Source organism: Dromaius novaehollandiae, chromosome Z, assembly GCF_036370855.1.
Source record: "Dromaius novaehollandiae isolate bDroNov1 chromosome Z, bDroNov1.hap1, whole genome shotgun sequence".
NCBI lineage: Eukaryota > Metazoa > Chordata > Aves > Casuariiformes > Dromaiidae > Dromaius > Dromaius novaehollandiae.
This window is the reverse complement of record NC_088132.1, coordinates 33,614,288-33,902,645: the sequence shown is the minus strand read 5'-3', so window position 1 is coordinate 33,902,645 and position 288,358 is coordinate 33,614,288. Positions and strand designations below refer to the sequence as shown.

At 40.8% G+C, this 288,358-nt stretch overlaps 5 protein-coding genes and 1 long non-coding RNA gene across 18 annotated transcripts; 2 read left to right on the top strand and 4 right to left on the bottom strand.

Annotated features, from left to right (window-relative positions):
- Positions 1-12,334: 12,334 nt before the first annotated feature.
- On the bottom strand, positions 12,335-14,117 carry LOC135324765 (growth arrest and DNA damage-inducible protein GADD45 gamma-like). Its single transcript, XM_064501669.1, has 4 exons — positions 13,955-14,117; positions 13,725-13,826; positions 13,400-13,613; positions 12,335-13,009 (listed from the first exon to the last, which is right to left on the bottom strand). Exons 1-4 carry the CDS (start codon positions 14,005-14,007, stop codon positions 12,899-12,901), a joined length of 480 nt encoding a protein of 159 aa, XP_064357739.1. The 5' UTR covers positions 14,008-14,117; the 3' UTR covers positions 12,335-12,898.
- Positions 14,118-28,986: 14,869 nt separating this feature from the next.
- LOC135324869 (uncharacterized) lies at positions 28,987-30,513 on the bottom strand. Its single transcript, XR_010386107.1, has 2 exons — positions 29,947-30,513; positions 28,987-29,322 (listed from the first exon to the last, which is right to left on the bottom strand). It is a non-coding gene; the product is annotated as an uncharacterized LOC135324869 (long non-coding RNA).
- Positions 30,514-55,744: 25,231 nt separating this feature from the next.
- On the top strand, positions 55,745-160,025 carry LOC112978767 (semaphorin-4D). 8 transcript variants are annotated; one of them, XM_064501417.1, is made up of 20 exons: positions 55,745-55,900; positions 101,339-101,430; positions 114,125-114,188; positions 121,734-122,128; positions 124,553-124,698; positions 126,002-126,064; positions 128,076-128,174; positions 129,401-129,494; positions 130,501-130,614; positions 131,646-131,797; positions 133,518-133,693; positions 133,805-133,961; positions 134,763-134,985; positions 135,420-135,535; positions 140,169-140,341; positions 140,681-140,724; positions 144,721-144,927; positions 156,738-156,947; positions 158,498-158,595; positions 159,142-160,025. In XM_064501417.1, the coding sequence occupies exons 4-20, from the start codon at positions 122,035-122,037 to the stop codon at positions 159,169-159,171; spliced, it is 2,196 nt and encodes a 731-aa protein (XP_064357487.1). In that variant the 5' UTR covers positions 55,745-55,900; positions 101,339-101,430; positions 114,125-114,188; positions 121,734-122,034; the 3' UTR covers positions 159,172-160,025. The 8 variants fall into 8 exon arrangements, with proteins under 8 accessions (XP_064357487.1, XP_064357486.1, XP_064357488.1 ...); XM_064501416.1 differs by having other exon boundaries at positions 158,498-160,025; XM_064501418.1 differs by lacking the exon at positions 144,721-144,927 and having other exon boundaries at positions 158,498-160,025.
- Positions 155,605-190,083, bottom strand: LOC135324676 (selenocysteine insertion sequence-binding protein 2-like). Of its 6 annotated transcripts, XR_010385965.1 has the most exons (20): positions 189,934-190,083; positions 188,306-188,451; positions 186,272-186,461; positions 184,150-184,279; positions 183,499-183,731; positions 182,336-182,423; positions 180,488-180,633; positions 179,746-179,901; positions 175,445-175,546; positions 174,048-174,167; positions 172,661-172,793; positions 169,804-169,973; positions 168,051-168,189; positions 167,642-167,789; positions 165,991-166,211; positions 165,087-165,241; positions 164,074-164,275; positions 163,168-163,306; positions 159,358-159,425; positions 155,605-156,759 (listed from the first exon to the last, which is right to left on the bottom strand). XR_010385965.1 is itself a non-coding variant. In XM_064501410.1 (19 exons), the coding sequence occupies exons 1-18, from the start codon at positions 189,976-189,978 to the stop codon at positions 163,197-163,199; spliced, it is 2,634 nt and encodes an 877-aa protein (XP_064357480.1). In that variant the 5' UTR covers positions 189,979-190,083; the 3' UTR covers positions 155,605-156,759; positions 163,168-163,196. The 6 variants fall into 6 exon arrangements, 5 of the variants coding, with proteins under 5 accessions (XP_064357480.1, XP_064357479.1, XP_064357478.1 ...); XM_064501410.1 differs by lacking the exon at positions 159,358-159,425; XM_064501409.1 differs by lacking the exons at positions 155,605-156,759; positions 159,358-159,425 and adding an exon at positions 159,907-161,160.
- Positions 190,084-191,935: 1,852 nt separating this feature from the next.
- Positions 191,936-195,243, bottom strand: LOC135324797 (cyclin-dependent kinases regulatory subunit 2). The gene is made up of 3 exons (XM_064501718.1): positions 195,069-195,243; positions 193,648-193,775; positions 191,936-192,417 (listed from the first exon to the last, which is right to left on the bottom strand). The coding sequence occupies exons 1-3, from the start codon at positions 195,125-195,127 to the stop codon at positions 192,365-192,367; spliced, it is 240 nt and encodes a 79-aa protein (XP_064357788.1). The 5' UTR covers positions 195,128-195,243; the 3' UTR covers positions 191,936-192,364.
- Positions 195,244-226,130: 30,887 nt separating this feature from the next.
- Positions 226,131-286,579, top strand: LOC112978778 (SHC-transforming protein 3). Its single transcript, XM_026092492.2, has 14 exons — positions 226,131-226,486; positions 226,945-227,137; positions 227,476-228,592; positions 248,676-248,746; positions 260,742-260,805; positions 263,518-263,637; positions 266,740-266,793; positions 271,113-271,164; positions 275,261-275,387; positions 276,535-276,688; positions 278,771-278,867; positions 279,812-280,006; positions 282,218-282,513; positions 286,244-286,579. The coding sequence occupies exons 3-14, from the start codon at positions 228,053-228,055 to the stop codon at positions 286,370-286,372; spliced, it is 1,899 nt and encodes a 632-aa protein (XP_025948277.2). The 5' UTR covers positions 226,131-226,486; positions 226,945-227,137; positions 227,476-228,052; the 3' UTR covers positions 286,373-286,579.
- The last annotated feature ends 1,779 nt before the right edge of the window (positions 286,580-288,358 follow it).

Sequence of the window (288,358 nt, the reverse complement as noted above, 5' to 3'; positions counted from 1 at the left end):
AACTTTATTGTAAGTGCCTTGCAGATCTTCAAGACAGCAAAGTACCTAGTACAAGGCAGGCGCTTCCAAGAAAAGGATAGGAAGAGGTAGGAGAGTTGTGCTAAAAAATGAAAAAAAAATTCTTTACTGCAAGGCCCAGAAGCTCAGCAGAGTAGCTGTCACTGAAAACCTTCTCTGAGGTTTTTTTTGGAAAGGGTAAGTGGTCCCTAAGTTTATAGGTGTCTAACTTTTGGAACTCGGTAGTTATTTTAGCAGCAGTAGGTTTTTGAGGGGTCACACTTACTAAAAAGCATGCAAGTTCTTTGAAGAAAATTGTGAATTGTAACAACGCATGCAACAGCTACGTTCTAGTTTTATGGCTCTTAACTGTTTCATTTTTAATTTTGGCTGCATTACTGCCATGCCAGAAAAGGAAAAAAAAAAAGCCTTTGTCTTTCCCAGGCGGCGTGACTCCGTGCGTGGGTGAGCATGCAGAGCTGGAGCCGCCGCTCGCGTGCTTACACGCTAGACGCACTTGTTGACTGCCCATCCTTCCCGAGGAGGGAGCGAGGGCAGCGACAGGCAGCCGTGCAGGAATGCGGAGTACCCAGCGCCGGTGCCATGCTCGGCTGCAGCCCCCACGCCAGCCTGAAACCCTGCGGGAGCACCCAGTGCCCAAGGCAGACTATGCACCTTGGAAGAGTGGTGCTCCTTCTCCTTCCAGGGGGAGAGTCAGAAACCCGCTCCCCTGTTTTCTATTTCACAGGAGAAAATCAGCAGCTGCCCATGGATTGAAGTGAGCTACTTGTAGTGTTTCCACAAGGGAATCTAGTATTTCAACACTAAGACCTAGGTGTTGTCTGTAATTAAAAGCACACCGCAAAAGTAAACACAGAGACAGCCCAGGGACAAGCAGCAGCTAGGCGAGACTGAAGACGACTAAACCATAAGAAAAATACTGTGAGCTTGCTGTTCCAGTGCTACCCAAGAAACCAGGGACCAGCTTTGGCTACGTGTGCCCATAGATTGCAAAGGGGCGCGCAGCTCTGCCCAGGTCCCACGGGTTTCCGATCCTGCAGCGACATGGACTGCAGTGACATGCAGCTCCTTGTAGAGCGGGCTGGAGGCGTCCTCAGCACCGGCAGAGTTTTACTCATTATCACACAAACAGCCGGGAAAGTCCTGGGTGGGATAAGTCTCGCAGGACTCCGAAGCATCCATGCAGTCTTCCAAGGGAGACGGTCACAAGCAGCCAAATTTAACCCTCATCCAACTCCGCTGGATGGAGCGGAGCTACACCTAGTCCGGCCCAAGGTTTAATGATACTAAAGCGAAGGACCCCATCGCTCCTTTTTCAGTAACAGCAGGCTTTCTCTGTGAACCGGTGGCAGTTTGCATTCAGGGCCTGATTCTTCTTTCCGAGTTTGCACTCTGTAACATCTTGCTGTACATTAATGCATCCATAAAGGAATTGCTAACTGAGGCCTCAAGCTTCCTTCAGCTTCTGCAAAACCGAATGTTTCTCCAATGTCACTGCATGGTCCCAGTAATTAGCAGCACCACATGTGAGGAGAAGGCTCTTGTAATCCTTGCTGGGTTTTCTGTTGCTTTGGCTGCAATGTCTAGATCACTTTGGCTCACACTGGAAAAATAATGGTCCAGCAAATGAAATCCCCCTGGAGAAAGTGCAGGGCTGTTTCACTCTGTGAGGAATCCTGCTAATGAAAGGCTCGTGCTCCCCAGAGTGAGGGCCAGTTTAGAGTTAACCCTTGCCTGGTCCAAACCCTTGTCTGCATAGAGCCACATTTAGCCACTTCACCACCCAAAGTTGGCCAAGAGCTGGACCGTTGGCCATCATGCCACCGTGGGGTCTAGGTGGTATAAAACCTTCATACCTGGGGCTATTCGGGCAGGACAGTTAGAGCAAGCCTCCAGCTGGTGAAATTACACCAGAAAGCAACTGGGCTGGCAGAGGGAGGCAGAAGGGTGAGCCCAGGGAGCACTGTGCCAAATTCGGGCCCTGAGCCACACGGTCGGTGCTCCTGCAAGGTGCAGGGCAACCTCACCCCAGGAACCAGCGTTTCTTATTCTCGCCCAAATTTCCAAATTGCTGTGGATTTAAACCTCTCAGAATGTGCCCACATCCTGGTCATGGTACATCGTTTTTTACAAAGAGCTCTTCCCACCTTCAGGAGCACTTGTCTCCTCTCTATTTCCCAACCATACCATAAATAATCTCTTTCTGACCACATACAGATCTTCACTTATGGTGTCTATGAAGGGTTTCTGATGGTAGTTTCCACTTTCATGGAAGATGTTCCTCCAAATAAAGTTTCTCTCTCATACTGTGTTTTAAGTTACAATAAATTGTGCCTGGGTTAATCAGATACTGCTGAACCTTATTACTCATCCTTGGCAGTAGTAAGGCTGTTGTGTTTAGCTTTTTTGGCTTCAGTGGCAATAACAGGCATTAAATAATGATCAGACTACTACCATGAAATGCATACATTGAACTGCAATCATTTTTACTTAGTAAGCAATATGAATCTCCCCGACTCCTCAAATATGACTTTTACCAGAATAAAAGGCCTTCTTTTCAGGCAACTATAAAAGCAAAGGCTTGCAATCCACTCACAGAAAGGCATACTCGTAAGTGTGCTCATTGGGCCCTTGCAATGATATCCCTGCCTTTGAAAGCAAGGAGGAAATATAGATTTCCCTTCCACTTTTCTAATGATGAAAGGATCTATGGAACCAGACTGCAGCGACATGACTTAGCACCTTCTTGGACATTTTTTTTTAAACATTTCACCTCTAAACTGCTGGCAATTCTCTTTTGCTGCATTCCTGGAAGTAGAGTCCTTCTTCAGGGATCTTTCTGATATGCTTTTGACCTGCCTATTCATCCACTGCCCGCATCTGAATTTTAAATCCTCAGCTCTAAGCACAGTGTATGTTGACAATGGTGACGCAGTCTCAGGCACAGGAAGCCCCAGGACTGCTAGGTTTCTAAAGCTCTCATATAGGGGAAGGATCCCTATATGCTTGCCCTTCTCTGATACTTTTCTCTGGGCATCTGCTCTTGGCTACTGTCAGGAACAAGATATTAGGGTGGAAGGACCTCTGATTTGACCCAGTATGGTTAGATAGTTTCCTGAACGTGCCCAAAAAGTCAGAGGACATTCCTTACCATTTCACTTACATAAATACTATAAAACATAGTTCTGAATGATTATGTACTGTTACAAGATTATCTGCTAGGAAGAAAACATAGTGTCTAAATAAAACCACAAAAATAAGCAGTGGCAAAGATGTGTTATATTAGCTAATCCATCTTGCCCATGTACAGCATACCCTATGACTTTTCTGTGATTTATCTAAACTAAACCTTAGTTTTAAATATCGCTGTGACACAGCATAGGAGAGACAAGCATCAGTACCTCCAGCTGGTATTTTAAAGAAAAAAAATTAATATGAAAAATTATTAAAAAATAAAAATGCTCCAAAACCAAGTGTAAGCAGCTGGAAGGACACTGAATCTTTTAAGAATAGGTCACACTTCAGAAATAACTTCATACTTCTTCTCTAAGGAGTTTCTTTGTAAATTAACAGCTTAGGCACCAATAACAGCATCAATGAAGGAACTCAGATGGTCAAATGCTATCTTATTCAACTTTACTTGCATTTTTCCAATTGTGCAGAGCCCATATCTGCTACTTGGAAGCAGAAAGTTGGTAAGGAGACACTGTCTTCAAAAATGAGAAGTGCTGGCAGCAGCACACTTTTAACAGGGATGATTATTGCAGGCAATTAGGCTGCATAATTACCCTAGGAGAGGAAATCATCTGCTGCTAAGAAACAAAGAAACCTTAGTTTCTAGTAGCAGCCCTACCAGCTGATGTACATTGCCCTGAAAAGCTTTCCCCATCATTTATATAAGTGTATTTGGTAACCTCAATTGCAGACTATATTCAGTTTTCATTTCAGTAAACAATGTGCCCATGGCAGATTAAAATATTACTGCAAAAGCTGAATCAGGTGGCTGCTTTCTACTGCACTTACCAGAAAAGTAAATTTTATCTCCAGCTCCAGGAAAGGGCCGCAGCCTCTTAATTTTTCCCCTCGTTGTCTGAATTTCCTTGCAGCTTCAGCTTGTTGGAAATCTACCTGGTGATGCTATCAGCAGATGAATGATTTGCTCAGTTTAGAGAAATCAGCTGGGCAAATCAGGCAGGTCCCTGAGAAGCCTGGAGCAGCTCACCTGGACCTTCCTGATCCTGCAGGAGGAAACCACAGGGCCACCTCTGTGTGTGAGGGCTCTGCAGCAGCAGTAGCAACGGTGGATGCGGGCCTAAGGGGGAGAAATGCAGGTTTGCGAGGTGGGGAACAGTTCTTGCAAAATGCCCTTGGCCAGCCAAGGCTCAAGAGGTAATGCCAGGGCTGCATGGACTTATTATCATAATTAACACTCTGCCGTTTGCTTAGAATGACACACCACGGTGAGCTATTAGTAATTCAGGTGAAGGTACAGCAAGGCCAGTCAAATGTTTGCCTCATAAACAAAGCACCGCACTGGGCTTCAGTTGCACACGGCTGATCATCTCAGCCTGACCTGCTGCGGCCGGGCTGCAACAGGGTCCACGAGCCCTGGAGCTGGTGTCCTCGGGACATGGGCCCTGCAGATGGCTGTGCATGGCCAGAGACTGCTCCTGAGCATTTGGAAAGCCTCTCACAAAAGAGGGTTTTCTGGAGTCCGTGGTAAGTTATGAGTGCACACCATGACTTGACATCGCTCAGGGCACTGAGTCAATCTGATCTACTGGCCACCTATCTTTGCGGATCTTATAGGGCTTAGTTATCATTGAGAGATCCAGCCCTGAGGCAAATTTGGGCAAATATCAGCCACCTGGTTCACAAATTGTGCGCAGAGATCTTTGTAGGGGGTCCAGTGTTGTGATCATAGGTGCAGGACACCTGCTTCTGCCACCAAGGCTGCCTCTCTGGCTCCGCTTCTCCAGCAGGAGTTTCTACCACGTCCTCATCTGGCCTAGCTAAAGCACCGCTTCGCCCCTCTGGCAAAGCAGGTAGAGAGCAGCATACACTTCTCATTGTTTAGGTACAGGAAAATTCGGATGTCAAAACTATATTATCCCATTGCTTTCAAGCACACCTCGCCACATTGCCTTTAGGTGCTCTGCAAGACGAGCTTTTGCCCAGCTCTCGCTCCTTCCTGGCTTGAGCAAATCCCGCGTTACCTCGTCTGCTCCCGTATCTCGAGTGCCAAGTCATGAGCCCTTGACACCAGTGAAGTAGCAGTTCTTGAGGAGAGGGGCATGACACAAGCACGTCTTTGAAAATGTAGCCCAGGCCCCATGGGAGACGCGGGGGTAGACGAGGTACCAGAGTTCAGTAACCCTTCACATATTTTCCAAGCGTTGCTGCCATTTTTCCATTAAATGACCTGCCCAAGGGGCAGTATGTAACAGAGCCAGGCCTTCATAGCACAATATCAAGTGTTTTTTTTTTTAATATATATATAAAAACAAGGCAAGTTCGCAGAGAGTGGTGAGCCAGGGAATTCCACCCTGCAGCAGCTTTTCAGTAGTAATTTGTCTTCTGACAAAAGATAGAGCAGAGCATACGGTGACAAAACACAACTCTGTTTATGTATGTGTGAAATCTGAATCATCTTGCGTCTCCTTCCCATGTATATACGCAGCTACCCACTGTGGAACACACATTTACGGGGGACGTATTAATTTGTATACATACTGTGAGGGTACAGACCCTCTGTTTAGGTAAGCGTGTTGTGTCTCTGATGTGTTCTACCTCTTGTAGAGATGCGCCTGAATTATTTTATGAGTACAACTGCCACGATTCGTTGCTAGTACTATTTATCCGTTTAGTTATTTTAGCTAGCCAGCTCCTCTAGTGCTTCTCAGCAGTTAGCTCTAAATTAGGAATTTTTCACATACTGCACATTAAGCTCGAAAAACTCGTGTTTTGAAGTGAAAAAAAAATCAAATGGTACATTAGCATAGGGATAAATACATGATATCCTTCCCAATTAAACAATATTTGCGCGTGTGTTATGGGCCATAGCGAGTGGCTATGTGCTTGAAACCTGCTTTAGAAATGATAAAAGCAAACAAACAGCGGCAATTTTCTTCATTTATTTAAATCAGGACACCAGATTCTGGATTGGGATTTCTTTTTTTTCCCAACGAGCCGCACGGTCCACCTTTGCTTTAAGTTACACGTGTGAGCCAGGTGGCTGGGGAGACCTGGAAGGGGTTCTGCCGCGGCGCTTAGCAGCCAGACGGCGTGCTGCTGTTGCACAGGGCTCCCAAGCACAACCGGGCGCCTGTTTGCGAACCCGCGAGATGCAGCCCGACTTCACCGACCGGCAACCGGCGTGAGGACAAGGCCGGGGCCGGCGGAGGTGAGCGCTGCACGCAGCCCGCCGATCGCCCCCGCGGCCTCCCCGCGGGGCCGTGGCCCCGTAACGCAGCCGAGCAGTGCAGACCGTGCGCCGCTCAGCAGTGCTTTTTTCTTCGGCAGTTCATTTGAAGGACTTTATAGCCTAAGTGGAGCAGTATGGAAGACAGAGAGCGTTTGTGTTAGCGAAGGATCCTGCGGGTCCTCTGGAAGAAGTGAAACGCTTTACCGCCTTTCTATTTTTAGCCGTGTCCAAGCAGCTTCCACTTAACTTTCAATAAAACTCTGACCTTTGGTGGCCTGAAACCATCTATAATGACAGTATGCATCTTTCTTTTTAATGTATTGACTCTTAAATGTAGAAAAACAGCCTACAGGAAGGAATTTGCTTTTCAGGTAGGCCCACTTAAACCATAGAAAAGACATACGGAAACGCTAGACACGACAGACATTGACACTGATGTCAGATTTATAGTCTCCCGTTCAGTAGCTGTCATCTCCCACTGTGCAAGAAGATACATCATCAGGCGCTTATCTGTACTAAAACATGTTTTGTGACATTGTCACAATTTACCCAGGTGATTCGGTGCGCTCTGTAACATCTTCTCTTCAGGCACAGTCCTACTCATCCTTATGTCATCTGGAAATCATCCCCAAATGTTGCATGCCATTACGTCTACGAAGATGGTCCAGCCATGCTGAGATTGGCAGCCGAGGGAGACGGGGTCTGCCCTGGTGGTGGCTCCTCAATGTGTCCCCACCGGGTCCCCACAGGGCAGGAGCGCTGCTGCGGGGCCGGGCTCTTCCCAGAGAAACCCCATGCCCTGAGGCCGGGTAATGCAGGGGGATCAGGAGACTCGCTTTTAAACAGGGGAATAAAACCTGAGGTTTGGTGTAGAAGTTTTTCGCTATACACCTCAATAAGCCGACTCGCTGAGGAATTTTGACTCCGGCTCCCAATGAGGATATAGGTATCTGAAGGTGGGTCTAGGCACCTAGTTTTTGGAAATCAGATTTGAACATTTCAGCCTCCCGTATAGGCATTTAAATGGCAATTACCAGGCACCATTGCTTCCTGCTGACTTCAGTAGGATGCTGGTCTCCAGTGAAAGCTAGGCCACCTTCACTAAGTGCACCAAAATGGGGAGTAGGAATCTAACCTTAGATTCAAAGGTCTGAAAAGCCTTAATTTCACAGTATGCTGGAACAGTGAAAATTTGCTGTGATAACGGAATTCATCTTGGGTTTTCTTCCTCGAATTTTATCACACTATTCTGCCATAAGTTATAACCTGTGGGAGTTTCTATAAGAAAGCAGAATAGCTCTTTTCTTCTTGAAAAAGAGCGTGGGGGGCGGGGGGCAATGAGTCAGAGCATGCAGGTAATATTAAATCACTCAGTAGATCACCTGATATAGCTCTATAGTTTTCTCTCAGTTGTACACACTGCACGTAAATCACCAGTGTGCATTCGTACTAACTTTTCAAATTCATGATCTTGGAGTAAAGATAGCTCCAGGGAGAGGACTGGGTGCACAGAGGAGAATAACTTTGTGTTCCTTCCATGCATAAAAGTCAGAAAATAAGCATGGCAAATCAACCGTATGCCCATGCAGTGGGAGGCTGGAGGAGCTCTTATAACCAATGTAGCTTTAATGCTTTGGATCTAATTATGCACTTAAAGATATCGATGCATCCAATTAATGCTTCACATACACTCCAACATTTTGAATGTGGAATGTAAGGATATCTTGCTGCAGGATACTGAAGAATAATAGAAGTATTCACTCTTTCAATATGACGTAATTACACATCAAGCATTTACTAAGCTTTTCCAGTATCCTGTCATTGCTTGTTCAGACTTTACAAAGTGAGCAAATCATACCTGCCGTGATGGAATGGATAAGGAATGAGCAGGAATCCAAGGCCATTTTCACAAAAACCTCTAGAAAGCATGGCTCCAGTTACGCACACTCTCTGTACGGCTCCGTCTTTCTGCCAAACTCGGCTTTTGCCACTGCTGCTTAAACAGATGCCCTGAATTTGAGATCCTGCAGATGTATGGCCATGAGCACAGCTGACCTCCATGTGTGTCCCTACAAGGAATACGATATTCACACATCCTTCTCCATGCATCTCTCTTGATCACACATGCAATGACGCTTGCTTCCAGCACTAATATATTTTCTCTGCGCTTGACATGGCGTAACCTGGGCACACTCTGCTCGTTCCTTTTGATGACAGGGGATCTGGGAACAAGAGGTAATAGATCTGTTGACATGAATCACGACTCCTTTACATATCTGACGGTGCAATGGCATGTTTCCGCCGTTAGCACTTTTGCAAAGGCTGGCTCCTTGCAGAACATAGGTTAATTCAAGCAGCCTCCACCTACGATTAAAACTCCACCAGTTTTGCAGAATTTGAAGCCTGCAAGAGGGTATATCAGCTTTCCTTCCCTGAACATCCAATGCTATAAACCCTTTTGGAGCAGTCCTCCTAGCAGATGCACAGATTTTATGGCCACATGATGCCGTGCAGCAGTTTGCCTGCCTCTAATACACTTTTTATTAGCTTCCTTTTCATACTTCCGACTCAAGAGCAAAGAGAAAGCTTTGTTTTCAACAACTGTGTCCTGTGTGCCAATATGCATTTATATTCTGATAAGACAATAAGTCAGTTAACTCAGTATAGTATATACTAAAAGAATCAGGCATCTAAGGCAGAGATCAGAACTACAAGAGAGGAAAAATTACTTAGAGTGATGCACAGAAGTGTAACAGGAAGAAAACAGAATTAAGGGAAGGAAACAGACTGCATATGAGGGGAAATTCTTGTCAGTCAGCACTGTTAGATGGGGGAATAGATACCCACGTGAAGAAATGTAAACCATTGCTCAAGAAATCTAAAATGAAACTTTATATACCGCTAAGCACAAAACTGCACTCACAAAAGTATAGGCAGGACAACCTAAATAATAGTTCCTATGCTTAAAAACCTGTGATTATAATGTTGAAATACACAGTTCTGATCACTCTGCAGCACATGAGTGGGTGGCTTCAGGTGCAGATCTCCTTGGCTACAACAGACCTCCTGGTTAAAACCTGCATTCCGGTGAGGACCTGTACAGCCCTGCCTCCCCAAGCCCCAGCAAAATCATCTACCTCCGAGCTGCACCCACTGTGCCTTTCGCCCCATAAGCTCTTCTGCACTTTTAACTAAACCTCCCTTTCTTCTCTGGCTCCCACCACAGGCACCAGCACATCTACCGTGGCTCCACCACCTCTCCCATCTGCTCTCGCACCCACAGTTGCTCCCAGCCTACCATGGAAAGCAGAGTTTCATGAGCAAAGCACTGACTCCCCGACTCCAAACAACCCGGCACCGGGATCCTGCCCATCCTGCCTGTCGCTAGGCTGGCTCGTCTCCTGGCAAGCCACCTTTATTATTAATTACTATAAACCTCAGTCTCTCTCCCAGATCCCCCTGATATAGCCGTCTTGCCACGGTGTATAAAGACCCCACAGCATGGAGGATGCAAGCCCTGTGGAAGACCTCACAGCAGGATTTGCTGGTGCTATACACCTTCAGTAGCTCGGGCTGGGCACTTCTGTTTCCCGGGAAGGTGAGCGATGTGGGGCACACCGTTCCAGATGCGAGCAGTTACCATTCCCTCTCCCATATACCTGGCAACCCGCCCTGGACATCTGGAGAGGCAAACAACATCACCCGCCGAGCCGTTCCCACTACAGGCAGCAATACCCTTGTCCACTGTCTATCTTTAACAAGTGTATGGCTGCTCCTTGCACTGTTGTATAGCTGAGCGTGGAAAGATGGAGTCTGCTTGTATCAGTAGGTACCAGCTGCTGAATTTTTGCTACATTAAGTAGTGTTGATCACTGGAAATATTTGCAGCAGTACGTAGCTTGCAAGTTATATCTGTCTTTGGTTGCAAAGCTGTATTAATAACATTTCCAGGCTGACGGGTTTAATACTATTTGCGTTACACTGTATCTGCATCGAGCCAGAATGGATTTCAGTAGAATTGTATGGTCACTAAAATAAGAAATTGTGTACTTCTCCTAAGGCACAGTTTATAGCTTCCTAGGACTATCGGAAAGGCCAAGGTCAGCCTCCCATCTTCCAAAGGCCTAGAGGCAACATCCTGACAAGAGTATTTTGGTGTTGCTTCATTAGTTTCATTGCTTGCTGTGCAGTATGTTTATTCCATGCAGGCTGGAAGGTTAAACTTTCTACCAGGTACAACCATCTGTGCCTGCAGTCTCGGCTACCAAACTTGTCACATATTTGTTTGCTATAATTGTTATACCTGTTTCAGAACTTCCTTCAATCTTATCTACTCAGCCATTTGTTTGAACTACTCAAGGCTGCAATGTACTGCTCATACTTTGCAGAAAAGTTGATTTCAGGACACTTCATTTTAATCTGTTCTTGGCCCAGCATACTGAAAGCAAAGAGCAAAATTCTCTTTCTTAGCTGTAAAACCACTGAAAATAAAGAAGCCTGTATTTGCTCATGCAAAAATATAAAACATTAATAGGGCATCCAGACTTGATAAAAACTGGTTTCCATTGGTGTGTGCTGCAGCTCCTGGAGCAGTTTTTTTTTCTCTGAGCTCCATGTGACTTTTCTCAAAATCCTGTAGTGAAGACAGTCAATGAGTACAGGTTAAGTAGAAAAACGGGCTGCATAGTAAGCTCTTCATCTTACATGCAAGAAAGAGTATTTACAGGTCTGAGTTCCTTACAGTTTTTTGCTTCAGCTTAAGCTCTGGTGATAGTCATCATACTGTATCATACTATATAGTAACAAAGGCCAGTCAGCACTAAATACCTAGAATACAATGGGGCATATTTCAGCACAGGAATGTTAGGACTGAATTTCAACTTCCCCTTTCAAGAACAATGAAACCAAGAGCAAGCAGTTTCCCAGAAACCACAACTGTAAGTTATTCCACGTAGAGATGGCTACTTCTCTGCAAATGCTAGTGTCAGTCACAGCAAGCCCATCTAGAGGAAATGTAATTGTGATACCACATATTTTTAGTGTCTATAGAGGAAGTGAATAGTTTAGCTTTCTTACTCTCTGGAGAAGGATTAATTACTATGCTGTTTAATGTTGTTAGAGCACAAATATAGACTGCACAGAAATGGGAAGTCCATTGCTAGGGATGGCATTTTCCCTTTTAACATAAGGCAAGATCCATCCACCCCTATTAACTTTCCATGACAGGATCTCTAAAAAAAGGCCACACAATTCTTAAAGTGTTTTGAACTTAATTTGAAGTTGTCATGCAATTAAGTTACACAATTGCCTTCTGGAGTGACAGCTTCTATTGTTACAACATATGGCAATCAGACAGCAGCTTGTGGCAGATGTGATGTTTATTCAGTATTAGCTAGTTTTAGATTTAACTATGTCATTCTAATCAAAGCAAATGCTAGATGTTTTTGACATCTTAGGGTTCTGCAGACTCCCATCATGTTTAAACTGCTTTTGTCAAGTTGGAACATTGCAGCTCTGAATGAGTCTAAGTCATATTTAGCAACTAATGATGTAATTTACTGGAGGTCTGTATTCCAGAAAATCCATGTTTCTAACATGTATTGTGTTCCTTCGGTAGACTACAAAGACCACCTATTACAATAACTGAGCTCATTAAGTATGCAGCGCCTTAGTCTTGCAAGCTGTTGCGATAAGCAGCTGTTGCAAGAGGGTGAAAGGTTGAATTATCAACTTGGAAAGCATAGCTCTTCATTCAGCCAGCCCAGGAGAGAAAGTATTTCAGCAATAACTCCATCGCTACAGAATATACCTTGGACTACAGCACATGAGTAAAACATCACTGGTATTTCAGTGACATGTTTCCCCACCCAGTAAGCAAGACACTCCCAGAAATTAATTGTCAAAAATTTATTATGAAAGCTTCAATAGCAGCAATTTCAGTAAAAATTATTGCATTATTAAACCAGTTCTGCAGAGTGGCCCAGAGGCCTGTTGAAGTCTGTCTGCTTAAGAGTCTCTGTATATTTGTCTCAGTAACCAGTCTCAAGTAGTCCATCAAATATTGAAACTTTCCTCTCTTCATGTTTTGTAGACAGCACCAACAGTTCCTAGTTACAGTATTCTGTCCAGTCCTTCTGTAAATTTTTGGCCCACTTCCCCCAACCTTCTCTGCCTTCTGAAACAGCTCCACTTGACCAGGAAACTTGCAATACTTCTTTCAGTTCCATGGTATGTCAGCCTCCCTGCTGCTGCAGCCTACCAGGGCTCACTGCTGGAGCGAGCTGGTCTCTTCCTTTCTCCTCAAGAGCCCACTGCGTGCCAGTCTGAGCGACTTTAATCCAGTCTCTTGACCAGGCTAATCCATGGAATCAGCAGCTTGTTGCACACTTTGGTGAACCACCACCACATTGAGAATGCAACAAAGGTTTTCAACCTCCCCAGTGCACCAGATCCCCATCACTCAGGCAGGGCAATAGTTGGCACCCAGTCATTGACATTTCGGCTCTCTTCACAAAACAAGTTCAGCTTTTCTAGAGCTGGGTCCTTCCAGCCATCTTCATTTGGGTTCTGTCAGAGGAAAGAAAGTTGCACACCATAAGTACAGCCTGCCAGCTGAAGTCATCACAGTATTTACAGAAGCATTAGCATAATAAGCAAAGTATTTAACTGGCTTCTCTGTCCTGATATGGGCAATGCAGGAAGCACTGAGATGTTACCCTTGTAAGCAACAGGGGAAGTCCACAGTTATAAGAAAAGCAGCCTGGTATTACTCAACTAGTTTACTCTGCAGCATGTCCTAAGTCCCCTTTCCTTGCCCAAGAGGGGATTTAGGGATTTAACTACCTGCAGCAAGTCAGCTTCCCTCCCCCCCACCAAAGGCTCTGCCTGCCCCCAGCAGAGCCAGCACAGTCCCAGGGGCAGCACGCAGCACACCCCCTGCCTCTGGGGGACACCCACCGTGATGAGGATGCAGTGGAGGTCCCGCGGCTCCCCAGACTCCTCGCTGGGCCCCACGATGGCCGCCAGCTTGGGCACATCGTTCACCCGCACGATGTCAATGTCATTCTCGCAGCAGAAAGCCTGGATGAGGGTGAAGTGGATCTGCAGGGCAATGTCCCCCTCGTCCTCCTCGTCCGTGGCCAGCACGCAGAAGGCGACATTGTCCGGATCGCTGCGGGAAGGGGGAAGCAGCGCGTTAAGCCTCACGGCCGGCACCGGCGGCCCCCGCCGCCCCGAGCGCCCGCCGCCGCCGGCCTCGCCGCCCCGGCCCCGAGATACTCACACATTCATCAGCTTGGCCGACTCGTAGACGCCGGCGGTGAGGCAGCCGCGGCGCTGCGCCGACACCAGCAGCTCGTGGAGGGCCTTGCCGGCGCCCTGCATCCTGCAAGCCGGGGAGAGGAGCACAGAGTCAGCGCGGCGCCGCAACAGTCCGCAACGGTCCCCAACGGCCCCAGCCCCGCGCCAACGGCCCCGCAGCCCGCCCGCCGCTCAGTCCCGGCCGAGACGCACCGGTCGTGGCCCTCAGGCACAGGCTCCTGTCCGTGGACTTCCTCCAGAGTCATAACGGCAACGGTTCCCCCACGCGCGGCCGCCAATAGATCCCAGCGCTCCGCTCGCCACACAGTCCCCAGTCAGTCTGAGGCAGCAGCTCCGCGGCCGCCCTATTTATAGCCCACGCGGCTGCCGCGCCGGCAGCTGGCGGCGCCTCGCGGCCTCCCATTGGCCGGGAGGGGAAGGGGGGGCATTATTATGCTAAACGGCGCGCGCCGAGGGGAGGAGCGGGCTGGCTCGTGCCGGGAGGCCACGTGGGGAGGGGGGAGAGGGGGCGGGGCCGGGGTGACAATGCGGCGGGGCCGCTGCCTTTGTTGTGGTGTTACCGGGCAGACTGCGGCGGGGGCCGCCGGCGCCCCCCACCGGGGCGGCACACGCTGCCTCCGCGCGCCGCCACGGCCCCGCCCCCGCCCGCCGCGCCGCGCGTGCCGCCCGCGAGGGGGAGGGGCGGGGGCACCCGGCTCCAACGGTCTCCGGCTCCTCACAGGGGCACCGGCTGCCACGGCGACCCCCGGCTCTCCTGGGGGCTCCCAGCTCCTCTGGGGGCTCCCAGCTCCCCCAGGGACCCCCATTTCCCTCGCAGGACCCCCATCTCCCTCACAGGAGCCCCAGCTCCCCCACTTTTCAGCCCAAAGCACAACCCCGCTCCCCCATTATTCAACCTGTGCCTGTCACCCCTGCACTGCACCCCGCGCATAGGCTGGGCCCAGGCCGCATCCAGGCCTCCCCACTCGCTGCCCAGAGCCCGCCTCGGGGCAGGTGCCCCAGCCCCAGGGGATGGTGCCGAAATGGTGCCAGGTTGGCTTCGCACCTACTGCGGGCTGGCGCCGGGCGAAAGGCTGCCTGGGTGCTGGGGAAGCTGCACCGGGGCGCCTGCGGCGGCTGCGAGCGGTCTGCAGGTTGGGGAGTTTAATGATTAAGTTTTCCTGGCACCACTTATCTTCACAGTTTATCTGCTTTGCAGCCCTGGAGTCGCAGCGCTGTCTGCTGGGTGCGTGAACGGTGGCAGCTAAATGCAGCTTCTCCTGTCCTGCCGTCGCGCTACGGCGCTACAAAATCACCCGATACCGACAGGGCTGTGCCAGGCACAGGAGCCAACGCGTGCAGGCTGAACACTGTGTGCCGTTCCTGAAGCAAATTCGCAGAACGCTTCATGTTTACTCTCCCACTTTTGGCTTGCTGTAGCAAAGGGGGTAAATCTATAGAGGACAAAATACAAACCTGTTGTAGGAGAATGGGAATCAGGGTGAGAGTGGGATTGCGCGACCTTGTGGCTTTTTGGTTTAAATGCTACTTCGCCAAGTAATGAGGAAAAGGTTTTGTTGAAAAGGTCTGAAATTAAACATTAAATACTCAATCTGCCCTATTTGTGAGTGTGCATTGCCTTCTGGAAAAACGCAAACTAGTTTTATGTCAGTTGCACCAATGCTATCCATTTCAGTGGATATGGGATTTTTTGCAGTATATGATCTACCTACATTCCTCATATCACTGAAGACTGTTGAAAAGAAGGGAGAAACTCTGTTAATATTAACTGCCTCCATCACTAGCTAGTGAAAAGTAATTATGGCAATTTCTTTTCAAGACTTAGAACTGAAAATCCCAATAGTGCAACAAAAAAGGGAACACTGATTTGATTTCAGTAAAGACAGATGCAAAATGCTGCCCCCAGGAAGGAAGAGGCCCTTGCAGCAATGCAGGCTGGGCGCTGTGGGGCTGGGAGCAGCTCTGCTGAGAGGTCCTGGGTGCTGGTGGACAGCAAGCTGGGCACATGCCAGGCTGTCAAGGGACGTGGCTATGCCCTGCTGCTCGGCACTCGTGAGACCACATCTAGATGCTGGGTCCAGTTTTGGGCTCCCAGCACAGGAAAGACATCAATAAACTGGAGGAAGTTCAGTGGGGGGGGCGCCAAGCTGGTAAGGGCTGGAGGAGCTGTCCCGTCCTGCAGGCTGAGGGATGGAGCTGGTCCAGCTTGGAGAAGGGATGGCTCTGGGAGGACCACACAGCAGCCCCCCAAACCCTACAGGGAAGTCATCGAGAAGGTGGACCAGGCTCTTCCCAGCGGTGCATGGCAGGAGGATGGGAGACAATAGGCATAAGTTGAAACAAGAGAGGTTCAGACGGGATATAAAGAAAAACTTTTTTCCCCCATAAGGACAGTGAAGCAGTGGAGCAGGCTGCCCATAGACCTTGTGCAAGCTCCATCCTTGGAGGTTTTCAAGCCCCAGTGGGATACAGCCTTGAGCAACCTGGTCTGGCCTCATGGCTGACCCTGCTGTGAGCAGGAGGGTGGGCTAGAGACCTCCTGAGTCTGAATAGTCCTATGATCCTGTCAGTCTGATTTTAAAACTTAGTTTTCAGCAAATGGGGATTTTTTTCAGTTGAGCTTTACTAAAAACCAATTTAATTTGGTGAATCACTTAAGCTTGAGTGTATCTTTTAAAACTAATTTAGTGTGAAATTTCTATCGTTGCTGAATTCAGATCTGAAGCTGTGTGTCAGAAAACCAAGCAACAGTAGAACAGATTTTCCCGTGATGAATAAATTAGATCTAAATATTACAGGGTAGATGAGTCCCCATGTCTTTTCAGGCACTAACATCTCATCCTAGGCTGCCAGTTAGTACTTGTTGTCCCCTAATAGCACCAAGTCATTTCATAATGGCCATGGAGAGCCACCTTGAGGCAGACTTACCATCTATTGCAGACCTGAGCTGGATACAATCCAGAAGGTTACAAAGATTTCTGTAACCTGTTGCCATCACTGCTACCTTCCCTGAAGTTACATCATCCCCTTTTAAATGTGTGGTGTTATTTAAGCCCAGACTACAGAGATGTCCTTTCAGTACTTCACTGGGAATCCTAGATCAAGCAGTGCGTGGGTTAGAAATTCCTACTTGATTTCTGACACTAACAATGTATGGTATATACTGCCTTCTGAATAGTTTCAGCCTTTTCGAGTACCATAATTTCCCAAGTATTCCTCAGACTGAGCACTTTAATGGCTAGCTGTGTTTCTCCTTCCAGTTCTTTCTAGTTAGTGTCCTGGGTATTAATATAAATGACAGCATCAGGCCCCTGCAGTCATCTCTTAGTGAGCTTCCATTTTAAATTGATGACAACAGCAGGGTCTGTCAGATACATCTGACTTCTTCAAACACGGTTCTCCGTTGATATCTGCTGAATTCTCAGAACTGAGGAAACAAATATTTGTTCTAACTATTAATTCTCAAGCCTAATGATTTTTTTCATTCTGCTAACATGCATAGACATTGCTGCTACACTGAATTTGCTTGAGCGGGGCATAAACTCTCAGTTCATTTACTTTTAAAAATGTGTGAAAAGTTTCCAGAAAATTATTTTTAGGTCCATATTTATGATATGGCAATTGTATCCACTTTTATTAGAATGAAGCTTAGCATAATATGTACAGTTCATTCTCAAAAAGTAAAAATGCTTCATAAGTTTGCCTCTTTTTTTTCCCTAAATGGATAAATGAGAAGGAATGCAGAAGCATAGTTTGAGTGGTAAATAGCTGCTTCAGATCTCGTATGAAATTGGGCTAGCCACATTAAACAGTAAAACTTAATTAATGTATCTGTTAGGAGTATTACAGGGCTTATTTATGATGCACTACAGCTTCAATGCACAATGAAACAGGTGGAAAATCCAGAGCTGATTCAGTGCTTTGAAAGATGCTGATTGCAACTATGACTTCAATGAGTTTCCCGTTACAGTGAAAATAAAAGTTACCTAAAATAGATCCAAATTAGCAGGCAAAAGCAGCTCATAGTGGGTAATGGTGCGTATGTAGTAGTATATACATATGTAAGTAATAAACTAATTTAGGCAAAAATATTAACCCCTTCACATGCAAGCTTCCAATTTTGGCTTTAAAAACCCTTGGCCATGGCACAGTTATGTTTCGGTAGTTGGGCACTTGCATTAGGGCTTCCTGTCATTGCAGTTCTTGGCTCGCTGCATTACCCCTGGGTCTCTCAGCACATATGGTGCCAAGGACCACAAAGCATCGCTAGACGCTTGATCCAGCTTATGTCGAGTGACAGTGTCAATGCCAGACCCCGGCATAGCAAAGGCTGAGTTGCCTGGCAGTTTTGTCCTCCACAAGGAAGGGGAAGGCATGTGCCTGGGAAGCGCTGGGGACCAAGCATTTCCCTGCCTGCAGCCAGGGAGGGCAGGAGGAGAAAAGCATGGCAGGAGCCGGCGGGGGAGAAGGGCAGAGGCAGCCGGGGCCAGGGCACGCAGTGGAAGGAAAGGCCACTGGCAAGCTGAGAGGGAGCTGGTGTGAACCGGGGTGGGGGAGAGCCCTGCCTGCCCCTGATCCTGGCCCGGTCCCCTCTCCGCTCTGAAAGACGTCATGCTCCTCTGGCACGATGCCTTTGACGTCTGATGAACAAACTCCAACTTAAGTGGAGGCCAGGCTCTGCTGCTCATTTGCTTGGTCATTTCCTCCTATAACTTTAATACAATCATTAAAAAAAAAAGAGAGATCAGACATCCTTTTTATTTTTCAGCATTACTGACTGCGAACCACAGCACAAGGGTGCTGAATGTTTTCATCTGAAAGTGGAAGGTACATCCTCCGTTATCATGGGGCACCTGAGCACACTTAGGTGTACTTAAGTGTCCTTGATATACTTTTGAGCCAAAAACTGGACATCAAAACTTACTTCTACAAATATAGGTCAGTACTATCTATCCGTTTGCTGGAAAGCTGATAGGCAGTGGGTCGCAGAAGGATCAGCTGTCGAGTGCTTGAAGCCATCCTATGGACCCAGCTGGGTATATCATTTGGCAACAGTACTCAGACGTGGATAAGTGGATTTTGCTGCTATATTTGACAGCACTAGTATAATGCCAGTGCTGCTTAATCATGTTTTCCATAGCATAAAAAGGCTAGCCTACAAACCTTTGTTTACTGGCACCCTTAGCACATCACTAAATACCTCGTGGTGAAATGCAGCATTCAAGGTAAAACTGTGACCTCTGGTGGACATCTAAATTATTACGTTTACAAAAAAAAAAAATTACTGATCCACTGTCATGCAACACCTAGATTCAGTTATTTTTATATCCTTAATGTTTTAGATGAACTTTTTTTTTATTTGACACCAATATTTCCTGCATGAAGAAACTGATCTTATAAAAAAGTCAGATGAAGAGTAATGGGGAAATAGTGGCCCATTCAATCATGACAAAGGCAAGTAACCTAAGTAGAATATGACAGATACACCTGCAATGTTGGACAACTGGACAACAAACATGTTTTTGTCCCAGTTAAGTGAGGAAACTCATAATGCATACCCAAATGAAGAGCAGCGGACTCAGACATCACAGTTCAGCATAACTGAAAGGAGACCCGAACCTTACACATCAGAAAAGTCAAGCAAGCAAGTGTAACTGCCAGCCCTGCATGGGGCCCTTACATTGCCACCGCCCGTCTGGTGCTTTCCTGGTTCTTGCTACATACCTGAACTTCCCATCACAAGACCATTTTCACCAAGATTTCTTAGCCCCTTTGGTTTAGTTTGAGTACCCCCAAACTTCAGGTCTTTACAAATCTGTGAGACCTTCTCCTCTTCCTATTACAGTCCTCCATCCAGTCCTCCAAATTTGCAGCCCTCTTATCTGGGGATCCTCACCTGACAAGCTTCTTTCTCCAGATGCTGCATCTCACAGGTCTCTCCACCAAACCTAGGAGTTTTAGGGAAACTAGAAGCCATATTCCCCTCAGCCTTCAACTACAACTCCTCAGGCTAAACCCAAGCTGTCTTTGTGCTTCTCATCAGGCCAATAGGTCCCCCTGTCTTTGTGTTATTTCCTCCCACTTGAGAAAGAGAAGTGAGCTAAACCTGACACAGATGTTGCTGATCCCTTTGCGTAATAAGACAGGCAGCTCACGCTGTTCGTACGCTTTAGCCATCAAAATACCAGCTGCCAAGATCAAAGGTCCAAGTTCTGTTAACAGCAGAGAGACATTTAACTTTAAAAAAGCAGCGAAGTGAGACTTTTTGTAGCGTGATTTTTTTAATACAGAAACCTGCACATTACAAGTCTCAGTTGAAAAAAGACACTGTGAGAATGGAAGCAATATTCATCTGAATTAAATGTTTTACTGTTTTTTACAAATGGAGTATTTGCACAAATATAACTGAAGTGGTGTAGAATGGATACTATTTACCTGGCTACATAGACCTGACTATAACAGCACATGTAGTGCACTCAGCCCGGAGCCCTTATTTCTGTCCTCTTTTCAGATTTTGAGCTAAAAAGGGTAAAAGCACCCCTTGCATTAATTTTTGATTGCTTGAAATTTTGTATAGGCAATGGCACACTGCACTGACTAACCAAAAGAGTTTGTCTGTAAGTGTTGCTGAGCGCACACTGTTAATGCATTTTTCCTCCTGCAGATGCTATTTAAAATGAAAGCAAGAAACCAGAAATGTAGATCTAATAACAGAGGAGCATCTTTCTAATAAGAGGTGAATGTTTCTCTCCTGCTCTAAGAAAAGAAAGGATGGCTTTAGAGGTTTTAAAGAGGATGGCTATTATTAGTCAACTCTTTCCTCTTATATAGGTGGGAGGTTGAAAGAACTAATTTTGAAAACACATATTTGGCATGAGTGAGAGCCTTCTTCAAGGAAGAGCCAAGGACAGCAAAGGCCAAGGGGAGTGAAGAAATACTGCACCCAGCAATTCACAGGGGAGGATCGCTGCACATACTGCCTTGTTTTGCTTCAGATACCCAGCAGCCCTTACCAGATACTGTGAACAGACATTGCTGGCCATGACACCTTGCAATTAGGCATCAACTAAAAGCATCAGCCAGAATAACTGGAAGTTTGGGATTGGGACGTGAGTGACAATCCTTGAAATCGGTTGGGTGAAATGGCTCCTTCATCCATTTCTCACCTCAAAACACAGTGCTATTTTTCCCCAGCAGATCTGCCTTCTCTGGCGCTATTAAGCAGAAGTATTCTGCAAGTTCAAGCACTTTTTCCTCCAGCAAATGATTTACTTACACAGCTGCTTAGATTCCTGTACTGCATTTATCTAAGCTATGTGATGCCTCAATCAAAGATAGTCACATATGTCTTGATATAGCATTGTATATTTGGCTTTCATATTCTAAACAAGACATTTATCTCCTGCCCAACCATCTACACCAGAAAAGTTACTGAAGGAGTTATTGATGGGTACAATATACCAAATAATGCTCCTGAGAAACCCAATGTAGTTTGCCGTTTCAAAAAGAAAAAAAAAGGAAAAAAAAACCCCATGAAGTACATTATAAGGAAAACAAAAAACAAAGCAGCACCTAAAGCTAAACTGACAGTGTTTGGTGTTCAGAATACAACTTCTATTGTTACTTTACTTCTATCATTATTTTACTTTTAATTCAGTTGTGGAAAAGCTGCCTAGTAGTACTAATCAGCCTGATTAACTTTGGGATTCCCTGTTTTCTTGTTGATAGTGGGCCTGTCTCATCCCAACTGCAGAAGAGCAAAATAATGAAAAAAGAGGGGTGAGGGGCAGGTATCACATCTGAGTGAAGAAGAATAACCTGTAAGAACACAGAGCCAGGTGTGATTTAGGACTGGTTTGATTTTGACATTTTCTAGTTGTTTGCGGCAGCATAACGCATTGAGGATTTTACTTTTGTCAAATGTTGTCATTCTGTAATTCCATCCCTTACACTTGCATTGGAAAACCTTTCAGAAAGTTCCCTGTTCTGGATACTGATGACAAATTTTGTTTCCTTTTTCTGGGTTTAGGCCTGTAACTTTCATTGCCCATCCTGTATTCAGGCTGTGGCAAGCATGTCTGGGCTGGCGAGCCTGCTGGTGCCAAAACCTTCATAATTCACATCACACAGAGAGCTGAGCAGGGCAGCCCGAAGCAGCTTGCGGGGGATGCTGATAACACACATCAGGAGGCCGTCACAACACCCCAGCTAAATAGTCCCTCAGAAACACTGAGAGGCATGACTTATTTATTTATTTATTTACTTTTAATTAAGAACTGCTGAATGCCAGTTTTTCTTGGCCATGCCTTCTGTTTTTCAGCCCCACATTTTATCGAGGCAAATCTTCAGGATCCTCTCCTGGGATTTCCAGGTGTCTGTAGGAGCAGCCACTGAAGCCTTATTGTGCATTCACGGCAGCTCTGATGGGCTGCTGTGTGGCTGGAAATCCTAGACATATTCACAGCCCATATGTACTGTGGCTGCGTAACACCCAGCTCAGAAAATCCCAGGGTTTTAGGCCAGACTGGACAGATTGTGCTTGCATGTTCGGTCGAACTCTGCGTGCCAGGAAGTCTGCAGTGTCACATTTGCTATTCCCGAGCACATACCTTTGTCCAGGAAAGCCTAGAAGCCTTACTTTGGACTATAACTTCAGACACTCAAGGTTAGAAAATTACCTAAGTGATGCCAAAAATAGTATTTGCTAATAATTCAAGCAGGACAAGGGCAGATCCAGCATCAGAAATTCCAGTTCCCAGCCTTCGTCCACTCAGTACTGGCAGCCTCTAGCCTCTGCTGGCAATACTCTCAAGTGAGGCGCAGCTACAAATAAAGCTGGGAATTTCTTGTGGGATAGCTGTTTTTCATCTGCACTTACCTTAGTCCCTTAGCATATTTTTTATGCCATATCCGTTAATTTGTTGCACAGGGGCTCCTCTGTCAGTAGATTAAAGCTACTGAAAAAAGTCTTGCTTTGCCAGCTTTCCAGCCCAACCAGATGACGTTATAAGACTACTTTGAATGCTGATATATGTTTTCCCAGTGCTGATGGCTCCATAAGGTGCCAAAGGGAATTTTAAACAGATGAACATATCTTAATCAGCATAAAGTTAGAGTCTCGTTTTACTGTGTTGTATAACGAATTTTCTTAGAGATGCCAATGGAAGCTGAAAATCAAATGCTTAAGATCTCTGAACAGCTGTCTTGACGTTATAATGGAAGAAGAGCGTAGTCTTTCCTTAGCACAGATGCCGACAGAATTAATCATTTCACTGGGTAATTCTGCAGCATGAAGATGTGCAATTCATAAAGAGAGCAGATGTGTCGCCCTACGTCAAGTGCCTCTCGTACCTCAGGTTACGACAGTCGAATGCAACTTCCACTGCAGAGGTGTGCCAAATGGGGCAAAACACTCCAATCCTTCATTGGTTCTTTCGTGTCTTCTGTTATAGGTGTAAGAAAATAGACATCCTAAGAGTGAAAACTCGGATGGTCAGCCAAGGTCTTAAATCTGTAAATCTGAACTTCTCCAATTGTATTTTCCTGCTTTTGAAAGAAATCTATGAGACTGGCTTATATCTAAACAGACTAACCATGAGGCCTGATGAGGAAGGGGTTAGTTTATCCGGACCCCTCCTTTAAAACAAAAGAAGGGTAAAAATAGCAAAAATCATTACTTACCTCAGTTATTCATCAGGACACCTCTGCAGGTGCCATTTTTCCCAAGTCACATCAAATCGGAACATTTGTATCATCCCATTTTTGTGCTAGTTTAAAGCTAGAAAATGAACGCATCTTCTCTTGCCTCTTCACCCACCCAGAACAAACAGCGAGGTTTGCTTTAGATGTAAAGAGGAAAAGTAATTAAGCTACTATGCAATGACGTCTGCAAGTTCTGGTTTCCTCTCTTTGAAGTCTTGCTAATTGAATGCTTAAAATACCATAGTGAGAAGTGTGCCATAAACACCTCCCGTAAAGCAGAATCCCATTATGTTGTTTGATCCATAAGGTTAAGAAAAGAAAAGGATGACAGTTGCTAAATATGCAGAAAGAGATCCTGACATTTAGATGTATTTTAGCATTGAAGTGTTGTATTGAAGAGCAGAAGGCCAGCTGGTAGCTATTGAGTAGGAAATTACTATAGTTTGACTATTAGTCTTGGCTATCCGAATTTACTGGTGAGGAGTTTTAGTCAGTTCATTCCAATAGTCACTGGGATGGTTTTAGCTGATTTCATTGAAATATGCGCATGCCAGCTGGCTAAGTTTCCAGCGTTTGTTGCTTTTTACGTCTTAGCCTTCTCCTATCTGTAATTCCTTGCCATTTTCCCATGTAGCCCTATACTTCAGTCACCGACTATGGGATTTTGGAGCAAAACCAAAAATCACAGGTTTCCCTCTACACATTGGGTGGTCATCTGCCACACGGGGTGGGACAGATGGGTGTACAGAAGGAGGGGTGGTGGCAGCGAGCCATTACTGGAAGCACGTGCTTTGACCAGTTATAATCCAGGACATGGGTATGACACTATTTTCAGAAAATGTAGATACCTAAAGCCTCTCTGACTCCTGTCAGTTTGTGTATGACCGTGGATATGGCAGGGGGGCAGCACGGTAGCATTGATAGACACCAACAATATTAAAATCCATCAGCTGTGATTTATACTGTCTAGGCCACTAGATGCCAAGGGAGAGGCTGGAGGTTTGAGAACTGTGCTTTTCAGCTTGCACCCCCCAAATCTCTGTGCTTCTAAGCCTTTTTGTAGGTGTTTACCAAAGGCACATATGAAATCTTTAACTGGAAAGTGGTTCTTCAAAGTCCCAGACAAGTTTATTGAACGGTGACTCTTCTCCCCCAACTCCACCTTTGATAATTCGTTTTAGGCCAGTGTGTCTCATTTTCCAGTATGCGGCTCTGAGGCTGAAACTTGTCTAAAAGAGATAAGAGAGGCCATTAGCAAGCTCTTTTGGCTTGTGCCTCCAAAATTTCCTCAGGAAAAGATAAGGATGCTAAAGCGAGCTCTCATGAATTATCTTGCACAGTGATTTCATCCTCTGTACTTTGTGGGGGGATGTAATGAGTAAAATTACTAGCAGACACACACTGATCTAGTCTTGTCTGGTCTAGTATTTTCTGGTAATCTCCTAAACAGCCTAGCATTAAAGAGAACAAAAATCTGCCTGCTTCCATAAGAAGTGTTTATGCTAGAAAACTAAAAATACATGTAATCATTTAGGGTGACCTTCTCATAATAGTCACTTACAGCAAAATAGTTTAGATAATTTGTTACTGTATGTAAGAGTTTTAAATTTTGGAGCTCAGATTTAATTGTTCCTATGCTTTGCGAAAGACCTGTGTGAAACAGACCTCTAGTGGTTAAATTGGGCATTTCTTCAAATTCTTATTTCTCCAGGAAGTCCTATGTCCTGTATTTTGTTAGGAGGCCTCGATTCAGGATCCTATTTGAATATTTCCAACTCTAAGAGTAATATACAATTTTTAGAAATATAATCCCCTTTGGTACCGATCTATGTGGATACAATAGGAGGAAAATTTGAATATCATTTATCAGTTACCCACTCTCTCAGAAGTACTCCCGTCTTAACCTATTTTGTTTCCGTTCAGTGTTTAGGATACACAGATTCGGAGATGTGGCCCCCTCAAGGCTGCTTAAGGAAATCTGGAGACGTGGGTAATGATAGTTAGATAGCAATAACCAGATCAAATCTGCAATATTGATCTTTCACTTCACGGTGCTGTGCAACGAGCAGTCACCATTCAGAGCATGAAAGCAAGCATAAAACATCTCTGCTGAAAAAGACAATTACTAAAGGAGAGAAGGCCAAAAATTATACAACCAACTAGACTTATACTTGCAAAGACTGGAGATGGTGCAACCCCCATAATCCTGTATTACAATCATGACTTGAAATGGGGAATTGGCTGTAGAACTTGGTCATTTTAACTCTTCATCAGAGGAAGGCTCATTTGATAATCTAGACTTCAGTTCAGGGCGTCTGGCTCTGTGCAAGACGATATGTAACCTTGGCCTAAATCTTTAATGTCTTTGTGCTTGGCCTACTTCCACATATGTAAAACAGCAATAATAGAATAGCTGAGTATCAGTATATTTTCTGTCATTTTAAAGTGCTCCAGTTCTTGGAGTCATATTATTGAAGGGGAGCTTAATGTTTTTTTTAATCAAAGCTTCCTGAGTCTCACAGCTTGAGAGAAAAGCTGAAAGTGAATGAAACATAGAGAGTGACACTAAAAACAGTAAAAAGCACCTGCTAGTTAAAGAAATCCCACATTCTTTAAACCAAGCTCATGAGGCTTTTGTGGGCCTGACTCATGATCTATATGTTGTTTTTATCACGTGAGGATGACGAGTTTGCACTAACATTGCCTGTCTCACACTCTCTCTCGTCCTTGCCTACTTAATTTGTCATCCCTTCAGGATAGGGACAGCCTGTTACCATTTAACCATACTAACCCCATGATGTCCTGCTGTTAGCTGAGGCCTCCAGGTGTGACTGTAATATGGACGATAATAATGTAGAAGAACTTTAAACCAAGGAACTCAATTGAAAGGATTTTTTTTTCCCTCAATAACAAGGTGATAATTTAGGAATGGCAGCTGCCAAGTCTAGAGGAAGTCTCAGCCTTCATTTATTAGCCCCAGTTGCTCGACTTTTACATAAAAAAAATAATAGATCCATAAAATCAGTTTTCCTCTGAAAAATCAACTAAACACACCCTCAGGCTGTGTCTGCTTATTGTCCCCATAGTCCCATATTAAAAGTTACTCAATTTTCAAGTAGAGTGTGGATTTTGTTTTTTCGCACTTGGCCTTGAAAATCAAGTCGAGTCAGGTCTTCTTTCTTTTCCATGCAATATTATCAATAATAAGAAGAGATCAGCCTTAATTATCTTCTTGACTGTGCCCCTGCAACCCTGCTGATAGTAGAAGAATAACCAAAACCTCAAGACAACCCATTTAACCTCACAAGTTAAACCCAATTAAGATTATTGCATACTACCACCAGTTGCAACTATTCCTTGAATCTATTTTATTTTTATGTTCTAGCAAAATCTATGTCCTATCTGATAAACAAAAAAAAGTGAAATGCTTCATGTCAAGCATTTCCCAGCAGTGGGAAGTGCTGGACACTAGTGCTGCTCTAGCTGTATTCCCTCAGCTCCATCCTTCAGTGACTACATCATGAACTTCTTCATTTTATATGATTTACAAGTGAGCAAAATTTGCTGAATAACAGGAAAAAAATGAAAAAATTACTTTTGATAAAACAGAGAACATGTCCATCATTGTTCATACTGACAATTATCAAGGAAAATACTGAATATTGTTATCAGCTTGACAAGACCTGAAATACAGAAAACTACTGTTTTCATGATAGGCAGAAAGTCAAGTCACCAGCAAAGCTGAAGATTATTCTAGCATGAAGGGATTTTTTTTTTATTTTTTGTGCTCACGAAAGACAAACTCCTAGTAACGCTTCACTAAAGAGAAGCCTTGGGATGAAAGCATATCTCAGCGACAGATGAGAAGTGATAATCTTTTATCTGCTTTCCATTCGATAAAGCTGGGGGACATTAATTACCAAGTAAATGCCCAAAGCACAGAGCGGGATGGCCCGTCTGTTGTAAATACCATTTTCCCGATAGGGGACTGAGTCGGGGGAAACACAGATGACAGCCAAAATGTGTGAGAAGGCCTTTCATTAATTAGGCAGCCGTTATTAACAGAATCCCGCCGATAACAGCAGATAACCACCCACGCGGTGCCTTCGCTGCCTGGCGGTGTCTCGCTCCCGCAGGCACTCGGGCTACCCCCGAGCTGTGGCCCCCGTTCCCACGGGGTGTACAGCATCCCGCGGGCTCTGCCGGCACACGGCAGCCACCGCCACTGCGGATGCGGAGCTACACAGCCCGCCGTCGGTGCCCCTGCATGCCCCAGCGGCCTCAGACAGGGGCGGCTGACTCTCGGTGTCACGAGTTTAGCCATTCTTGTGGGTTCGGCAGAGTCTGCGGAGTATGCTGCTTCTCAGGAGGCTTTCACACGCGGCCTCCTGGCACACACTTCTCCTCTCTTCGGCCTTCTGCTTCCCAGGTTGTCCACCCCTACACCCAGGTTTGCAAACCTCGCACAAGCACATTGCTATTGCTGCCAACAGGAGCCGAAAACCTTGGGGGGAAAACGAGCGCATACTGGTGCTGGATGCTGGACCGCCGAGCAGCCTGAGGCGGGTCGCTTCCTGCCCTCCGTCCGCCCGGTGCCGTCCCTGCGGCGCCCACGGGGCGGCACGGCAGCTCCGGCTCCAGCTCCGGCGCGGGGAGCAGCGCAGCGCAGCGAAGCCTGATGTGGTGCGCAGTGAGCTGGCCCTGGCAAGGGCCCTTACAGAGGCGGCTGTTCCGCTGCCTCATGAGCTGCCGCGCTAATGTTGCAAGGGAGCATTAGGATTTACTTCTTTTTGCACGTTATATCATTTTTGCCAGAGGAGCGCTTCCCTCCATCTGAGGCAGACTGGGCAATTGGGAAAAAGAGACTGCTTTGTTCCTGCAGTGATTTCTGTTCATGTGCTAGGTTACACATGAATACACAGCTTCAAAGTATTGATTGCAACCGGACTGTTCAAAATGTAGCAGCCTAAGCATGGATTGCACTCGTGCAGATTTCCTAACCGCAGCTGCTTACCTTACTTGGGAATATCTATGGAAATTTTCCACTAGCACCATGTTTTCCATTACAGCCTGGACTAGCCAGGCCAGCCGTGTCTCGCAGGAAAACAAGACTGAACATGCACTTACCGGCCACCACTCTGCTGAGCACACCTCAAAACTTGCCAGAACTGCTCTTGCCACCACTCTCTGAGGTTAAAAGTGAATTACGTACCTTCCCCTTTTGTTATTCTTAATGGGCACCTACCTGCGAAGAGGTCCAAACACGAGTGATGTTGCGTGCTTGTGCCTAATGCAATGCTTCACAGACCAAGGAGAAAACAGAGAAGCAGATTTGCAAAGCAGGATTTTCAAAAGATGTTCAGTATCAGCTCATTTATAAAGCCCTGGACTTTCAGATAGAGTAATGCCTTTCTATACTGAGAATGTCTCTGACCACCACCTATAAAAAGAATTACTTCTGAAAGTTGAAAGTAACTAAAAAGCATGACTGGGAGTGAAAGAACGATCAACTACTACGGAGGTAAATGAAGCACAAAACAGTATCAGCCTTTTTTATACAGTGTCCTACTGCAATCATTTAGTATTTAATGCAGTGAGTATTCAAATACCCGAAGTACTGCATATATTGTAAAGAGGGATATTGAAGCTAATGTTACCAGCTGGGAAACTGCTCCTTTCTGTTCCTATGTTGGGTTACATGTGAATATGTAATTTGAAAGTCCTGTTGCTACAAGACTGTTGACAACGCATCAATTTAAGCATGGATTAAACTCTTGCAGACTCAGGACCCGAAAGTTTGTCCCATCGTGCAGGTTTTGGAGGGCATTTTGCACTGTCTTGACAATTGTGTGATACATCTGTAACAGACAGAAAGAGTTTAATAGCATCCCATTTGCAGTCAGACAGTCTCAGATCCCTGCAATTAGATGTTATCATCGCATCTGTGCTTGTAAAATGTCTGAAGGATCCTATGATTTCATTCATTTGCAAACCCACAAGTCTGGTTAAAATTATACTATAGTAAAGGTTGAATAAATATTTGTAATTTTCTGCAACAGTTAGATTAATAATAATAACAATAATAATAAAGACAGAGCTGAAGGTTTTACACGCTGCTCTTTTTTCCAGATTCAAAACCCGGGAAAACAACATTTGCAACACTTGAAGGTCTAGCGGAAGAAATAAGTTACGTATTAGGTGGTTATGCACCCTTCCCCCTCCAAAGTACAAACTCCCTTGGGTCTCCCACTCTTCTGCCCAGCTCTGCTCGCACCAGTTCCCCCCCCCCCCCCCCCCCCCGCATCCCCGACGCACCAGCCTGTTCCTGAGGTCCCTGCACTCTCGCTGGAGTCACTCCAGTTCCTAGAGAAACACCGCGACCCCCTTCCCCCTGCTTCCCTCGGTAAGCCCGTGGCTGGTGCCCCTGCACGCACGGCTGGCCGACGCGCTGGAAGCGCTCCGCTGGCGAGGCCTACACCGACCTTACATCAGCACGCAGGAAATCAAGAATGAAGTCTGCAGCTTGACCGAAAAGGATAACGACGCATCTGACGTGAAGAGCGCGCTCTTTGTTCTGCTTTCTCTTTCAGGGCTCTCAGGCAGTGAAACAGAAACAGGATATTTTAGGCTCCCTGCTTGCGGACTCGAGGCGACCTTTTCCCAGCACGGCACTATCTGCAAGCCAGAACGTGGCCTTGGTCCTCTAATCTGCTCCATGTACGGCACATCCCAGGGTCCACGTGGAGTCCTGCTGCTGCGGGCAGATCCCGCTGAACCCCTCTGGCCTACGGTCACAAAATACTGCCACCAACACACCGAAATACCTTGAAATCTCCCCCTGTTGTTTCACAGAGGAACCTTCAGAAAGCTGGAAGAAATCGCCCTTAACTCTTTAGGCCAAGTTTGCTGCCCCAGCGTGTGCTTTTGCGCTGCGTCCCCAGCACGTAAGCAACAAAACCCGGTGATAATTTGGGGGGATGTGGATTCTCCTGACACAGAGGAGCCTCTTTTGCAACCGAGCTGCAGCAGCCGATTGCCTCCGTTCCCACTGCCGCAGTCCTGAGCTGCGCTGGCCGCAGGAGCAGCGCTCGGGAGAGGGCATGGGGCGCCTGCCCTGGCGTCCACGTGCCATGGAGGGTCCTGCGCCGCAGCGTCCTCATGGTGATAAACCAACAGCAAGCACCAGTTCCTCAGTCAACTGTCTAAATTACGCGTGTAGTTCGATGGTACAAAATGGCACTAGGCACACAGAGTGGCTTTGTCCTCGTGGGACTTTTGCACCATTAGATGGGAATGTATGAGATGCTGAGTTTATTTTGGGCAACCTGAGGCTGGAAATCTGGTCCCCTGTGCCACTTAACTACGAACCATGCTCGCTGTCTCCCTGATTTAATAGCCTTCATGGAACATTTCAACTCATCTCCTCATAATGAACTTCTATAATTTCGTTAAATTAGAGTTGCAGACAGCCCAAGGACAGATATTAAACCTGAAAATAATTTGCAAGGGTGACTTAACTGTTTGTAACCACTTGGGCCAGCTCAAGACAAGGGAAAGAGGCACCTGCTAAAGACAGGAAGACCACTTCTGAGAATGAGGAAGGCGTATAACCATACTGCCCCGAACCCAAACTTGATGCTACTGCTGGAAATGCTCGCTCATCCTTTTATGATATAGCAAAAGGCAAACAAAGAATAAGCCACTGGCAGCCTCAGCCATGTGTTGTCTGAGGCATACTAGGCACGGTTGCTCAGCTTTGATTTTTAATTGGCCATTGCTCTTGAATCTACAACAGGAACAGCATCATGGGAATAAATTACTCTCCTAAACCAATTTAAAAGAGTTTTGGCTGATTCACGCCATCTAGAGAGTAATATTTAACTCATATTAGCAGATGTGTAACTCTAAAAATGCATGAGATACAGCCTTACCTACGGAGCGGTGGGAGGCAGGACCCAACTGCACAAGCTCTCTGCTTAATGCACGGGACTTGACAGGCCTGTGTATACAAAGGTAATGCCGTACATCTCTGAGGAACATAGCTGGTATCCTAAGTGGAGTATGGCCCGGGGAGCCAAGGCATAAATAGCCTTATGCATAGAGCTGCCCTAGCCCTTTTAGAAACCACAGCACACCACCACGCTCGGCCTCCCAGGTGGGCTCTATTCTTTGTTTCGAGATCTTCCCCTTGGTTGTTTTAAAATACATGTTTCGGCAAGCCCAGAATAAACAGCCTAGCTCAGCTTACTTAACTGACCCCTTCCTATCGTTGTTTACAGTTACGCCAAATGGGGTGCTCAGCCTCACATTTTACCAGCGACGACTTCAAATTTCCTTGCAGAGAAAGTTGTTGAAGGGCACGGGGCATGCGGCAGATCCCTGCGAGACAAGGCTACAAAATATTCCCCCTGGACAGCAGCTCCCCATATGTGGTTGCTTTTTGTGCTCTCCAGTTACCCAGTTGGTAATTCATTCAGTAGGGGGCTAGAGTCATTTTGTAGAGTGGCGATTATTATTGTTTTTTAATCAGGATGTCGTAGAGGCTAAGACCTTTCACTCGCTGCCAATTACGTCCTGTATCAGCCTTTCCATTATTTTCCCCGTGATTGATGTCAAGCTCATGAGCCTTTAGTGCCCCAGTCATCCCATTTACTCTTTTAAGAGATTGGCTCTTTTCCAACCCTTTTCAATTTCTTTACTGTTCCATTTTTTATTTTTCATTGTGTTGACGCTAATGGTTCGGAGCGCTCTTTGGCCAATTCCTGGAAGTTCTCCAATCCTTCAGATTTTTAAATGTTTAAGTTTAATATCTGCCATTTAATATCCTCCCTAGTCACTCACTAATGGAATAGAAAGTAATCATCGCTGTATTCTTTTACCTTTCACACATCAATCACAGACTAAAACATCTTTTCCGCGAAGAAGCCATTTCAGATAGCTTGTCTCTGTTGGACGCCCTCCCCACCGCAGCCGTGCGCCCCCGGGCAGCGTGCAGGCAGCGCTCAAGCCGCACCAAACTGCCACCTGGAAACCCCGTGGGAGCGGTGGCTGCCCTTAAGCTCCAAACGGACTTACTTGTTTTTTTTCTGGTATTACTTGCTACATCCTCTTACCTTTCCACAAGCCTTCCTTGGCTAATCCCGCCATGCAACCATACGGAAAGCTGCTCTGCTCTTGCTGTTACAAGGGAGCAGCCTAATGCTCTTTTCCTGGGCTGTGATTTTTTCTGATTACCTCGCTGTCGCCCCTAGAAGCTCTTCTAATGGATCGGGGAAGGATTGCGCTACACGTTGGATTAAGACAGACCAGCAGCCCCTGCCCTGAAGGATTTGCTATCTGCAGTAGAGTAGCCAGCCTTGGCTGGCTTTAATCTCACAGCTTTGGCGATGGGGAGCTAATGAGGTCTAGCCCTCAGGTCTAGCCGTGGTTGAGAGGAACAGCCTTGAGGAACTCAGAGCTTCATGTTGCCATAACGAAGCCGGTACAGCGAGACTGCCAGAAAGCAGCAAGTCAATATTATGTAGCATGTAGGGAAGTGGTTTCAATAAGCCAGCAGCCAGAAGCTGGATTTGAGACTTCCTTTCTCGCATGTCTGCGGTCTCTACTTTGCTTGAAACACTGATCCCCCAAAACAGGATTTTAAAATGTTGAACTTGGATCACATCCGGGCTAAAAGGCTTGCCCTCAGATGTACCCTGGCATTTGTCACCAAGATGTAGATGTACTTTGAAAAATAGTGTGGGAAACATGGGGATTTCTAGTTGAAACTCATTCTCCAAAGTTAACTATATCACTGCTCTCGGACAATAATTACCCCTGACTTTGGACAGTGCTTTTCAGCAGTGCGTCTGAATGGTCTTTACAAAGGAGATAAGCATTATTATTATTATTTCTCTTTTACAGCCATCCATCTGTAGGCTACAGTATGGAGAGGCCGAGAGGCTTAAGGCCACTCAGCAGGCCAGTGATGGAGCTAGTCATCTGACTCCCAGGCAAAGACTCTGGCCGCTAACACCTGTCTATCAGACAGATACCTTGTGTCTTGGTTATTTACAGCAATACTATGTAAGTAGTGTAAATACTTACCACTAAGTGCTGCTAATGTAAATAAGTTGCCTGGTTGATAGTTCACAACCACAAGAATGGGCAAATGACAAACAGAGGACATCACTCACTAGGTTTTTAAAATGTAGTTGTTTTTTCTTTTTCTCTCTGTTTTAAGATCTATGAAATCTGTGTTCGTACATTCTTTTAATCTAACAGGGAAGATTTAGATAACCATCAAGATGCCCATAAAAATCTATGGGTTTTCCAATAGTGCCTGACCATCCATTTCATTGCATTTACTCAGGAAAGAGAGATAAGTTTTTATTGTTATTCAGATTAACTTCAGTCCTACCGATACACATTTCAAAGTTGTCTGGAGCGGAAAAATCCTAAGGCAGGCTCTGGCAAGAACTGTCAATGTATTGCTGACATACAGTTTGAAGAGCTGGTCGTGGTAAAACACATTTACTTCCACAGAGCAGCTCTGATATTGCACATATTCCATATGATACAAAAGCTGGTTAGGAAATGGTGCTTTTCCTGTGTACTGCTGACAGTCCTGAAGGCTTTATATCCTTCGGCACCATCACCCTTGCTTGCACAAAGCAGATGGAGTCCTCCAGCTCTGAACACTGCATATCTTTGCAGTCCTTGGGGAAGGAACTAGCAATCATAACCAATTCTTCAGGTGCGAAACTGTCAGTGACTTGGGCAGAAATAGGTCTCCCCGTTCCTAAAATATGGATTAAGAAAACCTCACATTTCTACAAGGAGGCCAAACTTTGTCAGAAAACACCAGAAGTGAAGTAACAGGGGAAATAAAGCTTTCTTCAAATGCGTGAGATGTTTAAGAAGGACACAGAAGTAGAAATACTTAAGGCAAGGAATACGTAGCTTTGAGGGCAAATTTTCCCTTTCAGACATTGATGCAAATTGGAAATGATGTTCTTGATATCACTTCATGCTTCAGTGGTGTAATCAACAGCAAACTTAGTGGACTATTAAGAATTGTACATCAGACTTTATAAACACACTTTCTGATTGAAATTATCTGACTGGGCCTCACTCTTCTCTCCACAGCATGGATGCACAGCCCTGGATTTCAGCAGAGACGTACTTCAGGAAATAAACTCAGCATTTGGTTCTGGTAATCCGCGTGCTTTGCGATTACAAATGCAATGCAAATTGGCAAATTTGCACCTACGGAAAAGTGAGAGCTTTCCCAAGAGTGTTTCAAATTAGGTATGTTTATGAAACAACTATAACTGCAGGGATCATTTCATGCTTTATCTAATCCTGTACATAATAAATGCAATCATTCTCTGTGAACTGTAAATTCTCAAAGACGGGGCTGTGGGCTAGATGCAGCAAAGATCTGCACAGAAGTTAAGTGCTGCAGCAGATTATTTTTAACCACTTGATGCTTGGAAGAAGATCTATACCTTTATTTTATGTGCTGGGGCTGTTGATATAGGATGCTGAGAGTACTGGCATACTGGCAACACAAAATACCTGTATCATGAGCCACAAAAAAACAAGCACCAAGCTCCAAACACCTGTGAAATGCTGTCCCGCTTGGAGGTTACTCTGGGTCAGGGCTGCCAGAATCCACCATCCAAGACCCTCTTCTGAAAAATGGTTCTTTTTAGTGCGTCTTGGTGCAATAATATGATTACTTACAGTACAGAAAGCAATGCAAGAGTTAAATCTCATGTTAAAATCAGGGAGACTGAAAAACCTGAGTTCTAGACTGTGTTCCAGAGGATGTTTCTGTCAATGACCCAAGAGATGTTAAATGTAAAAACAGCCTATGAAGCAGACTAGTTCCCTTACCAATAGGCTACGGTTATGCCCTATCTTGAATTCCCTCTCTCTCCTTCTTGTTCTAGTTTAGATGTTGATGCCAAAGGATTCTGGGTTTGGAGAATCACCTTTGCAACTCAAGCAGAGCCAATGCAATGCAACAACCAAAATGAAGGCAAAGAGGGGAAAAATGCTATCTGTAGAGAAACAGAGGTGGCTGGCCTAGGCCAGCCTGTTTGTGACCCTGGGACAGAAAATTGCCATTTGGGTGTAGGTGGCAGCTTCTGTACAGACACTAGGGATGCCTCAGAGAGCTCTGTCTGCTGACACAGCCCGTGAAACAGCAAGGATGTCAGCTGAGCATAGAACTGCAGTCAGGGAAGCTAATTTCACAGAAGCAGAGCATTCAATAATTGCAAGTAATACAGGATTAGCTTTCTGCGCTTGCCTCCGAACATGAAAAGGACGTGGTTGGGAGGCACGAAGGAGAGGAGAAATCAGATTTCACAAGCAGGTCTTGCATTTTATGAAGCAGTGAGCAGCCCAGTCATGAGACTTGACAGATTTAATAAGTAAAATGAGAGAGACCTGTTTAGTGAGGCTCTGCACAATAGCACTCTCAAATAATTACATGGTAATCTTGGCTGCCAGAAAGATGTGTTTTAACTTGTACTTTGGCCTCTCTCACACTGCATGTTGGTGTACTTTTGTCTTGACAAGCTCTCTTGTTTTATTGTCTGGGAGCCAAACTAATCTGTGGTGCAAGCCGGTTCAGCTCCAGTCGAGTTACAGTATGGATGGATTTGGCGCTCAGCACTTAAAATTGTTTTTTTCTCAGGCCCACTCTTGCACAGCCCTGAGCACCTACTTCTCAGTCACTGTAAAATAAGCTGAAAATCCTCAGCCCTTGTTTAGGATCGGACTTGAAGCTATTGAGATGGTCTTGAAACAACCAGCCCAACCTGAAGAGTAGGTTTGCTCATCCTGATTTCAGGCTTGGATTTTAACCTTTTGCTGATGATCAGATTATTGCCCGTGTCAGGAAGGCTCTTCACAATCCCAGGTAAACAAACAAACCAGTTACACTTTTGGAAGACTTGCCTAAAAGCTGTCACAGCTGTTATAAAACTAAAAGTCTTTGGATTTGAGAGATAAATGAATTAAGTAGATAACGACTTGTTTTATTATAGGAGAGGTCATAGGGTTCCTGTAATAATGGAAGAGTGGGAGCAATCAGCCTCTGGCAGTCTAAAATGCCTGAAAAGCGTGGAGATGTTTGTAGAATAAAATGCTCCTATATTAGTAATGTCAAGCTGTTTTTTCCAATATATTTGCCAACTTAATCTCTGCCAACTGCATGGAAATGGTGGCATGCTAATGTACCTGTAATGGAAACCAGTACGGTATGCTAAGTACACTTTGAACTAATGGGGATAACTGTTTTCCTGAGAGGAGATCTGACACCTATCCTCACACCAAGCCAGGAAATAAGTAGACATACTGCTAAAGGTTTAGCTTAGTGAGAAAGCTGATTTAATGGATAGTGGTAAAGAATATCCGACCAGACAATCTCCAGAGGTCCCTTCCCACCTCAACCATTCTGTGATGCTGTGAATATTAAACGTAGACTTTGTTTTACTGTGTAACTTTCATAATATTCCTGCCACTGCTTGGTGACGAGAAGGTAATTAAAGAACAAATGCTGAACTGGCCTGTCCTTATCTCTGCCTTTATCCAACAGTCTGCAAGCTACCAAGGGCAAATAGTACGCGGACTCAAGCTGCAAATGATCCCCACTACAGGCGACGGCAGGAACGGAGGGGAAAGAAAAAAATGAATCCCAGCCAGGGATCTGGATAAATTCAAGGGCAATTAAACACGAGCTGATGTATCACAAAAAAATAATCCAAGACAGATGGGGTGAGGATCATTCTGCGTTGCTGAGGCGGCGCGGCGAGCTTGGAGGGCTGCCCCGGAGGAGCAGCTGGGAATGCCTGGGTGGCATTTGGCTGGCAGCGCACGGTGCTACCTGCCCCTCGGGGCTCCCCTCCGCTGCGGGCACAAGGCGGCAAGGTGCCAATCCAAAGTCCGCCGATCCAAAAAGCAGTAGAGGAAGGAAGGAAGCCTGAACTTCTGCTGGCTGCTGAGCCGGAGCAGCGAGGGGTCTTTCGGGAGTGCCCGTAGGCCCTTGCCATCTGCAAGCTTTGTGGGTCTTTCAAAGCCATCGCTTCTGTTTGTCCCTCAGACCTGGACGTTGACATGTGGCACGTTGTACGAGAACATATAGGAACATATATAGGAACAAACTGCCCTGTGGGTGGTGGCGGTTTGGTCAGGGCCGGCGGCCCCTCCGGGAGGCTGTGGCCCCTCTTATGGCCATCACACTGCCGACGGCTTAACATCTGGCCTGAAAAAAACTCAAATCACAAAATGACAGAATGGAGAGGAGCAATGAGGTCATCGTCGTGTCACTGGGAGCGGGGCGGCTGGGCCACACTGGGCGCCTGGTGCCACGGTGGGCTGAGCCGTGGTGGGCTTGGGCTCCGCCAGGGCTCGCTGGCTCCGTCTGCCTAGTGCTTCTGCTCTGCGGCAAATGTGAATAATTTATGCTTGTGATATTTAAAGAACAGCAACCTAAATCCCCTCTTTTCTGAGCTTGTGCAGAGGAAACGATGGCCGTGCTCCATCCCCCATCCATGGCCTTGCTGCTGCCCTGCTCAGGCCCTTCAGCCCGGCGCGGCAGAGCCTCCTCTCCGCCAAAGCGCCTGCTCTGAGAGTGCCCAGTTAGCGACAAACGCCTGCCTTAAAAATGGCTTGTCTAACGTGGTAGGGCTCCAGGCGTGCTGCAGTCTGTTTTTCGCCTGTTTTACGATGGAGATGAAAGGCACACTCTGCCCTCCAAGAAAAGATCACAACTGCTCCTGGTGGCTCACACTCTCCGTTGCCGCCGTCCAATTCTTGCCTCTCTTCCCAGCGGAGGCTCCAAGTGACGCCGCCTGATGCCATCTGGTGAATCCGCAGGGGAGGAGTAAACACCACCGGACTGCTGTCCCCGCCCGCCGGAGGAGCTTGGCGTGCGCTCGCATTCCCTTGGAGGTGAAGCCTGCTTCTCCCGATCGCCAGCTCTCATCGCGCCGGGAGCAGAGGGAGAGGACGGGATGCGATGACGGGCCCTGCTCGCGCAGCCTGGCTGCGGTGGCACAGCCCCGAGACAGGCGCAGTGACAAAAGTGGCAGGATCAGGGCTGCTCTTTTGATGTGCTGGTGAATCACCTTAGCTTGACTTCAGCTAATGGGTCTGCAGCTGCTCTGCAGATAGGCAAAGGGGGAAAAAAGTGGGGATGAAAAATCTACCGATTTTAATAAGGAGCAGCCTGGGGTGGATCTTGTTCTCAGTTAAATTGTCGCAGGGCAAAGAAAACAATAAAGGGGAAAAAAAACCTTAAAAATTAAGGGCAGTAAGTAAATCCTGAAACTATTTTAGCGGAGGGAAATTTTGTTTCACTGATGCCAAATCTTCAAACTCTTTCCTTTTATAATTAGATCTCCATGAACATGTGTTTTTAAATCTACCAACATTGCGCAACAATTTTTGATTTACATATGTGTTTATTTACATATATATTTTAGGGTCTTGGCCACGTGGATATCTAGTAGTGCATAAAGACAGGGAACTACAGAGCTGTCCCATCAAGTAGGGAAAGAGTTTTTAGAAAGCAGTTTTTGGAAAGCGGTCCAAGGCGCCCCACGCCAGCCCGGCTCCCCCCACGCAGCAAGTCCCACACGCCGCAGCCCCCCGGGAAGGGGCACGTGCAGGAGAGGTACCCCCGCACCTACACGGGGTGCAGCCCAACACCCCCCGCGCTGACAGCAGTGCGGGACCGCTGCCCGAGGCCCGGCATGACCGATTGCTGCTGCCCGCGGTAGGCGCTTGTCGGGAGGAAAAGGGCCGTCAAGCACGTCCTGGTTAGGGGATGAAAAACACAACCTCTAAAGAGGCCGTGAGAGTCACTGCAGCATGTGAAGGGGGGAACGAAAAGAGCTTCTTGCCGTATCATGGGGAAAATGTGAAAAAAGCAACCAAAAAACAAAAAAGAATTAGAAAAAAGAAGAGGTCACGGTGCCCTTGAAAGGACCATGCGAGCGTGTACGCCGGGGGGAAGGACCACTGGCAGCCACCCTGGCAAGCAGCTCCAGGCAGTGAGGGGACAGTGAGTAAACTGCTGGGCCAGGGGTACTTCTTCAGTGCATGAAAGAAAATGCTCCAAATGTGGGACTTTTTTGGCAAATCCCAGGGACAACACCAGTAGCAAAGATAGGGGAAAAGGAAAACGGGAGGTGGGAGTACAGAATACGTGCTACAGGCCAGCCAGGCTGATGTCCAGGAGGGACCCGAAGAGGGGCATGAGCTAAATCCCCCAAGAGGCAAATACCAGGGAGAGAAAAAAACACCCGTGATCCTTCCTCCAGCATTCGCCTGTGCCTAGGGAGGTGGCAGAGGGGAAAGCCACGCTCGCAGGGCCACCGGACTCCTGGAAAGAGCCGGCTGCCGGCCCCGGCTCCGCGGGAGCACGGCCGGGAGTGGGGCTGCCTCTGCTCAGCCACCCAGCAGGAAGCAGCCACAGGCAGGGATTTAGCAGCCTGTGCAGACAGGTCCTGCAAAGGGAGAGACTTTGGGGGTTTCACGTCGGTTTTGGTGTTTGTTTTGAAACACCAGCCCTATTTCCCAATGATTGTGCTCATGTTTGCACTCATAAGCAAAAGTTAATACAGTGCCTTTGCTATGATATTTGGGGATTCATAATTCGTCACTCTGGCAGAAGCTTCCTTAGCCTGAGGGCGTTCGGTTTGTGCAATTCAGCGTAGGAAATCTCCCTGGATTTTCCCGGGTTTTGTGCACTTTTCATCTAACCGATGGCTGTGCTCAGCACTTCAAACCCCTCTTTGCTTTTGGTACATTTTCATGGCCCCGTTCCACGGCGCTCCAAGGCCCAGTGGGAAACAACAGGAGAGAAACCTCTAAGATCAGGAAGCTTTCAGCTAACACACCAGCTAACACGCCGCTTGGTCCTGCTGTAGATTAATACTTTGAGAAAAGGCTGGTTTTGAAGTTTTGCAAGAGCATTAAGTGGTTAAGGAGGTAAGCTATATTTGCTTTTTTTCCCATATCGATAGCATTCATTTTATCATAATAGCTCTTGCAATTAGAAGAACACGTGTGTTAGCTAGGCGCGATTAACATCAAACTCTGGACATCACTGCAGCCTGCTATCACCTTCTTGAGCATAACTATCTTTGGTAATACTTGGAGATTCACATCTGACAATCTGTTAGGTCACTTTTTATATTTTCATTACTATGTTCAGTTAATATGGAGTTGATATGTTTTCTAACACCAAGCTTTTGCCTCCCCTTCTCCCATAGCTTAACAATAAAACATTTACATAGCTAGGAAGACACTATATATTTAGGAAGGCTTTTTGGTTAATTCCTCATAAAAGAGAATGAGCAAAGTTCACATTTCTGCTAAGGCTATGTCAGTGCAGGCTATCTGGCTGCACAACAAACGAGTGTGGCCAGCTACTATGTAAAAATAAATTGTAGGCAGGCGTAGTTCAAATATAGAAATGACCTCTCCTGTGTGCCTTCTCCCACCAGACCTCCTCCCTTCTCTGCTCTGCAGTTTCCCCCCACACTTCAGCCCTCCCCGAACCGGTCAATGCCATTTCCCTCCCGCCGCCACCTCTGCCCTGAGACCTGGGAACTCATCGCAGGGCAGAAAGCTGCAGGCCAGCGCCCCTGCCCCACTGTCTCAGGCTCTGGGAGATCCAGTCAGACCTGGAAATTCAGGTAAATCAAAGGGCCAGTTTAAAAGGAAAGAAGTGGGTGCAGAATATGCACAGCCATTAAGCTGAAGTGCTAAGGCAAGCTGGGCCTTTTCTCATGCAAGCTGGCAGTTAGCAGAGAGCTTCACGCACATGCCATGCCCACTTGAAGATGAGGACATCACTGTTATCAGTCTCCCCTTTCCTATTCTTCCTTTTTATATCTGACGGTTAAGCCCTGAGGCTTATATAAGTCACAGTCCTCAGTTCTTTAACCATTTCATGCCTCATAGGATTGTTGTCTACTCTAAAGACTTCCTTAAAAGTTAGAGTAGGACTTTTGGCCTTACCTGACTAGTCCAGAAGCAACCAGCCGGAGAGCTAAGAGAGCTGGGCAGGGAGCAATGCCTACCACTACCAGGCCGTGTGTTATCTGTATTCTTACACTGCCTTTGGGGAAAGTGGCCAAGACCAGAGGTAGAAGTGCCAAAATTTCAGAAAAGACAAACCTAACAAAAAGCTACTCTGACAGGGGCTCCCTGGGCCATCTACATACAGGAAGCACCATAAACCTCTTGGGGAATTTTCTCCTTAAAGCTTGATCTTACAGAGATCAAGTTCTTGGAGGGAGAAAAGAAATCTTCCCAGGACTTTTCACAGACTACATATATCTCTGTCTGGTAGCCAGACTAAGAACAGCAGAAGTCAGTGCACACGTGTACCACAGAGATGTTTATCTCTCTTTTTTTTCCAGAAGGAAACCCGTGTTTCACAAAGGAGAGGCTCCACCACCGGCCTTGCAGAGTAGCTCCCTGTAAACTCAAAGTTCCTGTGTTGAGCCATCGCTCTAGAAAAAAATGCCCCCCAAACCAAACCCAAAATGTCATACTCTCTTAATAATAGGAAAGTGTACTTTTTGCCACATGCTTCCTTCATGAAAATGGCAAAGCCAAATGCATGATAACCTCTTCGGTCATTGTTTCCTGGATCATTCAGCGCCTTCTTCTCTGACAGTCTCAGCTTCACGTAACCGACATTTTCCTCCTCGGCAACTGACATTAGACACATGAAGCACATAACAAAATGAAGATCTAATTATTTATTCATAAATAGTAATATTTATTCCTAAGGAATGCAAATTTCACATCTCTCTTCCCGAAAGGGTTAAAGCACCATTTGGCTGCTTCCAGCTTACTATCTACTTGCGTTGCTAACCCAGTGCAGACTGAAGAGTCGAGCTGTGAGTTATTTTATATTTGCAGTGCGTGTATACAGCTGAAGCCCAACGTTGTATAAAGCAAATGAAGATGCAGCCATGTACAATGCTTATCTGAACTGTGAATTTTGTCCCTCTTTGAGCAAGAAAATCAAGCATGTTTACAAATAAACCTGGATAGCAAATATTTTCGCTTCCGCCATAAGAGCCTGGTGGTAAACAGAGATTTCTGTAATGTTCGTCTGGCTGGAGCCATGTCTGTGCACACGGGCATGCTGTGTGCAGCGAGATTTGGGCAGGGACGAGGCATTCTTACTGCTCTGAGGTGCTGCATAAATAATAAATACTATCATAACGTAACCGCTTTCTGCAGAACCCGATCGCACATCATCTCCCCTGACGTATCGCTGTGCTGGTTCGTACCAATAAGTTCCCCAAAGAGCAGCTTACTCCTGAGCAGACATTGATTTCTGTGCCCAGGCTACATCTGCCTGTTACAACATTTCACTCAAGAAATGAAAATGTCTCTGAAAACCGGCTGCGGGGGGACACAGCAGCTACCTGGCAGCACTGCAAGCAGTTCCGCTTGCGAGGTTGTGCCATGGAAAGCCTTTCTGCATTGCTGCTGAGCAGTAACGCCACGAGGTGGGAAATCGGGGCGATAAGAGGCCACCCAAGCCCTGGCAGAGCAGGCTGGGGGCCCTAGGGACAGGCAAAGGGCAGGGCTGGCTCGGCAGGGTGGTGCGGGGAGGGCTGTTGGAGGGACACGCTCTCCCAGGAGCATGCCGACGCTTTCCGAGGAGCTCTTTGGGGAGCCCCGAGCGCCAGGACATCGGCAGGGCCCCACTTCTGCGCCCGCCTTCCCCGTGTGGCCCTTCAGCAGCAGCAGGGCTAGCAGGTACCGTGCGCTCCAGACTTCCCTGATTGACTCCTTAGTCATCCCGAGCGCTTGATCTTTCCTGCCCAGCCTGTCTTCCCTGTACTAATCCATGAAATCAGCAGAAGTGCTGACAAAAGTGATTACTGAGGCTGTGCTTCGTGATACGAAGCGTTTGGTGGCAACACCGCCTGAAGGTCTTCTGCTTCCCCTCGCCCGCAGCCGCGGCTTGCTCCCACGGAGGAGACCACCCCGGCAGCCGCGGGCCGCCGGGCAACCCGGCCGCGAGCCAGCCGAGGATGTGCCCTGGCTTAAAAAAAGGGGAAACCTGTGCGAACTGAATGGCACATCTCAGAGAGGACCTGGCGCACGAGACAGGCAGGAAACCCAGGAGCAGGGCTGCCTTCATAGCCTTACCCACGCCAACGTTTGGGAGGGTTTCTCTGAGGTTATAAACCCTCCGGGGAGGAACTGGCTCTGTTTCGTGTGCCGGAAGAGAGCCGGCGTGGCTGGCAATAAACAGCTAAGGCGCGTGATCATGTTTCTATTTGGGAAGGTGTGTTTGCGTCCGAGGTCGGTGTGCGATCAAGAGCCTGTGACAGCTTTATGCCTAAAGAGCTATCAGTGCACCTTCCAATGTGGCTGGTATTTCTGTCCATGAGGTCAGAGCCAAATGCATTGCTCTTTCTTTCTAACAGCACTAAAAAAAATGGACATTTTGGTTTTGTGACATACTTTATTTAATGAAAAAAGGAAATAAGGGCTTTTATTACTACACAGGCTAGCAGGAGGCAGGAGCTGGTATTATGCAGCTTTGCGAACAGTTGCTTTCAGGGAAATTATTTTCCGAAGGGAGGTGGAGGGCAGTGACCACGGCGACCAGAATTGTGATAAGTAATTCCATTACTTCGGCTGCGCTAAGCTGCCTAGGCTTATCGGTACCCTCAAAACGAGACGAGTGTGTTGGCTCCTAATGCTGAGCTCTGCTGTGGAAGGAGCTGAAAGGCTGTGAGGGTCAGTACCATTTTCTCCGGCTTCATAAAAGAGCAGGCAAATGGTCATTAGTCGATCACCCCTCGCTTTAAACATATCACGTGCTGCCGGCATCCTGAAAACACACTGGTTAGCACTCGGGGCCACACCGCTCTTGCAGAATTACCATACATATAGAAAATCTACTTGATTCCCACATGCGCTTGGTTTTCAGACTTACAGGCTCCATGGCAGGGGGGAGAAAACCAGCAATCGAACCATCATTCCCTTGAGCTTTGTGGTGCCTTATTTTACTGTATGCAATCCTTTTTTATCTGCAAGGCCGCATGTACCAGTACAGGACTCCTTGTGCTTTCTGGTGCTTTGAAAGTGAGAGGCTTTCTATCAGAGATGAAGAGCAATCTTGCACGACAGGTATGTATATATGTGCATATACATTTGTTTGTGGCTTTTGTGTCTGTGAATGATGCTGAACAGGTAATCATGAAAACTGACATCCTCTGCTTCAAAGCGGCAGTGCGAGAAACAATTTCAGGCTCTTTGAATAGCGTCCGGACAAGCTTCCCACACCATAAAACACAGGGCTGCAATTTGGACCTGGAGGAGACAATTGCATCCTGCCATCTTTACTCAATCTTCAAATAAGATTACCTGTGCTGTGCTCCAGGAAAAACCCGAATGCTCATCATTTGCCCTAGCTGCAGGAATCCCTGGCTGAACCGCTCTGACCCCAGCGGCACCGAGGGTGAGGCTGGATGATCAGTCCTCTTCAGTCCTTACAGTCTGCGGGCAGAAAAAAAAGAAGTGAGCAGCTTCCTGCAACATGAGCTATTCTGGCAGCGAGGGCACAAGCCCAAGCACACAAGGCTCTGCGTTTGCTACATTGCCTCATAAAACCCTGAGTTTATAATGGGTGTCAGCACTGGGTGTAACTAAGCCAGCACTGAAAGTAGTTTAACAGCGTGTATAAACAAGACTGAGCAATGCAAATCGCAGCTCCTGCAACTGCTTTCGAGCTGTTGTTAGAACAGGGAGGAGTGCTACACAATGAAGAGTGAAAAGTCAGGTTGTGTTTCTCCTTCTCGAGCTTTTACTTCTCATCAGCTAATTCATATTGTGGATTAGTTCTGGTCGCTGGATACGTTTGGGTGTTTTGTGAGCCTGAGAGCGTGTCCTGCCTCCGTCCAGGTTACAAAACAAGCACAGCGAATGCGCCTGTTGACTGGGTATCCACAATTGTATTTTGTTGTTCGAGAAAGCTGGTGCCCATAAAGCCAAATGGAGCTGTGAGGGCAGGAGGAAGGTGGAAGCAGGGGCTGCCACGGGGCCCGCACATCACACAAGGGCTGCAGTGACAGGAGGTGTGGGCAGGCCGTCTCAGCACTCCTGGCAGTCCACTACTCCATACATTAGTGACAGTGATGTATCTATTTCTTTAAATCAAAGAATATACCTTAGTTCAATCAGACTTGGCTGATTTTTAATCAGTGTCTTTAAGTCTTCACACCCTACTTGCTGTAAGCCAGTCACCAGCGTTGACTTGTATACCACAGTGAAAAATGTCTGATTTATTAATTTAATTTACTTGGTCCAAAACATCAAAAGGAGCATCAGTTAAGTGGATGAAAACCCCATACTGAATTCATCAGGATTTAAATGCAATCACTTTTTATTTTTAAATCACTATTTATGTTTCTCCCTAAGTAGATCTCTAGCTAACCATTAAGAAGACCAATTCCTACTGAAATCCCTGCTACAACTGTTTTTCACAAAGCTGCCTAAAACTGGCCAAGTATTAACTGTGAAGTCCAAAAATGGACAGAGGAAGAATTGGCAAAATTAAGGGGAAAAACGTGAACTTTTAAAATAATGGCATTTTCCTATGCTGTTTCCTTCTGTGTGAAACACTGAACTTCTGTGGAGGTTGTCCTTGCAAAAACTTTCCCAAATCCTACTGAGAAGGGAGGGATTGCCCAGGTTGTCCTCTGTGGCTGCAGTTTTTGCCGAAGATGAAGACTTCGTTCCTCAGCACCAGCCCAGGCTTCCCCTCAGCTTGCTGTGGTGCAGAAGGCAGCTGCAGCACCTCAAACTGCTGTTATGCGTGAAATAACAATTTAACACATGAATAATGATTTAGATCACATGAAACTTTAACAAAAACATGGTACAAGTCAACATTATGTCACCAGTGCATTGTGTCTGAAGTTGGAGAGAATGTGGCTTCTCATGTGGCCTAATCTATCACAGCATCAGGACATTTCTGGAGCTCCTATCACTGGTGATTCACTGCACGAATGGGCAATCAAACCCTTCTCTTTGGACTCCTATTCAGCCTTTAGAAGACCTATCACTTAACATTTGAGAAAGCAGCTGTTACTGTTGCAGACACTTTAACCTGTTTGCATATGGGCTTGGTTTATTCTTTGCTTCACCAAAAATGTGAGCTGCTTTTTTATTGCTTGTGTTTGTTTTTGCATAGTTTCATACTAGCATTTAATCTTTTCATATTACCATACTACCAGACTTTCTTGTGTTATGTATAAAACGATTTTCAAGTGACTGACCTGGGACGTCTCATTACAGGTAACGACTGAGGTTGGGCCCTGGACCTGGAGCACCAGCTGGGGAGCCCAGCACTGCATCTGGCTTGCCTCAAAAAAGCATGATTTCATCCCAGAAGAAGGTGGTGGGGTCTGTCCAAAGTGTGGCAATGACTGGAAGGGACTGAAATGATGGCGATCCCTAAAATCCATTCGGCCCGTCTTTGGTTGAACTATTTGTGCAGGTGCAAGATCACAGACAAAAATGGGCCTGGAGAGCAAGAAATACCCTTTTCTTATCCTTTGTTATAGGGTCACGTACTTTTTGCCAATAAAGGGGTACACACAATAGAAGTAGGCTGAATACACACTACAGGCAGACTATCAGTGACTCTGAAAAGCATCGCTTTAAGATGCCTGCCTCTAGGCACGTCATGCAACAAATCACAGAAGGTGAAAACTCCAGGCCTGCCCTAACACCAAAGATGGCTATAACAGCCGGAAATGGCAGGCCTTGCAAGCAGCTTCAAAACCCTGAAAGATCTGAGGGTGGATTTTCTTTATTGCTTATAATTACAGAATATTCACTATCTTTCTGCTTGTATCAGTGCAAAAACGCATTTTACATATGAACAACATAAATAAGAGACACCCAGCTGAGTCATTATATTTTTCTAACATTCTCCTCTGATCCTCTTTTCTTTTTTTTTCTTTTTTTCTCTTGCCTAATTCTTAGAAGAGGTGCTTTCTTTCTACTAGACTTTTGTTTCCCTACCTATTCTCATTGCTAAAGCCAAGACAAACAACAGTGATTGTCAGCTTATGATGTCCGTACTGATTCCTTTGTTGACACTTTTCTTAGCCTTTTTCCTATCTCTGCTATCCTAAAATAATCAGAAATCACAAAACATTGATCAAATAAAATGAAGAGTAAATATTATAATGCCCCTCCTTCTGAGCTACTCATGGGCTGGGCAGACTGTGGTTAAGAGTGCCGGATTGAATTTGAGAGTCGGGGCACCTCAGCAGTGAGGTTTAGGGCAGCACCCTAAGTAATCCATCTGAAAATTCTTTTCTTCTTTCTTTTTTTTTTCCCCCCTCTTAGCCAAGGAAGCTTTCAGCCGGATCAGTTCCTTGCTCCAGCTTGCTGCGCAGCCTCCCACATGTTAGTGCCAGTGCGTGAGAGCTAATGGGAACGAGCCGGGGAGGGAGGAGAGAACCGACCGTTTCAGTAACAACCCATTTAACATCATATTAAACAGATGGAGAGTGCTGAACTACAGTCAGAGCTAACAGATTTTACCTAACAATTATACCAGCTTAAGTACACGTATATTAGTTATGGTGGCCCAGCTGGTGGCTAGCAATTTGCTGAGTGACCGTACCCTGCGTCTCTAGCGGCATTTGCCCCGTAGTTGTGTCACACTCTCATGAAATCATGTAACGTAGATGTGGGTGACAAACAGGCTTTTACTATTATTATTTATTATCTGCTACGTTGTAGTACCCAGAGGACAAATTGTACTTTTGGACTCTTCTTTTGTCCTAGAAAAGATTTCTTGATTCTGAAGTATTACCAGCTCAAAACCAAAAGTCAATAGAGGAAATTGTTCCCAGACAAATAGTTTAATCAGATTTATTTATATTTCAGGATTTTTATTTGGTTTTAGTGTTTATTAACAAAAGTAACCACAGTTTCCAAAGAAGTCCTTCAGGATAAAAACATTTGGTTAAGGATCTCTTGATAGTTTTAAAGCACAAAATAAATATTTAATCACAAGAATGACTGAAATTGCCTCCTTGTGAACAGTTTCAATTTTGACCAATGGAGAATTTCCAGCAATATATAAAAGAAAATCCAGCTTGCTCTACAATAGAACTTTTACCTTCTTCTCTTCTTAGATTTTTTTCTTCTTTCTGGTAATTTCCCTATGCAGTCTGGGCAGTTCTGCAGAGAAATGAATGACGAAGTTCTGAGGGTGGATGTTTTAGAGAGCTAAAAAACACATCTTTTGCAGGTAGCCTGAAAGCTCAGCTCCTAGAAGTATCACGTTCTTTAGAGGCAGGTTGTGTATTGTTTTAATAACTGATAGGAAGCACACATGTAAAATGCAGTAACTGTAAATCTTTGCGTTCATTTTTGTGGGGGGGATGGGAATGGAGAGACACAGCTGTGAACTTTTATATTTTGCACTTTGACTCACTTAGTTATGCAAGTCATAGAAAAGCTATACTATTTTCCTTCAGTTTCTGTGAGCTTAAAGTGATCTTTTATGTCTTTATAAGTCTCTTGTCAAAGAATATCCTTGATCTTTATCCCTTCCACCCTATTCTTTATTTGCCTGTTTCTCATTCTCTGGAACAGAAAGCTGTGTTCCCAAGAGGTTTTTGTTAGTTACAAATTACTCATATCATCTTAGAAAATCCCATCCTTTCCTGTACTGTGTGTCCTTTTATTTAATTTATAATAGCGAGGCAACTGGATCCCCTGCTATTGTTCTCCATGTGAAATAACAGAAATTTTAGAGGAGCAACCGGTGGAAAGCAGAGCCTTACTGTAGGGCAGGAAAGAAACGTCTGTGTAACTCCACACTTCGGGGAATCCTGACCCGGTTTAGCCTCAGCAAAGGGATTGTTTTTAGGGCAACTTAGTTCAGGCAGCAAGTTGCATCAGATTTATGCATTCCTGTAGAGCAAGAAGGACAAAGGATGCCAGCACAAAAATACCAAACCAATACACTGAAAAAAAGACAAGGAGGGCATGGAAGGAGAGAACAGGAGTCTGCTTTCATGTTTTATTCATGGCATATTTCCGTTGACGACCTGACCTCTCGTTTTGCAGGTCCGTGGCTGTCCCAGTGTTTACAGGAATTCAGTGGCCTGTGTATTACTTAAAGCAGATGCCCAGTAGGAGAGTAGCAACACCTACAAGAAATACTTCTTTTTAAGTTAATATTCTTTGCTTATCAAAGCCCAAACTCAGAATCTACAAGTCTTACCTAGGTAATTCAGCTTTTGAGTGTAAACTGAAGAATCTGACCACTTGAGCAGTCCTCTCCTAGTAAACTGCCATGTGTGGAAATAAATAGGATTAACATACGCTGAATGATAAAAGGCAAACTCTTCACCCACTATAGAACAGAGACTGGTGCATCGCTATTAACTTTTACAATCAAATGAGTAATCAGTTCTTAATTTGTATTTGTGAAATGCCATACAAATCTACTACTCTGAAAAAATGACTGTAGAAAACATTTAAAAAGTAATAAGACACGGTAATAATGAAGCTAATAAAAATGCAGGGTGCATATAGGAATACAGCAAGCTTGGTGTAAAGTTTGTAAATGGCTTGATCCATTGCTGTCATACTTTACTTTTGCTTTTCCTATGCTAACAACAGAACAACTTTGTTACTGTTCTGGCTTCATACTTCTTCATCACTAGCACGGTTATTCCACATTAACAGTTTGATGTTGACTTGTATGAAAAATATGTAATTGAAAATAGTTCCGCTGATTGGTGTTGCCATGATTCTGTTTTAAAATCTTTGTTAGCCTTGGTCTTTCTGGAGATGTAAGTCACATTTTCAAAAGAGAAGAAAAACAATATATTGAGCTTTAGTTTCTTCATCATCTTGCCATATGACGAGTACTGCTGCCTCATTGACTCTGTCCTATGAGGCAGGCACTGCTGATGTATTTTTTACTATTTCTCTTGTTAATAAATACATTTTGACACCTCCACTAGCCCGTGCACTTTTCCTGCTATATGTAGTGGTTTTTAAAGTGTTTGTCTTTTATTGTTCATTTATCATTCGTTGGCTGTTGATCCTGTTTCTTTCCATGCCAGTTTACTATGAGAAGACTACTTGAATGATTAGACTCTTCAATTTGTATTCCTGCGTGTAACTAAGCTGAATTACCTGTCTAAATAAGAGTTGTAGGTTCCAAGCTGGATGCCGATAAGTAAAAACAATTAACATTTAAAATATTTCAGTTGCTGCTATTTGGATGCTTTGTCTACAAACAAAGGGATGTGCCAATATTTGCTAACATACTTTGCAAGTGAGTTCTGTTTGTAAAATATGCATACTTGCAGAGAAACAGAATTAGGGAAGTTCTTACCGCTTTTGCCAATCTCTCCTAAATTCAGGCTGTCCCTCATCCCCTGAGCAAACTTTTAACAGGCTTTCCACTGAGATTTAATGGGGACTGGACCAGCGATAACTCTTTGTCTCCATGGGCTGGACACTAACCTACAGTGTAACTCCACTAAATCTGCTATTCTAGATTAGGAAGTAAAAAGAAAAGAAAAATATTCTATGTGGCCAGTATGGGGTTCCTAGCCAGTAGATCGATCAAAAGAGGAGAAAGTGGCCTCCCATGTCACCCTTTCTCCATAGTACATGATCTAAATGCAATGTCTGTGTAGCAGCTACCTCCCCCTCTCCCTTTCTTTCTTAGACATACAGATGGACACAGGGCAAACACGGAGATAATTTTAAAGTCTTGGAGTGTATCCTTTACATAATTGCCACGTTTATCCATAATGATATAGGAAGTGTTTAGACCAAAAAACCCCGCAGTGTTGGGAGATAACGCCCTTTGACTATTATAATTTAGTTCCATTGCCTCTGTAATTGCAAAAGTGAATGGCAGTGCATTTTCTCTGCCTTATGGGGAAGATGCAGAAGCAAAAGGTCAAGGTTTTCTCTGCCTGTGGTTTTGCCACTGACTAACTCTGCAATCTTGTATAAATCACTTCAAGCTGTTGTGCATCATCTTCCCAATCTGTGATAAAGGGTTAATGATGTTTTCCTATTCTGCAAATAATTTTAGGTCTATGCCAATTATTACTAGCTTAAAAATGTGAATGTTAAGCAACATGAATTTATTGACTATTTTTATTTGTGTTTGAATTCCTTTTGTTGTGCATCTAATTTTTCTGTATTAAGATTTCCAAAACTGTCATGACTATAAAGTGCACTTAAAATTTACATGTTTACCATGCTATTTTTCCAAGACCGTTGAGTTAGAATAGTTTTTTTGGGGTGGTGGGGGGAATGCATGCTGTTGTCCTTTAGTATTGATACATATCACCATTAAATGATTTGAAAAGTGATGGCATCACAACAGTGTAGTAATAAAACAGTACAGTTTGAACTTGGATTATGTTTAGAAATGTTCACTTAGCCACATTCATTCACCTCAACTTTTTTTTTATTCTTTCATCTATTCATTCACTCATGTACTCTGCTACTGATCTGTTCATTGCATTACATATATGTCTGCAAACCTCCAGACACATTCACTACCCCTTTCACTGACCACCTAAATACCTACCAGCTGTTCACTCACTCACTCTTGAGCTTATCTGTCCTCAGCTTCAGACCTAGCTTCTGGGCCAGCTTCAGTCTTCCTCTCATTCCCTACTATTCTGTGGTATCTTTTATCCCTGCAGCTTATTTCTTCCTCAGTTTAATTAAGGGCTTTATTTTTGAGAGGACTGTCAGCTATTAATGCTTTCTGTAGCTTTTCCTTGCTTGACTCCTCTTTTTTTTTTTTCTGGCAGAAATTTTGTACACTTTGCCTGGACTTAACATGCCAATATGTATATTCCTCTGAACATGATTTCAGAAGCAGGTATATTATGCCTGAGCTAGTCTTCACATATTATTATTTTGCAGCATACATTATGTGTACTTTTGAAGATTATACCTTATTACATTTCTAATGGAGTTCTTAAAAGCATGTTTCATGTGTACCTTTGGAATTTTTGTTATAAAACTGCTGCAGACATGTATTAATAGCTGTTCATTATATGACCTCATTACCACAGTATGTAATGTTCTGAAAGACAAAGACCATTTCTAGCAAAAGAAATCCAGTTTTAATCATTGCGAGGGCCAGTGGCTTTAGCTCTGTATCACTAGTTCACATGCAATCTAGATTAATGTTACATATCTGAAAAACTCCAAAATTTCTAGGAAGGTAGCTGTCTAGGAGGCAACTCTTCACAGCATACAGCACAGGATAGTACACATTGCAGGGCTGAATGAAGCAGGGAAGTTACTATTAAGAGAGGCTGGCAAGGTAATATTACAAAGGTCCTTCAGTCCAGCCCGTACTTGTTCAGGGGTAGAAATAAAGGGTCATAAAGCCTTCAGTCAGAACATTTTGCAAGCACTGTGTCCACTGTTTAACACAATGCTGCTTTTTGTTTTCAAATCCTCTGAAAGATGTTATTTATAATGGGAACTGATAGGAATTTCAGTGGCCCAAGTTATGTTACTTGTTACACGTTCCTGACAATGTGGGCATTTCTTATTTCTCACCAGATCCCTGTTGGTAACACTTTTTACTTGAAAGAAGATCCTGAATCTGATGGAGAATCCCACATTCGTCGAGGTCCAGATACCAATTCCTTGTTTTACCTCTGTCCTTTGCATCTGTGAGACGCACCAAAACCCCCCCACATTTTACCGAGAATGAAAACTACACTGTACAAATGAACAATGTCATTCCTAACAGCCATGAAATCTAACCTGCATAGAGACAGTAGGATTAGTGGAAATTTTGGCGGGGTGCTGGCTTTTGCTCCTATTCCTATATACTGCTGTGGGTATCTGGAAGTGCTATACAGAGCACAGAACCCCTGGGGAAGCCTAACAGCACCCCTGTGATTTTAGTAGTCTATGTCAAGAGCTGTCTCAGCCTAGGATTTGTACAATGCAAAAGAGATGAAAAAAAATCTTTATGTTTCTTTCCTTGGAATATCATTTCATAGCTGTATCCCTCAGGAGATGCTTAAAGCTTTGTCTATGCTAGAAAGATTTTGCTGGTATATTAATACCAGCAGCCAGTCCCAGAGGAGTTGTGGCTTATTCTTTTGCTGGTACGAACTATAGCAATTCGCCAAATAGAATATGATATACCATGAGGATTTTTTTATGCTGTTACTGTATTTATAAAAGGGATTTTCCAACATGGCTATGGGGGTTCAGAGTTTGATCCCTTTTCATGCTCCTACTCAACAAACAAATTGTCAGAAATGGTTCTTTCCCCCCTTTCCGGAGCATGCCGTTTCCGTGGCTTCTCCTGTTCTCTGTTGCTTTTGTCAGGCTGCCATAGCGTCTTTGGAGCCCTGTGTGACTAGTTCCTTCTTGATGCCTCCACTCTAATGTTTTTATGGTGCGTGACCCTGTTTGATGTCAATGGTGTGACGGACACCAATAGCCCAATATCAGGCCGGCCTAAGTTAAATCACCATTTTGAAAATGTAATGAGAGGAAGTGGATTTCTCTGTGTTCTCCATGTAATAACAATATCCTTCCTCAAAGCCTGCAATTTCAAATGCCCTGAATCATAGCTGCCCTAAAATATCAGACTGGCTGGGTCTTGCTTGTATGTAAGCTCTCTTGCCTTGCACGTAAGCTTTCTTTGTCTGGGGGTATCCTCAGGACTCTTATGTTTCTAAGAGACTCTGTTTCCTCAGTAATTTCATTTTGACAGTATTTCTCAGCTATCTTTAATGTGAAGTGCAGCTATTAAAACTCAGCTATTCTGTTTTTGTAACAATACATACATTTTGCCAGGCTGGAATTAAAGGGTCGGTTGGGTGATGGATTCCCAGTAAGGCAAAAGCCAATGTCCAATGAACTAAATATTTTGTTCATTGTTGCTTAACTGGCTCCTGGAAACGAAGCTATGGTAATGAGAGGACATTGGATATCACCTTTTCCACCACGGTAAAGAAATCAGTCATCCATGCCTACAGTGCTGGTTCATCTCCTTCACCAGAACAAGTCATCGCAGGCGCACATGAACACGAGGGAAATCAATAACTCATCAGTGACTCAGCACAAGCATCCTGGGTGAAATCTCTATAGTCACTGACCTATTTTCTCTTTTATGCCAAGCTGTTCCTCCTTTAACATTACAAGGCAGTCACCTAAGCAGGCCTACGCTTTGAGGCACAGTAATTCCAATAATGTTTGCTTTTAATATAAATCATTCATATTTTGGCAGTGCCGAGAGGTTGCATACTGGATTTGATTCGTGTTGCGGTTTGCAATGAGGCTGCCGCTGCCTGGATCTGTCTCGCTGGAGACAAGATACAGCAGGGCAATGTGACAAATAGCAGTAGGTACAAGGAAGTGAGGTAGCTATTGCATGACCCGGTGGTTTGTGGAGGCACCAAATCTGCTTTCCGTAGAAGCGCATTAATGTATTTTCAAGCGACACAGCACTAAATCATTAGCGAGGAGCTGGTTTGCTTATACCATTACCATAGCTGTCATCAAGTGGGCGTCATGTAGCTGCTGTGCTCCTCTCCGGCCTAATGGGAGCCTTTGGAGGACCTGGAGTTAGTGGGAAGCTTCAGAGCTCGGGGGAAAGGGAAAAGCAGACAGGTTACAGAGAAAAGCTGACGAGTGTGAAGCCATTCCTGCTCGGCTGCGGGGCGCCGGGGAGCGGCGGGGGCTGCTCGAGGTGCAGGCGCGGGCTGGCGGGGGAAGCCAGCGGCGGAGCGGGGTCCGGCAGCTGCCCCCGCCCCGGGGAGCCGGGGGCACAGCCTCCTCGGCACAGCCCCGCCGGCACGGGGTGCCCCCCGGGGCGAGCGCCCCGCCGCACAGCCCGGCCCAGCCCGGCCCCCCTCTGCGGGGCCGCCGCGGGGCCGGGGCGCGCGCGGGGGCCGCAACGGCCGGGGGGCCGCAACGGTCGGGGGCGGGGGGCCGCAACGGCCGGGCCGCGCGGGGCCGTCGAGCCCCTCCCTGCGCGGCGGGGAAGCGGCGCTGCTCGGGCCGAGCCCCCACCCTGCCGGGGGGGATGGGCCTCCCCGCCGCGGCCCCCCGGCCCCCCCCCCGCCGCGCCGCGCCGCTCCCCGCGGCAGCGCCCTCCCGCCTCCGGCGCCGGCCGCCATACTGCGGGGCAACCCAAACTTGTTACACACTGGCACCAACTCCTCCTCCTCCTCCTCCTCCTCCCCCCGCCGCCGCCGCCGCCGCCGCCCTGCCCCCGCCCCGCGCTCGCCGCCGCGGCGCAGGGAGGAGGGGGCGGCCGCTGCCCACCCTGCCCCGCGAAGGCGCCGAGGCGGGGGCGAGGCGAGGCGGGCGCCGGCAGCCCCTCCGCGGCAGCAGGTAGGTGCTGCCGCCCGGCGCCAGGCGCCGCCGCCGCGGGGACGACCAGGAGGAAGAGGAGGCGGAGGCAGAGCCGCCGCCGCCTCGGGGGCGAGTGTCTGGGCTGCGCGTGCTGCCGCGGCGCCGCCGGGGGCCTGCCGGTGCGCGGCGCCGCGGGAGCGGGCTCGGCGGGGGACGGGCGGGCGCTGCGGCGCGCACCTGCGGCGCCGGGCCGGGCCGGGCCGGGCCGGGCCGCCGCGGGGCTCCGCGGGGCCGGGGCGCAGCGCGGCGCGCCCGCTTTGTTCGGGGCGCGGCGGCGGCGGCGGCGGGGAGGGGCGCGGGCGGCGGCTCCGCGGAGCCCTGCGGAGCCCCGCGCGGGCGGCCCCGGCCGCGGCGAGGCGGAGAGGTGCGGCACGGCCGGGCTCCTGCATTTCTCATTAGCCCCCATTATAAATCCGGCTGGAGTCGGACGAAGAGGAGGAGCCTCTCCCTCAACAAATGAGTGAGAGCTGACAGGTTTATAAATGTGTATTTATTTATTTCTTTTTTTTCCCCTCCCCCGTGAAGCCGTGCCGGCTCTCCGGCCGCGCTGCCCTGCGCTCGGCGCGGAGCGCAGCCGCCGGGCGGGCTGGCCTGCCGGAGCCGCCAGGTCTGTGCGCGCCGTTCTGGTTTTTAAATCCTGGTTACAGCCTTACTGGGGGGGTTTGTTACTCTAAATAGCGAGGGGAGTGCGTTTGGCCTGCGCTGCACCTGCTGTAGCAGTTTGGCTGCAGTGTTGAACCTCTTGGTGCCTTGCCAGTGTAAGCATGTAAAGGATATTTGAGCTGGCTGCTGCTTTTTGGTAAATATGGATGTGAGACATTTTCATTCAGCTGGGAAGTGACTTGGTTATTTCGAAGTGCCAGGCAGCCTACAAATTGCAATTAAAGTATCTTGGCACTTCAATAAAGACTTTGTCCATTTGGAAACTCAGTCTTTTATTAAGCGAATAGCAGGACTGTACTGGATGCTTGCTGTTTGGAAACTGGCTGCATATGTTTTGAGGAGCTATTATAAGTTGTTTTATTTTTCAGCTGTCAGGAGAGTTTAAATCAGGTCTGTGTAGAGGTGCTGAGTTTGCAGGAGATGGGTGAAGTGACTTAAGAGTTCCTTGTCTGTTCCTGTTTGCCCTCAAGCTAATTATAAGTGGATGTCGTCTCTGCTGTTTCACCGAGGTGCGGGCCATTTGCTAATGCTTTCTGAATATATGAAACCGTGCAGCTTCAGTGTTTAAGGGCTCTCCATGAAGAGAAGGCATTGAATGTAACTTTAGTGCTGCAGCTTTTTTCTATTATGTGACTGCCATCAAAAGGGAGGGGAGAAGGAACTTGGGCCTGCCCCGAAATGGGGGTGAACCTGATAGTCCTGTAGTCTGAACAGCTTTTTCATGTGTGCCTCTTGGTTTTGTGCAGAAATATTGTCCTGTTCTCTTGCCTCCTGTCTTTATTGTCATATACCTCTTGCAAGGAGGTACTTTAGCTGAGAAATGTGAAGCGTCTCCTTTAAGTCAGTAGACCCAAGTAGTTCTAATATGCTCTGGAAATCAATATGGTAGTAAAGTCTCAATTTTTTTAATTAAAATTCTTACAGACATTAGCTGTAGGCTGTTTCTACTTTACGACCATTGAGGTCAGAAGTAGCCATTGATCTCATACTAACTTCTGGATACCTTATTTCTTAGAGACCTGTTTAATGACTTCTTTTATTAGAAAGAAGGCAAACTTAGGCAATTATACAAGTGTACCTAAACAAAATTCTGTTGACTTTGTGGCTGCGCAGATGTAGATCATTTATGTGGAGGCTGTTCCGGAGCGAGAGTATCATTTACAAACCCAGTCAGAATGAGGCATTGTAGTACGAGTAGCTCATGTAGGGCAAAACTCTGCGCTTAGCACGCTCTGTTCGTACACTTCCCCGCACAGCGTAGTGTGAAGTTATGTGGGATGAGCAGGTTATGGACAGGAACTCTGTAATTCAGGTAGCAGAGTTGTGGTGCAGGTGACTCCACAGTACGTGAAAGGAATGGAAAACAAATGAGTGGCGAGGAAATAGGTTTCTACATGTGTGATGGTAAGGGAGAAAAAAAGCAAGTTTTGCAAATGTATAGCTGCACTGACAGATGAAGTCTATCTCTATTGGGATTTCTTGGCCTAGAGAGCAAATAATTCACCCCTGGTTCCCCCCAAAAGCAATTATTCTTTGTACACTTAGACTTTGCGATGGTCAAGGATTGCTACAGAGTGTGTTTACAAAAGGCTGCTTGCAGTCATGCCTACCAAAATAGGTCCATGCCTGTCTTTAAGAAACAAAAGTCATAGTAGCTGACAGGGAGCACACAAAGAATGAAGCATTTGATTTCAGTGTTTGGTGTGAATGGGTTTATTTCACAATAGTAAGACTGGTTCATAGATCTTCTGGATGGTATAGGTGCAGATGTGCCTGGAGATTTACTTTAATTTACTATGTTGCCCTTGCTTTGCTAGTGTTATCCTCCCGCAATATAAACAGCTGTTACATTAAACACTTCATAACCTTTTGTTAACCTGCTTGCACTGATACAGCTGTGCACTGCCAAAACAGTGTGGCTTTATATCACTTAGAGGTCCGGCAAGAATGGCTGTCTGCGAGATGATCCAGTTGCCCTGCCACTTTCACTAGTTGCTCCACTTTGTGAGTGGTTGAACTTCAGAGTTACCCTCTTTATGCAACATCTTATTGGGAAGGCTTTGGAGACCTGTTTAGAGGATGTGTAAACTGCTGAGGGCCACCTGGCTGGAGTTGCAGGTTGCAGTCTTCTCACGCTGCTGCTTTTGCGCTCACTCATGCAACCACCGTTTTTCTCTCTCTTGCCACCCTCTTAAGTGGTGCATGTATCATGAACGTTATATTGTAAAATATATTGCCTTACGTGTTCTATTGCAGTTGAAATAAATGCAGGTCTCTTTCAGCTGTGCCACAATTAATTCTTGATCTGGACTGCTGTCATTAGATGTAATACTTATGTACACCATATAGTTTGCAAAAGGTCGTGGGTAAATTAGTAGATGCTTGTGCTTTACTTTTGCTGGATCTTCTAAAGATTCAAATTACTCTATGTTTTAAATGAGTTAAAAAGGAATTGCTGAAGGTACATGACCACCAAAGTGTTATTTTTGAATAGATGCTCATCTATCAGGCTTCCTACTGAACTAAAATTTAATTACTTCTAGATATGACTGAGGGAACTTTTCACAATGGTTCATTTTTGGAAAGATACATGAAACATAGTAATGTATTCTGGGTAGCATGTAATAATGAGGATAGAGACTTAAAGGTGACAGCAAAAAGTAGAGCAGAGCATAAGCTTCCCTGATGTATTTAGTATCTTTTGAAAGTTCTTTTTGTTCACTTGTACGTAAATGATTTTATTGGAAGTTTTTCAAATGACAATTCAGATTTTCATTGCTGTGATAATATTAAACCGTTTTCACGCATTCTCTGTTGTGCCTAGTACGCAGCTGCTGTGTGCTGTGGTCAGCTAGCTAGAGAAGGATGTGCCTGGTTGGGAGGCTGTATAATAAATAAGGCACTGGTAAATGCTTCTGGCTGCTATATTTGATTTTCTTTCTCTGAAGCTCTCCCGCCCCCCTTTCTAACTTGTTGTTTCTCTGCTGGTAAAGAAGCGTTTCATAAGGCCTCCCCCATCTGACCTGGCCTAGCCCTGTGATTGAAGTGTCTAAGTACATAGATGAAGTGTATCAAAAATAGCAGAGGGTCCCTCTTGCTTTAGTGGGGCCTTGAGTTTTAGGAGGGTGGAGTGGCTGCAGAGTTGTTTTTCAGTGTAGCACATGTCTTGTTGGCATAGTAGGAGGAGCCTGCGAATGCCAAAAGGATGCTGCAGCTTACACTTGGAGGGTTAACTCTCCTGTGTGCTGGTGTAACTGCACACGTGGGTTACGTGTCTCAGCTGCATGGAAGCTGTTTCAGTTGTTTGTCCTCTCATAGGAGGGTTTCGTCGTTGTTTTTCAGATGAGTTGAAGAAAGCAGAGAATTAAAGTGACGACTTCTTTTCATACAACTGGTTAGTTACAGACCAAAAAGTAGAACCGAGTATTTGAGACTACGCTCTGTTACACACTAATGCGTACCATCTTTCTTGATGGAGAAGCTACAAGTCTTGCTATTTAGAATTGGCTAAATAGGGTATTGTATTTAATTGTGTTCTGGCAAAAAAACCCCTTGTATTCTGTCTTTTATGTATGTGGAAAGTTTAAACTATGCAAAAGGTTATTTAGCTGTCTCAATAGTTGTATTATTGTAGCTTATCTAGGAGGGTGTTTTGCTCCGTTCTTATTTACCTCAAGTGTCCAGAATCCTCTTTGCCTGCCTCTTCTCCCCCCACACCATGCCAAGCTGTACTGCAGCAAGCTTCTGATAGTGTGAGCAGGTTTCTGAAAATGGCATGAATAAAAAAGAAGAAACTTACTTCAGTAAGTTAAGCACTTTTTATGAGGGGCTAGAGGGAGAACAGTCAAATAGCACCAAGGTAGGAAAGAAGCTTTTTTTTTTTTTTTGAGTGAGAGGACATGCATATTGTTTGCATACAGTACTGCGATTGTGACACTTCTGACACTAAGTGTTTTAAAGCACAAAACAACAGACTTCTCTACCTCAAGAATATGTTCTTATGCTACCTGAGGAGGAAAAGAAAAACATTTGGACTATAGATATAAGCAGATAAAGGACTTTTCTAAGGACAATAAAAAAGCTTAAATGAACCCCATGTATCAAGTTCAAACAGGTGTCTTAATATAGCAATAATAACCATCTTTCTGTCTTTCCCTCTCTTCCACTCATTTCTTTTCCCCTTTTGGTTTGTGTGCAGCAGTGAACTTGTTATCTACTAGGCATTTTCTGCAGTGATCCTCTTAAAAAATTAGTATTAGCCTATATATGAGCCAAGCCAAAGAGGATTGAACATCGTGCAGCAAAATTAGTACCTGTTGGCCTCATTGCAAGGACAAGTAAGATCTGCAGGTTGTTTCAGTTGCTCACTCTCTCCTACAAGTGCTTTTGGCACTGTAACATGGCATGGGCTTGAAAGGAGAAAAGGTGATTGTGCATTATGAGGAACTTGATTTGTGTGTTGACATGCACTGTTGTGCATGCTGAGTAGATGTGGACATTACTGAGTAGTTATATGAAAGAGAGTAGGGAATATATGGAATTAGCCAACTGGAAAATCTTGGTGTCCTTAACGCTTTTCATTGCTGAATTGAGCTGAGGGGCAGAAGAAAAAATGCAAAATCAAGGAGAATTTATAGAGCTATGCATTTCTGTTTGGAAAGCAGGCAGGAGGGTAGAAACTTCTGCAAACTGCTTAGGGTACTTAGCTCTTCCCTGGTTTGCAGGAGAGAGACTAGTGGGTGGCTGGCAGCTTCGGCAGGTCTAAGGCTACTGCAGCGAGCTGATCCAGGACGGGGAGCTTGTTGTTCTTGTGCACTTGAATATGGCCTCCCAGATCTATACATATTTGCTTGGATTGCATAATGGCAGAGAGGGAGGAAAGGGGGGGGGGAATGAATAAAACATGATTATAGTTGTTGTTTTGTTTAAAAGTAGTGTTCAAGGGCAGGCTTTAACTGTCTTTCTCCTATGTTTTTTCCCCTCCCTATATATAAAGCAGGCATTCTTCTTGCCCCAAGTGATTGCATTTTATATGTATATGTTCAATTGTGTCTGTTTTTTTCTTAAACAAGTGATTCTCTATGGATTTTGTCACTGTATATACAAAGCTGTGCATAGAAAAGTGGAGGCTAACATCTTAAAAGTCTTCTTTCTCATTTCCACTGAAAGAGATAATGTTCTGTAGTTGTCTGTGAGCAGAAAAACAATGCATGATGTAGGAGAGACGTAGAGATGTGAAAGGTCTTGGATTTATACTTGAGTTTTCGCTCATTCTAAATTTGTTACGTGTTGGGAGAATGGAACAATACAGACTTCTTTTAAGTGAGCTATGAATTTATGTCATAAATCAGGTGCCTGAGGTTGTGTTTGGCTTTGCTTTGGTTTGCTGTAGTTGTACTCCCAGGCCTGAAATACTTAAGGGGCTAGCTGTTTCTTACATTGTTTAGCAAAAAATAAGCTGGTCAAAGTTTGCATGAGGGCATGTTAAATTTGGTAATTTCTCTCTATAAAATGCATTATTATAATTAACCAGTTTGCAAGTCATCTCTTGTGATACGAGGAAAGAATAAGCACAATGCTTGCCTGAAGTACTCGGAGGAACCGGACAATAGATTGCACTCACTCATCTGAACTTTGTCACAGGTTTTGCAGAAATAACTAACTGTGATTGTTTTGCTGCTGAATCTTTTTAATGTTCCAAATGGTGATACTGCTTTTTGTAACTGTGATAATCTTAGGATGTAAATAAGACAAAGTTTGTGGAGACAGGTAATACCTTTTACTGGACCAGTTGATATAAAAGGGAAAGTTTTTTTGATATAATTGGGGAAGGCAGACTTTCGTGCATTCGATCTCTTTTTTCAACCTGATCTAATAAAATATTTATTACCCTTCCCTGTTAGCCCCATCTTGGATTTTCCTAGTAGGTTCTGTAATTCAAACGTTCCAGACATTTTAGTGTGAGTTGGGAGATGTTTCTGTGCGTAAATCTGTATTTAATTTGAGTATGGTAAGAATCGTCTGCAAAGCATTTAGAAACAGAGGCATGTTGTGCCTGCACAAGTTAATAATCAGTGGCCCTGACCTTGCGAGCAAGTTCGCGCGGGTGCGTTTGGGGATGTGCCTGCGGAGGTTTACCTGCAGCGTAGGGGCCTTGCACAAGCCTCCTGTCCTGACTGCTCCAAAAAAAGTTGCTGTAATAACAGAGCAAAACAAAAACCATGTGTGTAGAGGAAGGTAAGTTTTTAAGTGTGAGAACTGGCTAAATCAGCTGAAGTTCCCTGGCATGCCTTGGCCACAGATCTCTTTGTAGTTCGCCATTTTGCATGCAGGAGTCTGTGAAAGCAGTGTGGTGCCCTCAGATTTAAGTCATCTTTCCTTTTTTTCTGCTGCCACACTGTTTTCTTTTTCACTAACACAATGTGTAAATTGACTGGAGGCAAAAAAAACTTACGCATTCCAGTTTTCACTCAGCAATTGCCTAATTGCTCAGGATTTGCTAAAGAGGCATACATATGCACACGCAGATCCCCTTCCGTTTTTCTCTGTAAAGGTACCCTACCTGAAGGATCTGTTTGTCAGAAAACTAGTCCTCTCTCACAGCAGAACCTTAGGGGTGAAGAAAATAAATACTTCTGATAGAATCGATCAAACAAAAATGCAGATCCGCTGAAAAGTATCTTTGTCTTTTGCTCATGGGGAAGAATTCTGTTAGTTTTATTTTCTGTGAAAATCTATGTCTTATTTAGTTGAGAGAATGGCTTTTTTTCTTGAAATTAGTGAGTTTTTAAAAATCTACACTTACGTGTTTAAATGCATGGCCCTACTGAAACAGATTTACTACTCAGTTGAATGTGACCAAGTTTTTACTCCAAGTGTCATTGAAATTGATAAACTGCTTCAAGAGGTTATCTTGATCATCTGCTGGGTGAGTGAGATGCATATTGGCATTTAACTCCTCCTGCACAGGAATTAGTTTTGAAGGGATTGTGTGATAAATATGTGAGATAAGTCTTTTTGCAGGCTTGGGAGCTTTTGTTTTGATGAAATTGTATCTCCAAAAAGAATTAAGTAATTAGAAACATAAATATATGTATGCATTTACAGCATACTCAATTGTTTAAAATACTTGACTAGTTATTGTCAGGAGGGAGAGATGCTAGAGAAATTGTTTTGTTCTCAAATACACAAACAGATAAAGTAACCCTAAATGCATTTTAAATCTTGAATATTTTGTATGTCTGAGGAATTTCTGCTTGCAGTGGCAGAGGATGTATACAGTAGATGTGTTTGTATGGTTATATGAATTAAATGCATACATATCTAGAGTTAAAATAAGTATTTTCTCGCAGTATGGAGATGCTGTTGTGGAGATATACTCAAATGATTGAATTTGCGTATCTAAAATCGATTTTTTTTTTGAAGGCTTTGCTTACATTTGCCCTGAAATAGGCCTTCCATGTGCATAGACTGATTGTGCGTCAAATGATACATGCTGATATTCAGGAATTCCACTGAGGTTTTAAAGAACTTCTTTTTCCTGCTTTAGCGCTGACGGTCACAAGGGGAAAAAGTAACCATTATTCAGAGCGTGTCTTCTGTTCTTTAATTTAATTGTTGGCTTTTATGAGAGTTCAGTTCCTGTAGCTGCATGTCTGCCTCTGCTTTCTTTTTTCATAGCTATGTCTTTATTGTGTAGGATAGGATGCAAATTTATTTGATTTTAATTGCTTTGGAAAAAGAAATTAATAGGTTCTGAAATGATGCTTTTGCTCAGATGAAACATCTCAGAGCATTTGTACTGTCAGGTTTCTGTTTAGTGTTTGTGCAGAATATTGGACACACTTGAGATCAATTTGCCATTGTATAAAAGATAGTGTTGAAATGGATTTGGGAGAGTGTTGGGAGGGAAGGGGAGAGTGCAGGGGAAAATGGCTTGAGCAGAAGTAGTTAATGCTTGCCTATGGAAGGTGAATGGAATCAGCTGTGATAATTTCTGTGCAGTAAATGGGCTTGGGGAGTCAAAGGTGTTAATGTGACCCTGTCATTACACAGCACTCAATGGTAAAGGAAGCTTTGAGGTTCCCACAGAGAGATCTTGGCCTGCATATTTCCATGGCAACTGCCATCATTTAAACATTTATAACCTTTGATTAAAGATACAAAAAAGAGGGGAAAACCTTTTAAACATTACAAATGTAAAGCTTTAACTAGGTCTTTCATTTTAACAATATCCCTTATTTACATTCCTTAGAGTGTAGAGGTTTATAAGGAACACAGCTGTCCCTTCCCCATTTGGTAGACTTTGAGATGACATTTCAGGGCAAATGCAGGGTTTGGGAGATAGCAATCTGACTTTGATCATAGCTGCACTGACATAACTTCACTGATTTAGTTGCTATTTATTTACATTAGTGTATTTTACACCAAAATTATACTTGCAGGCAATTATGCAAGGAGATTTGTCTCTCTGATAAAGGGCTTTAAAGAAAATAGCTATTTTTGTGTTGAAGAGAACTTAGTTTTAAAGAACAACACCATCAAATACACCCTAAATTATAGTCTCTTGAGCTGTGAAATGGCTGATACACAAAAGTCTAAAGCTAGTGTGAAGACTAGCTGTTACTGCTGTAACTGAGGCTTGTTGCTAACTTGCAAACTGTGTAGAAGGGCATGTTTATGCTTGGTGTATCATCTCTTCCCTCCCTCCTCTCCCCTGCGTGCATGTTCCTTAAAGTATTTCACTTCATGCTATGATGGCCATGTAGCTTTGGAAGAAATGCTGTCCATTCAGGTCAGGTACCCTCAAGTGTAATGCTCGGGTGCTGCATTATATGCTTTCTGGGAATTTGTCGCTGCTGGAAAGCAATGGAATTTCAGGGGCAAATTGAAACATTTTCCATTGTATTTTTGTGGGTTTTCTTTCTTTTTATTCCTACTTTCTGCCACATACCACCATTTTCAAATTATTACTGGGGAACTGGAGGAAATACTGAAGGTGATAGTGGATTTCATGGATATGCTATTTAAAAATGTTGATTAATGTTAGGACTAGGGCAGTGGGAACTTTGAAGAGGGCTGAAATCAGCTGTATTTCTTCTGTACCTTTACTTTGGGCAACTAAAATTTGGCTTGGGGTTGAACTACTGACAGAGGGGAGGATAAAAATGGTATGACTGGCTTAGTGAGTGAACTTCACAAATGTAAAGGGTGGGTTTTTGTAGGACTGCATGCAGCATTTCTTCAGCATTTTACCATCACTACTCTTTTTTCAGCAGGAAGAAATGTATAGACACTGCGATGCCTAAAAGCTACTGCTTGGTTGATTAAATGTGGGGAGCAAGTGAAGGTTGCCAAAATAGAGAATTTGACTACTGCAAATATTTTGTCCTATCCAACTCCCTAAGGGTGGGCATTGTACACTTATTAATAGCTTCATATGCTGATTCTGTTGGGACCATGAGGGGCTTTTGTGTGGCTCTTTGAACCTTAAAATTCCTTGGAGATGTTCTTAGCACTGAAAGACCTGGTTGGTTACTGTAATAAGTTCATGAAGGCTATGCAAGAAAGACTGGAAAGTTCATGATACCTGGATATTTATATGGATGGACTCCATTACGGAGGAAAATAAAAAGAGAAAGCAAATTTGAAGAGAAAAGGAAATGGTATTAAATATATATATATATTTTTAAATCCATGCTGGCTATGGACATTGTTGTTATTCATCCATGCGATTTTGGTGTTGGGGATGATTTTCACTAGCTGTTGAAATATGAGATAGTACCTCTGGCTACTCTTGTGAAATGAGAGCAATATATTTTCTGGTGGCATGTTGCCTGTTTGGGATGTGAATGTGCATTTGGATGATAGAAAAGTATAGAAAGCATCATGATGTCAGGAGAGTATGTGAAAAATTTTTGGGATAGCTACTGTGTTCCCCACGGTTTTTGAGAGACAGAATCAGATAGGTGGGCTGGGAGTTATTCAGTCTTTTCCTGAATAGTCAGAGGAGGAGGTCTGCACAGCCCTGACCTACCCTTACGTAATAAAGGTATCATGCAGCTGCATGATAGCCCGTATCAAGAAACAACTCAAGGGCTTCTGTGTTGCATTGCATTATAATAATGTGGACAGTTCAATTTGATGTGTTCTTATTCTGCATTTTGTACCTTTGCTTACACAGTATATTAAAAGGTTTGTGATCTAGTGCATGTTTTGTAACAATGATGTCTTCATGAAATGGGAGGGACTTGGCCACTAGGGTTGTGAATATAAGGATCTTTGAGTGTTAAAACAACTCATAGTTTTTTTTCCTCTTGTGCAAATTTAAAAGATGCTGTGCTTCAGAGGAATTTTTTTTTTACCTTCCTTATCCTATCTTTCTCTTCCTGCCTTTAAAACAGCCACTCATTCTTTCTTTTTTACCCACCATCAGCCATTTTACAGCTAAAGTAGCTTTTTGTGAAAGTCCTTGATAAATCCTCATGTTATTTCCCTTTTGGAGAGGCGTAGGTGGGGGAACTTTATAATGAAAGGAGTGTGGTTATCGTTTGCGTGTTGTGAGGAAAAGGATTGAAGATCTGAACAGACTTTGGGGCATACTCATCCCATGAATGACGGTGCTCCCCCAGGGAGTGTGTTTTGGGGGGAAGACTCCTGCAGCAGGACGACAAGCTTAAACTCTCAGAAACTTGCTGTTTCTCTGTATCCTCTGGTGTTTGGGGCAAGTGCTGTCCTTTGAGCCTCTTGCCTTCTGGTTTAGCTTCAGCTCTTCAGACATGAGTCGAGCTGATTCAGAGTCCAAAGCTGCTTGGCTTAACACTGAGTGTGTGGAGAAACCGTAAAGGATAGCTGATTTGTCTGGTTGTCAGCAGCAGTGATATGCACAGGGAGAGTTTGTTTAGCTCTAAAACTTTCAGAAGTTAACTGGAAAATGCACTTCAGAATGTAAGTACTCATAAAATAAAGACTCATCTGAGAATGAAATCTCTGGAGTTAGTAAGGATATTTTGCCCTCGACACAGCATTTGTATTTTCAGTCAGGTGAATGTGTGTCTCTAAGAGGTTGGTCACATTGGTCTGAGTTACTGGTTAGTCCAGAGAGAAGTCTCTGAATTGAAACACTCAGAGACCTTTAAAAATAAAGGTTTCTCTTTGGTGGAGCTGCTTTTCCATTGCTGAGGTATGAGGTGTTATTTTGACACCTTTTATTTTTAACCACAGTTAAACAATTGCATTTTTAGGCTGAAATAACCATTAGGTCAAATTTCCTTACCACCTGTATAAAACAGATTCTAGATGTATATGCAGTTACACCTATGAAGAGGTACTGATTTGTATTTTGCTTAAAGCATACTTTCTGTGAGATGTTAAAAGTCACAAACCTACTTTCTGAAGTAATTTTGTTCTAGCAATTAATCACCAGAAGAGAAAAGCGCTGTTAGAGACGTTTGCCATGAGGTTCTCATTGACTCCAGTGTTGGGAAGGGAGGGCGTTAACTAGTACCTACAGCACTATGCAGAGAGTGCATTGGGAATATGCTTGAGGACAAAAAAAAGCCCTTCCTAACTCCTCTGGCCAAACAAGTTTTCATGTCCAATTCTACTTTTGATATCAGTGATGAGGAAAATCTACAGTATGGAGTTTTTTTCCTGGTGTTCGGTTATATAGTGAACTGTTTTGTTAGCTTGCTTATATCTTCCACAACTAACACTTTAATCAATGTTTCAGGGGCCTGAAAACTTGTTTCACAAGATTAAAAATTCCAGCTGGTCATGTTGGTACATCTGTGTGGGAGCTTTGTGAGGATTTGTGTCCATAAACTGTTTGATCAGAGAGATAACAATAGGCAAGCTCCAAATAAATAGTACCACTAGAAACGTTTTCAAAGGCAGCTGGAGATGGGGAACTGAGTTGTCCAGAGGTGAAGGATCTTGAAATGCGCCCAGCTTCAGACCCTTGAAGTTCTCATGATCTGAATATGCAAGTCCAGCTGGAAAGGTGCTGCAGCAGCTCTGAACTTGTGCAGATCATGACTTTAGGGAAGTCTTAGTGATCGGTTTGTCTAGATAGTCTGTTTGGTTAAAGCTCAACAGCAACAGATAGGTACACAGGAGAGAGTACTGTAGCCTTTGTTCAGAATTTCCATATTTTTATGTTGATTTTTGAAAATATTTTTTGTAGTTTAGCTCTGACCTTGCAAAAAGCTGTGTTGCTTTTCAGCATCGTACTTGTATTACAACTAATAGCACCATGAATGTTTTATTTGCTTAGATGTCTGTGTAGGGTCGTGATTGTGTCATTGACTTCAAAAGTTCTTCAGCTATGATCAAAGGATTTCAGTAAGCCTTCCTGAGACCCTTCTTGCAGTGTTGAAATCCTTTGTGGTTGCATATATTTGACGAAGATGTTCAAGTCCTGAGTTTAAGACTTCATACACTGCAAACTTACAGATGTGATTTTGATATTGAGATGCTGTATTTAATCATCCAGGCAATAGACTATTGCTTTGGCTCTTTACCCATTGCCACCTGTGAATGTTCCCTTCCTTCACAGGCCGAGGAACCTTCAGTCACTTTTAAAATTAGTTAAATATTGACAGTATACGTTGTACTACGTGATTTTCTAATACTGGCATGCGTTAATATTCTTACAGGAAGCAAGAAAAAGAAGTTATATTGCTATGGTATTGACTGTGTTAGTACCCATGGATTTCATCATTTGGAGAGAAAAGCGTGGAAAGTTTGGAGCCATTGCGTAGATTTCAAAAAGTTTTTTTTTTTTTTTTTTTTGAAAATACATTGATAGAAGTATTTGTGCTGTTGTGCACCAGAACAATGTTAGGTGTGTACTGTTTGTACTGAAAGCAGCACTATTGTTTCCTCCTTTGTCTTGAGTACAAGAATGTGAAGGCTGAAATTGTAATAAAAACAGGTGATTCAGTTGCTTTTGATTCAAAGAGAAAAGCAGTAACTAAAACATATTAGGTCTAAATTTGTATGTTTCATTTCCTTTATTTCAAAATAGTTGATTAAAAAAAGAAGTTGATACTTTGTTTTTAAAGATGAGTATATTACCTTGGATTTAGAATTCGGGCTTTATTAAAAATTAAAGCCTGTTTTAATCTAGATTTTATATTAGACTGTTCAGACATTTACATTCATAGAGCGAAGTTGGTATTTTGTCCACTTTTAATGACTACTATATGTAAATTGTGTTAATGAGGTGATATGTGTAGTATTTCTAACACCTAAGACAGAAGAATTGTGTGTAAGGTGTGCCTTTATGACTGACTCAAATTCCTAATGCTATAATATATAACAAATGTGTATGTAGCTGTCCGTTTGTTGTGCAAATTATGTGGTGCAAATAACCACGTGGGTTCAGTGAGGTGGGCCTGGAAAAATTGTGCTATCAGTGGGATGTATGCAAAAGGGTTAAGTAAATGTAGTAAGAGATAGCATACTGTATTCAGCAGCAGCAGTTTTGAGGCTTAACGTTTGTCTTTTCTGGGCTTTGTTGTAATTTCTAATGTTTGTGCAACAGTCTTTCAGATCCGTGCATTTCTGTTACTACTATGAGTGTTGAGGTTTCTGGCAGAGGCAGGGAGTGGGAGGGTAAATGCCATGCTGTTTTCTAAAATACACAGCAAAATGCAAACTTCTGCTAAGACTTGCAGTAGTAGCTGTGATACCACCCCCTGGACTGCTTTCAGGACTAAAGTACTGGTGCTCGTTTTGGATTTGGACTTTATGGTAGGTGAGTATTGCAGTTCATTAACACAGCTGAATATTTGCTGTGGAGGTTTTGGCATAATTATGGACTTTGTAATTCTCTTCTTAGCTGTTTGGCAGGAGGACAGAACAACTTGATTAACAATTCAGCTACTGAAGTTTTTCCATCTGTGAGGGTCATGCGTAGCAGAAGTCTAGCTGAGAAATCAGTAAAGGGGAAAAAACTGTGACAGAAGTGAGAAGATCAGTAATAAAGCTTTACATTTGTTTTGGCCATCTGCAGAATCGAAAACATGTTTGTGATTCTTAATGTGTGTTGTGTAACAGCTCTCTTAGTGTACTGGGGACTACACAGGCATGTGCATCACACAGGAATACATTGATTAATCAAGGAAGTATTCTAATGTGAACAGGAAACTGTTAAAAACGTGGGTTTTTCAGTAGCACTTCCCCATCCCCACTCTGTCTACTGAAATAGTGTAGTGTGTTTGCTGCTTGACTTAAATGTTGTAAGTACTCATCAAAATTCACGTGCAGTCGAGCTTTATGTATCTACTTAGCTTACTATCTTGGTTTTTTTCTACTTCTTACATTTGTCTTATGTGCCTGTGATCATTTTAAGAATATAAAGGTTTTCCTATTTCTGATCTTTCAAAGCAAGGATTTTTTCCTCCATTTTAAAGCTCTTTGCTTTACTTTTGATACCTAATTACACTTTAACCTGTTTTTCGAAGATTATATGAAGAAATCTAAAGGTTTCTGTGTGACTGTGATATGGGATGGACCAAAGGCAATTTAAGCTCCTACAGATGATGAAAATGTGATCTTTTAAGAATGTTCATGAAGCAGAGAAGACAGACAAGCTGAGTTTTAGCTGCATCTTTGTGACAGGCTGTGGAGGAGGAAAGGAAGAGTCTATCAAATGGGAGTCCTGAAAGATCATCACAGTGATAAAAAGGTTATGGTTGTCTAATACTACAAAATTAGTTCCCTTTGTGTGGAGAGGAGAGACAGGGTTGGGAAAGGACAGCGTTTGTCATTTTCTCAGTTAATAATTTCCATTTCCTGCAAAAACCTGAAGCCATCGGAAACCAGTCTAATTGATGGTTTTACTGTGCTACTCTTGCTATTATATTCTGGTAATGTTCAAGGGCCCAAAGCAGAGCTGTGGCATGTTAAGTGTTGTATAAACACACTTTGGAGACATAGTCCCTTCTTTGGGAAGTTTACAGCATAATGTGAAACAAGAAAGTGAACCTGAGAGTAGGAGAAGCAGAATTTAGAGGAGCAGGAGGTTAAAGATGAGCCGTGTAGTTTAATTGCATCAGATCATTTAACTGTGCCTTTGACTGTTGTGTCTGAAAATAGTTTCCTGTAGGTGTTACTGCGAGTGTGGACATCAAGTATTTGGGGAGATAAAGGGGGTACTGCGTGTTTATTAAAGAAAAACTGAAAAGGGAGTGAGGCAGGAAATACAGCCAGCAGGGCTGGCTTCAGACCCAGGTCTGATCTGCATGGCTCGAAGTGTCAAGATTCAAGAGCAGGTAGCTGGGAAGAAAGCAGTACCATAAAGGACACAAAACTGGGTGGAATGGATGAAAACATACAATAATGGGATTTAAGCATGTCATACCCTGTCGCAGAAGATGGTTTTAATGGCCACTCCAGGATGAGGATGATGAAGATCAGGTTTTGGTTTTCTTTTTGAGCAAGTGTGCAAGGTGGGGAAGAGAAGATGACTGGTTTGTTTAGGAAGAAACATACCTGTACAGCTTCTACGTGCTGACAGTTCATTCCAGAATGAAAGTACAGCATGTGTGACTGATCTGATGGAAGCTGAAATTTGTATTACTTTGAATCACATATTTCCTTTCTTGGTATGCCAACTGCAAGTATATTGCAGTTCCTAGTATAGTCTGGTAACTATTTTTCTCTCTGTCTCTCCAGTTTGCTAGGAAATACATACCTAGATTTGTTTTCTGAGGTATTTCTGCAGAGCTGCTTGGATCCTATTTGTTGCAAATTCATCCCCAGTTTTGTAAATCTGGTGTAATTGTCTTGCTATCCTGCCTGTGCCAAGGTATAAGGACTTAAAAAATTATTTTTGCTTGTTACCATGTTCACACTGTGGTGAAAATTTAAAGGTAACATAATTGATTATTGCTTGCACATATGTACAGTATAGCACCGTGAGTTCGTTTCTACAAATGGATTTTCCCCGAGGTTTGTCCGTAGGCTGGGCAGATTGATCTTTGGCAGTAAATGTAATGATAAGCTAAACCCTAGTAGGCAGCTGGTGTAATAGTGTGAGGTGGGTTTTCTGGAGCGAGGGCCCTGTCGGAATAAGGGTCTCTCATTAGGGCAGACGCCACATTTGAAGTCATTGTAATCCTTGGTGGTGGAGTGCTGCCTCGTGGAGACGGTGCCGTTCCTCAAGGGAGAAGGTGGAAATGCCTCGCATCACTCAGCTGTCCTGCTGCTGATTAAGGAGTGCTGCTGGCCGAGGTGCCTTTCTGAGGCAGGCAATTATTTGCAGCCGGAGAGATGCGAACCATGGAGTGAAGCCTTAGGGGAGGAGAGGGTGAGGAGGGCGCGGGAGGGAGGCAGGGGGAACTCGCAGAACGGGTAGCGTTCATTTTACTGCTTCTAAATATTGGACTCTCTCTAGAAAGCTTTCACTGCTTGCATGGTGAGGCATTGAGCTTGTGGCTGGCTGTGCAGAGTTGAGATAAATGGGTTATCTGTTCATATTTTTATTCTTGCACTTGCTTATAAAACAACTTAGTGCTAATTTGCAGCCTATTGTATGGTTAGTGTAACCAGCACCAGATACCTTTTATTCTTGTTGCCCTTTTTGGATAGTATTGGATTATTTGGGTTTTTTTTTTGTTTTTGCTTTTTTTTTTTTTTTAAATATTGACCCGAAATCTAGTTTTAAGCAGCAAAGGGATTTACGTGCAGCAGGCTACTGCCATGCTGCCATTCTTCTTGTGGCAGACTCATTACTTGATAACAAAATTCAGGCCGTTGCCTACTGCTCAAGGCAACCTTTTGCTACCGTCTTTGTAAAAGAGCTGTGAGAACAGCCGTGCAGCTTGGCTTGCAGGTGAGAAATTAATTTTCCAGTTATTTTGTAAGTCTGCTTAAGTTGAAAGCTCATTTAAAGTTCTTTATCAATTAAATTAGTTGTCACAATAAGGAATAATTTAGTAGCAGAACAAAATAATTGCCTTAACTTGTAAAATGCTGTAATTTAGGCTCCAAATGAAAGAGGTTATGTAGTATTGTCACTCCTGACTGACTGATTTCGTTAACATCGTAGGCATCCTTTCATATTTGCGTTAACTAACAGTAAAACTGTTCGAATTACTCAGCAGATTGAGATTTCTTAGTTTGACCATGAGTCATATAGCCTCTGTGGAGATTAATTGTAAATTTTCTTGTTTTTATATGTGTATATTGGAGAGATCTCTTTCTCTGTCTAGTTCTCTCCGATTCTGTAATGGTCTTCAGCAGCTGATTGTAGTTTTGAGAGCATTCAGGCAAACTTAGGTGCTGTCCTCTGTGAACAGAAATGCTTCAGCAAGTTCTTCAGTATTGCTGTGATAGGAGCTATCAGGAAGTTGGTACATCGTATGTAAATGCTGTATCGTTTCTACTGCCACAGAGCTTAAAAATGAAGAATTAACAAAAAACCCACCCTTTAATGCATGTGTTGTGTAAACTGTAGTCAAATGTGCTGTCACTCTGTTTACACTGCTAGTGTACAAAATTGTAGTTTGAATCTTGGACTTCATTTCAAAGACACCAAACTCTGAAGTGACCTATATTTAGTCTATACAGAATAATCTGTGTTAGTGTATGGAGCTGACAGTTGAATATCAGTAGTGGTTTTTTCCCCAAAGAATAACCATTCTAATATTAGAAGAGTGAAGGGGGGGGAGGGATCTTCGTTGTGGTTGTGCTCTAGTAGAGTGTTTTACTAGGTTTTTCTCGTTATTGCTGTTAAGTCATGCTGATGCTCTTGTGTTTTACTAAAACTTTGGGTAGATATTGCCTAACTAGTATATACTTTTCTGTTTTTGCTCTTTTTTAATTTGAGCACACCTTGATTATCAGAATGACACTGGAGCTCCCTTAAAGAAATAGAATTTTCTCCAACCTAATATAAAAATCAGTAGGATGCTGTTTGCAAATACTTCTAAAACAAAAGGCAAAGCAAAAATGAAATCTTCTTTTTAGAAGACATCAGAGTAATCTTTCATGATCCTAAAAGTTCTTTTTCTTTACAATGCAAAGTTCTTAAATATTGAAAGGGTGCTATTACACATTACTAGTATTGATGCTTTGTCTAATAAGAAGCAGAGAAAGCAAAAGGGGAAGGGAGTTTGTAAGCATTTTGGTAAGTTAAGATTTTAAACAGCAGCTAGCCTTATGATCATTTAACTTTTTTTTTTTAATGCAGTGGAATGTGCGTTTCATCACCTTGGTTGAGGTCTAAATGTATCTGTTAATTCTATAACACAAAGAAGTGGAAGCAAGAAATATGATCCCCCCCCCCCCCACACACTTTGGATTGTTTTGTGGCTGCTAGAGATGTGGTGTCTGAGGCTTGACGTCTTAAAGTGACTTTTTCCCCCTCCTGCTTAAAGATGTATAGATATATTTACATCCTAGGGTCATTAGCAGGTAGTAGACAAAAAAAAAGTGTGTAGACTAGACTGTGGAAGATTTTGAGTAAGTAGATTAGTAAGTAATAAATGAGACCACACTGCAGACAAAGAATCAGATACCGCTCTTGAGGGAATTCACGTTTGTTGACAAGAGGATTTTTCTGAGAAATGTCAGGATGGAATAAATTATTGTCACAGGTCAGTATGCAGCAAGTACAGGAGGTGGGCTGACAGGAGAATGACGTCTGTTTGGAGACTGTCTGCCCTTTTAGGAAAAAAACCCCCAAACAAACGTGACAGGAGGCGGCGAGTAGGCCCTATGGAGTTACCTGTGTCATAGCTTAATTTGGTTAGGGAGAGGCTGGCTTATCATCAAAGGCAGCAAGTGGCTGGAGGAGCACTTTTGCTGGCCGTGCCAGGCCAAAGAGGTGAGCTCTGCAGGGAGCTTGTGTTGCTGGGAAGATGTGGAAGCGAAGTCTTAAGCGGAGCAGGAAAAGGTCTGAACCACACTCTCGTAAGGTGAAGGTCTTGCTGCAGAGGGTACCGATCACGTGGGTCCCCAGACACTCTTGAGTTTAATTTGGCTTTTGGGGCTGTCTGGAGACTGGCTGTGGTACAGTTGACAGTGGCTGTTGGGTTTTGCCACGCTAGGTTTATTTTTGTTGGTGTGGGTGGCTGTTTCCTATCTCTTGGTGAGAAGTGTATGTAATACATATTTATGTTGCTCCTGGGTAATGTCTGAAAACTGACACATGGCATCATTTTTAGGAATGGTAAGCCGATAGCTTTTATACTGGAGTGGCTGTCTTTGGTGTCTTGTTTTGCAGTTGGTGCTCTTCTCCCTGTTTCCTGTCTGGATCTGTGGCTGTGTCTGCTTTTTCAATTCTTTTAAATGTAATCAGACGCCATGTGATCAGGGTCTTGGATAACTCTCTCTTTCTAGGATCTGGTTTATTAATACACCTCAGTAGAAAGCATCCGGCCTTAGCTTTTGTACCTACACTTTAAGGTGAAATCAACTTTCCCCTGGGCTTTGTAGGTGATGGAAACTTAAGGCAGAGGTGACATTGCGTGGTGGCTCAGCAGATCCCCTGCTAACCTTGTGGCCACTACTTCTGCGTAAGTGCCTCCAGGCCTCTTTATCCTCTCGGGACGGCCTTCTCCGTACTAGACCCTCTTTCCCACTCTGCGTTATGAACTGCCTGTCTAATGAATAAAAATTTCCAAACTGGCCATTAAAGAAGCCTCATTAAGAGGCTTGCTGGGCTGTCCAGGGCGTCAAGGAGTAAAACTGATATGACTGGTAGTAAGAGGGGGAAAAGCTCAAGAGTGTATTTTCATATTCGGAGTGGGCAGTATTCAGATTTACTTTTTTATTGCTTTGTCAAGAGTTTAACAGTTCTAATGCAGTGAAGGGACTCTTGCTGCTACCATTTTTATCGGTTAACTACATGTTATTCTTATTAATGAAATGTGACAAATGAAATCTCATCTGTTATGAGAGAGGCTAAACGAAAGAGGGAAATATCTAAGATTAGTTTTATGACTTTGCTTTGTAGACTAGCTACTTAACACAGTACAATAAAACTTAACAATTTTAGCATTTCAGAAACAGGCCAGACAGTTTGGTATTGTTTCATTGCCTGAACAAAGTAGCTATTGTTCTTCTGGATGTTGCTGTTTGCCTTCATCAGTATAAAATAACGTCCACAAGAACTGCTGTGAAACTAATGATCTCTTTTGAAAGAATCCCAAATGTTTGGGATTAGTCCGGCATTGCTTCAGCAGTGTGAACAAGGACCAGATGGGGGTGTAAAGCACAGCATGCCAGAGCAGGAGCCAGTGGTGCATGCTGGCTTTCACAGTTAAAACGGCTTGTAAAAATACTGCTGACAAAGTCACCCCATTGCATTAGCTTCCAGAGATGCAAACAATTAAGTGGCTCGAGGAGAGTTTCATGGCAAAAGTGGTACATTTCGTTCAGCCCTCTGGGAAAGCTGCATCGTCAACAAATGCAAAATGAAGAAGTTTGTCTTTAAATGTTTTGCAGAACTTTAGGAGATAGCACTGTAATTACGAAGTTGTTACATGGACAGCACTAATGCACCCTGTTTAGATGTTCGACTAGAAGGAAAAAGTTCAGAAAGCACAATGAAGTTAGATACTTAAATTTGCCTAAAAGGCCAGCGGAAAATGAGTGTATAACCTGACTTTCATGCCTGTTAAGTCTTCTTCTTTTATAGTAAATATTTCTTTAAACTTTAAAAGCATCAGTCAATTAAAAATGTATGTACCTTTCTGAAATGTTTTTTATAAATATAAGTGATTGTATTACTTGTACTCTAGTAATATATATTACAGTGCATAACACACATACTAATATATATTATTATAGGCAATTATAGTAATTATATTAATCATGTAAATAAATGTTCTTGTCTGGAAATCTAGTGGAGGATAGGATCCTGAAGGGCCCTGTTTGCTTGAAGTTCACATGTTAGGCTGAGGAGGCACAGGGAACTCGGAGGGGAAATAACAAGTTGTGCCTTGTGCCTGTTCCTTTGCCTTGAGAAGCTACTGGTTACGAGCCTTGGGATCTTACAAGTCTTATGGGATCTTCCTTCTTGCTTCAGATTTGTGCATAACATAAAGAGAAGGAATATAAGGGGGGCTAGTGGAGCTCAGTGCAAACTGATGACGTTTTGTACAGCTTTCTTGTTCATACGGGATTAACACGTTATGTTCTACAAGGATCGCTGCTTGCCTTTGAGGGCGGTAGTTTTTCCAGCCTCCTGGGCAGTGTGTTTAACTGTCCGTTAAGAGTACTTTCACTCCGGGCACTAGATTAGTGGTCCCTAGTGCTCCCTCCCACTCTCCCTTTGAGAATTTCCAGTGCTGTGCAGAGAGAGAATGACAGAAAAAGCCTGTTTCCTCTGCCATGTTGCTCATGGGTAGATATAAAAGGGGAACTGTATATTGTGCCAATGCATGCCACTGGCTGCCAGTCCGATGGATGACTTTCAGTGCTGTTGCTCTGGAAACACTTCATTCTGTTAGGTGTGCTTGTGCTAGTGGTTTTTTTTTGGTGTGTTGGTGTGTTGTTGTTTTTTGTAGTTTAGTAACCCTCAACTGCTGTGCATCTCCAGCAGGATGATAACAGTGGGAGTGCAAATGTTTTAGCCAAATGATAATTTGAGCAGGGAGATGTGCTGTATAAACAGTGGTGAGAGAGTGCCTCAAAACCAGGAGGCTGCTGTAGTCAGAATGCCACATACTGATGCTCTTCCTTTGCTCCTGATTGTCCCAGATAGCTTCACATCCTGTGTCAAGTTTGAAGTGAATCACGTTTTTGAGCTCTGGCGTGCAGGCAGAACATGTAGTGTCTTGAGGCTGAAATTACCTTCCTGTTAATTTGGTTTTACAGTGTATCACTTTCCAGGTCTATCGTGAGGTTTTTCTCCAACTGAGTTTTCTCATGAAGGCTCTTAATTATGTATAGTTTGGGGAGTTTCTGTTGCATTACCTCGAGTTGATGTTCTGTCAGTCTGCTTATGTTGTAATTTATATTGTGTTATAATTGCTGCTTATAAATTACACCTGCAGTGTGCTAGAGGTTGTTCTGAAATTGAGAAGTAAATAGCATAACACGTTGTAAGCATAATGTGTAAAATAAGTATGTACCAAGATGTTTCTTTTGCATTACCTTGAAATGTCTCTTAGTTAATTATGCAAAGATATGCAGAGAGAACATTTACAATTATGCCATGCAAGATTAAAGGACTACTATGGAGAGCCTGTATGGAAACGATTCACAGTAAATAAAAGCAGACTTCCAGGAGCGTGGCTTTGGGAAGAAGTCTTTTAAATCTAGATGGCATTTTCTGAGCTGTGTATGTAACCAAATAGAAATTCTTTTGAAAAATCTTAATTTCTAGGTAGCATCTGAGTGGAGCTGCACAGTGGTCTGTAATGACCAGACGGTATCCTTCCAAAGCACGTGTGTACCGATGCTGGGTTTGGCTTCCGACTTGGGTAGAGCAGTAGTGAGAAAAGTCTGTGCTGTAATGGTGAAACTTTTCTGTGGAGTGACATACTTAAATAGAAGCATCCAGATGGCTGCTGTGATCTTTGCTGTCTTCCACAGATATGTGCACGAAGTCTTTTGAGTGCTATGTAGAACTGTGAGGTTTCTCTTTTTCTAGCATAGTAGCACTTGGAGAGGCAGTAGTATTTGCAGAGGTAGGAAATTCAGTGGGTTGCTGCCCTAAATAAGGGCTACATAGTAGGGACTTGCATGCTACTGTTGCAGCTCAGCTACAACTTTCATTGCTTCTGGGTCTTGTAGTTTTATGCATCTTAGCAATTTTCTGCAAAAATTTAGAAGTTAGAGGCTTGAAAAAGCCTCTTGGAAACCAGCTGGCTTGTGTAGTGATCGCATTACAGGAGCTGGTAGCCTTCCTGCCCCCTCTCGTGCCTGGGACAGCAGGTTGTGGTGCTGCATAGAGAAATGGATATCATCCCCGTCAGAAACATAACCTGATGGAAAAAGTAACCCAGTCCTGCCACTGAAGAAAAGCATGCTGAAATAAGGATGCTACCTTAGCCCTTATGTAACATGGATCTTTGGAATTACTGGGTGAAATTCATTATCAGCCCGGGAATTCGTGCACTAGTCCATTTTTCCCTTTTGGAAAAAGGATCTCTCTTCATTTTAACATTTCTAGTGATTGCAAATCCCCCATGTCATCTTATTGTCAATGGTTAATTTGTCTTCGCCTTGAAAATCTGCCCCTTATTTCCAGCTTTTTATTGTTTCTCTTTCGTTTCTGGCCACTGGATCTTTTTAGAGCTTTATTAAATGAAAGATGACTGTGTTATTCAATAGCACCGTCTCCTGTGAATAGTGCTGTGATAAATTCTGTCTGTTGTTTATATTGCAGTAAGTACTTTTTTTCCCTTAAGTAAATACTCTACTCTTAAAAGTATTGTATATTCTGAGAGGGGTGCAAAGGTCCATCATTTGTATTGTTATTATTCCAGAAAATGGTATCTCAAAGTGGGAAGTCTTCAACAATTGTAAAATGAGATTATAGGAAAGGCTTGATGACTGGGCAAAATTAGTGATAAATAAAGGTTGGTTGTTTTTCTGTTGACTTAACTAAATGTTTTAAATATAACACAAAATAGTTCACCACCTAAAAGCACAGCCCTAGGACAGTCAACCTGATTATTTGGTTTCAAGTAAATAATTAATTTTGCTGCTTTTAACTTTCTGCAAGAGGGCTAAAGGGAGGGATGGGTGATCATGTTATTGAGTGGACTAGTTAAACTAGGTTGTTTACTGTATACTGTAACTAATATTAATGCCAAATAACTCCAGGAAGGAATTTGTTTTTACTTAGTGTGAGCAGGGACCTGTATTAGCTGCATACTATATTAAAGATGAAAACAGTGTTTAAATACAGGTGGAGTAGGAATTTCTGAACCAGCAAGTGCAGCAAAACTTGAATTAAGCTTCTTGTTCAATTATAATTGTATGTTGGTAAGTGTATGCTAACCTGTGGGCTGGAGCCGTGCGGTCTGCTGCCTCTCCTCCTGGTAGAAGTAAAAGCAGCTGTACCTTCAGCAAACTCGGCCTGTTTTCTGTGCTTTCTGTGCTTGCTTTTGGTATGACAAGGAGGTTTAAAACCCCCCTCGAGCCCTGGGGGAGGAATGTGCCCCCTTTTGCAGCCCTTGCCCTGCGATGGGCAGCAGTGGCTTCCTTCTCCATGCTCGAGGCAGCAGGATGCGGTCGTAGGGCCTGGGATTAGGGTCCCTGAGGACATGAGGCAGGGCTGAAGCTGCTTGGTGTCATTGCCTGTAGATAGCTGCTTGGTGTCATTGCCTGTAGATATGCCTTGGCAATAAGGTAAATCCAATTGCCAAAGTCCTAATTCTGGAACAATAACCTCTTATTTAGCTTTTCATAAGGTTTACTTTAGTAATAGGGAGTGATGTATGATCACTGGGAATGAGTTCCTGTTGGCAGTGCTTTTACCTCAAGCATAGGGATATTTAATATAGAAAAAGTATTTCAATAAACAAGCATTAAAAGAACCAAGGTTGAAAAGCTAGTAAACTTATAAAGAAGAGATTTGAAGAGAGTATATTCCTTTGAAAATCAGTACGTGGCAGGCTGGAAAATTTTGTGGCTCACGGCCTTTGAAGCAAAAGGGCAAACCGGAATAACTTCTGTTGCTCTGCGGCAGGTTGGCTTTTGAAGTGGCGCTGGAGTGTGTTTCTGAACCTGGGGACCACCTTTCGTTAGCTCTTGAAGAGCTTAACAGAAAAGTGAATATACAGTACCGATTTAGGAGGAGGAGACCATTACTAGCAGTTGTCCAAAACTGTTAGTGCAGCTGGTGCTGGCTTACTATGAGAACAGGTAGTGCTGTATTTGTATTGGTAACTTTATGAGGCTGACGTGTTTAAGTGGTGATCCTTGTGAGATGTGCATATTCAGTCTTGAGCGTCGCCCTTCACAGCAGCTTTTTGTGAAATACGCCCTGCTTTTCGGCGCAATTTACCTCGACATTTACCCAAGTAGGCTGCTACGTTGAAAAGGACGTTTTAGCCATGTCATCGTAAGGTTTACAAAAGAAGTGTGTTTAATTGCTCACGCTGAAGTGCTTGCCCCTGCCCGCTTGCGCATACTCTGCCAGTGAAACATGTTAATCCCTTCCTGCCCTCCCCCAATTGAAGAATCCTGATACGTTTCCCCTTGCATTAGTTAGGCCTTCTGGGAAATACATGCAGAAATAAAAGGCTTTTCTATAGCCCTTTCTCCCTCAGGAATGCATAGAAACCAGCCCCTTGGATCTGGTCCACGAACCTGAAATCTGATTTAAAAAAAAACAAAAGAACTTATAATCCTGTGCGCATGTTAGAGAAAGCTAATTACAAATGGAGATAGGGACATAGGATCTCATAGTATTTTTTTATTTTTATGTATTTTTTAACATTTAATGTTCCTGATTTGCCATCCATATGCTGTGCTGAGGTTTGTTTCCGAAAGAGGTACTTCAGGCTCTTTTAGCTTTATGACCTTTGTTCGTCCTTCACCTTTGTTAGCAGTGTGCATCTAGACAGTCTACAGAGTAAACGAAATAGATGTCTTCTAAGATTACTCAAATATTTTGATGGATTCTCAGCTACCAATAGTACTGAGTCATTTTGCCTTAACTAAAGCAAAAGGTGTGCTCTCTGCCTGAGGGTAACTTTCCTAGAGGCTAGCCATACATCTATGAAAACCCATGAGGAAAGGCACTGTGGTTTTTCACAGCGATATAATGGCTATCAATACTACGCCAAAGGCAGAAAGGCCAGGCTGAAGCCCGGCGAGGCCCCTGCCCCCTGCGCGAGTCAGCGCTGTCAGGCAGGAGCACTCACAGCTTGGGGCGGGCTGACCGTGGTGTCGAAAGGAACCTGAGCTCTGGGCTACCTACGAATTTTGGTCGCTCTTGAGGCACAGAGATGCTGCGCCTTCCTACCAAAGACCTTGCGAGGAGGTTAGCGGTGGCCCGCGGGTGGTGCTGCGCTGGGCTGGGCACGTTGCTGGTCCGTGCTGTGGGTAAGGGCTCAGGCAGGTGTGGAGACCGCACTGTGCTCTGTACCTGGCCCGAACCAAGCGTGCCTTGAGGCAAGCGTAGGCTGAAGGATGAGCCTGAGCGCGTGTTGGCAGTACGGTGTGGCACTTCCCAACGTACCCTCGCCTGTGGGTCCGTCTCACTTGATGACCTGGTATAGAAGTGGAGTTGCCTTTTTCTCCACTCTGATCATAGGTGGTGCTCTGCCGTAGTTAGAAAGTCGCAATGTACGGCGTCTTACTGTGAATGCGTATGCAAATATCCAGCTTCTGAGTCATCCATTGCTCTTTTGCCTAACTCGAAGGGGGATGGCGGTGTGTTTTACACAGTTCAAGTGATCTGAATCATCTTCGGGAAGGGTTGTGCTACTTTACTGGCTGTAGCTGTGCCAAGTGGAGCCAGCCCAAACTTTTTTTGCCCTCTCCCGCTTCCTCTCCTTGCCCTTACGCAGTCTCTGCAGAAGCAGGGGTTCAGGGTTGTGTCATGAGCCACATCGGTGGCTCTTGTTCGCCACGTGGCCCCGCGAGCAGCTTAACAGCAGCCATGTGGGAGTAGAAGCTGCCATGGCTGGCTTTGCCAGCAAGAGCAACGTCGGTGAAACCACAGCATGATTTGTGCGGTAGGTAGCTGAAGCATGAAAATGGGCATCAACAAATTGGGGGGGAATCTGACTTAACTGCAGTGACAGTTTCTTTCAGCTGATAAAAATATTTCCTAAATATTGGCTTTCTTTCAGCTGTTATCTAGTAGTGAGTTATAGGTCATATTCCTTGGCAGTCACTGAAGAAGAAAATTATTTTTAATTCCACGCCTCTCCCCGCAGCATGAGATTAAAATCTCTGCGATGACAGGTAGTCAGGTTATCTTTTTCTCCCCCTCCTCCCCACCTTCCCCGAGTTTTAGGATGGAATTGCAAAGGGCTCGGCGTAGGAGACCTGTTATGCGATGTCCTCCTCCCGATGCTGACGTCTTTACTTCATGGCTCAGTGTTTTCTCTACTCCTTGAATTCCATTTCAGCTCCATTTAGTAACAACATCCAGCACGGTAATGTCTCTAGCCGGCAGTTTCTTAGACTAGACTAGGTATATTTTGCTTTCTCTCTGCTTTAATTGCAGGTTAGTGATTGATCTTGTATCCAAGTTTCCCTGTTGTGTGTGCTCTCAGGAGGTGGCATTTTGTTCTGCAGGTTGTCCTGTTCTAAAAACAGACCTTCCTCATAGAGGAGGGCTCTCTGTAAGGTGAGCAGACGTGGTGTAATCTGGTCCACAGGTTCTGGGAGTAAATCTTCCAGTGCTCTTACAGCACTGACTAGCTCATTTTGATTAATCACTTTGCTACTAATGAATTGGAGGGTTTTTTTTGTATTTGTGTTGTTAGTGGGTGGTGTTTTTTAATAGCTCACATTCTGTTGCTTAAGTAGCTTCTCCAGAATTTGATATGCTACTTTGAAGCTGTATTTTAATTATGTGGAGCAAGTTGCTGATTTTAATGGGGAGTTGTCATTTGGTATTGACTTTGCAGGCAGGCGGTGATTTGTTACAGAACTATCTTGCTTTAGCTGTCCTTTATGTGACAACCAACAAGAACTTTGTTGGGCCAGTTGATTTAATGTCAAACTAATTATTAGGTAAGATGGCTGAAAGCAAAAATTATAATCTGAATTTGAAATTTTGTTAACTTTCTGTACACTGATACGCTTTTTATAAAAGTGTCTACTACATAAATACAGCATACAAGTAGTCTGATTTGGAGCATGCTTGCTTTTGAACAGCATAATAATTCTAAGAATAACACATTAGAAACCATAACTGTTAAAAGATGGGCTCTTAATTTACTTCTTGGTTTGAGGTTTGTATTTTTAGGGATACATAAACTTTTATGTATCAAACGTTTGCATCATATGGACAGAGTGGTGTACAGCTTTCCTGAAGGAAAGGATGCTGTAGGCATGATGAGTCTTGACTATTTGCTGAAGAGTGCCTGAGAATGCAGTGTGCCTAATCACGTTGAATCTGTGTTTATCTAGCGCTTTAAACTTTTAATTGGCCAGGTCTGTATTCTTTAGTCTGGTTTTATTTCAAATTATGTCTTAATCTGTGGGATCAGGTTTGGGTATGGGGGAAGGTGTTAGAACTTGTGAGGACTGATCTGATATGTGAATTTCTCAGCAAAAGGTATTTTTATGTAGAGAAATGAAACTGCGTATTTCCTTTGGAGTTTGAACTTTGTATTTTTGACTTTTGGGAAACAAAAAAGTGAGCTATGGCTCCTTCTTGTCAATACATTATGTAGAGAGCTTCCTTTAGCATTACCCCAGGAATCAGATGCTTTTGCAAGAAACATTTCATATGTGTGTTTCAGACCTTAATATATTTCCCCTTGTTTTGTCAAGGGACCTTTTCCTTTGAGGGGATACAGCGTTCTAGTTCATGGGTGAGAAGAGCATAGGTTGGTTGGGTTTCTCCTAAGCTAGAACTGGGTAACAGGCCATTTTTATGCTAGTTAAAAGAAAAAAGTGTTTGTCCATCAGTCTGGCTGGAAAACTTAGTCAAAACCTTGGAGATCTAAAATGTGAACTAGTAAATGCTGTCTGTAGATAGTCTTTGCGTGCCTTTGGAAAAGAGAGTTGACCCTTGTGTCAAACTAATTGATCAATTAATACGTTCAGCATGGATAAGATACCTTTTAAGATTCAGCTAAATCATGTGGTTTAACATTGAACTAAGACAGCACTTTTGAAAATAATAAAACTGTCTGGTATTATGCCTTGAGTTATTAATGGTAGATGATAGCTGCTAAGCTTGCGTGTCACCCTCATTTTTTCAGTAAAGTCTGATGGAATTAGACCTTCTTTTCCTTTGTTTGAGAGAGAAATTTCCATGTCTGTTTTGCAGGGGTTCTGGCTGTTACATGCGTGTTGTTGCATATGCCTCTCTGTACAGCAAAGTGCCCCTGTGTTAAACATTTAAATTCTTTTAAGATCACATATTGAAGAAGTTTAATGCAGGCTTGTAGTGCTCTGCAGTGTGTCTTTTTTGTTAATAAAGCTTTTGATAGATATTGTGTGTTTGTGCTTTTATTTATCTATTACTTATCTATTGTGGAATGAAATGTCATAACTACCTCTAAAAATAAGTTAACTCCCGTGCACTTAAAAAAAACCAACCAAACAAAACAAAACAAAACCAGAAAATCCATATACTAGTGTTACTGGCAGGTTTATGGTGAGAAGAAAGTGTTTATGGGAAAGTTATGCTAAAGAAATTAGTCTCATGCTTGGTTCAGAAAATAATTTCACAGATGCTCTTGCTGGCAGTGAGTGCTCTAGCTTGGGCCTAGCTGCTAAGGAAATGTCTTTTCCCGTGCTCGTGAGCTTTCACAGCTTAAATATTCTTGTTCTCATGGGGTTCTCGTGGGCTGCTGCCGACCAGGTCTGTGAGGTGGTGTGGGCAATCACAGAGGCTTTGATCTGAACTCTTTGCTGAACAGAAATGCAGCACAGAGCCCGTTAGGGATGGGACGATTAGTTATGGGAATAGGCTCTTCACATCTGCATCATCGGGAGGCTTTCTGAAGAGCATGGATTTAATTTTTCTCTAAACTAGGTGTGAAGTTGTTTATTCTTTTAGTGTTTGACAGTGCCTTTTTTTCCCTTAATTTCTCAATCCTAACTTTTTTTCCTCATAAGTACATAGTCTGACATGGTAAAGTACATCCAGTGGAAATAGGGCTGACCCTTGTGGCCTTTATGTTCTCTCTACAGACGTCCGTGGATGCGTACAGTGTTTCCCTGCCATTAGCTTATATGGAGGCCAAATCCTTGGAAAGGGGAGCGCTATCCTTACAGTGCTGCGCAGGGGCCATCGTCCGTGGTAGCGGGCAGCCTAGGTGTGTGTAGTCTCTCTGAAATACTTTCTTTTGTTAAGAGCTGCTGGAGCTGAACGAAGCAGTTACATGTTCTGCTGGGAAAACAGGACAGGTTTATGATTTGAGTGTGAGTGTTTTCTTTCTTTTTTTTTTTTTTTTTTTCTGGTTCATGATAAAGAAAACTATAATACTACCTAGGCTCCTTTTGGCACCCCTGCAGTGATAGCCTATGTTGGTAATCGTTTTTGAATTTTACCTGTTTTTTTCCTCGTAGTATTATCTGCCATGAATACTTAGCTTGTTGAGTTTTCTGTCATCTTTCTCCCTGCTCCCTTTCCTGCCCTTCTTCTCTCTTCTCAGTTCCAGGCCACCTGCAAGAGGCTGATTGCAGTGGAATTGCTTTGGGAAGAAGTTGTTAATCAGTAAAAGCAGCACCGGCAGGCTCTACCTGTTTAAAACATGTAACTTTAATTTTTTGCTCGCACTGTGATATTGGAAATGATTTATGTAAAGTTGGTTTGGCTTGTGTAATGCATAGCCGAAATGAAGAAACGGATAGTTTGCTTGGTGTGGTGTTCATTCAAGTTAATATTTAATTGGGAGGGAGGAAACACCTAAACCTTTTTATGAAGCATTTGTTTTTCCACCTGCCTGGGAAAGAGGGAACTTACTCTCTTACTACAGCTTCTGTTAATATCTGCTTTTTTATTTCTGATGAAGAATTTTGGACTGCTCTTTTGTGTCTCTCTGTAGAAACTAAAATCCATCATCTTTACTCGATGGCATTAAAAAAATGGTTAATAAATAATATGCCTTCTTAGAGAATTTGTCTTTGCTGTGAAGTGGTAACAGGATCAACCGTGCAAGCGTCGGCTCTGTCACTTTTAGCAGACACTGATCTCAACTAACGTTTTCTTCTGCGTGATCTGAGAGTATTCTGTTGTTTGTCCAGCCTGTTGCAGAATGTTTCCCCACTGTAACCTGTTCATCTCCTCCATCACGCTTTTGTGATTTACTGGGCTTACTTGCAACATAAATATTTTATTTCTGCTCTTTCCATTTTAGAGTGGCTAAACTCTTCCCTGAAATCACTTGGGTTGTGTAACCTCTTCGTACCATAAGTATGGTTACCTATATTATTTAGGAGCTTCCTGGAACAGATGCGGTAGCCACAACCTTAAATTCCTTTCCCATCGTGAAGCTTCTGCTTTCCTGATGCATTTAACTACTGAATTGCAATTACATTATTTATATCTTAAATTCCGAAAAAAATCAGCCCTCAAACCAGTAAGACAACTGGTTGAAAACAAAATGCCCTTTCTCTTGCCTGGTTGCCGTCACCGTCTCTCTTCCTCCCCAGCAGCGAACAAGGCTCTTGTGTCTGACGGGGCCAGGGCCGGCCCAGCTGTGGTCCGGGCTGGGGACGTGGAGCTGTGACTGGGGGCACGTGCCCCCTCGGCCAGTACCAAATGGGGACACCTCAGCGCCTTCAGTGCTTCTCCATCCCATCGCGTTCCTGCCTGGCTGTATCTATCCTGATGTTTTAATATACTCTTGTTCATGTCGTGTTTTGCAATTCACCTGAGAGGAAGATGGTAGGTTTCTCGCTGCCTGAAGAAGGTAAATTCAGATTATTATTAATCCAAGTGATTTTAGCAAGTGAAGGCAAGAGCTTTGCTGGCTTGTAATGAATGAAAGGGAAAGAAGGAAATGAGTCAAAGGTTTATTTTTAATAATTCCATTTTCCTTCTTTCCTCTCTGAAACTTTCATGTATGTTTTAGCTGAAGGGAATAAGAGTATGAAGGGGGTTTTGTTCATTTTTTAACAGCAGGAAAATTGGACTCAGTCTTTTGGAGGAATACGTGTATTCATAGGATGGTTCAGAAACAACTGTCAGAGACTGTGCCAGGCGTTGCATGCTGGTCCAAGTTGTGTCACTGGAAAAATCTGTTGTTAATTGTCTCAGTAGCTGATCCCATGTCTGCACTTGGCAGAAGGATTTCTGCTTCTTTCATCTCAACTCCTTTACCCACACGAGGTGGTGCATTCCAGGCCAGAAGTAGGATGCAGAGGTGCTCTAAAGTGTGCATGTGTGTGCACACGCATATCTCTCTCTCTATATATATTTTTATATTTTTACTTTCCACCCCAGGAGCACTCTTTTTGTGCTGGTCTGGCTGAACTTGCATCACTTAAGAAAAGTCTTAGTGTGCTGAAACAACAGCTGAAAGTGGCTTAAAAAAAAAAAAAAGGAAAGAGAGAAAGCCTTAGCTCTACCCTAGTGTTATAAACAAAAAGTATCTGTGTGTTGTGAATTATGGAGAGTAAATGCTTGCTGGTAACTGCTGGAGGCTTCTCCTTCCTTGCAGTACTTCTGGAGCTGCCTAAATTGGTTTGACGTGGGAGCAGCCCAGTGCTGAGATTCCCCAGCTCTCTGCAGGACCTGTCACCCCATGGTAAATGTTATCTGTAGGGCTGGTGGGCTCCTAAAAAGCTGACGGTAGGGTTTGGGGCTGGGGTAGCCTGCAGGGGAGCATCCACCTTGTTCCTCCTCAGGAGCTTGCTGCGGGGTGACCTGCCGCAAGGCCTCTGCGGAGGTACTGGTCTGAATTTTGGCTCTGAACCTGCTTCAGTTGGGAGGATGAGGTCCTGGACAACCGTTGTCTGAATGTCTCATAAAGAAGATTTGAAAGCCACCACAGAGGGCTCATGTTAAAGGCTTTGCAATAGCTGAGCCATGGCAAGCTCACTGTAAGCGCTTGTTCTAGTTTGTGGTGATTGTAATGCAAGTCAGCCTACCCAAGCTCCGAATGAAGCTTGGCTTTGGCCTCTTCCATTAGCTTACTTGCATGTGGAGGCGTACTGGATATTCGCTGAGTCTGGGAGGGTCCTTAAAATGTGGGGAAAGTTCAAGAAGTTTTACCTATGTAATGTATCAAAGAAATGGCAGTGTGTATGAAATGATAAATGAATTTGGGGGAGGAAAAATGTAGCTGACCCTTTAGAGTAAGGTGCTTAAGACCGCATTATTTGGAAGCTTAAGGCAGACCATTTCAGACCAGTAATAAAGCACGCCATTTTTCACAGAAAACTGGTGATGGCTTCTGTATCTGCAGCAAGCTGTAAGTTGGGGTTCGTTGCATTTTCCTAAGAAGAGATTTCCACTTTAACTGATCTGTGCAGAGGTTCAACAGCCTCTGTTTCCCAGGAGGGTAGACTGATTTCCAGTGACTGCTTTTGGTTTGTAGCTGCATGTGCTTTCATCTACATTTTCCTTCCTGTAAGAGCTGTATGTGTGTTAATTGTTAGTTCTTTGTGGTTTTGTTTCTTTGCTGACGTGGTTTTTCCCCCTCTAATTCATAGCTGTGTTACCTGCCTCTGTTGCTTCAGCTTTATATGTCATTTCATCTGTAGTGTGATTTAAAAGCAGAGAGTTTTGAGTGAGTGTGTGTGTGTGTGTGTATGCTTTACGCACACACACAAATATGAGTTTTGCTGGTACTTGGGAGAATTATAGGCTACGTCTACTCTTCTACTTCCTTTTGGTTTATTTTGGAGGCACTCCTTCTTAAACCTAAGGCCACTTATTTAAAGACGTCACCTTGTCATTTTCTTGAGATTATCACTTACAGACACTTGACACGAGCCAAGCCAAATCCATATTGCTAATTGAAAAACATTTTCTCCCTACACGAATTCCTGAATCATCTGGGCTCATTGCATAACTTGACAGTAACAGGCTGTGAATAGAATAAATCACTACTATTAGAGGCATTTTTTTTTGTCCTACCCTGTTATTTCTTTTGCTTCAGGGGTTTATTTCTTTGATTGTCTCTGTAGCTTTGGACATTATTTCTTTTTCATCTTTTTTTTCTTTTCAAGAAAATTGGGATAGAAGGTATTTATTTATTTTGCTCTGCTGAATTGGGCCTCATGCTATGCCACATGTGATTGTTACTTGTAGTTAGTGTGGCTAATAAAACATCTAGTTTAGACACCAAGTAACTATGAATGTGAAAAGATTTTGTTTTTAAATATATTTGTGTTATAAAAAATACATGAAACACTACCACAAGTTCAAAATTGCCCTTAAATTCCTTTTTTTGCAAGGCTTCTCATTCTTGTAAATGTTTTGCAACATGTTGTTATGTTTATTTTTTATTAAAGAATAAATGTCGTAAATGTTTTGGAAGAAATAAAGGTCTCATTTATGGGATGTTTGTTTCATAAATGTCAAAATGCCATATTTTATTCATATATTTGAAAACTTGCAAAGGGCACTGAATGTGACAGCTTGGGAGGAGGAAAGGAGGAAAGTAACGTCCTTCTTGGGGGAGGCATTTTGTGCCAACTTTGCTAGTGAAGACAATGGCTAAGTGGTATTGTGTTCAACTTGAAATGACTGGCATGGTTTATGGGAGGGTGAATAAGTACAATAGAAAGATTTTAGTCCCCCCCACCACCCCCCTGAGAGTTTTTACCTCTTCTTTCAGTCTCTCCCCCCTCCCCCCCAAGAGTTTTTACCTCTTCTTTCAGCGCAAGATCTTTTGCTGTTAATGCATATTCCTGGGAAGTTATGCTGCTTGCAGAGGTTTAAGTCCTTGTTGATTGTACAACCATCCTGTTTTGTTCTGCAGTCGTATATGTAGAGAAAAGACTAACAGTGGTTTTATTATGTGATTGGTCTTGAATGTGCTGTTGCCTGATGGGCAAAGAAGTGTCAGTTTTAATTAACAAAGGGTCCATCACTACAGTTAATCTGTGTTGTGCTTGCAGGCTCACTGCGCTGTGATACACTAACTTACAGGAAGATTTAGTTCTCTGCCATTAAAATCCCTTCAGACTGAATTGCAGCTGCAGAAATCTACTGTTACAGGATTTTGACTCATGCCAATAGTGATGAATTATGATTTAGCTGCTCTGACGCTCCTCTTTTCAGTACCAGGCTTAGCTTCCAGTGTGCGGGGGGAGCTTTCTTATTAAGATAATAGCATATATCTAAGTTGGTTTGGTAACTGTAAAGCTTTCTCTTTGGGACGCCATGATAGTGTATGTTTACAGTGAGGTACAAATACCTTTTAAAGCAAAATACCACATATTCATAACTCTAGGGCGCAAAGCGTGAAGAGCAAAGGTAATAATAAAATGTCCGTGTGTGAAGGTTTTAGTTGTATGTTAACTTTTGCTTGGTAGCTGTAAGCGTCCCTAACTATATCTTTGGTAGAAAGCAACAGTTTCTGTCTGCAGCAGAGATTGTGGCTGTACCACACGTCTCCATCAGTCCATCAGTGTTCACTGTTCCGGAGAGGGCAGCCATCAGTTACCCATTTCACTACCTCTTTCTCTAGCATATAGGATCTTCTGATGAGAATATCATTCTAATTTGGAAAGAGTCAGATGGGAATATCCCATTAAATGTCATTTTTTTTCCAACGTATTCCTTGAAGGAACTTTATCTCTGCTGTTGGTTTTGCTGTCGCACTCTTTGCTTGCTGCCCAGAGTTGTACTGACCTGAGGGCTGTGTGATTTGTATAATGTAGATAGCTTGCGTGTGTAGCACACCGATTGTTTTGCTGTTGTAAACAGCCCTTTATGGTATGGTCTCAGTCCTCAACGTGTGTCAAGTAAGTTAAAATATGCAAACGGTGTTTGTTTATGTTTTTCTTGAAATATCCAAGTAGTGAAAGCAACTTATGGCAGACATTGCACTTGCTGAGCTTGTGCTTCAGGGGCTTATCTCCTCCATCTTACAGCACTCAAATGTTGTAATGTTGTAAAGCATGTGGCCCTTTCCCCCCATCATGCACGAAGAGGGCTGCCTTTCCTGGATTTTGCAATCCTTTGTGAGAAGCTCATGTTGTCACCAGGGATGGGAATGGTATAACAAAGACTGGGCATCCCCACGCCTTACCGCAAAGGCAGGCAACTGAAATCTGTGCTGTCTATCCACTTAAGGGACTGAAACAAGATCTAGGATGGGAAGAGAGCAAAGATGGTGTAATCTGTGTAAGTCTTCCTGTTCTCAACTCCACATTTTCTGCTTTGTGCTTTTTAGTACATCTGTTACTGGCTTTGCTATGTATTGATACACTGCTGTGGATCAGAAATCGTTAGCTGCATGTGGTGAATCCTTCTCCATCAGGTGACTGCATACTTGGCCTTGCTGTTTTTAAAGTTCGTTCTTACCTATTTGCTGTATGTCTTGGAAGCACAGTTCATGCGTTTGCACTCATACTTATTCAGTCCTCTAGTATCAATGCATGGCTCTTGGAGCATGTGTTTTCCAGCCTTTTTATGTACTTTTCACCTTCAATACGCTGGAACTTAAATACAAGTTTAAATAGAGTTCAAATAAAATAAATTAGTGTTTGGCTGTGCTTTCTCACTTGCTTAGCAAGCAATATCTAGGAAATTATTAACACCTTGTGCTGTAAAGCAAAGAGACTCACTTCAGGATTCTTGCAAATCTCTGGTGCAAGTAGTAGAGGAAGATTACATAGCAGAAAATCAGAAGATGGCCCCTTGCAAGCAAATTAAGGAGGCAGGTGGATCAGTAGAAACTCTCTCACATGTGAGGAACACATTAAATAACTACAGATGCTTTGTTCCATGGCAGTAACTGGTCTGGGAGCCTCCTGTCTCTTTTCTCTGATTGACAGGATTTCAGTCAAATCCTTAACATTTCCTAAAGCTTCAGTTCTGCACAGTGGATTTTACAGACAGAACGTGCCTTTTCTTGAAGACCTGCAATTAAGTGAATTCTTACCTGCCCCCTTGTACTGGCATTAAAATTTGGTTGGCTGTACAGTGAGCTAAATTCACAAGTTGGTCTGGCTGAAAGAAAAGTAACCTATCATATCCCCCATTTTTCCCCAAACAAGTAAGCTCCTTTGATTTTCAGCCGAATGAGTGTCTTTAGTCAACATAAAATTTAAATTTAGTGTGTTCATTTATCTTGGAGAACAAGGGAAGACAGCTATGTGCACATAGCTTTTTGCATCTCATATATTGGCATATGGGTTTCTTGGCATGGTTTCTGCTGCTGAAGTGTCATTCCAGGCAGTATCAGCCCAGGGGTTGTATGAAATCTGTGAATTTTTCTGCTTGTCTGTCAGGTCCTGTTCTTCTGGTCCTTTCGGCAATGACGTTCAGTCCCTGCTTGTGGAGGTGGAGAGATCATCTCTGCTGTTCACAAGTCTGTCTTCATTAGTGTTCTCCTAATACTTGTTCAAATTCTCTTCCTCCCCTGCCCTCTGCACTGCAGATGAGTGAGCTTTGGGATTTTCCTTGCTGAGCAAGCTTCAAACAGCTGCTTGTTAATTTATGACCTCTTTAATCCTTGATAATACTGGTCAGACACGAGACAATAAGGAAAAAAAATTACACAGATATGATTCTAACCTGGAAAATATGGTTTTCTTAACTTGCTTCTACATATCCCAGCATGATACCTTCCAAGCTGTGTCGGGCCTCAGAAGTGTTAAGACAAGTAGCAGTATGGGTCCATGCTGTAATCCTTTTAGTTAAGACCCTGGTTTAAAAAGGAGGTGGGGGGAAAGCAATGTTTCTTTTTGCCATATTAATAGCAGAAGCCAGTGTGGAGGAGGAGAGGTGTGTGCTTGCTTTGAAGCAGTGGGTGTAACAAATGCTCTGCTTACACCGTTTTCCTCTGAATTATATGGTGGTTTGCTTCCCTGGGTAGGGAATGGTGTGTGTCTTCAACACCTGGGGCATCCTGTTGATGTCTCCTGCTTTGGCTTTCATGGACCTCCCGTTTTGATCGTTTAAGATGTGCAGAATGTGGCACCCTTTGCAACTGGAGAACTGGCTTCTCATAAAAGTTGAACTTTAGGTTAATAGAGCCCATTTGGTAGCCTTGGCCTAGTTTGGGACCTTTCTCTGAGAGCCAGCTACTCTTTCAGACCGGTAAGTTGGACCCATCGCTGTAGCAGCACGCCTGCTTTTGGAGAGTCCTGGCAGTGGATATAAAATGATGTCTTAAATCACTGCAGTGCTATTTCTGCTTCCCCTGCTACAAAATCCAGAAATGACAGCCTTGCTTTTGTTGCTCCATACATGCAGAAGGACCAAATTTGGAATGCACTCTTATTTATCAATGCAAAGCAAGGACTAGGGTTTGGTGCTGCAATGCTGCAAAGGCAGAGTAATGGTTCACACTCCAACTTCTCTCTTGCTGGATTTTTAATAGCAGTTTTGCTCTGATTCTGGCTGTCCTGTGCTACTGCTGTAACAAATCCATGCTGCTTAGATTTTGAATAAGGTTGCCTTAGTATGCCAGATGTGACTCCTACAGTAAGTATTTTGGAGCAGGGGTGGTTCTCCCCTTCTTCTGCCCCAGAAAATCCTGCACTTAAAACAACAAAACCCAAAACAGGCGTGGTGTATTCAGGCTTGGACTTCTGGTTGGTGTCTTAAGAGCCTGCTCCGTACAAATACAATTCTGCCCACCCCCCCGTTATGCCTCTTGTCATTTTTTGGGGGGGAGGTGTTTTTTGGTGAGATTGTTTTGTTTGTAACTATACACAGTGGTTAATTGTATTGGGAAGTGATTTGGAAGCACCGGGCAAAATTGAAGGCTCCATTGTGTTAGGTACCCTCACAAACGCATTTTCTGTCTCTGGAAAATTTGCAGCCTTGTATGTAACTATGTAATTAAAGAGTTTTCTTTGAAATACAATGCAGTAGATTTCTACCTTTTGAACTTGTATTGTGTGTGTGAATTTTACTTTTTAAACAAGGGTGTATTTTTCAGTTGGAAAAGCATCTTCAGGCACATTTGTGCTACCAGGTGCAGCTAATACTGTAGTGCAGTGTATTTCCTCAATAATTGCATTTTAAGTGTGCTGCCATAGGGATGCTAATGGAGAGGGCATTAGAGAAATCTACCTAGAAGTACGGAAGTGTTAAAGTCAATATGTGGAACATATATCCAGCTTCATTTAGGAGAGCGGCCTGAGCGCAGGGTTCACTTTTGCCTGGGCGCGCTTTTCATAGTCTTCTCTCCTGTATGGCCACGAAGGACGGGCCAAGTCCTAACAGCTGAAATTGGCCACCGGAGGTGTATGCCGGCTGGGTCATGTGGTAGCCCTTTACTGTAGTCCATGCAACAGTTGCTTCAAATTTGGATCACCTGGTTGGTGTTGTACAGGTGGGTTGAACAGGTATTTTTTTAAAACTAAATATACATTCTTGACTTCTTCATTAAGCTTATATGGCACTGTAGCACTAAGGTATTTTTAAACTGTGGATCAGATAAATGGCTTCCTTAATTGAATGTGCTTATTAAATACCAAGTAACATACTTAAATGCTACTTAAAGAAACATAAGATCCAGTTTTATATGCACATTGCAATTTACTATTTTATCTCCTTTCTTTAAAACATAAATATTGCCAAAATTCGGTCAATGACATAGATAAATATACAGATATTGAAATATTTTCACATATGTATAAGCACAACATTTGCAGTTGTGTTTCCTTCTGCTTTTTGCTTTGCTGTATGCAAAGATTGTAGCCTCGGGATGCTAGCCAGGGTTTGAGTTGTCAAAGAGAGCAGTAAGAATACAGGATGTTTTTAGAATACGCTGAGCGGCGAGCAGATGGCTTCATTAAATTCCCTTTAGGAACGAGGAGAGCCGTGGCTGCTTTTGGAAGAAAATTGGCCAGAGCGAGCTATTTTTACACTACTGCTCCAAGTGTGTGGCAGGTAACAAGACTATTTGTATAACAATTTTATATAAAACAATCAGTCCAGTTACCCTCAAAAAATGTGAGGTGGGAACAAGTAGAGCCTCTGTTCTGTGAGCTGAAGGTACGAATTGAGACAAAAGACTGACTATTTCATCGTTACGCTTCCTGTGTGTATTCTAAATCTTGAGGTGTTTGTGTGGGGAGAATAAGCTCTCATAGTTGCTTTATTTTTTGCTCCTCAACCCTGAACAATTCATATAGTTCTGTTCTTTGCCAGAAAATTTTGTGGGCTTTTTTTCCCTTGCTTTCTTTTTTTGGAGAATGCTAAGGAAAGCTATATTTATAGCTCACTGTAGTTATAAATGACTTGCGAAGAAGAGTGATATCCAAAAGATAGTTTTCCTCCTCTAGAATACTCCTCCGCATTCACATACAGACATCTGGTAGACACGTTTTAATGAGTTTGGTTGCTCAGGAATTCAGTGGTCTTGTGTGGTCGATCAAGTTAAGCATCACTGTTGTGAGCAATTCTGTGCTTTGCTGGGATCTAAGCTTTAACCAGGTCTCATATGTTCAATTTCCTCTGCCCACCCCCCTCGGAAATTAAAAAGCAGAACTGTGAGGTTTGGTTCAGGCAAATACTTGCAAGTTACCGTGTCTTTTATCTTTTTTTAGACTGAATAGCCTGCTGAGAACAGAAAAATGTTGTTGGGCTGTAAGGATGCGGCTGAATCTGAAGTGGGCAGTTTGAAGATGGATTCTGTTTCTGCGGATGGGATGTTGTTCGTGATGTGGGAAAGTGTTTTACCTGTTAAGTCCTTTCAGGGTTGTGTGCTTCCTTTTCTTTTAGTTCGGGATTTATATCTATATGTATGTATGTATTACATTTGGAGGAAATAGATCTAGGAGCAGGAAAGGGAGTTTCCTGCTGTAGTGGTAGAGTGTCTTGGTATTGCTTATTGATTCTTCTGACTGTGAAATGCTTCTTCATCCCAAAATAGGTATCAGGCCATCTTAGCAGCAGGAGAGGGCTGGGGCTGCCGGTAGGTCTCAGCTCCTGTGCCGAGGCTTTGCTGTTGGTACATGCTCCTCTCCCAGGGAAGATCTGGGCTCTGGTCAAGCTGTGTGGCTGGTTTTAACTCTGTAATTGGTTGAAATGCTTCCAGCAGGTAATCTGGGCCAGTGACACTGAGTGGGAATTGCTGTTAGAGATCATCATGTGTAGGGGAAGATTTATTTATGGCAACAGTTGCAGATCGGTTTGCAGAAGTATGTACATGTATATGTGCAGAAATATGTATTTGGATAACAGAGCAAATCCATATTTTTCCCCAAGTTGCTTTTTAAAGGGTAACTTCGTAACGTATGCATGCATTCCAGGAACGGTTTGAACCAGACAGCACATTAACTACTGTTACTGCAGGAAACTTTGTGCTTAATTAGAATCAATACATTCCACAACAAGAGAAGAAGATGACCTTGTATTTTGAAGGATGAATTACTGGTGTGTTACTGGCCTTGTTCGGAGGTTTTTCCTCCATTACTCTCACCCCAGCTTCTTCTGATAAGTCTGATATGTCTATAATACATACTTTTAAAATATTTTCTGTTGTGTGTGTTCACCAGAAAAATGTGGTACTAAGAGGAGCTGGACAGTATTAGTATTTCAATAGATCTGGGTGAGTGGACCCACTCTAAATATAATTCTGGCCCTGGTTAGAAAGTACCTGCCAATATCTATACCACAACTTTATCAATTATCCTGGTGCAACTTTATCAAGTTGGAAGGTCTGTATCAAGGCTTTAGGTGGAAGCCCTCCTCCCCACTCCAGCTTAGTGGTGTATCTGGTGTTTTCCCACACACATTGGATTGGTTTGGCGGTATTCTTCATAGCTCATTTTTCTGCTCCTTCTCCTTGTTCCTGATAGGAGCAGCAGTGCTGGCTAAGCAGACAGAGAGGAGCCCAGTGAGCAGCTCCATTTAGGATCCGAGTTGTATCCCATTTTTACCCTTTCTTTGAAGAAGAACTGAACGCTGTGTAACTACTGTTGCGTAGCACGTAGATGGGTTTTAGCCATGTTTTACCAAAAATAGTCTTGTTCTACTCCAGTCCCTGCACGTCCACTGGACAGGAACTTTGTCATGTATTTGTCTGTTATTCTTTTTGATGTTTTGCAAACATCTCATAACAAAGACTGTTAAGCCACTCAGACATCTGGGCTGAATCACATTTAACCAGCTTATGTGAGCAAATGTTTCTACCCATTCACACAGTGAAATGTTAGCTATAAAGTCTGGGACGTTCTGCCACAGAGATGAACAGCTTAATGTGGTTATCGTTAAATAAATTCACTCAGCTTATTCTGACTCTGCCTTTTTCCCATGAATGCAGAAGTGATTACCATGTTGCAGACTGGGGTGGCTTTTTTGGTTGTTTAAACCTATGGAAATATTTAACTTTTGCACTTGCTCTTTTTAGCTTTTTGCCAAATATAAAACCTTTAAAAGTAAAAGAAAAGGAAAAAAGGAAAAACGGTTTGCATGCATACCACAAGTCAGGCAAGAGTGGGCCAATACCTGACTCACAGGCCTGCAGATTTGCCTTATCCTCCCTCTGCTGGGGATCCATCTTCTGTGTGTCCCATCAGCGCTGGTCTGGAGCAAGGAGTACATCTGAAAACATCTTCTGCTAGTGCTGATGATGTTTTTCTCTCTGCCTAATTCAGTGATTGTGATTGCCCCCTTTTATCTTGTTCCTCCCTCTCGCTATCTCTTGTGCTGCTGCTGCTTCTGCCCTTGAAGTAGATCTGAATGCTAATGTGACTGTAGGATGTCCTGAATCAAAGTTTATTTGCAGTCTTCATGCTCCCTGAAACAGTGTTGCACTGAATGAGCTTGTGAATGTGATTTCTCCCGCAGGCTCGAGATCCCTACGTCCTGCCCCACATTGGGAGCGAAGCAGGGCCACTTCCTTGGCAACAGCACGGAGCTGCACTGCATTTTGTGAAACTGAGCTTGCCTGGTTTTGGTACTAGCTAGTAGGCTTAGTTTTTAGATACCGTGTTAGTGAAGAAAAGCTCTGAATTCTTAATTTCATGCTTTGCTTTGAATAAATGAAGTGGCATTGTCTGTAGGATGCTGGAACTTGATCTTTTGTAGGGGAACTTGGGGATGGAGGTGACAGACCTTGCCTTCATGGGAAGGAATTGAGGAAGAGTGGTGTTGGTGGAGCTTGTGGATCCCCCGCCACAGGAGCAGTGGGGATCCTGTGAACCCAGGCTGGGGATACGTTCTTTTCCTTCCTTCCTCCCAACACTCTTTGTCCCCATGGAGAACATGGAAAATAAAATCACTTGAAGATTGAACTGTTTTTCTTTTCCTGTGGCCTTTCCTGCATGGAGCATAACTTGCCCAAGTAAGCCATGCTTATCCTGTACTTGCATTGCAGGGACCTCTTTGGCACTGAATGCAAATGCTGCTCATCAGCAAGGAGTTAATTACTCTCCAGGCAGAAAATGGAGGTAGTTTTACACAAGCTACCTCAAATCTCTGTAGTAGGGCAGCAGCCACTGTGTGGGTTGAGAGTCTGAACTGACATCCATGCGCTGTGCCCTAGATGCTGTCTAAACCGCAAGAGTTGGCCAATACCTGACTCGCAGGCCTGCAGATTTGCCTTATCCTCCCTCTGCTGGGGATCCATCTTCTGTGGTCTCCAGGCTATAATCTTCGTGGCAAGAGTTTTGTAAAAGTGTCATCCGTATTAAGCTAGCAGAATTTCATCTTTGGGACTCTCGAACAGTTTATGCAAAATGGGGTTTAAAAATGACGTATTCATAAATTCTCTATGCATGGTTACTCTGTATTTGCCGTATCAATTCAGCAAGCTGACAGAAGCAGCAACCCAGTGCTCTTTTGCTGCACCCGGAGCTATAGAGAGCTTTTCGTTCTTGAAGCAAGGTCTGTGTTCTGGTCATTTCGTTTAGGCTGTTGCAGTAATACTTCAAAGTGTTCACTTCCTCTGCCTGCGAGGGTCACTTTAAGATCTTGCAATCTTATTTGTGTCAGTTTCAAAGCTATTTGGGGAAATTGCTTTGAATTTGAGGATTTTTATTTTATGAGCCTCTCCTGAGAAAGATGCTCCAACCCTAGTTTTTGGCCTGTCTTTGCCTTGCATTTACCCAGGCAGTGAGGGTGGTCCAAAAGATTGTATGATCTTTCAGTGTGTTTTTGTTTGTTTTTTGCTTTTTTAAGTTGTGCATGTTTGTCCGCTGATGGCAGCGGGTGGCCCAGAATAGGCTGTGTGGTTAGCTGACGGCGGGAGAGTGGTTCTTGTTACTTGTCAGCCACAAAAATGTTATCACCCATCCGTGAGTCAAAACTGTGAAACAGGACCCTGCGTAGCGGTGGGAGCGAATCTCTCACCTGGCGTTGGGCAGCGTGCGAGTGAGGGGAAGGGGATGGAGCGGTGCCCGTGCTCCCACCTGCGTCTCTCATTTACCAGCAACGTGCGGAGAAGTGTTTATTTACGGCAGGGTGTAGGTCTGTCGGCTGCGCTTTGGCCGCAGCCGCTCGGGGAGCAGATAGCCGGTCACTTTAGCTGCTCCTGTTAGTAATGGATATTACACGGATTAATTGAGAAGAAAGTAAATGATACCCACTCTTGTAAAGTGGTGGCAGAATTTGATCTTGCTGCTATGGTGATATTTTTATATGTGGTACAGTGTTATTCGGCTTGATCTCTGGATGTAAGCTGTTCAAGGCCAAGTACAATGAGGCTGTGAAAACAGACAGTCTTTCCAGCCTCCCTGTATCCATATGCATAAGTCCATAATCTCCACACTGGCAGCATTTTCTAACCTTGTTGGTAAATATTGGAAATACAGTGTCAGAGCCCTGTAGCAAGCCTGGGTTTTCCCGTGCAGCTGAAAGAGCTCTGCAGTGGTTGAGGAGCCACTGCCAGCGTGGAATTTGGAATTACTTGTGCTAGAAATTGCTTCAGATCTTTGAAAAAAATTATTTGACAAATTACAAAAATATTGTGGTGTTCTAAGCTAAAAGTGGGGCAAACTGTGTAGTTTTTGATAACTCCAGCTATCTTTTTCCTGTTCACTGAAAGGTGCAAATTTTAATTTTTACAGGCAACAGAAATATCCGTGTTACAGTGCTGCAGTTCTCAACAGTGCACTCGCCTTCTTTCTCCTGGAGCTGCTCAAGCCTTTAAGCCTTCCTGGTATGTAAAGTTTTTGATTGCTCTTGGGTTCTATTAACACAGGAATTGTCTTGCTTTCGTCATCAAACTTCTCCTGGCTTCCAGAGCCTGACTTCTGCCAGGAGCTGTCGCGCACCGCGGGAGCTGACGGTGCTGTCGGCTGAGGAGCCGTTTCCCCAGGCATGGTAGACTTCTCCTGGTTTTGTGGTGGTTTTGTCCCTCGGAGGCAGAGTGGTTTTGTGCTTTCTCCCAAGCGGGGAACTGACAACTGCACTGGTGTATATCAGGGAAAGTTAATTCTAACATATGTCTGAGAGAGCTGGAGATGTACCTAAAACATTGGGAAAGAAGTGCTTTTGAGAAGTCCTGGGTCTGGGATGAAAAGACCTGTGACCCACAGAGAGGTCGGATGGAGTTGTTAGCCAGCAGTTCGTCTTTGGCAGAACCTGAGCCCATCGTGTTTGGGGCATGTGTTCTTAGAAACGCCCTGGCTTTCCTATGGAAGCCCCCTGTGAAACCTCACTGCTGTGACAGCGAGGACTCCCACAGGAAATCCTGCAAAAAAGCCCTATAGTAGGGTAAGTGAAGCAACCACATCCTGAGAGACGTTATGAGACATAGGAAAGCTTTGGTTTCATATGTATCAGTAGTGGTATGGTGAAAATATATCAACAAGATGAAGCCTCTCATGTATGTCAAAGCGGCGATAAAATAAACTTAATTGGTTAGCTTTCCTCTGCTACATATCATTATCTTGCAGAAGTTTAATTAAAAACAATATTTGTAAATGTTAACAGCTGAAGTCCTCCTTTCAGGCTAACAGAAAATGTGTACGCAAAGACCTTATTCCTGCTGAAGAGTGATGTCAGCTCCTATCATCAGAGACAACCTGCAGAGTGACAGTGCTTTGCTAGAAGTCCTGGGGGGGGTCAGCTGTAGTGCAGTTGCATGACCGCTGGCTGTCGCTTAAACATTGGATGTGCCACCAGTCTTTCAAAGCATGTTAGCATTTAAAAAAATTTCATGTATTTTGATAGTTTTAAAGTGCCATTGCTCAAAAGAGCTAACTGTAAAATGTGTGATACCCCCATATGAGAAAGACAGAGAAGCTGTTTGAGCATAGATACTTGATACCTATATCTCTTCTGCAGGATTAGCTGTTCCTTTTGGGCCTCATCAAAGGGAATAATTCAAGTTTTAGGTCAGTAAGGAGTAGACTATGCTGTGCCTGGAGGTATGCAGAATCGGCCGACCTTGCCACTAGACTTCTCAGACTATTGCAGACAAGCTGTAATGCAGTTTTTTGTGTGTCACTGCAAGATGAATCTGTTGTTAAGGCTGGTAATCATCTTTGTGTAGTAAAAATACATTTGCAGCCTTTAAGAGCAAGGAAGCTTAAATGAAGTTTGCCATTTAAAATCTTATCTTAGTAAGCAAAGAACATTAGCAAACAGTTGGACAGGGAACAAAAATATTAACAAAAATAACAAACTGTAGAAGACCAGTAGCAAAACAGCTAATAAATAATTGTTAATCTGGAATAGTGGTGTTGAGCTTGTGCTCTATATACCTCCGGGTACCATGGATGTCATCTAAGAGATCTGCAAAAGCTACTTAAGAAAAGCAAGTTGATCTGTAGTAGACTTCAGTTCTCTATGCTGGGGTCTGCCCCTCCTCTAGGAAATTTTAAGATTAGTGTTTTTGAACTTTAAAAAAATTTTTTTTTTTTAGACTTCTGTAAGGCTATAATCAACAGTTTGCTGAAAAGAAGGCTAATGTGAGAAGTTCACCTGTTCATAAATAAATAAGATGACCTACCTAAGCTCATGCTTTAATATTCAGCCAGTGTTTTCATTTGATGTTATGTACTCTTGCTGTAGTATAAAGTATAATTCCAGTTAGATGGAGAAAAATGTTGGAGGAAGAATGGAGGGAGAGTGAAAAGGAAAGTAGTATTTAGTAAGAATCATTGATTTGCCTCCAGTTGGAAATCTGTCCTTATTCTAGAAAAAATGATGAAACTGTTTCAGCAAATCAGCTGCGTAACCGCTGAAACTTAGATTTATGAAATGAATATGTCCACAGAGGCCCTTCAGCTAAAAACTTCAATTAATACAGAATGACCATTTTGAGATAAATGGCCCATTTACTTTACAAAGTGTAAGGGGCCAAAGGTTTGTTCCTTGATATAGTAAGGGCGCTTTAGAAAGGTATTTTGAAATGCGGAATTATGATTGTAGTATATACAATTACAATATACTCTTGAGGTTTTTTCCTTCAGCTGTTTTGGGGGCATGCAACAGAAAACCACCTAGCTGTGTGCAGGATGTTTTCCTTTTCTTTTTGTATCTTTTGATGGTGTGATTCCTGTAGCTGTTGAAAACAGTACACTGTAAAAGGTTACATAGAAACAGGTAACAACTTGAGTATCTCTAAAGTATCTGTTTTCACACTTGCAAAAAATTAATTGCTACTGAATTCTCTGGCAAATCTGTCTAGATGGTGATTCAATTTTGCATATGACTGAGCATAACCTAATTTTTCCATCTTGACATTTGAAACATGAAAGTTGTGAGGGGTTTGGGGAGGGGGCGGGCTCAGATTTGAGATAAGATATGGATGGCTACTGTTGCATTTTGAGGTCAGCTTCCCCTAAAAAAGACTTTGTGTTTCATTGTAGAGCTGTAAACCTTTAAGGACGCACATAAATTTTGTCTTGCCTTTGATTAATGCTTTCATATAACTTCACAGTTCTGCTTTTTGTAATAAAACTTTGTTAGTGTTCAAGGGCTAGAAACTTGCCGTAATTATCTGTTTTGTCAATAAACTTTGAGACAGAACCTCTGTAGTATGTGACTCTCATGTCTATCTTCCCTTTCATAATGTCCTTAATGATGGCACAAACAGATCCTTAAAAGTTAATTGTCAAGTGTAATAATGACTCTCTGCACTGTTTCATTTGGCATAAGAAAAAGCTCATTTTAGGCTTGGCAGGAGTTAAAATCCCAGTAATGCTCATGAGAATGTTCTGCAAGCAAAGCTCCTATTAATCCTGTTGCTGACATGCTCGCACATAATTTGATGTGAAATCTGAAGTATTTATACTGAAAGGTCTGCACCTGTGTTTTTGAACATACAGAAAGAGGTAATATAGGTAAAAAACTGCTATCCAGTTATTAGCTAAAGGTCAAAGTGACCTTTGCATTATTAATGTCAGCACAAGGCTTATTCTGAGGCAGGAGTAGATTTGGTTGATAAGTTACAACCTAATAGAGTGGATGTAGTAGCACGTGATAAATCACAGTATTTTTGTGAGTTCTCCCAAGGCTGAAGTTAGTTGTTCAAACTCCGACTGAGTCATTGCTAACCAAGTTGCTGCTAACCAAATCCTGCAATGAAACACCTGTGTTTAACAAGTTTCCATTCTGCACAAACTTTTTTTGTAGCTGCTGGTATGTATCACTGCTTTGAATATCCTATGGAAGTGTGCAGTGTCCCTAGCCAGTTAGTTTAAAGAATAGTTAAGGTTAGTGAGCAGCAGCGTAATTATCTAACCATAGTTAGGAAAATCTGTGTTCATGCTATCTGTGAAAAGCACTAGCAGCTTTTTCCTTCTCAGCTTCTTCCAAGAGTAAGCTTGGTTATGTTTCGGCGTCGAAAAATGGCCAGTATTGCTTTAGAGGTTTTAGTGTGAAAAATACGGAACGTTTCCCAGAGCTAAAGTTACCTTAAACATAACAAAAAATACCAAACCTTTTAAAGTGCTTATCACCGAAGCTCTTTGCTTTAGGTGATTTTGTTATGAGGCAACGATGATTTCCCTAAAGCTATTTTACTGCATTCTGGTGCCTGCCAAAAAAAAAATGTGGGTTGCAATCTGCTATTGGGGACTAATGTCCTGTCAAGATCTCAGGTTTTTAAAATGACCTTTGCAGTGTGATCTGATTTCTGCCCCTAAACCTCCTATGTCCTGATTTGTGTGGGGCTGGTTGGGGCATGCAGTCGTCCTACCATATGTGCACTTGCCAGAGGAGGCCGAATATCGTGAACATAAAAGTAAAGGTAAAAGTAACACCCTCGTGGCTGGAGTTTAGCTGACAAGAAGGAACTGTAGTTTGTTACTCATCCTTGACAGAATAAAGCGAATTGTTTTTACAATGATACCACAGTAGGAAAAGGGCAGTGTTTACAGTTGGAGACGCAGCCCTGCCCCTCAGGTAGCTTTCTAACTATTTTTCCTTTTGAAGATCACTTCCAGCAGGCAGTGCTGCAGAGAGCTGCTGGGACGCCTCAGAGAGGGCAGCTCCTGCGGTACGTGGGTCATGGGCCTGATGCTGCACAACCCGAAACCTTCAGCACTTTCTTCTGCAGGCCAGGAGCCCTGAACTCCTGCTTGTTTTTTCGTGCTTGAGCTCTGAGGTGAGATGGGAGGGCTTGGAGTAGGTGAAGCACTTCCCACTCCATTTTTTCCAAGGAAGGCTCAGACGTGCTGTCTCCTAAAGCTGCTCTTTGCGTGCATTTAATCTGATCTAAGCCAGCACCGCTGCTGAAAGAGGCATTGTGGGTGGATTTAAACTAACTTGCTGCCTTCCCAGAGCTGTTTTTCACCTACAGGAGCTCTGCAGCCTGCTTCCCCCCCATGTTTGCACTGTGGCATGAGCCTGGGCTGGGAGGTGAGGGAGGCCGGGGCCAGGGGACGGGCGAAGGTCCTGCGGCAATGGCTTGGCAGGACTGCTTCTCCAGTACCCAGCTTCTGGCTTCATTCGGCGGGACATATGCCTGGAGCTCTGGCCAGAGCTCCTTGCGACTGTAAGGAGGAAGAGCAGTCATCCTCATTTCCTCCAGTCCTGTCTTGGGAGCAGGGGATAGTTTTTAAGCCGCTCACCTTGCCAGATTGCTGAATCTGTGTGTGTCTTAAAACTAAGATGTTCATGTATCTTCTTACTGGTCTACAGGTGCTATCTAGGCTTGAACGTGGTATTCACAAGTGGATGAGGATATGGACAGAGGTGCGGATGACAGGCTATACCTACAGACGGTTTTGGGGAACCTGCCATTTGCTAGTGTTCTTGCAGGAAAATTTTTAAACTGTCTGGTCTATTACCAAGTACTGAAGTAGTGAAATACCTAAAAGTGGAATACTGTAGGAAAAAGAGCAAAAGAGCAATGGCTTTGGGATAGGCTGGGTCTGAGAACCAAATGTGTCTAGTCAGGGTGATGTCAATGCAGGAGAAATCGTGTTGCTGCTTGAGGCTCTTGATCCTGTATCTGAAGATAAGATTTGAAACCTTACGTCCAAGGGCCAGATATCAAAGAATGGAAGGGAAGGTAAAAATAAGACATTTCTGCATCTTTTCCATTAATATGGGAATGAACAGACTAGTGGGAAAATACCAGTTATTATCAGTTGTCTTTTGTTAATTGTTTTGTTAATCTTTTGAGGCAGATTCCCAGTGGAAACAAACTCAGAAACTCCACTGGCTTTAATGTGGGTGAGTTCCCTGTGCAGCTGCAGTCCTGTGGCTGGTCGATGGCGAACAAGGACCTGAAGCCCCTCTCCTGTGGGTAACTCTTGCAAACCCTCTGCTTCCTCTACGCAAAGGGGAGCATTGAAGCTGGTTGCAGAAAAGGGAGTTTACTAAGCAGAAGGCGTGCTGCACGGGAACACTGGCTTCCACACGTATTTGTGAAAGAGAGAATCAACAGCCTTTGAGAGAGACTCGGTAGTTGTAATATAAATAAAATTTAATTTAACAAAACAGAGCTGGCATTTCAAAGGAGGGCTTTCCCGTACCTCCTTCAACATATGTGCATGCCTGATGTAGAAAAAAATTGTACAGCATTTCTTGTTTAGCCAGCATGACTCATATCAAATGCAGAGTTAGCTGTGTGTAGTGGGCAGGAGCAGCTGAATGGAACGGCGTTTGAAACAGCATTGGGAGCTGCTTAATGCTCTCTTCACATCTAAAACTGAAAATTCAAATTATTATTGCAAATTAATTTATGTCACAGTTCTTTTGTATCAAATGAAATTATGAATGCAATCCAGTAGAGTTCAGGAATGTGTGAGTTTTCAAAAATCCTGTGGTCCTTCCTGGTTGTTTTAAACAAGCATATTTTTAACACAGTATGATGTCTCAGCCTGACCAGTCTAATGACATTCTTGTTAGAGATACAACTTTGTGCAGCTGGACATGAGACAGAGGAAAATGGGTTTAAAAGTTGTGTGTGTTATAGTGAAAAGTAATACGTGATCAATGAGATGGGAATATCCAGAAGCACAGTAAATTGTACCTGTCTTCATAAGTCAGAGATGTCCTTACATAACTCGTAAAGCTTGAGGAAATCCTCTTTTATAGCTTTTTGGTTTTGTGCACATGAAAACTTTTGTTTTGTTTTCACAAAAATGGGGTAAATTCCACCTGTGAGTTTTAATCATTTTTTTCATAGTAAATACTGCTGCAAGGTTCAACTTCTGAATTTCATATAGCCCCACACAGAAAAGTTTTGTTTTTGTTATTTTTCCCCTGCTTTGAATAACTTGGTTCAAGTTCCCTGCTTCAGTAACCCAGCGCAGCTCCCTTGGGGAAGCTGTGCTGTCTTATACAACCAGGGCAAGTGACTCCTTGAAGTTGCCCATATTTTTGGTGCAGAATCCTCTTTGGGACAGACGGGTACATCCTGGGATGTACCAAAGCTTTTCTTTAGTAAGCGGTAAAAAGCTTTGCTGTGCTGATTGGAGAAATCCCATGTTTATCTCGCGTACCGAGATAAAAATTACTCCTCCTTTTCTTCCTTCTCCACCTACTGCTAATTCACTTTCAAGAAAAACAAGGCAGTGATTCAGTTTTCGGACATGTTTGAAGAACTCTCTCTGCCTTTTTGCCTCCTCGACGTAGCTTCTCCTGGGCAACGCATGCTGTTCTCGGTGGATATGGGTATGTATAAGGTTATCGGGAGGGTGTTTTGAACAGGCAGACTGGCTTAGGCTGTTTTGGTACTGAAAACCTCTCGCTCTTTGGAGAAGGTGGCTTGTGTATTTGCCTCCTGTGAGAGCCAAAAAACTTTAAGGTCAGTTGCTGGCATAACTTGCTATACTGTTTTGCAAGCCTCGAACCTGTCACTGAAGGATAGGGTTTTTTTACCTCATCGTGATGATAAAATACTCTGTTGCTTATGCATTATAGAATCACTTGCATGTCTTTTCATTCTCTTCAGTTTTGGAAGATATCCATACGTTTGTCAAGGCAAGATGGGGGGGAAAAGGTCAAGACAGAGTTGAAAAATGTTAAATATGGAACCATTGTGGAGGAACGTCTGGGTGTTTTGCAATCTTAATGTTCAGATGAGTGTCTTGAAGTGAATATAATTAAACTGTCACCTATGAACAGTGGTAAGTGCATGCTGTGCAAGGAGCCAAAGGAAGTCAAAAAAGGAATGCTAGAGCAGTAAATATTTGAAAATGGACAAAAGGAGATGTGATCAAAGCTATTAAAAATTTAGATGGTACATTACAGCATGCTGTTTTAGCTTTTCTGGGTTCCTGGGTCATAGTGCATATGGAAATAAATGACACTCATTCACTTCTCTTTTTAATATTATGAAGCATTTCCACATAATTGGCAGCTGATAGTCTTTTGGATAAGACCTGTGAAGCAGAGCTTGTAGTGCAGCCTTCCTTTCCCTCCCACCCCTCCACCCCACGCTCTGAGTTTCTTGTAATGCAGCTTGTTCACTGTGTAGAAGCATTAACCAAAACTCTAAGCAGTGTTTAAACTTTTCTGATCTTCTTTCATTGAATACTTAAAGTAAGAATTGGAGGCTCTTCTGTTTCTCCTTGTTCAGATTTTAGCACCAGCAAAACATTGTCTGGATTGCTTTTTCTTTTTTGCTTTTTCTTTTTTGCTTTTTCTTTTTTGCTTTTTCTTTTTTGCTTTTTCTTTTTTGCTTTTTCTTTTTTGCTTTTTCTTTTTTGCTTTTTCTTTTTTGCTTTTTCTTTTTTGCTTTTTCTTTTTTGCTTTTTCTTTTTTGCTCCTGAGAAAGGAAGAAGGAGACCTTGTAGATTAATAAGAGATGGTGCATACATGGTGAGAGAGGAGGTGATTGTCTCCTCTGTATTGACCCTATTGAGGTAAAAATGTGTTGAATATGGGGATACTCCCAATGATCTCTGCTCTTTTAAGAGTACCTTGTTTATTGACCGCATAAAATATTCTGATAGTTCATCTGAAAGAGCTTCTGCTTCCCTAATGTATCTGTACACACAAATTTTACATGTTTATAAAGCAGTGGTTTAAAAAGTTGACTCTGAAGCTGTATTTGCTACTTTCTTTGTGCAGTTGTTTCCTCCTTTCTTCTCTCTAGCGCTCTGTGGCTCTTCATCTTACATTTTATAGTTCTGGTGCCCTTTATTTTTATTGGCATTTGATTTAGAAATTTAAATTTAGAAATTTAGTACATTTTTAATTAACGTGTTGTTAAAATAGTTACTCTTGCGTTGATCTTTATATAATATAATTGCAGGAAAGTTGAAGAAAGGATTTGACTTTATTTCCTAGAAGCTTAGGGATACATACACAGTATGACACATGCTCCAGCCTGGTGGTGTGGAAGTTGGGTTGCTTAAATACAGTTTCTCTTAATACCCTTAAAAGTGGGGGAACCTCATTTTCAGATGGCAGTAATAGCTGACCCAACCTACCTATTCGTAGTTTGTCACTTAAATGCTGGAGGGATTGATATCACAGCTGGACTCCTCCTCTCCACGGTAGCCTCTTTGAGGATGCTTGTAAGGTTTGGGAAGTGTCAGGGTGACCAGGAATTTGAAAGCTGAAGATCCCAGTCTTATTTGGGCTAGATTAAAATGATTGCTTGAGATGCAAGATATTTTACTTTGTTAGTACAAAACTTGGACTACCATAGGGCTCTTCTGCAATTTAAAACTAATTCATGTAAAGTCAGAAAAGCACAAGGCAAGTGAATCTCTCTTTTAATGTGGTCTTTTGAAAAAATGGTGGGGGGTTGTTAGGCCAGGAAATGGTTGTTTGAAATAAAATGTGTTTGTGAAAAGGAAAGTTTCACAAGTGGGAATGGGAGGGGAAAACATTTTTGGCTTTGCTCTGTAAATCTTGTAGTGTGTTTGTTACTCAACAGTCTTTTCTTGCCCCTGCGATCCCTCCTTGCACTAGTGATTAGTAGGTATCATCAAGGTGACCAGTCCCATGAACGGGCCAGAACTACAGAAATTGCTACAGTAACCAACAATTGTTTTGAAATGTCAAATGCCCAATTACTAAAATAAAGTGCTGATAATAGGTATTACAGTTTTTAAATTTTGTAGCCACAAGCTACCTTTTCCTAAATTGCTTTCTGTTAGAACTCAAAAACCATACAGACTATTCGCAAGAACATCTTTAGCGTGTAGTCTGTGGAGAACGCTGTGTGGGTTTAGTTATTCATAGTTATTTATTCTTAACCCATGGCTTCTGTATGCATGTTTAAAATAGTCTTTCTGAGAAAACTAGCCTGCACATAGGTTATGGCTGACTGGAAGTAAAAGTAGCAAATGCATCTCTGATCTGGAAATTGTGTTTTGGTAAGATGGGTGGATGATGTTGTACTAGTGCTAACATTTCCAAACTTAAAATCTGCCTCTGTTACCCCAGAATCTATTGAATTTTCTGAGTGTATTTTAAATGTACTTATGAGCTAACTTCCTTCTATATTTCCTTTTTCCCTTTTTTTTTTTTCCTATTTAGACTCTCTAGGACTTATTTGCAGCAAGTATATGCTTGAATAAGGAGTTAAAGAAATGCTTCAGATGATAATTGATACAAAGAATGAAGTAGTGCAGTCGTTGTTGCTTTAATGCAGGTACTCCTTGACAGGCAGAAGTACTTGTAATAGGTTAATCTGTTGTGGTGTTGGACAGGTTAGAAGAAAATTCTAAAATAAATAAATATATATATGTACACATATATATGTGAAAGACTGCTGCTCTTTTATGTAAAGTTTCCTTAAGGTGACTATCATGTTATTCTCCATAATATATTCCAGGCTGTCTTTCATTTATAATCCAGTAGGTGTTTTCTTTAATCTTTGAGGACTTAGTCACAGTTGTCAAAATAATGAGCTTTTCATGGTGTAACTTTTTTGTTGTTCATTGGCCTTCCCCCCACCAAAGTTCAAGTAGTTATTTCCAGAAGAAACAGTTTTTTTTCCCCAGGTTTACACTGAAACAGGATTTTTACTCTCTCTTAAGACCTGACAGCGTTTCGGGTTTTTAGGCAGTTCTCGCAACGCCGGTTTTAAAGGCTCGCCTGAGAGGTTTAGGTCAAACAGGAGGACCTGGAGGGTGCCTGAGAACTCTCAGTATTTACATGAACATTAATTTCACGTTCGAGCCCTGCTTCCCTACTGTGTGCAGTGGCGACATAGCTTCTGGCAAGCTGTGACTCGTTATTTTACTTGTCTGGGAGGACTATTGCCGCTGCCCGGACAGGCAGCCAACAGAGGCGTGAGCGAAGGAGAAGCATCTACCTGTGCTGCGCACTGACCTTCGCCTGTGCTCTGCTGTCCTCCGACCAGGCTCTCAATCTGTGGGCTTCCATGTCAAAAAACAACGCTACTTAGTTGGGAGGCAGTTTCGCCCTTCGCAAGAGGAAGTCCCAAAGAGAAAAGAAACGCTCTTAGGAGACAAGTTTTTGAGCTCAGCTGCAGCTCCTGCATCTTTTATGGCTTCATTCTGTCGTAATGAAACTCTTGCCAGGCTTTTCTGCTGCCGTTTCATTTCTTGGTGTTAGTAGGTTTCCACGTACTCACGCTTGCACTTCTGTGATCTGAATGGCTCTATCTAGCCCTTGTATCCTGGGCTAAGGAAGACACTGCGATAGGCCATATTTAGGAGCTGCTGAAATCTGCTGGTCAGTTAATTTTCTGCAAAGCTTGCTGTCAGCTTGCTTGAGCAGTTTGACACCTGCTGCCTAACTATTTATTTAATGTGAGTGCTTTATTGTAATGAAAGTGCTTGTACAATTCACAGACTATTAGAAGACATCGCCCAGTAGAGGCGAAAGAGATTTTCTTCCTTTTTTTCTTCCTTTTAATGTACCTGCAGTTAAGCTGGATGTTTAAAAGAATGTTTATTCTGTAGCAGTGAGCAGTAAAGAAGCAATCTAGGATCTGAAAATTCCAGTTAATAATATCACAGTAGCAAGCACGGGCCTATTGTGTCAAGGAGCAATATTTACGGATTTTAACTTTCCACCTAAATATTAAGTAGCTACAGCCATAGAGATGCCACAGTGTGAGCTAGTTTATGGAGAGCTTCCTATTTGCAGAATGAGTCACTGTTTGCCTGTTCTGTTTTCTCAAGCAAAATGAAAGGCAGACAATTGTTTCTTCAGCAAAAATAAACTGCTTATGACCTTCCAGTGCTTGTGAAAAATATCCAGTATGTAATAATATAGACTGACAGCAGATTTCCATGGGGTATCAAGTCCAGAAAGTGGTGTGGGAAAGTCTTAGAGATTCCTCTCTCTTCAACCCCCAAAATGTTGAATTGTGGAGAGAAAAAGTTTTTCTGTAGCAAAAGTAGGGTTTGATGGGCTTATTTAATACCTACTAACTTGCTGACAGTCGCAAAATGGGCTGTATTGAAGAGCAGGGCAGAGAGAATAGCCTGAAAAGACTCTGTACAGCCTCTCTCTTGCCTTGGAGACCCGAAATATTGAGCTCAGTTTCTCATAATTGTGTCTCTGGTCTGGGTGTTTTGGGGCCTTCTATCATGTCAGCCTTTCACTCTGACCCCCTGGATCAGGAATTAACCCTTCGGATGTAGAATGGAAATTTTCAGATGCGTTCTCTTCCCATTTAAATCTATGAGAACTCTCTTACTGTTGACTTCAGTGAAATTTGAGATTTAGACTGAGATTTGAGTGTAGATTTGATCTACGGTGACTTGCATTAAAAGTACTACCCTACAAGTAGTCCACATCCTTCTAAAATCAATGGGGTGAGCATTAGAAGCTATTTCATGCTACATACAAATTGATATAACTTGTATTATAAATCTGCATTATTAAAAGTATATTGCCTAAAATGATGTTACAATAAATGCTTCATCTGCCCGGTCATGATTGCTTCAGAGTGGCCCACCATTGCCTTTGATTATACCAAAGATAAATACGTAAATAGGCTAGGTTTTATCATAAGTATCCAGACATTCTTGTTCCAGCTTATGCGTAGTACAACCAGTTAGTCGCTTAGAGAATTTTGGCATTACTTTATATAGATTTGATAAGCTAGTTGTTCGTGGGATTGGCCAGTGTCTAAACTGTCTGAACGTTTGCCTGTTCAGTACCCAGAGTAAAGAGAGTCCCAAATCCTTACCAAGATGTACTACTAACACAAACACTAAATAATTCTGTAGTGAGCAGTTACAGGCCAACTTGGCAGAGAGGGAACAAATCAAATTTGAAAAGGGCTGGTGTGTGTGCCTTTTCCCAGGACTACTTAATAGTTTTTCATATTAAGTGCAATGTCAGAATCTTGACTCGTTTGATACAAATATATCGGCTCTGGTTTCTGTCAGAAGCAGTCACTCAACTGAGTAAGCCAAACTCTGTGGGAGGATTTCTTAAAATTTCCATATCAAAACTGTGCTTCAGGTTTGTGTGGTAATGTATGTCAAGCTCCATTTATTATCTCTTTGCAGAAAAGGAGGATTTCTGACGGTTCTCCAATTCCAGAAGTGTGTGGGAGGTTCCAGGAGGTGACAGGTACTGTAAAATGTGACTTATTCCTTCCTTGCTATTGCATTCTCAGTAGCTGTGTTAGATGTGTGCTTGTTGATGAAACAAGTAAATGGACTGTATGATTGAGCAAGAACACTAAGCCCTTAATTCATGTGGAAAAATGTAAATAAGATAAGGATTTAATGGTAAGCTTGACTTTTATTTTATTTTGTTTCAGAATAGTTCTCACAACATGTATCAGAAAGGGATTTATTTTACTTATTAATGTACTACATGTTTACTTGTTATTTAGTTACCACTGAAAGGTCCCGTTCAGGATTACCCTTCTACCGTATTATATAGGTTATGTGTATGAGGTACTGGATTTGCTTTCAGAGACATTTGGGTGTATGAAGGTGTTCCTAGGTACCAAGCAGAGCTTTTGTAAAGCACACGTGCTTATTGATTTAAAGAGAAGTACTTTTGAGAATAGGCATCTTTAAATGCCGGTAGGCATCTTTAAATAATTTTGAATGGCAGCCTCAGTCTTATGAGCCCCACTGAGGAAAAAGCTGGCTGTTACTTTCTACTGTGAAAGTATGTTTAGGTGGTAGGGGAAAGGGGACTTGGAATTTCAGAGACTTTTTCAGTCTGTCATTTAAACAGTTCTTGCTGCAGCACTGCCACTGTCATAATTTGGGTTCAATATGTGGTAGAGCCCAGGGGTAAGGCCGAAAAGTGTCTTAAGACCCTTTCCTCTCTTGGGTAGCTCTTGAATTCTGATTCTGAGACAGCTCAACATCCAGATTAGCAGAAGGGGCTGCAAATGTTGCAGCTGTGGATGGATCCCCCTGCTCATCTATGTGGTTTTACATTAACATTTTCTGTCTAGTTCCCTTCTGCACAGCTAGGCTGAGGACCGACCTGCAGCTGCAGTGCGTGCAACTTCTGCTAGCTCAGATGCTGAGCTGTCCAAGGCCAAAATTTGTTTTCTTTTTCTTCACAAGACAAACAGAGGCAAACCAATTTGCTCTTTCCTGTTGCTCTTTGGAGTTGAAGACTAACAGAATACTCATAACAATCGACTCATAATCATTTGAAAAATGGGGATTTTAATCTCCTATTTGCTGTATTGTAATCTTTGCTTTTTTCCGGCATGGCAGTAAGAAAAAGAAAAGGAATTTTGAAATTTTGAAAAAGGAAAGGTATCTCTTCTAGTGTTCCATTCAACTTAGGAAATACTCCCTGCTCTCAAACAGGCCTTCGTTTCATGAGTACTACTTAGTGGTGCATTTAACATGCAGGATCGAGAAAATGTTCAATTTCTGTCTTCACAGAAGGTTTCAACCTAAAGATTTTAGGCAGAACTTAGAACTGAGAATTTAAGTTTACTCAGAATTTTTCTCCTCTTCTAGCACTAACACGCATCCTCCAGCAAACTCTGTGGTGTAGGTAAAGACCACATCAGATTATCTTTAAAAAGCTTCATCTAAGTTGTAAGCACTTGGCAACTTTAAAATACAGCCTGAAATATAAACAGTCCCATGCTTTACATTGATATTAAACAATCACTAAGGGCTATTGCTCTGCTAGTTTGAGGTTTTAATTTACCTCGGCAAAAAATGAGTTCACTTGTACTGTATAGTTTAAAAAAAAATTGTTTAAAAATCATGTTTTTCATGAGACAGTCTAAAAATGGCGATGTGCTTGAGGTTGTGAAAGGATGAGAACTAAAACAAAGGATATTTCCTGCCTGTCCCTACGAGTCTGAAATAAATATGTAAATAAAGCTGTGTTGTCTAAGGTAAATTGTATGTTTCTTACTGTGTCACTTTGATTGCTTAAAATGTAAGCATTGCTCACTTTTCCTTCAAATTCTATTTTTGGAAACAAAAACTTTGAGCAAATTGGAAAAAATTGGGGTTGAGAAAAATCACGCAATGGGAGTTCTGCGTCTGTGTGTTTTTGTTTTTGAAATGAATAATAAATTTTTGTTATCAAATGGGCATCAGTAAACCTTGAAGCAGGTCTCTATGCTGTCAAAGTTTTGGAAAGCCTTTGAAGAAAGTTATTTTGGGAAAGCTTACAAGTTATGCCCTCTGTCAGATGAATAATTCAACCCCCTCACCCTTTTCTGCCAGAGGAAGCAATTCACTTGAAAAATTTGCCTATCTCTACATATTGGCCTTCATATCCCTAATCGCAGTAACGTAAAACTTTTACAAACACATAATTAAAATACTTTATTTAAAAATACCATGGTAAGTTGTCTGGAAAACCTTCAGCAGTTTTACTCTGCTGGCTGAAGGGGAGAATGCCTTCCAGGCAGTTAACGCTTACTTTGAGGTCCAGACTTCATTTGGTTTGCATCAAAAGTTGAGTGGTGCGAAAGTAATTTCATGGAAAACACAGGGAAGTATAAACATGTGAAGATGCTCCTTCTAGTCCAGAGGAAGGTGATCAGTTGTGTTGTAAGTCTCATCAGAGCTTGCATCACTCGTAATAATATAGTTGTGTACTTCTTTTGACATACTTTTTCTGCCTTTTTATTTTCCTTTATTTGGAAGTGCAATGGATTCTTAGAGTTAAAAGATAAACGCCTCTGTGGTAGTGAGAGGCCCAGTTATATAAGTCAATTGTGCATTTTCTTGATCAAAAACGGCCAGGCCCGCTATCTGGGCAGATGATTTGGAGTACTGATGTGTTTCTGCCAGCCAGGGCCATACCAGTGATTTCCCTCAGTGTTTCTATAACTCATTTCAACGTCCCGCTGCCTTCAGCGGCAGCTCAGTGCTTTCTGTTGCCTGGCATTTAAATCACTGTGGCTAAAGCAGGTCTATAAGCATTTAAAACACTGTAGACCTTTTTGCATGAACTCTCCTTGTTGTCCCTATATGGCAGGTGGAATGTTATATGGTGTAAATGTGTCTTCTGTGGAGTATCAGGAGTTTCTGAGTACGAATGGTGACCCTTGCTACTCTACTGTAGCATACTCTGCTGTAGAAACCACCAAGTTATGGAAGAGCTCCAACGTAGCGCTGGCCTCAAACAATGTCTTTCGAAGTAATATGAAAACAGCTTGCGCTGAGCAAATGTCTTATGAGGGTTTGTGAAATGTGAGTGGTGCAGGGGGATGGATGTCACACATTAGCCGCACTTTGTATAATCAGTGTTGCTTTTGCAGCTGCCAAGGAAAGAGAAGAGAGAAGACCGAGGTGTGGATGTGTGAGGAATGGAGATTTAGGGCCTCGGGGTGGCAGGCTGGGGGCTGGGCTTGGGGGCTGGAAGCTGGTGGGGAGCACCGAAAGTGGGTATGTTGGGGAGGAGAAGGGGAAGGCGAGTCTGGGGGGAGGAAGCAGAGATGGGAATGTCAGCACAGAGCCGGGTCGGATTGCAAGAAAAGAAAACCCGGGGGGGAGAGTAAAGAGTAGTCATAAATGAGAGGAAGATGACGTGGATGCTTACTGTGCCTGGGAGCAGCTACTCCATTAATACAAGCGATAGTTTCTTGGGTATCATGCAGATCCCAGTGCTAATGCTGAGTATTGTGGGTGTGCCAGTAAATTTTCATATGGTGACTTTTTGCATTTCAAGTGTAGATTTTTTGCAGATTAGGTAAAGGCTTCTTAGCAAAGATAGATAAACATCCATTTAGCAATTTGTGTAATAAAGACCAGAATTCAGAAGTTGCACAAGGCAAATAAGTATTTACTTTACAAAAAAAAAAATACAGGTTTCAACATCAGGTTGCAAAATTGGGCATTTCCTGACTTTGGAGTTCCAGAGTTTTGATTGCTTGGATAACTATTGTGTGTACAGGAATTACACTTGAATGCAGTTTTACCGTGTTGACTGGGGGAGAGGACATAGACCTCAGAGTATTTGATGGTGCAATTTATTAATAATTAATAAATTAATTTGGTGCTGATAAGAGTTGCTGAACTGGCATCTGCAAAAGAGGAAACTTTCTACCCCCAAATATCTCTCCATGCTAGCTTGCTTTTGCATCATGGAGGATGCGAAAGATAACTGTTGTCTTCTGGTTGGTTTCTCAAGGTTGTTAGCTTTCCCATTGTAGCACTTGTGTTTTGGGATGTGGGCATCTTTCTGGAAGAAAACAGCCCAGGGCACTGTTTCCTTCCAACAGATCTGCCAAATAATTAGATGATGCATGGTCAAGGAGGTGATGTTGGGGCAGATGTTTTTCTGTCTCAGCAGAAGTCGAGATCTTCCATCCAACTTCCTCCTCTTATAATTTGTGTTAATATTTTCCATTGGTTGTTCTCTCATAGAACTTAGGCAGCTTGAGTTTCTTCTTTATCTAACAATTTCATTTTTCTCTCCTCTGAGACAGCAGAAACTCAATTCTTTTCCTATTTTTCTGCCAGTTCGCTAAAATTATTGGTGTCACAGGAATCTTCACAGCTCTGAGATTCCAGCTGTGCTCTGCCAGACTGACAGGAGCTCTGTTAATTGTTTCTTCTATGGTTGCACTGTTTTTTAGTCACCATTAATACAAGCATTATGGAGAGAACATGCAAGCAGTGTATGCATTGTTCTGCTCCAATTCATCATAATACATTGCTATAAAAACATCATCAAAAACAATGTCAAAGACATTGACATCAAAACATCAAAAAAAAAAAGGTTTAAATTTACCTGAGATAATTATCATTTTACAGAAAAGAGAGGTAGACCTGTTGTCAGTTTAATTAGATTTAATCATAACTAAGCACTTCAAATTTTCTGTGTTATTTCCTAAGTGTTCTTGTTTTCAAGCACATTGTGGCTTGTTTTTAGGAGTAAAACCTAAAGCCTTTGGAGACCTAACTTTTCAAAAATGCAAAGCACTCAGATCTAATCAAAGCAAGCGAACACTGACAGAGCTGAGCTAATTTGGAAATTAGGCCATTGTTATTTTTCTTGCTCTTTCTCTACCCCATGTGTTATATAAAACAGGTTCATATTAGATTATGGTTGACTTCCCAGAGGATGTGAGTGAAGTAGTTATTCCAGATAATTTTCAGCACAGGGAGGGGAGAGTAATTAAATTGAAGGCTAAATCAGAGGACAAGGTCCTGAGTGCATTTTCATCTCTACTTAAACTAATGGGAGTTGAGAACATAGTGGATCTTGCACGATTTGGTACTTAATGTTCACTGTGATCTGTCCCGTCGCCTTTTTGAATGTGCAGAATTTTACCCTGTTGACAATTTCTTGTAAGTCAAACTTTTTAATATGGAAAAGGAGCCATCTTGCAAAACTCTACAGTGGGAATGAAGTGACAGATTTCTGCTTTGTGTAGTCAGAGAAATTCTCCAGCAACACAGGAAAATAAGCACTAACTGACCCAGCCAGACATTTTTTTTTCTCCTTTGAAAGGTAATATAGTTTGTTTCAGATTTTGTTGTCATTTTATTTTTTCTGAGGAAGGCAATTTAGCCCAAGAACATAACCATGGCAACAAGGATACTCAAGATTTTCCATCATGAGGATGTGGATTTGCTCATCCTATTTTAATTTTGAAGTCTGGAAAACTTCATGAACTTTAGAAGTCTTCTCTGGAATACCTCTCCCATATAATATTATACACAGATGATTGCTTATAATTGGGACTGGTGCTGTGTAATTTGTTTCGGCTTTTTGTTTTTTTAAAAAAGGAGGACTTAAGGGAGAACTGTTTGCTATGTGAAGATCTGTGAAGAGTCTTTTCAGTAACTCAAGGATTGCATGAAAAAAGGAATAATATATAGAAATACTAGCCAAAAGCTTTTTTCAAACTGCTGTTTTCCCTTACAATTCCATTAAACTAAAATTGCTAAACTGCTTTTTTCTTAATCATAGAACTATTGTTCACTCTCTAAATGTTTATCTGTAAAACTGCTTACATCAAGATATTTGTGAATGTGCTACCTTGCAACGCTGATGAATGAGGAAAGCAAAACATGGAATTGCTTATGTATAACGATAAACAGAAAAGATGCAAGACAGAAAAACGAGCCTAGTAGATTTCCTAAAAATACAATGCCTTAAAAGCCAAAATGGCTTATACGGTCCATTGTAACAGTTGAATCTGTTCCAAAGGGGATACTAGAGCTTAAAAGAAAAAAGAAAGAAAGAAAGAAAGAAAAAATGTTGTTTTAATCCCAAGTTCAGCTTAAGCGAGCTTATCTTTATGTTGGGGTCCTTTTTAGTAAAGATACAGAGAAACAAAAAAATTTTTTTTTAACCTTGCTGATGATATTTTAGCAAACGAGGTATAATGACTTGTCCATCTTGTACATAGTCATGTTATTTCTGTGGTTGTACCTGTAGATAGATGTGCGGTCCTCCCTGCAGTTCCCGGAGTCTCCTTGATTCTGCATCTTAACCCCCAGACCTGCTCTTCCCAAAGAGGCTGTCAGCATCATGCTTCTCCTAGCAGAAGTTCTTGCTGCAGTTGCTGTTTAGTTTTTATTTCTCTCCTCCTTAAATGCTCCTCTTCTTAAATATTAGTTAGGATTTTTCAATCTTTCCTTGCCCTCATGCTTAAGATCCTCCAGGTTTTATGGTTGTCTTGGGTCGTGACATGTTTAATAGTAGCATCCTACTGGTTTCTCGGGCCATAACACAGTATCAATCTGGTGCATTTTGTGCTTTGCTACAAAGGGCATCTTGCTTTTTGCTCCCTCCCTGAGTGTACAGCCATATGAAGGTCCCCAAATATTCATCTGAATGCAGTAATCTCGTGATTAATGGATGCACTCTCCTCTGAACAGTCCATACTTAACGCAAATACTTGCAAGAGTCTTGACCTAGGAGCGATTATAGGAAGATGGGGGCAGTGGAAGCTCTTGTAAGATGGCACAAAAAGAAGTGAATGTTCTTGTGATCATCACTGAGGACAGCTCTCTTCTTTGGCCTGGGGTTGACAGCTCAAAGAGCAACTTTCATGTGACTGTCTAGCACTTTTCTAATATTTAAGCATTTTCTCACTTTATTTGTTTCTGTACATAGCACGTTAGCTCTTTGTTTCTTTAGCTATTTTTTCTTTCTCCCCCACCCCAAACCCAAGTGCATTAGTAGCATAAAAAGACGTTGCTAAAAATGAGACTTCTGTTCCTAAGGTTCCAAGAATGGGAGATGGAGTAGATTTTTATAACTGCTATTTAAAATTAGTGCTGCTTTTTAACAAAGTTTACTTCTGATGTCCGTAGCTCTCTGAACGTAGGCTTAGTGATTTTGTTATCTTGGTTTGGGTATTTCATAGGGGTGGGATTTTTTTTTCTTTTTTTTTTTTTTTACTGTTAAAAGAAAGAATATGCAAATTAGAGTAGGATTCTGTGTAGTGAACGTAAACAACAGTTCAAAATATTTATACTGTGCGTTCTAGATGAAAATGATTGCTTTCAATAACTGCCTGTTTATCATGTAACGTGGGATTTTTAAGAATCATATTTTCACCAATTAATGTACTCCTTACTTTTTATCCAAATTAAAGTATGCAGACAGCTGTAGAAGTATTTCAAGATCCGTGCGTACAACATGCTATTTTTGGCAATACTCAGCCTGCTTTCTCTTCTACTTCTTGCTCTCCTCCTCTCTCCACAGTTTCATTTATTTCTGCAACCAAACAGAAGAATGTTCTCAGTGGTGTTTCTCAGCAACTCTTCAGCCTGTGGAAAGTGTGGGCAGTCTCTTTATTCAGCATCCTGGAAAATGTGCGTTCCCTTGAAGAATTGATCTGCTGAAAGCGCATACTTAGAAGATTGTTCCAGCCTGCCTTAAGCACTGCTTGAAAGCCCTGAAATGTCTAATCTCTAATAGTGCTTGGAGTTAGGATTTCTTCTGCCGAAGAGACACTAGCTGCTGCAGTTATCCAAGGAGCGCCAGAGAGCAAGGGACGCTTAAGATGGCTCTAGGCGTTTTATGTGCGGTGTGGGGCTTGTTAGTGGAAGTAGCAGTAGCATTTGGTCCAGTACCAAGGATCACTTGGGAACACAGAGGTAAGAAGAAGAACTTTAATAGTGTCTTGTACGTCATTCTACAGTATCTGGGTTTCTGCGTGGTTCAAAGCTTGTTGCAGCCACGCGCTGTGCCAACCTGCTTGCTGAAAGTTTGGTCAGTTGTTGCTGGTTTTGCTCAACTCCTAAAGTGCTTAGGACTTGAATATGCAAAAGTTACTTAGGCACTCAGTTACAACTTTAGATTCTTCAAGTAGTTCTGAAAAACTGATTTTTTTTAAAGGAGGAATTTCAAATTGGACTTTCTCAGCTGGAGGATCTTGAAGCTGATGTTTGCTCCAAGGGAAGAACACAATATATGTATTTTGTTTTAATTATGTTATTTTTACTTTCAGTCTGAACAGATAGAAATATGTGTCTCTCTAGCTAATAATTCTTTTGTGATCTTTTTTTTTTTTTTTTTTTTTTTTTTAAGACTGAGATGTAAGTATAGTGACACTAAATATTCCTGAGCACTAAAAAAAATTACCAAGTGGAGGAAGGGTAAGCATTTGACCCTCTTCCAGCTGTGTTATACAATGCCTAAAGTTGAAACAATCTAGCCTTTCTTTCTTTCTTTCTTTTTTTTTTAACAGAAGATGACATTCCCTATATTTGATTTTTCAGCAAATATTCATAACTTCTGTAATGCAGTCAGCAAAAGAAGACAGATGTGGCACAGAGGAAGGAAAAGAGGATCAGATATTCCCTTGGGGTCCTGTTTGAAATTTTAGCCTCGGCTAGAACAGAGCTCTAGAGCAAGGACTGTAAAGTAGTTACTTGCTCCTCTTCATGAGTGTGTCCCCCCCACTTCACATGGCATAGATTTTTTTTTCTTTTTTTTTTTTCCAGTTTTTAAAAAGTTTTGTCTTTTTTCCTCTCCTTCTACCACTCATAGGACTTAGCAACCATAACTTATCCAAGTGTGCTGTGACAGACCAGGTATATGGGCAGTATGAAGAAACATTCTTGAGGAAAGATGTTAAATCCTGAAGAGTCATACTGTAGGAAGAGATAAATGGAGATTAGGAGTGTAATAACAATGAGCTGATTTATGAGATGGCTCGAGAAAATGTTTTTCCTGATTATTGGTGTATAAATAAACAAAATGCTGATGTACTCTTTTTCAGAAAGAATGGTCTAGGCAAGTCTTCTAGTTCCTACTTAAACTCCTTGATGGTCCTGTGTTGTAGTGTAGTTAAAATTTGGCAAGCTACTATTTAGTGGTAGTACTACTAGTGATGTAATTCACCACTGACCTATATCCAGTTTACTCCAAAAAAATGGAATTTACTTTCATTCCTGCTATTTCTGCCTGTCTCTTGTCAGGTAAAGATTTTTGCGTTCAAACATGAGAAGCCTGCTTTGAATAGCAGTAACAATTTAGTTCAGTGGAGGAATGAACATATGGAGTTGTATGAGTTCATCCTTTTGGGGAAAATTTTCCTGCCAAGTGAAAGACTTCCAAGTGACATGCTTAAAAATCAACTTTAAAATAAATATTTCCAAAGTCTCCTAGTTGAAAATGTTCAATACCAAATATTAAAATTGGGAGCAATAATAGATTATTTTCTACCTATATCTTTAGAAAAAAAGTTTAATTAATCTTGTGATAGTTTCTTGCACAAAATACAATCTCCCAAGCTTTCAGTAATTCTCCCACATTGGCTGTACATGCAGAAAAAATATTTCCGTATATTAATGATTTTGTATCATCTTTCTCCAAACCATTCTGTTCCAGCTTGCATGCTTCCTCATTCCACTGTCATTTTTCCTCATGTCTCCCTGTTTCTCTTATCTGCTTCCTTTTCATCTTGGTTTTCCCTCACATTAGTTCTTTCTAACCCTGTGCATTTTATCTCCAATCTGCACTTCAAAATCAGCTTATTCACATACTATGAAAGAAACCTTTTAGCTTCTCTCTGTCTTCTTTATATTATGGTTGTAAGTTGAGGTTTCTTTTGGTAAGGTAAAGGAATTGTTATGAGATTGGGGAAGGTGCAAGGAACGTGGTAACTTTTTAAAATTTTCCACAGCAGGTGCATATGTAGAGGGGAGAAGGTGAGGAAAGAGCTGATAGTGGATGTGAAGTGTAAAATGGAAGGGTAGCAAAAAGGAATTAATGAGTGGAGAAAAAAGGAAGGAAGACATGAGTTACAGGGGATGACCAGAGGAGGAAATGTTTAGCATTTGCAATTGAACTGGTAAGCGGGGACTGAGGATTTTGATGCTGCTGATGGGAGATGCTGTTGCTGCTGAATCAAGCTCCTGAGAGGTCTCTCATCTGTTGTATGTGTTGTCCCTACTAAGCTTTGTTGCTTTCAAGATATCAAACGAATGTTAGACAGCTTAGAAAAATGACCCATAAACTTGACCTTAAGTGATTGTGTTTCTTCATGCGGTGCTCTTTTCCTTTCATTTCAACAGAGGTCCAACTAATACATTTTCATGAATCAGAAGTGTCAAACTATTCAACCTTATTGTTAAGTGAAGACAAAGATGTTCTATATGTAGGAGCCAGAGAAGTGATCTTTGCATTAAACTCGGTGAATATTGCTGAAAAGCAGCATGAGGTGGGTATACGTTTCAATACACTATGTTCCATTTAAAAATCATAATCCAAATATTGACTTCATTTTCTGATATCAGTAGCACTGTACTTTAGATACTCAATACCTAATAGAGAAGGTACTCTGCAGGTTTGTGCTGGTTGTGTGTTATTTCTAGAAGACAGTTTGAAGTATAACATGCCATCAAATGAGAGGAAGAAATGAGAAATTGGGAAAGACGGAAGTTATTATAGGTCTTCTAAGGCATTTTCTTTTTGAGGGCAGGATGGTGGACTAGAGGGACCTTTGGTATAAACCACTATGGTGCTTCCTAGGCATGTTTTTTATTATCAGGAATGGGCCATCTCCCATTAATCTAAATTAGAGAGAAATATAATCTGAAATGGAAGAGAAGTTGGAGTTATGCTCAATAGTGGAGTACTCCTGTCCCTACAACCCAGGAGTGGCAGGCTGCAGACACGCATTAAATGTGATGCAAGCCCTGTCCGTTCGGTTTCAACTTCTGTTTTATGTCTCTAGATGTGTCTGTACAGCAAGCTGCGGTGCGGAGAGACCTGATTCAGCTTGTTCAAAGTTAGCTTACTTGCCAGAAGCCCTCTGGATGTGCTGACGCTGGCTCCTCGGGGTAGCTTAGTCCATGCAGAAGTCTGCTAACAAGGTTATATTGCTTTGAGTCTTCCTCGGGCTCCTGTTTCTCCCTGCTTCAGGAGCACAGGCAGACGCTCAGAGACACAGCACAGAATCCCACCCAGAATGTTTTGGAAAGACGCTCATATGACTTTTTTTAATTTGAACAAAATGTTCAGGGATGATGATAGGAAATTTCACCAGCATATAAAAGTGGTTTTCAATTATGAGTGTTTATAACTATCAGAGCTGTAGTCCTATGTGTAATAATGTATATTGGTCCAATATGTTTCCTTTGGGGGGTGTGTGTGTGTGTGGTTGTTTTTCTCCAGTGTAAATAAAATTGAGAAGTACTTAAAACAGTTACAGTTGTATTTCCCTAATGCATATGGTTATGGGGAACTTAATTAGCAAATTGAGGGGAAACATGATGATGTACCCCAAAAGACAGCAGCAGTGGTTCAGAGCTCCCTTAATGCACATGGGTTTGGAAGTGTGGCCTCCCCAGAGGGCGAATGGCTTTGAATCTTTGAAAGTTGCCTGCAAAGCATTTGCAGCAGATAGTCTTCGTAGAATTATCTGTTCTGTGATAGATAATTGCATAAGCAACATCTGAAAATCTTGTAATTTAATTAGAAGTGCTTTGAATTTGCCTATTTGTTGCTTGTTTTTGCCTTAGTTACACTGGAAGGTCACTGAAGATAAAAGAACTAAATGTGCTGTCAAGGGCAAATCGGAGCAGGTATGTTCACTGAACTTTGAAAGAGATATTATACATCTCACTTTAAGAGCTATGGTGTTAGCAGAAGAAAGGTTCTGACTGTTTGAAATTAAGAGCTATGGTGTTAGCAGAAGAAAGGTTCTGACTGTTTGAAATTAAGAATTTCAAATAATCACTATAATTCTTTAATTAAGCTGAGTTTTAGAAGCTGTGGCATGCTTAGGGTTTTTTTGATTGTTTTTAATTTCTAGTTCAGTGTTTCTTCCTGGTGAATCTTTGTTTAAAAAAAAAAAAAAAAAAAAAAGAATCTGAACACACCCTTATATTTAAGGTTAATAGTCTAACTGTTTCTATTAAGCTGATAAACTAGATTACTGGCACTGCCATAATTAATAGCAATAGTGTTTTGTTGTTACAATAATTCCTCCCCAACATTTGATTTTACAAAATGACCGATAATTGTGTTTGCTCTGCTTTAGGGTGTAGCCTTTTTTAGGCCAACATTTTCTCACCAGTGTTATTTTACATCTGTAATTTATATCCTCATTGTGATGCTCAGCAGTGTACTCCTTGCAGGAGCTCGGTGCTGATTTGGCCGCTCGAGCGGTTGCCCAGCACCGGGAGAGCCGGCTCTGCTCCTGGCTCGGCAGCGTGGGCAGCTCAGCCCCGGCTTCCCTCAGCCTTTCTGGGAAGCGCAGGGCTGCTGGCATGCAGGCCGGTTTGCTCGTACGCCCTTTCTGCGAAGAACGTTTATCTAAGGTTTTTGACTATATGTGGCTCTACCTTTCCTCTTATCTCGAGTGACACCAGACAGTATAATAATAAGGTGAAGTGAAGGCTTACTTAGCAAGATTGATTGCAGGTTTGAAAATGGGAGATTGCAAGCACCACAGATACAAAATGCAGTCCTGCTCTGTGCTTAGTGGGATTTGACATCAGCACCACTGTGCCTGAAGTTGCTTTGGCGCGTGCTGGTTACAAAAGCCCAGGTACGTCCAAGGCTGACAGAGGTCCCGCATTCGTGGGGCTCCTGGAGATCGGAGCGACTGCTCCCCGCCTTAGCTCAACGTCCTGCCTTCTCTTGGCCTGTGAACAATCGCGGCCACTTACCTACCTAAAGTGAGATGTGGTGGGCATTTAAGGACCATTTCCTCTCTGCCTGACTCTTCTTAATGTAGTCTTAGCATGTACTTTGTGTGGTCCAGGTTCAGCTGGGGATGTTGATGGTAAAGTTCATACATGGTCCTACTGAGTAGTATATGAGCGGAGAATTTCTTTCTCTCACACAAAGGTGTGTGCACGCACACACACACCCACACTTTCGTAGACACTGTGATCTTTGCCTGTGCTTTATAGAGATTATTGTTGATAATTACAATGGATGCAAACCCAGTAAATGAGTACTTTGCATGAGTATACCCAGAGCTGCGAGCTCTTCTGCCTTTTTTTTCTGCCTGCCATATGCAAGTGTTACTGAATTGCACTTACTTCAAGCTGTGTTTTTTTCCCACTGTACTCTTAATCTTTTACTAGTAACTTTTGTACTGTAGCCGTGATGTGTTTTGCATAGTGTAGTAGTTTCACAGCTGTCAAGGCGTTAAGCTGCCGCTACCACCACTTCTTACGCTAAAATGGGTAGTCCTCTCCCCCTCTGGTGTCCGCTACCCTGTCTAGTGCCAGCAGAAGCAGTTATTGTTGGCACTGGTGCTTTCATGCAGCAATTTGGAATTTACCCTTCTAAGTGGGTTGGTGTTCAGATACGCTACCCTGATAGGTATACTGAAACAGTGGTGCACTGGTGACTGTGGGAAGCTAGAAGCTACAGGACTGCGTGCGACTGCATCTCAGGTGGCTGCTTCTCAGAGATGATGGTGTCATTCAGCATTACGTCTCAAGCTTTGGAAATACTCATGTGGTGTGGCATGAGTAGCAGTGACAGAAGAGTCGATACTACAACTTTAATTGGTTATTTATTTTGGAATGTAGAAGTTGTGGTTTATCAGACTGGTCCTTTTTTTGTCCTCTATTGCAGACAGAGTGTCGTAATTATGTGCGTGTCTTGCAACAGCTGAATGAGACTTTTCTCTATGTGTGTGGAACTAACGCATTTCAGCCAACCTGTGATTATCTGGTAAGAACGTACATGCGTTTTGTCCCAATAATAACTTGAACTTAAAAGCGGCTCATGTTAGCAATGAGTTAATCTGTGTTCCCAAAGACTATTGCAATTTTAGTGCCAGTCATAGCCTTTGAGGCATTTTTGATATTGTCTCTCTGTAATGGTAGAAAATGGAATTACACTTTAGTGTTCCCTTTTCAAAACTTTTAATGAATTATTGATTCACCTTGGTTAACTTTTTCTTAGCTTTCATAACTCTGTGTATTCTACATTAGCTGAAAAATATTTTCTAAAACTGAAATGACATTCTTTGTGACTTCCATCCACTTCTGACTCTCCCTGAAATTTTTCAGATTCCTGTCTCTGCTTGTCTTGTCTCTGCTGCTGGCTATGTCATAGCTCCATAATGCTGAATGGTTCAGAATGAAGTCTTGGCGCAAAATCAAAACTCCCATTTCATGTTGCTGACTCCGTTAGTGTTCTCCACAATGTAGATCTTGCATGGTTCTGAAGTTCAGAAATCTTGTAATTTTGCTTGACTTGGTTTTTTCTTGTCTCCTCTGTCTGTAAGTCTGTCTGCCATCACCTCTGCAGCATTGCCAGAATTCGTTGTCCTTAGCCTCCGATGTCTTTACTATACACTAACAATTGATCATTTCTCCAGTGTTGTTGCTGCTGTTCTCAGTCATCTTCCTGATCCTTAATCTGTCAATCTTTAAGGGGTTTGTAAGGTAGCAGCTAAAGTACTCCGTTGCTATTTAAAATGTAGTTGGATTATACCCCATTTCAAAAATTTAACATCTTCCTACAAATTGCTAAATCCACTTCAGAATGCCTTCTTGATTTCTAAAGCTCTTCCTTTTTCTGCCATCTAGTTTAATAATTGCCTGCTTTTCCTGCCCATCAGTTGACTCCTCTGCCTTTCCTGTTGTTGGGCTTTCTGGGTGTTCTTCCTTAAGGTCTCCCCCTCTATCTGGAGTTATCTTTTTGTCTTCTGTTCTTTTCTGCTCCTGCCCTCCCAAATCATAGGATCATGTTTCCTCTGTCTGGGCTTGAAAAGATTCTCTGAAAATGCATATGCCTTTTACAATCTTTCAAAACATGTATTTGATGCTGAAAGTTGATGAAATTGTCTGTTATTTAGTGTTGGCTTTTCAATTATTCAATCACCTGACACGTGCAAAGATTAAAAAAAAAAAAAACTATTGCTTTCTGGTTTTCAATGTAATTTTTTGCAGAATTTAATTTCATTTGAGCTTGGAGGTAAAAATGAAGATGGTAAAGGTAGATGTCCATTTGATCCTGCTCAAAGCTACACATCTGTTATGGTTGGTAAGTTCAGACTTCGCATAGTTCATCATTACATACAAGCATCCAGTCCTTTCCTGTATCATTCTCCAGTTCCTCTCAAGATGCTAGATTTGGTCCCTTCTTTAAATCTTTACTGTGTATCGAGGCAGGCATAGAAGTACCCTTCTTTAAATCTTTACTGTGTATCGAGGCAGGCATAGAAGTACTTGTGTAGTCAGCTTTAACATATTTCTTCAAAGGAGAGCTTATAATTCTTAGCTGTTTCGGAAGTAACTTTTAAAATATGTTAAACTATATTCTTAAGTGTTTAACATGTTTAGTCTGGGTAGTCTAAATGTGATGATGTATTCATTCACCACGTACTTCGGTTGCCTCTGTAGTGTCAATTACTGTCATTTCAGTAAATTTAACAAGTGGAATTTTTAGATGTCCTGAAGACATCTCCATGAAACAGAATAGGGAAGTGAGATATTTACTGCGAGTGTATTACTGCACGATTAAACACCACCGAATCTTGATTTCGTGAAACCCGAGTTCATGGCTGTTTCACAGTGTCATAAGATCATAAAAGACAAGCTTAAGTAATACAAAATGGGAAATGAAAAAGAAAAGAGCACACTCATTGCATTGTTGTCTATATCCTTAAAAATTTAGTTTCAGTAATGTTGGCATAGAGGAGGGGGGAAAAACAATTATGTTCCAAAACTTGGATGGCATTTAGGTAACTTGCCTTTTCATACATAAACTGCAGGTTTATATATTAAATATTAAGTACCACAAGAATAGTGATGCTGACTTTTGTTAGTTGTTTGTGTTAGAGCAACGATAAACCAAGTATAAAGTGTTCGCTTTAAAAATGGTCAGCAGAGATATAAACATTTAAGTATGTCTGGGGCAATTCAAAGGAAATCCTTGTTTATCTTTTCTTATGGGAAGTTTTAGCTAACATATTCTCTTGAAATATTTTTGTACCTTTTTTGGTATTCAACGCATAAGACAGTCTAAAATATTTGTTTTTGTGTTAAAGATGAGGAGCTTTATTCTGGGACTTCTTACAATTTCTTGGGAAGTGAACCGATTATTTCACGAAACTCTCATCAGAGTCCTTTGAGAACAGAATATGCAATACCTTGGCTTAATGGTAAGTGGGTGTGAGAACAGGCCAAAACAAATTATTTTTCCTTCTTCAAAGTTACAGTTCCAGACAAAGAATTTAAGTCCCTTATCAGAAGTAAGGGAGAACTGCTTTTGTTGTACTGGCATACATTGACCTCTGAGTGTGCCTACAAGAGATTTAATTTTGAAAATTCAGGACTTTTATCAGCATTGACAGTGAAAACATGTTAGAGACATACAGGCTTGACTTGATGTTAAAGGGCTGCACTTTATTTTGTATTCACTCGTTCATCTTTGCTATGTTACGATATAGCTTGGCAGTAAGGAGGAGAACCTTTTTTTTTTGCCTAACATATATATTTTCAAACTGAGCTGAACATGGTTGGCAATTATCTCAGTTCCTGAATTTCAAACCGAGTTTCGTGAATACTCAAAAGGTTTGTGGTTTTCTACCAAAAAGGACAAAAATCATGGTTAGCATGTTCCAAAAATTGCCTTATGGCCAATAGCTACAGCATACTGAGTTTTGTAATATATTTTGTAATGCTATTGTCATTTTTAGTATTTCAGTTAACAGCATGGATTTTAAGTGCCTGGTACTGTGCATGCCTACTTTAAGGAAATTTGCTTTTGCAAGAGAAAGATGAATTAAATCTTAAGTAAATTTTTATGTTCTGATTTTATGTATTAGGTGTTTGATGACAAGAATGTGATTATGTGTATTTGAGAGCCATCAGGATTTGGGAGCGTGGTTAGTGGGGGGGTTTTCAGGGCTGCGCAGACTCTGTAAGAGGGTTGACTTTACCCCTAGATTTGCAGGTGTTGCTAGCTGGCCAACCGTGGTAAGTTACCACTCGTAGGTCTCAGCTAATTCTATCATCAAAGATGAATGAACCAGAATATACCATTTCCCCTCCCTGCGTAGGCAGGTCACCAACTGGAGAGCAGTTAAATGCAATGGGAGGTTTGGAAGAAAGATGACTCCTAGAGAATCTTGAAATTAAATTTGAAGAGTTGTATTTAATACAAAATTCTTTTCTTCATTTGTATCTGTAGAGCCCAATTTTGTTTTTGCTGATGTGATTAGAGCAGATCAAAACAGCACAGATGGAGAAGATGACAAGATATACTTCTTTTTCACCGAGGTGTCTGTGGAGTATGAGTTTGTTGGAAAGCTGATGATTCCAAGAATAGCTAGAGTGTGTAAGGTGGGACATAGTTCTGTTTCCTTTACTAACTCAGGTAGATGTTTCTAGGAATAAAAAACACTTATTACTGTGGACTTTTTGTGTGCAGTTTAAATAGAAATGATCAAGCTTATTCTCAGTGAATCAACAATTTTAATCAGTTCTTCATAACCTGAAGCCTAGTTGGCAATTTGGGAACAAATGCTTGTTTTAATTCCACACAGTGTTGAGATTTCAGTACATCTCATTAGTAAAGTAATAAATAATTATAAGTAGTAATGTAAAAATAAAGAAATGTCTCCCTTTTTAATTTTTTTATTTTATGGCTTTTGCTATTGTAAGTCTAAGTACAAACCCCTGAAAAAAACGTAACTTTCATTGGAGCTGAACAGATAGGATGTTTGTCCAGAATCCAAGTTATTTTCAAGTAGCTGCAGACAAACAAAACTGCATTCCCCCGCAGACACTGCTAGTTCTTGACTGCAGTGTAGCAGATGGCACTTCCATGACGCTATTGTAGCTACCATCACATCAAAGAAAACAGTCACCAGCAGCCTGATTCTGTCACACTTAGCGTTTAAACCTTAATATCTAAGGCTGAGTCAAGTACGTACTCAGGAGTGTTGGTTAAAAATCTTCTGACGAAAGAGCTTTTTCTAGTAGAAAACGTCGATTCAACAAAAACCTTTGATCTGGAATGTATCAATTTCCTCAGTATTTTTTTTCAACAGGAAACTTATCTAGCTATTTCATTTTGATGAGGTTGAAATGTTTTATTTTGACTTTGCTGTTTTATATTTAAACATGAAAGTCAAAACATCAATAACAAGTTAGTGCCCTTGAGATTTCCATTAAATAAGCAGCTGGAGGCAGGTTTACATGGAGCTTATTAATATGGCCTTCTGCCCACTAACAGCTTGTCCATGCTTTAAAATGGGAGTATTGTAGAATATGAGTGTTCCATTGCTACTGCCTGTTTAAAACAGAAATTAATGGCAGATTGCAAAAATATAGGCAATTATATGTAGTTCTTTTCTGAAATGTTGCAGATTTCCCTCAATATTTTGGATAGCAATATTGGATAACAAACAGGAAATATTTTTTTTGTTCAAATATGTCTGCTTCTGAAAAGAAGTAGCGCAGCTGCTGCTTGACAGTCAAGTATTTTGAGACATTTGTAGGCAATATCTCTTACTTTTCTTTAAGCCTTGATCCAGCAAATCACTAATAAAGGGGGTAACTGCGTCTGGGAGCAGGCTGTCACGTGCATTTCTTCTGATGAAACTATGGAAACTAAGTGTATATTGCAGCATCAGAATTTAAATTATTAATGCTTAGATGTCACACAATTGATACAATGTTGTTTCTTCCTTTTAAGGGACAAGCATAATATCTCCATGCTTACTTTAATTGCTCTAATGAGCACACTTTTTTAAATGAACGTTCAATTTACCAGGTATTGCTAAGGTGCAGTTCATGTATAAGTTGCATGTCTCATCTTACCTTCATGTGTTGAGAGAAACAATTATGTATTATTTTTCTTAAATCAAAATGCTTTCCTGTGACTTCCTTACTTTTCTGCTTATGAATATGTTAATATTTCTTGATGTTGCTATAGATTAAACATGAGAGAATATCAGGGGTTCAGTAGTCCTGTGCTGTGTACCAGTGGTTCTTGAATGAAAAAAATGCAGTCTAATCCCTCCCCGCAATGCATCATTTTCTTCTTTTCTCTCAAAAGAGGGACCAAGGAGGATTAAGGACTTTGCAGAAAAAATGGACTTCCTTTCTCAAGGCCAGATTGATTTGTACCATACCTGATAAGAATTTAATCTTCAATATTATCAATGATGTTTTTATTCTGAAGTCTCCAAGTCTGAAGGAACCAGTGATCTATGGAGTTTTTACCCCACAACTGTAAGTGTGATACAGCCTTTCCTGGATGAGTACTTTCAGCTCAGTTGGTTGCTGCAACAAGTAACAAATACTCTGGTGATAATTTTTTTTTCTTTCTTTCTGTACTTTTAGGAATAATGTGGGTCTGTCAGCAGTGTGTGCCTACAATCTGTCTACTGTAGAAGAAGTTTTCTCAAAAGGAAAATATATGCAGAGCGCTACAGTAGAACAGTCTCATACAAAGTGGGTACGCTACAACGGGGAAATTCCTACTCCTCGACCTGGGGCGGTAAGTTTGGATCTGATCGCTGGTGTTTTGTTATGCTCGAGAGTGAAGAAACTAGAAAAAAATAAATAAATTACCAATTATAACTATTAGTAACTTTAGTAACAGTAGTTTGTGTAATATTAGTCTGCCCTGATCTGGATACTTCTGTTGTAAAGACTTCTGAGAAAATTGCTTTAAGTAGTTTATCTTGAAGTTTCTATCTGGAAATCATTTGGGGTTTTTTTTGTTTGGTTGGATTTTTTTGTTATTTGCAGTTTTCATATTCTCATTATTTCGTTAGTAATTTTTTGGTGATGAAATAGATGTTGTTGTACATTTGGTATCACCAAAGACCAGAGGAGCAAAGGTGTGGCAATCCTTGCATTATCTTTCTAGTTTCAGCAGTTTTATCCGATGTAGCGCTTTGCTCTACAAACTGAAATGTTCATCGTACTGGGCCATTTCCTCACTTCATTTATCTATTTTTTTATTTATTTAACTTTCTTATGTTTCTGCAGTCATTTTGTTGCTATTGCTGAGAAATATGACAGTTAAAGGTAGTTAAGAAGCATGGGAGTCTGAGAAGATGGTTTTCCTAAAATATATTTTGGGCCCAAACAGAAGTGTAGTCCTCAGCTCAGGGACTAATGCTTTGCACAAGCAAAATGCTGCAAAAATGAGTACATTCCTGACAGAGTGAAATGAGAGAATGTAAGGGTATGCTTACTGGCCAAACCAATGCACAGAAGAAAGTATGTGTACCTGCTGTTGTCTCCATTGTGTACAAGCAAATGGCATAATTTGGTTGTCTTTTTTTGCCAGTGTATAAACAACAAAGCTGGAGCATCAAGCTACATGAGTTCTCTGAATTTACCAGACAAAACATTGCAGTTTGTTAAAGATCATCCTCTAATGGATGATTCAGTGACCCCAATGGGAGACAGACCCCGGCTAGTAAAACGAGATGTGAAGTACACCCAGATTGTAGTAGACAGAGTCAGAGCACTCAATGGTACCATATATGATGTTATGTTCATCAGTACAGGTGAGTTTTTCATGAACGCTTTGTTTTAATGATGCACTGATTATTTAGGATGAAATGTGCTGTGAGAGGAATCAGATTTCCATATTTGCAGTGCTTTACACCAGCTAGTATATTCTTTTAGAAAGTGAGAGGTCGTGGCAAGTAAGTGGAGACTCTTGCATGCTTTGAAGAACTACTGCAAGAAAGAGAACTGCAGAACTGCAAAAACTGCAGCAGAAACATAAATCAAAACAGGTCATTCGTTGTCCTGAAACAACATTTCTTGCTCGGTTCCTTATGATGGCAGATATAATGATTGCCATTGGCACAGAATTATGTGAAGTCTTCTGTTAAACAGTAAGCAGATTATCGAGACAAATTATAGCAAGTGTGCAAATTTTTCTTGCCTCTTTATTATAAGGCTCTTAGTGAAGCATATTGATTTGTAATTTCAGATCAAGGAGCCCTGCACAAAGCTATCAGCTGTGAAAATGGAATGCATATTATTGAAGAAACACAGCTTTTCCCAAACTTTGAGCCAGTCCAAACTCTCTTGCTTTCATCGAGAAAGGTAAGTACTATAAGCATGCATCTCCTTTTGCTCTTCCACAAGACTTTAAGGATTTATATTTAGCTTCGACGTGATGAGAGGCTAACACTATGAAAAACAATGAAGGCTGTACCTGTAACTTCTCACACTGCGGCAATATTGGATGCTGCCTGATAGGTAGTAGGTAGGTGGCAAGCTTCTGAAGCTCTAGATATGGGCAAGGTGGGGTGAGCACAGGTGTGCTGGTCTTTGCTCCGATCCCTTGTACAGGAGCTAAAAGCCATGATGTGTTTAAAGGTACCAGTTTTCAGATGGGGGTAGTGTAAAAATCCTGACCCCTTGTGGTCATTACAAATCCATGAAGAAAAATCCTCAGGAATCTAATAGGATAATAGTATATTTTTCTGAGGAAGTTAACCTAAGAAGAGAGCAGTCTATCCAGCAGAAAGACTAATTGTCTCAAATTGTATAACTAATTGATTGATTGTGGTTGTTTAAATGCCACAGGTTCTTGTGGGGTCACTTTATCATGAGAGTAGGCATGTTAGTGTCACCGTTGGTGTTACCTGCCAGCCGGGATCTCTCATTACACTCTGCTTTCCAGATGGAATTCCAACTGCAGCTCCAACTGGAAAACACTTGCTTTGCTGCAGGCTCTAAACCTGGTGGTTGTTCTGCATTATTAAACAATTGCTGGGTTTAATCTCAGAGTGATTTTGTGACAGTGGGATGATAATCACTGTGTGTAGTTTGCTAGTTAGCCTTCTGCTCTTAGTTACTCAGACTTGTTGGTTCATAAATGTCTGTGATATTATTATCATAAGCAATGGTTTTCAGCATCAGACCCCTCAACTGGGGAAACTTCTGGGCTTCTTGAGGAAAGAATGATTGTGTTCTTTTATTTATTTATTTTGAAGTGTCTGGTAGTGATACTGACATTCAGCAAATACCTGGTGATCGATAATTGTTCTGCAGTTAGGGATTTAGGAGTATTGCCAAGGTATCTCAAAAGCGGCATTTATTTTTGTGTGATATTTAACAAACTTTGCATGCCAACATGATTGACTCTGTGGAGAAGAACTTTATGCTGTTGTATACGCCGTAGTGCTCTCATGTTCACAATAGAACGAAATATCATGAAGACAGTATGCTTTTGATAGGTGAATCAACAGTGTGATACAGACTTCCATGTTCCTGGATTTCAGTAAAAATGTGTGTTATTTGTTTGTATGCATTGGTATGTATGATGCAATTTTCAACCACTATATGGTCGAAGCTCTGAAAGTAAGTTTACTATACTTGAAAGATAAGACAGTTCTTGTCTTCATTATATTTGAATTTATTTGATGACACGAGGATATATTTAAGAAATAATACTTCAAAAAATAATATGATGAACTTTTCCTTTTTTCCCTTCTACTGGGCAGTTAATAAACAGTTATAGGGGATGTAACTTACACTAAAGCACGTTTCTTAAAAATGCAAACATCCTTATATTCTTCAACTGATTAACTTTACCACAAATATGATTGAAATTTAACACACAGCAGTTTTCTTTGCTTACTTACTAACAGTTACTTTGCTTATTTCTTTTAGTCTTTTTTTACAATATTTCTTAGTTCTCTCTTTTCCCCAAATGTTACTTTGCTCTTCTTTAATTACAGAGATTTTACTGTAAGTAGACATGTATGTTGTGCAGTCAACATCTGCAGCATCTTTTTTTTGGTTTTGTCTTTTAAATGATAGTAGTTTGGCTTCTTTTCAAGCTTGTATACAAGGACGTAAGGGGCAAGGGATTTATCAGCCTTATCAGTGAGAAAAAGGATGGTGAATGTTGACTTGATAATCTCTTATTATGGCTATATATATTTATAAATGCTTTCAGGACTCCTCTGCTTCATCTAGAAAGAATACTTCCAATGATTTGCTTTGACTGGAGGCTTCAGCATCTGCCCTGTGATAGAAAATAGTAATAGATAACCCTTCTAATAAATACTTTGATGCCCATTCTCCTAATTATGGGTAAATCCCACAATCCTTCATATACTGGCTTAACTATGGTCCCTTTATTTTTGGAAAGGATAGGTGTTACAGCCTCATACCAAACACACATCATCTAGCAATTTCAGCACACACGTGATAGTCAAGTCTAGTGCAGAAATGATGGCACTGAATTTTTTATCTCTGAATCCAAGCGCCCAGTTCTCGCTTACTCAAGTACAACCCTCTAAAAGAGGCTAGTGTGAATGGAGCATAGGGACACATAGGGAACACATTACCTTTTTTCAGAGAAAGAGCTCTCAAAGCTTGGGATTTAAACATAGCACTACTTCCTGCAAGGCACCGTGAACGAGTAGTATTGTATCTTGAGCAAGGAAAAACCTCTGTGTTGCCAGAATAACCTCTGCAGCCGACACCTAACACTGAAGCAAAGCAGTGTAGCATACTCCCAAAAAGCTGAAGTCCTGCTGAATGATGAAGTATCTGGGGGTTGGGCTGGGGTGCCAGAATCATGAACATCATATTATTGTGGTACCGTCCAAGCTGGAGTTATTTCTGCTTCCCAGTGTGAAAGCACATGAAAGCTTTCCTCCTTGGACATCCAGTAAGCAAGTACAGGTAGTTACTACTGAAGTCCTTCACAGAGCTGGTATGCGGATATGTTTAGCGGCATCCCCTAGTAGATCTGTTAACCACAACGGCCCTCTGGAGTTAAGAACCCCTTCTGAACATCTGGCTGCAGTAGTCTCTGGGCCCTCCCCCATACGTTCCCCTTCTCTCAAGGGTGGTAGTCAGACGAGCCTGTGGTTGATCCTGGTAACTCCCGTTTGGCTGAAAGATTTGAAGCTGAAATTGTCTCCTCAGTTCTCCTTCTGTTTTATGAACTCCCTGGATGTAGCGGCTTGGTCCTATACGGAGACATTGCAACCCACATGCAGCGTTGCCCTGTCGGCTTGTATGTTAGCTATCAGAGCCTGGAGAGCTGGACGGCTCTCAGTGGGTCAGGGTAGCTTTCTGACAGTGGATGGCGAAAGGTAGCCTAAGTTAGATCTTAAGATCAAAGACTGCATTCGAATGTGTGTCACTGACAGCTGATTCTCTTCCAAAGCCCATCTTCCAGCACTGCCAGCATTTTCTTTTTCGATCCAGTTACCTCTTGCTATGTTTTCTAGTGTCCAGAGTTCCTTGAAAGTCTTCCGCACACATCAGTGGGTTTGAAGGACCCAACTTGACTTGTGCTTGATCTTGTAACCCGCCTTGAGAGTCTGTTAGTCAGAATGCTTTGGTCATTAGTTTACTCTTAGGCAGACTTGCTGGTGGTCACTGTATTAAGGAAAAAGACTGTGCTGAGTTGTTAGAGCAATACCTCCTTACATATCTTTGTGGAAAGGTAATAATGAGCTCCAAAACATAAATTGAGTCCTAGAAGGGCCTGTTAGTTATTTTCCTGAAGCTGTACTTGACTGTTCAGGACTGAAAGTCTGCACCTTGAATGTGAGGTGTTTTAAGAATCTTGCTTTTTACTAGCAAGCTTTTTTTTTTTTTGGATATCCGCCTGTCACTTTGTGACCATGTTCGTCTTGCCAAAGAGCCAAGCCGCCTCGCTGCAAAGATGACCACTGAGTGCATTTCTGCAAACTGAGATCTGTACGGCTGCAGCCCCAGAAAAGCCACTCGGTGCTTGGACCTGACTTATTTGCTATGCCAACTGCTGGCGAATACTGATAAATTCACTCAGTATTCTACTCAGGATAAAATCAATCCACTGCCAAGGTGGGGTGTGCTTTTTGGCTTTGTGCACACAGCCTCTCAAAAATACTAGAGGATAGGCCAGTGATGTTTTGGGGTTGCAGCGTGGGGGTCTTTTCTGAGGCTTTGCATAATACAGGATAAATTCGCAATATACTTAGAGCCATCAGTTTCTACAGACTCTGGAACAGATGAGTGAAATACGTGTCTGCCTACCTTTTTTGGCAAGGTTGCTCAGAGTGAGTCTGGTCTTTTCCAGAAGTGCACGGAGTGGGATTTGCTTGTAGATGGATCCCCAGCAGCTGTAGGTCAGGCAGTCGTTGCATTTATCCCCCCCTTTTGCTAGGCTTTGTGCCAACACACTCTGTATTGCTTGCTAGAAAGCAGGCAATTTAATTCGAATCTCGTAAAGCCGACGCTGACAGGGCTGTGGAGATGTAACTGGTAGAGCTGAAGACAGTAGGGCTGCTCTGGGTATGGGGGAGCAGGAGTAGGCTGGAAACAGAGAAAGCCTTCCCTTTTCAGGCGTGTGTGTGCCTACTTGTGTCAGCATGCACAGATCTCTCCTCGTACAAAGATTGTCAGTGCATTCATGTTTTTGGAAAAATATAATAAAGCCACATTTAGCCATTTACTTGCCTTTCTCATAGAGTGTAGCTATTTCAGTTTTGTGTTCTTTTTGTCTTTTTCCATTTCCTGTATTGTGACTATTTTCAAGATCGGTTTCCTTTCCTTTTTAAAATAAAGGCTAATCAAAACAAATGACCATTCCCCCCAAGTTCCAGTTTTTGCAAACATATGGCTGTATCTTTTGCGTCGGTTTACTTTTAATCATTTTTATTTGCTTGATGAATTTAACATGATTGTTCTGCTTTCAGAAGGTGATCAGCTGTTCTTTTTTCAGGGCAAAAGATACCTCTATGCTGGTTCAAATTCTGGTGTGGTTCAGTCTCCTGTGGCATTCTGCGACAAGTACACCACTTGTGTGGACTGTGTTTTAGCAAGGGATCCCTACTGTGCTTGGAAACCCCTTGAAGCTTCCTGCGTTGATATTCTTAAAGAAAGTGAAATTGAAAGGTAATGGCAACTTTTGTTTACCCTACAGTCAGAATAAAAAAGTTCTCATTGGTACTGTGTATGTGCACTTACTAGGTCACATAATACTGAAACACCCACAGACCTTTTTAGAAGTGGTTTTATCTTTGCAATATTGTATCAGTCTTGCCCCTGACTGATAACTGGGATTTTTTTTAACACTGTTGTCAAATACAGACTTTTTCCTATCCATTAAATTGCATCTTTCAAAAATGTCTGTTTACGCTATTTAGATAAGATAAGCCTCATTTAGTGTAGGAGGATGGGGACACTGTAGGAAGTAAGATTTGAAGTCGTAATGTTCTTGACTTATTTTTACAGGAATTGGATTCAGAACATAGGTGGAGATGCTTCTTCTTGTTCTGGTAAGTTATGGCCTTTGAAAAGCCATTTCCCATATTTAAGTGGAATAGTGAAAGGGTTCTGTTTTATTTAGCTTGGTTTTCTGTGTTTATCTTGATATGCGTTTATATTTTACTAGCTATGAAATCCTGCTTTTTAATATTTGAGCATCTGTACAGCCTGCATATCATCTTAAAATGTCTGTATTCGTACACATTGCAGTGCACAAACTTCTGAAGTGAACTGGGGCACCTCAACAACAGCTTGTGAATGGGAACACTATTTACCATAAGTCCTTCTAGTACAGAGGCCTGTGTCTTTGTGATATATCATTTGAGATTCTGCTGTTAGCCTTGATAAGTGCTTGATTATTGTTGTTGGATCAGATGAAATGATCCTGAGAAAAGCAGGTTTTTTATGATGAAGTGAAGGAGGGAGGGGAGTTAAGAACATCATACAGGGCAGCTGAAATACCCTCCAGTGTGCTTTAAGGCAAGTAATCACAGATCTTTTTTTCTATAGTGTATGTTGCTGCCAGCAGATCAAGGAGGTCTTAAAGAGTAGTAGTGTTACAGGAGATTTGTATTGCAGCGAACAAAGCTTTTAAGAGTTTGCTTTACTCTGTATTATTAATCCAAGCATAGCATGGGTCACCATAGGAGTTCTTCATGCTTGTTAGTTACTTTGTTAAGTTATCATGCTGTATTCGGGTGTGCTGTAGGTGCTAATATTTTTAGAAGAGAGTTTGAGTTGAGAATGGCGTTCTAAGTAACCGCACTTTATTAAGTTTCCTTTTAGATAGTTTATGGTTACCAATCTACTTAAAATGCCCTAACTGTGTGTAAACTGATAGCAAGTTCAGCATCTCGTTTCAAACAGTGACTCATCTCAGATGCATAACTCAGTTGTGGATCAACAAAGTCTCATCCTATTTCTTTACAAGTAGAGGCTGTTTTAAAGTTTGGGGTATCCTCTCTCTTGGTCTCTTTTGACATCTCGTACACAGATGTAGTTTAGGATTTCATTCAGGTTCTTGCATGCTGTCCTCTTGGTCTTGTGAGGTAATTGTAATGCTGTAATCTTTATGTTTCCGTTATGACTAGCACAGTCTCATGAAACTGTACGGATTAGTGCAAACAAATATCATTGCTGATACTTTGCAAATTTATTTTGATGTTCCAGATAAAGTAAGAGAGAATTCTCTACAGCATACATTCAAGCATGGGAGCACAGCAGAACTCAAATGTTCTCAAAAGTCCAATCTGGCACAGGTAGTTTGGAAGTTCAAGGATGATGTACTGAAAGTGGAGAGCCCCAAATACCGTCTGCTGGAAAAGGCACTGCTCATCTTCAATTTATCAGAGGGAGACAGTGGCGTTTATCAGTGTTTGTCAGAAGAAAAAGTGAAGAATAAGAAATTTTCTCAAGTGTTGGCTAAGCATGTTTTGGAACTGAAAAAAATCCAGCATACTACAGTGGGTCCAACTGTGGTAGCTGCAACGACAGAAGGTAATAGCGATGTACCAAAAGTGTCAGCTGTATCAACTGAAGGGTCTGCTGCTCAGACCTCGACCACTCAGATTATGCCAGTAACAACAGCAAGGATAATAACAAAGCCAGTTGGCCCTGTGCTAACAAGTGCAGCCTCCAACACGGAGATCTTCAATTTGATTCCTGATGCAGTCCCAGAAAAGACAATGTTCCTAAAGTCAAACGATAACTTCCTTTTAATGTTCCTCTTTTTGTTCTTTTTCATCCTCTTCTTGTGTCTGCTCTCCTACAACTGTTACAAAGGGTATTTGCCAGGCCAGTGCTTGAAGTTCCGCTCTGTTATGTTGCTTGGTAAGAAAAAAACAAAGTCAGATTTTTCTGATTGCGAGCAAAGTGTGAAAGAAACCCTGGTGGAGCAAGGCAGCGTCAGCCACCAGAACGGGGAGCAGCCGAAGCCGGCCCACGACACCGGGTACGAGACCGAGCCGGACTGTGGGAACGGCCAGGTCCAACCCGGCGATCCGCAGGCCTTCCGAGAAGTCAAGGGCAAACCTTTCGATGTCAAGTGTGAACTAAAATACGCCGACTCGGATGCAGAGGGTGATTGAAGGCAACCATCTTCCAGCTTAATAACAAAATCAACTGTGGTACTTGCAGCCAACTATTGGAGCTGAGAGCGCGTGGGTGTGACAGCTGAGCCAGAGAAGGTTATATGTGCTTAAGCTATTCAGCAAGCCAATTTCCTCGCAAATCTCACCAGATTAGAAAAGCGGTGTTTTTGTCTGCAGATCATAGCATCTTGTATTGTACTGTCTTCTTTTCTTTTTTCTTTTTTTTTCTTTTTTTTTTTTTTAAATGGCCAGTTTCAGATCCCCATTGGTTTGTTCCCGAGACTTTTTTCTGGAGTGCTCCACTCTGGCGAATAGTTACTCATTCTTTGACCCGATTCTTCCACTGAATGAAAAAAACTTTCTAATTCAGTGCGCTTTAAAAAGTACTTCAGCCTGCACATATTTTAGCTGCCATTAAAAAAAAAATCTAGTTTCATTTTAATTCCAAATTGGAAATTAAGTTTAGTTTATCAGATTGGTAAATTATAGACTTTTGTCCAGATTGGGACATTTTTTTTTTCTTTGCTTCTAGTGGTTATTTTTAGTTTGTGTGTTGGCACACTAGGTCTCTTTTAGTTAGTTAAAGTTAATTTTTTTTAACTACTTTTAAAGTATCTTTTAGATTTTAATGCGTAAGGGGATAGGTTTGGCTTGATTTACGTAAGACTCAGGGATAATCTTGTTTAAAGGCTTTTTTCTTTGATGCTTTTTAGAAGTTTAGGTACAACAATAATATCAGTTCAAAATATTTGGACTGGAGTAAGTGGGGTCAGGAGGAGATCATAGATATAGATTTTTTTTTTTTTTTTTCCCCCTTAATCAGCAAGCTGGACATAATCACATTCTGTCTTCTATACAGAACTGGATATTTTGGTTTTCTTTTTGTTTAGTTTTTTTAATGAAACGGTACAGGCAAGCAGCTGTCACGTAGCTATGACACTGAGAGAGGGTTTTGCACTGTGGAAGCGAAGCAGGAATTGAGAAGAATTCACTACGATAATTCAGTTAGTAACTTCCTGGAATGGACTGTTAGGATACAGCCTGAGAAGAAAACATTGCAGTTGGTTTTTTTTTTTTTTCAGATTCAGAAATAACTCAGCTTCTTTTTGTGACAAATCTTTGCAATGTCACCCTTTCTGGATGACATCTACCAATCTCCTATGCAACTGGAGTCTGAAACTGGAGCTGCTCAAACAATCAGTCACTTGAACTGTTTATGTGAATCATGCCTGCAAAAATGAAAATGTGCATTTGTTCTAAGCCTGGTTCACAGCAGCACTGTTTGTCTGTAAAAGCATTTTGTGCGGTACAGTCCTGGAGAATTGTTCCTCTCACTGCGTCTTTTCTGTAAATATTGCTAGAAGTAGAGTACATTTTAACAGTAAATAGCAGTATGCCTGGGCTGCTTTTCTATGTTGAACTTTCATGCAACCATAACGTTGACCATCTTAGTGTAAACAGTTTATATTTTATAAGATTCAGTTTGGTTTTATTTTTCTATTTTTAATTGTGTACATATAAAATGACAGAATAAATATTAAAATAAATTGTATTATATCTTGGCTTTTATGAAACTTGACACAGTGGAACTGCTTTCCATATTGTAAATCCTGATGTTCCTTGTGGTTTTCTTTAAGGGGAAAAATGAAAACTTGTGTAATTAATTTGAAATAGATTCTCTTTTCAGCTTTAACTGAATGGGTTACGTCCCTGTGGGGGATTGGAAGGACGGAGAAAGGAGCGTGGGTGAAGGAGGAAAGCGTGCTTTTCTGGCAGTCTGGGGACGTTTCCTTGTATTACCCTTCTAAAGTTCATTTGTGTTTTGGCATTATTTCTTCAGTGTGTGATGTATTTCTTGCAACTTTTTTCCTTAGTACCCTCTTTTTTTTTTCTTTTCTGTCCTCTTCTGTCACACAGCCTCATCTCCTATACCTTTCCCTCCTACTGGTACCTCCTTTTTGTCCTGTGTGGGAAGTGATTCACCTCCTTCACCCACCAGTGCCCAGCCTGACGTTTGGTCTGGCACAGACCCTGTAAAGGTCATGTTGTTGCCACCTTTCCTAAGTGACCAGGCACAGCATGTTAGTGTCCGGGGAGCCTTTCGCCTCTTCTGCCAAGCCACAGGTAAGTTGGAGGACCCCGCGTGAGCCAGCCCTTTCTGCGTTAAAGGGTTAGATGTGTGGCCGTGCCCTGATGAGTGCGTTTGACGTAAAAGGCGACCATTTCGGGGCACATTACGAACGCCGTGGTGACAGTCGGCGGTTTAGTACTTGTCAGAACCAGGCGCTGCCAATACTGCACCGCAAAACAGGGGCTCTGATTTAGCAGCCTGCTTATGTACGTTAACAGTCAGTCGAGTTTAGCAGGCTCCCTTCCGTGCCCAAGTCGCTTGTGGAATCATGATTGTGTATGGACAAGCTTAGCAAGGAAATATTTTTGCTATCGGGATGTATATGGTTTTAAAAATACGTCTACTGAATCCAACTTCTATTGGATTTGTATTCAGTTTATCTTCCTGGACCTCATCAGTTACTTTTTTTATTATTAATATTATTTTAAAAGGTAAAGTTCTTACAGGAATGATAAATTCCATTTTATGAGGTCAATGCTATCTGAGGCATACAGTCAAAGATCAAAGCTATTTTTTCAATGGAAATTTAATGTTTGTCTTTCAGCTTTTGTTTGGACAGTAGTTGTCTGTTTAAGCTAAGTGAGTTTTAATAGATATAAAGTGGTCTTAAGATGTAACTTTATTCCTTGAAATAAGAGAATGAGTTTGAAATTTTTTAATATAGATTAATTTTAAAAGTAGCATTTTTTATTGATATGTCTGATTGTTAAAATGTTGCATGGAATCAGATCGAAATTCATGCGTTTTCATTAGTGTATGTCTTTACAAAGGTAGGATTTGTATTTCCATGGCTAAAAGCAACATCAGTGGGACCAGGTTTTCTAACAAGAACTTCTTCACTGCTGCTATAGGCAGTGTGCTTAAAAGCTTCGTGTTTCCAGCATGAGAGAATTTGGAATAACAGTGTAACTCATGGAGCAAAAGATATTTAAATAGTCTCATAATCTTGCTACAGATCAGGAATTTATTTTTAAATTACTTCCTTTTTTAGTCCAGTGATGTCTCTGTATTTGGTATCTGTTAACATCTGTTTTAACACGTTTTTCACATGCTGCTGCTTAAAAGTTGTCAGTAATTGTAATTGCCTTGGCAGTAAACTTAAGACAGAAGGAACTGTGCCCTAAAGTCACCCTGTGGATTTCCCTGCTGCAGAAGGTAGGGACAAGTAGTGCGAGGAGCTGTTACAAGACTCAGAGTCTGAAAGGTATGGTAATGACTCAGGGGGACCAGGCGTCCCCCTACGTGGAGGGTGAGATTAGTCACCTGGGAAGGGGTTTCCACCTCCTCTCAAAAAGCAGTGAATCACTAGACTTTATCTTTTGGATGGGTGTTTCATTCTCTTTAGGAAATGAGACATTTGGCTGATACATCACACTCCTCCTCTTACTCAGAATTGCAATTTTTGTTCTGTTGATTTAAAAAAAAGCCTACCAAACCGAGAGAGGCCTTCTGCACCCTTCTGGGACCTGTCGGTGAGGATGTGTAAACTTATTCCTGGGGGATAAGCAGACACATTGACCAAGAAGCTCTCTACTTGGATTTATTCACATTTCTTCACTGGTTGTTGATATTTCTTTAAATAAACATAGCTGTAATGGAACTTTATTTCCCCCGGCAATGATTATAACACAAAATGTGTTTGCAAGGAACAGGAGAGTAAAATGAGACCAGCGAGAGTTAAGTGTCATATTCAGTCTTCTGATTAAAGGATATGGTGTAAGCAAGGTTCCCCCTCTATAATGCACACATACAGATTGCCACATGATTTGCTCAAAAACCTGAAGCTTATTTTTTAATCAGGTCTCTAACATTTTAATGAGGATGATTTTCTTCTTAATCATAAATGTCTGCTTCAAGCTGTCTGGAAACTCAGCAGGAGTTAGTTCTCTTATTCATTCATCTCACAGGTTTTAACCTGAAAGCCTGCCTAAGGATAATACTTCACAACCTTGTAACTGGCTCATTTCAACAGCAGCATCAACTTAAAGTGGATACAGCACCAACAGCCAGTTGTCACATTTTGTTATTTTTTCTGGAAAAAGAGGTTTTTTGAGTTACCTTTGCCCTTCCTGAAAAGAAAGAAATATATCTGCTCCATTAACAAATTGCTTCTCAGTTTTTCTCTCTACTGCCCTGAAAAGTCTCATGTTTTCACACGTCTCTAAAGACCTGTTAGATACGCGCTAGCAAATATTGTTTCCTGTATACTTTTTTTAATGTAACTTTGTCTGCCATTACAGAATTTTTAAACACTTTAAGGACATTTGAGGCAGGTTTGAAATAAATTGAGCAGACTACTACACCATCTGGTGCAAGGGAAAAAGCAGTGAGTTGATGATGTACAGAACTGCTTTGTAATTTATCTCTGTTGTGCTCTGTTGAACATAGATATAGTAGGAACAGGCTTTTTTAGTAGGATTGGTTCTGCTTAAATATGTTTACTTTGACCCCTCCACAACTGTAGAGTATAAGTATATCCTTGACCTTAATTTCACGGACAAGTTATGTACTAGAATATTATGCTGAGCAACAATATAAGTGGATTTGTAGACAATAAGAAACAGTGAACAGCATTATGCGTTATTTTTGTGGGTCTGGCCTGCAGCTTTAGGCTCTATTTGTTTCCATGATGTCAAGACTTCTGACCTCCTTCCTTAGTTTGTCTCAAGCTGGAGGTTTTCCATTACTGCTCCTTAGCTTTTTGCTCTCATTAAAATAACCCTGGGAATGAAAATAAGCGTTCTGCAAATGCAGCAATATACTTCAAAGGAGTTATTATTTCTCAGAGGTATTGAGATGGGTACTTGATAACAGCCACGTACAATGCCTGGTCCCTGTGGTTATGCTATTTTAAAGGTAGGGCATAATGCAAGAAAGCTTCGCACGTCAGTGTGGGAGAAGAGCCATAATTCTCTAGAATCAAAATCACGAGTGATGTTTTTCTCTCTTAAGTGAAGCTTGAAGTTGCACTGAAAGACATGGAGGAGCATGGGGAAAACGCAATACATGGCGCTTTGCAGGGCCCTGCTGCAGACTGAGTAAAACTAGACAAAGCGTCTGCGCAGATTCCCAAACAGACCTTGCCCGAGGCGGCCTCCAAATGCCTGAAGTTTGCCTGTCTTGATAACACCAAGTATTGACGCAAAACAGGTCTCGACAGAGGCGTCCTCCCTCCTGAAGCCTGACGAGTCCTAGATTTGCCCCCGGGTCTGTCACAGGCCGGCCAGCCGGCAGGAGCGGGGGACCCTCCCGTCCCCGCGTGCTGCTCGGCATGTGGCTCCTGGGCGAGGACCTGGCCGCGAGTGGCCTCTCCTGGTGTGCTGCAGGTGGGCGCTCTGCCCTCGGGGCTGCAGCGCGATGGGGTGCCCGTGACGGACGGCGGTGCGTGTGTCTAGCTAGGGAGCCCAGCGAGAAGGGAGCGGAGACCTGTGGCACCCAAAGCAGCAAGGGGCTGCTTAGAGAAATGGTTCGTGCTGGACAGCAAAATGTCTGAGTATAGGACTATAAATCACAGCATTTCAGTATCTTGCAACTGAATTTAGGTGGGATTTTATTAACATTGTCATCTTGTTCTAAGTGGAATACAAACAGAAGATATACTTGTGGGTTTTTTTTAAACCCGTTGCTGTTTTCCACCTGTTGTATAAAATAATCCCCAGAACATCACCTCTTCTGAATGTCTTAATAAGTGTTTCTTAATAACTATGACTGATGTGTCATCAGCTGTTTTTCAAACATGAAAATGCTACTATGTGTTTGAGCAGCAGTTAAGTCTCTTAAATAAAACTGATAGCCTAGAGAGGAAAAGCTTTGCCTCTCCCAGAAAAATTCAATCCACTACGTAAATACTTTAAACCTTCCTAAAATATTTTGTTAATTTTTATGCAGCATATTTTGAGATGAACATGGTGTGCTTTGCTGAAGCAGTACTACTGACTTTAATCTGTACAGTTACTTATTAATCCACGCTTGGTTTATCTTTATCCTCACGTGGGAATGCTAAATTTGTACCTTGTTAACCAGTTCTCTATCCTGCTTTGTGTAGTAGCCTCTCCCCAAACCTCTGGTGTCTTATCTCATGCTGGCTGCCTACAATTCGCTTTCAGCATCTGTGGCTGCAGTAATCTGATAATAACTGTTAATTTGCCATTTTGCGCATTGTGGTTTTGTACTGCCTCCTTTAAGGATTTCCGCACTGGCTGCATCATGTAGAGGTACCTTGGTATGATAAAACTATTCCTTCCATGTAGATCTGTGATGCGCCATGCCTTTTTTTTATTATTTAAAGTCCACATATAAGATGGCTTAAAAAATTAAGATTGTTCCCTTAATATGTTAACAGAAAAGGACTTAAGTCATCACTTAAGCTTGGAAGATCAACTGAATGTTTCAGACCAATTTTAAATAAAAACCACACAGACATTAAACTAAAAACATCCTTTTTCCTGCTTTAGATTGTGATAGGTTACGGCTGTCACTATCTTACAACAGTGTTGGCACTTGTTATTTCAGAAATTGGGGACTGCGGTGGCCCTAATAGATCTATCAATGTGTATACATAAACAACAAAAAGACCTTGTTAAGTGTTGGTGTTATCATCCTAGCTCTGATGGCTCCTCCACGGTGGCACCCGTAAGATGATGACATGAATGCAGCGTTCTTAAATTCTGGTGTCAGCAGCAAATTTGGCAAAATCCTGTAAAAATTTCTTTTGCTGTGCACTTTTATTTGTAAAGACAATAGTCAAGAAAAATGTGGAAAAATGTGCAAGGAAAATTACTATATATATATTTTTTTCTTAATATATGCTTTCTTTTAAGGACTAGAATAAGCTTACCTTAAAGATAGTGTCAGTCTAAGACACATGAGGATAAAGATGGGGCATAAAGTAGAGGGGGAAGTAAAACCAAGAGTGTATTATTAACTCCTCTTCAAAAGATTCAGATCAGCAGAGAAAAATTAAGAAAATGTTTTCTTGTACAGTGCTGTACAGCTGACTGAATTCATACAGGTTTTTCCTGTGCAGTGAATAATAATGTGCAGAAGTTGGGAAATCTCCTTTTGTATGACTTCTCCTATTTTTTTGAAGCACTTATAAATTAGCAAGTGTCATTAAAATCTCTTTCTCCCCAGTAAGGAAATCAGTCTGGTTAGAACTAGTAATTACAGCCTGCAAAAAATCATTACTCTTGTAATGTGATTAAAGCTTTATACATTTCAAATTACATTCATGTTGTGGCCTATCCCATATTATCGAAATACTAGTGAATTTTGTAAGTGTTCTTGTGTATTGCTAAACTATATCAACTACCTCATCTGCCAGCAGAGGACTATATGTAAATTATGACGATTGATAGTCTTCAAACATGTGGAATTGCCCAATGTTAAAATTTTTAGATCAGTATCCTTTACTCTTTTGACAGAATAATCTATCCAAAAGGTATACTGAGAGTCAGGAAAACAACTGGTACCTTCTCTTTTGGTTAAAAACTGTACAAAGGAATACCTGTGTGAAGCAACAGCTGTGCCGCTTTAGTTTAGTCCTTTAGTTCTGGAATTAGGTGCTGCATAGGCTTTTTGCAGGGACAAGCTGACTTGATTAAAAAAAAAAAAAAACAGTAGGCACCATCTGAATTTTAATGTACACATGCAAGCTAAATGTGTGCACATTACTGACAATCATAGATTCCACCTCTAACAATGATTATTGGGGGACCAGGAGAGCTGTGCAAGAAAAAGCTGTTGTGGATTCTGCAAAACAGCTTTTATGGTATGACTAGCTCTAAAGAAGATGTAAAGTTTGCTTCACGTTTGGGTTTTCGAGATCCAAATATACTTTGTAAAAGGTTTTCCAGCACATCTCTCCTGAAGAATCTCAGGAGACATTCATTTTGCTCTGTGTTTGCTTCTATATACCATTTGCTTATAAGGTTTTATTTCACCTCCTTGCTTAGCTGTTCTTCTTTTGTAATTCATCATAAACATTTAAACTGTTTTTCTCCTTGCCTAATATGGAGCTCTGATTCTGTAAGAGCTCAAGGCTGGTATTAACTCCTAAACCCTTGTCATGATTGAGAAGTTAGATTTCCCAGTCCTACCTAGTATGACATATGATAGATTCAGGTTGGTGCTGAAATCCCTGGAATATAATGTCAATGTTCACCTTCTTTTCTTAAGAACTTCTTGTTACCCCACTAACCCTGTCTGCAAACTGATGTGTTGGGCCCCAGACTATAGCGACTATCTTTACCCTTCTCTTTTTCTCCACTTACCTGTAGGCTGATGATAATTAACCCCTCAATCTGATGGCAGATTAACTGGGTAATTATTTGGAACACAGCTGTAACAATTTTTTTATCCATTTCAGCAGAAACTGCTTACCAGAACTGCTTCAACAATATCATGTGCGTTACCCCTCAAGGAAGATCAAAAGCACATTTCCTTCTCTTCCAGCCATCTTCCTGCTGGCTCAGTCTGGCAAACGAGCAAATGCCACAGTTTACACTCTGGAAAGTTAAGAGTGTTGTCTGGAGAGCACACTCCTCCCTAAAATAGGGAATGTTTTTTCCAGTTTCCCTCTTCACCTTATTTTAAAACTTAAATATATGTAGTAGCCTTGTTAGCTGATAGGAGGCCAAAAGTAAGTAACCAAATTCAAACTGGAAACTCAACATCTAGTTCTAGCTGATGTAGCTAGATCTAACTAGTCTCTAGTTCTAGCTTGCTACTACTTGATCTAATTAATCTTTATAGGCTATTACCTAGGTTCTCATTGCAAATTCTTTCTTAGACCCACTAAGAAAATATCTAAATATATGCTACTGGCGCTGGGATCCACAGCAGCTGTGTGTTGCATTTCCATCTCATAGACAAGTCAGCCATTTTCCCCGTCTGCTTTTAATTTTTTGCTGAGAAGGCAGATGCTGTGTCCCACTTTCATCTGTGTGCATTGCGCGTTGCCTGCGCTAGTGACGGGAGTTTTTCCAGCTTGTATGTGGCTCACGTTTCACGTCAAGCCCTTCTTGTTTTTATCTCTTTCGATAAGGCAGCATCAACTTGCAGGGTTGATGTTTTATAAATGTACTAGTAATTTAACGAAGGCACTAGAGTCTTGAAGGAGGGTGTCAGCATTCTTCAGTGCATGCTACTTGCTGCTTGAAGTAATAATCTTTGTTGGCATTTTGGAAAGGTCTGTTTTCCTTGGGCTTTCTACGTGAAATTTTTCATTGCTGTTTGAAGCTATTTGCACTTTCTTTTTTAGAAGGCTAATGGACTGCGCTTAAATTTAAAAAGGAAGACCTGATTAGCTGGGGTATGGACTGAAATACAAGGCCCTGACTGATGCATCCGTTTCAGAAAACTGCAAGGGTATTTGTGTAAGAGGATCTTGATTTAAGGGTTCTTTTCTCCCCCCCAACCTGCAACCCTTCTGGTTGCTTCATTTACTCTTTAGCTACTTGTCACCAGCAGTGGCAGGGACTCCTAAGGCTCACGGAGCTCTGAGCAGCCTCCAGTCGAGCTTCCCTTCACTGACTGAGTCGTGCTGGTAGTTGCTTTCCATGTTAATGATTAAGGATGGACTAACCTTTTCTTGGGCTCACTTTGATCTGTGATTTAAATTAATATTTCTGCACTCAGATTATAGTGTGTTTTTAAAACTTAATCCCTGCTCTGGATGAGAGCTTCCTGTACGATCTTGATATTCTGAAATCTGGGATGTTTAGTACAGCAGCATTCAGTACAAGCCAAAGCTGCAAGCTAAATATTGAGCATTAAACCCAGATGTCACTCATTTTTTTTTTAAGATTAACTTTTCTGTTTTTTTAATCTGCTGCTTGCTGTCAATTTTGGGAGGGTTTTTCAATCTGTTGTGAAATAAGGGAGAGTCATTTCCAAACCTAAACTTTCTGTCACTTCAGATCATCTCTGGTGGCACTGCTGCGTAGATGATAGGAATTTGTGAAAAAGACTGTTTGTTACCTTGCTACAATTCCTCTGTGGGATACCTGTCAGTTATCTCCACTGGATTGTAACTTGTTTCTGAGTCTCGGAGATTAGTTTAGCCAGGGAAAGCATTAAGAGGTTTAGGCTTGCTGACGGCTCATGCTTTGTTTTACCCAACTCACCTCCCTCCATCTCGAGATGTTTCTCCAGCTAAATTTTAGGAAAGTCTTATTTCGATGTTATCCTTTAACTTCAGGAACTGTCTAACAATGCGGAAAAATACCATGTTAAAGCACTAACAGCATGGTAGCACTTCTTGAGTATTTTACTCTACAGCTTCAGTAGGTGGCTGTTGAAATGCGCACACAGGGCTGAAGGTTTTGGCGTGTGACAGCAGGAAATGGATTGGCCGGTATTCTCCCTCCGCTCCCCCCCACCTCATTATGTCAATAAGCTCTACTTAATCCATAAGCTCTTGCCTTTAAATTAGTATCCCAGAGCTTTCTTGAAAGCATGCTGTTCTGAATCTGTAGCTTTGTACTTTAGTTGCAGTTCTTTTGAACTGGATTTTTTTTTTTTCTTAAAGTGGGGAACTTACCAATACTTCAGTGACTGAAGTTAGACTCTGGGCAGAAATATACTTTACAAGCAGCTGCAGTGGTTTAAATTTTTACCACTACCTCTGAAGTTGTTCCTGTGGAAGATCCAGAGGGGAAAAATCCATCTGGCTTTTAAATGTACAGTTTTTGCAAACCCAGCTGACTTGAAGTAGGTTAGAGAGCCATGTTGCCAGTAGAGCTGCAAGGGCAGTAACATTTCACTCCAAGTGCTGACAGCAGAGGTACAGAAAATTTAAACATATGCAGAAGTAACAACCACTTTCACAAATACTGGAAACTGAGGGGCTTGCACTGAGAAAATGGGTAGTTCTGATGGTGCAGCAAGGGTTGTTTGATATGCGCTTTTTTTTTTTTTTTTACTTAATTTTATAACTGTTAGCCTTCCTCCTTTAAAACAATTTAGGTGGTAAATGAGATTACTAATAATTATTTACTGAGATTGGAGCAGTGGTTTCAAAGTGAAACATTTGAAGTATCTTCCATTGTTGCTTAAATGGAGTTATTTGCATCTAGACTGTCTTGCTGTTTTAATTCTTTGCTTGAATATAATGTATTAATAAGATCACTTTTTTAAATCTTTCAAGCATTCTTAAAAAGGATGGCAATGTAAGTAGATCAAATATTTTAGAAATTCACATTTTAAGGTTTGCACTAGACATGCATTTCATTTGTGTTATGGCAACTGCAACAAAGGTAGAATACATACCTTTACTGTTTTATCTTTGAAAAATACTTCTCTGTTATATCTTTAAGTCTGAGTTTATCTTACTCTAGAGTTGTAGCAAAGTTAAATTTAAGGAATGGGACTCAAGGTTTTTGCAGATGAAACTGTTTGTCAGCATAAGTTTCTATTGTTCAATCATGAGACGCAAAAAGTAGAGAAAGCAACAGCCGATCCTGAGGATCAGGACTGAACCGCAGTGAAACATGAAGATCAGGAGAAACCCTCTCTTCCATGTGTTTCACAACAGACACCTGACCAGTGCTTGCATCTAGATTTTGCTGCCGAGTTAACTTTTGTGTGTCTTGTGCGGTGGGGTTCCCCAGCGCTTCTGACTGCATACAAAACAGAGGTATTCATGAGTCTGAGAAGAGCAAAATTGCCCAGGTGTGGCTTGTTCAGGAGTTGACCGAAGACAACACTGCTTGCAAGATTACCCAAATAAGTAATTGTTGGATTTCACGCTCTGGAAAACTGTGTGTCTAAACTGAGCTTTGGGTAGCACTGTGATCTTAAACACTGCAAAAGCAGAGCAGGTTCTTTGGTGTAAATAAGAACAGGAAACATTTGGAGTAATATTAGGGAAGTGGTCTCCTGCACTGAACATGCCACTTTGTAGCTCGGTGCTAAAATAAGGTTTTTCAAGACCCTGCTTTTGGGCAAGAAATAGCTCTAGTCTCATGTGTTAGGACCTGAACTACTGCTAATAAATCTTGTGAGCTCATGGCCTTACCTGAGCACCTGGCTTTTAGCTTTACAATGCTAGAGTAATAATTCTTTGACACTTGTCAAAGCTCACCCTGAGACCTTTGTCCCATTGTTCCCTCTTCTTATTCATCTTCATTTTGGTCAAGTTAGTCTTCATTTCTCCATTCTAGAGGATAGCTTGACTTCAGTGACACTATCAGTTTCTTCTCTGTATGAATACCGTGTCAGATATAGATGTTGTATCTCTTAGAAGCTCTAATCCAGAATAACTCCCGAGAATGTTCTCTGAAGGTCGGTTTCAGCTCTTCAAAACCTAATCTTTTAAGTCAAGATTTCTGGCTTGGCTATGTTCATATTTACTTGTTATTCCTTCTGTTTGTCCAAAAACCAACTTCAGCCTTACCATACTGAAATAATTTGTTCATGGTTCCAGATTTCCCATGTTTCTAGCTACATGTGACCTACATACTGTTAACAGTAGAAGTACAATCATCCATAAAAGATTGATTGTTAAAAATGACTGTCTGCTAGGCTAGCTACATTCAGCATATGCTTGTCCTCCCCACTTTTGTCAGAGCTGTTGTCAGTACTTCTGAAGAGACAGTGGCACTTGTCCCTCTCCCTCAGAGATAAACTCTTACCAGTTTTAACTGAATCATGTTCTCTAGCATTCATCCTTGCTCTTAGTACTATTTTATTTCAGATTGTAGGGTATTAGTTTTATTTCCAAACAGATTAAGACAGATTAACAGATTAATTTACATTGAGAACGTGCACAGATAAAAAGACTACCTTCCTTTTTCTTGGTCTGCTTGCATGATGATCTAAAGTAGATGCAGTTTTCAGGGGACAGACCTAGAATCAAATATTTTTTCTACAGAAAAATGCCACATCAATTTGCAGTCAAAAATACTCATAGTTAAAGCTAGTTTCTGTAGTAAGTTACCTGTTCCCTCAGGCCATACTTGCAAAAATCCTTTTTCTCTCAACTCTGAATTTTACATCTTCTCTTGCTAAGTCTAGTCTGGATCATAAACCCCCAAGGGAGTAACAGACATGTTTTAAAAGTCAGTATTATGGCAAAGTCCTTACTTTGGCCCAGATGTTTTTCTTTTAAATGAAAAAACTCTGATGTTGCCAAATACACTTCAGCCAACCTTGCTAATTTTCTGGGAACAGCTGTTCTGTCCTCTGGGCTACTGTCAATCTCTGATTTATTCAAATTCCATCCTCACAGGTGAGATGAATAATAGCAATAAGGCTAAAAGATTACATTGCTCTTTGTTGTTAATCCAAGCTTCTTCCAAGTTCTGTCTTGCCTAATTGCTGTGACTAATGATTCTGTGCTTTTTCCAACTTTGCTTCATTAGTTCCAGCATCTTTGATGTGCTGCGTTCTTGAACTTTTTTCCCTCCTGTCCCTTATTTCAGATTTTACAATGCGTGTCTCAGATGGTCTCAACTTTGTTCCATAGCTCAGTCAAGTACTAGGTAGCTTTACCTAGTTTTGTAGGTAATCACAGAGGCAGATAGTGCTGATTTCATTATCTTGTCTATCATGTTTGCGAGGTAAGTTCCCACTTGTGTAAATCAGATGCTTCCTTTCTAAGAGCTCATTTACAACTTTCGCTTGAACCTCATTATCAATGTTAGCTCTTTTTTATCTCAGCTTTTTGGTACCCAGCATTTCAGTTAAAGAAACCTAAGAAACATTACAATTGACCTTTAAGTCTAATCTTAGTCTTTCATTTTTCTATTCAAAGACTTATCTTAGTAATTTTCCCAACATAAGCTGACTGATGTTTTTACAGGTCCAGATGATTCCCATTTGGTCTGGAAGAAGAATGGAGAAAAGATGAAGGTGTGCATCATGGAGCAATCTCATATGCTGGCTGATGGCAGACTGCATATTCTAAGCTGGTTGAAAGATTCAGTATCAGAAAGTACAGAATATAAATGCTCAGTTGTCTCAAAAGTTGGGAATGCAACATCAGAAGTGCTCATCAGAGTGGAAGATAAAGGTAGGCTGGTGCTGAATGTATGCCCTGTTTGTCCTGACCCTGATACAAGGAGAGCTCTGTAATTATTTCACCCATAAAACACATACATAGGTGGAGAGGTACCCACTTCAAGTGTTTATGAAAAGCTTTTACAGCCATAAAAATTGATTTTTTCCCCCCTCCCCCAAAGAACTAACCTGCAAATTAGCAGTTATGATCTAGAAATGAAATGGTAACTGCTACATCTTACAAAAGTCTTGCAGAAACTTAGGAGACTAAGTACATCTGAGGCAAATCATAAGCTCTTTTTTTCATCTCAAACAAAACTAACAGACATGTATTGGAAATCAGGTGAGTATTAGGGAGGATTATAAAGGAATAATACTTTGCAAGAACTATACTGGGTAACAAAGTAAAATTCTTTAATGCCAAGGAAGTCAAATAATAGAGACAGCCCTCCCTCTCCATTTAAAGAAAATCAGATGATTTTTAAATCATCTGTAGCCAGATGGGGACAGTTTTTACGTCTCCATTTTGATACTAATGGGCAGGAAGTCAGCAAGCTGACTTGAGCACCTGGACAAGATAAATTCATCTTTAGGTACCCAGAACTGACCAAAGCAACGTCAGCACTCTTTGCAGCTAGTGTTTGAGAACTTAGACCTGGAGAAGAGTATAAGTAGTCTTTAAAAAGAGAGGAGGAGGAATGAATGTGATTGATTGATAGAGTGTATTTTCCGGAGGAAAAAAAATGAATTATTTGTAATTAGCTGGTCAATATCAAATGTGAAATTTTCAAGAGCAGCTCATCCCAGCTTTTTTCGGCGATAAAAGAAAGCAGCAAAGGAAGTCATATAGTTTCTTGCAAGCAGTCCAGTCATTTTAAAGTTAGTCTCAGAAGCAGAAAAAAGCATCTCAGTGAAACTACTGTAAGTAAGTGTGAAACAGTGGGCTGCTTTCACTGTGGTCCAAAAGATTCTATATTGTCACTAGTGTCTTGAAGAATAAATAGAAAATATTTATTAAATCTGTGTATGCCACCACTACAGTAGTAGGGACTATAAAAAAAGCTGGCAAACAGGATTAGAACTAAAACTTTTGCCAAGTTAAGATGCAGTAAAACAGCTTTTTTAAAATTCTTAAATGAAGAATAAATAGCTACATAACATTATCAAAAAAGGGGGAAATTACAAACTTAACATAGTCAGCAGCATCATGTCATTGTCATTCCTCTCCCCGGCCTTGATATCATCTAACTGCAATGTTCCTGTGCTTCTAGATGGATTTAGCTCTTCTAACTGGTAGGTCATATCTTCCAGACCTTGACACACAGATTAAAGGCACCAAAGCTGTTTGCTCTGGAGGTTAGAAGGTCTGCTGCAAAGGGGAAAGACGTGACCGTTTGAATAGAGGTTATTTCCAATTAACTTGAGAAGAGGTAGAGCAGAACAGAGGACGAGATGGTGTGGCTTCTGTTCCTTCAAGCCCTACCGTTTATGAGAATTAGTGCAATTGAATAGATCTACTTAATTATTACTTAGTTACATAATCATTCCGTTTACAATTTTCAGATAGTGCTGGTCAGGATGGATGGACCAAAGAATTTGATAGCTGGAGAACTGCCATCAGTGAACATGACAAGATGATGCAAAACTGGAAGAAGACATGGGTAAGAATTTTTGGAATACATACCTCATACTGTGCTCTCTACATAACACACTACAGTCTAATTTTATAATCAGTGATCAGTGTTCCTGTGCATGTTGTCATTCTGGATGGACCCTCTGAACAGTAAGACCTATTTCATTTATTCTGTATATTACCATTATGTCAGCTTCCTCCTTCTGTCCACTTACCAAGAGCTAAATCAGTAAGAAATAAATCATCCTGCCGAAAAGGGTGAGACTGCATGTACTGAACATAGTAGATTCATTTGACTGCATCTGTACAACTTTAATTGGGTTGCAGAGACTATCAGACTTCATAACTGGTGTTGTCTATCAATGCTGGCCTTTCTTTAAAAACAAAAAAACCCAAAAAACTGTATGTTGCTTTCAATGTTTTTCTCCAAGAGTTAAAACAGAGATTACTTTTGGTATCTTCCGGATATGATGAGTACTTGTTGCATGTGGAATAGATAGTATAGGCCACCTTTAAAAAAACATTTTATTTTAAACCTGTATTAACACTTTGTTCTGAACTTTTTCTCCTTCAGGAGAGCTGCAACAAGAAAAACACCCTCTAATGGACAAAGGAATGAACAGGCCAGGATAAGAAATGTATGTGGGTTGGAATGCCCAGTACTCTAGTATCATTGCATTCAAAGAGGTATTTGCCAGCACTAGCACTTGCATTGGGGTTGATACTCAGGAGAATCAGCTGAAGCTTTAGATGGAACAGGATTTCCTCAGTGCACCGAAGAATAACTTACTTGCCACAAGAAAGGCCACCTATCCCATGTTGGAACCATCTCTGGTTATCTGATGCCAGTCATTTCAGCTTAATGAAGAAAAAAAGTGGTCTTAGTAAGCCTTGTGCTGCTCAAACAATGTAGTATGTTCTATGGCTTCTGTTTTGAGTTCATTGAGCCAGCCAGTTCTTTTGGGGCTTGATGATCTTGGCATATAAAATAGAGATCACTGAGTAAGATTTGAATCTCATTAATTTAAAAGCACTTCCACAGTCCCATTTATTTTCTTTCAATATGCTTACCCTTAAACTCTGTTCCCAATGTTTTAAAGAGCATTCCTTTCTGTTGTCAGCATGTTCATTTAAGATTTAACTTGGCTGTTCCAATACCTTTGGTCACAAAAGTTTCTGTACCAAGTAAAGAAATTCTGACTAATGTTCAAAATACAGCTGGCTTACAAAGCACCCAAGTTAAAGAAGACTATTTAGTCACTGCAAATTATTCTTCAAAATTTGAGATAATTGTGGAAGCTTTAAACACTTGTATGTTCAATGAATTTTAAGATTAAAATTGTATCAAGTTCATTTATTCATAGTGAACAACCGCAGATTGTAAATGTGGGGACCTACTTCTTCCATTGTGTTGCATTTGTCTTTCTGCAACCAATAAATAAAAAGTTTGAGGCACAATTTAAGTTTTCTCTCTTTATCTTCTCAACGGTCTTCAAAAACCTGGACGTAAGATGTTGTGCTTACCTAAAAATCACTACAGATTGAGCCACAGGCAATAGGGGAAAGCTTCATGCTTATCCCCAGGTTAATCCCAAACTGGTAAAATTTAAATTAGATGGTTTGTTCCTCGCTTTAAAGAAAGCATTCTCTCCCTCCTAAACCTTAATTTTGAGACTTTTCTGAATGACCCATGTATTTCAATGCCAGACCACCTTATTGTCATGCAGGCAGGCTGAAAATTCTTATACAAAAAACATTTTCCCTATTTTTCATATTAACAAGCACAAATTAATGCTGGTATGGACTTCTGACATCAAGGTTCAGTGGGAACTATGTTTTTAATTTTGTTTGTGCTCATGACATCTTTTATGACTAACGGCCAATTTGAAAAAAGACTTTCCTTAAATTGTCCCTCTTTCATGTATTTAACTAACTGAATCAACAGATTTATTTTTTTTTTGTGTTGCTGAATGAGAAGGTGAGACCTTTACAAGACTGATGTGAGAGATTTTTAGATAAACATAGCTGTGCTTTGCCTTGTCACTGCAAAGACGGACCGCAAATAGAAATTGGTTGCCAGGTTTTTTTTGTTTAGTTCTACTTTGCAAAGGTATTCAAGGCATACAAACTGCTGACAACCAAAATGCTAACCTAGCAGAGGTAGGGAAACACTATGAAGAAAAAAAAGGTGCTAACAATCAGGGTGGCTGTATCTGTTAGATCACACTATTTATACCCATTAGCTTTTCTGATATTACCTCAATCTTAAATTAGTTTATTCCTCAATTTACTGTGCATTTTTTTTTTTTTTAAGATAAGGACAGAGTAGCAAACAGACCAATTTCTCTTCATATTGCTTTAGGCAGCAGAGGCCCTCTGATACTTAGGTCTGATGCAGCAGAGAGCCTAGCCTTAATACATCAGCAGAACTTTTACCAGTAAAACCTGCCATAACAAGAAAGAAGGCAAGGCTAAAACAAAGCTCTTCACACCTGTAATTAAGCAGATCACAGGCTTTTTTCTAATCCTTGTTTCTTTGAACACGTGTGGGCCAATCGGTTCTGGCAATAAGGCTTCTTCACACATTCTTAATCTGCACAACACAATTTCAGTAGGAGATTATATACTAATGCCTCTGAAGTCATTATGAAAAAACATCTGTTGAACAGAATTAGCAAGCAGAGCAGTGACCCCATATAGTGAATTTCTTAAGGAGTTAATTCACTTTCTCCTTACAAAGTGGCTGAGATTTTTGAACAAGTCATAATGCTTCCAAAGTCACTCTAAATGCTCCTCTAAGATAAGCTGTACAGAAAATATAGCAAACACCAGGACATGCATGCTCCACCAACTACCATTCCGTGCTACCATGCAGTGACTAGAAAAAAAAGTTTTGCAGCTTTAAATGTGTATCAAAGAGGCGTAAGTGCCAACAAACAGCAACCTACTTTGGGACCAAGGATATCTCCTGCCAGCCAAAACCATTCTTCATCACTGAGATCTTTAATCCTCAATTTCCATTTAAGATTACATGAAATTAATACCAAAAAAAAGATCGTAACTAGTGAACAACTGTGCATTTCGGCCTAATGCTGGTTCACTTTCTTTAAAGATGTTCTTCCTCAAAGCTGACAGTTCAGATATCCATTAACTGCCCACCAGAAGAGTTTACTTAAGTCAAAGAATTGCACTTCAACCATACTTTATAGAATCAATATATTATAGCAGATTATTTATACATCTTACATTCTACAAAATTGTTTGAACTTTGAAATTATTTATAGGTTTTGTGTGTGTGTATATATATATATATATATATATAATCTCACCTTCAGCTTCACAGGGCAGCTACTTTCTGAAGTATTGCACTACAACTGGTACATGTGGTAAAGCATTTACAAACATACTTCAGAGATGCTGGCTGTAGCACCTGACATCAATATCATCTTTCAGCATGCTTGACAGAACTTACATATGTATCCTCCACTGCAGAAAAGGGACTTCTCTAGGCTTGTCATCTGATGTCTGCAAGCTGTAAACAATGGCATTTATATAGGGAATTCCCCCTAATATGCTCTACCACCATTATGTGCGTACTTGTTTGTTTAATTTTACAAAGTTTCTGTCCTATGTAAGATAGATATAAAATTTCCCTAGCTTAGATGCAAACCAAGATTGACTAAAAACTCTCACATTTATACAATGACAGAACCCCAAACTGAACCAAAGAGGAGTCTGCAGGAGTGGAGATGCAGAGAGAACAGGCTGGCCTGTTTCCTGACCTTCAACATCCTCTAACTTTAAGGCAAGACTATAGTAAACTTGTCTTAATAGCATCAGGGAGCAGAAACATCCTCATTGTTCACCTTGTCAGCTTCATAAAATTCCTAAACAGAGCTTTTTGAGTTCAGAAATCTCAGACCTTTGAGGTCTGTGCTGTCTCCCTTACACCTGCTGTATGATGCCCCAGAAGAACAAAGTATCACAGGGAAAGAGCTAACTATGACTTCTGTCATCATGGTTTTCCTTAATGAGTTTCAGTCAAGCCGTCTGCCTAAAATGCATTTCTTGCCTACTGGAAGACAGTGACACTGATGCCAGCCTGTCCACCTTAGCAGCTTTATGTCAAAAAAACCCAAACAAACAAAAAACAAACAAAAAAACCCTTAAAAATAGAAAACAAATCACCCAAGACCCAAACTTCTGACTCTTAGCATCTCTTTCCCAAAGAAAAACCATCTTTCTAGCAAGTTCTTTTGGCATATGGTACCACTAACAAATCAATACTAAGTCCCTCAAAGCATTAAAGCAACCATGCCAGTTCAAGTGGTTCTGGGTTAAGACAATTTGTTTACTATTACAGTCTGCTATAGTAATCAGCCAAGTACACAGAAACCTAAGAATTAGTTAGTGCTTCATGTGCTCCAGTGTGCATTTTGCTTAAAGGGAGTCAGAACATTTTACTTAGCTGACTTCAGACATTTCTTAAATTATCTTAATTTGCTATGCCCTCTTCCTACCTGGATCTTTAATTTTAGATAATTCAGTATTTACAGGTCTATTAAAAAAAAAAAAGAAAAAAAGAAGGAAAAACAAAAACCTTAAAGCCCCACAGAATTGAATCTGGATTTACTGCTGCTCTTCTGAATTCAACGCCAGCATGTCAGTGGTTGCACTCTTTTCCAGTTCCAGGGCATATGGGTTATACTCCTCTTCAAGCTTTTTTTTCCAGATTTTAACTGCAGAATATCAGAATGGAAAAAAAGAAAAAAAAAGTTACAGTGTAATACTCAAGGAAAAGCTTAAGTCGCACTGATTCTCTACTTCCTCCTCCAAGTAAGTGCTGAGGAAAGTTGGCGCATAGGCTGATATACCTAGCAGATGCGATATCAGATTGAGAATGAAAGACCACTTTAGGTTAGAAGGTATCCATCGCGGTTCTTTGGTCCAGCTCCATGGTCCAGCCTCCTGCTCAAACAAGACCAACTCTGAAGGTGGATCCAACTTTCAAAAACTCAAAATTTTTCAAAAGTTTCAAAGAAGTTTTAAGTTGTCTAGTATCTGTGATAACTGTTTGGTGACTGCATTAGCAGCACTGGAAGAATGTGTTCCTGAAAGTGCAAGGCCTTTACATAACATGAACACTTTTGGACAGGAAGATGCATCTCAAACAACCTTCAGCACAAAACTTAAGTAAGTCCAACATAATGCTCGAATGAATATTTCTAGAAAAATACTTAGAAGATTTTTTTTTTTTAAGGAAGTAATAAGGAGCTCCTCAGAAAAAGCAGTGTGTGCCACCTGCCATCAGGGGATTTCAGAAAGAGATTTTCTCTAAGAGTTTCTCAGCAAAGACCTGACTGTAAGTTTATAAAATTATGAGGAAAAACGAGAAAAAACACAGAAAAGCGGAGTTCTCCCCTTACTAACCACTAACGTGTCATGTCATTTGTTCCAGTGAAAATGGTGTATTAGAAGAGAACTTTGATGTGAAATAAATACTCACTATAATTTGGTACATCCTCATCAGAGTCTCTGGAAGATGTTTTACTGGTTTCTGATAAGCCACTTTTTCCGTATTCAGTAGTTAAGATGCTGGAGGGTTTTTCACTTAGTCCTCCTTCAGCTTCTTCCTCTAAAGCTGCTATCATATCTTTGTATGCCTTCCTGGCCTCTGTGGTCAGCTGTACCATTCTGTGAAAATGGTCCTACGGAAATGTAAAATATTAATAGAGCTTAACTCATACAGCAAGTTTTAACATCTCCATGAAAATCTATAATGAACATTACTTATGCAGAGCACTACATGTGTGGATACAGGCAAGCAACACAGTAAGCCTCATACTAAATGGCGTAGCTGAAACCCAAAGCATGTTTTCAATCAGCAAGAGAGAAAGGAAATGTGCCTAGGGATACGTTGCTGCAGTATCATAAATGAAGAAATACATTTTAGAACCAACTGATGTAGCTTTGTCCACACAACTGAGCACTGCAATATTTAAAACAGTTTTCTAAATAGTACATCCCTTTTCAAGACTAGTTCATTATCCTGAAGTTTCATTCAAACAGATATTCAGCTAACCAGAAGAGGGTGATCTTTAAAATTGTCTTCCGTATTCACTTTTGGCCTTAGCTTTTCCCCTACTCTGAGAAAATTGTTTATAAGCATCCATGGGCTACCAAAATGCTAGAACTCCACATGAGGCAAGTATTTATAAAGACATTAAAAACAAACTAAGCATTTATAAAAACACCAGTTCTCTCTGAAGAAAAATTTCAGGGAAGAGATCTAGATGGAGATGGAGCCAGAAAAAGCTGCCCAAACTACTCATTTGAACAGTGCTGAGCAGCTGTACATTTTTAATCAGATTTTTATATAAGCCACTGACGTGGGTTAGAAAGTGTAAGTGTGCGAAAGCAAAACAGCCCAAATCCTAAAGTCATAACTTAAGCTGTATTTTTTTCAACCAGTAAAAAGTAAAGCCGAAGAAAAACATGAACCTACATCTTGCAACTCACCTGAGCCCCATCATAGCTAAAAATTCCCACCACACTCACAGGCACTGCTTTATTCACACAGCGGCCTAGAGCCTTGCGATTAAGGGCAAAGACAAACGGGATATTTTGTTCACAGGCACAGTCGATAATGTTGTGTAGGGTCTCATCCAACCCACCTGGAGCAGATAACAGAATTAACAAAGAACAACACTATTCAAGCTGATCATAACTAAAAGACAGTAATCTCAAGGGACTGCAAAAACCAGGGGATTATGGGAGCATTTGGAAAATTTATGGGGGCATTTTTAAAGTTTATATAACATAACAGTGCTAGATCTCCTTTCCTAAAAGAGAATTTGTCATTTTTTTCTTAATTAGCAGTATCCTCAGACTGCTACTACTCCATATTTTGTGTAATGTGAGGCACAATGGGATTTACTAACACTGTTCAGCGTGATAGCATTACAAAGCTAGGCAAAGAAACAAAACTAGTATAAAAAACCCTGAATGTTAAGAAATTATTTAAAAATTAGTAGAAAGTAATGACAAGAACTACAACTTGTTGCCAATCTATGGCCTAAAAGAACCTGATAATGAGGACTGCTGGTGGCACAGCTGACATCAGCAGTTCGTCTCCTCTCAGCTGTGCCAGCACAACCAGCTGTGCAGCTGCACTGCAAAGCAATAGGCAAACAGATCCTAATTTCAAATAACTTCCCCCACGCACATATTCTCGATGCAGTTCACGTTTCAGCTGCACAGCAGTGAACAATCTGAACAAGGCAGGCCTCTTTATTTGCACGGATATCAAAGGCTATCCAAGAGAAGGCCCTCCAATGATAATATTGCTGCCATAATATTACTGAGTCTGCTTTTTTACATTTCTTTTATTAAGCAAACATAAGCAACATTAAGCAACCATTACCCTTTGACTGAATCTTTTCACAGTTAGGAGAGATGATGACACACTTCAGCTTTTTCAGCCTCAGATGTTTCAAAACTTCTCTAAGTCCCATAACAAGCCGACGTTTTATCTTGGCCTTTACTGGGTCTTTCTGATACAAGCGATCTTGGAAACGAACCAGTTCTTTTAAGAGATCTGTCACACAACTGTCAACTTCTTTACTAAGCACCTGGCTGCAATAACTGAGAGAAAGAATCAACTGAATGTTAAAAACTCTGAAATTACAAACATATCTTTATGTTTGTTCTATTTCTACTCCAAACACGCTTGTTATGTACAAGAAAATGGAAATATACTTCAGATTTTTTTCAGTGGCTGAGAAGTTACAGAAAGGTTTGTTCCTTATAATAGCTGGCTCCCACACCAAACTGTACAAACCCCCCCCCCTTTTTTTTCAATATTCAAGCATTTTTCTGAGGACATTCATGATCTATGCAAATCAAAGCATGGCAAACAAATTCAACTTGATTTCTATAAATACACAGCTACTTATGATAAAGATGGTAAATCTGAATCAATCCTCCCTTCACAGATTCATATTTTTTGTCTTTTGTGTTGTGTCACTTATCTTTAGTGTTAGACCATACCCTTGCGGTTTTCATAGGGCAAGGATGAAAAATAAATCCTTCATCCTAGCAATTTCTAGTTTGTTTTACTAAGCCACAAAGACAAGTTTACTAAAATACTGAAAACGCCAAAAGACTAATCTAAAGATATGAGACATTGTAAGCCTTGCTGAATATTTTACAATCTACAATAGCCAGGACTGAGTCACCCTGTAAATACTCAATCCAAATAGGGCCTTCCAGTAAAACACTGTTGCATAGATGTGAGTTAAGTAATTTTAATACCATTAAAAGTTAAATTAGAGCTAACACACAGCATCAGAAAAGAAAAGAATGGCTGTATCACTATTATCATTTACTATAAACATGAACTGCAGAAAAGGCCAGTGGTGCCTTTATGGGATGACAATTAAAAGTTAAAGCACTGCTTACCTAAAATAACTGTTAGAAACTATCATGACTACTATGCTGGATCTCTAACCTCTTCAAACATAGTAACGAGCATTTTTTTTCTTTAATAAGGAAACATGCATACACATCTGTTCAAAGAGAATTAAAGTGTTTGTACAAAATAACCATAAGACTTCCTTTTATTTCTCTGCCTAACCATGACGTGAAAATGTCATCTGACTAGTCTCATTCTTTACACTTTTATCATTTGGTCTGGCAGCAGAGAACCAAAGAACACACTAAACAAAATTACAGTGTCCTACTCTTAGTCCTGAATATTAAGCTGCTACTCCATTTATTTAACGTCAGGTATCTGTACTTTAGGAGAAGCTCCTTTTCCTTCTATAGCCTCCAAGGAATGTCTCATCTTCAAGGAACTCGTATTTGTAAGTAGGAATTACAACAAAGTACTATTTCACTGGATATCATTTCTTCTTTTATGTGCAAAGTTATAGAAAAACTGGAAAAAAAATTTAGAACCTTCAGCCTGAAGTCCAATTAGTGTTGCACAGAACGCAACTAAAATTATCCTGTTTGGAAACCACCATACTTATGGTACTGTGGAAAAAGAGACATCAGTAGAAATCAATACTTACTCTCTAAATCTCCTACTGTGGATTTTTGGAAGACTGGAGTTTAGCTGCTTTGAAGCTGTAGAGCTTTCTGTAGAATCCTTGATTCCTTGGCCCTCCGGCAGCCCTTCAAAGTTACTCTGAGCCACAGCAACTTGCATTACAGGAACAGCTACCATGTGTAAATAAAGACATTTCAATGAAAAGACAGACCAAAAAAGCTGACATGTTAACAAGACTAACTGAGAAAGCACATAGAGTATTAGCTTTGACATGCTCTAAATTCTCAATAAGCCCACACTGAATTTTGGAAAATTCTAAAATTACAGTTTTCATTTGGCAGTGTTTTGGTACACATTTTTGAAAGCAGTAAATGCGTGCACTCTCATATCGTCATCTACATACTGTATTCTAGCCTTCTCTTGAAAAATACCTGCTTCGCTATCCTGTGGAAGTGCTTCATCTTCAGTAGTATTTTCTACAGTCTGACAAATGTTATCACCATCTTTTGGTATTGCTGTCTGTTCTAACAGGTGCTGCTGTTTTCGTTGTTCTCTTTCTTTTAAAATAATCTAAAAAAAAAAAAAATTAAACCGATTCAATGTCACATAGACAGCAAAGCAGTTTCTCTTACCAAGTGTTTACATACAGACCATATATAAAGAAATTTGACACTATCATTCAAAGTTTACAACTTATTTTTATAGATTAAACACAAATTTCACAGTTCCTCAAAATATCATCGCAGAGAAGGAAATGTATTCCCTAGAAGTACATCAAAAATAATTTTTTTCTTGAATACCAATATCCATGGGGAGAAAATCATTTCTAGTTATCAACTACAAGGGCAGAGATAAAGTTAAAGCAACAAATTGATTCAATGCAGAGAAGCAGATGAAAAGGTTTCTCTCTTTACCCTTCCTCTTCAGACTGCCCATTTGTAGCAATTCAGCCAAGCACTCAAGCACATACATACACTTAAAGCAGGCACAGTCCTCTATCATACACACTGTAGTTTGCTTAACTAAGGCTTTACTCTTTTGCACTTATTCCCCTGTGCAAAAGCCAGACTTGGTCTGCATTGGATTGCTGTTTCTGAACTTGTAGATAGAAGAAAAGGAGAAAAATTTACAAAAGATAGCTAATCTGTATGGTACATGGAAGAAGGAGAGTAGGATATATGCTGGATCCAAATGCTATTGTAGGTAAAAGCAGTTATCAGTGTCTTGAAAGCCATCTTCCCTCTCTGCCTTTTTAACTGGCTAATACATAACTACTAGCTCAGCTAATCTGCTTTGCAAGGAACACACCACAGAATACAACCGCAAAGGTAAATTTGCCCATCTGCATTTGCCAAAGAACACAGAACAAAAGTAAGCTTCATTACATACTCAGAACCAAGATGTTATATATAGATAAAACCCGTCTTTCCCTTCTCAAACTTACTTTGGAAAATAGATGGTGTGAAGACAGAATAGACAAAATGCACAACCCCCCCCCGAGTTTGCTACAGCTTTATGTTGTCCCATCCTCAAATTCAACTGAAGAGCACAGAATGACCATTAAACAAACCACTTCCACTAGCTCCATAAGAATATTTCTAGACCAAAAGTGACCTAGTGATGGAATGTTATCCCTGGGGCAAGGAAAATGCTAGATATGAAATCAATGGTACCTCAAAATCCTCTGTATAGAAGACGTGACAGGAAGAAGCATGAATAGGCAAGGAGGGAGAGATCAGAGAAACCTTCAGGTTGATCTAACACTAGTTGCTGGAGAATCAGCTGAAGTTCTGGCTTGGAAGAGCACAGATACATTACACACTACCTTCGCTTGCTCTATTCTCCCCAGTCCTGCAAATAAGCACGTCTCGTCCAAACCCAAAAAGGTTTCTTTGGATGTCCCCCTATAACAATGATTTGAACACACTTTTGTACTGCCTGTTCTTGAGCTGTCAAGTGACTTAAGTGAGAAAATACATCTTGGGCAGAATTTTTATGCTGTTGGACAAGACTCCTCTCCGTCTCTGCCCTGTTTTTTTAAACCAAGGAAAGCTAAAGTTGAATTTATAGACAAGCAGAAGCCAAGATGCAGATCTTAATACTAGGAGGTTTACACAGACTCAGAGAAGAATACTAAAGTTACATTAGCCGTTAACATGCGATCTCAGGTAAAAATATGAGCACCTTTTTAAGAGGTGTTGGTCTCTTTGCTTTAGGGACTTCTCTCTGCTTCCCTTTCTTTACCAAAGGAGCGCTGGAATCCAAAGGGTTATGAGGCATCTTTCCTTGGTTTAACCGGTGATTTTTTGTTGCTGCAGCAGGTTCTTTAGAAAGCAATGGTATGGCACCACCAACTAAGATAAAAGAAAGTCTGCATCAGACAACTATAACACGTACCTAAACCAAAATCCAATGCAAGTTTAATAACCAAATTAGGATGAGTATAAACACAATAGATTTGTGTTCAGTTGCTATTTAGAGTGTTCATAGGCAATCCTGTGCCATTAAACAGAATTCTTTATTAAAGATAGTCTTTGTTCCCCTCCAAATTAAGGACATGTCCTCTACCAGTATCATACTACTAGAATCATAAGCTCAAAAGCAGTATTTAGCAAAACACTGCACTCCAAGCTACCTTCAATACCAAGCCATTTCAGCTTGGTAAACTTTCAGGAATCGCCATGTTTCACTGTATCTCTTAGTGGCATTTCCTCCACTACAGTCAGATTCTGTACTGTGTTAAAAGACATACTGAGTTGCAGCTCTAGAGTTTTTAGATATAATTGCTATAAATAATCTGAAGCACTCACTCTGACTGTTTGTTTCATTTCATTAAAGTTGCGTGAAGTTAAATTGCAGATGACTAAGGAGCAATGTAAAGCTATGCTAAGTCTCATTTGCTTAGCAACACAGCTCTCATAGGGTAGGTCTATTTTACTTGTATTTTACAGAGGGTTTAAGGCACAGAAGCTTTAAATGACTGGCCAAGGGACTGAACTTGGAACTCCCAAACCCTGACCTAACACCCTAACAACTAGGCTCCATTTTCAGCTCACTACCAGTAAGAATTAAGGTATCAAGAGAGAGCACTCTTTGGCCAAACTTCTGCTACCTGCAATACAAATCAGGGTACATCAGCAATTAAATGAATAGGATGACATGAGTAACAGTGGAATGAGCTTGACACATCCTTCAGAAAACACACAGAGTTTCTGGCAGTTTGTGTTAAGCCATCTTCATTAGTGCTTCCAAAGTATTTATATGCTGGTCCTCCAATAACACATACAGTACTACAGCATAAACACATTACTTCATAAAAATGCTATACTGCAATGTTTCTTTTTTGGCTCACTGTAACAAATGCAAATTGAGAACACTGCCACAGAAGCTGTGTAGTATGTGAGCGTAGGTTGCTAAAAAAATCATAACTATAACTGGATTTGAAGCAATACATAAGTATACGTCCCTTAAACACCCAATATTTCTTTCACTGTGTATATCACCTGTTCACTTCAAATTCACAGAGCTCTTATGTTCCTGAACTTGATGGCTTTTAAAGTTTATGTCATCTTGCATCATTGATGCACTTCCAAAATTGAATTTGAACTCATATAACTGCTGCTTTACTATGCTGTTCTATCTATACATTATTTAATAAATGAAGTACTAAGTGGAAGGAAATAACTTCATCTGCAGTCACATTCCTTGCCTTTCTTGTCTGCTTTCTTTCTTTTCTGGTTATGCAGGTCAGTACAATGCCATTTTATAAACCAAACTTACATTTAGGTATACACTGATTTAATGTATGCTCTGAATATTTTAAAATACAAAGCTGAGGTAATCTGCCTAATACTTCCAGGATACCAACATGACACATCAATTCCTCTTGTGCAGAAGCTCCAGATATGAGCAACTTAATATTAGAAAGCAAGTATTCTGACCCGTACATTTGTACTCCCCTGTCTTTTTTGCCAATCTATGCATTGTGTAATTTTATATTCTGGTGACTGGCACCTCTGTAGCACTATATTTGACTGACTCCAATGAAAAAATTGCAAATTTCTTCATTTGCAGAAGAAGAATGATAAAAAAAAATCTTACAAATTCTCTCAGCCAAGGCAAATCTCACTGACACTCAGTATTTTCTGCTTTTTCTTTAAAAGCTCACACAGCTATTATATTAAACATTGTGGGTTGAATGTTCCTACGATTAGCTTTCTTTCCAGAGTACCAAAATAGGGAGAGAAGTTTTATCATCATTAAATTCTAGCAAACATCATGCTTAGTTTTGCAAAATGGATTGTAAAAACACAGCCAAGACTAAATTTTGACTTAAAACACAAAAGACACTTGAATTATTTGTTTCTGCTTCCTTGATAGGTACCGAGGAGGTTTGAGGGATTCACTCCATCACCAAAATCTGGAATTTTGTTAAACTGCAATTATTTCAGAGTTATCACGCACAACAGAACTCATTTTCTGGTTTGGGCTGATTGACTCTCCCATAACCCCTGTGTCTGCAAAGGTGCTCTTTCACTAAAGTTATAGCTCTAGGGGTCTTCAGCAAAGAGGAGCTTAAAAAGGCCCTTGTTACTGCACAGCAAAATGAGACCCTCAATTTTGCTAATGCAACTATTTGCTAGGCTGCGCTATAAACTAAATCATTGAACTGATTCAGGTTAAAAACAGATTTTTTTTTGCTGGTTCCCATTGCAACAGTAGCACGGTTATTTAATACAAGGCAAAAACCTCCAAAATCATAGATAGTTTCCTCACAGCTAACTTTCTATCACCTCTCATAGTTATATACGGAATTTTTTTTACAATCCATTGTCCTGAAGATTTCTCTTTCCTCCAGTTTTCCCCTAAACACTTCAGATTTTCATGTTTTAAACTTTGATTTTCTTTTGTATCATATTAACTGTGCTCCAGCCTGCATATTCAGAGATCATTACATATCAGAAATTAGGTTACATGTAAGGTTGGAACATCTAAAAGCAATGCTAGTTGAAAAGAAAGGAAATTTAATCATAACCAATACCTGAAAACACCACAGGTTTAGAAGACTGTTTTGACTTCCCTGTTTGCTGCTTCTGCTCCAAGACTGCCAACATGCCACCCAAATCCAACTGCACAGGAATTTGACTCTTCTTACCACTGCTCTTGGATGTTTCCTGAACAAGTTCAGTACAGATTAGAAACGTTCTCCATTTCAGCATGTGAAAGACTGCATTTCGTGTGGTATATAATATACTCTTAATATCTTCACCCAGAACACTTTTGATTTTTAACTTAATTAAATCAAAGTATTTTGATCTTTAAATATACATTAACTTTAACACAAAAAAAGATAAGTCCAAAAGTAACAGTAAATTGTTTGAATTGTTTTTACTAGCTACTGGGATAAAGCATAAGAATATCAAGTCTTTACTAAAACTGCTGCTTCATGTCAGGCTACTACTTTGATCCAGCTGCCACCTATCTTTGAAAAAGAAAAAAAGGCTTAATAGAATTGCAAAGTTATGTTAAAAGTATAGGACAATCTTGGGTAGTCTGTGAATCTTCTCGGGCATGTGATTCCAATCTACATAAATCAGCTTTGGTGTCTTTTTGAAAAGAGAGGTCATTAGCTCTTCCTTTAAGCACCATCTCCTGATAAAACTAACAGTAACCTTTTCGTCTGCTTTGAAGAGAAGGTAGAAGTAGTGTCCCACAGTTGGCATCACATTCAATAATTCAGATTTTAATAGTGTCACGTTTCAGACTAGAAGTTAAAACAAGAACATTCATGTTATTATGAATGCATAGTCTAGCAAAGACTAAGAAAGGGCAAGCTATGACTGCAGAACATGATAAGAAAATGACTCTCAGATTTTGTACTTTCAGAAGCCCCAACGGGGAGGTTCAATTCATTACAGCTTCTGTTTAATAGGGTTAAGGGATGTGACTTCCTCCTTCTGAGCCCAAAACCTCACCTTGCAGCAGAGCTACGCAAAAACCTACTCATCCACAAGGAACTACATACTCACCTCACTGTTGCTTCATTTTCCTGCTCCTTCTCCCAAGCTAAGCAGACCTTATATAAATAAGACAGAACCACTTTGAAGTGGTTCCCAACTTCTAAAGACAATCAGTTAGGACAGGACTTACGTCGTGATCAAGAAAGACAGGTGAAACAACAATTCCTTATACCTGAAACTTGCATACATTAATGAAAAGCTAATATTTTTTCCTAAAAGCTGCAACACTGAAAATGGGGCCCAGCAATTACTACCACTGAGCATTCCCAATCAAAAGGAACTTGTCACTTATCTCAGTGACAAAATATGAATATAGTCATGCTTGGACTTAGGTCTTACATTTAAATATGTTGGTCTCCTTTGTCATTTAGGGTTGCCAACTTATTTTCAAATATGAATTTAGTTTACCTGCATTTTCTTTCTTTCTAATGCAACAGATGTAGTTTGCTTCCCTGATATTCCATCCACCTTGGGCATTCCATCCAGCTTGGGAGAACGACTATCACAGGACTCTTCGGGCAGATCGACCTTTGAAATTTAGAGACCAAAGGTAACAAGAAGGAAGAGAAAATATTTAAAGACATACATAAAAGGAGAAAGCAAAGACACCACTGAATTCAAAGGGAATGTATTAGACTATCTACAGTAAAAGGGGTGTAAAGCTATGATCTAGACCTAAAGTAGTGAGCAACAAGATTCTTCTAAAAATACAACTGTTTATTGGGTGCTGTACTGATTAGTGAGACTCATGCTTTTCATCCTTTCTTCAGATTTGGGGAAAAAAAGAAAAAACAGCAAGGCAGCTTCCTCTTCAAATATTTATTACAGAAGAGTATGAACATCTTAATGATAGCAGGCCTCTACGGTTTATGTAGGTTTTGAGTAGTTATATTCCACTTAAGCTTAAAAGGCTAAAAGGTTTATCTCATTTAAAGTGCAGGTCTGCATTACACTTTCTTTATAGCAAAGCTGGTTTGAGCAATCAGTGTACCTTCTCCTGCTCATTCAGTGTACCATTTCCTGCTCATTCCTCCCTGTCAAAAACAAAGTTCTCTTTTCTTTTTTTTAACCACTAATATTCACAGTGAAACAAAACAATGGGACAAAAACTTCTAACAGCAAAGCTACTTTCAAAGAAAAAGAAACCTGGAACTTCACTTTTATTATTTCTGTTATTTTCTTTGATTTGAAAGAGTAGTCATAGTCTCAGTCCTTGGGATTCATGTATGAGTAACACTGGTATTAAAAAAAAAACTCTTCAGTGGAGATTCATGTTTCTTTTACCTCTGTTTTAACATGCACAGCTTTGGGTTAGTTTTAATGTAATAGCTCACATTTAGATGGATTCAATGTCAGACTCACAAGTTCTTACCCTTGCACAGTTTGACATTGAAATGTTACACTGTTCAGATGCCCTAGAAACATGATTATATGCACAATGCAATTATGAAATGCGAAATTAAACCAAAACATTACCTGTAGGAAGACAAACCACAGAAAGAGAATTCATTTAACCTAACTTCAAGTGTCTACAGTGTAGGTGTCTACATATGAGTCAGCTGTCCAGAGTTTAGGGAGCAGTTCACAGACCAAACAGGCATCTCCTTCAGGATGATATGGATACAGACTACACTGACTAGCTCTTTGCTGTCCACTGAGTACCTAAGGTGACTGGCATGGGCACAGGCCCACATCACAGGCACCTATGCTTAGTCAGATGAATTCCACCTTTAGTTTCACTTAAAACTTGCAACTTTTTCCTGCTTATTTTCTGAATATTCAGGTAAAGTCCTAAAATTACTTACTTCAGACTGCTTTCTGACAGCAGGAGAAAATGATGACTTCTGAGATCCTAGTCTGTTTCTCCTATCAGAAGCAGCTGCCAGATCAGGAAATTCTTCAGCATCCTAAATAAATAAAATATAAGATATTCTTTTTATAAGAACTATCAAGTTCAAATTCCTAAAACTGAGTTTTCCTATGTTTAAATGTTTTTCTCCTTGCTCCTTATCAAACACTCATTGTAATTTGTTTTACTATACAAAAACTCATGCAGCTGAGTCTGCCACCAACTGTAATCAGCACTACAATGATTAAGAGTCACCTATGAGGCAGCAAGAGCTAATTCAGGTATGAAAGAGTTATTAAAAAATGCTTCCAACAGCCGCTTGTTATTGCTGTCATCTGATGCAAATAATCAGACTTAAATGGCTCCTAAAGGAGTGTTTTTCAGATCGTTTAAAAGCCTTGTAAACCACTTCCCATCTTTTTCTAGTACAGTCTCCAGCTGCACAATCTCATCTTAAACATGTGAATGGTGAAGAACGAAAGAACAGGCAAAAGGATCATAACTCTTGACTATAGTATTGAAATACTGTAGAAACAGAAATACAGAGAAATCAGTCAAGTGATTAGGTACACTTGGATACATGAGTAAATTTTACTAGCAGTGGATACATTATCCAGATCATGGATTAACTAAATCACTGGTACAGACAGCTGGAGCTTGCTCTGCACTGGCCACCTTGTGTCCAGGGTAGCTCACTACTTCAGTCAGCAATGACCCTGATCTACCAGAGTTGTTCTTGTTTGATTGTTTCTCCTTGCACTTTTTAGCTGTGATACAATACTGCTGAACATAACAATGCTTCTTCTGGAGTCTACAATCTTAATTTAAATAGCCCATGCTAATAGAGTCTCCTGTAAGAACAGACATACTGAGCCAGAGCAGTCATACCTTAAATCAATATCCCACTTTTGAGAGAAGCTGGTAAGTATACCAAAAGAAAAGTGAAGAAAGGGAAAATAAATTTACAAACACACTCTTCTGGCTTAGGGACTTCTTGAACCAGAGGTAATATCTGGATTCAAAAAGCCCTCAGTGGAATACATTTTTATTTCAGCTTGCCCAATCACTTTTTAAATTCACATAAATTTCCAGCATTTGCAACATCCTGTAATAAAGTAAATAGCTAAAATAAAATATCTAAAATATAGTATCCAGTGTGGCATAACATCACCTTTCATTTGTTCTCATCACCTGTAACAACCAGAGGACATCAAACAAAATTACAAGAAAAAGCAAATAACTTATTTTTACTTTCTTGTCACTTCTGATTCCCTCTTAGTCATCTGTTTTACAGACTGAGAAGTCCTAGTTTATTCAGTCTTTCCCCATATGGAAAGTGTTTCACACCTTTGATCATTTCTGGAGCCTTTCCTGGATCTTTTTTAGTGTATGTGTGCATATATATAATTTTAAGGAGTGGAGAACAGACAAGAAAACAGAATCCATACTTTATTTAGATCAGGCATGTCCTGGATTTTTATGTGGTCATAATGTTTTCTATTTTCTTTTCTTTCCTAAAAATTCCTAATACCGTTTGCCTGTTTGATCAGTACTACCAGCACTGACCTGATTATCAATTTCAATTTCAATTTCAAAACCTCTTTCTTGAAGGAAAATACCCAGTTCAGAGCCATCACTGTGTACATACAGACAGGATTACTTTTCCCCACATGCATCACTTTATGCTCCTTAACAGGTTCTATAAATCAGTGATTTTTATAAAACTAGCAAGCAATCCAATTTATTGGTCTGGTAAACTTCTGCACAGAGCAGAACTTCCTTAAGTCTCCTACATCCCAAGAAACTCCATGCGTACAATCTTCTTATGCTCTTCTATTTCAAGAGTATCATACAAGCACTTCAGTCCTTTTTCACACTGATGAGCACTCCCAGCAAAGCAGGAGCTCTTGAAAGCTGTTCCCCGCTGCCACAATAGATGTTGCATCCACTTCATGGATTTTGGTGCAATGCGCGTATCCTCTATTACGATCCAACAGAGGGTTTTTTTCCATTTTTCTCTCTAACAGTTCCCTTATCTTCCTAATATTTTCCATGATTTCTGCTATTCTCTTTCTGTTTGGGTAATAAGCCATTCATAGCTCAGATACTGTATCATGGCATATAGTAAAAATGAGGATGCTGTCCTGCAGGAAAGCACCTGCAGATCTCTGATTCTACCTACAATTCAATAATGAACAGGTCTGTTAACAGACATTTCTCTTGCCCTTCCAGGACAATGAACAGTACAATGAAAAAATGTATAGCCACAACTCTGCCATATATTCTATACTAAAATGTACAGAGCAGAAGCCAGCAAGGAAGGCTCCTTTACACTGCCATTCCACAGACTGAACATTATGTATGCTAGATCAGACATACAAATCAACACATATACATAGTGCCATATAATACAGTGCTTTCAATGAAGCATTGTTAAACCACAGAATCACAGAATGGTTGAGGTTGGAAGAGACCTCTGGAGATCATCTAGTCTAACCCCCCTGCTCAACTAGGGTCACCTAGAGCACGTTGCACAGGATCGCATCCAGGCAGGTTTTGAGTATCTCCAGAAAAGGAGACTCCACAGCCTCTCTGGTAACCTGTTCCAGTGCTCAGTCACCGTCACAGTAAAGAAGTTTTTCCTCATGTTCAGATGGAACTGTCTGTGTTTCAGTTTGTGCCTGTTGCCTTTTGTCCTGCCACCAGGCACCAGTGTGTCTGGCCCCATCCTCTTTACACCCTCCCTTCAGATATTTAAACACATTGATAAGATCCCCCGCCGCGGTCTGCTCTTCTCCAGGCTGAACAGACCCAGCTCTCTCAGCCTTTCCTCATATGAGAGATGCTCCAGTCCTTTAATGATCTTACTGGACCTTCGTTAGACTCGCTCTAGTAGTTCCACATCTCTCTTATAACTGAGGAGCCCAGCACTGGACACAGCACTCCAGGTGTGGCCTAACCAGGGCTGAGCAGAGTAGAAGGATCACCTCCCTCGACCTGCTGGCAATGCTCTTCCTAATGCTGCCCAGGATACCATTGGCCTTCTTGGCCACAAGGACACATTGCTGGCTCATGGTCAACTTGCTGTCCACAAGGACCCCTAGGTCCTCCTCCGCAGAGCTGCTTTCCAGCAGGTCAGCTCCCACCCTGTAACTGGTACATGTTATTCCTCCCTAGGGGCAGGACTCTGCACCTCCCTTTATGGAACTTCATGAGGTTCCTCTCTGCGCAGCTCTCCAGCCTGTCCAGGTCCCTCTGAATGGCAGCGCAGCCCTCTGGTCTATCAGCCACTCCTCCCAGTTTTGTATCACCAACAAACTTGCTGAGGGTGCGCTCTGTGCCTTCCTCCAGGTCACTGACGAATAAGTTGAACAGGACTGGAGCCAGTATTGACCCCTGGGGGACACCACTAGTTACTGGCCTCCAACCAGACTTCGCACCACTGATCACAACCCTCTGAGCTCTGCCTTTCAGCCAGTTCTCAATCCACCTCACTCTCTGCTCATCTAGCCCACGCTTCCTGAGCTTGCCTACGAGGATGTTATGGGAGACAGTGTCAAAAGCCGTACTGAGGTCAAGGTAGGCAACATCCACTGCTCTCCCCTCATCTATCCAGACAGTCACTCCATCATAGCAGGCTATAAGACCAGAACAGAGAGACCTAACCACAGACCATACAACAATTCTCTAATGTGGGAGAGTAAAGCATTCATGATACTGATACACAAGTGTCAAAATACTAGTACACATGCTATGACTGAGTGAATTTGAAAAAAATCTGCAATTAGTGACTACAACCCTCCAATCAGGGGTGTAAACAATCAGTAACAACTCTGCTTCATAAAAATTACTTCGAGATTTGAAATGATACTAGTACCACAATCTTTAAAACCATGGCATCACTATGGTACCCAGTATATTAAATTGCTTTTTATTGGAACCTGTTAACATCCGGACACTTAGATCCATCATTCCAAATTTGCTCCCAAGTCTTTTCTGACTGTGCTTTCCATTTGTCTCTCCTGCCCTCCTCTGTGCTCATTCAATCCTTGGTAAATCAAAAGGTATGTCTCTTCCTTACCTGTAAGTTCTGACAAAGTTCTGATGACAAACATCTTAACTGAAACAGCTCCTCCACAAAAGAGATCTGAGCTTGAATATGTTGAAAGCTGGGTTAACATTTGGCCTTCCGCTACACACGTTACACTTGAAACAACAATAAAAACAACCACAAGAAAAACCACCTGTCCACTGTACCTCAATCCTTGGTGGTTCCTGTACTGTAGTAGTTTCATTTTGAGGCTTCTCTACTTCAGTGGATGATTTAGGTTTCTTTTTCTTTTTCTTCTTCTTTTTCTTCTTTTCCGACCCTTCTTCAGGCTCAGTTTCACTGGCATCATTTCTTGTTTCTGACTGTTGACAAAAAACATGGGGAGTGACTGTTACACATTGATTTATTTCAACATGAAAATAAAAGTAAAAACAAATTCAAATATTCACAATGACCAAACTTGTACTACTAAATCATATCTTAGTTAACCTACGCTAGAATACCAAGCGGACAAGGTGAATTCAAGACCTATCATAAATTCAGAGGTATTGTAAGAACTCTTCACTTGAAGAGCATTGCACAGTTATCAGAATGTATCTGCACTACTGAGATTTCTGTAGGAAATATCCATCCATAATTAGACTAGATTTCCGTGTTTCCTGTCCGATTCTGAAGTCAGAAATTTGAAAAAAGTCCAGCTTAGAAGTAATCTATTCAAATCAGCTATTTTGGAAGTTAGTGTTGCTGGAGCTGCACTGTCTTGTTCTTCTTTTTAACTACACAAAGAAAAATGTTCTAATAGATACAAGGTAATTTTAATTAATTCTTAAAAGCCACATGAGAAGTGGACACTATGTACGGAGTCTAGAAAAAATGGCAATGCATCATGTCAAGAGACATCATTAAACAATAACAGAAATGAGTTTAGAGCAGACAATTCTCAAGTACCTTTCCCTGACTATCCTGCTTCCCTTTGCTTCTGGAAAGACCTTCAGATGCTGGTGATGACACAGTTTTCTTTGGAGGCTGTGAAAGAACCATGGCCCAAGACACATGTGCCTGAGCAGAACCATCTGCGGATGTTTGAGGAAGCGCTGTTTCATAAAGAGAGATATGCAAAGATGTCACAAAAATATTTCTCAGGGATTCAGAAGCAAGGGATCAGTAATCAATGAATCAGGTATAGTACAGAGCCATGTTCTCTCCTCATAAAGAGTGAAATAAGATGCTCACTTGCACGTTTCATTTCTCCAGAGGGCTTTCTAGAATATACAAGCTGAAAGAGCTGAAAGGTTTTCTTCTGTGCTTTAGCACGCAAGAGTTTCATCCACACTACCATTCAGAGATATCAGTATTTTGCAAGAATTCATACTTCATTCATCTTGTAAATATTCTTAACACACAACAGATACTGAGCAAAATCTAAATTCTTCTTTAAGAACGAGAGAAACTTTACTGAGCAAATAAATACTGCAACTATTTTATTCTGGGGAATAAGAACTGAGGAGGACAGCATTTGGGGAAAAAATGTTATCAAATGACCTCAAAATTTCTGGAAAAAACTCATCTTTAGTAGGCCTTTCAAGCAACTTAAGCAGATCAGCCTGTCATTTCTGAATCCTTATTGCAGGATTCAGAGGGAAGATAAGCACTGAACTGTTCAGAGTGGTGCAGTTCTGTGCATGCACAGAAGTACAGTGACAAGCATGTAGACAACTTCAGTGCACAACATATTTGATGATTGCAGGAAGGAGTCTTGCTGACAATTCACACAATTTGGGACTTAGGTAACTCAATTACATCTAAATACTTACCTGAAACTAGCCACTTGAAATTTTTGTGGCTATTAAAAAAAAAAAACCCACAAACCTCTGCATCATCACAGCCATAAACCAGGTAAGCAAAAACAACAAATAGGACATTTCGGCACTAATGTGGAATATCACAGTACTCCACTGCAATAATCTTTATTAAAAGGTGTGACAAAAATAACATATGCCACAGAATAAAAACATGTACCTACTAGACCATCAGCTATTTAAAGTAAATCTGCTTACCCAGACTGATCAAATATTTACCTCTTGTTTATTCCTGAAAAAAATTGAAAATGACTCAATAGACTTCCACTACATTAATCAGCATTACTCTCTCTCCTCATGATCAACACAGGAGGCAACCACAGCAACATTTGCCCTTGAGCACCAATGAGACCACAGAGAAAAATAGGACAATCACAGTTCTGATCTGCTAATGAAATCTATAAGTAAGAGTGAGCTGCAAGTGATTATCTCATTTGAAAGAAACTGATAAAGCTTTGTATCACTTAAAATTGATCAAAGCCATCAACACAGTGCACACTACACAGCACATGATCAACATGCATATTAATGAAAATACAAGAAAATTTGGATTCATTCAAATATTTGCTTCCAAGATATTTTTGGCATTGCTCTTGAAGATTAACCTTAAATGACTTCTCACTTGAATTCCTTTCATGATTATCTGTTTGTATTTTGAAAAGCGTTAAATTAAAAAATTTTACAAATGTTACAAATTACAAAACCCATTCAAATCACTGTGGCATTGTAAAGAAAGAGATACAGCCATCCTGCTTTACTAAAAGGCCCCTAGAGAAGGGTTGGGGTTGTGTTTTTTTGTTTGTTTTATAATGAGCTTACTGTTTAATTCCTTGTTTATATTATTGTTCAACGGCTCCTGCAAATACTTTATTTTTCCAAATTAATAAGACGCAAATAGTTCAAACACAAGGAAATAATTTGTGTCTGTAGTACTTACCTCTACCATCAAATGAAGAGGGAATTAAGCTGGCTACTGTTTCATCTAAAGTTTTTGATGGAGCTTTGCTTTGCATAGAAACATCTTCCTATAAAATAGATGGTCAGATATCATAAAAATAGCAATATAAGCACTGCTCTAAATTGAATGAAACATTAAAAAAAGATCCCAATCCAAGCACAGATCAAGGTGTAGGAAATTTTGTAGCCCAGTATTTTTGTTGTTCTTCTTATTGGAACTATTTGGACCCTATAACACAAAATGCAAGCAGATGCCTGTCTACTGCAATACAAGCAAGATGATGTCTGCTTATATTTCACAACAGCGTCCAAACAATAATTCTAAGAACAAACAAGAAAGTTTTAATTTTCTAAAAACATTAAAAACAAAGTCCATCAGCAAATTCAAACTAGCAATGAAAAAAGAAATTACAGTGTCAGCAACAAGGTATTTTCTCCATCACAGGCATTTCCACTGAAAGGCAAAAACTGGAAAAATTATGCTATTTGGATCCTTCAAACAGAAGGATCATCTTTAATCACTGTTGAAAACTGATTTAATACATCTGACATGCTGCTGAATGCATCAGTATTGTATTTACTAACAACTAGGGAAACAAAGAAATCAACAAGAAAAATTAAGCTAAGCAACCCATACGTCTTAACAATATTTTCTTCCCTCCTTCAGGAATTCAGCTTCTTATTTTTATCCTTTAGCACACAACAATTAAGAACAATATTACAGACACCAGATTCCTTTTCTTAATCTGTTAAAACTGCTGAATAAATGGCTGCTTACTTATTATCTCCAGGAGAGAAATAAAGCAAAAAGCCATTAAGAAACCTCCAGGAATGTATGTGCTCTGTATAGGCAAGCTAGAAGTCTAGATCATAGCAGTACCAATCTACATTCTAACAGTACATGGCTTTTCCCCATCTACTGCCAGCATAGTCAGGGAAAGAATAGTGAGAAAGAGTAAAAGAGGAGATGGCGAGCACTGGCACCACCATTAACAAAAAGAACCGTAAAACCTCAGGCTATGAAACTTCCTTACAAGCTACTTAAGCAAGTATTAAATTACCATACTGAATGCAAAAATAACTTCTTGAACTTTATACAAGTTCTGTTTTTATGAGCTCCACAACATGAAAGCATCAGCTAACCTCTGTGTTGAACAAAGGAGACATCTGTGTCTTCAGTGGTTGACTAAGGCACGTAACATTATTTTCCGCTGAACATACTGATCTGCTTCTACACTGTACATCCAATACCTCACTGCTTCCCAAACTCTGTGACTTGGAGAAATCCAAAGCAGGAGCTTCCACAGCAGGTACAGGAAGACTCTCTCTTTTTGGAGTTTGTGTTGACTTCTTGTTTGTCACTTTATTGAACCTGTCTGAATAAAGTATACAAAGTCAAAACAACGGAACTTGCCTGTGATCAGTTCTATGTATGTCTTGTAGAACACCAATTGACATAGCCACAGTAATTGTCACAAGAACTATGGCTACACTTGCTTAACATTAAAAACAAAAAAAAAAGTAGCTATTATAATCAAGACGCATAAACAACACTGAATCCACAGCAATTGTAAATTCAGGTGCTTGCTTAGGAAATTCTTTGTATCAGTTTACATGAACCTGGAGAACCAGCAAAAAGGGTAAGTCATCGTTTTCTGTCAAAAAGTTACCTGGACAAAAAACTACTCCTTAACTATTACAGATTTAGAAACATGGTCACAAACTGGAGGTTATAGCACAATCAACTACTTTGCATCTACTCTATATATTTGTAACCAAACAGCACATTTGTACCTGGTTTCATGGAATCTCTGCTGCATGCAGAGGTCTGGAAAGAAGTCCTGTTCACAATTCTGCCGGAAGAGTCATCTCCATCATGCCTTTTCTTGTCTAATTTTTTCTCACCCTCTTTCGACCTCCTCTGCTGCAAATATTTGCGACATACTTAGTTGATTTTACTTGAGCTTTGTCAAATCATCAAATTTGCCCTAGTATAACTTTAGTTATAGTTAACTAACTGTGCATCTGGAGTTTGAACTTTAAGTTAATACACCGGAAACAGTTAATACACCATAACCATCAATAACCAATTAAAAAGTCAGAGGAACAGCCAGTTAGAGATTTGTTATTGAATCCTGTTAACATTTGGTTAACTGTGTTACTTTTAGCATATACTGCAGTGTAAGCAAGATGGATCTAACCCTTATGTTTCTAGACAACTGTACTTTCAAGATCTCATTAAAAGTAACTGGAGTATTTCCAATAGTTTAAAACCTAAACCTGGTCCTAAATCATCCAGTCTGACTTTCTAAAACTGAGTTTCATTTAGAAAAGGGCTAAAATCTTTTAAGCATTCCAAGCCTTCGACTAATCATCGTACCATGGGCAAAACCAGACAAGACTGATGTGCCAGCAACATCCAAAAGACTTCGAGCAGCCAGAAAGTAATTTGAAAAGAAGCACCTACGTGATGCCAGTAAAGCAAACGTATTCACACAAATCCTGAAGCCTTGTGATTCTCACCATTCTCTCTGGCATTTACCTTGCCAGAGTTAGGCTCAGAAACCAGTGTGGTCTAAACAGGCAGGAAAAAAGCACTAGGTATGCACTCATGCCAACACAAAAGAGTGGCATAACTTTTTCTGATTACAGGATACTGGACTAAGTACATCTGGTGCAAATACTTTTTTCTTGGGTGGGGGGAAGAGATATTTTCTGACCTCCAAAGTCAACGTGTTAAGGCCTTACAAGATGTGCTCATATTGATGCAAAGACACACAGGTCAGTTCTCTCTTAAAGCTCACAAAGAAATAAATGAACATGAAACAGTGCCAAAAAGACCATTCAACAGCACTCAGCCCAGCCCTATATAGATCAGAGAACTCCTCCCAGAAGTTAAATTAAATTTCTTAATATACCTCACCTGCACTGTGAGCCACATGGCTTCACTGTTTAACTTTTCTCTCAGCACTAAAAACGCTGATTTTACGTCTCTAGCCTTTGTATCTTAACATACCTGTTAACGCATGCTTAGGATCTGATCTTGCAGTTCCTCTACACATGCCTGACCACAGCAAAGATATCAGGTCTCTGCCTAGGGAATAAGGTCCACCCAGAAGGATGTGACTGGAGTACAGATGACTTTAATTTGTAAGGCTGTTCTCATTGTGTATAATCAAAGACTCGCAGTGTCCAAACACAGAGGGAAATGGCTTAATAATACACCTGATTTTTTTTTTCTGATTTTAAAATTTGGAGTAGCTTGTCTATTTTTTGTTTGAAAATTTTATCTAAGTTTCAGGGAACTTATCCTCAAATGGACACACACAAAATCACACAAGATGTTTATTAAACATCTGTTTTCCTTTTTCCTTTTGATTGAAGGAGAACATGTCTAACACTAACCCTTCTTCCCTCTGCACTCCAGCATGAGTTTCTTCTCGCCTGTGGATTGTTTTCCACCTGTAGCAGGTGGAATTCCTTCACTGATAAATGTGGTCTGTATCACTAATCAGCTGCTTAGCTGATTACAGCCATTGGGTCTCTCTAACTCAGGTCATGGCGGCTGACACGAGGCTCTGAAAAAGCCCAGACAATGAATGAGGTAAAGCACAGTTCACAAATACATGGTTATTTTTTTCCCCCATGCTACTTTCTGAGAAAAAAAATACAGGCCCCTCATTTTTCAAATATACTGCTTGAAAAACTGTATTCGCCTGAATTATAGAATTCCATAAACATCTTTGAAATCTAAAGCTGAATGTGTTAATACTACCATCCTTTCAAAATGCCACTCATTATTGCTACAAGAACAGAAAGTGATTATTCACTTCAAAAATGAACACAACATTTAGAAAGACTGACTTAAAATACGAATGTCTTAACTTTAATTTTTTGAAATAGTATATTTGCTTACCTTTGAAACGTTCCTACTTTCTGGTCTGACTGGATATGTTCGTTCAGCAGATTCACTGACTCTTCCAGAACTATTATAGTATGTAGAGTTGTTAGAATGATATTGTGAGCTTGGTACTGGATATACACTTGAAACATCAGGCGAATAAGAGCAGCTGGAGTATTCACCGAGCGTAGGATCTCCCACAATGCTATGTGAGGGACATTGAGAAAGACATGAGAAGTCATGGGACAAACTTTCAGCATATACTCATTGTCTAGATAAACACGTCATTCTTTAGCTGAGGAATTTGTTTAACAATAAGGCCATACTTCAAAAGAAAAGTATTCCATGTTATTTAAATTAAGTATTCACTCATTGTTATAGACTACTTTTAATAATACTTCAATTCTATTTTGGAGAAAACATGTATTTTAGTTAATATTTAAAAATACAGATGTTATCTGAAAACCTATTTCCAAGTTTCAAAGCTAGTCTGTATTATAGTTGCAAGCCCCATTTCTATGTAGGGATACCAACATTCTTTCTACCTATTTTTGGTAGGCTTTTTTCTTGTGAAACAAACCCAAAGCACAGTATAACTACACGGCATGCATTACATATTTGACTGGAAAAACAGAAATTTTAAATACTAAAACCTGTCTTAAAATGTCTCAATAACAAAGTAAGAGTATAGCACGCTATACAGGGTATGAGGCATGTACGAATTACAATACAGGATGATAAAACAGCCAAAATCAGAACTGAACTTAGCCATCACAGTTTATGAAAATACAACATGTCTGCAGCATGCCTTTTTCTTTAAAAGTATACTCAAAGTCCTCTTCCGATTTCCACCTACACTTTCTGCAGAAACTGTATACTGAGATGCAAATTTGATTAGGGAGGAAGAAAATTTCTCAACTTGAAAAAGTTGCATCTAATTTTTATAACAGTTTACTGTAACCTTGGGTAGATAATGAAAACAGAAAAACATCCTTATCAGAAGGAGAGACTTCAGATAACACATTTCTTATTGTCTGTTTAATTTCTGATAGACTGAAGTCAAAGCAACTTTTATTATCATAATTTACATGCAGAGAAGAAAAATAACACATCTGAGTTAAGATGGTAACTATGGTCAACCCCAGCAAGGCAAAAAGTCCACAGGAATACTGCTGCTGTCTGCTGGATTTTTTCAATGTTAAGAAATACCGTAGATCGGGCCATACTCACCTCAGTGTTAAATTTAAATTACAAACCAAAATGGGTTGAAAATACTGAGACTCCCTGCAGTATAAAATGGTTGAGGTACTAAGAAAGCTTACAAGGAATGTGTTCTCTAAGGGTCTAACTGAATTTCTTAGGACACTGCAATAATTTTGCAATAATTGCAACACTAATCCATTGTTTAGCGTTCTGCTGAATTATGGAACATGACAAGGTTCTTACAAAACTGAGTTATTTCCTATCCTGATATGTAGACTTTATTTCTAGATGCAACAATACATTTATAAATCTATACTGAAGGCCTGTTTCTAGGCCTCGTAAGAAAAAAAATTTAGAAACCCGTAACATTCTTAATGAAATTGCCTTTGCTGTGCGGTATGAGGGAATGAGAGGGGAAGAAGATCCAGGAAAAATCCCATACGTTATTTAAATGTTATATAGTAAGAGGAACCTTCTTGGAGGATCTTCCTCCTCCTTTTACGCAACTGTATTTATCCCAGTCTTGTCATAACAACTGTTCTGTCACCCAAGGACTGGATTTAACTCCTTCCCAAACATGAAATAGCCAGATCAGTCGCTACAGACCAACACGACTTCCCTTATTCTCCTTAACGCTCAGTAACAATACAGGCCCTCGTGAGCAAGAGACTCAGTACCAGATGTATGCCCGAAGAACAGAAATGCAAAAACCGAAATCCTGCAGACAATGAACAAGCATTTCTACAATTAGAATATTAACGTGTCACAGCTTCAACTTGGTATTCAGTGTCAGAAACTGGAAAGGTAAAAACGCCCCAAGAAATAAGATGCAGAAAAAATACATACTTATCCAAAGCTGGTTCCTGAACAAATGGGTAGCATGTAGTTAAGTACCTAGGAAAGACACATGTTGCTGAGGGTTCTGACCATGCCACAGTTACCGCCGCATGTTTGGGAACAAACGGTTTGACCTCTGCTGATAACTTGATGCCCTGAGAAACAAAACGTTTTTTGGCTACATGCATTTTGAGATTAATGTTATAAGTGAAAAATAATTCATCCTGGTGAGCTTAACCATCCTAGGAAAGCGTTAGTTTGCGCTCTTCTAACAAAATATGCAAAACTATAAAGGTCACAGAAAGGAAATGGAGGGAGAGGGAGAAGGAATTCTAAGGGAAATGTGACTGCTCTGCAAAACTATCTTCTTTAATGCCCACCTTTAAAATGAAATACTAACAGAGCTCCATTACAAAAATGACGGAGGCCTGCCTGACACAAGAGGCAGTGAGCTCCAAAATAAGAATCATTATTTTATATTCTAACAATATAAACTAAAACTCCTAACATGTGACTACCATTACTGTAAGATCCAGCTCTGGAAGTATTTAACAACAATGGCTTTGTGTAATCTAGTATTTTTAAGGGAGTTCGTGTGAAATGAATATTAAATTAGGCAGCCTTCTAACATTTTTGACACATCACAAATCTATTCATACTGATTTTCCATTTGTTCTCAATTACCATGGACTTAAACCAGACAGGTTTATATGAAGGGACATCAAAATGAGACTCAAAATGTATCTGTGGCCATGACAGTGTCGTATAGTTTTACTCACTGTAATTCATGCAACAAGTCATTTTTATAGCTATGTACTTTGGGGTAACTAACACGCTACAGGAAAACCGGGATCTTTTTACTTCCTGCCAAAGCCCATTTCAACACCTACAACAACACATAAGGCCTTTTAAAATACAGGAACAGTAATTTCAACGGTTGAGCATATAAACTAGGCTAAGAGCACCCTCTGGTGGCTCAACATTCACATCCGTTATAAACACTTAAAGAGGCTTCTTAAGTAAACAACAGATAAATTCAGGGCCCAATGAGCTTACAGTTATCAGGCAGATCCCATCTACGCACAACATCCATTTTAACAGTGACAAATACCGTCCTGATATGTACATAAATATTATATATATATACATCTATGTATATATACATAGATGTGTATTTTTATATATACACATACATATATATACACACACACATATATATATAAAAACCTGGGGAGGCAATACCGAACAAGCAAGCAAGGCACGAGGACTACCACGCTGGCTAAGCAAGCAATGTCCTAAAGGAAGCGGCTGTGATTTCGGGCTAACGGCTAACTTAAGGCCGCCTCAGCCCGATGAGGAAATCCATGTGCAACGCAACGTCATTTTTATTATTTGGGATTCGCGGCTGTGTCTTTGAAGGGACGGGGTGCCTGTGCTCCCCCACCACACTCCGCACTAAGTGAGACGCGTCTCGGTACCTCAGCTCGCCCGGACCCAGCCCTTCCAGGCAGCCGCGCACGCAGCGCGGTACCGGCTCGCGGGGAGGGAGGGGGGCGGCTCCCCGCCCCCGGTTACGTAAGAGGCCGGGGCGGGGGGAGGGAGGGAGGGAGCGGAGCGGGTGCTGCCGCCGCCCTTACCTCGCCGCCGCCGCGGCCCGCGCCCGGCCGCCGCTCCGAGGACATGGCGAGGACGGGCTGCGGCCCCAGCCCTCGCGCCGCCCCGCTCCGCGGCGCTCCGCTCCCGCTCCCGAGCCGGCGCCGGCCGATGACGTCGCCGCCAATCAGCAACGGCCGGCGGGGCGCGAGGCGGGGGCGCAGGCGGCGGGGCGCGAGCGGGGGGCGGGGCTGCAGCCCCGCGGGGCCCGACGGCTTGGGGGGGAGAGGCGGGGGGGGGGTGCGGGCCGGGCGGGAAGGGGGCAGGAGAGGCGGGAGCGGGCCAGGCGGGAAGGGGGCAGGAGACGCCGAGCGGGGGCGGGCCGGGGGGGGGGGCGGGCCAGGCGGGAAGGGGGCAGGAGAGGCGGGAGGGGGGGGGGCGGGCCAGGCGGGAAGCAGGCAGGAGAGGCGGGAGGGGGGGGGCGGGCCAGGCGGGAAGCAGGCAGGAGAGGCGGGAGCAGGCCAGGCGGGAAGCGGGCAGGAGAGGCGCAAGCGGCGGTTGCGCTGGAGAGACGCGCGCGAAGAACGCGCCCTTGGCAGCCCAGAGCCCTTGGTGTGATCCCTGTGCTGAGGGATGGCGGAGCGGCAGCAGGTCTTTCAAAGACCGACAGCGGTAGAGGGTCGGCAGCAGTCAGCACCCATGAGCCTGATGCTGAGGGCCTGAAGAAAAGCCAGGCTCAAGCTGGCAGTTTCTGCTGGTGGTTCTCTGGGTTGGGCTGCCTGGAACACCACCAAGACAGCAGGCACCTCTAGCAAGTCTGAAGTCAAGACCATGAGAATTATTTGCCTCATCGAATTTGACATAAGCACCTTTGCTACAAACACACTTGGTTAGGATGAAGACTCCAGAACGTTATACTAACATGTCAGCCCCAAAGCTCTGATCTCCACAGCCTCCAGCCATAGCAGCTAGATACAGGGCCATAAGGTCACTTACCTTTACCTGGCACTGTAACATCCCCTTTAGTGCATGCCCACATTACACAGGAAGAGCATATACCACACTGGTTAAGTGACAGGAAGATGCACCCATTTCTCTTGGCCTTCCCAACTTTACAGATCTAACACAAGCTTGCATTTGAAGTGAAGCAGCTACAGTCTCACCAGTACTGGGCAAAGTTATTCTGAACAGTGATACTGAAGCATCCATTCAAAAGAAAGTTGATTGTAGGGCTACTACTACAGGGCTCCAGTATGCCGTGGTCACCATGTATCAGGTGCAACAGGTCACCTCTGAACTTTTATGCTAGATTGAGCACACACACCAGCTCACCTGTTCTGGCACACCACTTTCTAAATAAGGACTAATCCAGCTTCTACTGTGCTGGCTATGGCCCTTTATACTTAAGGCAATTGGGTTCATAGTGTCCTGCTACCAGCAGCTGCTTTTATTAGAGGAAAAGCACTCCCTTTGACTATGCTTCTAAGGACTATTATCTACATAGCAAGACAGTACAAGCTTAGCTTCCCAGAGAAAAAAGAAAAAAGCAAAGAGAGTGGAAGGGTAGGCTAAAACCCCAGACTAATTAAAGTTTGAGACAGGAAGATAGTTTAGTACAAGCAAAGTAACCAAGCAGGAGTAAAAAGCTTGATAAAGTTTAGTATAATTAACAGCTTAAACTATCTCTATGTAAGTCACTGCAGGATGAGTAGTTGCATTATAATCAACCTTAACTCTGGAGTCCTATAATTTTTGGATGTCAGAAGCTAGTCTATTACCTCAATTTAAACAGCATGTCACCTGCTTAAATACCTTGAGGATTACCACCGCCAGTTTCATGTTCAGATTGGCTAGAAGCAGTTGCAGAACCCACTTGATTTAAGACAAGTTCAGGGGAGGGTCAGAAACTAGAGACTGTAGGGCAAAACAGTTCTCATAGAGGAGCAAAGTAGCTTCTCCCAAGTTTTCCTCAAGTGAGTACCCCCCCCAGCATGATGTTAGATGATGCTCATTTTGTCTGGCAAATTAAAACTTTAGACATTTAGGTATTATAGAGCATTAAAAATAGAGTTTATTTCTTTATGCCTACTACTGAACAAGTGAGCCATTGGATTCAAACATGCTACACTGTTTAGCAGAAAAGCTCAGTGTGAAAGTTACTGAACACATGTAACAAGTGATCATCTAGTCAAAACATGCAACATGTAAACTTTATAATAAACAAAAATTCAATGAAAAGTCAAATAGGCACTTACATTAACAGTAAAGAAAATTTCATTCATCTTTGAACACCATAGCAGCCTACTTGGAATTGCATTTGACTGAGCTTTGTTGCTGTGAATAATACAGCTCATGCACAGGTATGGATGTATGTTTTGTACATTTTCAAGTATTCACTGAATACTACCAACATATATACACTCATATACATAAAGTTCCAGAAGAAGTTTTAGGAGAAGATTTCTAGAAGGTAGTTCATTTTTGCTCATCCTTTGGAAGAGGTCTTCTGAAGAGAAGAATGTGTGGCTCTGTGGAAATAAAATTGAACAAAGCATTAGTCCATCCTTAAGTCCCAATTACAGGGACAACTTCTGTTCGAGAGAGCTTGAACAATAACTGAAGCTTACTATTAGATACTAAGCAGACTAAGAAATTAAGTCCACAGACAGGTCCCCATGTGGAACAATTTCAAGAACCACTCTGCAGTAACACCTTAGGAATCCAAACATGCTTTCAAAATTTTTATACTGGAACTTGGCAACCCCCTAATTTGAGATATTTACAGGAAGGAAGTACAGAAATACATCAGACTTGGTACTAGTTCTGTCTCTGTACACTAGGCTATTTCATGAACTTTATCACTGTAACTTGCTCTAACAAGCTAGTGATGTTGTCCTGGTCAGGTACATGCTAACTGTCAAGCAACAAAAACCACTTAGTTACATTAGTATAGGCAGCTTACAACTAAGTCAGGTCAATAACGTAAGCTCCTCCAAAAAAGCCCCAGGCAATACATTCAAAGTATCAAAGTTGTCCAGATAAGGCAAACACTGGAAGATTAGGCTAATTGTTTCTTTCGGATCTTTGGAAACTTGGAACTGTGTGAGACTAGTTGCGATTCATCCATCACCAATTAAATTACCCTTTGGCCAGTCTTGTCAATGTTATCTTGGATGGCTGTTTTTATTACACTATACTTAGGTTTTAGAGCTTCACACCCCATTAATTGAAGGACTTTGGCTTTAGTGTAGCTTTTAGCAGGCACTGTAGCTAGAGCTTAAACTGTGCTGTAGACTTTTCAGAACATTAACACAGGACCTTGTTTAGGAGGGCATCTGCTAGGGTTTTGTGGGTGTGAAAACTTACTAGTTTCATGATATAAAGTTATGCTGCTTTATGAAGTTTGGGGCCATCACTGAGATATTAACACTGTTCAACATCTCAGTAAAACCTATTTCTATAGGCAGAGGTAGGAGCATCAAGCCTAGCATGTTTTGTCTGCTAAGAGACTGCAGATACCTAGAAGGTGGCTACCATTTTACCTGACCAGTTCTGGGAATAAGAAGGGAAAGTTTAGTCTAAAGGCTGCTACATTGCCTGCTTTCCCAAGCAGCTAAAGTAGCAAGCAGATAAAGAGGAGTCTAAACATCTAGTAGGAAATTCCAACTGGATTCTAGAGCAAAAGCAATTACACCCTTGAACCTTCAGTTCCAGGCACCAAACAGTTGATATTTTAGACTTTGTACATCTGTGCTTACCTGGCTCATGGATCATATAGTGAACCCAGCCAAGACTTTGCTGAACACCAAGTCGTCTCCATTCCTCTTCAGACATTAGATGGGTTTTTGGTACTTGTTTTGAAAGTTCTCTTGGCAGCATCACATGTCTGTAGAAGTTTAATAATCTCATATTATATACCTTAATGCCTGTCTTGGTAGACACTAAAAAACTTGCACATATCAATATTGAAAGATAGTAAGCAAGTTCAGTTATGAATACCAACATCTTCCCTAGCCTCAGGTGTCAATAGATTCTACTAAATAATTTGATTACTATGCATCAATTGCAAAAGACATTTTGAAATTCACTCTGTCTACAAAACATTACACATTCCTGCTTCCTGAAATGCAGGAGTCATCCCCCCACATGCTATAATCACTCTATTGTATAGAGGTACATATACCCCAGCACCTGGCTGTTATATCAGCAACTAGACTAACATGGCTTGAAATATATGAACTTTGCACTTTTAGAGTGATTGCAAAATACTAACAGGAGTGATCTTATCAACCACAAATATCTATTTTCTCTCCTCCTCCCCCCCTCCGAGATTAAGGTGGTAGTGGTTGGGAAACACATTAACTGCACTTAAAAGCCTGATCTGCCAGCTGAGGGGAAGCACAAAGCCTGCTTTTCACATGTGCAAGTTCTTTTATTACTTAATAGAAAGCAGAGGCAAGTATTCGGTCTAGCTTTTGAGATCAAAAGTGACTTTAATAGTAAGAGTCAAGTGATTAACTGGCACTGTACTTCTATATACAGAAGTTAGCAAAAAGCTGTTTTGTAATAGCAAATTCAGGGACTGAACTTGAACAGCATCAGTTACTGAGGCAGTACAGGACGTTACTCGCAGTTCCGTGGAGGCTCCTGAGCACCCGGGCTCGAGTGCCCAGCTTCACTTTGCTGAGGCACAAAGCGGGGCGGCAGCAGCACCCGCGGCAGCCTCGGAGGCACAAGCCCTCCAAGCGGTCGCGCCACCAGAGGAGCGGGGCGGCCGGGGCTACCGCCACGCGGCGGCCGCCGCCCAGTCTCGTCACCCGGGGCTGAGCGCCCTCCGCCACGGGGGCCTCGCGGGCTTCGCCCCCACCCCCCTCTCCCCTTTCGGCGCCCCCTGAGTGGGGCTGGCGCTGCCCGCTCACCGGAGGCCATTCCAGAAGGGCCCAGACCAGCGCCCCGTCCCCCCTGCCCCGCCGGCTAAAATCTCTGCGAGCGCCCGCGCTGCAGAGGCGGAACGCTGCTCCCCCCCACTCCCCGCCGGCCGGAGGCCACCGCGGAGGCGGCGGCGCAGGGCCGCTCCCAGGGCCGCGCTCCCCACAACGGCGGGGAGAGGCGCCCGCCCAAGCCACCCCCAGCAAGGGCCGGCAGGGAGCACCCCCTCGCCCCCGGCCCGGTCTCGTACCGGTACTCGTACTGCTCGTCGAAATACTTGTCGGAATAGTAGATCTGCTTGTGGGCCATGGCGCGGGGCGGTGGCGGCGGTGACGGCACGGCGCGCTCCCCTCACGGACGGCTGCCGCAGACTAACCGCCCGCTGCCGCGCCCCACTCGATTTGAATCTAGCAGCTCCATGCTCATTGGCGGGCTGCGCCAGCCAATGGCGCGCCGCGCGGCCGCGCCGGCGGAGGCGGCTGTGTGACTCGGGCTCTCGCCTTTCCACCAATCCCCGGAAGCGACTGTGGGAGATTACGTAAGAGGGTGACGGTTGGGAGCGGGGCGGAGGCGCGCGCACGTCGGCCCCAACGTGAGCTCTGGGCTCTGCGGCGTTTCCAAGGCAGCGGCGCCCCGCGTGAGCCCCGGCGGCGCCGTGATTGGCCAACTGCAGCCGGGCGCCGGGCGGTTCCAGCAGTTTCTAGAGCTGCCTCGGCGGTGTGTGGGGGCGAGACCGTCGGGACCTTTAGTGGCGGCTGCTGCTCTGCCGGGTGGCAATCCGTTGGTATGGCTGCTGCGGCCGCCCCTAGCAGCATATGTAGCTGTAGTGCTCCGCTCTGCAGGGCTGGCCTTGTGGCTCGTGGCAGGCGGTGGGGAGGGAGCCTGCTCTGATCCGCTAATAAAGCTTAAGGTTTCCCTTAAACGTGCGCTCTGCCCTCACGTTACTTCTGTGTTACATCCCCTGGGGCCTAGTTGGGTTTATGAACTCCTGGTATACTCAGCCCTGGCTATTCCTATGCAAACAGATCTGTCCCCTGGCAGGCTGAACAAACGGTTTTCCAGGAAATTTTTCTTGTAATGCAGAGACTACTGAGGGACTATCATAGTGTTCCTTTTACTGCTTTTATGTTGGTTTCAGAACAGTGGTAACAGTGCAGGCTTAGAGTGCAGCAGAAAATAGGTAGGAGGGAGCAGGGACGTTCACAGCTGTGTAGCTTCTGTGGAAGCAGATTCCCACTTAGAAGCATTCCGAATAGTGGGAGTAGCATTCTGAATACTAGAAAAATAGCATAGTTAATACTTCTGTTGTAAAATCAAGTAGCGACTTCTCAGAGTTTGACTACAGATATTTCAGTTTCTAGGCTATGAATGTTATTTTTAACATGAAACTTAGATAAGAATGTTATTTTTAACATGAAACTTAGATAAAACAGTAGATAAATATTGAATTCTGCACTTTTCTAAATTCCAGTGGTATTTCTTGGGTGTAATGCCGGCTTAGGATTAGGTAAGCCTCTCTAATGTGTACATCACCAGGAAGGGTGGGCTCAGTATTCCTTTCTTGCTCACCTTTTGCATTCTCCATCTGCAGTATGTTCTTTTCCTCTTCTTGTCATGTTCTTCTCTTCTTGTCGTGCTTCTAAAGTAAGAGAAGACTAGTTTAATTTTCTGCTGCCATAGTGCTAGCACACTTGCGCAGTCCTTCTGATCATGTAATAGATATAGCTGAAAACTATTCTAGTGGAAAAAAAGGTCCGATCTGTAGCCGTGTGAGGCTCTAGTACTGACACGCTATCTATCCATATTCATGGATAGCTACTGTTTTTAACAGCAGCTCACTGAAAGTGGCCTTGTGACTGGTACTGCAGCCTGAATGTGAAGTTAAATGCTAAAGGTTAAACAGTCTCCTAACCATTAAAAGGTGTTTGCCCATCTCTAACATATAACATGGCCTCGAGTAATGATTATGAATGGTAGTGGTGCATGCTAATGCTTCTCATAACCCACCAGTAATATTTCTCTCTTCACTGGACTGAATCTTTGGGATTGTCAAAATTCCTGTTGTTAACAAAGATCCTCAATAGGAATATCAATTCTAATAAAATCTTGTAAGTACATGTAAGTACAGATTACCTGTAAGTTTTCCAACATGTTATCTGGATTCTTTGAAACAAAATACAGGTTTTTAGCTTATTTTCAGGCTGCACAGCTCTTCTTTTTCTTATACTTAAGGAAGGTAATACTCAGAATACTTTTCTATTAATGTAACAATGGAAAAAAGATAAACCCACTGCAACAAAGAGATTTTGCAGGACTGAAGATATTTTATGTATGTGCCTTTTTTCTAATCTTTTAGCCTATCTCATGCATGTTGAACAGCAGGGAGATCAGAGTGGACCTTTATGACAGCTTATGTATAAGCATCCTTTGAGCGCCCTCAGAAGTGAAAACCTGGAGTTCCTTTAAAGCAACTTCTTCTTCCATAACAAATACTCATAATTATACCAATCCTTCATTTAAAGAGTATTTAAAGAATTTTTAGGTAGATAGGCATTCAGTTTTCTTTGAGTTTCCTCAAATTATTTTGAAAATCCTTGTTCCTCAGGTTAACTGTGTATGTTTGGCAGCTTGTAGAACTAACAAAACTAACATACTGCTTTTACTAATCCAGGGTTAGGAGATCACCAGTTAGTGCCAGAATGACGTTCTTGTTCCCTCATTTATCATCACTTCTTTTCCCTGGCAAGACTCGTAAATATTCAGGGGCAATACATATTGCAACAGTAACAGTAATTTTGGAAGTTCCACTGCTAGCCTGATACCTTTTTCCTGAAATGAAAACCTTAACATAGGGATATATTTTGTAAGATTACTAAAATAATAATAAGCTTGTTGAATAGGGCTCTTGACAACGTTTTCTTCCGAATATTTTGTATACACAAAGGATCTGACAGTCATCAGTAAATGAAGAGCTGCCAAGAAGGACATAAATAGTGTTCCATAACCAATGTGGATAGAACAAAAATGCTTAAACTTTAGTGAGGCAGGTTTTGATTAGACATTGGGGAACATTTCCTATCAGTATCTAAGCCCAGTTTAACTATCTAAGCAAGAACTTTTTAAAGCAACAATTTAGAAAAAACATCCAGCAGAAGTGTTTTAGTTACAACTGATCCTGCCTGTGATCAGTGATCTGTTTTAGACCTACTTTTCTGTGATTGTTTCAGTTAGGCCTTCCCATTTTAACTTTTGCCTGGCTATAACATATAGAGCTGTAGAGCAACAATTGTATGTTCACATGAAGTAATTTTCTTTCTTCAGTACTCTAGAAAGATCCTTTCATTTGAATTGTAGCACTGAATTTTGATATTCAGAGAAGAATAACTCTATTGTTAGTTTCTAGAATTAGGTTATTAATTGCTGGAATCACATCCTGATTCTGAAGTTTCACTACTGAGGAGCCGGGTCAGAAGTGAGTGAACCGTGAATGTCAACATTTATCAAAGAGAAAAGCTGCTGATTAGTTAACCGGCTCTTACTATTCACTCATATCTCAGTGTGTTGAAGTGAAGCATATGTTGAAGAACTTTGACTTGAGACTGGAGACCACTTCTGGATAGTGTGCATGCATACATGTTTCCTGTTGTTGGCTGACAGTATGCCATAGAGCAAACCTTAAAAGATTTCCTCATGGCCTAAGGAACATAGGTGTGTTAGGAGACACACATGAGCTATTCAACTGGAAAGCACGCTCCCACTCAACATCCTGTCCAATTAGCTCTTACTGCTGAAACAGAAGATAAAGTATAAAAATGGCAGAAACATTAAGAGAGCGTCTCTCTATTCTGTAGCTGTTATTCAGGAGTGTATAATTTTGTCTGAGAGCAATAATCTTAGTTCTGCATGAGAATAATATGACTGTAATCAGCATAGAGCCTTTTCAGTACTACAGATGGGCTGTGAACACAGGTTTTTTTTTTTGCCTGATTTCATTTATCCAGACAGGAGGAAATTTAAATCCTCTGTGTAATACTCTGTGACCAGGGCTATCCAAAGAGTTGTGAGGGCTATCTTAAATCAAAATCTGTCATGATGATGGGCCCATGTGCATCTTATTTATTGCATAGACAGAATTCAGGATCTAAGTCATGGTGGATAAAAATATTTGGGGGGATTTTGACAGAACGGGAAGATGCAAAGTTTTCCATCTGTGGTCTGCATAGCAGTTTCTGATTATATTTCTCTGCAGCTTTTTCTGTTCAATTCTATAGAATATTTCAGAAATTTAACTTAGATGTACATTTGCTGCAGTTCTCTTTTCAAATATGTCCTCATAAAACAGTAATGTAGGATACTTGAATGTATTTTCCTGAGTAGAACAGCAAGATTACAGTCAAGGAACCTTTTGTACTGTCTTAATGAGTCATAATCATATACACAATAATTTGTGCAGAATTTGAGTGTGAATCACATTCATAACATATATTGATGAACTGTGATCAGTGCTGTTATATTTTTAATGTTTCCTATGGAAACAAGGTTTAAGCAATTGTGCTTTCTGTTAGTTTTGATCCTCAATTAGCTTTTGAACCTGTTGGCTGGTTTTAGTCAAACTTGACAGAAATGTTGATAAATAAAATCTTGCAGGTTTCGTGATAACAGGTGTCTTGCTAGAGCAGAAGCAGTCTGATGGGGGAAGTTGTTATAGTTAAACTCACACCTTGCTAGACAGCAAAGAATCCACATGAGAAAAGGCCCTTATAAATGCCTCAATGATAAATATTCTTCAGCGTTTGGAATGGATGCCTGCTAAGACATGAAAGCCAATTATCCACAAACCATGAGTCAGCAGAAAATCAGTCTCTATTAGTTCTGATATTCAGTAAACAAACTTTTATCTGACTGTTACTTTGTGTACTAGTTTTATATGGTATTTGCCTAGCACTTCAAAACATCCACTAATCCTAAAAGCACTGATCCTACAGACTTAAACCAGGCTACTCATATGTATACAATTAACAGTATTTGGTTTTGCGGCTTGATCTTCAAAATTAGGTTATCTCAGTGTTGATGCTTAAATTTGGATTTATTGCCTAATTTCAATTTGAAATAATTTTCATAAGCATTGAGTTGTATGTGTGCTAATTAACCTCTCCTCATTAATTGAAGGAAACATTGTTAATTTTTGTCTTGCTTTTCAGTTCACAAATGAGAACTAAGACTTGGAGAGACTAAAGGAACAGCGCCATGTTTTGATGGTTTAGTTGTCTCTAAATAAGCTAGTTTAACTACTGGAAATAGTCTAGCTGAGTTACTGGTGATTTCCATCTGAGAAGAGATATACTGACTTGACAAATAGCACAAATTAACCTAGATGGAGCTACTGTTAATGGATACTCCTTCCAGTACCTGAGCCGGTTCAAGGACTGCATTTTGAAGGCATACCTGAATAAAATACTCAGTATAGGAGCCCAATCTACAGGTTAGGGATAAGGAGCCAACAATACAGAACATCCAAGCAGAGATCCAGAGATCCATTCAGATCCTTGCAGGGCTTGGTGGCTGATGTCCATCTTTGTCATTTCTTTGAGATTTGATTCTCATTAACTCTCTTTCTATGGATTTTCCTGTGAAAGAAGTGACCAGAACTTTATCTGAAGAGCACAGCTCAAATCTTAAAAGGAGCCAAACTGAAGTATTCCTGTCTTAAACAAAATCAATAATTCTGAATTTAGCAGATGATCATTTCCATAGCAACTGGAGCTCATATAACAAATTCAGGATGATAAGGTATACTGACTGGAGAATCAAGCACAAGAAGATGCTGTCAAATGAGGCACAATCCTGCTCAGATTTTTCCTGTAGGCTGTTACATGACAGCATCTCGAAGTGGACCACTGGAAAAAATCTGCAGTGGAATCTTTCAGAGTTTTTCAGTTACAGGGAATTTTCAATGCAGTGGTTAAGTGGTTTGAATAACAGCTTTATTTAAAAATAAAAATGGCAGTGCTAGATCTGAGAAAAGGTCCTTTTAGCCAAACATATGTCAACAGCTTTCTATAGTGGATGCCTAGGGAAGAGTATAAGAATGAGGCAAGTACGTGATGATGCCTTCTCAGATCACTCCTAGGCTCTAGTGATTACTGATCAGGGATTTCTTTGCATTTAACAGCCTGGATGTACTTTTGTTTCATTAATTTTTCTAGTCATTTTTAGGCCTATTTAAACTTCTAGAATTCACAGGATCTTGTTGCAAGGAGTTCCATGGTTGAACAAGTTCCTCTGTGAGAACAAGCATCTTCTTTTGTTTGTGTTAACTCTGCCGCATCCTGGTTTTTGTATTGGAAGAGGCTGTGAATAATTTATTCATTGTCCCAGATGTCTATAGGTTCCAGAGATAAGTTTTATATTCTAGACGATTATAGGCTAGGACTTTGAACTTGGAGGAGCCGAAAACGTAGGCTTGTTTTTGCTTATGTAAATATTTCTTTGTTGAATTTTGAAAAATTATCTGCATGTTTAAAATTAATCATATGTAAATGTTGCACATACACAGGAGAGGAAGGGTACCTGAACTGAAAATATATCAGGTTTGCAAGTATTATAATGTCTTTTAATGGGTTACCAGAAAATGTTGTTAATAGAGTAGCAGAAGATGACTGAATTCAGTTCAAACTGAATAGAATCTGAATGAACCATATGTGTACAAATAGTTTTTCTTAGTTACTGTAACAATGTAAGGTTTAAAATAGCCACTGGAGGGCTCACTGCTTTCATGTTAAATGACAAGGTGCTCTTTGAAAACCAGTACTCTTATTTTTTGGCTAAGATAATATTAATTGATGCATTCAGTGTTTGAAGACTGGAGGATAACAGATTTTTTTCAAATTACAGGCAGAGAGCACATATATTTTCAGCTCAAAGAATAACACTCTTGTGATTAATACCTGTGTCACAGTGTGGGTACACTTCCAAAGATTTGGAAGGTAGGAGGATCCAAATGTCATAGAATAAACATAAAGGACCACATTTCCCACCCCCTAACCATAAAAGATCTAAAAAAGCATCCTGTCAGGCAGCAGGATTTCCCCATTTTGAGGAGCCACCCGCACCTCTGACAGATTTTCCCCTCCTTCCTCTGTTTTGAGTGTGACACTGCAGACTGCGGCCTCAGTGATGAGTCAGGCCCAGGGCTGTGGCCTGCGTGGACCACTTTGTAGAGCTGGAGGCAAATACAACACATTCGGTTGCTGACAGTTTCTCCTGGCATTTTGAATCCAGTCTTTCTTTCGTTGCAATTAAACAGAACTCAGTTTTTGAAAGCTTTGGGAGCAATCAATCCTATTTACAAATTCTAATCTTATTTTTTATTTTCCTCATATGTATCAGCTTGAGCTTTTCCTTTGTCCTTGCTTTTGTAATCGTATTTGGATATTTAGATTATCATCATGTCCCTGATTTAATAAATGGAGCTAAACTGTTTATGTTTAGTATTTTTTTCTTGCTTGAGTTCACAGCAGTATTTACCACTTTTCTGTGGGATAAGAATGTCCAGAAAAAAATACACTGTTCCTGGGGTGATTACACCAGAAATATGCAGGGTGATATTATTCTTTCTGCTCCTGTGAATATGTAGTATCCCAGACTTCTGAGTCTTGTTGCCTTATTTCAGAGAAACTCATTTGATTTACTGTTCTCCTGTAGTCATTTTCAGTTCTGCTTGTTTCCAAGTATTTCCCTTGCACAGAATATCTGTTTGAATTATTTGCCATGATTTTGAATCTTGCATATTGCAAGCTAATTGTCTTGCTCTCTCTTTTTTTTTTTTATCCCTGCTTATGTGTCTCAACTGTCAATGTTCCTGGTGACTCCCATGCTTATTTTAGACACTAGAACAGTCATCTGTTGTAGGAGATATACAGAACTTTGAATTTCTCTTGGCAGGTAAAACTCTTTTTTGTTCACATTCAAGTATACATATTTGCAGTCTCATAGTGTTTCACTCGCATATTCCTAACAACCAGCTTTTTAGTCATTCATTTTGAATCATTTTGTTTCTGTCACTCATTCTGAGTGGTAGCTTTTAAGATAAAACATCTCAAGAAGAATGTCCACCCGTTAAACTCTTGTTACAGATTACCACGAAGTATCTATATAGAAAATAATTTAACAATTGTAACAGAGGCTGGAAGAAGATTCTACCTTGAAATAAATCTTCCAGGAATCCTCCCTTCCTGGCTCTCAGCCTAACCACTTTCACCAAACTCATCTTTGCATTTCCACCACTCTTGCAGTTTGTAGCAGTATGTTGCAAATCTGAGTACAGAAAATAACTTAAAATGACTGCACTTCTGTGTATTGGAAATACACTCAGAACGTGAAACCTTGTCCACTTTTTTCAACTATGTCCTTTTATCTAATGAGAGGCATTGCCTCTCTTCACAGACCTTGCCTCATAGCCTTAAACCATCTCAGTTACAAGAACATAAAGGAACACACCTTTTCAGTTATCGTAAGGATATGCCTGATGGACGTCTGACTTGATCATACTTGAACCTTACATCATTATCTATGTGTATTTACAGACTTAAAAAAAAAAATTTAGCAAATTCATAGAATAGAAGCACAGGCAAACTGATTCAGCTGGCTTTAGAGGTATTAAAACTTAATGCCTTTGTCTTGTTTTTAGTAGCACATCAGCAGGGTTGTCATGGATACTGATTCAGGTCCTGTTTTGCCAGCTTGCAGATGTGCTAAAATGTGATTTTCCCTTCTGAACTATTAGAGATAGCCATCCTTATGGTCTAGATTGAAGGTTCACTGAAATCAGTGGAAAGTCTGGTCATCCTCAATAGATTTTGGACTAGGACTTTGATGAACAGTAATGTTCCAGTTAACGTCCCGTCTTTATAATAATTATCAGATTTTTTTTATGATGTCTTATTCCATTGTTGAAAAGTGGGTATATGTTTCCTCTGTTCTATGAGCATTTTCTCATGCTAGAACACACCAAGCTTCAAGCTTCTGCCAGCTTAGTCTTGTAGTGCAGCTCCTGCATTTTCTTATTTCTCCCATGGTAACCTATGATGATTGCAAGGGACATACTGACTCACACTATTAGGACCGTTGTATTCATAATGGGTAAGGCTAGAAGCAAGGCAAATTCTAGTAGAGAATTTTAGAGGTAGTATTTTCTTAAATTAAATCAAGTCATAAAATTGTAAAAAAAAAAAAAAAAAAAAAAAAAAAAGCTTTTGGATGTTTTGCATTTGGACCTGGATTCCTGAAAGTATATCTTGTGTTATAGCCACCATCTATGGGGGCTGGGGCTGCCTTAATGAAAAATCTGTTTTTTTAACTTTTATTTCTGAGCATAATCTTTGCATCAGAAGTCCAAAATGTGGACTGGCAGCAGGCTTCGAAAGTATTCACATGTCTATATTCCGACATTTTCTGCTCAATATAAGGGCCCTGAGAGCATCCTCCCCGCGCTGCGGCGGTTGGCTGCGGGAGCCAGGGCCAGCGCAGATCCAGCACAGCCAAAGGCGGCCCCCTCCCCACTGGTGACAGCGGGGAGAGGCTCCCAGGCAGAGCTGCAGGAGGCCCCAGCCACTGCCACCCCCGGCCCGTGGGAGTTGCTTCCAGCCGAGCCTTTGCCACCAGGCCTGGCCCAAGCTACAGCCCCAGCCAGGCCGCAGCCCTGCCTGCGCCTAGCCTGGGGACCCTGGACCTGCTGACTCTGTTACCATGCTGGGGTCTCCTTTCCTTAGGATCAGCCAAACCTTGCAGTTCCCTGACACTAACATTTTGAAGTCATGTCTTAAAACTATCGTATGCATAATACCTCCTTTTTTTTAATGTAAATGCATGTAGTTTTTTTTTCTTTTTAGTATATTCTGGGCTATGCAATAATAGGAAAGGCCAAGGTGCAGTGTTACTCTAAAGGCCAAGTCTGACCCTTAAAGCAGCATGTCAGCTGTGCAGAAAAAGAAGGTAAAGTATATCAGTTATCATCTAATGGTGATATGATGTTATTTACATTTTGTATACAGGTAAGAGGTTACAACTTTCTCCTGCAGGACATGAGAGTGAGGCCCTTCAACAGCCCTTTCTGGCAAGTGGGTAAGTAGTTGCACCCCAGAATTTTATTTGTAAGTCAAGAAACTTGAAGCGTCTGGAGTCCAGATAGTCCCTGGAGTTGTAAGTGTGGCCAGTGCTTTTCTTGGAGGGAGCAGCCAGCAAATGATTTGTTCATTTATTTCACTATATGAGTAGTGAAACCCTGCCAATAATAGGTGCAAACTTACAGAGGGAGCTAAAGAGATTTCGGTGTCATCCCCCGCATGCCCCATTCCTTTTCCCTCAGCTACCAATTCACTTTCCCCTTTCTGATGCTGGAATCACCTGCTTTGTCAGCACTACACTGCCAGTCCTCTCTGATTCACTGATCCTACTTATCCTACCTGCAGCACTGCACAGAGCTGAGGACTGTGTGATCCTTCCCATCCTCAGCCTCAGGCCAGAGGTATGTGCCAGGCGTATGATGCATCGTATCTCAGAAAGCATCTACTCCTAGCTCAGACTTTATGAATTGTCTCTTAATTTTTTTTTCTTATGATATTCCCCACACTTATTGCTAGCCATGCTGATCTTACTCTTAAATGAAACTGTAAAGGCTATTGAAAAGCCTTGATTCTATATGAAGATGGAAAAAAAAATGTTAATGTATCTGTTCACATGCATTCTGGAATGGCATGTTTATCAGGATTTTGCCACTGCAGTTCATGCATTTTACTGGGGGAAGAGCAGGAATTTGTAAGCCTGATTCAGATTTTTGACTGGCTCTGAACCATGGCACTATATGTGCTTGCCACAGTGTGTCCTGGGCTCCCAGTGCCTGTACTGCACAGATCGGCAGACTCACCAAAATGTACCACAGGTGATTTCCTGTGGAAACTACAGTGGGTGGTGGAATGGCTTGCAGCCAGGCATTTGCCTGACTAGAGTCCAGGAGACACAGTTGCAGTACTCATCCAAACCACATCAGAGCTACCCTCAATTCCTCAGCTGAAATAACTTGCTTTACACATTCGTATATTAAGACCATTGGTTAATCTCCTAACTAAAACCAAAATGTTCACATCAAGCATCTGGTATGTGTAACTTTCCAACAGAGTATAATTTCAGTATCAAGTCTACAGCTGTCTTTAGAAAGAATTGTGGGTAAATATTGCCACTGCTGTTGGTTTGCAGCTGTAATAAGGCAAGGATGTAAACCTGAAATGATAGTCTTTAAAAAAGCCATAAAAATCAGAGAACTTCTTCTGAGAGTGTGCTTTGGGTTTTAGACTTAGAAATCTGTCTTGAGATATACTAGAAATGAGACTGGGAGTAAGTGGGGTGTTCTTCAGGATACTGGGTAAACTTATGGTTACTCCAGGTTGGTCCACAGTTGTTTTGGTTCAGTGAGTATTACAAAAACTGTCTACAAAAATGATTATGCTTTCTGCAGTTGGTGTTATACTTCGAGTTTGGGTCATGGCAGATAGAAACCATTTCATGTTTGAAAGGAACAGATTTCAAAGACCTTTTGCTGTCAGGTCTATCACTTGTACATATGCTTTAATGACAAAACAAATCCAAAACAAATCCAAAACAACAAGTCCCCATCCTTTATAAAAATCAGAAGTACACTGGTCCGTTACAGAGATAATATTTGGGGGAGAGGGGTGCAACAGAAAGCGGATTACATAGTAATGGATAAATTCAGACTCATCATCAGCCTAAAAGCAGGAGATAGAGTTCTTCCTCCACCGTCTCCAGTTGGCAGAAATAAACAAGAGCCCAGTATGGGTGTAGATCTGTGTTTTTTCCTGCAGGATAAAAGGTTGCATACAGGATGAATGCCTTGGCTTGATCATGCTCTGTTTCCTCCTACTTAATATCTGCTACCAAACCATGCCACTGCCAAGGAGCCCTTGATGAAGATGAGGGCTGATTTGATTTTTAAGGGCACGAGAACAGTCTAATCTTAGTGTAGCTAGTTATCTAAGTCTCTTTGGTGATAGAGATAGGCTTCTCCAAAGGGAAAATTAGTCTGTACTGTGAATTTTCCTGTAAGAGTCTTTTTTATTGACCGGAGAGGAAGCCTAGGGAGGTTAATCCTCTGTGCCTCAAAGTAAGTCCTTAGGAGCATCTGCTTTCTCTTCATGACATTGGTCATTGACATGAGTAGCTGGATGCTGAGCAGTGAAGTTCAGACATAAAAATTGCCGGTTCACGCTTTGAGAATGCTTGAAGTGTATTTCAAACAGCAAAATGTGTTACATCTGTGAACTACCAAATTGCCTTTTATTAGGGAAACACAGTTTTTCTATTGTTTGAGTATTATATTCTTTAGAATGTAAAATACATATAAATAACAAATCTATGAAATCTCCTGAAGTAATCTTTGTGGAGGGTTTTTCTGACGTTACTGTGTTTTTTTGTATGTCTTGGTTACGCCTGAGGAGTCTGAAAACTTTCTTCAATATGTGTTACAGTACAGCAGGCGTTACCATGGTACCTTGTAACATTTTTCCAATCAGCAGATGGAGCTACAAGGAGAAAGAAAGGTTTGAGTGCAGAAATTTGGAATGGAATAATGCTAAAATAAACTTGTTATAAAAATGCTCCATATGATTGATGATAAATTAAAGCAAACAGTCCCACAATGTATCATCTGGTAGTGAAACGTGCTCTCATTTATCTGATCTGTACATAAGCAAAGTCAATTAATCTAAATTAGAAACAACAACTAATGACAGCCTTTACTTAACTTCAAGCTATTTCCCCTTATTTAAGCTCTCAGCCTAATATTTGAAAGACTGGTAAAAATTAACCTTTAGGAACTTTATATAAATATTTTACTTTCGCAAAGGGTGAAATTAAAATAGATGCATCAGACTGAATGTGGAAATGAGGGGGATGTGATGATTTAAGATTTTCTTAGAGTTGGTGTGTCTCTGCAGTCGGCTTCTTTCTGGAGATGGATGTTTGTGTGCGTGAGAGGGAAAAGTCCCTTCCAAAGGACTTTCTTGGCAGCAAGGTTTCTCACCAATCTATTGAAGACTGATGGAGATGCTTCCCCAAATCCGTAGTTTCCCTAAATGTTTTCCAAATTGTATGTCCCTCAGAAATGCCTGAATATATAACTTTGCTGTGTTTCAGATCACCTTACCAGGTGTTGGTTTCTTGAGGCTTCCAAGAACTGAGTTAAGTAGTGAGGTTTTAAATATGTTTTGATATTTTCAAGGTATCTAAAGAATTCAAGAGATGACTTGCTTTTTTAATATAGTCAATCATATGATTGGGTTTTTATAACTACAGCATGCTTGTTCAAGGCATACTGCTTTATCAGTACAGAATGCTGTGTATGCTCCACTTTCAACTTTCACATAGTAAGCATGTGTTTGCTCCAACTATTGTTCAAGATCAACGTTTTTTTAGACAACAGTATACAAATTGCAATATGAATCTTACAATCCAGTACCCTAGTGCTGAACTTACTCTCTGCTGGCACTGCAAGGAAGGAGAGAAGTTAAACAGTAAGAGGCTGAATTATTTTTGTTCTTTTGTTTGCTTCACTTTTATGGTGACCAACATAATGATACGGGGGAATAGTCTGAAGCTCAGTCGAAAATCAGCAGTTCATCAACCTATATTTTGGCTCCATCAGAACTTTTTGTGCTGCATGAAGCAGATCAAAAAGAAAGAGCCCGGTATTTTGTAACACTACAAATGCAACTGCAAAAGTACCCCATATTTCAACTTTTAAAAAGAATCACTTGAATCTTATTTTCCTTGGTGATTTGTCTTACTGGCCATTGAAGTGCTCTTGTATTGTGCTTTTAGGGCTGCATCTCTTCTATAGATGAACAGAGGATTTCAGTATTCATGGTGACACCTTTGGAAGCACTAAATGCTTATACAATCACTTTAAAATGGCAGGATGTAATTAAAGCCATGAATTTGATAGGAATCTCTAAAAAATTACAGTATTTTTCATGGTACAGAAAGCAGAACTAACCAAAATGGATGTTGTTAGCATGTGTTAAGCATGTTCACAAAGTTCTGAGATGATTTTATGTCATATTTATTGCACTCTGGGTGAGATACGTAGCTGTGAAGTTCTCTTTGTCTGATTGTGCTTTATTATTCAGTTGTGTCTAACTCTGCCCATTTATCCTTTGGGATTATGGAGGATGTGCCTTTTTGCACCTTCAACATATGGGGGAAGGGGGTAAAGTTCCCTTGAGTCCGGTGTGCCAGTGCAATCATGCCTGGAACCGCATGTTAAAGACCTATTTTCTGAGAAAGGAGATGTCTAATATTTTTCAAAGTGCAGATAATTGCCAGGGACAAAAAAGGGAAGCAACACATTCTCGAGTTCCTTGACGTGTTCAGTTCCCCCCCCTTTCCGCTTAAGTGGGAAAGTACTGCTTTAGCTCTTTTCTTCCAGGTGCTCTAGTCACCTGATCCTTCCTGTTATCCTCCATCTGGAGTTTTAACTGCTGTTTTTGCTATGTGAATGACATATCAGCCCCTATGTTCCCTAGTGCTGAAAGAAGAGTCATGATCTGAGGCAGCATGGATGTTTGCATAAATTGCTTGTCACCTCTTATTTGCTGTACACCACAGATGTCCTTGCAGGACAGTTTAGCTCTATGTGGAGCCACCAGCTACATGAGATTTTCTTGGACTGTGGATTTCCTATTTTTTGTCCTGTTTCCATACAATGTCAAGACAGAGTTATGGTCCATGACATGTCACGGAAATATGAATAGTGAAAATGATGATAATTAGAAAGAAGGTAGTAGCGGGGTCCTAATTTGGTTTTCAAGATGAGGCCCTTTTCTTCCTCTGCTTCTAATATTTCAGTGAACTTCAATGCTTGTTTGAGTTGTGGAAAATTGATATACTCTCTTGATCCACACAAGTTCAGAAAAGTGTCAGGAGAAGAGGTTATAGAAACAAACAGCAACACCACTGCCCTTGAAGAAAGAGGGAAAAGAACGGTAGTTACTCTTAGAAGGCAAAGGGAAATAAAACTGAACTTTGTTCAAGTGAACAGAAAAGATAAGAATCTAGAGATTCTGATTTGCTGAATTTCAAATGGGCCTTCAAAAGCAAACAAAAAAGACCTTATACTATTTGTGCATTGTTATGAATTAACTGGCTTCACTGGACTTACTGGCTCCTGAAAGTATTATGAATCAGAGAAGCATGTATTTGCTCCTGATCTGTGTCTTAGGTATACTAGGAAGCGAAGTTCTTAAATCCTGTCCTAGTGAATAGTAAGTAGTAAAATATTTAATGGGCGAACTGAAATAACATTCCAACTGATGCTTGAATGACATGTATTTTCATTTATTAATTTATTAATTTAGTATGTTGCTTCAGCTCCAAAAAGCTTTTTAATCCTCTCACAATGCAAATAAGAAAATACGGTGCCTCTCCTGAAATGTTTATTATATAGTATCTGCGTATACCTGCAATAAATCCCAATAAATCTAATGGGGCCCTGCACAGATAGAAAAGTCTGCTGTAAGACTTATTGCAGAGTTGTCACTCAGATTCTGGTAATGTGTAATAAGGAAGGAGAAGTTCTGTGTGTTTTTCTTTTTTTAATAAAAGCTAGTATGTACCATGTATGGCAAGTTCTATACTATACAGAATAAATAGCTGACATCTCTTATGCATGGTGTTCCTAGAATACAGAAACTGGTAGTGAGGAAGGTTCTATAGGTAAATTTTCTGAATAGCTACAATATCATGTAGAGCTGAAGCTGTGATGAGTATATGCTTTTTGTCCCAGGAGATAAGCTTTTTTCTGGAATGTTTTTTAAAAATAGGTATTTCTTGTAACTTAGCAATCAGAAGATAATTATATCTAGAGGTGTGACAATTTTATATATGTGCTTGGAACTATTTTTACTCTATGTTTTTGCCTTAATTTAGCCAGTAATATTTTGGCTCAGAAAATTTATCATTATATTATATACATTGACAAATTAGCTCCCAGAATTCATATTTTTAAATTGTCTATAGATAGTTGAAATGGAAAAGGCAATAAATGCCATTACTTTTCCTTACTATCATTTTCCAAGACTTGTCAGATGATCCTGCATCATGTAAAATTATTTAACTATAACTGCCAACAAGTTCTTTGTCTGAGATTTTGCTTTTTCAAGCCCCTCCTAGTAATTTTTGGAATAAAACTAATAAATGATGATACTTTCTCAGGCTTTCCCCTCCTGCATGGTGTGTGGGACAGAGCAGAGGTTTGGGTCATGGGAATAGGAGATCCTTGAGCATCATTCAAAGTATTTGTGAATTCTGGAAAATTTTGAAGTGTGGTGAGCCATGGACAAGCTACTCACCCACCTGCAGTTTTTTAAAAAACCTCTATTGTACTAGTTTCCTAAAAAATAGATTATTACTCATTTACCACTGAAGGAAACAGGACGAAAAAGAAGAAAGAACAATCTCTTTTTAAAGATGCTAAATACAGAAGGGAATGATGATTAAAAGACCACTGAGTTGCTTTTGTGCTTTGCACAAAAATAGCTTATGAGAAGATTGAATTAGGGGAGAGAAGCATGCAAGTCATTTGATGATTAGATGGGATTTGTTTGTTCTGAATGCTATTCAAATATTTGAACTGTTAATATGCAGATAGTTTCAGTATGACGTATTGAGTAGGACATTCACTGAATATAATTCAGCTCACCTGAGATCTGATCAGCCCTCTGTAGCTGACTGTCTCTTTCCATAGACTGAAGAGAGAGTTTAGGATGACTAGACTTCAAACTTAAGCACCTCCATTAAATGCCTAAAGTTAGGTGGGATGAAAATGGGCTTAGGGGACATGACACTCAATTGCAAAACTCTATTTGAATCTGGAAACTCCCACCTGCAATCCATATATTAATGTGTCAGAAACAAGTGCTATATATGGTTGAGACAGAAACAGTTATGCTGTTATGGTCACATTGCATTTGTGCTGAGATGCAAAAATTATACCCGAGATGGCTATTCTGTGGCTATTTTAAGCATATTGAGTTCTCATTAACACATGTGAACTTCCCATGGAAATATTAGTAAGCCTCATTCATCACCTTTATTTGTTGTTCTGAAAAGATTAATTTGTGTTGGTCAACCTCATACTATCTAGGAATTAATTTTCCACAAATTCCACAGATGGCAATCATGAATTAGAAAATGTACCTGATCTTAGCCACCTTTCTTTAACTGAAAATATGTCTTCCTCTATGTCTGTGCCACTAGCTTTGAGATCATTTCTTTTGTTCCACAAATGAGCAGTCAAACATCTGGCTTCCTGCAATTACTGTGCCCTTCCCCAAGTCGGTTAACCTCTTTTGGGCTAAACCCTGAAATGAATTTATCATGAATTTGATCAGCATTTTATGTCCTGGCCAAGACAAATGGAGAATTAGTCTTGTGTTACTTTTCCATTTCAGTTAAACATTTTGCAATTTTGAAGTACTAGAGGGAAGTTAATATTGTATTCTTTATTGACTTTGGAAAACTATTTTCTCCTGAGTAAAGTCACACTGTTGTCAACATCACATGAACTTGAATTTACCTAGGAGCTGTATACTCTTAGATCCCTAAACTAATAATGTTTAATTATATAATATGATTTATTACTAAGTTGATTGATTTTCTTTTGAATGTAAGTGAAACACTGTACAACATTGATAACCATTGGTACCACATCATTGGGACATACAACATTTTATGTTATTTTGATTATTTGTAAGTCATGTTGTCCTATTATAATGATATCTTTTTAAACTAGGGACTCTTCAGTCTTCTAAACTCTTCAGTGAAGAGGGTGACAAATAAGAAGCATAAAGGAGAAACTTCACAATTTTCAATTTTGTATTTCAAATTCTTCGCAGAACTCTCCCCTTAGCTTTTATGCTGATGGAGGAAGAGTGGTGCATTATCCAAGTTTTCATAGATTCCCAAATCTGTATCCGATAGCAGTGCTTTTAGAAAAGACCATTCCAGTCCATCAGAGCTTTCTCAGGCTCTAAGTATGCTACTATCTAAGTATGCTAAGGATATTTACTTAGTTGCATTTTTTGAAATTGTCCAATACTTTGTTTAATACTTTGCTGCAGTTTGTAAGCAGGGAACAATTCCCGTGTTAGCAGCAAATATTAAGTAGGAATATATTGCATCTTTTTTTTTTCACAGTCTTTGAGAATATTTTTCAAGTGTATGTTAAGAATCATAATTGCCCTGTCCAAGGCAAAAAGCTGCTGTTCTTTGAAGACTTTGGTATTTTTATCAATTATTTCTAAATTAGACTTGTCATATTACAACCATTAGTGTATTTCAAAATTTCTTCAGAGTCTCTTGGGGCAGGAAGATTTGTTGCTAAATAATTCTTCAGATGTGTTTCTGATTGATATTTTTTTCTTCCTCCTTCTCCTTTCATCTCCTTCTTCTCCTTGACTGCCTGTATTTGATTTTTTTCCCCCTCTTAATCTGTAAGTGAGGCATATGCTTGCCTTCATTCTTTTACTCACGTGCATCCATTCTGCAGATACGGCATTTAGTTAGCCTTCTGAGGAAGGGTATATAAATAACAAGGCTTGTAGTTTTTCAGACTCCTTTGGTTCTCTTTCTGTTTCCCTTTCTTTTTTCATTCATGGTAAGAAACCAATTAATTACCGTCATTACTGTATGCTTTAAATGCATATTGGACAATGTTTTCAGATGTTTGACTTCTATCTTTCATGTCAAAATAAAATAAGTATTTATTCTGATAACATTTCAAACCCCCACATTTTTTATTAGGGAATTCTTCAGCTTTCAAGGCTTTCTATAGGATCTTAGTTCTCATTCTAAATGTGAGTTAAAATGTTCATCAGTTCTGTCTATGCTTGGATGTAAGATCTGTAGCTGTAACATCTGCTACTAAGAATGATGTAACTAATCTGGTATTTAAAATTGCCGGAGTGGGCAGGTAGTTGTGGGAGAAGATATGAACACTTTTAGCAAGATCCTTGCTTTCCAATAACTATGGACTTGATATGGGACTATAGGTATATGATTTTTCAATGTTTATTCGTTGATTTCTTCACTACCATATTATTTGAGTTGCACCTTGTGTATATGGTATACAAATATTCAAGCAAGTAAACAGTTACATATAAAGGAGTGGTTTACAGGGGTATGGTATATCAAGCCAGAGATGGAATTCACAGTGAGTAAACATGGGACATAAATAGGAATATGAAGGCGAAGGAATCTATTTAGGAGCTGGGAGTTGTTCTTGTGCTTTAAAAAATGCTCAGCAACACACAACAGGTTTTTTTGAGCTAAGATTGCTTTGCTGTAGATTTTACATTTTACAATGTAGGTTTTCCTGCCTGACAGTGTTCTCTTTATTGTAATAGTTTGTTTCAGCAGTTTTGTACCACAAATGCTAATGCTACAATGCATTGCATTTGTTTTGCTTTGCAGATTAGTGAAAGCTTTTTGTGTGTGTGTGTGTGTGTTTTTGTTTTTTTAAATCTGGAAGTAATCATTAATGGCACACATAACAGATATAAGTTGAAAAGAAAAAGAAAGAGCCATTTCACTTTCAGGCTAGTATTTGCTATTCTTATTGCACCCAAAGAAAAAAAATTCTATGAGCAACAATATTTTTATGTGCAGTTTCAGCATTAGTCATAAGAGCTGTAACTCATCTCATTATAACATTAACCAGAGGCTATGTATACACCTACAGCGTAGCATTTTGTTCTTGTGTTTGAAACATTGTGCTGGTACAGTTAGAGTTCTTTCGTCTTTGCCTCTAATGCAGTTCAGTTCTGCCCTGGATGCTGCAGTCTTCTATTGTGGTGCAGGTCACGTAGCACTGAATGAACAAGATTGCATGAATAATGTGCTTTTTATTCAGCGATTGGATAAAAATGAATGCCCTCAACACCTACGTACATCCAATCTCCACCACTTCCTGTGTGCTTATTCTTCCTGAAGCTTTAATTATTTATCCTTGGAGAGAATTTGACAGTTACAAGTAGTCACGACTCAGCAGATTAACCCTACAAACGCCAGAACCCATTTCCATATCATGTCGACTCAGACGTGTCATGGAATCAAATGTTAATTTCGAAGTAATATGACCCCCAATTAACATGAAAAATTAGGCATGCCTAAATAAGACATATTTTTAAAACTAGTACTATCTTTAATGAAATTAAAATTGATTTAATATTCTTGCTAATTTTAACAGGTAGTCTTTAAAGATTGAGGGTGTAATAAGCTCCAAAGACTGATATTGGCATTCTGCAATGAAAATGCATTTTCAGGAGATAATGGCCAAGTGATCGGGAAAACAATTTCAGTTACAAGTCAAAGTACGTTCATAGTTGCCCATCAAATAGTATTGCATATTGATGAGGAAATGTTTGAATTACAGAAGGGAATGCCTGCTAATTTTGCTACCTGCTCTTTATAAAACGTGTTCAAATTATACCAAAATTATACACATAGGAGTTAGTTAAAAGGAAAAGAGCCTTAGAAATAAACTTGGTCTTTATATTGATTATAGAGAGAGAAAGGGAGGGAGAGAATGTGTCTAAGTGTATATATGTGCATATATGTTTGTCTACTTGTTTTGAGTGCAAGAAGATCATCAATGCAACAGTAAAATGATTTTTAATATGAACATTTTCTTTGCTAAAGAGATTTGTTGTATTGGCTGCATTTTAGAAACCGATGCCGGAAAGGCCAATATTAGGACACACTGCAGCAGCTTGTTCGTTGTTAATATGAAGTGTGTTGTCTCCCCTGCCCCCCACTCCCCCGGCAATAACGTCCTGCATGGATTCAGATTTTTTTTCATTCATTCTTTAGGGAGAGCTTCCATATTTGTATATCGAAATCAGAAGTAGTGATGGAATATAGTGGTATCGACATAATCAGGACTGGACTAGAAGGACCAGAATAGCACAGAGACATTTGTGTGTGCTTTTACCTGTAGACTGTGCCCTTGTTCTTTTGAATAACGTTATGGTATTATCTGACTGGACGGTATGAATCACTGCATCTAGGGGCACATTATGTTTGTGTGATTAGGTTGCATAATTTAGGAGTATGCCCAGAACTGAAACTACTAATGAATTGATTTAAGCCTTAAGAGTTACCCAGTAAATCTGCCCCTGATACAGACCTCATTTAGCTCCACATGTTAAGAACAGACTCATTAAGTATAATGTGAGGTGTTTTTATTGTGTGCTTATGCTTACAAACAGTAAACAATGGGATAATTAATTACGGTAGCAATTTATCCAAGATTGTGACAGCTTCTCCATCACTGGAAATTTTTAATCAAGACCAGGTATTTTTTTTAAAGTACTCTATGATCCAGTGAGGAATTAATTCATAGAAGATGTATTCCCTGTATTATGTGAAAGATTAGAGTAGATATTAACAGTCGCTCCTTTTTGCCTTTTGTTCAAGGAATTATTAATTTTCAATATTAGGGTTAAGCTTATTTCAAGCCTGTTAGTAAACTGCTAATTACATAATGTCACATTTAGTGCTATTTGAAAGAATGTGCAACTGAACCAGCTGGATTAGTGTTGGGATTTGCCAAAATACTGAGGAATCCTGAGTTTTGTATTCTAATTAGCAATAGGAATCATAATCACGGTGAGATGGATCTTTGACAGATGAACTGAACTGGTTCTAGTTACTTTGGAATTTGGCAAACACAGATTTTAAACTTTTGAGTGTTAATGTGAGAAATATTAATTGGAATAACCATAGGAAAAACAAGTACACAGAAGTAGAGTGATATGCTGAGGTACCATCAAGTGATTCTTCTAAACATTTGTGACAGATTTATCCCAGTCTGCAGGAAGACATGGGTAAAAAGTAGGTTGGCATATTTTATGAGACAAATTAAGGGCATATGAACATTTCCAGGATTTCAGAGAAGAGAGAATGTGGTCTGAAGTTCCAAACTTATGTTAGAAAACCATTCTTACTCCGAAATGTAAATACTACTCTATAGTATAGTACAAAGTCTTTTCACTCCAACATAATGACAGCAAAACAACTCCAGCTAACCATGTTGACTGTGATGCAGATGTTTTGGACACAATCTGTGAGGTTTTCCAATGCTGATAGGATACCCCACAGTAACATATAAAGCATGTTTATCAAAACCAAAATGTACAAAAAGAAGAACTTACATGCCTAAGCGGATAATTTTCAAAGCAGTAATGCAAGACGAGGTCTTGGAAGAATATTCTGCTTTGGGTAAGTATCTGTTTTTAGGATAAACCTATGATAGGCTTTGCTGATTTCTAAATACACTCTTCAATTAAAGCTGTTTCTGTGGGTGAGGACATTTACAGTCCATTTACATTCTATTTCAAGTTTACTTTTTATTTAGATTTAAGAAGGATTGGCTAACACTGCAGTGTCCTCCCTGCTGGGGGCATGGGTAGAATTTCTCTTTTTTTTCCCCCCTCCTGTTTATCCCCGTGAATATGGTGTTATGTAATATCTTTGAAATCTCCCCCTCTTTGTTATAGTTGGCTGAAGTTGGTCAGGGGTTTCAGTAACTGTTGATTGAGGGATGATGCACAGACAGACTTACAGAGTTACGGGGCAGTTACAGAGATAACCAAGAAATAGAAGCCAGGCTAAAGTGAGCTGGGCATGAATTTGAAAGTCACTGTTTAAGTAAAGGACACTTTTATTCTTTCCTAGCAATTAATTTTAATTTACCTTGGCCAAATTTCTAATCAAAACAAACAAACTAATGATGATTTAGAAAATAAATACATTTCTTACAAGGGCACTTAACAGCCCTTAAAGATCATTTTCATATTGTGAAAGTTCAGTAACATCTGCGGTACTGCTGAAGGAATATTCTGCTGGTTCAACACATTGTAATGCATTATTTATTAATAAGGATCTGGGCATCTGTGGTACTGGGAAGTTTCAATTTTTATTATCTTGAAGTAAAAGTTACTTGATAAAAAGGGAAAAGTTATGGGGAATAGAAAAATAGCTCTTTTTCCTCTGATTTTTGACAGTTACTATCCATGTTGCAAAGAATTGACCTCTTTTTTTCAGTCAGCCTTTTCTTTTTAGTCTGCTGATTGAGGCCCACAAGATAATCTTGAGGACATAAATGATAATTATGGGAAAATGAACCATACAGATCCTCCCAGTGCTCCTTGTGCATCATCCTTCTGTTCATTGTGTGTCGCCTCTCTTGACACTACAATAGCCTTCTGTGCAGCTCTCCTCTTCCTTGCATCATGGAAACACTGTTTCTGCTGCAAAGGGCCTTCTCAAGGCTGAAGAAGATGGTTTGTCTTTGGGTGACATTTTATATACTGCTTGCTTTCAAAAAGCACTAAAAGTTGAAGCAACAACTGATTCTGCTTTATGTATTTGTTACAGAAATGTTTTTGCTGGCCAGTACAATATGCTTCACAACAGATGACAAAGGCAGTCCATTGCTGCCCTCCTAAATAGGTTAAGCTGTGGTCTTAATTGCTGATGGGCCACACTCACTTCTTTTTGCCTGGTACAACATGACCTTGCTGGGACTGAGATGCAAGTTTACCATTGTCCTTCTTCCCTCTTTAAGGTATGATGTTCAGGATGATGATTTAGCTGCCCTTGAATGCTAGAGAGAGTTAATGTACTCTGTAGAGAGGAAAGGCTCCTTCTGACTTCCTTCACTTCTTTGGACAGCAGAGGGCACGTGTTAGTTTTGTGTATCTTAAGTTTGTGGTTGTGTGGGATGGCTGTGTGTACACACATCATAAATGTGTCTGAGCACTTGGAAAAGTTATGAAGCTATGTTATAGAGCAGTTAAATACAAGATTTGCATATAGTGAGTTTTTTCTAGTAGAGTATTCCTTTGCTACTTCCTAAATTTTTTTTTTTTGGGGGGGGGGCAAGAATGTTAAAACAAAATTGAAAAACAAAGCTAAAATGTTTTTGGCAAGGTAAGAAGGAGCATCAGTCCATAAATATTACCATCTACCTGCACATCATGCATTAAACCCTTCCAACATGTTCCTTTTCCATCATTTGACTGTCATGGTGGACTCTAAGCATTCATATTTACATTTGAGCCACTGCACAGGGGACAGACATGTGCATGTTTATTCTGATGCAAAATTTTATGCAGTAGAGTTATTTCAGCACTAACTACAGAATTTGTAGTTTAATTGTACTTAAGGGTTTTGTAGCCACATGGCAATCTTAATGCTTTTATCTAAAAAACAGATTTCTGGTGGTTTAGATATGCTGGACAGGCATGTGTTGGTCAGGTGCTGTGCAAGAGCAGGCTCTTCGTGTTAATAGCTATTAGAAAAGAGGCTTAACAGATTGCTTCGGTGCCACGTAGTAATTTTATAGAGGTGTGGATCCTTTCTCTTTCCTGTCCCAGGCAAACTGAAAAATAACAGCAGACAATCAACATTTATACAGTGCAAAATGTTAACTATAGTAGTACTGTTCAGTTAGTTCCTCAGATGTGCTGTTGCTTAAACTTGTTGAACTGCTTTGAGATAACAGTACTACTGTTGCCACAAGGTATTGCTGAGTCTGTCTGCTTTCCATGCCAGCTATTAGGATTCTTCTTTCTGCTTTAACTTGCATTACTTATTACCATAATAGGCCCTTTCAGGCCGTGTGGTGGCTTCAGTCCCTTCTCTCTTTTTCCCCTGTAGAAGCGGGAGCTGCAGTCCGTGTCTCTCCCAGTGGCATTTCTCTGATGCTTCCCTAGAGCCCAGCAGTTGGCAGTGAGCACAGTACGACCCTGGAGTCAGACTACTCATTTCTCAGCAGACTGCAGCAGTTGCACTTTTTCTTGCTTTCACATGCTTCTGGGAGAGCTCCTCTGGCCTGGACACCCAGCAAACAGATACAGTGACTCACAACAACAAGGCGTACAAATAGTGCATGTCTCCCACCTTCTGAATTTACTTGGAAGAATACTATTGCAAATAACCCTGTACTGTTAATATTTATCATCTACTGAGGAATTTTCAGAATTCTTTCAGAAGAAGTGGTGATCAGTAATCAGTTCAGTTCAATGTTTTATTCAATGAATCAGAGCCTAGAACTGATCTGGCTGAAACAAATAACCATTTTTTCTGAGTTAGTCTTCAGCCAGATTGGTTCTCTGTACCATGGCATAAATGTTTTATACTACCACAGCAAAGGTGATGCAAAGTAGGAGGGCAGGGGCAGGCTAAGCAGTTCTTGCTACTGCCACCAAATGTCTACCGATGCCTCCAGAATTTTGGTCTGATGTGCAATGTAAGACAAAGGTGCCCGTTTATCTGTTGCTATTCTATCTATTGCTTTTCTGTTCTCATCATTTGGATTATACCTTTTCCATAAGAGGAGGGGAACATACGGTTTAGGAAAGTTCAATACTTTTAATGGACGGCTGTCTACTAAGACAAAGTACAGTTAGCGTTCATTTGAAAAGCTACAGCAAGAACACTGTGCAGTTCTCTGTGTGATGCCACTGCAGCAAATAAGAGTTTTGCATAAATGTCCGGGCCTGCCTATACACAGAAACTCTTTGGGAAGCTATGTCAATGCTGTAAAAGGTCTTATGTAGGAATCGTTCCAATGTTATTATCATCATCCTTGTCATTGTTGTTCTTCTCACCAATATTCAGCAATCCTAGGAAAGAGTAGGTACTGGATTTAAATCTTCTAGTGGTGGTAAAACTTGTATTTGTATGTATACTGTATACGTAATAAGTTATTTTTCATGTATTTTAAAAGATAATGTCAACAATATTTAGACTTTCATAAAAATGTACAAATACTTTTTGAATCACAGCTATTAAAGTGTCATTTATTTTAATAACATACACCTCATAGTTTGTTTTCTGTGTTTTTATCAGGTTGCCTAGGAAATCTTATAGAAAAGAAACAAATAAAATTCCCAAACTTGCATTTGGGTTAAGAAATCTGCAATGAAATTCTGCTTCCACTGAAATCAGTTGGAAACTAGTGACGTCAGAACTTCACATACAGCTTTTTTTAAGGCAACTTTCAAACTCTTCATAGGAAAACAAGCTATAAACAGAAGAAAAAGAAAGCAAACAAAAATAGAACAAAAACAGATACCTTATTACAAACTAAGAAAGAGAACAAGAAAACTGAATTATTAAATGCATCTCATGAATTAAAAACAAAAAGATATAGGCCTGACTAACAAATAATTGACTGGTTCCTCAAGAGTAAGCAGACTGCAAACAGAATCCTTGCATAATATATCAATGACCTGGGTTGCTGTTTATGCTCTCCTCCAAATCTTGAAATTTCCTAATTGTTTAAAATAAAAAAATATGCCTTGAACAGATTAAATATATATCTGGATTTCTCATTTGTCTCTGTTTCAGAGACAGATTTTGTTATTAGCACCAGGAAATTTTATAATTTTGCATTTTAATTGCTCTCTTGCCTTCTGGCTTCTAAGTTTCATGGTAGATGAATGAGAACTTTCATGTCCTCATGCATGAGCATGTCCTCATTCTCAGTCTTTATTCACCTGTCCCATCTCTGACAGTTACAGCAGGCAGAGAAACTTGGACATTAATACATATATGCCCAGAAGACCTGTCATTTCCATCAGGATTAGTGCATCACAAGGCCAGAGAGAAGATTATGGGTCTGTTATTCTGGAATTTATATAGTACAGTTTGTCACTTGTGTGATAGCTTGTGGAAAGAAAACAAGACTGGGAAGTATTTTGGGGGGAAGCAGAACCCCTGTCCGGTGTGAAGCTTCAGCTGAATTGTGGCTCCTGGTGCAGAAGACAGGCAGTAGCTCGTGGCCACTCAAGTCCATGTCTACACGAGCTATTTTCCTGCAGTCACCCAAGAGGAATATCAGCCTGAAGCAATTGCTGCTGAGCTCCTCGTGTCTCCACTATGATTAGGCTAGGGAAGTTGTTCAGTTTTAAATATGTTGCTTCATGTAAAACACTGAAGTTAGTTGCACTGTAAATTGCCTGTGTAGCACCTTGAGTGGCCCTGACGAGAAAGAGGAAGAGTGGAAATAAAACAACGGGTCAGCAAAAGACTCTCAGAAATGAGCTCAGCTGGCAGTAAGAAAAATAATATTTTTAAAATCAGTAATGGAAGTGGTATAGGATCTAAAGGTATTGTCAAGGAGGGGAAAAATACCCTGGAGTTCAAGTGGGACAGGGAGGATGAAGGAAGAGCGCCTACAGAGGACTGGGGCAGGTGGGGGCAGTCCACACAGACATGGCAGAGCTGTGAGCTGTACTTAGGAAATACAGCCCTTTTATATTGCTGATACTTTTCTTATCTCAGGGGTTAGTGTAGAGAAAGGAAGAATTTACTATAAAAATCTGTTTTTTTTTTAAGAGCAGGTCCCATGCTACAGGGTTGATTTAGGGCTGGTTCGTGGATTTTAGTGCACTTCCATGTCTGATGCTGCCTGGCAAGAGCTTAATGTCATGTTCTGTTTCGGGTATTATCTCAGATCCGTCTTTACTCTGAAGTTTTATGTAATGTTGACTTTTAACAATAGGCCCACAGGAGCCACTAATGGAGTACAAGGAGTTACAAGTTTCATTTTCTTCCAAATTTTTCATGTCGTATTTCACAGGATGAAAATGTCTTTAGACAAAATTGTTTCAGTATTTTCAAGTACCAGAAAAACATCCTGCTTGTGCAGGGTCAGCTTCTGGCTTAAAAACTGAGCTGCTCCACAGAAATGTGTACGCATATTTCAGATTTTTGCCAATGTAAATTAAAAAGTTGATCATTAATGATTAATAATCGCTGATTTTAAGCAGTAATATTTCCACCAGTGTGGTTTTCCAGAGGAATAACTTGCAAAGCTGCAGATAATGCTCCCATGTACTCGCAGGGCCCACCCTTAGCAATAAGGTTGCCACGGAAACAGCAAAACTGTGATCGCGTGAGAGAGATGGGGAGAGAACGAAAGGGAGATGAGGGGAATTTGCAGCAATTTTTCACTGAAATAACTGGAATTTGTTAAAATGATGTAAAAGCACACTTTTTTGCAAGGGAAGGGCTACAGTCTTCTGGGGGGTCTTTTTTTTTTTTTTTTTTTTTGCATAGGACAGTAAAGCCATATTAGCTTTACAGAAACAGGTCTGACTCAAACACCCAGTATGGGAAAAATCTAAGTGATGTGAGGCCGCTCCATGCTTATTTCCTGCAAAATGTTTTGAAACAGAGGTGTATAGCCACAGCTCTCTTTAATCTCACTGCTGGAAACTTCAGCTCCTTTGAATATTTCTGTCACCTGTGTGAGTCTCCCTTGAAATCAGAGCAGCGTGAAGCTGAGCTCTGTGTGCAGGTATATGAGAGGCAGAGGAAGACAGAATACGATACATCAAATATGTACAAAGAGAATTAGCTACATCGAAATTATTCCAGAATTTGTCTTTCCTTAAAATAGCTACATACCTTCTTATGAAGATTACGCCATAATGCTTTGTTGTTTGTCGCAGTGTTTATTTGCTTGTCTGTAACCATGTCAGCTGAGGTTGTCCCACAAATAAAGCTGGATTAGGTCTGATTAATAGATGCATAAAAGATTTCTGGTAAATATCTAGCTCATGCAAAGAAGGGTGGTATTTTCCCTTCTCGATTAACTGATTGAGTGAAGGTATGTCCCAGCAGGATATTAGAGGCCTTTGTACTATTGAAATGTTGCCTTTTTATGCAAGGAATTGACCATTTTGACACTGAAGATTCTGCAAGACATTTTGCCAAAACAGAGCATTAATCCTTGTGTCTTTATCAGGTGACAGTGTGAAGAATATCCTATTTATCTGATAGAGTAATCATGGTGATATTAATTGTTAATGTCCTGTAGTAAAAAGGTAAGTCAACTATGATGGCCCAGTGACCACTTTTCATGTGTTCTCAGTGGAACTGATAGTGACATCTGTACTTAAGGTTGTCTGACATTTTCCCGCTTCCTTATAATTTTGCTAAGCCTGAATCTGTTTGGATTTTTTTTTCCAGAATCAGTCTTCTCATGCTCTTTTTATTTTAAAGTTCTGTTTAGTCCAAGAGCAGTTTTACTACCCCTGAGCAGGAGTTGTTGAAATGCAGATGGCCTTACAGCACATTTTAGCAGTTTCTATCCCTTAGTTGTGTAGAATACATATTTACCACAGTGTGGTAGTAGCATTAGATTGTTTTTCTGATTCTGATAATATGTTAATATTTCTCTAAATATAGGCCACTATAACGACCATTTTCACATTCAGGAGAGTTTCTTACTAAAAATCATGGAACATTTCAGTTGTACTGGCTATGTTTCCTTTTTATGTTGATCACAAGATGTTATCCTGTTTAACTTGTGTGTTGATATTGCCTCCTACCTTTGTGTTATCAGCAATTTAATCCTTTTAAACCTTATCCTAGCAGTGGAAAACAAAATTTTAGTATTCCCCTTTCCTGTCTCTAATCTTACACCCCAATATCTGTCTTTTTCTCCCCTTTGCTAGTAATAAAACTTCCTTTCTTCTGAAATACAGGCTGCAGAGGTAGTTAAGATACTGAAGGAAAAAGGTGGATAGCTAAGGATGAGCTTTTGAGAGCTACTTGGAGGGAAAAGAGGAAGAACTGTCACAGGAGACCCTAAATGAGTCAGGTGAGGAGAGGAGCCATAAGAAGATAGAACTGAAAAACCAGTGGAGGAAAGTTCCGAAAAAGAGGGAATAGTCAAAGGTGCCAAAATCACTAATACTTCAAAAGAACTGCAGTGCTGCATCAGAGAGTGCATATCTCCTAATCGTGTATGTATTGTTAGGATTATGTATTATTTTGCATTTAACAACATTGAATTTCTACCCGCCACTTTATTACTCGGTCAACAGCAGACTCATTGTTCCATGGCCGTTTATTACTCACGGTGGCAGTGTGTCAGGCACACATCCCTGCTAAAAGGGGGAAAAAAGGTTCATTTTCAACTTGAATACACTTTACTAGCTGACCTAGTGTAGTTGCAGCAATACAGCTCAGGGGTTATGCTGATGAATGGTGAGGAACCAGAAAAGGATTAGAAAGACTGGAGTGGGAGATGATGCTGGCAGGACTGAGGGGAGAATTAGGAGTAGTATGCAGGGAGAGATATAGGAAGGAAATGGCAGACTGAATGTTTTACCTGCAATAGTGCTATGACAAACTCTTACTAATAGTAACTAAGTAGCTAAGTTCAGTAGTTTAAGGCTAGCATGGCATTATATGCATGCAGGCTATAATAGTGTTATTAGAAATATCCAAGAAGACCTTTGAATCCTCTGGCATTAGAGAGGAAGTAACTATATCTTGATTTTAATTGCAATTTATGCTGATTACAAGGCCTCCTAATTTTGATCTGTATTTCCTGGAGTTGGATTTGGACCTGCTGACTGTAGGGCAAAGTTTTTACCTTTTCCAGTCCCAAGAGCTAGAAAAGGCTAGATTTTCAAATGACCACTTGTATCAGTTTAGGGCCAGATTTGCAAAGGAGATCGGTTTCTAATCAGACGCTGAAATGAGCAGCAGATTTCAAGCATTCAGGAGTTCAGCAGCTACCACTCTGTTTTAACAGCTACTGTCAGATTTTCAGAAGAGCTCAGGATATCAGACCCCTTGGTAGCATTCCTAGGGCCAGGAAATCAGTGTCGGAAGTTAGTCCTTCTGCTGGTGCTCTGAGAAGCTTTAATGCTCTGCCTCTCTTTCACTGCATTGTTGATCATGCTGTTTTTAAATACCCACTGCACTAATAGGGTAAATAAGTATTCACATTTTTTCCAGCTGTTATTTTGCATCAGAGCTCTCTGAATGTGAACCTGTAAAATCTGTGAATCTGCCGGTAGGCATACAGAGCAGCCAAACATCAAACAAAATGTGCACATTCATGTTCCCATCCTGGATGTAAATGAACCAGCCGAACGAACATGCCGGGGAGCAACCCGGAATCAGCTCTGCGGCTTTTCTCTCTTGCCACCCCGTTCGATGCCCCTTGCCTTTCCCCGGCAGCCCCCTGTCCTCCCTGGGGGCTGCACGGGCCACCGCCAGCCGCCGTGCCCGCTGCCTTGGCTTTCTGGCGTCGCTGCGGAAAAGCTGCCGCCCGCGATGGGAATGGGATCTTCCACTATTTAGCAAGGCTTTGCTGAATGAGTCATCAAAGCGGGCTGGTATTGGCTGGGCTGGTTAGCACCCAAGGGATTGCCTGGCAGAGGCTGCGAGGCCTCGCTTCATTCACAGAAATGTGGGGCTGCTAGCCAGCCCTTTCATTCACACGCGCAGAATCTCATTCACATTTTGCAGTTTCGCTAGCCGCTTCTAACGAAGAGAGCCGTTTGGGAGCGATAGGGTTTTCTGGGCAGTAGAGACAAGTAAAAATAAGCTGTGGTGTGTATATTTGCGGTTGCTATGCTAGGAGGATGAAGAGAGGAATGAATGCTGTGTGGATGCTGTAGCAGGTTTGCAATGTGGTGATGAAAGGCTATTCCGCAGATCACTAGAAACCTGCTTTTACACTGACTAGGACATTGCCATTATTCATCACTGCTGGGATAAGAGGTGCTGACTTAATTTAATGTGTCATAATTAAATACCTGTATTTAAGCTGTTTTAGTGTATTTGCACTTTATATACTGCAGCCTTTAGTCATGGGAGAGGGAAGGAATACCATAGGATTTTTCCTTTAAAATGTGCTGCAGTTAGTGATTTGTTTAAAAAAAAAAAAACAAAAAACTTTTCACTATGCAACTTCTTTGATCTGAATTTGTTTACAATGCAGTATATTGTCCTGCATCCAAAAGATATTTTGCAGAGAAGATTAATTTTTAGAAAAGAGCCATATGGCTTGTGATAGGCATTGTATTTCACAATGCTGTATACATTTTGTATTTTTCCAGCAAAATGTAAGAGAAATGAAATATCCAGTTTGTTCATGGTTTGCTGCTCCTCAGGTCAAGTGTTTGTGGCTGACATTTATGCTTAATAAGAGCTGGTGCATTTTTTATTTTTCCCTGCAGGACGTCAGTTTGCTGCTACATGGACTTTTGATATTCTCTTAGTATTTCTCAGTTTTTCAGAATTAAACCAAATATTCCACTGAACTGAAGATCCATTTCACAGCTTTCTTTGGAGAGAATATCAGTGGTGAAAGAAAAAACATCTCCTAAGCCTGTTGTCGGACATCAGAAAAATACTTTTCTTCACACATAGGTACTTTATGTAATCCTGCATTAAAAAAAGAAGGTTGCTGTGGAGTGACTGGGGAGAAGGATTTGTTTCTGTATCAAAAATTGGATGTAACAGTTTCCGTGAGAAACAGCTTTGGCACAAAGGCACTTGTTAAGTCTGTTAGGTTGCTTTTGTGGAAGAAAATGTGTATATTCTTTAGTTCTGTCATCTGTTTTTAAAATACTTTTGTGCATTAAGGTGTTCTGAAAACCTTCGAGGTATCTGTGTTTTGCTGAGGGGTTTGTGGGGGGGGGGGGGGAGGAATGCGTAGGTGTAAATATTATCCAGGTATTTGATATCTAATTGTGTCTTCTTCATAGATTCACAAATATGTGAGGTGGAAGAACATTTAAACAGAAGAATAGAGTGTGGTGTTTTTAAAGGATGTTAATTCAGTTTTAGAGGTAATTGCCTTTGGTACCAAAAGAGGGGGAAAAAAATTAAAGGTTGGAAGGAAATATCTGTTTGAGAAGATAGGAAAAGGAAATTTGAGAATTGATTGGTGCTAGTGTGCTGTAAGTGGGTGGATGGCTTTTTTTCCCTTCTTTTTTTTTTTTGCTACAGGAAGTGATTTGCAGTGTTCACTGAGCCTTTTGTTGAAAAGGGTCCTTCTCATTTGTGTGAGTCATGCTTTTGCTGTGAGCGAGTTGGCAGCTCTAAGCAGGACTGGGATCTCTGTCATAGAAAACTATTACTTCACCCAACCTTAACGTGGAACCATAAGAAATATCTTAGAAATATATGTATTTTTGTTCTTCCTTATATTCTTTGATTTTTTTACCCCAAAATCTCGTTGTCCGTCCGTGTTGTTATGAATCGCCTGCTATGTTAGCACAGGCATCTCCTGCGCTGGCATCAGATTTGCCAGAACATATGCAGGAAACCAGATAGAAGGGCATGCTTCAACGTACCAAGTATAACCGCTTCAGGAATGATTCGGTGACATCAGTTGATGATCTTATTCACAATTTGTCCATGAACAGCAAGGTGTCAGCAGTTGCTACGACTTCAACGGCACCTTCCTACCTGGTCTCGCCAGAGGTTCTCCGCAAGGACCAAGAAGATGGACCCACCACCCTGTGCACCCTCATCCATAAAGTGTCCCACTTGAAACTCTCTAACACAGGCAGCCTTTTGGGTATCAAAAACCTCTCCTCTGCAGTAAAGGAGCTTGCTGTCTCCAAGTTGCAGGGAAGCTTGAGTGCTTCTAGCTCGGCAGCAGGGGCTTCAGACAACACATGTAACCTTGTCTCTGCCACTTCGTGTTCTCAGCAGGACGTGAGCAAGATGAGTATGGGGAAAAAAACACGGTCAGAGGAGATGCACCCAGGAGGTGAAGACTGGAATCAAAGTAGCAGCTTTGTCAATAAACCCTCTCGAGGATGGCTGCACTCGAGTGAGAAGATCCTGGGACCTGGTGTGACGTACATTGTGAAGGTTGGTCTGATTTCTTCCATTCTCTGTTTTTATCAATGAAAAATTCTCTGCTGGTTTCGGTGACAGGCTAGGCAGGCTGAAAGGATCTCTATTTGTATGCTCCTTTTTTTTGTGCATAATGCATGCTATGTAAATGCAGAAAGGCAGGGTTGGAAAGCAGTGTTAATTTGTTATATTAGAGCAAAGCTGCAAATAGGCTATCTGTCAGATAATGTTTTACAGCTATGTAAAAATATTATTTTTAAGCTAAAAGCTGGTTTCCTTACTTTTTGTTGTTTTTTTTTCCTTCTTCTGAATTTAGGTTTTCAGTGTTATCTGGTATACAGTATATATCTTGGATACATAGGCTTTCAATATGTCTGGTGCAATCTACAGGAGGAAAGAAAGACTCCTTGGTGTCTGAAGACCTGTTTATCATGCATGATATTTCAGTTTGAAAATATCTTTAAGGACATGTGTGTTTTTAAAGTGAAATTATATTTGAAATCTTACAGCAGTAAGGCACAGAGCGCAATTCTTATCTTGTTCCACAAATAGAAATACGGTTGTGGGTAAAGCAGGAAAATGCAGCTTGTTTTACATAATAGGGATTCAGCCTCCTTAAATGTTATTGCTCTTTTCAGTTCATTGATCCTGCATGTCAAGAGCAGTAAATCTTAAGTTTCCAGGGTAATATTTTTGCATGCTTTGAAAGTATTTTGAAATGAACTGTAAAATTCGAGGCTCTGAGAACAGCGTATGTGCAGTGTTTTTGTAGTCAGGTAAGATTCTGGTTACACCTTCCAGCATAGTGTGCAGGAAGTGTAAAAATAACATTACCGTCCAGAATTCATTCTTAAATCACCATGTTTTATTTGCCTAGTATCTTTTGCTTTTGTATCTTATGTGTTTTGTAGCAGACGATTAATAAGATTTTAGATCCATTTTTGTTCTCATTGTATTTCGGGTATAGGAGTTGCAGCATGAAGTTTATATCAGGATGCTTTAAACTGAGTGGCAGCCCTCTTGCTTAACTCTTACCATTTCTCTCAAGTCTCCTTATCAGAAACAGAGTGCATATTTAACAGTTGGTGCACTAGGAAGGAAGCAGTTTTCATTTCTTTCTGTTAGTGGTGATGGTAGATTTTGCAAGTGATGGTAGCTTGAGTAAGCTGGACAGTTCAAAGCGCTACTTAAAAGGTGCTGTCTTTTTGCTAGTTGGAAATTTGCTGGAACTATAAAAGAGAGTCAATGCTACCTTTCAGAATACAAACTGCTGTTCGAGAAGTGGCTTGATAAAAAATGACCCATCAATGCTAGATACAGTGGTAGCAAGACTGTCTTTCTTTTGCACGCCAATAGTCTGGTTAACAGAAGGTCATTTACCATTCTCTCATTAGCTCAGGAAGTTGAACTATTTTTATTTTGTATTCTGCTTAGGATATTGTAAGCAGGCAGATAATGACTGTGAGAATTCACTGCTGCTGTTTGTGTTACCCGAAATGATAACTATGAAGCAGAACAAACACAGTACTCATTTTCTTGAGTTAATTTTTCACTGCTTCGCTTTCTGTATGCTAGAGCAAGCTGAAATCTTTGAGTTTTAGTTGAAAAGGGAGTTAAAAATAAATACAAGTGGACTTATATTTAAAGTTAATAGTTAACCCCTTAATGCAGCTGGTGTCAAATATTTGAAACCATATTTTTATACAATATGTATGTTAGACTTTTTAAAATGAATCATTAGCATTATACAACTTGCACTTTAGGGTTTTTTTCAGGTCCATGGAATTTATGGAATCTTGCTGATTATCTTTTCTATTTAAAATGGGGCGATACCTTCAACTTACTGCTCTCTGGAATATTGAGTCACAAAATTGTGCTGTAAATGTCAAAATAAAGGTTAAAAAGAAATATCAAAGTCAATGGCTAATGCATGAATGAAAATAAACCAGTCCTTGTTAGTTCATAATTTGCCCGTTCATTAAGTATCTCAGAATTTTCCTCAGCAACTGCAGCATTCACATAGATAAGAATAGAAGTGCAGTTCCCACATCATTAAACATTGTTAGTTCCAGGGCTTTTATGCATTCAGACCATCAAATCAATACACAGATAATGTACACTGAGGGGAAACATTCCTTGGATACCTCATGGCTATATTGACTATCTGGGGGATTCGTACCATATTTAATTAGTACCATATGCCTTGCAGATCATTCCATATGCCATTAGTTAAATGAGACAAAAATTAGATTTGTTGTTAACCAGTAAAGCTTTTACCATTTTGTGTGTAAATGTGCACTGAGTTACTATTTTCTCATTAATTCCCATTCAAAACATGAAAATGATTTGTGGGGCAGGGTAAACAGTCACTACTGGACAGTTTGGTACAATTGATATTGGAATTTCTTGAAGTAAAAGAAACAAGGTTCTTGCATGCGATATATGACAAATATGTAACGTATTTATGACAACCTTTCCATAAGTTTCTTTTTTCCAAATCCACAGTGGTTAACAAAATAAAAATTGCAAAAGAGAAAAGTGACATTTTGCTCACTGATGCTGGTGGTCATTAATTCTTCGCTGGACTTTACTGCAGTCCCCATCTTTTGTTCACATATTGACCATTTTTTAAATGGGCAGTGTAACTGTAATGCTTAAAAATGAGTGTAGGATTATGATGCATGGGAACTGTGATCTGAGTATCATGATCCGTTGCGACAGAATTATTTTCAGCTGTAAAATTACTGGCACTTTCTGTAGTCTTTATTTTCCCTGTGGATTTCATGTTTTTTTTTTTTTTACTGGAAAATATTCTTCACAAAAACAAAAAATTAGTTGTGTAACAGATTAGACTTTGGCCACGGCCAAATTAGGAGACATGAAACAGGGAGGTACTGATATTTTATTTGAGACTACTGCTGAACAGTTTAACAAATTACGGATTAATGAAAAAAAAATGGTTTGCACTGATGGAAGTCATTGAAAAGTTCAGTGTTTTCCCCAAAGAGGGACAGATTACTACAGAGAGTGGTTATAAATGATCATGTTCTCAGAAAAACAAATACATATAATAAAAAAATGTAAAACTATGCAGTGTAACACTAGTTAAATGTTTCAGTGAAATCCATTTGTTTCCAATGATAAATGTCTACTGATGTGTTTAACTGAGTAATTGCATAGATACTTAGGTTTTGTTGCAATTAATTAAAAGCACAATGGACAGTCATGATAGGAGGCAAATATACATCTACCTTTAGACAGCTTGTGGTTGAGTTTTCTTGTAAGTGTTGATTAGTTTAAAACCTTGGCTTTCAGCAGTTAAAACTAAATAAACCTGAAACACTCTAGCATAATTTATAACGTTGTATACAGCATATCCAAAAGAGATAGCCAGCCTTAAAAACAAGACAGTGGCATAGAAAAGACCTGTGTAAATGTAGTATTAAAAACAGGTACAAAGATAATATCTGAGAAACAGGAAGAGAAAGAACTTCATTTAAAAGGAGCACCCTGAGCCAGGCAAATAATATTTCAGTGAAAAAGCATATTAAATTATTAAGATTCTGTTAAAGTATCTAAGGAGTATAATGCCTAACTGCAATTACTTCTTTAACATTTTAACGCTTTCATGTCTTGCGGGGGGAGTAACAGCTTCTTACATCTGATGAGGAAAACTGACATCTTTTGTGAAGCTATTTGAATACATCACAAAGTGGAGGCTTCAGTTCTGCAAACATTTCTGCATGAGACTGCTTACAGGAATATTCTCTTTGAAATAATTGAGACTACTCCTATGCTGAAAGTTAAGTATGTGCTTAAGGTTTAACAGAATTATTGTGTTACATGCTCTTATTGTGTCCTTTTATTTTGCACTCTAGTATTCTCTTCAGTGGTATGGGCAGGACATGTATGATTTTAGCAGATCTCCGCAAGTAGATACTGAATTTACAAAATGACTTTTCCCTGTAATGGCTAACCCAGACCATGAAGCACAGCCTTAAATGGAGCTAACATGGTAGAAGCTGCACCCTCTGCAGCCTTCCCATAGAAGACCTCAGAGCTCCTTGGAAGCTGCTTCTCTTTTTTCTCCAGTTCTAACCAGAATTGATTTCTTGCTGGTTTACAGTAAGAGTGAAATACCAAAGCTCTGTGGCTTAGTGGTGTCACTCTTTGTCCACCTGTTTGAAAGGTAGCCAAGGTATCCTGCATAAAAAAGCAAGACGTTTTCTTGCTTGCTTCTTACCTCTTTAAATGAAGTCAATGTTACAATCTACGCATTTTTTTTTAAATAGTAACATTGCACCACGACTTTCTAGTTTCTCTTGTTTTTTGGTTGATGCTAAATTTATCTTTGTTCTTTACAGAAAAGTTGATACTTTTGGGGGGGGGGATCAAATTTAAATTCCTGCTTTTATCAGTCAATTTGCAGTAGTATTAATGGCTTATCACTAACAGTCTAAAATAGCCCGAGTAAAAACCTACTCAGTAGATTTTTGTGCATGGGATTCAAATAACTAGTAAAGCAGTTCCAGAGCGTCCTGTTTGTAATGAGGTTTGCGTATTTAAGAAGTGGGTTGAGTGTTCAGGCATATGGTAATAATAGGACTGAATGCTAATCCTTTAGTTCAGATTCTGCTGTCCCCAACCCAAGTACCCAAACTCTGTGAGCCAGGGCTCAGAGAATCACAAAACTGGCTTATCCCCTTAGATTTTAAAACTGCCTGCATGCATTTGGTTAGGTAAGAGAGAAGAAGTAAGTAAAAAAGACAGCGTTGCTTCTAGCAGTTTATTCCTCCTAGTACGCCATATTCCTTTGCAATCACTTAGTAGCCGTTACATTTGCTTTCACTGTCATTTGGGCTATAAATGAATGATATTGATGCTTGTTGTTCAGTTCAAAGTCCCTTTTTTGAGCTCCCTCAATCTGAAACACTGTGGGCCTGTAGTACAGCCCACTGATATTACAAGAGAGTTTCTCACAGAACTTAAATCAGATCCTGTGTGCAGAAATCATACAGGAGGGTCTTTAATTATAATATTATTCTAATTGTATGAATCGAGTGTTATTATTGTACAGTTGCACACATTTTAGAAAAAGCAATGATTTTAGTGCTGAAGGATCAAATTCTCAACATGAATGTTTGATTTGCAGTATGAGCATTTGCAAAATGCCATGGAAGCTTTGACATAATTTCTGTACCTAGGGTTATTTTGTAAGAGACACAATTCGGGCACTGTTGATTTGAATAGTAAAGTCACAGCTGTATTTTTTTAAAGGAAAAATGATACAGTCCTGCTAGTTATTTAAAGTTAAAAATCCCCAGATAAGTTTAGGAAGTAAAACTGCATTCAGCCAGTTTTCCTTCTCTTTTATTTTTCCTTGGAAATTGGACTGTTGGTTTCTTTATTTGCCTTCAAATATCGGTTATAAGAAGAATGCCGTGTGCCCAATGTAAATATCTGCTACTACAGAGAACATATGGATGGACTAAGATTTTCTGGGAAAACCCATGCCTGCCCTTGCTGCTCCTGCCTGGGCACTCCTTTGTCCCTTAGTGGCACAACCCACTGGGAACCCTTGTTTCCATTAACCACCCCAGTTATACTTGTTTTATAGCCTGACTTCACTGGAGAGCAGAAAGCTGAAGTGATGGATGCACAAAGTATCAATATTAAATATTCCTGGTGTTTGAAATGGGACAAGTGCAGATCTGTCCTGGGACACTGTCACAGAGAACTGGTGCCTTCCCAGCTACCAACCTCTTCAGGATGAAATATCCTCCCAAGCAATGAAACAAATTCCATAGTCACAGAGGAAAACGGGCTCAGTATTGGTTTTGTGTGGTCCCATGTAGTCATGCGGTATTCCTAGTCTATGTGATTCTACATGTTTACCGTAACATTTGACATGGTGCTAGCTTTGGCTGTTTCAGCCAGATCTGAGGCAGAGTCCGTCCATCTCAGTTGTGACGGGAATAATGGTGGGACCCACTGCAACCACATTCCAGTCGTCATGCGTTTTTAGAGAGAGATTGGGGGGAAATTTAATGAGGGTAATCTAGAGTGGTTGTTTAATAAGACTAATAAGATGGTAGTTATTCCCTTAGATTTTTCAAATAAGCTTTTCATAGGGTCAGGAAAGATTTCAGTCTCAAAAGGTTGGCTCTGAAAATTCAAGTCATGACTGAAAGTTTAAGAAGACTGAAAAAAACCCTTTGAAATTATCCAAGAGTGGTAAGCAAAAAGATGGAGATAAAAATAAATCAAAGACGATGCAGGGAGGTGCAAAGAAAATAATGTGAGATAAACAGAAAAAATGAACTAGGCCTTATTTCTGTAGCACCATCTCATTATGTTTGTTGATACAAGGATTTTTGTTTTGTCTTTTTTATTATCTCAGAGCAGTTCTTGAAATTGGATGCATAAATTAACCAAATACCAGCAATAATAAGGACAAGACTGAAAGAGAGAGGAAAATCCTATCTTCGGGACTGCTCAGCACCATTGGCTTCCTGTAGATACACTGTTACACTAGCATGCCTTTATTCCCATTTTTGTTTTTTATTAGCATAGAAATTGTACAAAGGAGTGCATGTCATTGGAAACCAGCATCTTCACTAACATTTGACACTGTGTAGCTCTGACAAAGTAATTATCAGAAACAGAGTCGTCCCTTTTCTTATAGACAAGTGTCTTTAATTAACCACAGGAAATTTTAAAGGTACCTTCCACCCTTAACTTCCCTAGAGATGAGAACATTTCAGAAATGCTTGTCTTGCCGCTGAGGGCAGGTGCCATGTTCTATCACCACTTGCTGAGTGCTGATGATACAGTTTCATCCATTGTTAGTTACTTTTTTCTAAAGTCTAAGCAGGAATGGAGAGAAAAGGCCAAGCAGGTAAACTACTTGGAGAGTCTCTGTCTGAACAGAAAGAATTAAGTGTGAAGCTGTACTACAAACATTACAATAAGCTGTTGAAAACATTAGCCAAGTGTTTTGAGTCTACTCACAGCCTTTTCTGGGGCCAGAAACTATGAAGGCGCTCCCCAGTATGGTCCTGTTCCTAGATGATTGCTATCCTAGCTGCTTCAAGAATGCTAAAAATCATCAGTATTGATGATTTTTGACCAAAGACCTGGTATGAAATCAAACTGCACTACCAGCTGTATTGAATCTGTCTCTCTTACAGCACTTCAGCAGTGTTAAGAAGGCAATGAAGTCTGACTCACTCTGCCGTAGGATTAATAATAATAATAATAATACCTAGCATATATAGAATGCTTATTCTTAACAGATCTTGGTGCTCTACAAAGTACTGAAGTTTGTTTACAAACTTTAATACAAAGTACTCTATAATGCAAAGTATCAGTCTGTTGATTTTACTGAAGAGGAAATGAAGACTTAGAGAGTTTAAGTGATTTGCTCAAGGTTATCCAGGAAGTTATTGCCAGAGACTTCCATGACATCTAAGCAAGGCTTGGTGCAGTGCTTTTCCACCAGGCCACACTGCTCTTTAAAGCTGCTACAGCAAAGGTCTGCTACTGTGAATGGAGCTCCAGCCAAGCATGTGCTCCCTTCACTGAGGCATAAATTAGTTCACGAAATCTGAATGCTGGTACTGATAGTGAGGAAAAAAAATTGATTTCCAGGCTCCCAGGTCTCCAATTGAGTAGGCAGACTCGGCAAATCAGAAAATATCTTTTTAATTTGCAAACTGAGCATATTTATAGCAGAAATTGTAGTAGAAATTTTGCAGAAACAAAAAATCAACTTTGCCCAGCTAAAGAAATCTTACCTTTGAAGTCTTCTGTGATGCACCTGTAGCAGTTGTCAAAGAGGATCACCCTGCAAAAGGTGCATGTCACAGCAGGTAGAGAGAATGAAAGATTCTCTATTAAATGCATACCTGAAAAGTGTTTCATGAAATGCAGTAAGTTGTTCACAAGCTCAAAGTTAATACCAAAGTATGGATGCTTTGCTAGATCAGAGTCATGGAGACTGTCTTGGATACAAGATGTGAGATATAAGATAAGCATTGTTCGTGTTAGAAATTTAGTTTGGTATATTTTGTTAGGTTGTGATTAGCAACATTTATTAATATATTTTTTAGATCAGTGTTGTGAATAGCAATTCAAGTTGCTTAATGCTAGGCATAGACTCTAGCCTCTAGTAAGTTAAGTGAGAGAAGTCTCGAGAACTAGAATTGATGCTAACCCTGTAGAGTTTGGTGGGGCAGACTTTTCAAGTTAAAACAAGGTTGAGACTACTTACAATACTATATATTTGTATAGAACAGATTATGCCTCTCTTTCACACTGTTCTGTAATCATTCTTTTATTAAGGCAATAGTTACACTGGATAAATGTTCTGAATATGAAGCAGGCACACACTGGAAGAGAAAAAATACTGTTGAAGATGTATCTTTCTGTCATTTTGGACCTTTTGGAAATTAATTTTACAGTCAAAAAATAAGCAAAGAGCACTAAGTGAATAGAAACATCAAATGAACACCTTCTTGCCATATATTTACTTTCGTCAGGGAGGAATAGCAGGGGGGTGGCTGCATGAGGGGAGCACAAGCTGGGAGCTGAGGGTGCCCGTCCCAAGCTGATGTGGGGCGTGTGGGGGTCCCAGGTGAGGTGGTCAGGGCCGTTGGGACCTGCTGGGGTCCCCATTGCCTTGGGGGCTGTTTTCTAGGAGTTTTCATGGCCTCTGTGCTGCAAGGACACCTTCTAGAGATTTTTCTTGCTTTCATTCGAGCCCATGATGTCTCTCGCTACCCTTACTTCCTCTGTCTTCCACTTCACAGGTGATATTTTGGGCTCTCTTACTGTGAACACAGGTAATTGGTACTTGAGTGTAAGAAAGAGGAAGCCTCTTTTATTTACTGGGTTGATAATGATTCAGGAAGAAGATGTATTCTAATTGCTGGACTCTTGTGATGAGGAATAGAGGCACATGTAGCATTGACATAGAGAAAAGGACTCCCGCTCTCCCTCCACATATATTTCAGATTTTCAGTGGTAATACTGATAGCGTCTTTCCTAAATCACACCTTCAAAAGTACAAGTTTGAAAGCATATTGGTATAGCATTTTCAGTACTTAGCATAGGTTTATATTCAGCTTAGTGGAAAAGCACCTGTTAGAACTTCTGTCTTCTGGTTCTGTGCTTTAGTAATACTCATCATCAAGCAGTTCTATTTGATGTCTAAGGTAACATAAATAATATAATAAATAATTCTAGGTACAGCATCCGTATTTATGGTTTTGAATATCTAATTACGATTTTCCACTATTGAAGCAAAATGTTTTGGCTGAGGAAGTTGCATGTTTATATTCAAGGAATTCTGATGCAGAACATAAGCTGCTAGAACTAATCTGCGTGGTGCTCTAAAATGCAGTGTGTCCTATTGGATATTCTAGGTAGCAAACAAAATAGTCTGGAAAGTGTTCTCTGAATTAAAGTATGCACCAGTGAGGATGAAGCAATTCATTTATGATACAGCAACGCATACTGTAAATAGCTATTCACATTGATTAATATCTCACTGCAATAGTGACATTCACCCTGCATTATATCCCTTGAAAATTAGACGTAAAAAGTATTGAACTAAAGTTTTTGCAAATGCTGTCTGTTTTCTACTAAAACATTTGCACATACAAAAATTGAGGCATAATGCAAAATATGTTTGCATATATAATAATAGGATAAATGGTTGTCCAATATGTGCACTTCTGATTCTAGCATTTCTGAGCTTTTGCACACATACATCTGTAAAATAAGAACATAAGAAATATTGTAGGTGAAAAGCTACTGATATTTTTTGTGGAATCTTGTGAAAACTCAATGTATTAAGCATCTGTACTGCGTGAATATTTTTGAGCTTTGTGTTGGCAGTCTTAATTCATGCACAGAAGAGTAAGAAATGAGAAACAGGTCTTTATTTTAAAGATGTGTTGTTTTCAGCTTCATTTGTGATGGAAATTAGAAAATTGTCAGAAGCAAAATTTGCTTCCTGGTAGTATCTTTTCCTATACTAGCAAGAAATGAGACCTTAGAGTTAACTTAAAGAAATTGCTTTTCAGGATAAGATAAAGTATATTCATCTCCCCCTGGCTGAATCACTGGCCTTTTTTTCAGGGGTGCTGAATGATTACCGTATGAGTTGATGGTGAGATTTTGCTAGAATGTTTTCATAGGGGACAAATGTAAGACCACTAACATCACTATTCATATCTAAGAGATTGTGAACTGTAGACATATCCTGGCTGGTATGAACTTCTTTTCTTCATGATGTTTATGGGATAGGCTTTTTTCTTTTCTTGTGGGTAAGATGCCCCCTATTCTTGTGCCGTGTGAAGATCTCCACAACTACTCTTGTCTGCAACTCCAGTACAGGAAATGTAGGGCAGGCCTTAAATTCTAGTTTCTTCCAGCAAGATCAGATGAAAATACATTCTAGCAATAGAGGGGAAGAAAAGGAAAAAGCAATTTCCAGCTTTGTAAGAGTGCTGGCAAATCTTTATATCTTCTTATATATAAACATGCCTGTCAGTTTATTAATAGAGATACATAGCTGTCCACCAAAACATTAAAATAGTTATAATTATTTATATATTGCATTTCAGAAATGAGAAAAAATAGCTTTCTGTTACCTTTTATGATTCTTGATAAGCTTTCTTGAGAGCAGTGGCACTGTATGTTTGTATATGCGTGAAGCCAATGTATAGCACTTCCAAGTCTCTGTATATATACATGTATAAAATTTTTTTTTTATGTTCAGATTGATTCTTCTTTATCATTTAAACAACTTGATGTAAGAAAAAATCATAAAATAGATCAAAATAGCTGCCTTTCTTTGTGTAGAAGCTGATTTTTTTCACTAGCAATGGGGTAGACAAAAGTGAATTTACTTAGCTGAAAAAGTTTCCACGTCTTTCGATATTAATTAGTCAATGCCAGACAGTTTTCTTTTCAGTTGATGCCAGAATCCTTCTGGAAGTCATTCTCCCTTTAGTTATGGCTGAAAAAACCTATATGAAAATCTTCAGGAAATTCGCTGTGAAAGGATTTGAATGATTAAAAGCTAGGCATCTAGCAGATCTGCGGTGACTCACAGTCATACAGTGAAAATTTTAAAACGTGACCTATCTTTTTACTATTTTATACTTCGGACGCTAAACAAACACTGTTACTGTTTGGTGCAGTGAATCAAAATATATCAAGGCACTGACATACAGAGAAAGTCTTATTTCCCTGCAGTTTCCTATGAAAATGTTGTATAACTCTACTGTGATAATTAAATCAAGAGCTTATGAAGCTTACCTCTTTTTCTAAGAGACTTTAGTAGCATAGTTTTAGCAGCATTCCCCTTATTGGAAATCCAAGCATTCAATTCAAAGAACAAAACAGAGAAGCAATAAATTGTAAACTTCACACTTTGCCAAAATAGTACTGAATTATACTAAAATAATATTTCAGTTAACCAATAGAAATACGTAAGTATATAGAAGTGATTTCTGGGAGATTTTGAGCTCATGCAGAAAATTCATGTATTTATTTTCTTAATACATGCCTCCTACATCCCTTTATTGTTACAGTTTTGCAAAACAGCCTTGCATTCAAATAGGATATGACAGCTCATTGAAAAAATAGGCTAACAATCACCAGTTAAGAATCATTAAAGTCTGCATATAGAGGGGACATTTTAAAAGTATTTTTATACTACAGAAGCCAGTTATTGTACAGGACAAAATGGGAAACAGCTAGTTTTTGATCAAAATTGGAAGTGCCCTTGGGAGTACTGTGTTTTCCTCTCACCCATTACTGAAGAAGTAAGCTACCTACTTTTAAGAGAAATGCAAACCTATTGACAGTCATATCTATCATCATTTCTACTAGTTTAGAAGGTCTGTTAGTTTACTTGTCTTATGGAGCAATTCGTGATGATAAATTTGCAGCCAAAGGGTCAAGGCTTATTTGTAGCTGAACCCTAAAGAAGACATGTTTTTACATTTTCCGTTCCATTTCCATTCGATCAATCCTTACTTAGAGTTTTCTGTCTGGATTAGAACACGCATTCTTTAATGAGAAAAAAACCCTTTGGGGGAAATATTGATTCAGTATAAAGCTTTATACATGATTACTTACTGATATAAAAATTACCAACTGTAAAAGTACGAAAGCACAGAAGAGCGCCTTTCTGTTTTTCACAGTAGCATATGTTTATGACACATTTTTAGTGTTAGATTCTGACATCGTCTAAATATAGGGCCTTCTCATTCAGAATAAGGCTGCCAATGTTTCTTTCATGCAGTATTACTGGGTCCTAGAGCAGGTGTGCCACGGTGAAGATACCACGGGAAGCACGGCAGCAATACAGAACTTTTCCATCCGTGTACGCTGTTGGAGTGCAGTCATCAGACTTCCTCGGAGGACTCCTTCTTCAGAGAGTCTGGAAGATGTGTGTTGCCCTGTGGGAAGGGAAGAACCTGAGGATGTGGTGTGGCTGGGAGAACACGTTGCACTCCCTTAAGGAACGCCCCTCTCTTGGCTACATCAGCCTGCCAGTCCTCTGAGTTGGTGCAGTCACTATATTGCAGAAGATAATTGTGAGGATTAGTCTGGATTTTCTGAAACTGAGTGAGTGTAGTGAGAGATGTCTGAAAAATGTGCATGTTTCTTTATGTAGCCATGAGTGTATGTTTTACATAGAGGATTAACGAATTTTCAGGGAACTGGCTACAGGAATGTTTTATGTTACTTTAGAGTGTGCATGTATAGGATAACACTCCCGTTAGGGAAGATTTCAACATCATGTTACTTGATAGCTAAATGGAGCATTCAAAGGCAAATATTTATATCCTAAACTACCAGAGAAGCTGAAATCTCTAACAGCTGACTTAAAGCTCTGTGACTACCATTCATACAAATTTACTTCTCTCTGAATATCCAGTCTTCCTTCTGCCCACAGCTTTTTCTAATATTATAACTCACCCTACATTAGAAATGTCACAGAATTAGTCTTCTATTCCATCCTTCTGCTTAAATATCTAGGTACTCTGACACAAATCTGAATGGTTGTTCAACTGGTAGGCCTTCCTCCTGCTGTGCTGCTACATGCCCAGTGGTGCTGGCTAGTATTTGCCAAAGGCAGACTCTTTTTCCTGAGGAGCACTTTGTGTTACCAGCAACACCTGCGGCAAAAGGGTGTCCTTGCAGACTTCCGTGGTGGCAGAACTTGAGTGGGATGTTTGCCACAATAATAACAGGACAACATACACCGATTTTTCGCTTACCAGGAAGAGGTTTGCCTGGGGTTTGACAAACACCCTCAAGTCATTCTCAACACTTGGCAGGCATTAAGGCTAAAAAAAGAAAAAGTTTATTACAAATGCTAAGAAAACGTTGAATTTATTTGGAGATACAGAGAAATACCTAGCTATACAGCTATCTTTTGTTCTGGTTTGGCTTCAGAGTGGTTCCTGTATTCCTCTGCAGTAGCTGACTCTTGAGTGCAGAAAGCTTTGCTGAGCTTCCACCAAGATCTAGGCTGCGGTCCTGTAGCCAAGCCTCACGCTTAGGTCAATGACTTGCGTTGAAGTGTCCCTTTATATATACCCTTTTTCAGCGTAAATACAGTAACTCTGCTTAAAAGTCATCATAACTGGTCATGACATCAGCTCCCATCTTAACTCTTCTCCTGTGCTGATGAAGTGCATACGACACAGCTTCAATCTTTGTTATGCAGAGATGTCTTCAGGATGCTCCTCCTTCTAAACCAATTTTTTTATTCAGTGTGAATTCAAAACAGAGGCTGCGTCAATATTTAGCCTGCCTAAATGAACCATTTACCTGTTTTGAAAGGATATAAAGGCTTTTCTGCTGACTGGCAAGACCACTTATGCTTTTTAAGATGCTCTATAAGCACATAATATTTTATATCATTCATATGGAAAACAATACAATACAAACATATGAGAACTGTAAATACAGCTCAGTATTAGCCCTCTTTAAAGACTAAAGAATGCAGTTAGAGGTAACTGTGCTTAGATGATAGCCCCTGAAAAAGCCTGCTAGATTTGGGGGTAATATGAAATGCATCCTCAGAGTTACTCAGCACACTCTCTTTCCTTCTTTCCTTCTTTCCTTCTTTCCTTCTTTCCTTCTTTCCTTCTTTCCTTCTTTCCTTCTTTCCTTCTTTCCTTCTTTCCTTTTTCTTTCCTTTCCCTCTTTCCCTCTTTTTTTTTCATTCCTAATTGGAGACCAGGTGGTTTGGGATTCACAAATACTGTAGGTAAAGAAAAAGCCTGCTTTTCTATGTATGGGCCATTCACTGCGCACAAGATGTGGAGCCACTGCTCCCTATTAGAAAAAGGATTCCCATAGTTATCCAGACACAGAGCCGTGCCTTCAGGCCTTCTGTGCCTCCCACGCGGATCAGATGAGCTAGCCTGATGCAGGGGTGTGAACACTGTGTAAAATTCAAACAGCAAAGTAGCAAAACTACTAGTGTGAATGCATTATGTCCTCCTTATAAAGACTGCCTCAGTAAGGATAGCAGAGTTATCTGCAAAAATGTCAAGCAAATGTCTGCAAAATGTCACCTTTCTTCCTGATGATGTGGAAGGAAGAGTCCTCCTGCCACATGCCGATATCATTACAGCATTCTTTTGAAGTAAGAGGATATTCTATTTCTACAGTAAAGTATTTTGCTATGGATAATAGCAAAGGTGACTCTTTAAGTATACCAGATTTTAGGTAGAACTCTGTATCCCATTTGTCTTAAAAACAGCAAAGACTGTATTGCTACTGTATTTTTTCACACAGATGTTGTCAGTCACTTCTTACTGCCTCTGTTAATGGATGGATACTATGAAGTGACTGTCAGCAGCCAGTTGGAGGGTTATGTTTTAGTTTAGCAAGGATTGTATATTGATTTCCTCACTTTTTGTCCTTTCATAAAACTTTAGTGCTTTAATGAATTATAATGCTGCTAAGATTCCAATGTCTTCACAAAATTATTAGATCTACTGCTAAAGGGTACTATGTAGTCTATTAAATATGTATAACTCAGCTATGATCTCCTTATGAAGTGAATGAGCAAATGTATATTGTGATAAGCTAGCTTCTCCTTTTGTGATCTTTTCCTGCTGATTAGCTAAGTAATGTGTAGTGCATGTCTCAGTTGAATTATGTATTCAAGGTAATAAATGTTCAGTTAAAGCAAGATTAAATAAGTTACCAAGTATTGTGGCCTTTTTTTATTATTTTATTTTACTATTGTATTTTTACTTTATTTTATTGTAAGGATGAACGTTCTGATTGCAGTTCCTTGGGGTTTTTTTCACTGCAGTGATTTAGAAAGTGGGCATTGAAAATTCAGTTTTGAAAATTTCAATTATTAGTGCTCTTTTCACAAGCGCCGTGCCCTTAGGTTGTTAATGGTGACACCTGTGATTGGAATGAACTACCATTTTGATGCATAAATAAATGCATGTTGCAATAGAAGCAGGTTAATCAGAATATGAAATAAAAGCTCTTATTTTGAAATAAGTCCTCAACTGGAATTAACTTGCAATAGTCAGTTCATGCTATCTGGCAATTTACTTTCATGATATACTTTCATTTTGGACAAGCTCTTTTGCCAACAAGAGTAAAATGAAGCAAAAAAAAATTGAATCATGAAAATGTAGAGATATGACTCTAAATACACATGAGGAACAGATGTGGCAAGTAAGAAGATGCTCACTTTTGCATACTTTGCAAATAAAAGAACAGTTTAAGCCTGAGGGTTAAGAACTTGTATTGCATTGACCGACTTATTACAGCTTACAATATACTTCAGAGCTTTCTGTTTTCAAAAATGAGATCTATATATACCACCCAGAATCCCAGGACGCTGAAGCTATGTTTGAGTCCCCAAGCTATTATCAGCAGTAGTGCAATGCTAGAGAAGACTTCAGATGCATTAGTATTTGTAGACACTGACTAATTTATGGCAAGCTATGCCAAGTGCATGTCTGTTTGCTGATACAACCATACTCTCTCTTACCTAATTTGCACAAGGCTCTGTGTATTTAAGTACAGTCTGCAATATTTTGAGCCACCCAGCTTTGATGACAGTCATTGAGTTACAGGGATTAAAAATGGTCAATCTTAACTTACTAAGAATAGCCATATCGTTTTGGTGATCTAATGATATTCCAGTAGTTCTGATTCAGAGATTAGGAGTCTTTACTTAATCCGAGAGTGATTGATGGGTAGTTATTAGCACTACCCATGTTCTGGGTATATACCCATCTGCTCCTTAATATATTAGATACATTAGCTATAGTCTGCCCCTGCTATTTGTCAGTCCCAGGTTGGACTACTGCAATGCTGTATGTGGCTACATCTTGCTACATTTTTATAAGAAAATTTGTTGCTGCTGCCAGCTTCTGACTCAAATCATGGAATATTTCTTCCAGGAATTTGGTGTTCTGAATGAGCTTGTTACAAAACACCGAACAAGGTTGTTGGTGTTTGCTGGGCAAAAGGTGACTCTCACAGCACCTACCCTCATTTGCCTTTTGTCATCCCTCCAAGCACATGAACGTGCTCAACACTCATTTGTTGAACTACCTGTTTCGAATAAACATTGAGAAAGCTCAATACCCTTTCTTACACAAGGTGCAATAAAAAATTTGGTTGTTGAACAAGAATTTTCCGAGTGAATCGCAGAGAAGACAGAGATACCTTAGGGAATACAGAAGTAGTCCTCACCTATGGGACAAACTGTAGAAACCTGAGATACATGGTCTTCTCTTACATTTACCAGAGATATTATAACTAGTAAAGATGTTGGAAGCTCACACAGCAAGAGGTGTTTGATGCCAGGAGTATGTGACACTGTGGTTTTAGATTTACATCAGCTCCCTTCAAGGTGCTGCTTGAAGTGCAAAGTATTAGCTACGAGTCCAAAACCTCTAAATGGGAAGGGATTCATTCATCTAAAAGACTGTTCCTCAGAGCATAATACCATTCAATGAAGGTACACAAGCTGGAATCTCATTTAAACATAAGAAATAGACAGAAGGCAGAGCATTATCTAGATGAGTTTGGAACTGATAGTCCCAAATTATCCTACTTCAGGGTGGGCTGCATCTTGGCATGTTTGCTTCCTGAGCAATGAGAGGGAGGATGCTAGTGGGAGCTCATAAATATCACAGTGCACTGTAGCTGATTGGTTAGCATATACATTAAGTGTTGGGTGAAGAGGAGCTGTTTTAGAAGCAGTCTGTTTTATAACTATATTTTAAATGTTTCATGGAATGCCTAAAGCAAAAGATAGCATTTTTTTTAATCAGTATATTTATTTGTTGAAATAAATGAATAATTTATTTACTTGCTATCTTGGTTGTATGTCTTCTTTCTGTGGATCCTTGTCAGGATGTACTTCAAATGGATATTTTTAGAGATCAATGTTGGTCTTGGGGAATAATTGAAGCATAGCAGTAGGTGAGTTATATGTCCCTGTAGTTGGCCTTTGGACCTTTTGAATGTCAGTATTTATAGTAATTTTGTTATTTGAAAACATGCCGTGGTGGTTAAGTGTTCACATCTTTTATCCCAAAAAATCAGTTGCCATCTTTGCCTTGATCAGTCAGGAATACTGCAGCCTTACTATGTTGTGTTCAGCTGTCTCCATGCTGTGCATAAAACAAGTACAGGATAATTTTTCCATCTGACCTTCCTTCAGTCTGGTTTTGTCTCTACTTTCGTTAATGCAGATCAGGTAGTATGACTCAAAGGAGTCTAAATGCACGCCTTCTGAGTATGTTTATGGGTATTCGTCTAATTATTTGTGTGTTTATTTTGACAGTGCTTTGTGTGCACATCTGTTTGTGTATTTATCTGCACGCCTGCATGTACTTGTCAAATTACCTTTCAGAGTTTGCTTCTAAAATGTTGGACCAGGTTTTCAAAATTGTTTGATTATTTAGCTTTAAAAGACTTGTGGCAAATATAGATAAGTGAAGGAAAAAGGGCAATCCAAGAGTGTTTGAGTATTGAGTGGTCTAAGTGAGCAGGTTGAAGAAGTAATCAAAACCAAATATTTCCGTAACAGACAATCAACAGGATACTTTTGAAAAGTTATACCAATTTACAGCATAATTAATTATGAAAATGTCTGAAATGAAAAAAATATTTGAGAAATGTATCTATTAAAAGATCATAGAACTAAAACAAGGTGACGCGAAGGGTAAAGGAAAACATCTTTCATTGCTGTGTATTGGCATAACTTCACTGAGTTCAGCTGATTGCTTCAACTGATGTTTAATGAACTTTAAGAAAATCAAATCACCTCCTCAGATACTTAAAAATAGAGATAATAGCTTAACTTCCTGCATCAGAGCACGAAAATGTTGTTCTGAATGCTTTAAGTACTCAGTCAGAATAAGTATATGTAAGAAAGGAATCTACTTATATTAAGATACAAGGGGTTACCAAATACATAGTTTGCACTAATAGGAGAGTGGTGGTAATCTAAAGAGCTTGAGGGTGTGACCCTTAGCTTGAGAGTTCCTTGTGCCATGATCTCTACATACAAAATGTTTTCCATGAGGATTTTGGAAACTTTCAAAAAACAGAAGATAAGATGTAAGAGAATTCTAAAAATCCAGGAAATTAATCTTAAAAACCTTCCCAGAAACTGTAGGCTATTATAATTCAAATTTGAGTAATTTAACTAATAGGAGTCACTCAGTCTTCTGGTTTATTTTATTCAGTGTTCTAATGACTCCATGACATTTGATAGAAATAAATTAAATAATAACGTACATGTGAAAACAAACAAGAAACTCCCTAACTTGTAAACAGCCTGTGACAGATAGGTTTCTTTAGAGAAAGCATCGTTGAAATTCTAGATAGCATAGCTAGCAATGCGGTAATTCCCTAATCAAAAGATTTTTAAACAATACAAAAAAAATTTCCAGGTAGATACAAAATATTGGCCTCACTTGATTTTTTACACCAGTTTCATACCGAAATAGATTGCATTATGCTGCAAATAGACGCTACAGTGATCTAAAAGTACAATATTGGAATAGCATTATCAGGCCCATTATCTGAAGACTCATCCCTATTTCAACTGACTTCCAAAAGTCAGGTGACTAGTTCAGTACTTAATATGCATGCAAAGCCACCGTCATGGGATATGCCAATCATGAGCTGCTTTATACAAAGGACAAATTATGGGACTAGCCACTACACAAATATCTGACGAGATCTGTAGCTGCATGTAGACTTTCTCACATGCAAACCATGTCTGCTTTTGGAAGCTAGTCCATAAGATGCACCTGAGTTTTTCTTAATCCTATGATAGACCTTGTTATATCAACGTATTTTCCCTCTTTTTCACTGAGATGTAGGGCAGAAAGAGACGTTCTGAGTCTTTTCCTAATATTGGCCAACCTGTTATGTCATTCCTCTCTTGAATGACTCTGTTGAAGCCATCTCCCAGCTTGTGTTAGTAACATATTTTATTAACATCTTCCCATATCTGTATACTAGTGTTATTAATGAAGATATTAAATCATGTCAATCCCTGAGCTGATCTTTAAGGAATACTTTTTGGATTGCTGGTGCTCTTTTCAGCCTTAACTGCCATAATTTACCTTTCTTGCACTAAGCCTTATCTCTCCCTCTTAAATAATATTTTTCCACTAATCAGCACTACTAGATGGATTTGCTTTACCACCCTTCCTTTTACATTGCTTTTATTTTTACTTTGAATAGCTTTATATCTAAGATGGATCAATTAAGATAGGTGAAAACTAACAAGCGCATCAATCCATTATGAACTAGGTATATTACAATGATTAGATTAGACATAAAAAGATAAGTTGAAGCAAACTCAAGACTTAAATGAAGTAAAATGTTTACGAAGCAAATCTGTGACATACAAGAACATAACAGAAATTTGGCTGATACACAGGATAGATCAGATGTAAAAATAAGGACTGTGCAATGACTTTTAATGATTAGTTGCATTTTCTCCTAGAACTCCACAATAATTATAATAATTTTTATAACTGTTTCTTTTTCCCTACAGTACTTGGGGTGTATAGAAGTCTTACGTTCAATGAGATCTCTTGACTTCAATACTAGAACACAGATTACAAGGTAAGACTTTGTACAAATACCTTTTCAAGTAACTTCTGAATCATGTTCCCAAAGAGGAGAAGCCGGGAAAATGGCAAAACTTTTAGTAAATAGTTTTCAGATACCTTAGGTGCACTTTTTTATTTTGCTTTTACAGGTAAATCTTTCACCAATATTAATATAGCTCCAAAAGGGCTTAAAGGATATTTTCTTCCTGGTCTTTTGCTGTGCCAGGCCCCTCTTGAAAATTATTGCAGGTTTGTTGAATGGTGCTGCCCAAGAAGGCACTTATCTGGACGCAATTTTAGTAACATTTAAGCCAATGAGAATTAGAATGTGCATAAAATCTACAATGTACTTCTCAAAATTAGGCTAGAGAGCTGATCTGGAGCGTCGTATTTTTAGGTATTTGCAGTAGTTTCTTATGAAAAGATAAAAGTTTGCAAATTAGCCATAGAAAAAATTTAAATGAAAAATATACTAGCAGAAAGGTATCACAGACAAATGGAAATATGTTGACTTTTCCTGACTCTTCATAATGAATGATTAATTTCTATTAGGTCCTCATTGCAATTCTTTTTTAAAACATATCACTGTACTGTTCTAAAAGGAGTACCTAAATACTGGTTTGTCTTGAGAAGGATCCCTTAATCATTTTGCTTCTAAAAGATATTTTCTGAGAATTTTAGCAAATAGTGTTTTGCAGGTATTTTCACTTGACAGGCTGAGCTTATTGGCTTTAGAGGACTGTGATGTTGACATTTTCTAGCAACTGGAGACTGCAGTTTCAAATTATCATAGTCAAATTTTGGCAGCAAAGTAATAAAACAATCCCTTTTGGAGGAACAAATATAAAGTGATATGAGGGGATATAATGCTTGTCTTTTGAATTTAAGGAGCAGTGAACTTCACCTCTTTGAGGCATCTTCCAGTTGCTGGTGGTCTATCATGAACCATGGCAATATCATAGATAGCTGAGTATTTCTGTTATTAAATGAGAATAATTGTTGCTAGGTTATGATCTATGTGCAGAATTGTTGTATATGAGTACCTTTGCATTGACTTTGAGTTACATTTGCCACATCAGCTTTGAACTGAACCCTGTGAGTAGTCACAAAATGTTAATTATTATTTTGTCAAGATGCTGTGTTCATGAGGGGCATAAAAGTAGAAAGATAGATACATGATAGGATTCTGGATTTTCCTTTCCAACAATCTAGACTATGCAGCTATTTGAAAATTTTCTTAGTGTGCTGTTTTGAACTCACAATGTACATTTCTGTGGTATTTGCAACAGTGACCTTTTAAAATGATTTCATGTCTAGGCAGACTTATAGTTCCAATGCAGGTGGCACATCTGTTTTTAACATTTGGAAGTTAAATGATGCTGGCTTATAAAACAACTGTGATAGTTACTGGTTTTGTATTGTGTACTGGAATGTGGACCAAATTTTGCTTTGTTTTTCTGCAGAGTCTCTTTGGCTGTATGTCTTCATTGGGATAGCATTTTATTTTTCTTAACTAGCTTAAAGGCACAACTGTACCACTAATACTTAACCATATTTGCTGATCTAAAGCAATATGGTCTGCACAAACAAAGTGTCACTGTCTTACAGTTCTTTCGGTGCATAGATGCTTTTTGGCTTTTACTCTGAAACAGACTTGGAATTATAATTTTTTTCTGTTGAAGTTACAGCATATTTGACTACATGCTGGGCATTTTCTTGGCTCATCTTCCTATGACCACGTCTAGAGCACAGGATATTTTTTCAAGCAGGAAGCCGTATTTTCCTGTTTGTTGTTAATTTTGCATTTTCAATTTTCTGTTTATCATAAAATAATGATGAATGATTAGCTCCTCATTCTGATCACATAGGTCCTGATCTAAAACTTTCTGAAGTTAGGAGTTTTCAGATGAATTTCGAATCAGGATCTAGTATCTTAATCTTCATTATTCATTAATTTATCTGTCTCTAGACATCCTCATGCTATGTCTGAAGTTTCAAATACCCACAGGAAGCAGTCTGTGCTACCCTACATCACAGAGCATTTGACATATTACCCTAATTTTTATTAAGGAATCCTAAAATTCATGTTTGTTCATTAACTTGCTCATATGCGTTAAGAAACATAACATGAGCCTTGAGGTATGTACTAAATTAGTAAGGCTGATGGTCTGATATTACAGGCACCAGTACCCTCATAAGAAGACACCTGGCACCAGCTGGTCCATGCAACCCTTCAATTATATATAAACCAAAACTGTTCGTTACATTTAAAAAGTTACTTTTACTTGAGGGTGATAATTATTTCACAGTTTGTCTATATCTGTGCTAAATCCTCCTTATCAGTTTTCCTGATTAGATAAGTCTATATCCTTTAAAAGCAGACCTGCTGGGTAAGGAATTTCCATTTCTGATTTCTCTGCAGCCCACCACCAGTAAGAAAAATTTCCTTATAACCTGACTGCTCGTGATCGAGTGTTACTGAGGATTAGGTCTGAAGGTCTAGAAATGTTAGCTGTGACTGCCCAAGCTAAGGAATCTAGACCCATAGCTTAAAAGCATCAGTAAAAGTTTATATCTGGAGCTGTGTAAACCTGGCTATACTGTTTCCCAGAACTGGAGAAAGAGATGCCTAGGCAGCCTTGCTCCCTTACCCATAGCTTTGTAATTGTAATATGTAAACAAACATCTGTTACTCTTGCTTAATCCGATGCCATTTTTTCTGAGACTTCCTTTGCACAACCAGAAGAAGCAACTGATGCATCTTGGGCCAATATTACTTCTGATATTATGCAGTATTTACTAAGTACCCTAAAGAACTGTTAGGAAAGATGAGCCAAGTTATCTGATTCAGTGTGGAAGTCAGGATATGGCCTTTCCTAATAGGCATGCTTAGTGCTTGGCACATACAAAACACACACTCAGTCCCTTTCTAGCACCGCGTCACAGCCCTGTCCCTGCTTGCTTTCTTGCCCTTGTTTTCCTCCATGTTGCAGAGCTCAAATGTAGGAAGTCTCACTGAGAATCCCACGTTTGCCTTTTTTTCTGACTCCTGGTTATTGTGTATGCCACTTCTCCTCTCTGCTGGCCCTAAGTAGAAACAAAATGCCCAAATCTGATGGGTGACACCAATTGCCAGAAGCAAAAAGCTTCTGTGACTTAGTCACAGGGGAGCTCTGTAGTCTCTGGCTCTGCTGCAAATGTTGGGCATTACTTTGGAGAAGTTACTAGTCTCAGTCACATAAAAATCTGCAGATAAATGAATTAATTAGTGGTTGCAAAGGGCACTTAAATCCTTGGGTGAACATTTAGAAATTATTTATGAATTTGGCTAAGATTTCCAATTATCTAGTGAATTTGACACCCATATTACACAAGAAGTTAATGGGAAAAGCTTGCCCAAGTCTCTTGAATGGCTTTGAAAATCCCAGCCATTATAATTAATACATTAGGAAAGCGTATGCATGTACCAGTCTGACAAATGAAAAACTATGGCTGCAACTCCAGGAACTGGAGTGAAGCCCCAGTGTAAACAATCTGGTCAGGGATCTTTCCTTTCTTGTCACAGTCATGTGAAAAATCACAGCTACTCTCAATCTGTGCCATTTAATGCTGTTGTACCTCGCATGTGACTTGTTTTTGTTTTGTTTTTTCACTTTTTTTAAATTTAAATATTAAACTTCTAGCAATGAATTTATCTTTGTGTGAAAGGAATGAGCAAGCGCTTTCACTTGTCATATTCTTCATCAGGTCTCAACAACCTTGTTGGTGCCTGACAAAAAGGTATTGTTATACTAATTTTGGGTGTGATTTGAGCAAAAATGAACAGCTATGGTTAAGTTATATGAATATTTTTCCTTTATCGATGAACATTTAAGTTTCAGGATTCGTTCACTACAGGAGAAATAGGAGATCTAGGGTTGCATTAATCAGTCGTATTGTATGTATTCTTTTGTTTAATGAATGTAATGTCATGTGAATCTTTGAGCAAATAAATGAATGTGCAAGCCAAGGGTCAGCAGTTATGGATAATGATAAATAAAAGCCAGCTGAATCCACATGTTGCATCATTAATTATCCAGTGACAATTGTTGGAACACAAGTGAAGTGAAGATAACTTGCTTGGGCAGCAAGATGAACAGAAGCGTTTCATTTTCAACATAGAGAAGGAGCAGGAGGACTAGCAGGCCAGACTAATGAGCTAACTGCAGCTGGCAAGTGCTCCTAAGCTTGTCTGAAACCTACCATCATCATCGCAGAAAGAGGCCACTCCTAAGGTTGTGTGGCCAGGCCATTTGTGCCCTCAGACTTTTTATATAATAAAAAATCAGGTAAAATATTTTTGCAACATGTACAATGTTTGCAGTTCATCTAGTATGTTCGTATGCTTATTGTGAAATCTGCAATAGTATAATGAGTCCTCACTACCCTGTTGCATGCATGAGTGTAGCTATACACTGGATTGAATTAGAGTAATGTTGCATGTACAGCAGTGTCTAGACTATAAGGCTGCATGTTTTTTGTTGTTGTCTAATGGAATGCAATATTAGTTTGCTGCATGCAACTTCAGAAAGTCACACCTCCTCATGCTGAGTAAAACATTATAATGCATGCTGTGTTAATAACAAGTAGATCAAAGGGCTGAGATACTTAATTTTAGCAATGGGCCCGAATCCAAACCCTGATCCTAATTCTCTCCCTGAACTTTGTTGGGCTGAACAATTTGATTTGATTCCTCTCGCAATTTGGAGGTTGAACCTATCATTATTAAAAGTGAAAAATCAAACCCATTTATGCGCCATTGTCCCAAGCTTTTGGAGGGAAGATAATACAAATCCAGATTTTAGAGCTGGGTTCGAGTCCACCGCTAAACAACATGAATAAAATTAATTTATTATACTGTTTCCTTCAACCACATCTGTATTCTTTGCAGAAATTCACTTTCAACAAGCATCACCAAAAAATGCAGGAAGACAGTGAAAGGGAAGTATGGCTCCGCTGTGAGTTCCGAAGACAGATAGGTAACATATGTTCTCTGCAGTGAATTCCATATGTTTGCTCAATCTCCTTAACATACACGCTGGCCTGGAAGGTGAGTTTGGTTCACCCCTGCTTTCTGCTACGTGGACTTGGGGAGGCACCTAGGGGATGGTGCTTAGGGGACTGCAGAACATGTGAACCCAGGCTGCAGGTCTGGGTGCACAACTATTTGGGGAAGTGATGCGAACAAGAGTCCTCTTTCCTTTTGCACAGTTTCTTCAGGGCTGAGCTGAGGCAAGCGAGGGATGCTGGCTCAGTGCTTTCCTCCCCAGGAAACAGGATTCCAAAAACTGGATGAGGACATGGTTATAATTCCTACAGTGTTGCCCCACTAAGTGGGGCAATGGCAGAAAGAGTGACTGATACTATCAGGGAATAATTTACATTTGCTTGTTTAGCTCCGATTCAGTGGCACAGAAATGGGTTAGAATAAACAGGCTTTTGTATGCTTAACATTTAAATCTTTCATTTTCAATGTATTATTAATGGGAAAAATGTTAACTAGTATTTGGATTAATTTGACTAATATATGGTAATGTAATGCCTGTGTGAGAATAATTAATTGAGCTGCCCCATTCCACTTGCCTTTGTGAGAAAGCAAGGAGTCTCCCAGAGGATGGGGAAAGTGAAGAGTTGAAAGCCAAATAGTCACGGAAGCAGATACAGGTGTAGCTGTACCCTGGGTTTTCAGAAAGCTGATGAATCCACTTAGTTCTACAGAAGCAGAAGGTCAGAAGCAGACTGGTCTTAATGTGTTTTAAACACAAATCTTAGTGCAAAGTCAACAATTGCCTTACTCCTTGGCAACAGAGACACTCTGAAATTCTTCTGTTAATTGTACCTAGAGACTTTGATTACGTATAGAAACCAAGGCAATTTGTTTGTCTTCTGTGTGGTATGTCTAATCACACCAGACAGTTCACTGCCATTGGACAGCTGGCAAAGACAGCTTGTATATTTATAAAATGCCATATATCTTATGGGGTAATATGAAAGGTCAGTGTTAGAACTTTAATCATCTTATAAAAAAAGTTTTGGAAGATACCTATTTCTAAAGTCATGCTTTGGAGTCAATTAGGGGCTAGAAGAAAATATTACTTGGACAAAGTTTTTTAAATTTTATTTATAGTGAGGTTTCCCAGGTTTTCCTCTGAAATATGTGTTATGGGCTACTTTCTGAGAGAGAGAATATTATACTAAATGACCTGAGGCTGGACCCAATTTGGAGGCCACTATGATCCTGATTTAGCAACAGAAGACAGCTTTTATTTCTCTCTGTCCATTTCCCTGACCACTACTTGACTAAACAGCTAGATGCAGAATGGTAGAAAGCCTGAAGACCCCAGAAGAAGTTAAAGGATTAGAGATCCACTTAACAGATCTAGACCTCCAAGTACATTTTTATTTAGTTTATTGGCATCATTGACCTTATTCTTCACATATGCAGGGTTGTGCAGAAGGAGAATTTTTGTAGGTACGCGTTCAGCTTTCAATTTATCTTCACAAAAGCTCCAAGCATTATTTTAAGAGCTTTTCTCTTTGAAAGGTACCCTTAGGTTTGGACCATGATTGTCAGGTATATATAACTGCATATATATATCTCTGCAGTGGAGGCACAGTTGTATGCATCTTTGGATGTGTACATTTGCCATAGCCAAGGAAAAATGGACATGTTTGCTCCAGTTTTGCCAAGTGCAAAACTGACTGTGTGTACATAAAATGAATGGTTACATATGTAAATAAGGTATGCTGTTGGATGCACAGTTTCGCTCCACTTTTCTGAAAATCAGAGCATTGTTCTGACCACATTAGAAGAAGCCGTCAAGAACGGATAGATCTCTCTGCTAGTGATGAATAAAACAGTGAGAGTTTCTGAACTTTTGTATTATAAAAGAAGGTACAGACTGTACTGAAATTGTCTCAAATATCACTTGAAATTGCATTATCTATACATACTGAGAACAGAGCTCTCATTAAGCATACCGATGGATGAAAAGTTTCTTTGACAGTAAAAGTAAAAGAGGCCTGCTGAATATATGGACTTCTGTTAGCAATTTAATGCAAGTCCCACAATGAAGGCTTAGGAGAGTAAAAATAATAGCCGTGTTGCCCTGCTAGAATCATCAATGGAAAATTACTCCTTATGTCTAACAGTTGCCAAAGACAACCTTACTACTGTGTAAAGTCTATTAAATATACCAAAAATGAAATTGGCCAGCTTGCTTTTGTTTTCTGCTTATAGATTTTCTACATGTAAAAAGACCCCATTTCAAGAAACAAAATGAGGACCTGGGAGGAAGAAAAGGAGAAACCCTCTTCTACTTGCTCTACAAGTTGACAACAGCTTGCTTGACACATCTGGCAATGTCACGTTGTTCCCCAAGTCTTTTCTTCCAAGCTTCCCATCACATAGAGAGCAGGACAGGCTCTACTCCTGGGAGGCTGCTGTGAACAAATGGCATCACTAGGTCTCTCTGCCACGTTCTCAGTGGGCCACCCTGCAGGGCTACAGTACACTAAATTGGTGGCATTGGGCCTAACTGCTCTTCACAGCTACCCTTCCGCCCTTCCTTTCCTTATTTGCTGCTCTATTTTCATTAGCTACTTTTTCAGCCTTACATCTTCTGGGCATCGTCAGTTTGCCTGTTGACATTTAAAGTTTTGTTAACAGTAATATATTGCCGTGGTCCTCAGGGTCTGTGAATGTCCCCTTTGCTTCTTCATTCAGCACATAGTAGTTTTGCCTGTTTTGTAAATGAACAAATAATATTTCAATTATTAAATAGATTTCTAAAAATGTATTTTTGGTGCCTGTTTTTTTTTCAGAAGCAAGTTATTTTTAATTTCAGTATAGATTTTGTTTCTCCTCAGCAGATACAGATACAGTGCATGGTAGTGATTTATAAACTATTAAAAAGATTGGCAGGGGTTTAATACTTTTAAGAAATTACTGGAGGCCTTATGTACAATTCTTCTGGACATGTCATTCTTTCATTAATAAATCTATCTTTTGATGTCTATTTTTGTAAACATTTTTGATGTCTAGCTGTGAAGCCCCCACCTTTGGAGGCGGCAAAGGTAAACTTGGGAACTGTAGGATACTAGAAGATGTTAACAAGAGAATATTGGTGGGTTTTTGGTCTTGTCAAATAAAACATTTCAGAGCAAAAACTTGCCACAGTTGCTAGTCTCAATGTCTGAGATGGCTATTCTTTTTCCAAATATGTTGAAAAAATTCTGTGCAATTTGTATGTGCCTGTCATTCCCCTGAAACATTAGTTCCAGAATTCTGTTTTCTTAATCAATTAAATGGTTTTAATTAAACGCAGCAACAACAAAACCCAACGTCACAACCAAAAAATCACTGAAACCACAAGAAGAGGGGGTATTTTCACGTGATGGTGTTTCATAAAGGAACAGATTTCAGCTTCCTGAGTGGGCTACTTTATATAACAGCCAGAATAAAATATGACTGAAGTTATGAAAAATATCAGGGCATTAGCCTTTTTAATGGAAAAAAATGCCAATGTAAAATGCCGCTTCTTCTGTCTCAGAGAGATGTCAAGTCACTTTAAAGTGGAACAGGTCAGCTTGGGAAAATGCATTTTGATAATTCTTCACTGGTTACATTTGCATGCTGAAATCTATATTCAAATATACAATGTGTTTTGTGCCAAGAAAATGACTCCACAGCATGACCATCTGCAAAGCAGAAAATACTCTTGGACAGATTTGGAACTCAGCATGTGGTCCCTGCTGCAGACTGCACAGTAGCTAATTTTACAAGAGAGCAAGATAACTTTGCACTGGTATTTCTCTGAGATCAATGCCTATCCAATGAAATGGCATGTGGCATAGAAAAATGTAGCAGGCATCTATGTCAAATAACTTTCTTATTGGAAAGGAAGAAAATATAATCACATCCAACTTTTCCAAAGTCCATGCAACTGTTTAGCCATGCAAGTATGTCCAGAATTTCTGCTTTTGCATTTCTTGACAAACATTTCCATGTGTGAGTCAGAAAACTGCACTCTTGACCTAGCAACTATTTCTATTTCTGGGTGTGATTTTGTGTCTCAGGTGTTTATGCTGCATAGGCATCTGCAAATTCGACCTGCTGCAAAAAGAGAAGATGTCTGCCTTGTGCTGTCTGGCAATGCAAGTTAGAAATAAGCTTTAGGGTGTTTTTTCCGTATCATCACTAAAGACCTCTCACAAAGATGATCTGGAATATTCTCATGGAAATCCAGGAACCTTCCCCCGGGAAAGTGCACCTCTGCATGGCAGAGGATATCCAGCTGACTTTTTTCTTCCCATATTCATCAGATACTTCTGTAAAACTCCTTAACTCCCAGGTGGAGAAAGTACTGCACCTTTTGTTGCAGGTACATGAGGGATTGCTGCTGAGAAAGCTGTCTCCAGGTAAAACTGTGATATTTTCCTGAAAGGGACACCCACAGTTGGAAAATCTGTAACGCTTTGTTATTGAGCGTGAGGTTGTGTATCCTGGCTGTCAGCTGCTTACTGCTCAGCCAGCTCTTCTGAGATGTGGTGTGCAACAGCAACCAAAGTGCCTTGCTAACCCGGTGCCAGCTTTCAACTCTTGTGCCTGCGCCTTTCCTGTCCTGGGCTCAAATGACTGTTTTGATCAAGAAGATCCTTGAATCAGGTGGGTCTGCTGGGCTATGTGGTTGCTCCTTGATAAGCAGGAGAAGCCTACAGGCAGAAGGGGTAGGAGCAAAAACATTGCAAGCACCAGCCCTGCACCAGAAATACAACGAGCTCTTAAGCTCTATTTATCAGGAAAAACTGAAAATTCTTCTTATTTCCTACCTGCTCCATGTTGCTGCTACAAGTAGAAGATGGTGGAGGCAAGTAGGAAGAGAAAGGAAATTGCAAGCAAATGCATCTGTCAAGCACAGTTCATGTCTCTGGAATGGATATACTTTTTGTGAGAGACAAAACCTGCAGGTAGTCTTAATACGCTAAGTGGGATAGCAAGACCACTGATGGGAACAGAGAGAACAGAGGCGAACACATGAGAGAGGAGGAGACCCGAAGGACGAAGACCTGAATATTATGTCTGAATATCATAATGATAAGTAGGTGTGATGTTTGCTGTGCTGTATTTCTAAGATACATCAGGGCTGCTCTTTTAAACCAACCGATTTTCACTTGCTATCTAAGAAAAGTTGGTAACTACTTTGACTAAACACTTGTTTGAATTCGAAGAGGCGTTGTGGTAAATGTGGGAGCTGAATTCAAGCACTGAACTGTGAAAGGGAGTGCTGTTGCAGCTGTGATGGTCTAAGGACATACGCAAGGTAGGGTTTGTAGTGAGGGGCAATATTATTAGACCAGCAGATACAGTTGGGGAACAAGCAAACAAAAAAACAAGCTTTGGAGCAAGCAAGCCCTCTTCTAGATGTAAAGAAAGGAGTGTGCCTGAAAGCTTTTGGATTATCTCTTCCGATAAATCCTACTTTTCTTCAGAGTGGCAGGATTTTAAACCTGCTGTGAGGCCTGATCCAAAGGAAAAAAAAAACCCATGGTATTCTTTCAGGTGATTTGAACTTTGGATTGAGCCCTAGGTAAAAGCACCTAAGACTTAACTATGTAGCAACTACTGATTGCATAACGATAAATCTGTGCCATCTTTTGTTGGGTCATTATATATTGAATGCTAGTATATATGACCTCTCCCTCCTGACTCCTTTGATAATGCTATGTATTCACCTAGGGTATAGTTGAAGTACTGTCCCGCTCATGGCATTACATTCAAGGCATTTAGTATTTTTAGCAAGGTTGTGTTTCAAGGTTTGGATTATTTTGACAGCTCTTCAGCTTGCAGTTCATAATCTCATATTCTGTATTTTTTTGCATAAAATACATATTATTTGCTTGTTTTTGTTTATAATATACTGTTAATGGTCTGGGCTCTCAATCAATATTTAGAACAGTTAAACTATAGTTTGCAGAGATCCTTATTGGTCCCCGTGGAGCCATTCTGTCTTACAGTATCAATTAATGGGACAGATCTATTACAGCAGTGTTGCTAATTGTCACAGGAATGTCTGTGCATGCACTGTAGCAATTTTTAAATACTGATCAACTCGACTACTTGGATCATCTCTTGTTGCTGAAATGCTGAAAGGATCTAAAAGATTTGTTTGTAGCTGTATGATTGGAAAAGTTCCGGTTATATCTAGTTATTCTCCTAATTCAAATTTGTTCTCAATATGCATTGCTTCACTTAGGCTATTAGCATAATGGGAAGAATGAAGCAATATTAGAAAACTGAAGAAAAATGTTAATGGCATTCATTTTCTTTACCATGTAAAAATATGGCCACAAATATATTGTTTGGGTCATAATGAACAAATATCAGTTAAAAAGTTTGTGTCAAAATATATGTCACATGTATCATGTACGACATGCATTTTACCAGGAATATTTTAGGGTTCTGATATATGTAAAGCCAGGAGGCTTTGCTCTGACTATACAAGTGTACAGTAAGTAGAAAAAAATGATAGTTACTACTTTTTACATTACAAAAAGGTTAAAAAAGGTCTGGAGCAATGTTTCTTAAAGACATCTCTTATTATCAGATTCCCCATGATTTAATAAGATACAAAAATGAGAGTTGGAAGAAGGTATTAAAGTAAATACTCTAAATTACAATGAGAAAAGTTCTTTTTGATGGCGTAAGGAATGTTTTTATCATTTGTGGTTCTCGAGATGCTGTTCCTTACACTAACATTGACCATTAAGTGTTTTCTGCATTAGAGTAGAGTAATCTAAATTTGAATGACACCTATTTTAGTGGTGAGAAGAGAGCTAACTGACCCACTCACTGTCCTCACTTGTGAATACAAATACCGTCTGGAGCTGTTCTCTTCCAGTGCATTTCAGAAGGATAATGAAGAAACCCACACATCCATTTGCTGTAAAGCTTTTTTCTGTCTCTTCAGGGAAGCAATCAGTCGTGTTTGTGAAGCCGTGCCTGGTGCCAAAGGAGCCTTCAAGAAACGAAAGGTATTTTTCTTTTCTTTAAGCAAAGTTGACCATATTTTCTTAGTTCAACACAGAGGAGACCAGGCACAGCAGGCAGGTGAGCTTAAAGTAGCTTTGAGAATTGCAGATCATTAATCATTTAAAGTATAGGTTGTTTTCACCCACTCTGTGTAGCCTGTCGCCCTTTTGGTCAGGATCTTCTTTTATAGGCATCTAGAAGTATGAGTACATCTAGGAAATGATTGTCACTTGCATTTATGTACCTACTGCAGAAAATCCTTTTTTCTTTCCTCTGTAGGCTGTAGGTGGAAGGCTTAAAACAATCTAGAGGGGATGCTTTTTCATACAGTGCATGCGTAAATTGTGGAAACTGTTGCTGGAAGCTATTGCTGAGGCCAAAAACATAAATAGTTTTGCAAGTGATTAGCTCAGTGCATGGAGGATAGCCCTTCTGGTGATGATTGTTCAACAGTTTAGGAAGCTCCTGAGTTGTTGGTTTCTGGAAATGGAGAGAACGTCCCTGGTGATTCTCAGTTTCTGATACTATTTTCATAAACATCTGCTGCTGGCTCTTTGGTGGCCAGCACTGAAGGCGGGACAGATGGTCTTTGGCCTAACACAGTTATTACTGTGCTTTTGTTTGTGTAGCAGGAGTTAGGATCTGCAGGCGAGGAGCGGAGGACACCTTGGCTCGGCGCTGTGCTGCCGGCCATCACAGCCTGGCTGGCACTGGCTCTTGCCCCTCGACCAGGCGGGACCGAGAGCTGCTTTGCACTGCTTGACCTTTGGGAGATCGCTTGACTGCTGTTGCAGCTGGAGCTTTGAAAACCTGCCCGATCATATAGCCTGCAGGTATAGGAGAGGCTGCGGTGTGGCGGTTAGGATGTGTTGGCAGCTTTGGGACCGGCCCAGCCTTTCCGCTTTGGCACCTGTCAGTGAGCTCGGTGCTGCTGCAGCCATGCCGCTAGGAGACCCCCAGCTCGCACAAAGCTGTGCCTATAGCTTACTCCTCGTCTTGGCCACACCAGGTTTATTCTCTGCTCTGCTGCCTGTACTTCCACAAGCCTGCTAGCAAAGCCAGGATTTAATTCGAAGCAAGGCTAAGGGGAGGAGTGTAGAATGCAATTAACTGTAGCTATTGTGTTATTAATAGCTGTTGGGTGCGGAAGGAGAATAAGCAGGTGAAGGAAAATGTCTGCTTGCTTCCCTACCTGCCTGGCTATTTAGGCAGGATCCTAGTGGAAAGGTGAGACAGATACCCCGCTTGTGCGGTGGGGAATCTGCCCCTGGAAAAATAAGGTGATGGAACAACATATATTATTACAGCATAATGGAAACTGCCCCAGAAATTAAGGGTCCCCCCTCCCTGCAAATATATCTCATGGCATTTTTAGGTTCTCTGCTTGGTTTTCATTTTTAAACCTGAAAGTAAAGGGGAACATTGACACAAAGTATGACTGGAAAAGTAGGTTAAACAGAGTCCCAAGGTGCCAAATGAGACACCTTGCTGTATTGCTGTTTTTAGAAGCTGCGTTGCTTATCAGTTGTTGAAAAGATACACTGTTTTAAAAATAAGCCCACTGTTTGCAGAGAAATTTTGCCCAGCAACAGAATTACAGCTAAATCTTAAAGACAGGTAGCTTTTGCACTTTCATCACTTCTCATATTTTTGCCACTTCTGGTTTACGAATGTGGTTAAAGTGAAATGTACTTCTTTGGGCCAGTTTTACACAGCATTTCCCACACTGTGGAGAGGTGACCCTCAGGCAGGAGCTCAGAATTGGGGGGCTCAAGAAATGGCTCCAGAGAAACAGCAGTATTCAAAAGGGCTTGTATTAAAGAGGGGTTAATGAAAATACTAGCTCTGTAAGATGATAACTAACATTAGTGCAGCACAAATGTTACATTTCTACATCTACACAGAAGAAGTATGTAGATAGTGTATTTTTAATAAATTAAACAGAAAGAAAAGAAGCTGGAACTGCATATGTGTTAGCTGTAAGAAGTAAAAAGGCACACATGTGTCCAGCCTGTTAATAGGGACAAATCTTTCCAAGGTTGTGGGCACCTTATCATCATTGCAAGTTCAGTGAAATGCCTGCAAAAGTTGCTAGTTTTATTACATCCCTTCTGGCTTCCCATGCTTTGTACTTACTGCCAGTTAGGAGTAATCATTAGCTGCGTGCTGGACCCAGCATACATAGCTATTTGCCCATGGCTGGGCTTATACCTCCTGCCACAGTGACAAGTGTAAGGACACTGTGATTAACTATTTGTGAATGTCCCATCAATATTCCCATCACAGGAGCCCCGCTTTCCATGTGGAGAGAGGATAGAGCAGTCAATAGATGCAGAGCAAACAACAGATTTTTTTTCCAGGAGCTGAAGTTGTTTTTCCAGGATAAGAATATCCTGTTTTAAGATACTGACTTAAGACATTTTTCTCGCTCTGCTTACTTGGCTCCCGTGAGGCTAAGACTCTACTATTTCATAAAAAAATACTTTTTTAGGCCAAGTGTTGATGCGTACCTGCTTATTCATTATCTTTATTGTTATGATTATTATTGTTAAATAAAGAATGATCTCCAAAGGGGAAACAGCTGTTCCAATGAAATGATCTTTGGAAAGTCAGCAACTTTTTAGGAGCCTTTAAGATTTCAGCTAACTCGGCAAAGAATAAATGTTCAGCCCAAATGAACAGAGAACAAAAATGTGCTTTTTTTCCCCTCACAGCCACCAAGTAAAGCTCTTTCTAGCATCTTGGGAAAGAGCAATCTTCAGTTCGCAGGAATGAGCATAATGCTGAATATCTCCACCACCAGTTTAAATCTCATGACGCCTGATACGAAACAGGTGAGTTTAACATAGTAATTGGTGAAGCTATTGATGAACAGCCTGTTGAGCAGTTATTTTCCGTCTGCCAAAATAGTCAGTTGCTCAAAGTACTATTCCTCAATAACATTTATAAAGTGAATGAAAACAAAATATAAAACATAGTAGGAGTCACAGTTTGTTTAAGTATTCAGCACAGCTTAGATGCATTATTTTCTTTTGTCCATGTTTCAAGTAGCTCTGTTTTCCTGTAAACAGACTTACAACATAAAACAGCATTTTCTGGTGGCAGGAGTTCTTGTTTGGGTGCAGTTACAAACTTCCGTAGGGTTAAGGATGGAGTAGGTGACTAAAGAAATGAATGTGCATCCCCAATTTGGTGTTCATTCTTCCCATTTAGAGTCTTAAAGGGCAATCTATTCCTAAGGCGCTGCGCTGCTAAAAATACAGCCACAGGGATTTTTCAGTGCAGTGAAATGCCCTGTCTTTTAGAAAGACAAGGCAGCCTTTCTCAACCAGCCCATTTCTTCTTCTTTGTGCTGAAGGTACATACAGACTTTGGGGAATCACTGCAGTGGATTGTGAATGATGTATGAGATGAGAAAAAAAGCCTTGCTCAGTGTATATATAAAGACAGAGCAGGCAGACTTGCGTAGTCACTGCTGTGCTATTTGCTGCGAGCTACATACTGTGTTAAGGCACGCAACTTTCTGCCCAGATACAGCTAGCGAGGAAAAAAAAAAAAAAAAGCTCCCTGCTGTCCTCAGAGGCCTCAGGATAAAAGGATAAGAAAGGCTACACATGACATATATTTAAAAGCTTGCTGTTTATTATTGTGTTTCTACCAATTTATCTTTTCTTCATTCTTATCCTCATTTAGAAAATGTTGTAATCTTCTACAATGAAAGCACAGAGACTGTGAGAGCAGCGTTATGGCTGGCTGTAGCAGTTTGGAGCTGTATTGTGGAATATGCACAGCAGGGCTTTTTGCAAGGACAGTTGCCCCCAGTCAGCAGCACAGGAGCTTGATGGTAATAAGATCTGTTAAAGAAATGCCAAGCCCTGAAAGTGGTCTTGTCTTCAGCTGGCATCAGGGTAGAAATAGAATTAAACTGATTTATCCCAGGGAAGGATCCTCCCCGAAATGTTTTGGCCTTTCTTGACGGGAGATGAAATAATTTCCAGTGAACTGAAATATAAGAGAGTTGACAGAATTGTTTATCTTTCTCTCACATCATTCTTTTTGAGGTAGATTGGGTCTGGATGCTGGAGGACTGGGAAACATCTGGTTTCTCAAAGATCCACAGTCTGGCTGTGATCTCCCTTGTTTCTTCTTTCTGCCAAGCATTTGATTAGCCTATGAGCTGTTAAAACGTGAGCTCTCAGGTACCTCTAAGAATACTGAAAATAAGTCTGGCCCAGCAGCTTTGTCCTTCAAGGCCCCATCCAAGAAAGACAGCCTGGACTTCTGTAATAGCCTCTTGTTCCCAGAGGAGTTGGAAGGAGGGAAAAGGCAGTGTTGTCAGCCCTTGGGGCACTAGGCGAGCAATTGCTTGCATCCCTGCACAGAAGCTTTGTGACCATTTTAAGTAGAGATGGATAAATGGAGATTTTTTGTGTGCGTACCCCTGCCCCAAGCTAAATTAAAATTTTTAGCTTTGGGATTGAATAAAAAAAAAGAGTCTGACTTGAACTGGTAGTTTGAAACACCTTTCAGTTTCTTTAATATTTGGAAAATTAATTTTTAAGGCAATCTGAAATAATTTCTATTTTTTATGCTGCTGAATGGAAAGATCAGGTTATTTGCACAGCTTTAGATAGAAATGACATTAAATGTGCAACAAATCCATATTAGTTCATCTTTGATGTTAAGATCACTTCCTCTTTATGGGAAAAAATGAGAAGGAAATCCCCACTGAGGAGTAAGGGAATGATGGTCCTCCACTGAGCATTTAAAAATTAACCGTGTCTTCTGAGGCTGCCATGAGATAAGCAGCAGTATTAAAAAGGAACTTTATATGAAAGAATTTTTCTCCTTGTCTATTTTTTTCTGACTGCATGAAATGGCAAAATCCAGAGAAACTCATGTCAGGCTTTTTTCTCTTCAGGGAAGATAGTTGCTATTTCAGGTCTTTAAGATGCAGGATGGGAAAAGAGCCCAGAGAATATTTTTTATAACTTCTTGTTTTCCCAAAACCAGGTTTTCTATAGTACATGCCACCTTCTCCAAAGCAAGCAATTAAGATCCAAATGACTATTGTCACATACTCTAGATTTCTAAGTAAGGGCCCTCTCCTATAATGAGTGAATTATGTGGTATCGTTCCTATGACTCAAATGATCAAGCAAACTTTTCTTTAAAATGACCTTTTCGTTCTGGCTTGTTACACGATTTTATTATTAAAAGATTTTGTAAGTTAAGTCTCAAAATAGCAATACAGCAGAGCTGTTCTCCTTGTATTAGAGGTTCATGACAATTTGTCTCTTCCCACAGAAATATCATATTAGTTCAAACTCTACATAAACAAATTGAATTTTGTCATTTCGAATGCCCTAGAGTGTGCCTGAGATTGTGACCGTAATTCTAGATTTGTAGCTAGATTCAAAATTCTATTTGCATATTGCAAACATATTTATGTTTATTATCTCAAACATAACATGACACAGTAGGTATTGGAAGCAATGTTAGGATCCTTAGCGGGTGTGCAGGTTGGCGTGATTTCATTGATTTCACCAGGGTGGCATCAGCAGAAAAGTATTTTGATGAATAGGACCCTTTGCTCCATTCATCACTTACTGTAATAAAGAAAGTGAGCCTTAGCGGATTAAAATTTCTCCAAAGATACTGTATGACAGAGCTATATGATTTACTGGAGTTCTGAGCACATTTAACAATTTCGCTGTGTCCTGCTAGGTTTCAAAGAACACCAGATTAAAAACATTCATCCTTAAGTTTGTTTATATTATCATGCTACTCTTTACACTCCCTGTAGGTGAAATGCAGAAGTTATTTTGATCTTGGTTTTGGATTTTCGCCCCCACATAAACCAAAAAAAGAAATCAAAAGGGTAAACTGTATGAGAAAACCTACTAACTTGTTCTTATTTTTTTCTGATCCGCACAGATCATAGCAAATCACCATATGCAATCTATTTCCTTTGCATCTGGAGGTGATCCGGTAAGCATTTCTTTAAAGCTTTCTCCCACATAGATATGGCTTTATGAGGCCTGTGTGCCAAAATTTATTGCATAGCTTACTGAAAGGAAAATATAACCACAATAGCCCCTGTTTCTTGTTTCATAAATTCTCCTTGACTGTTGCCATCAAACTCTTTTTGAGGAAACCACTGACAAGCAGTCATAAATCCTCCTCCTTGAATGACTGAAATGAAAAGTATCAAAAGGCTGCGAGCATTCATATAATAACTGATAAGCAGGGCTCTGTTTTTCAGAGCAATGTAGTATAGTCAGATGGCTATCGTGTGAATTTTCATCTTGACTGTTTTCATTTTGTTCTCTTTGCAGTAATAGACTTGTGTTACAGTTATTTTTATAGCAATGTAGGTATTTTTTTCTTCTCATCTTTAACTGTACATTGAGAAGACTGTACTAAATACTGCCTTCAGGTGTATTCATTACACACATGCAGTTTGAAGACAGGCTCTCAGAAGAAGCCTGGATCTTTCTTTCTAATTTTGCCAAGCTTTCAGATACACCTACGTGTTTGGTTCATGCAGATCGAAAGACAGACGTTGGCTTGTTGCTTTTTCTCCTATTTTTATGAGCAGCCCATCCAAAGTCATATTAAATAGGCTCCAAAAGTATTTCTCACCCAGGAAGAAGTGGGAGAATTTTAAAACAGGGACAATGCTCACCTCGTACCCTAGAGCTTTGAAAGCTTTTAAATCTAGCTTAATTGAATGTATCTGCATTTTCCCCAGTCATATAATTATCTGTCATTAATCAGTCATATAATACAGGTCAAGCAATTTCTAGCCTGCCCTGTGAGTTATTTCTCTCAGTTTAACTCCGTTAAGTTGAAGACCCTTGGCAATTTCTCTCTTCATTTCACTACTTTCAGTAAACATAAGGGCAAAGTTCAGTCTTGGTATAACTCTGCTGAACTCAGCGAAGGTCCAGAAGGAAAAAAGACATCATATCATAATAATTTTGAGAACAAAAAATGGATCAACAGCAGCTTTGAAATACAACAGATTGCCATGGATGCTGTAAATGAACAATTCCTGAAGTGGGCAGAGGAGTGATTAGCACAGTTCCCTGCCTCCGTAAGAAGATTCTTCGCTCCCCATCTGCCATCCCAAATGCTGAGTCCTGGAAACACCATTGCACACTGCCCACTGATAGAGTGATTTACCAGGAAGGAGGAGAGGAGCAGCAGCAGTAGCGATTGGATTTGGAGTAAACAAGCTCTTCCAAATGTTTTAGAGAGATAAAAATCATGCTACTGAGTCAGTGAGCTACCAGAGAAATCAAATTGCATCGTGGAAGACAGTGAAATTATAAAGCAGCGTTCCCAATAAGACCACTGCATGGTGATCTCATCCTGGGGGTGGAGAGGGTAGGTGTGAGTATCTAATGATGCTCTACAGGCTTGTCTCAGCGGGCTAGTATCTGGCACAACTTTAAATCAAAAAAGCTTGTTCATAAAGCAGGTGGTTCCTCTGTCCCGAGTGCACAGGAAAGAAGACGATGCAAAGGATGTGATTTAAGTCACAGTTTATTAACCCATCTGGGGACTATCCAGACAACTTTCATCAACCCTTAATCATTTCTACTTGGTGGAGGACTGCCATCACAAAAACCTTATCCCCCAAACACAGTTGGACACCAGCTCATAAGCTCATTCCCTCATTTGAGATTTAAAGTGGAAGAAGAAAGGCCCTAGACATGAGAAGCCCAGATCAGTTCCCAAGCTTCTTCAGGGGATACTTCCCTTACATTACATTTTGAAGTCTGGTTTATTTGGAAGCTAGACTCCCCCTACTCCTCACCCCATCCGATTTTCTGCTCTGGGTATCTGCCACACATTGGTGCCAGCAATTAGCTTTGCAACTTTCCTCCCACTCCCTAAGCATTAATTACCTTCATCATTCAAAATATATCCCCTGGAAAAGTGTTCCACAGTCTTGGAGAGCAGCTTGAGTACCACATATATTTTTGCAATATTCCCCTTTGCAATGAGTCAGATAGTTTCAGGCTTTGTCAGTACATGTGAGCTTAAAATGGCTCCACCAAACCCTTTTACGTAGCATTTCAGAATCATTTTTAGTTCACTTCCAAGACAGTGTTTGGATCTGCTCTAGCTCTCTCCAGCCTCCCTTATGATACACCAAACATTTTTCATCCATGATCATTTCTGGTGGCTGTTTCCAGGCTGCTAAACAAGACACCTGGTTTTCGAGATGCCTATTGAAATTTCAGAGACATCTCACAAGCCAGCTCTCTCCAAAATCCTTGAGGAGAGTATTTTTTCAGTTGCAAGCCGTTTCAGTCCAGCTGATGCCTCCAAATGTTTTCACCACAATACAGTTTCTTTTAGGCTTAATATACAGCACATTCACACTTGTCTTCAGCTGAGGCCTCAGTACTTTGTGTAAGATTTTCAATGTCAGAGACCAGTTCCTGCATCAGCTCAGTCCTCTGTAGCCTTTTGATGGGAATCTCATAATTTAGCCACCATGCAACATGCCCCTCTCATCTCCTTAAATGGTTTGTCAGAGTGAGCTTGAATCTGAGGGAGCTTTAGATGAAAGACCTAGTTCATATAGTGGGTGGTTGCAGTCTCTCACACCCGCACTCAGAATGGCTGACTATGAAATAAATCTTCAGCTTAAATGTATTCACTAGATATATCTATACCAGTAAATAAAAATGATCTATGGACTGTCTTCATGCCTTGAGACCAAACAGCACAGGACAATTTGCATCCATACTTTCATACATTGGCTGCTTGGGAAAGGTGCCTGGCCTGTGCCGTTCCCTCGGATGGTTTCAAGGCACTGCTTGGGGAACTGGCACAGCCAAGCAGGGGAGACTACTGACAGTGAAATGGTATGGATGAGTGTGGGACAACTCTCGGGCCTGCACCTTGCCTCTGTTTTATTTGCTATTATAGACATAGCCACTTTTCTCTCCCCATTACTGTTGACGTGCATCATAATTTCCACTGAAGTCATTGCCCAGACACTATGTCACTGGATGCATAAGAAACTACTAGACAAAGAGCTAGGGCTATTCTCCTCTGTTCTTTTTTCTTTTTTTTTTTCCCACCAACCTCATTATTGCTGTGTCTGAGTGCCTTGCAATAGTGGATTAAGTTATATGGCTACGCATCTGTCATCATAACCATGAATGTGCTTCATCCTTTCCATTATCCCCTCCTTAGGAAGGGAACTGTGTGTGTCACAGCACAGTGGTTTGTTTTGGTAGGGGTATGTGTGTGCTTGTATTAGAGAAGGCTCAGTTAAAGAAATCTGTCATTTAATTCAAAACTGGTATGTGTTGTGACATTAGATCTTAAGATAATATGTTTAAATGGTCTTGGATCAGTCCCCTGGGAACGCTTTGAGTAGATTTACACTGCCAAATGCAGTGTACCCTGTATCTGGCTCAGCTAGCTTTAGATAGACATGACTAGCCAGGCATGTCAGGAAATCATGGCTCTAACCAACTTTCTATTTGAATCAAGTCTACCTGGCATTTTCTAGATGTGCCAGTAAACCTGACATTTCCCCAGAGCGTTGGCCTTGCCATTTCATCTGCAGGACGATAAAAGTCTGCTCTGCTTGTACACAGGAGCGAGGAGGTGAGCAAGCAAGAAATCAGCAGAGAAGACGTGAGCCCGCTCTTGCCAGAAAACCCACCTGGCATGTGGGAATGGGGACTGCTGGGAGCAGCCCATGGGCTAGGGAGAGTGTCCTGGGGAGGCTGCTTCTCACAGCCAAGCCATGGCTGAGCACCTCCGTGCCACATGGCACTGCAGCCAGTAAAGTAAACACACCTGCTTGTCACACATGGATAAACCTGACTCTTCATTACTTCTGAGGAGCAGGGCCGTTAATCCCACCCTTTCTGCCAGAGGATCAGTTGATTGCTTCATATTCTGAACCAGAATCTTCAGGTACTTTGAAGATAAGGACTTGAAATTTCTACTCCTTTCTGAATGAGGCCTGATTCAAATCCTGCTAAATTTCTTTAATTGATTTTCAAAGGCTGTGGAAGAGATTTATAAGTTATGTTGGAATAGCTTCACACTCTGGGGAAAGCAAAGTGATGGGATCAGTACCAAAACCCATAAATTTTTTTTGCAGTAGATAAGAAGCTGCAGATTTCCAAGCAGTAGATAACTGTAGTGCTAGACATATCATATTGAGATGCTACCCACAAGAATACGTACATTGTGGACTATGATCTTTTCCTATGTTCAGTGCAAACATTTTTTTTGCATTCATTATAGATATCTTAATTTTTTGACAGGATACTACTGATTATGTTGCATATGTAGCTAAGGACCCTGTTAATCGGCGAGGTAAGTTAGAAATGTCTTATTTGGCATCTTTTTTTTTTCCTTTGAGAAACATGAATTATTCACAGTATAATTTACTCCATTTTTTTTTTCAGAAAAAAATAAATACAGCCCAATAAAAAGATTGCCTTTGGTAGTCATGGAACAGTTGTGTGGCAATAAGGAGCAACCATGCACAAGCTGGTTCTGAAACTTAGAACATATCTTAGCTGTGGTTCATCTCCAAATATCACTTAGATTCTCTTCATGTCTTAAATCAAGAGCTTGCTAGTCTTGGCAGTGTGAGCTTCTAGGCAATGGCTATCTCATATCTAAACTCAATCAAGATGCAAGGACTAAGCAGTCCTCAGATTAAGTCCTCTGATTAAGAGGCTGGATCTGTTAGGTCTTCTCAGTATATGCCTAATTCTTCCTGACAGCATCAGATTCCTTATCAAATAGTGAGCTTTCCAGCCAACTTGCTGGAGGCTGTCCTCTTTCTCAGTGAAGTTTTATTCAAGGAAATGCCTAGTTCTATTATTTTCATAGAGATCAGTCAGGAATAAGGCACCTCTTGTTGATTGTTTTCGAAGACTGAGATCCTGTTCATCTTCTCAAAAATAAAGGTAAATTATAAAAAGTGTAAATTATAGTCTGAAATAATACATACAGAAAACACTCTCCACTTGAAATGCAGAAAACATCACTAGGTCTTGATGCACAGTACAGACTATTGTATAATGTACCTGAGAAGCTATTTATTATTCATGGATTCGTGGGAAAAAAAGACTAGCTCCAAAAAAAGACTCAAGCACTTCCAATGGGATTTCTGCAGAATTTAGACACTTTAACTCCAAAATCCCAGCCCTGCAAACTCTTAGCTGCCACCTAACCAGGGGCATGACTAACTCAATAGCTTCCACATTTTGCGACCTTAAATTATTTAATTATTTAATTAGATACCTCAACAGCCTGTTGTGTCCATGTGCAGAAATGTCCAGTCTCGGCAGTGTTAGCTCATAGATAATACCTGCACTAAACATACTAATATGCTGAATGTAAGTCAAACGATTAGAAAACTTATGAGGGGATGAAGATGGGGAGATGGTTCAGTTCCTTGCCATGCCTGCATGTTTCAGCCTCATGAGTCTTTTGTTAAAAAGGCTCAGGCACCAGACTGTAGAGCTGCTTTCAACACCTTTTCTTCAGCTGTACCATTCTCCAAAACTGGAGATTAATTTAGTCACACCAAGAGATCTCAGTAGCAACCTAGAGGTCTGGAGGACCCCTGTGTTCCATCTTCTGTTCCTATGTGAATGGATTTTATCTGAAAACTATTTCATGGACTACATTCCTTATAGCTAACTTGTTTAACTAATTTGTTTAGCCTTAGCTTCCTGCCACTGTTTCTTGTTATGCTGGTGTATCCCAGATTGAGGAGTCAAAGTTTAAGCACCTGATACTGTCTTCCCATGGATGTATTTATATGCTGTGATCAAGTTGCCCTGCAGTTTTCTTTACAAAAGGTTTAACAGAGTGAATTCTGTAGGTCTCCAACTGCAGTACATGTTCTCCATCCTTCAAATCATTTTTGTTCCTCCATCTTAAATTTTTCTGCATTGTTTTCAAAATGTAGAGCAATGCTAGTATGTCTCACTAATCTGTAATAGAGATCGCAGCTTCCTATTCTTGTTTGCTTTTGTCCTCTTCATTAGCCAGTTTTCTCATTAGCTCTTTGTGCTGCAGTGTAGCCCTTTTTTCTCGTGTGAAATTCTCTTATGCTCCAATCCTTAATCTTTCAGAGTTAGAGTTTTGCACGATAGATTTCCCTGCTGTGTGTATACATGAGTGGTCTGCAGATCTGTGACTTTGCATGTGGCTGGTATTAAAATGCATTTTGCTTTTTAAGGAGTTTAGCTTACTGAGGGATCCTGATCACCTTTTTCACCATCACTGGCCATTTGGTCAGTCTTTATGTTACCTGCAAAACAAGTTAGAAGTGAGTTCAAATTTGCTTCCATATCTAGTGAAAATGTTACTGCTGCTATTATTGATGGCAAGACCCATGCTGTAAGAGAGCTTGCACATGCATATTAGATGCATTTCTTCCCAATGATGGGAAAGCTCTCTTCTTAGAGTTTTATATTTTGCATCTAGCAAGCTAAAGGCTGTCCGTCTTCTGCTATAACATACAGAAGAAAGCATCTTCATGTGAGCCAAACCTTTTTGTCCTTTTACAAGAAGCACATCTCTTACCTGCTGAAAGTCCATTCACGTATCCAAGGAAACAGGTTATTCATTATGTCACCTACTGAAACTACTTAAAAAAAATGACTCATGGTTCATTTCAGCTCCAGGCAGGTTTAGCAGCAAGCGATGTAGCCTCCCTAAATACCCACTCCTGTTAAAGGGTGGAAAAAATCATAGTTCTGCCCTAACTTCTTTCAGTCCACATTCATGAAGATATGACTGCACCTTATCTGGGGATGGATTGTCCAGCACTGCCAACAGTGGTGCAGGGAGGGCAAACAGCAAATAGCCTGCTGCTAGCAAGCAATGTGTGCCTTCAAATCCACTTTCAACCTGCAGTCAGGGACATTTCTCCCAAATCAGATACTGCCTCAGTCTGCTGGTGGGCACAGCAGATGCTGTAAGGTGAGAGCATCTCTGGATCTGTTTAGCAGAGCAGCACTGTGACTGGTACCATCTCATGGCACCTCTGGTGCTGCTAATGAGGGAGCGACAGTTTGGTGCCTTCGTAGCTCTGTCCCTGCATAGCTGCAGGTTTCTTGGCCCTTTATTCTGGCCTCTTCAGAAGTCCATCCAGCAGACCAGCCTCTGGGGGGCCATTGCTAAATCTCCTTCACCTCCTATATAGCTTTAACTGACAAAATTACACAGCTGCACACAAATTATTTGCGCGCAACCCTTATTTGTAGGACATCGGCATCCAAAGCTCTTGATTCCAGTGAGCTGCGCACTGCACACATACTAAAATGCAGAACGGCATGCTAAATGAAGAACTTATATTCAAACCTAGTAAAGTGATCAGGGGAGACAGAAGTTAATAACTTTGGGTAAGGTCCCATGGTACTATAGGAGGGCTTAGAAAACAACCAGATCCTCGTTGGCAATCCATGCTCTAGCTCAACCATGTACTTGTCCAGCAGTGAATATAGAATATGAACTCGCTTGGGCTTTTCTTAATATCATTGAGGCATTGATTCAGCCCTTCAGCTTCCAGCTCTTAATAACCATCTACATTCTTACACTTCCAGGTGAAACCGTCATGAGTTTGCCTCTGTATGCTGTCACATAGGATGATACCTCTGAGCCACTCTCTTTTTAAAACTGGGATTGCTTTGGCTGCTCAGACAGTGGATAGAAGTTTCTCAGTCTCCCACAGGACAGAGCTTGTGTTGCCAGTTGTCCTCACTGCCCCCGTCACGGCAGGTTCAGAGAGACGGTGCACAAAAGTGCTGGAATAAGCCAATTGCCTGGTTCTGCGCTAGCCAGCGCTCCCACAGTTTGCTAGCAGTGACTCCATGGCAAGCAGGAAGAGGCAGCAGTCCTCTCTTACTGGGATCATATCAGGGCCCAAGATCTGGGAAGTATCCGAGTTATGCATCCTCTCTGAGCCTGTATTTTGGGAAATTTTAGAAACTCAAAGTGAGGGCTTTGCAAACTTGGAATGAGTAGCTTTTAAAACTGAAGTGGGGGTAAAATTAAGGAAAGCAAAGAAAGCTTGGAATAGCTGAATTTTTTTGTTACTATCAACTAATATCTTTATAATTTCAATTTAAAGCTCCAAGTTCTCATATAACCTATTGCATTGAGGTAATAACAAGTGAAATTTTATGAGGTTTCCTGTCTTCATGTACCTGTCAAAATTGTGGAACTGATTTCTGGTCTCACCTACTGCAGGTGTAGACCATAGCAATTCTATTTAACCTTTAAAAGCCCCGTTGTCTGATATTCACTGTAGCTGATTTGGGTTTTTTTGAAATGTGCACACCATGAATAGTGCAGCTATGCCTGACCTGTCAGTCTTTTGTCATAGGTTAATGCACCCAGTTGTAACATAAATAATGGTTTGCATGTGCCAATCTTTTCCATTTAGCTTGCCATATCCTGGAGTGTTGTGATGGCCTGGCGCAGGATGTCATCAGCACCATAGGGCAAGCCTTTGAGCTTCGATTTAAGCAATATTTACGATGTCCCTCTAAGATGCCTACTTTCCATGACAGGTGAGTACAACTGCAGAAGACTGCTAAAGAATCTGTTTTAGATTTGTATTTACTTAGTAAAATGTGCTGTGGACAAATTGCTGGAGAAGGACAGGACTTAAATATTTAAATAAGAGCTTTCTGCTGAATTGGCAAAGCAGGGTTTGCCTAATGAATATGAAAGGAGTACAGTCAGTTTAAAAGAATGTTTAAATATGGATTTTACAGTGAACTTACAGGCATGTTCATGTGTTTTCCATTGTAGCTAGCAGACAGTGTTGGATGGCAAGAATGGATGTTTTGTGTGGCACTTCCTCCTCGTTGTTGCTGTCGTAGCAGCTCTGTCAATTTAGATTCAGTAAACTAGATTTACTGGGCTTTCAAAATGACTAGTGACGTTTCACTATTTGTGATATTAGCCAGGGTGAAGTTTTTAGGAATATAATGTATTGTAGACAGGCTTTGACTGCATTCCTCTCTGGAAGATGCAAAAGCTGTCTTTTTATGTATGTATAAAAAGCTGGGGTATAACATTTTCTTTTCTTTAGTGAGCTGTGGGTTTGAAATGCATTGGTATATACTCACTAACATTAGTGTAAATCCAGTGAGCTGTTACCCTGTGTGATTTCTTACATGAAAGTAAAATGAGTGCATGGCAAATATAAAATGCCACTTATTTTCATCTGGAAGCATTCTATACTCACTTCAGACTGGTGTAAATGACTGTTAAATGTAGAATGAAACTACAAATCTGATCTCTCAACGTCATGGAGCTCTTCCAGATTTACATCTGTGTTAGAGCAGCCATAATTAAAGACAATGTTTTAGAATTTAGTCAGTCAATCAAGTAACAATATTACAAATGCTGCAGTAAGGTTAAATACAATAGTTTGTTAATTCAGTTTTTAATGGCACTTATTAAGGCTGAATGAAAACATCCTTTAGTCAGCATAAAGAAATTCATCTGTTGCAAAGTGAGTTTAGGTCAAGTTTGTCTAAACAGAGGGGGTCTGCTGTCTGATCCATCATTCCTTCCTGATTTATAAGTGTAATTGAATTGTCAAAATAATATGCAATAGTGACCCCCGACAGACAGTCCTAACATGCTGCAAGTACTTGTGAGCACTTTGCAAGTGATGGGCAAAATAAAGCAGTCACTTTCTTACAGGATGCAGAGTTTTGATGAGCCGTGGATGGAGGAAGAGGGAGACGCAGCAGAACATCCCTATTACAACAACATCCCCAATAAAATGCCCCCTCCTGGCGGCTTCATTGATGCCAGGCTCAAAGCGAGGCTTCCCACTGCTGCGGATGCAGCTCAGGTCAGTGCAATTGCACTTCTGCCCTCCTGCTGCTAATCCAAAATTGAAAAGTGAAGTGTATTTTAAGATGGACACATTGGGAACATTTATAGCTCACAACTCTTCATGTGTGGCCAGTTTCCTTTTGAATCACGGAGCATCAATGATTTTGAGGCAACAAATTAGGCAGGTTCAGGACAAGCAAAAGGAGGTGAGTTCTTCACGATACTAAAAGGTTACACAGATTCAAGGAAGAGAAGTCTACTGAGGGTTACTACTTTTCTAGTAGTTTGCTCAGTGAGTTTCAAATGATGTCTGGGAGAATATATGGGAGATCCATCATAAATATTTGCCCTGCTCTTTCATTTATTTTTGGCCACTCTAAGAAACAGGATATTGGACTAGATGGCATTTTGATCTGGCAAGCCAGGATCACTCTTTCATGTTCTTTTGATTACTGCATTTTTACTTATGAGCATGAGTTAAAAAAAAAAGAAAGGTGATCTTTTATTCTGTGTAAGTGGAATCAGCCATGGTGGGGTAGGGTATCAGGAGCTGGGGGGATCGAAGGCTCCCACGCCCCTGGGTGGGGTTGCTAGATGGAAGGAGCTGTTGGTTAACATCTGTTGACTCCTGTCATTAGCTATGGGACTTTGAAGGTCTCCTATCCTTGCCGCTCACAGAACTGTGAGCGGCAAGGATAGTGGGCTTTGCTTCCTTTTGGACCAGCTCTAAAAGTGCTGTTGAAGGCACTGGCCTTAACCAATCTCAGCCAGCTGCTTGCAGATTGGCACCTCAGTTTGGGCCTTGCCCATTGCATCAGAACTCAAAATTTAGCCTTTTTACTGAATGATCACAACTTTGGGCTCCTCTCATTGATTGGCAGGCTCTGTGAGCCCCAGAGCTATTCTCCTGGCTCACCCTCACTGTCATACCACATGTTTCATGTCACCTCTGATCGCTGGTATGAAAGGACTTTGAACCTTGACTTAAGGCAATGGCAATATCAACAAACCTAGAATCAAAACAGCCCAAGTTCTGTTGGTTAGCTGAAATCCTCACCTCTTTCTTTCCTGCCTCACCCCTTCATTATAACTGTTACATGTAACAAGAGAGAGAACTGCAATTCAGTGTAATGAACCCTGCAGTATGTGCTTTTGATGTGGCTGAGCAGGCTTAGCTGGTGGCCCTTGCAGAGCCTAGGGGAAATCAGCAGGGCCCTTCTCAGCCCTTGGTACATCTCACACCGCCCCAAGGAGTGTGAGCTGGATGAGTAGCACTTCCCTATGCAGGGGCACATGGCAGTGTTTGGAGCCTAGACCCTAGTCTTTTTGCTCTCCCAGCAGGCCGGTATAGTAAGGAGTGCACACAACCTGGGAAGGATTTGATGCAGAACTGTTTAAACAATCTATTGCAGTCATTATTAACAGTTAATTATGTTAATAACTCAGTAGCAGTCATCATTTAGCTAGGGCCCTATATAGGCTTTGCATCCTGCATTGAATTCTGTGGTGCTGAGGCGTGATGTAGTGGCACCTGAATCTCTGATTTAAAGTCATCTTGGATATTTCTGCTGGCGTTGCTGTCAGACAGTTGACTGCAGTATCAGCATAGCCGCTGAAGACAAGTTTTCAGATCCAGCACAACTCCGCTTAAATGCCAGAGGGGCCTTCTCTGGAGAAAGCATCCTCCCTCCAGCATCTGGCTGAATCCCTAGTACCGATATGAGTTTCCTGCTGGTGCTCTGGAGGGCGCTTGGGGCATCCTCTGATCCCACATCTGCGTTCCGTGGAGCACTTGTCCCAGGGGTGGTTTGTCAGGTCTCACTATGTGAAGACAACTGTACCGAAGGAGATGATATGTCATTTGGGATTGCAGGGGTTAGTAAAAGCAGGAAGGAGGGAAGTTTACATGAAGGTAACCAGTATTATCTTACTCCTACACAAATGCATTCATGAAATATATATTCTGACACCACGATGAATCAGAAATGAAGAGTGGGTGTACATAGAATACAACCAAGGAAATCTTCAAAGCCACTCATAATATATCCCAGTGTTTTAAAGGTAGTTGAAGATTTCTTTGTGTGTGTGTCCATTCTAGTCTGCAGCAGGAGTGGGAAGAGAGCAAACCTATTATCAGAGTCGGCACCTAGGAGACAAATTTAGTGAAGACTGGCATCATGGGCCTGTTAAACAAGGTGAGTTTCACTACTTGTAGGTGCTAATAACGCAGATGGTCTCGGATGAGCAAAGTGCATGAAAGCCTGATGCCTCAAAGTCTAACGGCAATAATCTGTACTTTGTTGATGATACATTTCTTTTGTCATGAATTTTAGTGTTGATTTCAGTGAAAAGTGTTTGCTAAGTACCTCTGGACAAATTTTTTTATGCACACTTTCATAAAAACTTATGTTTTGCAGAATAGTTCATAATTTGTGTAGCCCCCAACCTTCAGCTTGCTCTGAACCCTTTCTGGCTTGCCATGTCTTAAAAGCCCATGGTATTTAAAGGCAGGCCATTTGGTCCATTTTGAAAATCGCACCCATTATAGATATTTAACATAGGATTTCCAAAGGAACTGCTTAAAATCAGCAACCCTTCTGAAAATGTAGAACAGTGTGTGTGTGTGTGTGTTTGCACTGTGTTCTACAAACGCTTTGTAAGTAACAAACCATGCATAATTTTCCTGTCTTTGTTGTCTATGAATTATAAGCAAATCACATCAGTCAAAATATCTATATGAAATTTTACCCTTTCCACATTTACTTGATGGCTTTGTGTTTCCCAGGACACTTTCTTTTCAAGTGCCAGAATTTGTTCTCTGTTGCTAATCTGCACGAATCTGGGGATTTTATTTTATTTCTTTCTCTCATGACTCCCCAACACAGTGTCAGCTTTGAAACTCACAGTCTTTATTTTCAAAAATTCACTTTCCTCATGAAAAAAAACCTGACTGAAACACACAGTTCTGTCTTCATTCATCAACATTTTTTTTTGACTAGACTCAGCAGTTATTGTCTTTTCATCTCCCATTCCAGGGAATTTTAAAACTGTGGTGATGATGTGTGATATTTTCTGGTCATTCTAAAAACAATGTTCTATCAAATATAAAAAAAGAAAAAAAATCTTTTGAATTTTCTAGGATCTTTGGATATTTATAGCATGCCAGAAGGGAAATCACAAGTAACCCCGACAGCAGAGATGCCAACATATGTGAACACCCAACATATAAATATGGAAGCTCTATTGGCACTTCAGCCAGATGCTGAAAGTACCTTCATTGGAACAACAGATAATACCAAAGAGAGCAGCCCAGGAAAGGATCTATTTGACATGAGTGAGTTCCTTCCCTTTTCATTCCCTTCCTAATAAGAGACCCAATATATTCACAGATTTATTTTGTCTTAAAAGAATTCAGTAACTCCCCCAATGAAATTTTAGTTCTCCTGAGGGATTCATGGTGATTTTTGGAATTTGTGGTGCTTGTTCATCTCTGACTGAGTTCAAAATAAGGGTGGCCAAAGATTTGAAGCTAGTTTGTATTAGACGTGTGCTAAGCTGAGTTGCAGCCTGTGTTATCCTTAGCATCATGGACAACAATGTCAGAAGGAAACAAGATCAGGAGCCTCCTCGTGAAGGGGACTGAAGGAGTGAGTGGCTGGAGAATTAGCTCCTGCCAGCCCTGCCAATATGCTACTAGGTAGCAAATCTGTGCTATGGAGACTTGGTGCAACAAAGAAGCTGGAAGGGAAATTATAAAAACATTTTATCCCATGCTCTGGATAGACCTACAGTCCCATCTAGCTATCTGTTTTAACTTTGAAGTCAGCTGTTATGAAATTGGTATCATAACCATAACCTTAAAATAATGTTCTAAGCATCAGTCATAATTTGATGTTGGTGCTATCCTTACATACTGTTCTCAGACATGAACAGATCATATTTAGCAAAAAGGGTGGGGAAAGCAGAAAACTTTCCCTGTTGTTCCAGTCTTCCTACCTCCAATCAATTGCTGACACATAGTTTATTTAATTCAGTTCACCTTATTAAAAGGCAGTGAGACAAAGCAATCGGTGCCTATATGTTATTTGTAAAATAACATATCTACATTTCTCTTAGTTCAATACACACAAAACTGTCCTCCGGGAATGCGTTTGCTGAGATATGCCTGACAGTGCTTTCTAGCAGGAGGGAAGAAAATTAGAGACGGTACCTATCTGTGAAGAGTGATCTTCAGTGAGAAAAGTTTGCTCTTTGAAATGAGGGAGGTTAACCTTGATTTCCCATGTTCCATGTCCTTAAAACATGCACACACTTCCCTCCATTTTATAAACATTCTTTTCCTAAAAATAAGGAAAACTGATTTCTTATCTTCCAGCCTGCATTAATCTTTATTAACCATTGGATCACAAGGGAGAAAAATGGTACTAGAAAATGTGTCAGCTAGCCCAGTGTTAACATGGTTTGTCAAGTTAAACATGTGTTGGGCTTTGTGCAGACTGCAGTGTAGTAAAGACATAGCTTAGTTGGATTTAAAGAGTTAGCTGAGGCACCAACAAGCTGTGACAGCATAGTGTTTACCCTATTTCTCTGAGCTAAATTAACCCCTGTGTGGCCCCACGCAACCACTATATACTGTTACCATCCGAGTAGTCTATTTTGAGCTGGTGTATTGCTTCCTGGTCCTGCTCTGCAGATGTCCTCTGGTGAATCTAATGGGCACAAAACAACCTATCTTTTTAATACTAGTTGATCAGATGAAAGTGTGAAAGGGAAAATACCTTTTGATAGGTCAGTACAGCATATAATGAAGCATACACTGACCTCTTTCTGCAAGACTGTTGGGATATTTAATGACACACCTTTCCATTCCAATCTGGAGAAAGTAAGATTGAGTTCAGGGGTTAGCTGAGGTTTAGAAGATGCTTCCTCAAGGATGATTTCAGTTAGCTAAATCACAGTAAATATGTTAGCCTGCGTCTGTTAGGAAGAAGAGTAGGCTGAGTAATAAGGGCTACTGATCCCTTCTAGACATCCCCTTAGGCTGGAGACTCAGTAATGCATAATTGTTAAATGAATATGTTGTTTGAAGAGGGACCAGATATGAGCATAATAACTTTGGTTACCCATATTATGCAATTTATTTGAAATGAAATTGTCTGACGTAACTGGCAAGAGGAAAGGAGAGTTTTGCTCTGTATCAGAGCCTATAAATACAACTGTTGACAATATCTTATTTTTGCCATTACTGAAATAGAATCAGTACTTTTCATCAGTACCTTTCAAAAGCTCATGTCAAGGTTGGTGCTGATTTTTATCAGCATCTTTCTGTGCATACTGTATATTTTTAATGTATTGCATTCCTCAGTCTTAATGTATTCCATAAATTGGTGGGCCTAGCAATACATCTTCCCTTAGTTTTTCATAAGGATAAAAGGAAGTAGCTATTACACAAAACAAATACAGTTAAAAACAACTGGAATATGATTATCTTGCAATATAATTTACCTCTGAATGATCTTGCACTTGTTTCTGTGTCTATAACCAGAACCATTTGAAGATGCTCTCAAAAACCAAACGTCTGAGCCCATGTTGAATAAGACCACCTCCATTGAATGTACCAGTCCTCTTTTATCCAGAGCAGCAGACTGGACTATAATGGAGGAGCTGAGTACCGAGCCTTGGTATCAAGGAGAGATGAGCAGGAAAGAAGCAGAACAGCTGCTAAAGAAATGTGGAGACTTCCTTGTGAGGAAAAGTACCACGAATCCGGGCTCTTATGTGTTGACTGGCATGCATAATGGACAAGCCAAGCATCTTCTTTTGGTGGATCCAGAAGGAACTGTAAGTGCTGACTCCTGAATAATACTGCGGGATGTTTCTAACTTGATGTATTTTCTCTAAATATGTTTAATCTTGTTTACAGCTTATTCAGACCTGGTCATAATCACAGCCTCATATAAGGTGCCATCACATCTCTAATTCTCTCCTTGATGTTTAGGAGATCTACTGCATGATTTCTGCACGTTGCAGGGAGCATTAGGAGCTTTTTTGCTATCAAGGTCAAGCTTTGTCACTGTAATACTGTCTTGGCCTCAAAAGTGTAACTAAGTCACTTTTTTAGGCTTCTGGCTGAGAAGCTGCTGATAGGACAGCACATAAGACAGCCTTTGTGTCTGAAATTTCCACGTACTGTCTCTGTCAGCCAGAATATAGACCATGCCATCCAGGCCATTTTTTTTTCCTGGGAATGTTTCCTGCCCTCAGCCTGGGAGACAAATGGGACAAAACTGCTCCATCTCCTTGCAGCGCAAGGGCTCCCTGAGGTGAGGAAGGGAGCTTCTCGGCAGCAGAATTTTGAGGGCGAAGAAACTCCAGCTTCTGCAGCTCTCCTGTCATGCTTCTGCAGAGGCTTAACCTCATCTGAAACAACCTAAAGCATTGCCACATATTTTATTCTTGGCTCCTGGTAGCAGAGAGCTGGCAACTCCTCTTCTTTGTAAAGGACAACCTTAAATGACAAGCTCTAAAGCAACTGAGAAACTCCAGGAAAGCAGCTGGCCTGCTGGCATCCATTTCAGCTGACAAACTTGCAGAAGACCAGCAGAATTGTGTCGATCCTGCAGAGTATAAATGCTGTAATGAGAAATGGCCATGATACTTGTTGTAATTACATTTGCCACAAGAGGGCAGTGAAATGATGTTTTTAAGCATTTATTTCTAGAACAACTGCCTAGTCCTAGGCTTCACTGAGACACCAGCCTGGATAACTGGGCACCAAGCCTCTTAGAGAGGGGTCTCGTTCGCTAAAATTTTGCCGGCTATTTTGTGACTTCTTCAGTGGGGCCTCCTAATTCTCTCTTCAAAATAAATGCTCAAATAGCTGTTGCAGGCCACTGGGTGCTCTGAGAGGCAAAGGATATATATGCCTGCTGCTGTTCTTAGTGGCGTGGAGTACTGAGGCTCTGTGAGCCCCAGGCCATTTTGCTGGTGTAGGTGAAGGATACAGACCCTCATCTTTTTTCCACTGCTTCTAAGGGCAGCATTAATTTGCTGCCCTCCCTGCCTAGGGACCTGCTTCTTGTCTGTGTCTATCCATCTCTCAGCCTTCTGGTAATGTACCACCATGTCCCAAAGCCTTCCCTACCGCCTCCTTTCTCCGGGGGGGGGGGGGGGGGGGGGTAGGGTAGAGAGAATAACAACAGCTGTCCGTACAAAAGGCTTGGTGCGGCAAAGTGTTCCTCCCATTTCCCAATTGCACCTTTGCTCAGGCTATGCCCTGCTTGCCCGGGAATGAGCTTGCTAGAACTTGGGCCCCTTTCATTGCCTTCCTGGTGACCCTATCCGCAGTGAGGAAGAATCTGGTGTCTTATCTGGTAGCATCTAGGGAATTTGATTCATCATCCACATATACTTCACAGAGAGGGCTGGGAAACTCTTATCCTGACTGTCCTTGCCGTAAGCCAGTCTCCCAGCTTGCTCCTCTGTTGGAGCAAACGGGATGTCACGGTGGGATGTGCCCCTGGCAAGGCACCTCTGCCTCCTGCCGCCCCTCAGCAGGACAGGCAGCTGATGCAATGGGGATGTAACACCATCAGGAATCTCTTGTCTCCCCCAGTAAAGCCCCCGAAATGCTGGATAAAGAACTAAAGTACTTGCCTCACAATGGCTGCAGAAAGCTTCACAAACACCTATTAATTGATCCTCACGGACAAAGAGTGCTGAACTCTGTTCCCACCGCTTCTGCTGTTTAAGTGGAGGCTGCTGGGGATTAACTGAGTAGTGGCTGCATTTAGGAACGGGGCAGTCTAACTGCAACTAAAACTGCAGGCAGGAGCCCAAACATGAAACAGTTCATTTCTGAACAGGCCTGAGTACTTCTACATGCTAGCAGGCGCTTCATGTCCTTGGGGTGAAGATCAGGAGGAAGTGGGCAGCGCAGCATCTTGCACGAGCTTGGGACAGTTCGCTGGTTATTTCTGCTGCTTATGGGAGCTTCAAAGACCCTGCTCTCGCAGGAGTCCACTTAAGGAGGCACCACTTGGTAAGAACCAGTTTCCTATGGCAGTAGTTAGGTTAGCTGTGCTGTCTGTGTAGGTCCAGGCACAGCTGTTGAGCATCTTTATTTGTGACTCATCAGAGTGGAGCATGGTGGATAAAATGCAAGCGTATAGCAGGCCTGAGCAGTGTGCCAGTGGCTTGTGTTTCTTCTGTGTGGCCTTGGTATAATTATTTATGAAACTCATGCATACAGAGAGTGCCTGGCCATTCATTAACACATACAAAACTAGCCAGTGATGCGTTACAACACTTAAAGCCTTGTTTTGAGAGCAGAGTTAACTGTCCTGTTGCTTCTACCCTGGTCCAGCTCACAAAAAGGGCCCCTAGTTCAAAGTAAGTGATGCTTAAAACTGAAGATTGCAGGCTTTTTACTGGATTCAGAATGAGAGCTTAAACTTTGGTGATGGCAGAGCATATTGTTTTATGGTGAGGACACTCTCAGCTGAATTGAACTGACCGGAAAGGTGTTCACGTGAATACAGATAATGAAGGCTGGCACTGTTTTAAAGATATCCTTTAATTTTGAAAATATGGGTTTGAATAAATACAGGCACTGATGTTTCAGAGGTATGTTTCAGAAATCACGAGAACCTGATGGTTTTCTTCAGCAGCATTGCTATTGTCCACTGAGCTAATGACATCATTTGCATCAAGGTTGTTTATTGCTTATTTTTCTTGTGACAGCTTGTCCTAAGTTGCATTTTGTAACAGAAATTACTTTTTGGCCTGCCCTAACTTTTGACAGTTTGACCTTGCAATATCAGTGTTCTCTTTTCATGGATGTCATTTTATATATATATATATATGAATAATCATCATATTATTCATATTTTCATAATATATAGTGCTGGTAAATGTGCTAGAAAAATGCTGTTCCCTTCTCTGAAGTGTCTGAATTTTGAAAGCCCAAGTGGGTACTGTGCAGCACAGGACAAACACAAGTGAGACAAAAATGACAGCTGGATCACTTCTGGGGGAAGGGAGTTTTCAAGCAGAAGTGAGGCAAGTCTTTTGGCATCTCAAGACGAAGTCCTTTGTGAGGGAAAACACAGTCACTGGGGCATGGAGAGAAGAATCAGGGTCTGGCATCTCTCTATAGGTCTCTCTGAAGGGACAGCTGTTTCTAATGAAAAAGGAAAAATAACTGAAAGAAGTAGGTCATTTCTGGAGGAAGAAAAGTGGATCTAAAATTCCAGCTTTCAGTGAAATAAAACGTTGTTCAGAAAGTTTTCAGGCAGGCCTATTTATGGTAGCTGGCCCACAGACAGCAAGCAACATGTTTATTTGGAGAGAATAGAAGGAGTAAGACACAGACGAGTTTACTCCAGAAACAGCCAAACTTCCATGGATTTTGATGGGAGAAGGATCAATCTCTGAAGACTGGGGATAAAGAAACAAAGACATGATTAACTGTTTTGTTTTATTCTAAAAGAATTTTAGTGCAAAGTTGAGGGGGAAAAGTAGTATTTTGCTCTTTCTTTAATGTTTTTTTCTTGCATCCTTCTTTTTAAAGGTTCGTACAAAAGATCGTGTCTTTGACAGCATAAGTCATCTCATCAACCATCACCTTGAGAATAATTTGCCAATAGTTTCTTCTGGGAGTGAACTCTGCCTGCAGCAGCCTGCTGAGAGGAAACACTGACTCTAGATAACTCTTTTAGCTTTTGTAACTTGCAAGCTATCACTGGTGGATATTGCAGATCTGAAAACATGTACATTAACAACCAAAAAAAAGCATATTCATATATATTTCATCAGTATGTTTTCTTTAGGTTTAGGAAGCCCCATTTCACACGGTACACTTGAAGATTCTTAATGCTTTATGTGGACATGAGGTCACAACAGAAGGCTTTCTTAACAAGTAATTTCAATAAAATTGTTCTGATTCTCTAATGTGAATATTGATAGTGTATATATACACATTATATACAAATACAGTATATATTTATATTTTTCAAGTCAGTCTGTTGAAGGTATGGAACTAATCTTCTGTGCCATGTGTTTTTAACAGAAGAAACATGCCAATTGTGATTGTTCAGATAAAAGTAGAATTCAGCAGTCTCAATTTCTTGAGAAACTAAATATTGGGAATCTTATTTATAATTTTATCTAAAAAGCACAATTATGGGGAGAACACAGAATACACTGGTTAAATACCAAGGAGATTGAATTCAGCAACTAGTATTCCAACACGGAAATTTAGCATAAAATGGTTTTTAAAAGCATTATTCAGTGTCACTGATTTCAAAAGCATTTTATCTTTCTGATGTCAAGTTTGAATTCTTATATGATGCTATTCAAAACATTTGTAACTTGCTTTAACAATGACTTGATGTGATCTCTCTGTGTACGAGGTATGTGCATTTGATTTTTCTAACAATTATATAACTTACTATTCTGCAACTTTAATTTATTAATCTGAATGATAAGGTTATTTACAAGTAGTTCTCTGCTTATGGTGAAGATTTAGATGTCCTTGACTACCAGTCTCCAATGAGATGTTATATTCTGATTAGACGAGTTCACATAATTTGTGTTTAATAGGTTTAATACAAGATATACATGGTTGGTCAAAGACATAGCTGAAAAATCTTTTCTTCTTATAAACAGTGAAAACTATCATGACTCAGTGATCAGTTTTGCAAATGATGTCACTTGGATTTACTTAGTTATTAGGTGCCTCTTCCCAAGGTACCACTTGAAGCTGGCCTTCAGCACATGCTAGGTGTTACAAATGTACTGCTTATCTCTAAATATCAAGTTGGAAAAAAAATATATACACTAAAGATGTATTTCTGGCAGAAATATCCTTGGCTTTTGGTATTGGAAAGTGTTTTAACAAATGTTTGTGCTGTTCAAGCACAAGCACTGACTGTATGAATTTACTTTCTTATTGTATGAACCTCAGTTCTTATTTATGTAGTATCATCAAGAGCCAAATTCAATTTGCATTTTGATGAACACAGTTTCTGTAAAGGCGGAGTTTGTGCCAGAGTGACCATCGTCAGAATTTATCTGGGGCCCCAATGTCTCTTCTGGCACCAACAGCTCCGATCAAATCTTCCTCCTTGATCTAGAAAGGCCTAGACTCAGCAGGATGAGTCTAGATTAAGCGCCTGCCTACCTTGAAGAACTCAGTAGGACTACGTAAAGTTAGAATTTGGTTTTAAGAATTTGCTAAATTGGGGCAAAACTGACTGAAGGATTCACTTAGAATCCATTTGGATAGTATTGTTGTGATAAATTTCTGAAATAATTTTCTTGCACTTTCTGCTTTGAAATGCAGTAAAGTTGCCACTTCGGAAGACTTTGGTTGATCTCATGAACAAAAATGATTAAGGCATCTAAGGCTAATCATGTGACTCATGCAATAAAAATACATTTACTTCTGTGATGAAGACATTCAGAAGCCAAACTAGGACACTCAGTGAACCAGATGCTTCTGATTCGTTTTATTACAGATATTTATTAGCTATTAGTTGATACTTCTAGGTTTGGGTGGGCACTGAGAGAAAGAAATTAAATGCTGCACTGCAACCCAAATTAGCATGGCAGTGAGATGAATGGATATTTTCAAAGTTGCTTCAATCTTTTACCAGTATGGGAATTGCAAGGGAAAGTGAGATTT

Bases quoted from the DNA above. Each gene is read 5' to 3' on its own strand.
- LOC135324765 (XM_064501669.1), bottom strand. From the start codon at position 14,007: ATGACTCTGGAGGAAGTCCACGGACAGGAGCCTGTGCCTGAGGGCCAC. The intron at 13,827-13,954 runs GTGCGTCTCGGC...CCCGGCTTGCAG, and splicing joins GTGCCTGAGGGCCACGACCG to GATGCAGGGCGCCGGCAAGG. The intron at 13,614-13,724 runs GTGAGTATCTCG...CCCTTCCCGCAG, and splicing joins TCGGCCAAGCTGATGAATGT to CGATCCGGACAATGTCGCCT.
- LOC112978767 (XM_064501413.1), top strand. From the start codon at position 122,035: ATGGCTCTAGGCGTTTTATGTGCGGTGTGGGGCTTGTTAGTGGAAGTA. The intron at 133,962-134,762 runs GTAAGTTTGGAT...TTTTTTTGCCAG, and splicing joins CTACTCCTCGACCTGGGGCG to TGTATAAACAACAAAGCTGG. The intron at 135,536-140,168 runs GTAAGTACTATA...TTCTTTTTTCAG, and splicing joins TCTTGCTTTCATCGAGAAAG to GGCAAAAGATACCTCTATGC.
- LOC135324676 (XM_064501410.1), bottom strand. From the start codon at position 189,978: ATGTCCTCGGAGCGGCGGCCGGGCGCGGGCCGCGGCGGCGGCGAG. The intron at 180,634-182,335 runs GTAAGTACTACA...TTTATGAAACAG, and splicing joins CTCTTCATTTGATGGTAGAG to CGCTTCCTCAAACATCCGCA. The intron at 168,190-169,803 runs GTGCTCATATTT...TTTTTTTTTTAG, and splicing joins GACCAACACCTCTTAAAAAG to ATTATTTTAAAAGAAAGAGA.
- LOC135324797 (XM_064501718.1), bottom strand. From the start codon at position 195,127: ATGGCCCACAAGCAGATCTACTATTCCGACAAGTATTTCGACGAGCAG. The intron at 193,776-195,068 runs GTACGAGACCGG...AAACTTCTACAG, and splicing joins GACGAGCAGTACGAGTACCG to ACATGTGATGCTGCCAAGAG. The intron at 192,418-193,647 runs GTAAGCACAGAT...TTATTTCCACAG, and splicing joins CTATATGATCCATGAGCCAG to AGCCACACATTCTTCTCTTC.
- LOC112978778 (XM_026092492.2), top strand. From the start codon at position 228,053: ATGCTTCAACGTACCAAGTATAACCGCTTCAGGAATGATTCGGTGACA. The intron at 278,868-279,811 runs GTGAGTTTCACT...TGAATTTTCTAG, and splicing joins TCATGGGCCTGTTAAACAAG to GATCTTTGGATATTTATAGC. The intron at 280,007-282,217 runs GTGAGTTCCTTC...GTCTATAACCAG, and splicing joins AAAGGATCTATTTGACATGA to AACCATTTGAAGATGCTCTC.